General features: G+C 46.9%; 7 protein-coding genes across 9 annotated transcripts; 2 read left to right on the top strand and 5 right to left on the bottom strand.

Annotated features, from left to right (window-relative positions):
• The first annotated feature begins 71432 nt into the window (after positions 1-71432).
• Positions 71433-108156, top strand: VWA1 (von Willebrand factor A domain containing 1). The gene is made up of 6 exons (XM_035119767.2): positions 71433-71874; positions 88301-88864; positions 99213-99491; positions 102837-103109; positions 105159-105428; positions 107445-108156. The coding sequence occupies exons 1-6, from the start codon at positions 71805-71807 to the stop codon at positions 107483-107485; spliced, it is 1497 nt and encodes a 498-aa protein (XP_034975658.2). The 5' UTR covers positions 71433-71804; the 3' UTR covers positions 107486-108156.
• Positions 106751-116875, bottom strand: LOC118087268 (uncharacterized). Of its 2 annotated transcripts, none has more exons than XM_035119770.2 (6): positions 116751-116875; positions 115708-115838; positions 112846-113731; positions 111247-111420; positions 109789-109987; positions 106751-106919 (listed from the first exon to the last, which is right to left on the bottom strand). In XM_035119770.2, exons 1-5 carry the CDS (start codon positions 116870-116872, stop codon positions 109819-109821), a joined length of 1482 nt encoding a protein of 493 aa, XP_034975661.2. In that variant the 5' UTR covers positions 116873-116875; the 3' UTR covers positions 106751-106919; positions 109789-109818. The 2 variants fall into 2 exon arrangements, with proteins under 2 accessions (XP_034975661.2, XP_060132182.1); XM_060276199.1 differs by having other exon boundaries at positions 116800-116875.
• Positions 116876-117623: 748 nt separating this feature from the next.
• On the top strand, positions 117624-165037 carry LOC118087295 (ATPase family AAA domain-containing protein 3). Its single transcript, XM_035119820.2, has 16 exons — positions 117624-117916; positions 120092-120168; positions 123022-123123; positions 123932-123991; positions 125629-125698; positions 126272-126437; positions 127501-127570; positions 134360-134515; positions 135948-136004; positions 144920-145045; positions 146384-146508; positions 148792-148843; positions 149177-149247; positions 155942-156109; positions 158067-158175; positions 164496-165037. The coding sequence occupies exons 1-16, from the start codon at positions 117709-117711 to the stop codon at positions 164661-164663; spliced, it is 1785 nt and encodes a 594-aa protein (XP_034975711.1). The 5' UTR covers positions 117624-117708; the 3' UTR covers positions 164664-165037.
• Positions 165038-177203: 12166 nt separating this feature from the next.
• TMEM240 (transmembrane protein 240) lies at positions 177204-208927 on the bottom strand. 2 transcript variants are annotated; one of them, XM_060276198.1, is made up of 4 exons: positions 208876-208927; positions 206529-206635; positions 180983-181191; positions 177204-177825 (listed from the first exon to the last, which is right to left on the bottom strand). In XM_060276198.1, exons 2-4 carry the CDS (start codon positions 206618-206620, stop codon positions 177677-177679), a joined length of 450 nt encoding a protein of 149 aa, XP_060132181.1. In that variant the 5' UTR covers positions 206621-206635; positions 208876-208927; the 3' UTR covers positions 177204-177676. The 2 variants fall into 2 exon arrangements, with proteins under 2 accessions (XP_060132181.1, XP_034973161.1); XM_035117270.2 differs by lacking the exon at positions 208876-208927 and adding an exon at positions 207011-207795.
• A 5246-nt stretch (positions 208928-214173) lies between these two features.
• SSU72 (SSU72 homolog, RNA polymerase II CTD phosphatase) lies at positions 214174-259102 on the bottom strand. The gene is made up of 5 exons (XM_035117738.2): positions 258839-259102; positions 239612-239755; positions 220794-220933; positions 216999-217117; positions 214174-214899 (listed from the first exon to the last, which is right to left on the bottom strand). The coding sequence occupies exons 1-5, from the start codon at positions 258916-258918 to the stop codon at positions 214798-214800; spliced, it is 585 nt and encodes a 194-aa protein (XP_034973629.1). The 5' UTR covers positions 258919-259102; the 3' UTR covers positions 214174-214797.
• A 2427-nt stretch (positions 259103-261529) lies between these two features.
• LOC118086954 (actin-related protein T2-like) lies at positions 261530-262886 on the bottom strand. Its single transcript, XM_035119070.2, has one exon. It carries the CDS (start codon positions 262628-262630, stop codon positions 261530-261532), a length of 1101 nt encoding a protein of 366 aa, XP_034974961.1. The 5' UTR covers positions 262631-262886.
• A 16794-nt stretch (positions 262887-279680) lies between these two features.
• Positions 279681-285203, bottom strand: FNDC10 (fibronectin type III domain containing 10). The gene has a single exon (XM_035119680.2). It carries the CDS (start codon positions 284985-284987, stop codon positions 284151-284153), a length of 837 nt encoding a protein of 278 aa, XP_034975571.1. The 5' UTR covers positions 284988-285203; the 3' UTR covers positions 279681-284150.
• Positions 285204-286807: the final 1604 nt, after the last annotated feature.

Genomic DNA, 286807 nt, shown 5'->3' with positions numbered 1-286807 from the left:
AAAATTATCATTATGGAATCGGACGTCCCTATTTTAATCGGAGAAATGTTGGAGTGTATGCTGTTTTCCATGGGTCTACCCCAAGTAGGACTTCGTTCAATACAATCCTGTATTTCCTTCCTGGGTAGGGGGGATGCTCCAGTTAATGCAAAACAAATTTATTTTGCATTTCGGCATCGAAAAGCCACAGCAGATGTCTCCTTGACATGCTTAATGGGTTTACAAGGCAGCCTGCTTAGAAACGAGTTCCCCCACCCTTGTCAGAAACAGCAGGTTGTTTGTAAGCCGAGGCAGGAAAACGAGCGAGAAGAAAAGCCCTAAACAATCTGTTTTCTGGCTGCATTGAAAACAGCACATCATAAGCTCACAACAGGACCCTCCTGGCTGTTTTCTGTTTATTACATTGAAAAATGAAAGCGTAGGCCGGCTGGCCGACATTAATTTTGTCACCCCTGCAGGGAATCTCCCATCTTGACTGCCTGCCTTTTGTTTGGCTTCATTTCTCGGAGGGGAAATAACTGGCGCCTGCCCAGTTAGCAAAACGGCATCCCCAATTGGCTGCTAGCGGAAGGGGTGCTGGTGACTGTATCTCGGCACCGTGACAAAATGTCCTCTCCAGCACTGGAGCCCCGTTTACAAGAGGTCATTTGGGCTATTCTCATGCCTGGGGGTGGCAAACATGCAGCATTTATCCAGCCTGTGGCTGCCATTTTGTTATTCCCAGAATGCTCTAGGGGAAGGGCTTCACAGCAACAACGGCCCCGATGAGCACAAATGGTCCCTGTTCTGGAGTGTTTTTATTTATTGGTTTGCCCTGCTGTTTCCCTCTCTCTGATTTCAGTTTGGGGCAATTTGCAAGGGAAAAGGGCTGTAATGCAATAGCGGAGAGGATCTGCTTTGCGTGCAGAAAGTCTGAGGTAAAATTCCCCACATCTCTGCTGAAAGGGGATCGTGTAGCAGTAGCTCTGGTGAAGACTGGGGAACCAGGAGACAAAACACTGATGTTGATAATCAGAATTGATATAAAGTATGGTACATTCCAGTATCCTTTCTTAAGGAAAGTATGTTAGCTGGGTAGCAGAGCAGCTGCTTTGCATTCCGCTAGTTCAAGGTTCGATTCCTGCCAGCAGCAGGTAGGGCTGGGATTGTCCCCTACCTGAAGCCCCTGACAGCCGCTGTCAGTCAGTGTAGACAATATGGAGCCAGATGAACTACAGGTCTCACTCTGTAAAGGAGAGCTTCCTATTTAAACCAGCCCCCTTTTCTTCAGAACCATGGGAACTGGAATATTGCTTTATGTTTAGGGGAAAGGCTGTAGCTCAGTGTCACAGTAGCTGGTTTTCGTTCATAAGGTCCCCAGTCCAATCTCTGGCATCTCCATGTTGGGCTGTGAGAGAGACTCCTGCCCGAAACCCTGGAGAGCATGTGGCCAATCAGTGAAGGCAATACTGAACTAGGTGGACCAAAGGCTTTACTCAATATAAGGTAGCTCTCTACGTTCATGTGGAACAATGCTATGCTATGACTAGAGATGAACAAATTTGGGCATTTCGGCTCCTATCAGTTTCTAATTTCTCCAGTTCTCTGCATTTCTGCATCAGCTTGCATTTTTTTAAAAAGAAGAAGAAGCAAAAATAATTGTGAAATTCACCAGCAATTTTAATGTGTGTCTCCTAGCAGATACATTTATGTATATGCCTATTTGCCTGATATACACATTTCTTTTGCAGAAATCCCCCCCCCAAATCTAATGCCTTTTAAGATACTACTTTCAAGCATGCATGCATTTTTACACACACACACACTCCCCCCCCCCAATATAGTGGTACCTTGGTTCTCAAACTTAATCCGGTTCGAAAACCAAGGCGCGGCTTCCAATTGGCTGCAGGAGCTTCCTGCACTCAATCGGAAGCCGTGGAAGCCACGTTGGACGTTTGGCTTCCGAAAAACGTTTGCAAACCAGAACACTCACTTCCAGGTTTGTGGCGTTCGGGAACCGATTTGTTCAGGAGCCAAGCCGTTCGAGTACCGACGTACCACTGTATATGTATTTTCATTTGGCTGAAGAAGTACTGCGCAACGTTCAGGAAATTTTCAGTTTGCATATTATATCCGGAAGTGCGAATCATGTCTGTCTGTGTTACAGTCCAAACAGAATGGACTTTTTCCACATTCCTAAATACTATACAGCTGGTTTCATTCCTTGTTGGCTGGTTTCAGAAGGGGTGTTGTGGACTGGAGTGCTTCTCAATACCAAGGGGTTTAGGCTAAGAGCAACTACAGTTCCCACAATTCTTTGAGGGCCCTGAAAATGCCTTCCTGGGAATATGTTCTTGACCTCTGACCAGACCTCTTGCTTGCTTGGAGAAGAGGATACAGAGGGTGCGTGGATGCAGAAACTGCCTTAATGTACAAAGGCAAAATTTGCATCTGTTGCTCCTCCCACTTTGCCTCTGGCCCCACCCACCACTTGTGTCTAACTCTGGGAAGGTTGCTCAGAAGGGAAATGTGGTCTTTGGGTTGGAGAACCACCCTGAGACCTCCAGGTATAGGGCGGCATATGAATTCAATAAGTAACAATAAATAAATGAAAAGTTTCCCCACCCCTGAGTTAAATCGTGATTTCTTCTTCCCATGAGTTATAGCCATTGGTGACTGGTGCTCATTGGGACTAGCAGGCAGGAAAATGCAGGTAAGTGAGGTTGTCACAAGAAAAACCTGCGTCCCACCAGGAGAAATTCACTAATAAATAAATCAATCCCTTCCTCTTTGGTAATTTTAAAATGCCATTTCTTGGAAGGTAGCAGGGAAAATACAGGGAAAATGTTTGGCCACACACGAACTAGAGCTTTTTACCGGTTGATACTGGAGATATAATTGCTGGACTAGACAGGTCCAACATGGCTTTTATGTTCAATCAGAAAACAGCAGCCAGAGTAACCTTGGCAAAGAATTTTGAAGTGCAGCGTAATCTATACCCGCAATTAACACAACCACTTTCAGAAGTGACACTGTGCTTTTGCTACATTTGTCCTTCAAATAAATCAAAACAAATCAAAACAAAACCACAGACAGCATCAGCTGGAGTGTATATTCAGTATAAATATTGGTTCCTCTCCCACTCTCCCTGCACTATTAGTTCCAGATTAAGAACAGTCGCATCCACAAGGGCCCTAGCCTACCCATTTTTTGGTACTTGCACAAAGGATAGGGTTGGATCCAATGTTAGTCCTACTCGGAATAGACACGTTGAAATGAACGAACCCTTGGGGTGCAGCCAATGCTAGTCCCTCATGGTAATTATGTTCCTTAACTTCAGTGAGTCTACTCTGAGCAGGGCTAGTATCGGATGGAACCATAGGTGTGTGCATGGGGTGTTTAAAAAACCCAGAGAGGAGAGAGTATGGAGCAGCAACCCTGCCACAGGGAAACATTGGGAGAGAGACATAGGCAGAAGAGGGGAGGAGGGAAGCAGGGAGAGAGGCAGGCAGAATAAAAAAGCCGGAATGGATCTGCAATTTCTGCCTATGTCTGTCTCTGGAAAGGATGGTGGTGTGATTGGCAATAAGGGAAGAGGCTGCTCCTAGAGACAGAATTTCGCACTTGGATTCTCTCTCTTTTTAGTTTGTATTTCTTTAAGTAAAGTGTAGTTGTTTTGTTTTTTAGTTTAGGTTTAGTAAAACAATGTCCTTTATGACAGAGTATTCAACAAATCCTTGCCTTTAAAAAATAAATTTAATTTCCCTGGATGTGCACCCTAATAAAAATGTGTTGCGCATTCGTATCCATCTAATTTTATGGATACAACCTCCGAAGCAATTTTTAATTGAAATGCATGCAAATTAAATCAAGCGCGCACAATGACTCAAGGAAAATGCCTTTCATTGGGTGACAGAGCTAACAATTACAAACGAGCCTGAAGCTTGAGGAACGTCAAGCGTAAAAGACGAGAAACAAAAACCCAGCCATCGCGGGAGACCGCTCTGTCCTACGAGGACAACAACATAACGATAGCTACTTTCACATTCCCATGTCTGGTGTCCTAAATATTTTCCGGCTTCCTGATAGAGTAACTATTGCTCAGGCAACCACTGGAAGCGTGTGGGCCGTTGGGGAAGAGAGGTTTTAATTTTGCCTCGGTCGTCTCACAATGAATACAAACAGACATCCTATACTGTCAAGACAGTTCTCTCCCTCCCCGCCGCAACACGCCTCGAAAGCAGTTATGGAAAACATTGTCATTCTGCATCGCGTTAATAGCTACACTGATGGTTATGGGTTATTATTAGTGCATTTATATGCCTGTTGTCTTTGTCCATGGAGTTTTCTTGGCAGGGATACTGGAGTGGCTTGCCAGTTCCTTCTCCAGGTGGATCACGTTTAGTCAAAACTCTCCACTATGACCTGTCCATCTTGGGTGGCCCTGCATGGCATAGCTCATAGCTTCTCTGAGTTATTCAAGCCCCTTCGCCACGACAAGGCATTGATCCATGAAGGGTAAACATGCGCAAATAGCAAACATGCGCTGGATTATGGAGAAAGCTAGAGAGTTCCAGAAAAACGTCTACTTCTGCTTCATTGACTATGCAAAAGCCTTTGACTGTGTCGACCACAGCAAACTATGGCAAGTTCTTAAAGAAATGGGAGTGCCTGATCACCTCATCTGTCTCCTGAGAAATCTCTATGTGGGACAAGAAGCTACAGTTAGAACTGGATATGGAACAACTGATTGGTTCAAAATTGGGAAAGGAGTACGACAAGGTTGTATATTGTCTCCCTGCTTATTTAACTTATATGCAGAATTCATCATGCGAAAGGCTGGACTAGATGAATCCCAAGCCGGAATTAAGATTGCTGGAAGAAATATCAACAACCTCAGATATGCAGATGACACAACCTTGATGGCAGAAAGCGAGGAGGAATTAAAGAACCTTTTAATGAGGGTGAAAGAGGAGAGCGCAAAATATGGTCTGAAGCTCAACATCAAAAAAACCAAGATCATGGCCACTGGTCCCATCACCTCCTGGCAAATAGAAGGGGAAGAAATGGAGGCAGTGAGAGATTTTACTTTCTTGGGCTCCTTGATCACTGCAGATGGTGACAGCAGTCACGAAATTAAAAGACGCCTGCTTCTTGGGAGAAAAGCAATGACAAACCTAGACAGCATCTTAAAAAGCAGAGACATCACCTTGCCGACAAAGGTCCGTATAGTTAAAGCTATGGTTTTCCCAGTAGTGATGTATGGAAGTGAGAGTTGGACCATAAAGAAGGCTGATCGCCGAAGAATTGATGCTTTTGAATTATGGTGCTGGAGGAGACTCTTGAGAGTCCCATGGACTGCAAGAAGATCAAACCTATCCATTCTTAAGGAAATCAGCCCTGAGTGCTCCCTGGAAGGACGGATCGTGAAGCTGAGGCTCCAATACTTTGGCCACCTCATGAGAAGAGAAGAATCCTTGGAAAAGACCCTGATGTTGGGAAAGATTGAGGGCACTAGGAGAAGGGGACGACAGAGGACAAGATGGTTGGATAGTGTTCTCGAAGCTACGAACATGAGTTTGACCAAACTGCGGGAGGCAGTGCAAGACAGGAGTGCCTGGCGTGCTATGGTCCATGGGGTCACGAAGAGTCGGACACGACTAAACGACTAAACAACAACAACAATTAGTGCATTTAACAAATGGCAGCATGATTATTCTATTTTGGGGGGCAAGGCGGGCTGGGATTCTTAACGTAAGAAGCACAACAACATTACGAAGAGCTCTGTGGGATCATATATTTTTAAAAAATAATAATTTTTATTTGATTTTACAAGCAAAAGGTTATAAGAAAACCAGATTTGTTGTTGTTTAGTCATTTAGTCGTGTCTGACTCTTCATGATCCCACGGACCAGAGCACGCCAGGCACTCCTGTCTTCCACTGCCTCCCGCAGTTTGGTCAAACTCATGTTGGTAGCTTCGAGAACACTGTCCAACCATCTCATCCTCTGTCGTCCCCTTCTCCTAGTGCCCTCAATCTTTCCCAGCATCAGGGTCTTTTCCAGGGAGTCTTCTCTTCTCATGAGGTGGCCAAAGTATTGGAGCCTCAGTTTCACGATCTGTCCTTCCAGGGAGCACTCAGGGCTGATTTCCCTCAGAATGGATAGGTTTGATCTTCTTGCAGTCCATGGGACTCCCAAGAGTCTCCTCCAGCACCATAATTCAAAAGCATCAATTCTTCGGCGATCAGCCTTCTTTATGGTCCAGCTCTCACTTCCGTACATCACTACGGGGAAAACCATAGCTTTAACTATACAGACCTTTGTCGGCAAGGTAATGTCTCTGTTTTTTAAGATGCTGTCTAGGTTTGTCATTGCTTTTCTCCTAAGAAGCAGGCGTCTTTAAATTTCGTGTCACCATCTGCAGTGATCATGGAACCAGATACATAACCATAAATAGAGATTTCACTGAATCTCCAGACTTCCCACCCTCCCCTCCATGGGTCCTATTGTCAACATCTTCAACTACATATTATTTCGCAATCCGTATATTGTATCTCTCCATATTAATCACAGTATTTGTTACATTACAAGTGTTGTTAAAATCCTGCTAATGTTTTCATTTGCTTATAATGGTCTCCTAAATAAATTATATTCCCCCCCATTCTTTCTTGAAGGTTTTGTCTTCTTGGTTCCTGAGCTTTCCAGTCAGTTTTGCCATTTCAGAGTATTCCAACAACTCAATCTGCCATTCCTCTCTGGTAGGAACTTTGTTTTCTTTCCATCTTTGGGCTAGTAGCATCCTTGCAGCTGTTGTTGTGTACATAAAAAGTCTATTCTGCTCTTTTGGGATGTCGGTACCTACAATTCTGAATAAGAATGCTTCTGGGTTGTTGTTATTTTTTTACAAAAGTTATGTTAAACATTTTCTTCAATTCATTATATATCATTTCCCAGAATGCTTTAGTTATCACATCAAACATCTAGTGCAGCTTCCTGGTTCTGGGGTGGCCATGTACCCTACTGCAAAGGGGAAGAGCTGTAGCTCAGTGGTAGAGCATCTGCTTTGCATGCAGAAGGTTGCAGGTTCAATCCCCAGGATCTCCAGCTAGGACTGAGAATGCTCCCTACCTGAAAACCCTGGAGAGCCACTACTGGTCACTGTGGATAGTGCTGAGCTAGATGGACCTAGTGGTTCAAAACAGGCTGTAGCTCAGTGCTAGAGTCCCTGCTTTGCTTGCAGATGTTGCCCCTGAACTCCCAGCAGCCAAGTCCCTGCTGCTTGCTGGGAGGGGCGGGGAGGCGATGGGATCATTGACCATCCGCATAGTGCCTGTGGCCAGGGATGCTGGGATCTGGAGTCAAAAATTTCTGGAGGGGCCACCAGGTAAGGGGCAATTGACCATCCATGAGTGAGTAAAGCTACATTGGGAGGGCATGATGCAATATTTTAATGCATCATGGACTCAGCAAGCTGACTTGCGGTCCACCTTGGCAGGTAAGGTGGAAGAGAGCCAGCAATGTAGCAGCATGCCCACCAGAGCACGCTTTGCCTGGGGTATCGCCAAACATGCCAGCAGCCCTGACAATGGGGAGGATGTAGGCAGGCAGACTGCTGTCATGGTCTGGGCCAATGGAGGAACCAACGCAGCAACTGCCAAGGCTGGCCGAAGGCATCCAGCTCTTAGTAAGAAACTTGCTGGGACAGAGGTTGAGAGCCTTTCATAACTTCTCCGGGCTCCACCTGCTTGAGAGAACTTCAGAGCCTTGGAGAGCTAGCCCTCTGGCCTGAAGACAATACTCCACAGCTTCCCTCCTGATGTGCTCCTGGCACTGCCAGACTGTTGGGTTGGGATGGGAGGAATCTGATTCTTCAGCATCAGATGTCCATGAAGGTCCAGGCCCTGAAAGCCCTGGTGGTCTGGGAATTTCTACTGGGAGTTCTTGTCCAGCTGCCTCAGGTGCACTGATCTCCCTGTTGTTGTTGTTGTTGTTGTTGTTGTTGTTGTTGTTGTTGTTGTTGTTTTAAAAAAGAGCTTTATTTAAATTCTTTTTTAAAATACAAAGAAAATCAAACAATCAAAGAATATACAAATATCATAAATCCAAAAAATACATAAGCATTGAAAAAGAAAAAAATTAAAAAAATTAAAATTGACTTCCAATTGTTTATACATCATTTCCTTTAACAATCCTTCACGTCATGCTATTTCTAATTTATTATCCAGTAAAAAACACCAATCCATGGAGTTTTAACAACTGGTAAATCTGTCTTTCATATAATTCTCCCTGTATGTATCTCAATCTAAGCATATCACCAACTCCGTTTTTTAACCTTCTTTACTCAAATAGTCTTCTACATATTTCCACTCAGCCTTAGATTTATGTTTGGCTACATTCCTAATCGCTGCTGAGTCCATGATGCATTAAAATATTGCATCATGCCCTCCCAATGTAGCTTTACTCACTCATGGATGGACAATTGCCCCTTACCTGGTGGCCCCTGCTGTCTCCCTGCCTTTTGCAGTTGTTTCTGAGCCCTGACTGAGATCCAGCCTCCAACTCTGTTTCCAGATCACCGCTGGGTACAGGAGTCGTGACACACTGTGACTTGGCCCAGTCACTGTCTCTCAGACTCGCCTCCCTCACAGGGTTCTTGGGTGGATAAAATGGCAGTGAAGCAAAACTGCACTTGGAGACTGAGAACACATCAGCATGAAACAGATAAGATTTGCCAGGGCAGGGGATAGGTTGGGGAAAAGTCAATGTCCCCTTTTCCACATTGAGGTTCACACCTGGATAAAAATGTGCTACAGGCAGCTGTAGGCTTTCACTGCGTTTCAACCACCGCCGTCCGCCCCCATAGATGTTATAAAAATTGAAAAATCTACAGTTCACTGGTTTTTATTTCTAGGGCGCCTTTATGCCAACGCTCGCAAATTGACTCATTTTGTAAGCTCAGCAAGCAGATTCCCTCCCAAATAGGGTCGCCTGAACCCCATTAGACTGAAGCAGTTGCATTTCTGTCAGCCGTGCTAGTTTCGCTACGAAGCTGCTCATACATTGCCGGAGGTAAGCTTTCTCTCTCTGAAATGAAGGGTGCTATTATAAATGAGATAACCCAGTTCTAGTGGGTATTTGTTCTTTTGGGGGATTTTTTGAAAATACAGTATTAAAAAAAAGCATCCTGTTTTTGTTGCTTAGCTCCAAACCAAAGAAAAAAAAGGAGTGGGGAAGGAGGAGATTAGGAGCTGGTAAACATGAACTGAATTCATTTCTTGCAGGCAGAAAAATAGAAACCTAAGTTTTTCTTAGGTATTTTGTGAACATGCCAGCTGTCTGGGTTTGCACGATTTGCCAGTATTCTGTGAACATGCCAGTTATCTGGGTTTGCACACAGGCAAGGCTGGGTGGTGCAATGTGCCAGGGCGCCGGGCCACCAGGGGGGTGGCGCGCTGCTGCGCCTGCGGCAGCCGCACTGCGCCCTCCAGACAGCCGCGCTGGGAAACGGGGGGGGGGGGGCCCACCGGAGGGATTTTTGCACCACAGCGCCAGGGTGCCAGATATGCTTAAGATGGCCCTGTTTGCACAATTGAAGTGGGTCCAAGCAAATTGGTGCAGCGAGTCCACATAAAAGCAATCCACTTTCTGAGGTTAGGAAAAGTAATGGGAAAATACATAGGGAAAGTGTGGGTGAATGAGAAGATGTGTAAAAGATCCCAGAAGCAAATTGGGGTGAATGCTAATCATTGTATAGCCACCCTATACAAATGAGAACAAGTGCCGAATAAAGACTGGACATGGTCACATCCACACAATACACTTAAAGCACATGGCTTGAGCTGGTTGCTCCAGCTCAGCCGCATGGCTCTCACAAGCCATTCAATGAGTTCCTGTACCAATAATCTAGGATCTTTCACCACGTTGTAACTAAGCTGAGTTTTACTGCCTGTGCAACTTTTCTGAAGCCTATGAACCTGACCTTTGCAGAGTTTGTAAGTAGACCATTTTTTAGCTTACCAACTTTTTCCTATGCTTGGGGAAGAGGGAAGCTTTGGAAAGAAATTTTTAAGGGGGAAATTTTGGAACTCATTTGGAGTGGCACAGTCTATTTCCATACTTTATTTTGCTGCATATTTTGTGACTTTAAATCTCTGCTGGGGTTCTTTCACTAAAGAGTACTGGCTCCAAACTTGGATCTTGTCATCCAGGAATTCTCATATATATATATATATATATATATATATATATATATATATATATATATATATGAGTCATGAAGCACCATGAGGTGCTTTGTGTAGGCCTTGGTCTGCCCTGCCATGCCACATGGGAGCACTGCTTCTCTCTGTCAGGGCACAGGTTCCCCCCCCCCCCCCCCCCCGATAATTCCCACTGACACTTGTGATCCTGCTGTAAGGGCCTTTAGGGAAAATGGATTTACAGTGGTACATAATTTCAATTGCATTAAGCATAGATTATGCAAGACTGTGCCAACCTTCTTCTTCTTGAATAGGGTGCCCCTGTTTTCATCAGAGAAATGTTAGAGGGTATGCTGTAGATTCTGTCTTTGGCATGCCAGGTAGGACTGGGATTGACCCTGAACAGAAAATAAGCAGCCATTATAACCAGTTTTTGAACATCAACACAATCACAAGGTAGAAGTGGGCATGATCATCCTTGAGGAAGCTCACACCATACCTCAAGGTGGCGCTGTGGGGCCACTTCTATGTCTCCAGCAGTCTCACTGTTGACATCTTTCTAAAGGGAAACCAAATGTCTTCTTTGCAGATGTTACCCCTAAGAAAGCTAAATCAAGGGTGGGGTGTTCACAAAGTGGGCTGTCTTCCAACCAAGTTCTATCAGAGTATAGGTCATTTAAATCAATAGGTCTAAGTTAAAGGTAAAGGTAAAGGGACCCTTGACCATTAGGTCCAGTCGTGACCAACTCTGGGGTTGCGCGCTCATCTCGCATTATTGGCCGAGGGAGCCGGCGTATAGCTTCCAGGTCATGTGGCCAGCATGACAAAGCCGCTTCTGGCAAACCAGAGCAGCACATGGAAACGCCGTTTACCTTCCCGCTATAGCGGTTCCTATTTATCTACTTGCATTTTGACGTGCTTTCGAACTGCTAGGTTGGCAGGAGCTGGGACCAAGCAACGGGAGCTCACCCCGTCACAGGGATTCGAACCGCCAACCTTCTGATCAGCAAGCCCTAGGCTCAGTGGTTTAACCACAGCGCCACCTGGGTCCCTTGCAGGTCTAAGTTAGCCATGCCCATTAACTTCAGCAGGTCTACTCTGAGTGGCATTAACATTGGATAGCACTAATTGAGCCAACATAACTTAGTGACCCCAAGTTAGCACACACAGAGAGATTCAAATTCAGAAATAGAGTGGTATCCAATGTTAGCCCTACTTAGAGTAGACCCATTGAAGCTTTGTGGCTGTGCTTTTGCATACTGCTTAAGGATTCTGAAATGTTAAGTGGTTTAGAAATGCTTTTAAACAGACAAAAAAAAGTGTTGCATCCAATGCTAGTCCTACGCAGAGTAGACCCAGTGATGTTATCCAGTATGGCTAACCCTAAGTTCCCATAATATAAATTGGTATGGATGCTTTATTGATGTTTTGCATAATGTTTACCAGACATTCATTGACCGATTTCGTAAGCCACCTTGATATACAGTATTTTATTATTATATTATTATTATTAAATAATAATAATATATTATTTTATTATCATTTATTTATTGCATCTCTCCTCCTCCTCCAAGGAGCTCAAGGTGGTGTGCACAGCAACCCTGTGAGGTGAGGTTAGGCTGAGAGGATTGAAATACTGGCGCAGTATTTTATGAAAGTACGGATTATGCGTAAGTTGAAGCATACAGAATTGGATTTCTCCCGCATCTCCACGGCTGACCTCTCTGTTTGGCCATGACCCAGTTCCTTGTCATTTGTAGTCCGTCCACCTTGCATATGCCCCCTTGAACACCTTCAACTGCTCCCCCTCTCCCACTCCTGTTGAAGCTGCTCAGCAGAATTTGCACCCTCTCCAGGGCCAGACGAGGGTTTTGGGCAAATTGAAAGCGAAAGCTGCCAAGAATTCCCTGGAGGCCTGAACTGATTGAGAAAACCAGCGACCTGACATCTAGGAAGGTGACTTTTCTGTATGTATGAGACAACTGACTTCAATGTTCCACTTGCTCATTTGTTTGTTTTCAATCTCCTGCCTCCATCAGATTGGGGATGTGTGGTGCACGGAGCTCAGTATGGACTGGCAGCGACTCTCCAGGATTTTACACCGGGTTCTCTCTCCCAGCCCTACCTGGAGATGTCGGGGCTTGAACCTGCGATCTTCAGCATGCAAAGCAGATGTTCCAACACTGAGCTACGGGCTCAAGGGGAGGCAGCAGAGCAAAGGCCTCTTAAGACCCAACTCACACAGGGGACAAGATGGGGACAGAGGAAGCTTTTTCAATCTGGGAGACACAGTCCCTTCTGGGGAACCTTCCAGAGGCCACACACTAGTGGTGTGTGGTGCCAGAGGCAAAAGTGGGTGGAACATCATCACATTTAGCCGTGATTCCTGCAAGGCCAGGGGTTGGACTAGATGACCTTTTGGGTGCCTTCCTACTCTACGATTCTATAGGTTTTTTTCCTTTGCACAGTAGACTAGTCTCAACACACTCACTCACACCCCTCTCTGTCTTCCATCCTGACAAGCAAGAGGCATTATCTGAGTTCAGGGTCACATTCCAGCCAGGAAAAACAACAGCAACACAGGGTGCAAGGCACTTGACTCCCCCCCTCCAAAAAAATCCTGGGTACTAAATGTTACCCCTCACAGAGCTACAATTCCCAGCGCCCTTAACAAACTACAGTTCCGAGTATTCTTGAGGCAAGTCATATGTTTCAAAAGTGCATTAAATGTATAGTGTGGATCTGTCTAGCAACATCTGAAGAACCACAGATTCCCCTCTTCCTGTGTTAGATCAAAAACTAGTCTGAGCCGCTTCTCCCATCCACTGGAAGGAAATAAGGTCAAAAGCACCTGTCATTGCAGCGGCTGACCTGTACCTTCCCATTCTCTCGCTTCGATGGTAGATCGATGGCTTCTCTGTTATCTCCACAGGTAAGGCCGTGCCAGGGTTATCATGTTAGGAATCCAGAACAGGTGAGTCAACTCCAGCCAATGGCTTGCATCAACCTGAGGCCATGGCAATTCCCCTGAGAGACAAAAGTTTACAAACCATCAGTAAAAGGCATTAAAATATCCATCATTCTGCCAACGCATCTCCAACACAAGAAACAAATCATTCCCCCTTCCTGGCTTTAGTGGGTAACCCTGCTTTATATTTTCCCTTGTGGTCCCTTCCAACTCTACAATTTTATGATTCTATGCACTGAACTGCATTTGGGAGAAGAGAACAAATAATCTGGGCCTCTGTGAAGTTTGCTAAGCTTCCCCCACACTTACTGTAAAGAGGGAAGCGACGCAAAAAGACTTAGGGCTCACCTATCTGAATAATAATAATAATAATAATAATAATAAATTTATACACCGTCCATCTGGCTGGGTTTCCCCAGCCACTCTGGGCGGCTCCCAACAGAATATTAAAAACATGATAAAACACCAACCATTAAAAACTTCCCTAAACAGTGCTGCTTTCAGATGTCTGTTAAAAGTCAGATAGTTGTTTATTTCCTTCTGATGGGAGGGCGTTCCACAGAGCGGGCGCCACCACTGAGAAGGCCCTCTGCCTGGTTCCCTGTAACCTCACATCTCGGAGTGAGGGAACTGCCAGAAGGCCCTCAGAGCTGGACCTCAGTGTCCGGGCAGAACAATGGGGGTGGAGACACTCCTTCAGGTACACTGGGCCAAGGCCACTGAGGGCTTTAAAGGTCAGCACCGGCACTTTGAATTGTGCTTGGAAATGTACTGGGAGCCAATGTAGGTCTTTTAGGACCGGTGTTACATGGTCTCGGCAGATCCTACAGATCCTCTTGGGTGTTAACATCAGCAGAGGGGATCCTCACCTGCCCTCAGAATTTCAGGAGCTGGTGACCCGGGAGAGGACCTTCTCCATATCCTCCAACAGCCCACAGCTCAAAATAAGGATGCTCGCTTTTTGGTCCTGAGCTCTCGCGGGAGCCAGGTGTCTTGCTCATGACCAAAAAACGAGTGTCTTTTGAAACGATGCTCTGGTGTGAACCAGATGACTCATGCCAGAGTGCTGGACCAAAAAACCAGGACATTCTGGGATCCAATCAGAAGCTGGGATGGCTTCGGTAACCCTGGGATGTCCCACTCAAATCAGGATGGTTAAGGGGTATATTAGGACCCACCCTATTCCCGTGACTGTCATTTGTTCTAAACTGTTTTTCACATCGTATTTTTAAATTGCTGTAACCACTTCTTGGGCCCTCATGGTGAAGGTTCAAAATAATGATAATTTGGGGTTGTATCCAATGCTACTCCTACTGAGAGTAGACCCATTGAAGTTTAGGGGCATGTCCAACCTTGGTTCATTAATTTCAAAGGGTCTATTCTGAGCAAAACTTAATGGGCTACAGGAGCATAGGTGAGTGAGACCATTGGCCCATCTAGTTCAGTAATGCTTACACTGACTGGCAGCAGCTCTGCAGGGGTTTCAGGCAAGAGCCATTCCAAGCCCTTTGTGAAGATGCCAAGGATTGAATCAAGGACCTTTTGCACACAGAGCCGATTCCCTACCCCTGAGCTATAACCCCTTTCCTCCAATATAACTCTTGGTAACAGGCTGTGTATCGCATGTACAGAAAAGAGTGGCGCTTGTACATGTGGTGATGCACCCCAACTATCCACATCCTTTCATCTCCCCAAGACTTCTCTGGGAAGCCAAGATAAACTTGGAATTGTCTTCTCCTCTAGACAAAAGGAATGACTTCAGATGTCCCAGAATCTATCCAGGCTGAATCTATAAGGAAGACTTACTTTTAAGAACATATGAAAAGCCCTCCTGGATCAGGCCAATGGCTCATCTGGTCCAGCATCCTGTTCTCACAGTGGCCAACCAGATGCGTGCGGGAAACCAGCAAACAGGGCCTGAACACAGGAGCTTTCTTGTCTCCTGCCGTTTCCAGCAACTGGCATTCAGAAGCACCACTGGCTCCAGCAATGGAGGCAAGAACATAGCCATCACGATAGCCATTGATAGATTGACCCTCCACAAATCCGTCCAATCCTCTTTGAAAGCCGTCCAAGTTGGGGTCCATCACTGCCTCCTGCGGGAGAGAGTTCCACAGTTCAAGGAAGCACTGTGTGAACAGTCTTAAAACCCTTTGGGGCTTGGACAACCCATTTAGCCAGAAATACTTGAGCAGGTGTCTCCTTAAGCCTTGCAGGAAAAGCACAGCCTCAGAAAGAAGGAATTTTGTTTTCTTCCCCCATCCTCAATAGGATAGATTTCGGCCAAGGAAGTCGATTCCAGGAATGATATCATGAGCCAGACGGACTTATGGGAAGTGTTTGCTGGTGCGTGGGGTGGGGTGGGAGTGTGGGAGCGTGGCGCACTCCGAGAGACAAATCTCTGGGGTCCTACTGATGCTGCAATGAGACATCCGTTCTGGGCAGCGGCAGCTGCCGCTTCCAGATTGTAGACCACAATGGAGCATTGTTTCCCCAAATCCTGTGTTGCATGTGCGCCGTTTGACATGATGCTGGCTGGTGGCCGTCCAAGCACAAAAGGGAGTTGGGAGTCTGAAATCGAGACAGTGCGAAAACAATACCAGCCACAACATCCGGAGAGAGAGCCCTGAGGGGGTCGGGAGAGCGCAGGAGGCAAGCGAGAACTCCTGGTATGGAGGAGAATGCGTCGCCAGTCGTGACTGGTAACCAGTCCAAATTGCAGGGGAGGCTGGTCCATTGGGGCTAAAAGGGAACTGCCCCACCAATCAAAGCCTGGCACCTTCGTGAGGTATATTTGGGCAGTGGACAGGGACTTGAGAACCTTGGAAGTGCCCACTTTTTGTGTGTGTGTGTGTAGGAACCAGTGAGAGCTTGTCTGCTGGGGCAAATGGGGCACTGCCCCACCTACTTCGGCCAGCCCCCACCTGCCTTCTTCCTTACAACCAAACCAGAGGGCAGCCCTGGCCGCCAGCTTCCTCCTCTATTGACACAGTGTTGCCTTTGAACATTGTTGCCACCATTCATATATAAATTGCATTTTTCCACTTTGCTGAAAAGGAATCTTTACCTTGATTTTGGTGTTAGTTTTTCTGCAGTAGCCATGGCCAGATTGGGTTATACCACGGAACCTTATTTAATCCCTTTAATATATCCATCTTCACGCAATAACCATCCCGGCAGCTATCAATAAAAAGAGTCAAATTGTTATCCAAACCATCTTCATTTGGCCCATCCCATATCACCAGTAATGCTACCTAAGTATCAAAGAGGAAGCTGGCAGTAAATCACACTGTTCAGGAGTTAACTCTTTATAAACAAAAACACCATCTTCAAAGACTTGACTGAGTCTTCGAAGTCTTTTGAAAGTTCCCCCCTTCCCTTATTATTATTTTGATGCTGTACTGTTTTTAATATTCAGTTGGAAGCCGCTCAGAGTGGCTGGGGAAACCCAGCCAGATGGGCGGGGTATAAATAATAAATTATATTTATTATATTATATTCTAATAAATTATATTTATATTATTTATAAATATAAATAATTTATTATTATTATTATTATTATTGCCATCTAAGTCCCCTCCTCTCCAGAGTTTCTCCCAAGCAATCAGAGACTGTGCCTGCATGCAGCCTGCCACTGCTACACCCATTTCAGCCCTCTTCTGGTTTGGGGAGGCAGAGTGGAGAGGAGCTTGTCACAGCAGAAGGGGAAGACACCAGTGATTCTTCACCAGCCTGTGTCATCTCTGCATCTTGGCCTCCTTCCTCTCCTGCTTCTGCTCATGGACTCCTATCTTCCACAGACTCTCCCAGCTCACTAAGCCCTGTTGCCTCCTCAGTTTCCAACACCTTCTCTTCCCAGTCTTCTCTCTCTGACCAGTCATCATTGTCCCACCACCAATCCCCAGGCTCTGAGTTTCATCCTTTGGGGGTTCCCCAGCTGGTTCCTCCCACTGTTCCTCTGCATCCAACCGGTCGATGACACCAAGGGACTAGTACCAATTCTTTTTTTGTTATTGCATTGAGAATACATCTTAAAAACTATTGTCAGTAGTTCATAATTTCATAATCAATACGCAGACATCCTTTGAAACACGTACTTCTCCGAACTGTGTGATGCGGTTCACCGAGCAAATGACATGTACAAAAATGTGCGCACTGAGGGGAGAAACTGCCTTTAAAAATGTTTTTGTGGGTGAAAATAACATGCAAAAATGCATTAGATGAAGGGAAATCGTCTCCCCCCCCCCCCGGCGCAACCGCAAAGATGGTACGTTAGGCAAAATTCCATGCAAATGTGTATGGCAGGGGAAATGTATGCTTAAAAAAATGATGAATTTCCTTAAGGGCTTAAAACCCCCCACCGTCTTAGAATGTGAAGGGCTGAACTTAAGCCTAGACAGAAATGAGAAATAGAGAGAAACCAACATTGATGAGTACGTCCAGGGCCGTCTCAAGCAGGTTGGGCGCCCTGGCGCTCAGGCGCGGAGATCGCTCTGGCGCCCCCGCCCTTGCAGCGCGCAGCACGGCTTCCGTGCTGCTTCGCCACACAGCGCCCCCCAGCGCGCCACCGGGACTACACCTAGAGCCGGCCCTGAGTACGTCCATCCCTAGTTGTGGAGTTCTTCAGACATTGCCCAAGATGAAGCATGGTCATTTCTTCCTGAACCCAAAATCTTATAAGCAACAAAGAACACCTCACCCTTCAGATGAAGAGACAGTGTGGTGCAGTGGTTAGAGTGTGAGGTCAGGACTGGAGGGACCTGAGTTCAAATCTCCGCTCAGGCATGAAGCTCCTTGGGTGAACTTACCATGCTCCCTCCACCTAGCTTATACCACAGGGTTGTATTCAAGATAAGAAGGGTGAGAAGGAAACAATGGACACCACCTCCATGTTCTGAGTTCATCCTGGTTTGGGGAGGGCTGAGAGAAATCTGGGTCTACCTTTTAGGGCACGGATGAGGGAACCTGTGGTCCTCCAGATCTTACTGGACTACATCTCCCATCATCCCTGACCATTGGATATGTGGGCTGAGGCTGATGGGAATTGGTGTCCAACACCACCTAGAGGACCACAGCCTCCCCATCCTTCCTTTAGCATCTCTTTCATTTGAAGCTGTGTTTTCGTATGTCCAGTTTCCAGCTGGGACCAGAAGAGGAAGTCTAAAAATAGTCCAAAACGGGTTGTTTGCATGGAACTTGAGCCCAAGAGGAAACATTTGGGGAGAGTCTCTGGGTGGAGAACATTACAACATTTCCATCCTGCGTTGGGAAGACCAGAGAACTCCCCCCATGGGGCTTTGCATTGAAGTGAACCACTTGCTCGCTGCTTCAGGAGAATAAAAGCCACAAAGGTTATGTCCTCCCTCCAACTGTCAGAGACAAGGTGCCTCTGAATACCAGCTTCTGGGAATCCCAAGTGGGGAGAGAGGCCCTGTGGAGTTCAGGTCCTGCTTGGGGGCTTCCCATTGGGGCAACTGGTTGGCCACTGAGAGAACAGGATGCTGGACTAGATGGGCTCTTCCTACATTCTCAAGGTCCATAACTATTCCGATCAAATCATTACTCCCAACTGCTTCTTCCATCTCTTTGGAGACCTCAAGGCTCCAACTTTCCTTGCTGCTGAAAGAAAGAAACACCATTTCAAGGCATTGATTATTATAATAATAATTCATTATTTATACCCCGCGCATCTGGCTGGGTTTCCCCAGCCACCCTGGGCGGCTCCCAACAGAATATAAAAGATACGATAAAACATCAAACATTGAAAACTTCCCTAAACAGGGCTGCTTTCACATGTCTTCTAAAAGTCAGATAGTTGTTTATTTCATTGACATCTAAAGGGAGGGCGTTCCACAGGGCGGGCGCCACCACCGAGAAGGCCCTTTGCCTGGTTTCCTGTAGCTTCACTTCTCACAGGGAGGGAACCGCCAGAAGGCCCACCTCAATCCACACACCAGGAAAGGGGAGCCCAGGGCCTTCCTAATCTTTTGAAGCCGGAAGACCACAGTCCCTTTGGGGCAACCTTCCGGGGGCCGCAGGCCAGCGGCAAGCGGGGTCAGAGGCAAAAGTGGGCGGAGCAACGGATGCAATATTAACCTTTGTGCAACAGGCTAGCTTCTTCACACCCACCCCTCTCCATCCTACATCTCAGATCCACCAACATTCCTCAGATGAAAATAGGGACATTCTAATCTACATCAGTGTCCTGTCCCCCCTCCCCATGCATCTTCTTCCGCAAAGGCCAGGGCAGGGGATGCAGAGACAGAGCAAAGCAAGTAGGAGTCAAGCCTTTCTTAGGGGCATTCAAGTGACCTGGATCTTGTTTGCATAAAAACAGGAAGCGTTGTTTACTGAGTGGGGAGGCGGGTGAAGGAGCAGGAGCCATAGACCTAAGAAATGTGTTAGAGGGACACACGGATCTGATCTTCCAGTAACATGTTGAAACACTGTATTGAAGGGAAGGCCCCTTGGGAATTCGGGACTCTGCCTGACAAACTGGAAAGCCGTGACGGTGACGGCATTTTCGGGGCAGTCCCGACGGTCAGATAGGGAGGCTTGGAAGGTTGCATCTGGTTCCCAGGCCTGAGGTTCCTCCTCTCTGCTATTAAGAGGTGGTCTTAACCTCAAGCTGCAGTTAGCAGTTGGTGGGTTTGGTGCACAGCAGGAAAATTTTCCTGCTCAAATCGGCAGAAGCTTCATGAGACCACGAGGTGGAGTGGAGTTGTGAACTCTCACTGGGCCTTTTTGGCCACATCAGATTTTGCTATAGTCATGTCCAGGGACAAGGAATTCTTTAAAGGTTGCACATTCCGACCAGATTATCTGCCTTCACTGGATGAGACATCCCTGGATTATGTTTAAAATGTGAATCAGAGGAATGGGATGCTAAAAACCTTTCGGCGACTCAGGAACATGTTATATACATTCCCCATCTTTGCAAAATCCATCCGGCAAACATTCCCTCACTCCCACCCCGTCTAAATCAGTACCCTTTCAAGCTTGCTGCTATTTACCCCCCCACACACACACACACAAATTTGTCTTAAAGACTTGGGATAAACAGCTTTTATGGAAAGAGATTTCTCCTTCGGAAGCCCAGCTCACTTACAATTCTATTAATTTGTTTGGATGTGATTGAAGCGTACGTACATAGCATCCCACTACCTGTTTTAACCCATAGCCAAATTTAGTGGTTCATCACAGTAGCCTGCAGATTATACATTCTCTACACCTCCTGGTTATCCATTCCAGCTGTCAGTGACCCTTTGATTCCAGCTTTTCCCTTCCCCCAGAAAAACATTTCCAAGAAACCGTGCCAGTTCACTTTGCTCAGACTAACAAGCTATCCACAGCCTTGGAGAAGCCAAGTGGGAGATGAGATGAGGCTTAAACACTCCTGGTGAGATAACCTCTTTGAGATTCTTTCTTTGCAACCATTGATGCAAACGGTTTTCTGTGTGCACATGCAAGGTTTTTGTCCCCCTCAGTAGCAACTGATTAGCCAAGCGGAGGAATGTGAGGGAGGCTGTTTTGGATAGCGGCCAAGAGAGAGAGAGAGAGAGGAGGGTTTATTTATAGGTGCCAAGAGGTATTTAATTCTTTCCTGCTTGGGGTTCACCCTTTGGGCTAAACTCCCTCCTGCCCCAGCCAGCATGCCTAGCAGTCAGGGACAGTGTTGGCAACAGGGGTTGTTAGATGACAACCGGAGAGATGGGAGAAATTTGTTCCAGTTCACCTTTTAATGGGAACTGAATTAATTCGCACTTCTTGAAATGATACATAAACCAGAATGAAGCCACCCTTCCAAACTTGCACTTCTCTGAATTTTGCAATGCGGTTCGCGAACCAAGGGATGTTAACAAAAATTCTTGTTCTAGGGTAAGTCATGCTTGAAAAATAACTGACAGAAATGCCTCATGTTAGGGAAATTTGCCCTCCAATATAGGTACGTTGGATAAAGCTTGCCTACAAAAGTGTATATATCTGGAGAAATAGGCACTAAAACGCTGTTGAATTTTTGCGAGGACTTTTGTTTTTTAAAAAGAAAAAGGCAAACTAATGTAGAAATGTGGAACAACTGAATTTAAGATGGGGGTGGAATGAGAAATCGAGGCCCCATCATGAAACAGCTGTGGCTTTCCCAAGGAATCCTGGGAAGTGTAGTTTGTTGAGTTGTTAGAAGGCCCCTGTTGCCCACCCAGAGCTATAATCCCCAGAGTTCCCTGGGAAGAAGCCACTCTGGGAACTGTAATTCCCAGGGAACTCTGGGAATTGCAGTTCTGTGAGCTGAATAGGGGCCTCTTAACAACTCTCGACATCAAGCAACAGTTCCCAGGATCCTTTGGGGGATGCCACGCCCATTTAAAGTGCTGTCACAGTGTTTCAAATGTACGGTGTGAATGTGGCCTGAAGGAAACCAAAATGGACAAGTTTGCCCATTCTGAGCTGTGGCGATCCTTTGAGTAGCTGTGCTTAGTTGTCAGTGTATGATAAAGATAAGTGGTTGACCCACAGCGTACAGTTGACATGACACTGAAAGCTCATGACTCCCTGCAAAGAATTCTGGGAACAGTCATTTGTTAAGGCTGTTCAGAATTGTAAGTCGGGGGGGGGGGAGAAAACCCACAACTCCCAGGGTCCCTTGGGGGAGGTCACATGCTCAAAATGTGCATTGAACACAGTTTAAATGTAAGGTGTGAATGTGTGCTAAAAAAGGGACCCTTTTGTACACTCTCGCCTGCCGCGTTTTGATGCCGTGTTTGTCCCAAACCAGCAAAAAATTCGCTTTGCAGCTCGAGGGGCGAAATGACTGTTTTGCTTCCCTTAGTTTCACGCCTGAGGTTCTGTTTACAGCTCCTTTAAAAAGCTCCCCCAGAGTTTCAGACACTGAACAAAAAAGTCACCGCCTGCAATCTTCCTTTCTGTGAGTGCCTGTTGTTTGTTTGATGGCTTCAAGGATGTCTGGCGAGAACACGAAAACCAAGTGCCTTGTCTTGGAAAGAGCTTTTTTTCTTTTCTTTTTACCATTCAGCCTCCAGACGAGTTAAGTAGCATTGGGGAAGTTTCTTTCTTTCTTTTTTTTCTGAGCCAAGAAAGCATTTAGATGCTTAGCTCTTGCAAAACATAAAATCCCGATCGGATCTGAGGCGAGAGGAGAACGCTTCCAAGTAGTGATTGCTCTTTCTCAAAGGCAAAATGGTCTGAGCCCCTACTGCCATTGGAGGGGAAGGAGATTGCCACCTGCTATGCTCCTGGATCTCATGGAGAGGGCAGTTAGCTTCAAGAGAGGCACTGCTCTCTATCAAGGGCGAAAGAGCAAGAACCACCCCTGACATCATCTGTAACTTTTAAGAATTGTAATTTTAAGGACTTGCGTACCAGCTTGCTTTTTCCTCTGCCCACCCCTTCGTTGTTTCCTTGTATGCCATCACTTGTAAGTTTTTTTAATCCAGAGGGCAGGGAGGGGTTGTCTTAACACTGATTTTTTCAAAAGCCTCTCTTGAGAGCCTTTTGGGCTAAAAGGTGTGGTACAAATGCCTTGAATACAATAAAATAAGAAATAAACCATGTGGGCTTTCACTGCTGACTCTTAGCTCACAACCCTTCTCCGCTGCTGCCCCCCACCCCCACAGATGACCTGGCTTTCCTCTGAGTTCTTTGCTGCGGCTCGGAAAGAAAGGAGCCCTTGGCTATGACCTGGTTCATGGGAATTTACCAACTGCCCACTCCTTCTACAGCTTGCTGTGCAGTAAGACAGAAATGCCTCAAATGGTGGAGTGTCAGGCTTGCAGGAGGGATGTTATTATTATTGGGGCTTTGCCAAAACAGGGGACATATTTCCCTGAACATTTACACAGGCCCAGAGCACTGATTTTAAGCCAATTGCTAAAGGGGAGCAAGCAGGGGTGGAGATAGTCGCCCATTCAGAGGGATGGAGCACGGCCCTCACTCTGATGTGGCTTTGTGACATCCACCATTTGTTGTTGTTGTTTAGTCGTTTAGTCGTGTCCGACTCTTCGTGACCCCATGGACCATAGCACGCCAGGCACTCCTGTCTTGCACTGCCTCCCGCAGTTTGGTCAAACTCATGTTCGTAGCTTCGAGAACACTGTCCAACCATCTTGTCCTCTGTCGTCCCCTTCTCCTAGTGCCCTCAATCTTTCCCAACATCAGGGTCTTTTCCAAGGATTCTTCTCTTCTCATGAGGTGGCCAAAGTATTGGAGCCTCAGCTTCACGATCTGTCCTTCCAGGGAGCACTCAGGACTGATTTTCTTAAGAATGGATACGTTTGATCTTCTTGCAGTCCATGGGACTCTCAAGAGTCTCCTCCAGCACCATAATTCAAAAGCATCAATTCTTCGGCGATCAGCCTTCTTTATGGTCCAGCTCTCACTTCCATACATCACTACTGGGAAAACCATAGCTTTAACTATACGGACCTTTGTCGGCATCCACCATAGCTGCCAAGTTATCCCTTTTTTACAGGGATTTTCCCTTATGCTAAATAGGCTTCCTCGCGAGAAAAGCGAAAACTTGGCAGCTATGTCATCCACATGTATCCCAATCTGTGTTGACCACCAGGAAGCGAATGCAGAGCAAGGGCAGTAAGTTTCTGCTGCTGTTGTTTTCAATCACACCAAAAACAGCTGAGTGAACCGGGACAAATAAGGTGGTGGTGGTGGTGGGAGCTTTCCTTCAGAGAACATTTGAGGTGTTCCCTCTTCCCATCAAAAATGTATTCCTGGAGAACTCCTCCAAAAAAACAAACAAAACATCTCATTGCAGAAGAAACCCGATTTGTACCTTTTCTCTTCAGAAAGTTGAAACAGCACCGTCTAAGCCAGTGACCCTCGTTGTTTCTGGTGGCAGTGAGTTCCATAAGTTTGTTTGTTTGATTGATTGATTACGGTTCTTGACCAGCACACATAAATATGCAATACATAAAACAATAAAGGAAAAACAGCAATAATCTAAAAATAGGCAATAAATATAGGTTTTAACAATTGTTTAAAAGAAAACTGATTAAAAGGAGTGTTACTACTTAGGGAAGTAGACTACAGCAATTAATAACACTGGGTCCTCTTTAGCTAGTCCTGAAGATGTTCTGAAGATATTTGGACACTGCTAATTAGATTAGACCAAATTTTTATGGCTCTAGCACAGAATTTGGCTACCTTCGCTGACACATTAGAGTTAGCGTCAGAAAGAAGCCACTCTATATAGAAATTATCCGAGCGTCCAGGTACGGTAGCTCTGCCAGTATAGTGTGGATAAGCTCGCCTCGCACCTCCTCGTAGAAGCAGCATCGCAAAAGTATATGGCCGATAGATTCCATTTCTCCTGATCCGCACAGGCAGCATCTCTCACATAAAGGGATCCATTTGTACTTCCCTTGGAGAACTGCTGAAGGCATTATGCGGTTACGGGCCAAAGTGAATGCCCTTCTATGAGAGGGTATTTCCAGGTGGAATAAATATCTGGCTGGGTGGGCCAAGTATCTCCTTTCCTCCTCAATTAGAAAGTGAGGTACTTTACTCAAATCCTTCTGTCTTTCTATATCTATAATCCTCTGTTTAATAAGGGTCTTTGCTGTATTAAGATCACGTGACATAAGGCTGGATGGATCGAGGCCTATACTCAGCATCTTATTCACTATGGTCTTGCTTTCATAAGTTAACCCACCTCCCGCATTGCAGCTGACTCTTGACCTGCTTCCTTAGGTAATCCCCTAACACCATTTAGGGAGAAAGGGGAATGAACCCCCTTCTCTCCACACAGAAGGGATAACGCCGGGATGAAAGTGAAGGGAGGCCACAAATGGGTCCACTTTTCTCTTTTGACAGGTGCATTTCTTTAGCATTAGTCATTGCCATGAATGTGTGTGTGTGTGTGTATACACATACATATGATATATAATGACTTAACGGGCTGTGTGCCATTCTTGTGCTTTTCTCTCCATAGTTTACATTCGGGGCTTGGAACGGCTAGTGTTTGCTTAGCATTTAAATGGCATCATTAATTCCAGCGCTGAGTCCCAGGCTGGCTTTCTCCTCCCTCTCTCCCTCTGCCTCTGCCTCTGTGTGTGTGCTGTGCAGTAAGTAGCTCCTCCATCCCCCGCATCTCCATCCATCAAGCGTTGCTCAAACGTCACGGACAGGCCTCCGGCCAGAACCGAGCGCTGTAATGAAAACACCGTTCTTCTCCGCTCAGAACCTTGCCTCCCTCCCATGCCTGGCTGATACATTTGCTCTGACTGAACTCGCTTTCCGGCTCAGATTGGGGGAACCTGCCACGACGAGTAAGAGGCGACAAGGCAAAAGTTTATAAAAAATTAGGCATAGGGTAAACTTTAATCTCCCTTTCTCCTCCTGGCGCTAGAACTCACAGGCACCCGAGGAAGCTGAACGTTGGAAGGTTCAGGGCAGACAAAAGAAAGCCTTTCTTCACTCAACCGTGTGAAACTATGGAACTCAGTCCCACAAGAGAGGCAGTGATGGTTGCCAACTTGAACAGCTTTAAAAGACAAATTCATGGGGGAGAAGGCTCTCAACGACTTCGAGCCATGATAGCTATAATGCCAAGGCAGTAATGCTTCTGTATGTCAGGATTCAGCTACATTAGAAAGAAACAGCCATTTGAAGGCGCTATAAACACGCAACACCAGACGGCGCCAGAGAGCAGGAAATTTTAAAACACGATTTTCCATAAAGATTTTTTTTCTTTTGTTATAACAATCTAATTTCTGTTTTATTTATAGCAGGTTTCCCCCCCTGTGTTTAGATCCACCCCCAGTTGCTGGAAACCTATCAATTTATGTTGACCAAGCTACTCATTTTCCTAATCTTAATTCAGTTTTCCGCATTGTCACAGAAATTTGGGGGGGGGGGGTTAAAATAAAAAAAACCCTCATGGAAATTCATTAGCATTTTAGTGTCAATTTATCACAAGTAACATATTTTTGTATGCAGTTTCAACTAATATACATACACCTCCGCATGCAGTCTCCCTGAATACAATGCACTTTTGTATGTTATTTCCATTAATATAATACATGTTTATGCCCGCTTTACCCTAACATATGCATTCTTGCACACATGACTGGAAGGTGCATTGCAACATTTGGAGAAGCGTGCATTTTAAAAGATCGCTGCGTTGCACTTCACACATTGTTTCAAGACATGTGAATTTTGGTAGGTTTGCCTTTAAAACATAGCTGTCAACCCTCCCTTTTTTTTGCGGGAAACTCCCTTATTCCAAGCCACAGCTGTCAGCCTTCCCTTTTTTTTTGCTGGAAATTCCTTATTCCAGCGCCGTTTCCTGCTGCTATTCTGGATTGTTAGATATACCGGCGTAGACTGTCCCCAGGACAGGTGAGGCTGCTGCTGGTCCCTTATTTTCAAATCCAAAAGTTGACAGCTATGCGGCTTGGGACCCTCGTACCTACGGGACCGCCTCTCCTGGTATGCCCCGTGGAGGACCTTAAGGTCCACAGACAACAATATTCTGGAGATCCCGAGCCATAAGGTGGCTAGATTGGCCTCAACTAGGACCAGGGCCTTTTCAGTATTGGCCCCAACTTGGTGGAACACTCTTTCACAGGAGACCAGGGCCCTGCGGGATTTGTCATCTTTCCGCAGGGCCTGCAAGACAGAGCTGTTCCGCCTAGCCTTTGGGTTGGATTCAGTCTGACCCCTGTGTTTTCCTCCCTCATGGTTTGGTTCAATGGACTACTTAAAATGAGGCTGCATTTTAAATTTTAATATTGTATTTTAATCTGTATTTTAATAATTGCTTTCTTTTTTACGTCTTATTTTAATTTTATTGGTGTTAGCTGCCCTGAGCCCGGTTTTTGACTGGGGAGGGCGGGGTATAAATAAAATTTATTATTATTATTATTATTATTATTATTATTATTATTATAAAATGTGAACATAATCTAATTTTCCCCAATCTCAACATCTCAAGGGCTAACACGTGTGTGTGTGTGTGTGTGTGTGTGTATCCAGAATACTCCTTAAGGTGTGCTATTTTTTTTTGTCCTGTTCAAAACTTGAACAAAAGATATAGCACAGCTTAATAATTAGAACTCTGCATCACTTCCAGGAGGTTCTTCCTCCCTCCTCCCCCGCCACCCCAAATGTAGCCCATCAGTAAGAGAACAATTATAAACCTGTGAAGCCATGTAATTAAATAAGCCACGAGTGCTTTTTCTGCAATTACCTTCCCTGTTATTATGGGGGTGGTTGTGTCATCCATTTTCAGAGACTTCTTACATGCTGGATTTTGGGGATTTCAGCCGACCCATTTCCATATACTGTACTACACAGCCTTTGCTTTAGCTCAGTGTTCCTCAACCTTGGGTCACCAGATGTGGATGGACTACAACGCCCATCATCCGCAGAGAGCTTAGCCTGATGCTCAAGGATGATGGGAGTTGTAGTCCACACTCATCTAGGGACCTAAGTTTGAAGAACATTGTTTCATCTTGAAATCAAGGCTCCTTGTTTTGAGTCCATTGGCAGCTTTGGTTCACCTTCCCATAAGCAGTCTCTGCAAATGATAACTTTACTATCAGTTATGTTGGGCAAAGGCTTATGAATGGCCCAGGAAAACCTTTAGCCTGATTGGGGGATGGGGCACAAAGCCATAGCTGCCAAGTACCCCATTTTCCCCAGGAAACCCCCGTATTTTCTTACCGTTTCCCGCAGGTGTCCCGAATGGCAAAATGCCCCGTATTCCCCCGGATTACGGAGCTCCTGCCGGCGGCCATGTTCTTCTGGTGCCACGCCGGCACCGGAAGTCGCTTCTATGCACTTCCGGACATGTGTAGAAGCGACTTCCGATGCCGCTGTGCCCATTTCCAAAATGTCCGCAGCGCCAGAAGTCGCTTCTATGCATGTTTCTCACCACGGACACCCAGATGGTCCTCTGAGAAGACCAAAAGTGGGGCCTGAGTGCTCCTGTGCTCTCCCCCCACTTGCGATTCCCAGCAATTGGCACTCAAAGGCACCTTTCTCTGTTAATACCCTCCCTCTGGTTATCTCCCCCCCCCCAAAAAAAAATCCCACCCGGCTGCATTTATTCTCCCTGCCCCCCTCTGGAGGCTGCGTCTCCAAGCAGTTCTGGGAACCCATGGCATGAACTACCGACCTCATAAATATTTGGAGAATAACAACCAGCCCACAAGTAGGTGAAACTCTCTTTCCTTGCCAACCTGTGTCCTTGTGTTTTATCAGAGATCTGGCTTCTTGTTTCGCTGCTGAAGTAAACAAAAGCTCCCTTGAGATCTTCACACTCGCAGGCTGTTTTGTAGCAAAAAAGAGCAGGGCCCGCTCTCTCCGCAAGCTGCGTCATTTGCAAGGGGGTGGGTGGAATAGCTCTTTCGCCTCGTTGACCTTTCCTTTGGGGGCCAAAAATGACCCAGAGAGGCTCAAGAACAACAGATGCTTATGAGCAAAAGAAGCATGAATTGTCTGGCTTTTCTTTTGTGGGTGAGGTGGGGGCACCCAAAATTTCCCCTTCCCTGCCAAGAGAATGGGAAACATTTCCCCACTCTGACATGGGTGAAAGTCAAGGTTCTTGGGAAGTTTGTGGTTTTGCGTTCAACATTGGTCCTACACAGAGTATACCCACTGAAATGAATGGGCATGGTCAACTTGAGCCCATTTGCACATGTAAATAACTTCCTCTGTCTCTCTAGCTCCAACGTCAGCTTTAAGAGAACCCGTTTGTGGCAGACATTGCTTCCCGATTTGGATTGTCTTGAACCCTCTCTGGAGACATAGACTTAAATGCCCCATTCAGGGGAAGTGAAGGAAGTCACAGTAGCCTCTCCAAAGGTACTCTATTTTTAACTTTTTACTTCCTTCTCACCTGGGCTCCTGGCTTTGCCAAAGGAAACACAGAAACTGGAAATATTGGAAATTTGTGGTTAAAATGGATCAAGAATAATATTTATAATGAGTATCTTAGAAGAAGAAATGATTTAAGAAGTAGAGAGTGTTATATTAGTTATAAATAGAAACGTGGAAGGGGGGGAAGGAGGAAGTCGATAGAGTAAGAAAGTATATTGGAGCATTATATTGTTAAGGAAACAAAAGTTTGATGATATGTCTGCTCAAATGTGAATAAGTATTTGTTTTTCTATGTTTTCTTTTTTCTTTTTTCTTTTTCTTTTATCTATATTTTTTGTATTTGTTATAAAACCAATAAAAATATATTTTTTTAAAAAAGGAAACACAGAAACTGTGTTGCATGCATCCCTTTGGGACTGGTTTGAAAGTGAGCGAACAGAGTCTGAAAAAGGAACTGGGCATGCCAGCCCAAATCTGCTCCAGGTGCCCAGTGCCGGATTTATGTATAGGCTAAGTAGGCTGAAGCCTAGGGTCTCTAAATCTAGGGAGCCTCGCTAGCCCTCCCGCTCCCCAGTGGGCAGTCTTCCCTCTCCCAAAATTGCAAACCCAAGACTTCATGGGAGGGCAGAGCAACTCGGGTCTCTAAATCTAGGGAGCCTCACCAGGCTGCCCTCTCCCCAGTGCTGCAGTCTCTCTTCTCCCAAAATTGCAAATCCAATACTTCATGTGAGGGTGGGACAACTTGGGCCTCTAAATCTAGGGGGCCTCACCAGCCTGCCCATTCCCCAGTGCCCCTCTCCCAAAATTGTAAACTCAAGACTTTATGCAAGGGCAGGGCAACTCAGGCCAGCAGCTATTAGACTCAGTGCTAGCCTGTGGGGCCCAATTTGAAGTAGTGGGGTGCAACTTGATTCTTTTTTTTTTGTAGGGTCCCAGTTCACAGCCAAAGTCTGCAAAATCTTATAGACATAAATAAGATCCATCTAGATTGCCCTGGTGCAGGGGCCCCCTTCGGAGTGGCCCATGGGGCCCAATTTGGCCCAATTGCTCCAATTGCCTTAAGGTCAGCCCTGATGAGACTGTGCAGCGGTTGGACTGACAAGCCCTGCACCTTCTAGGTCCCAGGTGTCACCATTCAGTGTGCAGACTCAATGACTTATTATGGAAATAAAGGGGGAGGTACTTGCTGGAAATCAGTTTTGTCACCTCTTCCCCCCCCCCCAACCCCAAGACAATGAGCCCAGCCATCTTTTATTCATAGTCGCATAAGCACTACACTACAGCATGGCCATGAACTTGTATGTTCAACCGCTGAAATATACACCCAATATGTAGCAATGGAGATTTATGTCACTGCTTTATGAATGAACAATGTGTTTTATGAATGGACTCTGTATTTTGTGAATTACCTAAGAGCCACCAATAGGGAGCTCTAGAATCTGACAGCTAACCAATTGGGTACTACCAAACAGCGACCCCTATTGCTGAAAGCAGGTGACCAGCAGGGAACGCTTCAGCTCAGACTTTGCACTGTTGACTGAACACCCCCTGCTGTGCAGATAATGAAGAAAGCTCGTAAATTGTATCCTTTTTGGCATCCTGGCCAAATCTATTACGCTTGTGTAAACCCTGGTGCACCAGAAGCCCAGAATAGCAGCAAATAAAATCTGCTATCAGCAACTGATAAGACTTGTCAGCCAGTTCTTTCAAAGTCTTCCTAAATTATAACGCTCCAAAATACAGGCCATAAGAGAGCAGATCTGGGAAGAGCAAGGCATACAATGGGCACCACCAGTGAAAAGGCCCTGCTCTGTGTAACCCCTGCCCTGTCATCCTTGCCCTCCTTCTTGACATGGAATGCTCTCTATTGGAGTCTCCAGGTCCAGTACAAAGACCAAAAGAAGGGAGAACAGGGACTTGAAGTTCCCAACAGCTGTTAATCAACAGCTGTTAATCGGCAACTTCCATGCCATGACATGTGATGCTAAATATTTCCCCCAAGAGTTAAATGATAACTAATTAGAGGCAGCTACAGGAGAGCTATAAAGGGATGTGGGTGGTGCTGTGGGTTAAACCACAGTGCCTAGGGCTTGCCAATCAGAAGGTTGGCAGTTCGAATCCCTGTGACGGGGTGAGCTCCCGTTGCTCGGTCTCAGCTCCTGCCAACCTAGCAGTTCAAAAGCACGTCAAAGTGCAAGTAGATAAATAGGTACTGCTCCGGCAGGAAGGTAAACGGCATTTCCGTGCACTGTTCTGGTTTGCCAGAAGTGGCTTTGTCAAGCTGGCCACATGACCTGGAAGCTGTACGCCGGCTCCCTCGGCCAATAATGTGAGATGAGCGCTGCAACCCGAGTCGGTCATGACTGGACCTAATAGTCAGGGGTCCCTTTACCTTTACTTTTACCTTACAGGAGAGCTATGAGATTCAGGTGAGGGTCAGATGCCTTGTCAATCCCAGCAGGTATATAAGAGGACGACCTGCGGCCTGCCCAGGCCCTTATGTGTTTCTGCCTGGTTGAAATGTGTCCTGAGAATACCTCTTGCTCGTTTGGATGAAGGATAGAGAGGGGTGTGTGAGCGTGTGTAGAAACTTGCCTCCTGTACTAAGGTGAAATTTGCATTCCTTCCTCCACCCGTCTCTGCCTCAGGCGCCGTTTGCCACTGGCATGTGGCCCTCAGAAAGTCGCCCAGAAGCAAATGCAGCAGCCCTCATGCTGGAAACCGTTCTCCCACCTGGAGTCATGGAGAAGAGTGGGAAAAGACAGAGGAAGTTCCCATCAGATCCAAAAGAAAACAAAACAAAAGCCTTGGCCTCAGATAACCCAAGAAGTTGAGCCTTAGATGCCGTGGAATCTTGGCTCTGATCTAATGGAGTTTTTGAAGCGTGAGGGAAACTTGGCTGTGCCTGAACAAGCGAGGCTCACCTGAGTCAGGTGCCTGCCTTTAGTGTTCAGTGCCACAGCCGCGCACACCCCTTGTCCCCGGAGGGCTCGTAGCTCATGCGGTTTCCATGACGCTCCCTGCTCAGGCCTAGGCACACAACCCACATGCCCTTGGCTTGGCTGCTGAGGAACAAGTTGGCCATTCTATTTTCATCCTGGCTGGGTCACAGCCCTGCTAAGCGGAGCAGGGAGAGCATGGAAAGGGGGCCCTTTGCCCAGCCAAGGTGACACAGGGCGTAGAAAGAATTTCTGCAGAGTCCGAGCTCTGGTTCCCCAAGGGCATTACATGGTCAGCTTCCAGAGCCTTCCTCTTCTGAGCAGAGAAATGACCCCGTGAGGAGCTGCTCTTCATTATGGCCAAGCACGTACCTGCTGTTTATCCACTCTCTTTGCATGCAGAAGGTCCCAGCTTCAATCCCTGGAATACCCAGGGCTGGGGGGAAATCCCTGGAATACCCAGGGCTGGGGGGAAATCCCTGGAATACCCAGGGCTCATGCCCAAAACTCTGCAGAGTTACCACATAATAGAGAACTAGGTGGGCCAAGGAACTGACTCAATATACTTAATTAATTTTTATTTCATAAGATTTATACACTTTAATAGAAACCTTGAAGCGGTTTACAAAAAGATAAAATGACGAAATCGAGGAAAAAATGTCAACCATGCTTGAAAGTGTACAGAAGTTAAAATACTAAAACCAATTAAAATTATCTCAGCATTCTAAGCATCTGGGGAGGCTTGTCAAAACAATCTTTTTAGCAGGCACCGAAAAGAGTACAGGGAAAGCACTCAATTAGCAGGGAGTTCCAAAGTGCGGGTGCTGCCACACTAACCAATCGGATTCTTACAAGTGGCATCTTCCTGTGTTTCCTATACTTAGTGGGACTGGTAGGGCAGATAGCAGACCCAATGGTAGGCAAGGTGGGGCCAATGAATTCTAGATTTGTCCTCATCCTCCTCCCTGTTGATGATTATTAGGACTGGTAGGGCATAAGGGCAGGAGGCCAACAGCAGGTGGCACTACAGCCAATTATTGGCAGGGCCAAGTAATTCTAGTCCCCCCCTCCTCTACAAGGGCAACACTAAGGCTAAGGAGGAGGAAGCTGGCAGCCAGGGCCAGCCCTTGAAGTGGATGTTAGTAAGAAAACAGGCCAGTGAGGACTGACTGAGGGTAGACTGAAATTGCTAGGGCAGTGCCCTTTCTGCCCTAACGGACCAGCCTTCACTGCCGGCACCATAGAAATGAGAGAGCTGAGCAGGCAGGGAAAGAAAGGAAACATTAACCAGTAAACTGTGGTTGGCCTACACCAGGGATGGCCAAACTTGGCCCTCCCGATGTTTGGGGACTACAATTCCCATCATCCCTGACCACTGGTCCTGTTAGCTAGGGATGATGGGTGTTGCAGTCCCAAAACAGCTGGAGGGCCGAGTTTGGTCAATACTGGCCTACACATTTGGGAGCTTTGAAGCCTGAGTGCTAAACCATGGTTAGGGAAATCCATGGTTTGTTGTGTTTTCTGAACTAAGCCTTCAGGTTATATCAGATCTGTTCTACCATTATTATGATGACTTGTTGGTTCCCTGACACCCACCACCAACATTTGACCCTCACAGCTAGCTTGGTTGCATGACATGGGAAGGCAGAGTTCAAGCAGCATTCCCAAGCCTACTTCACAGCTGATCATCAGTCAATCGAAGCATCCGTTTACATTCTTACGGCCCCGGTGCTGAGAAACATTTGCTCAGAAACGGGGAGCCTCTTGCCAAGAATGAATTGACACTCAGGAAATGTTTCCTGTCGAGAGAATTAGCCCGGCAATTAAAACACACAGATGTTCACAGCCTCGAGAAATTATGAGATGGGCCCTGCCACAATGAAATGCGAAACCAGCTTTGATTTTCACAAGGGGGTTTCCAGCATCAGGTCGAGGTCGAGGCTGGGATTGAACATGGTGCCCTTCTCACTCTGCCTTCCCCGTGCCAACCCTGCTTTGGGAGGCTGGGATCCTTTCAGCCTTGCAAAGCCGCTCAGGGCTGACGTCACTTCGGTGGCCAAGGCTGGACTGGCATGTGCCGGGCTCCCAGCCACTGTGAAGGCATGTTCCGCTGTTGGACAGAAGTGCTCTAGGATCCTGCTAGAGCCCTTTGGGCGCCTTCTTGCCTGCATTTGGAAAGACAATGCGAAGGCAAGGGGGTGGGCAAATTTTGGCCTGGCACATGGCGCCATAGCATACCTGCCATCCCATTTTTTCGGGCGAGAACACAGTGGCCATTTTGAGTGCTGTGCTCTTGCCCCGAAAAAAAGCTCTTTTGGGGAAGACTGCGATTTCTCACGGCTCCCCCTAATGCACATCTTTGAGTTCCATGTGAAATTTCGCCCCGAGAAAAGCACTTTTTTAAAGGCAAGAGCAAGGCGCAGGTCACGTTGACTTGCCCAGGGGCACGTCCCGGAGGACACACATCCCAGTTTTGGGTCTGAAAACGTTGGACGGTATGCCATAGTACCCAAGTCCACCACTGCTTGGGGATCCCTCTCTGGGAACCTAATGCGGAGGCAAGACTGTTGGAGTGTTAATGCTGGGAGCCCCTCCACCCTGTGCTTAGGTTTTTTTCTATGTGTTTGAATAAGACCGTATATCCTGTTATGAGCAAAACTGCTCCCTTTCCCTTATGGGGTATTCTGAAGCCTGTATAGAGTCCTTAAGTGGGTTCCTTATCAGTAGGAGAAAATAATAGAGGCCAACCAGCGAATATTGAGAAGCCAAGCAGCTAGTAAGCCTGATCTTTATTCAAGGAACTGTTGCAACAGGGTCCCCACTCACCACACGCAGGAGGGGGGAGAACTCTGAACTATTGTGCGCAAGCCCTTCTATAGACTTTTGAAATTGCCTACCCTGTAGCCCAAGACCACCACCCCCCAAAACATCATACCTACATCACAGAAGTAAGCTGTCTACAGCAGAAATTCTGTTTGCCAGGATACCTGATAATGGTCACTGATTGCATTACCTGGGCAGCCCGGCCATCCTTTTGTGATGGTTAATACTTTAGTTCCTGAATCCAGGTCACAGGCTCACCCTATTCATACACCCTTAAGACAGGATTTGAAAGCAAAAAGACAATGGGAAGGCTTTCCTCATTTGCCTCTGTTGTAAAATTTAAGCTGGTTCCTATGAACCCAGAGAAATGGATCTTGACCCAGGGAGAGCTCAAGGATCCAGGCAAGCAGACAAATTTAAGCGTCTCCTGCCCACCAAATAACAGAGACCAAACCAGGACGTACGAAGCAAGGCACTTTTATTTTTGCTGTTGCAACAGGGTCCTTCCTCTCACACAGGAGAACAAGGAAGGAACCCCAAACAAAGATGTCTTGCCCTTAAAAAGAAATTTGAAATTGGTTTCAGCCCACCCCCCAGAAGCATCATCCATATGTCACAGAAGGGGTGTAGCCCAAGACCCCCCTCCCTAGATTCATCATAGGTACATCATGAAAGGGGAGGTCTGGTGGCAGTAATCTGAGCAGTCTGGACCCTGCCCCCTGCCCCCCAAAACCTAATCAACAAAATTGAGAGATATTTACATTTCCCTGTTTCCCAGCCAAGTTAATCACACCCTTTTGTCTGGCAGTCAGGTATCAGGATGCCAGGGATTATCACTTTAATTCCTGAGACAATGAGAAGGTTCCCCCCACCCCACTTCTTCCTTGCAGAGGAACACCTGGTCAGAGAGAGTCAAAATGGTGTCAGTCAGGCCTGTTTTCCTGTGCTGCTTCAGACATGTTTCTGTACATTCATGTACATGTTTTATGAACAATTATTATATATATATAGATATGACCTCAAAATTCTTATAACAATTCCCCATTTGGGGCTATAATTTTTCTTAAAAATTGTTGCCCCACAAAAGAATAACCAGATGTGTTGTTTTAGTACTTTGGGAGAAGCATTTCTCAAAAATGGTCTATGTATTACACTTAACAGGATGGTCCACCAATATTGCCTGGAAAGTGCAGTTTGCTTGTTTACCCTTTTGTGTGTTCTCAGGTGTCAAAAGCTAGCTCTCCTCTGGTTGCACACCTCCATCGTGGCACAACAGCAACAATCCCTGGTGAATCCCCTTAGGGCTTTCATATTGACCATGTCGCCTGGCACTCACCATAGCTGCCACAGGTTTGGACATGTCATGAGAGAGATGCCTTTGCCTTGGGCTTTCTATGGGCCTTTATTATAGGCTCTGGCCTTGCACTGTAGGGAGTTGCCCAGTTGCTCTTAAAGGAAGAAAGCTACTTGCACCTTGGATACACTTGCCCAATTAGAACTGAAGCCAAATTAAAATTTATACAGCCCCATAAAACATGTCCAAATTAGTCAAATTTAACTCTAAAAGGGATCATTCCTGTTAAATCAAGACATAAATACCTTCATTTATCTGGTGTTTCATGGATCTTGGGGCTTATTCTTGGTAAAATGATTTAAACAATCTAAAATTGTGTAAGAAGGCTGGCACACTGCAGAGTGCCAGGTGGGACAAGAAAATGTGGTCATAATTTGATCTAATCTAAATACTGAACTATGCAATATCCTGATCCTTTAAAAGGCATACAATGCATGGCAATAATACAAAAAAAAAAACATTGGGACACTATACATTAAACATTAAAAAACAATTAAACACAAAATTGGTTCACCCCCCCCTCCTTGTGGAAATAACATACTGTCAGACATAGTTCAATGTTTCTGTCGAATATCACACAACATAAAACATAATCATATATCAGTTGTATGTCTTGAGGCCATCATGATCTTGAGACAATTCCGGCTGCTTTTAAATCCTAGGGCACAGAGTCTTGAGGTCAAGGAGAGAGAATGTCCTTGCAATTCACTTTCCCCCTTTGTCCCAAAGTCATTTGACACATTTCAGTATTCCTATATAACACATAATGCACAAAACCTTCAAATTATTAATTATACGCCATTTGTATATCTTGAGGCAATCAGGTGAACTTGAGATAATTCTTGCTGCTTTTGCATGTATCTCCAACAAGGGGGTTTTCTTGTCTGCCTTCGAGTCACTGGGAGGAAGTTAACAGTACTTCTATAACAGCACTTCTAAACCTTGCTGAAACGTTATAGCTTTCTAGGTCCTCCTTCTTAGGTTGTGATCAAAGAGATAAAATGTCAATTTGGTTTCCTGTAAAACATCCTTTTGAAAATAGGCCTGCAGGGGGTTGGGGCCTGAAGATATAATTAGTTAAAAAATAATAATAATAAATAGTCGAGAAAGGGGAGAATATTCTAGAAATTTCTTCTTGGGAAGCTGCAAATAATATAAGATCATAGTTAGGCATTTTATTCATTTAAATATTATTATTATCATTCATATTTAATTACTGCTGTTATTGTCTGCTCAGTCTGTTTAATTTACTTCACCTAGTTTGGCTGTGGAGGAAACAAAGGACAAAAATTTTGTTAATTATGACACAATCGATAAGTTATTAACATTTTCCTTATGTGGTTCTGAATTCTCTTTGAGGTTCACGTATCTTGTTTGAAAGGGATTATTATTATTATTATTTACAGGAAAGAATGACTTAGATGCTACATTTGTATGTACAGAAAGAAAAAGTAGAAATACCAAAAAAGATACAAAAATAAAACAATAAAATTTAGATTACCACTCACACAACAATTTTTCAAATGAAATTGGACGTATCAGATTTTTTTTAAAAAAATTATCATTAAATAATACAAAGACATTATAAATTGGAGAGGAACCTTAAAGATCTGAAGGTGAAATATCCAATTAAGATGGAAAAATGGTAAAATAACGGAAAAAGCTTTGAAATTCATCATAATAAGAAATACTCAGGCAAGACTACCTGACAAAATACAGTCACAAAACAATACCTGGTTATTGTTAGAATAATTTCATAGACATAATGGAAAAACTGATTTAATAAATGGAAGCAGATTATTTATAAGCTAAAGAGAAGAGGCAAAGCCAAAGAGAAATGAAATTACTGTTTGTATCTCCTCACTCCTCACTTTTTTTTTTTTTTTGCTGTGGAAGAAAAGAATTGGCAAAACACTCAAACATTGCTACATTAGAAAAGGGAGGGTTATATTAACATAGGGTAATGCTTCGGGGTGAAATGCAAATGAGAGATAAGTATCCATCCTGAGTACCTGCTAGGAAAGAAATGGAGCCTTTTGTTTGCATAGTCTGTCAACTGGTAGACAGCAATTTTCTATGAATTTCCAAGTGTGGAGGGGGCTTGTTTAGGTGGCGTGTCCCCCCCCCCCCATTGGGAGATAATTTTGCATTAAGGTTCTGAAAGAATTTCTCCACACCCTGAATCTCAGTATTCTGCTGGAAAGGGAAAATTATTTCATGTGAAAATCAGTCAGGAAATGTTCCTAAAATGTACAGAGTTTTGCATGTTGAACTGGAATTGGCAGCTTCTAAACAGTTGATGGTTCTCAATGGTTCTTTATCTATTTATTTTTACATAAGGAAATTTAAATTTAAGTTTCATGTGCAAAGCATAACCTTGAACCTCTTAATTAATTTATAAACTACTCAAGAGACAGACTTATAGTAGTACTCTGCTATTTATACCTGTGGAAAGAATCTGGCATGTTAAGATTTTTGGAACTTGGCAACCACTTAACCTTGATGGACCAGTAACACACATGAGGTTGTTTTCCCTCAGTGGTTCAAAGCTTTACATTAAGAAATTTGAATAATATTTCATGAGCAGATTATAACCTTTTCGCCCCTTAGTTAAAACCTCCTTTTTCTCCTCTATTTTCCTCTTCAAGCTGACATAGCCTCTGTGCATGTACAGAGTTCATGATTCGGCAGTCTATTGTACCATTTTTTTTTAAAGTGCTGTACCTCTTGACAAAATTACCATCTGAATAAAGGAAGGGAAGGGGAAAGAGTAGATTTTAAAATAGGGTTAGATTTTACACAGAAACCCAGCAATTTACACTTCCACCAAACCAGCAACAAAAGTGGTGAAATTAAATTCTTTGGTCAGTTTAAATCCATTTCTTTAGCTTTTGTGTCCTGAGATATTTCTGACACCTCTTATTTCCTGTTCCTTGCTGCTTAGGAAGCAGGCTTATAAATCTTAAACTTTAAATATATAAAACTTCAATATCCAGGCAACCCAATATTTTCACCAGAAAGCTGCAAGAAAAGTTTGGTCAAATTAAACTCCTTAATGAAGTCATGGCACTAATTAGCCATGTTTACTGTACTATATAAACATCTCATACCCCAGGCAAAATAAATCTTGATTTGCCCCCTTTATCTACAGGGTTCGGGGTGAATTCGTAATTGCAAATGTTTTCGTTTGTTTGTTTGTTTTTAATTAATTTATTACAGCCATGGCAGACTAAATTCTCTGCCCCCTTATCTATGGGTGATATGGTCATAGAGCCAGAATTCATAAAATCCTTTGCATTCTCATTGATTTTCAGCCTTACCAATTCCAGACAAAATTTTCTGGCCCTTTATTTACAGGGATGGTCAAGGCTCATTCTGCTTGATTATGAATTTGTATGTGCTTGAACTGTTGGCTGGAGTTTTGCAGTTAAAAAAAAATGGCTGACACTATGGTGGTAAAAATAACACCAGACATTCATTTTCAATGCATGATATACCATCTCTACCTCTTTCTGAATGGCACCTCAAACTCTTCATGCCAAACTTTAAAAATCTATCTTTCCATCCTTCTCCACCAAAGAGTAATGCTTGACTGAATTCAGGCCATTTCACTATACCACCAGGGTTTAAACTCACTTTTCAGTGCTTACAAACACATTTTCTCTCCCTCCTTTTTGCAAGTTTGGAAAGGGTTGGAAGGGATCTTGAGTAATCTAGTCCACCCCTTCTGAAATATGGGGATCTCAACACTATCACTGCCCTTAGGATACACATACATTTGAGTACAGACGCCTGACTGGGAGGGAAACACAGGTTATGCCCTATCACGGAAGCACACGTGTGTACTAAGGGAAAAATAAGGAAGGGGAAGATTAAAAGTACCAACATTATATAGAAGCCTTTAGCAAACCTTAAGATTGGATAAACAGTTTAAGAGGGAATTTACTTCCTTACTAAAACCATTCTGTCCATTTGAATCAAGGTTAAAGTGACTCAGATAGACATTTGCTGGCTATGGAGCCTCTACTTTTAATAACATTTCCCTAGAAGGAACACCATATTCCATAGTCACATGGTGAAACATTACATACAGAGCACATGGCTCCCTTGTGACACAGACCTTAAATATTGTGAGTTCACAAACAAACATTTTCAAGGTTACAATCTCCCTTTTCCCTTCCCGCTCCCCCTTTCTGTACAGAAAGGGGTAGGTATGCACATACACCCCTCTTTTACTCTCTAGAGAAAGATTGGGAAATGTTCAAGACTTTCATATGTGCTTAGACTTTAAACCTTAATAGAGAAAGTGATAAAAACTTATATAATCACTCCATAAAAACAACAAGGACACTCTTGTTCCAACTCTGAAAACCAATAATCTTTCCTTGCCAGAAAGCAGAGCTGGGCTGAATTTCAACCCATCACCACATCAGACACATTGCCTTTCACATAGCTCTAAAATGGGGGTTAGAAGGGACCCTGAGGTCATTTAGTCTAACCCTCTAAGATACAGGATTCACAAGATTTGAATGAAAATACCAACTTTATACAGAACCCTTTAGCAGATGAGTTTTTTCCTTAAGAGACTGATATTAGGAGCCCAACAATAACCCTTCTGTCCAACACAATTGAAGTTAAAACTAGACAGATAGACAATTCCTCTAGTCACTTGGAGGAAGACTCCCTTTTAGAGCCTCTCTCAATAACAAACATTTGCACACCTCATGAAGTGAACATTTTCAAGTTTCAAAATATTTTCAAAGCATTGAGCAAGCATTTTCAAACTTACTACTCTTTATTTTCCTTCATCCTGCCCCCCCCTCTTTTTTTTTTTGGAGAGGAAAAAAATGGCCTTCTACAGCCTCTTTAAAACAAACCTTTACACACTACCTCCACTCTTTTAAAGATTTGCCATGTTTTGGGGTTGATCAAGCCCTTACATAAGATTATTTAAGCAAGCTTGCCTTAATTTTTATATTATTTTAAACTATGCATGCTTTAAAAAAGGCAGTCTGTGGGTGTCATGGCCAAATTTTACACAAACCCTTAATTTCCTAAACCTGGATTATATCTCTCATTTACTTTAAGGGGAACAATGAACTATAGCAGACACAAGGATCAGACGCACATACACTTCACAGACAACACAGACAACATGTAACATGCAAACATATATAATTTTATACCATAACATACTTTGTAGGATTCCTCACAAAACTTTTCTCATTCAGAGTTCACCAGGGTTAATTTTAAAGCGGAGATTCACTGTATGTTAAAGGAACCTCCTGGTAGCCATTTCCCCTCATCTGGGTGGTCCATAGTAAATCGGACCCAATGTTTTTTTCTTACAAAGTTTTTGCAATTGGTTCCCTTCAAGCTTGTCCGCCCCGGGGATTTCGTGCCAATTTAAGAGAACGAATTGGAGTGGACTTTCATCCTCAAAGTCCTTACCGGAGCCAAGCCTCAGTTGTGCTTTGCCTCGGTTGGGAGTCTGGGAAAGGAATTCCTTAGAGTGGGTTGCACCCATTTTACTTAAGCCTTTTTATACTGCAGTTCGGGTCCCCGACCCTGTTCCTGGACACTCTTAACTTCCCGAGTCTATGACTCACCCCCACGTCCTAGTGGTGTTCCTGCCTGCCGTTCGCGTGCACTAACTACTAGGCGGCCTGGTGCAGCTAAAACCCTATTGGAACCCTCCCACTGGTCATCAATTGCCTGAGGGTTCCACAGCAACTTCCCTGCCTCTTACACACTAGACTCATATCCTACTGAACGCTTGCCTACGCAATGTCAGGTCGGAACTGAGGAATACAGAGTAGTAGGAAAGGAACGGGCGCACTTGCAATCTCTGGTCATGGGTCATTCCCGACACGAGTCGCCATGGCAGGGGGGCGTCTTCACCCGAAGATTAAGAGCAGAGGAATAGGAAACAGAGCTGGGATAGCCAGATTCCCAGATTGGTAGAAAAGCGACAGTTTGCTCAGACTTCTGCTCAGTTTGGCAGAAGGGAGCTGGGACAGTCTTTCTGAGCTCTGCGTTTAACGTAAAGACTGTTGCCCTGGACCTCAGTTCTACCTTGTAACTGTGCCTGGCAGCCTTGCTGCAACTAAGGTCCAAAGAGGAGAGTAGAAAAGGATAGTCCAAGTGGAGAAATAGATTTTTAGTTGCTGTGGTTCTTAGCTCACCCAAGGTGTCCCCTTTTAATACTCACGACCGATCCTTTCAGTCGAATCCCATTGTCTCCAGCTTCCAACTGGTTCCTGAAAAAAAACAGCCTTGTCCCTTTAAACGTTGCTTCGTCCTGGGGGTCCCGCTTGGACTCTCAATTACTACCAAGTGCCTCGGGTCCTGAGGTTGGTTTACCCCCCTGCAAAAGAGGCAAGGGCGCGCTGGGCTCCCCTTCCTCAGTCAACCCGGAGCTCAAGGCAAAACTGGGTCCCCGAAGTGGTCGCCAAATTGTTGTAAAATTTAAGCTGGTTCCTATGAACCCAGAGAAATGGATCTTGACCCAGGGAGAGCTCAAGGATCCAGGCAAGCAGACAAATTTAAGCGTCTCCTGCCCACCAAATAACAGAGACCAAACCAGGACGTACGAAGCAAGGCACTTTTATTTTTGCTGTTGCAACAGGGTCCTTCCTCTCACACAGGAGAACAAGGAAGGAACCCCAAACAAAGATGTCTTGCCCTTAAAAAGAAATTTGAAATTGGTTTCAGCCCACCCCCCAGAAGCATCATCCATATGTCACAGAAGGGGTGTAGCCCAAGACCCCCCTCCCTAGATTCATCATAGGTACATCATGAAAGGGGAGGTCTGGTGGCAGTAATCTGAGCAGTCTGGACCCTGCCCCCTGCCCCCCAAAACCTAATCAACAAAATTGAGAGATATTTACATTTCCCTGTTTCCCAGCCAAGTTAATCACACCCTTTTGTCTGGCAGTCAGGTATCAGGATGCCAGGGATTATCACTTTAATTCCTGAGACAATGAGAAGGTTCCCCCCACCCCACTTCTTCCTTGCAGAGGAACACCTGGTCAGAGAGAGTCAAAATGGTGTCAGTCAGGCCTGTTTTCCTGTGCTGCTTCAGACATGTTTCTGTACATTCATGTACATGTTTTATGAACAATTATTATATATATATAGATATGACCTCAAAATTCTTATAACACCTCCCTTTCTGCAGAGGGATATTTGAGGTCATTGGGAGAGTCAAAATGGCTTCAGGATTGCTCTCCCATACTATTTCAGACACATGGTTCATATATTTAGATATGTGTGCATTTATGAATATGTATCCTATATATGAGACCTTAAAATTCTTAAAACAATCCTAAACGGATCACAGCCTCCGTTGACCTTCGTTCCAAGGAAACCAAACCTTGGATAGATGCAGGAACCCTTTTTACCATTTGAAAACTGCGATGGGTGCAACATTATATTCTCTCTAGGCATGTGTGGGGCTGCACGACACACACAGCCCTCCTGGAACAAGAGTTCAACGAGCGCACACAATGTAGCTAAATCTTCCTTTGCCAAGAAGACAGAGGAATAAATAAGGAAGGCTGATCTCCAAAGAAGGATGCAGACCTGGCAGCAGCCCAAAAAATTTCCCATCCGGGAGAAAAAAATACAGTGAGCTGAGTCACTGTCGTAAGGCACAGACTTAAGAACAAAGGATCCTGTCCCAGCTCTTTTGAAACTCCCAGATGTCTGGAGATTGTCTCCAAGACTGCCCTCCTCTCCCAGCGTGGTTCCTGGTTCTCCAGGGCCCTGAAGGGTCTCGAGGAAGGTTCTTTCATCTTTGATTTATCCTTATCACAGCAAAATGACAATATTTTTTATTTCATTTTTTGAAAAACAGAAGGTCACTTTTTGCAGGAAGGTTGCGACCTGCCAATTTCATCCCCCGGGAGTTGGGTTGGGGCTAAACTAATCAGCTGCAGCTGGGCCTCATCCAGCCTGTCTTGAGTAAATATTGAATCTGGCTGGCGAAAAGAGAGATTTCTAAGGTGTAGGTTGTTTAGTTGGCTAAATTGGGATGTGCCCTCGTGCCCTCTGCTTTCTTGGTTAAAAAAGAAGAATAAGTCTTTTTTCAGCCCTGGGATATTAAAGGCCCTTATTTGTCCATATCATGGAACCAAAGAGATTTGGAAGATATGTGATATCCTGCCTAACTTCCTTCCCATCCTAATCCTTGGAAGACTTGCTTATTGTCCACATGTTAGCCCAGGTATCCCCAAACTTCGGCCCTCCAGATGTTTTGGACTACAATGCCCATCTTCCCAGACCACTGGTCCTGTTAGCTAGGGATCATGGGAGTTGTAGGCCAAAACATCTAGAGGGCCACAGTTTGGGGATGCCTGTGTTAGCCAATCACATCGGAAAATGGCAGTGTGGTGGCCTATAAGATCTATACCATCATATGGAATCTGCAGAGGCTGGTCCATTAGGGTGAAGGGAACACTATTTCATCAACCCATCTCTGATTCCACTACCACGGTCCCTCATTGAAATGAATGGACCCAAGGTAGTTATGTCCATAATATCCACTGGGTCTACTCTGTTACAGCCATAAAAGGATTTCAGTGGATTTTGACAGTTACAGTCTACAGCTATTCTTATGATTTTTAATTTATAAATGACTCAAAGGGAATTGCAAACACAAGAGAAACACTAAAACCAATTACAATAAAGCAATAAAAAAAAACCCTGGGGAAAAACAAACACAGCTATACAAATAGGCTTAGCATATCCTTCCCAGCAAATGAGTCCACAAATACTTAAAAACCCTTCAAACTAAGAGCCAAAATCCCAGGTAGAAAGGAAAGTTTTCAGCTGGTGCCTAAAACTGGACAAAGAGGGTGGTAGGCAAACCTCCCTGGGGAGAGCATCCCATAAGTTGGGAGCCAGCCCCGAAAAGGCCATGTCTCGTGTTGCCACTCTCCAGACCTCCCATGGAGGAGGCGTATGGAGAATAGCTTTAGGTGATGATCCCGGGGTCTTGGTGGTTTCATGTGGGGAGAGGCGGTCCTTGATGTGTTGGGGTCCTGAGCTGCATAAGGCTTTATAGGTCAAAAGGAGCACTTTGAACTGGGCCCAGAAGCTAATTGGTAGCTAGTCAGGCCAGGATTGGCATTAGGAGCTAAGACTGTCTTGCCAGGTGAGAAACCCGGCTGCTGAATTCTGCATCAGCTGCATTTTCTGTACAATCTTCAAAGGCAGCCCCATGTATAATGCACTGCAGTAATCTAAACTGGAGGTTACCAGAGCATAGGCTACCTGGGCCCAGATTGGGGAGTAGCTGAGCCACTTGTCTAAACCGATGGAAGGCACTTGTGTCACCAAGGCAACTTGTGCCCCAAGTGATAGAAGAACCCCCCAAACTTCGTACCTGATCCTTTGGAGGGAATGTAACCACATCAAGACGTAAGCCAAGCCCAAAGCCTACAATGAATGACACCAGCCTGAAACCCCGAAGAGCTAGTGCCAGCCATATAGAGTGCAATGTGGTATCCCTCCAGATGTTGTTGGGCCATTGGCCATTCTGGCTGGGAATGATGGGAACTGGAGTCAACAACATCTGGAGGGCACCCTGGTGGACAATTCCGTCCTAGATGGACCAATAGTCAATACGTTTCATTTAAATAACTTAAAATTATGGATGAGAAGAAGATACAGCAGTGGTTATGAATCTGATCATGAGTCCTAATTTGGGAGAATTACATAAGGAGAGAGAGAAAATCCTGTTGGGCCAATCTAATCCATCCATCCATGTTGGTGGTCTGCTCACCAACTCTTCTGGGAGCAAATCTCATCATTTCCAGAAAAGGACAGGCAGCGACACCATCTTATCCTTCTCTCCTCTTTTATCCCAAGTTGGCCTTCATTGTCACCACTTCACCCTTGTACACAATGCAGTGTTTGTCACAGGAAGTCTCTGTCACGAGCTTCCTCATATTTGAGGGCTGCCGAAGCACACCCAAAGGAGTAAACATCACACAGTCATCCCTCGATTTGTGGATTTGTGCCACGTTTCCCGACATGGCCGGGTCATTTGCTGCCGTAACATCCGAGAAGGAGAACAATACCCCGGCATTAAAATCTGCCCTCCAGGTGACCTGCAGAGGCTGGGTGTGCTGGTATCCTGATTCTATATCTGCACACAGAGCACTGGAGGCTCAGGAGGTCTTCCAGGGTCTTCTAATGGTGGAGTCAGAAGATGGCACAGCCGTAGGCACTGGCCTTTCCAGCTTCATCTGGTAGCAGTGCCTCTGAGGATAGGGAAGTGAGGTCCTCACCCTCAGGTTTGGAGCCCTCACAAGACAAGGACTCTGGCCCCTGACTCCTGATGCTCTCTTTGCGTCATCGTCATCATTAATTTATATCCTGCCTTTCCCTCCATAACTCAAGGCGGCTCACAAAGGCACTCTACTTGCCATTGCTGCAGCCACCAGGGCCACGCAGCGGCAGGAAATGAGACGTCCGCTGGGGGGGGCACCTTCCTGTTTCACCTCAGGCACTGGAACAGGACAGGCCACCCCCGAGGGGCCTCCTAACAACTCTTAACAAATGATACTTCCCAAGATTCTTTGGGGGAGGCCATCACTCTTGAAAGCACAGGGCCAACGGGGCCTTGCTTTAACCTCAGCCAAATTCCCGTCTCATCCCCTGGCCCCTGGTTTTTTGTTCTGATGAGTTTGGCCCTGTTTCAGGAGCCTTTCACTGCCTATTTTATAGCCTGTCACCCTCTTTGACCTCAGGCATCTCATTTATCCCCGGGAGAGATACCAAGAATTTTCTTAGTCTTGCAAGTTGAAAGATTTGGACCCGATCCCAGGGAACAATGGTTTGGGCTGCTGAAGAGGAAAGAGTCCCTGAAAGAAGCCAGTCTGCTGTGTGCTTATTTCAGAATCTATCTCCCACACCCCAGACAGATCTTGAAGAAACATGCCACTACCCCGCCCCCTTTAAGTTACATCCAGGTCATCCATTAAAAATGTTCAAACACTCAAGACTCACCTCCAAGAATCCTGGAAACTGTAGTTTGTTAAGGGTGCTGAGAGTTGCTAGGAGACTCATACGAAACTGCAGTACCTAAGATTCTTGGGCTGGGGAGCCATGACTGTTAAGTGGAATAAGAGTGATTTAAATGGATAGTACAGGTATAACCTTGAAAACATAAGAACATGATAGCTCAGTTGGCAGAGCATGAGACTCTTAATCTTAGGGTTGTGGGTCCGAGCCCCACACTGGGCAAAAGATTCCTACAACAGATTCTCCTTCCAACTTTGTGATTCTATGAAAAGAGCCCTGCTGGATCAGGCCAATGGCCCAGCTAGTCCAGCATCACAGTGGACAACCAGGTGTCCATTATGATGAAGCCCACAAGCAGGATCTTCTTCTTCTTTGGTGATCACTCGTAGCCAAGTAAGATCGTCTTCCATAAACACGTTTTTAACAATGAGTCCGTAAGTGACTGTGGACAGGGCCGGCTCTAGGTAGCCCCCCGGTGGTGCGGTGTGCCAGGGCGCCGGGCCAGTAGGCAGGGCGGCGCGTGGCAAAGCTGCGCGGAAACCATGCTGCGCCCTGCGAGGGCGGGGGCGCCGGAGTGATCTCCGCCCCTCAGCACCAGGGCGCGCAACCTGCTTGAGACTGCCCTGACTGTGGAGGCCAATTCTGGACCCACACATCCTTCCACAGTGGGGACATTGGATGAGAGATGATCATGGTGTGGATTTGCCAAGCATGCCTTCCTCTTAGCACGTTTCTCCCTTGTGTTCTGAGTTCGAGTGTCTTCAAAGTCCATGACACCTTTGGTAAAGGCTGTTCTCCAACTGGAGCGCTCACAGGCCAATGTTTCCCAGTTATCTGCACAACAGCAACACTCCCCACTTGCAATTCCCCACTTGCAATTCCAATCAACTGTGGAGGCAGGGCAGAGCTTTCATGGCTAGTAGCCATGGATAGCCTCCTCCTCCAGGAATTTGTCCAATAATATTTTAAAGCCATCCAAGTTGGTGGCCATCACTGCCTCCTGTGGGAGCAAGGTCCATAGTTTGACTATACACTGTGTCCTTTTATCTGTCCTAAATCTCCCAACATTCCGTTGGATGTCCCCGAGTTCTAGTGTTATGAGAGAGGGAGGAAAACTTTTCTCTATCCCCGTTCTCCATGCCATGCATAATTTTATAAATTTCTAGTAGCAGCTGCTGGGCTGAAGGAGGGAGAGGGCATGCCCTGCCTCCCATTTGGGGTCCCAAATCTAACTTTGTTATTTTTTATGTCAGTGTGTGTTGTGGTTGCTACATTCCATTGTATCTGGGGTTGCAGAGCCTAACTCAGAGCAGACCCACTGAAATTAATAGGCATGACTAACTCAGGCCTGTTGATTTCAATGGCCCTACTCTGAGTAGAAATTAGCTGGCAACAATCCTTGGAACCCGTTTTTGATAACTGTGGGGGAAGTTTGAAGGACGATGAATTCATTCTGATTTTTACCTCGCCTACTTATTTTGTTTCCACGTGTAATTTTGAGTTCCATCAGAAACAAAACACAATGTTTTTTGTTTCTGGAATACTTTTATGCTTGGTTTAGATGTATGCTATTTTGACATGCCCTAAGGGCTAATTCAATAAAATTCTATTCTATCCTATGCTATTAATAGAAGGCTGCCATGTTAATTTTGCAGAAGCAAATTAGAATGTTTAGAGATAGATGCTGGAAAATAGCCAAGAAGGAAATGGTGCTCGCTGTTGGTTCAGAGCAGAAAGCTGGTGAGAAATTCAGTTCAGTTCACAATTTAATGCAAACTAATTCACATTTCTTGTTTGTTTGTTTTTTTAAAAAAAGGATGGGGGGGGGAAGGATATGCTCCTGGGAGAATTGTTTAGCTCAAATCCTGCTTGATGATGCCCTTTACAGCAAACAATGCTTAATCTAACCATGTTTATTCTTAAATTAACTATACCTGGCACTTTTTTAAATGATCAAGCGTTCAAAATATCATATATCCATTATGGTAATAATCCTTATAACAACATTTTACACTGAAGTTGTAGTATCATTCCCACATTGCAGACTAGAGGCTGTGCCTCTGCTCACATTGCTTGCCAACCTTGCCTGCCTATTCCCTCCACCCCATGTCAAACCCTTACATCTCACCAAACCGCATACCCCTCCCCTTACAGATCACCCAAACTGTGCCCCCTTCCCTTACAGATTACCTAACCGCCCATCCCATCCCATCCTTTCACAGATCACCCAAACCTTCACCTATTGGTGGCCATGCAAAATGCAGCGTGACAACAGCCTTACAGTTTTATTGTTAAGTAAGATAGGGGGACTGAGAAAATACCATCTTCATAGAGTCATAGAATTTGGAAGAAGACCTTGAAGGCCATCTAGCCTGAAGGAGAACCTGTAGCTCTTGACATGTTATTGAACTCCAACTCCCATCAGCCCCAGCCAGCACGTCCAATAATCAGGATGGGAACTATGATCCAGCAACATCCAGAGGGCCACAGGCTCCCCATACCTACTCTAAGGAATTGGTTCCATAGTCCAACTGCTCTTACTGTCAAGAAACATATCCTAATGTTCAATTGACACCTGCCCTCCTGCAGATGAAGTCCATTATTAGATCTAGACCTGGCCCCTTAGGCAAGTAACAAACAAGTCACAAGAACATACTAAGAACCTGAAGGAGCATGCGAATGGCCCATCTAGCCCAGCATTCTGCTCTCACAGTGGCCAACCAGATGACTGTGGGAAACTCTCAAGCAGGATTTGAGTGCAAGAGCCCTCTCCCGTCCTCTGGTTTCCAGCAACTGGTATTCAGAAGCATTACTGCCTCCAGTCATGGAGGCAAAGCCAAGCTATCGTGTTTAGTAGTCATTGGTAGCCCTCCATGAATTTCTCCAATCCTCTTTTAAAGCCATTCAAGTTGGTGGCCATCGCTTTCCCCTGCGGGAGCAAGTTCCAATAGTTTAACTATGTGCTGTGTGGAGAAGTGCTTTCTTTTATCTGTCTTCAACTGTCCAACATGTCCAACCGTCCAACATACAATCCAAGCAAGACTTTTAGGTTCCCCATCGCTTCTCTAGCCCTTTCCAGCAAGGCTCCCAAGCATCCACTTGGCTCTCTCGCGGAATACCTTACTTCTAGAAGCCGAGGTAGGAAAACACAGCCTTGCCAGGCACTCGCTTGGCTGCCCGCACCTTCTTGGGAGTCAGCCTAATCTATTCAGACAACGACTTGCATCTGCGGTGAAGGAGAGGAGGAAGGACATGGATCCGTTCTGACAGCAGGGCCCTTTACAAGTTCAACCCACTCAACAGGGCTAAAATAAATAAATAAATCACACAGATGGGAGGAGGCGAGAGCTTCAGCGAAGCAATTCTCCGGCTGACGTGGAGAGCAGAGAACCCTTCAACTGCATGACTTGAGTTTCTCTTTGCTTTACAGCTCTTGCTCATTGTTAATTTCTCTTGATTTTCCTTAGTTTTGCCCTAGCCCTGCTTTGCAAGCATCACGGAGCTGGACCCCTGCTCTCCTGACGATGCAGCCGCCTTTGTTTTGGGCATACCATTGGTCCACCTGGCTCTGTATTTGGGGGACCATTTTTCAGCCCAAGGGCCAAATTCTCTTCTGGGCAAACTTCTGAGGGCCACCATGCCAGGGGTGGGTAGAGCCAGAGGCAAAAAGTGGGTGGGACAGGGCAAAAGATATTGGGCATAATATAAAATTTTCATCTTGGGAAAGGTTATGGAGGGAAGGTTTAAAATTTACAGCATGCTGTACGTCGAAAGAAAACTATATGAAAATGATGTGCCGTTGGTTTCTAACACGTACTAAATAAGCAAAAATATATAGAACTGCTTCAAATAATTGTTGGAAATGTAAGGAGAAAGAGGGGACATTCTTCCATATGTGGTGGACGTGCAAATTAACAAAAGCATTCTGGGAAATGATATATACTGAACTGAAAAAAATGTTTAAAATAACGTTTGTGGGGAAAAACCAGAAGCTTTTCTATTAAGAATTTTAGGTGCAGAAATACCAAAGGAACAGAAAAGACTATTTATGTACATGACAACAGCAGCGCGGACACTTTTGGCCCAAAGATGGAAGGAAGATAATGCCCCGACCAGAGAAGTATGGCTGATAAAGATGATGAAGATCAGAAATCAAGAAGATAGAAATTTTACTAAGGAATGGGGGAAATTTATAACTCAGCTCGGAGAACACTGTACAGTAAACAATTAAAAACTTTGGCAGGACTGTAACAACACTTGCAACAAGAACTATGGGAAGATAGGGAATTTTAAGAAAATGGAGAATATTATAAGATGCAGTGGGAAAAGGGAATGTAAATGGAACCCATGGGGGGCGGAGGAAGTCCAAGGATTCAGAGAATCCTTTGTGCGTATGATTATGATTATGATTTGAATATAAATGTAAATTGCAAAAATCAATTAAAAATTGTAAATAAATAAAAAAGTCAGCAAGAGGCACACTCAGAATTTAAGGCAAAAAATACTATCATGGTAGAAAGTAAGGCCAGTCCTGGATAATCCAGTCTGTCCTGGATAATGTTCTGAGAGGTAGAGAGGCTTGGAGCATAGCTGCCAAGTCTCCCGTATTCCCCGGGAAACCCCCATTTTTCCAGCTGTTCCCAGCTGAAAAAACGGATTTTTTTGTTTTTCCCTGGTTTATTCTGGCGCAGTGGCCATTTTGGAACTGGGCGGAGCATGCTCAGAAGCGACTTTTGATGCAGCTCTGCCAAGTTCCAAAATAGCTGCAGTGCGATTTCTGGCAAGGCGGCCATTTTGGAACTGGGCAAAGCAGCATCCAAAGTCGCTTCTGAGCATGCTCCGCCCAGTTCCAAAATGGCGGCAGCGCTACTTCCGGCCTGCTACTTCCGGTTGGATCCCTTATTTCTCCGACAGGAACTTGGCAGGTATGGCTTGGAGGATTTTGGCCACTAGCCTGAGGCTCCCCACTCCTGACCTAAGTTGACTGGCCACACTCTTTCCCATCATTCCCAGGTCTGTCTATAGATGCCAGGAATAACCTGGGGCTTTCTGGGCACAAAGCATGTGCTCTACTGCCGAGCTTAGAGCCTTACAAATGTAGCGGTGCACATTCTCTTTCGCTGCTTCATACTAATCCTTTTGCTTCTCTTTTGCAACAGGCTGCGGAGGTAAAAATGAAAGCAAGGAAGCGACAGAGCAATGTAAGAAGACCCCCGTTGGATCAAAACAAAGGCCCATCTAGTCCATCATCCTGCTCTCACAGCAGCCAGTCAGGTTCCCACAATGGGAAGCCTGCGAGCATCAATGAGCAAAGAGATCACATCCCGTTTGCCTCGCCTGTTTTCTCTAAATGTCCTTCAGATTTACAAACACATGGAAGTCTCCTACTTCAGTAAAACTGACTGATTCACTGAGCAAGGCAGGAGAAAAGAAGCAAAGAGGAGGATAATTTATATATAGGACTAGTGCTTTTTTCCCTTTAAATAATGTTTAGGGGGTACTCTCATTTTGACTCAAGAAAATCACCATTTTATAGTTCAAATTGGGGGAAATGAATACAATAAATGGACAAAAATACAAAGATTCACAAAATGTTTAAGGGGTATGCGTACGCCTGAGTACCCCCAGAAAAAAAGCACTGTATAGGACCATCACAATGAGGATGTTGCTCTGTCAAAAGACTCTGAAGACTCTGCCCCAAACTTTTGGAAGAGATGTGCTCTTCCCCACTTCATTGGAACTGAATGTGTCAATTTAGGTTTCACTCAGTTTTCCATTTTTCCATTCTGAAGTTGAGCTCTCGACACCTCCACAACAGTTTGCAAAAATTATTATTTTTGAAGTCCTCATGAAAACTCACCAGCACGTTAAGACAGATTTTCCTCATAATATAAACATTTGGGGATACAATTTTGCCTAACGTGCACATTTTTGCAAAGCGATTTCCACTAAGCGGTGCCCACTCAATTGCTTTGATTGGCAGAATTGGCACTACTGCAGCTGCCACATAATACCCGTTCCACATCTGTAAGAACTCAATCATTTAGTGTGGCAGCATCTACTCTTTGGAACTCCCTGTCCATTGAGGTCAAGCTGGAGCCTTCTCTGTACTCTTTTCAGAGCCTGCTAAAAACATTCCTGCTTAGAAAATCCTACCCAGGTGCTTTGAAAGTTGGGGCCATTTTAACCTGTTTTAGTATTTTAATTTTTCTGTGTTTTAAAATGTGCTTGATTTTACTGTCTTATCTTCTGCAAGCCACTTTGAGGGTTGTTGTTGTTGTTTACAATAAAGTGATGTGTGGATTTTATGAAAAATTAAATATAATATAATTCACTTTTGTAGGTTGTTTTCAGCAACATATGCATTTATATGCACACATTAACCTAGGATCATTTTCGTATGCCTCACTGGGCTGGAGAACTACATTGCAAAATTCAGAGAAGTGTGAATTTTAAAAGATGGCTGTGTTCAGTTCGCATATCATTTCGGAGACCGCAAGTCTGGTACGTTTGCCTTTAATATGAACCAAATCAAATTTCTCCCCCACCTCTCATTGGAGCCAAGGCCTCCAGAACTGAATAGGGCACATTTAAGAACCAATAGCCTCGCGGGTGGCCCTGTGGTCTAAACCACTGAGCCTCTTGGGCTTGCCGATCAGAAGGTTGGCAGTTTGAATCCTCACGACAGGGTGAGCTCCTGTTGCTCTGTCCCAGCTCCTGCCAACCTAGCAGTTCGAAAGCATGCCAAAAAGTGCAAGTAGATAATAGGTACCGCTCCGGCCGGAAAGTAAACGGTGTTTCCATGTGCTGCTCTGGTTTCGCCAGAAGCGACTTAGTCTTGCTGGCCACATGACCCGGAAAAACTGACTGCGGACAAACGCCGGCTCCCTCGGCCTGTAAAGCGAGATGAGCGCCTGTGACAAATTGACGCAGTTTTGAAATGTTTATTCCTACCTGGCTGGCAAAGAGTTAATCCACCTCCAGCCTGACTGACATAGAATTCTGATGGGGGCGGGACTGTTCCCAGTTTAAAAGGAGGGAGTGTCTGTTTGGTCAGTTAGGGAGAGGGAGGAGGGTGTGGTGTGATGTGAAGAAAGTGGAGAGGTCAGGAGAGTGTGAATTTAGATAAGGTTTAGGGAAGCTTGAAGTTAAATGTTTGACAGAGTTATTGTACAACTGAAACAAAGCGGATAAACACATGAAACGTTAATGAAACACTTATGCTTTTAAGACAATAAAATTTCATCTCTGTTTTGCCAAGAAGGTTCGTCTTTATTGTTCCAGCGGGGTATCAGGACTCACAGCCGTGGTGGCTCAAGGGAGGGCAAAACTCACCTCAGGCAGAGAGGCGGCAGTTTGTGTCCTGGAGTTACACGGAGGAGGCTTAGTAGGATAAACCTGGGGTGCCACGAAGTTGCCAGAGTGGAAAGGGCAAGCTTTTACAGTGGGGAATCAAACTGAGTGAGACCCTTTACTGTAGGCAAGAGGTTATTCCGTTTAACAGCCTAGAGTTCCTTAAGATACCAGGCCACGTAAGCTGGAAGACACTCTTTACTAAGAAACCCACAAGTAAGAAGGGGTTTATTTTAAGGCGGCAGGAGAAGAGGGTGGATGGTTTCACCTCTAGTGTCCTGTACCGCATTTTTGTAGTAGAGAGTGAGACACATCATCACAGCGCCGCAACCCTAGAGCCTTCTGCGACTGGACTTAACTGTCAGGGGTCCTTTACCTTTTACCTTTTTTAGCCTCAGCCCTGGTGGTGGAGCAAGAAACCCTGACCTCCCTGCAGCCTGTTTACTGCCTCAGTCGCTTTCAACCCTTTGCTGAAGCAACATCTTAAGTCTGCTGCTCTTGGCTGCCTCCCTCCAGACTGCCTCCTACACAGCTTTGCATTGAGCTGTCCATGGTCCTAAGTGGCCTCCCGGGCTTTGCTGAAGCAACATACCGTGTTTCCCCTTTTTTAAGACGTAGTCAGAAAGTAAGCCATGGCAGCATTTTTTAGCATTAGTGAGATCTAAGACACCCCCCAAAAATAAGACATACCTCCATGCGAGACCACCGAGCGCCCCAGCCAGCCAGAGGGGCCTGGAACTGGCTGCTGTTGCTGCAGAGAACGCATGGAGTGCCCTGCAGCGCCTGGCCTCTTCTTTTCTTTTCTTTTCTTTGGGCTGCCCGAGGCCTGCCGCCCCGCCACCGGAACCGGTGGCTGCAGAGCGGAGCGCTCCGAAGCGCCGAGCGCTCGGAGCGCCCTGCAGCGCCTGGCCCCTTCTTTTGGGGGGAGAGCTGCCCGAGGCCTGCCCCCCGCCGCCGGAAGCGGCGGCTGCAGAGCGGAGCGCTCCGAAGCGCCGAGCGCTCGGAGCGCCCTGCAGCGCCTGGCCTCTTCTTTTGGGGGGAGAGCTGCCCGAGGCCTGCCCCCCGCCGCCGGAACCGGCGGTCTGCAGCGCCGAGCGCCCGGAGCGCACAGCAGTGCTGGGCGGAGCGCCGAGCCAGCAGCCTGCCGCCTCGGTGCCGCGCAGAGCGCCCAGCAGCACCCCGAACCAGTGGCCTGGCCCCTCCGAGGAGGCCTTAAGGTACCGTACAAGACATCCCCTGAAAATAAGACACCGTGTTCTTTTTTGAGTAAAAAAAGTTATAAGACGGTGTCTTAAAAAAGGGGAAACACGGTATTATACCCGCTGCTCTCCGATTCCTCTCTCCATCATGATTCCTGCATATGGAGCTGTCTGTGGTCCTGTTCCCTCGCCTGAACTCTTTCTTCACCTTCCTAGTCTTCCCTGAGCACTCTGCCAAGAACAGGATAACAACACAGGGTGTTCACATAAATGCTCTAATGCGTTGGATGAATTTGTGGGGGGGGGGTTATGGGGCTGAACTAAGTAACTGTCCTCCCCCAGTAAAGAAAAGGGGAACCAAAAATGACCAGGGAGCAACTCCTCTAAGAGGAGAAGCTTCAGTGTTGGTTTTTTGTTTGTTTAGTTTAGTTTAGAATGGGGTGCCCTACATATATTGTTAGATTACAACTCCCATCATCCCTGACCATTGGCTATGCTGGCTGGGGCTGATAGGTCAACAATGACTGGGGTGTACCACATTGGCTATCCTTGATTTAAATCACAGAGTCATCCAATGAAACCATTTTGTAGAAGATTCAGGGCAGAAAAGGGAAACGACTTATTCATACGGCATAGTTAAACTCTGGGATTCGCTACCATGAGGCGGGGTACACGGGTTTCAGACACACAGGGGAACTTGCTTTTTACAGTGTATGTGGTTTCCCCTTTTATCCTCACAACAACCCTAAAAGGTAGGCCAGGGTCTGAGAGAGAGACTGGCCTCAGATTACCCAGTAAGGGATAGGGCCAAATGCAACCAAGAGGATTCAATTCTCTCCCCACCCCCACCTCCCACCCAATATTTTATGTGTTTAATTAGGGTTTAAAATCCAGGCCTAGATCTGGGACGGTTGTCCTCCTGGCAGGAGCTGGTGGGGGTCTGCCCTCTCCCAATTAACCTCCACCTGCAGGACCTGCCTCCATGACATCACCAGGGGCCACCCCTAGGTTTCAGGTTGGGCCCTGAAACTTCAGGGTCTGGGATGCTCCTCACCTCGCAAGCCTAGATGCCCATTCTAAGACAGTGTAATCCTCACACTGGTTTAATGGCAAACCAGTGATGTGGGAGAACTTCCTCCAATGTTCACCAATCCAAGAAGTAGCGAGATCAAGTGTGACAACCCCAGCCACCAGCCACAAATCCAAGGCCTCATTTGTTCCAAACAATTTGCAAATATCCTGGATCTTCTTCCAGGCTCTGCTCAATAAAGAATTGTGTCCAGCAAAAGACCTTATTCCAGCACGTTCAAGTTACAAATCATATAGAGGCTTTGGAAGTTCTGGAAGCTTTTTTGCTCTGCAGACGCAGCGTAAACTTGGCACAGAGAGGCCTGCTCTGATTTGGGGGGTTTGTTTTCTTCATAGGTCTGTTTCCCACCCACCCCTCTTCCTCCTCCTTTGTACAATAAGCCCATGGTGTCCTTTCCAGCTCGGAATGAAATCATGTGTTGCTCGCTCGCCCGCCTTCAAGAGAAGCCAAGAAAGCATCTGTGTCTGGAGGGGATCGTAAATATCGGAGGGCATGTCCATCCCTGCTTTTGCCAAGCTCCTCTTTCTCTCAAAAGGACACAGATGCCATCCATAAATGCACATAAATTGCTACTGGTGGCAGCTGGCCAACCTTGCTGCTGGAAAGAGACAATGGGGATGTTCTGGCATAAAAGGAACAATCTACACGCACAGGCCCCCAACAGCGGCAGACATTCTCCAAGTGCTGCAGTGGCGGGGGCTTCAGCAGAGATGAAATACTCCACAGTACTCCACTGTAAACCAACCAGGGACAGAGGGAAAAAATCAGTTTGGTTCCCATTTAAGGGTGCACCGAACCTAATTTGCCAAACCTCCAATTGTCCCCATTTTCCATGGGCAGTACTGGATTTACAGAAGCCGTCCTGGTTTCTGATTTGATCCTGGTGGGTATAGAGTACCGCTGTATTATGTTTTTATATATGTTGCATGCCACTCAGAGTGGCTGGGGCAACCCTGTCAGATATTATTTAGAAATAATAAAATTATTATCATGGACTAAAGGTAAAGTGACCCCTAACCATTAGGTCCAGTTGTGACCGACTCTGGGGTTGCGTGCTCATCTCGCATTATTGGCCGTGGGAGCCGGCGTATAGCTTCCAGGTCATGTGGCCAGCATGACAAAGCCGCTTCTGGCAAACCAGAGCAGCACACGGAAACGCCGTTTACCTTCCCGCTGTAGCGGTTCCTATTTATCTACTTGCATTTTGACATGCTTTCGAACTGCTAGGTTGGCAGGAGCTGGGACCAAGCAACGGGAGCTCACCCCGTCACAGGGATTCGAACCACCGACCTTCTGATCAGCAAGCCCTAGGCTCAGTGGTCATGGAATAGGACACCCCTATTTTCACTGGAGTAATGTTGGAGGGTATGACTTTGCATCTCCTGAAACAATATACAAAGGCAGGTCCTGTGGAAATAAAATTAAAAAACCAACCATGCAGAGATTCACCTTAGCTCTTTATTCAGGTACGGTACCTGAGAGAGTGGTCTCCAGCCCCATGGGAGTCACAGAGTCCTTGGCACATGTAAAATGCGAGGAAGATTTTGTAGATTGTTTGACCCGTGAAGTTCAACTTTTGCTTCCCCAAATTGTGCTGGAAAAGCACTAAGCAAGTGTCAACTCGCTTCCAACCTTTTCTTTAAAAAGCGGTTTGCTCTGCATAGCAATCACCTTCAGTTTGCGGTTACACGGGTAAGAACATTCTCCGCGATATTTGTTCCTTTTGCAGCTAAGTGGCCAACTTCACCTTTTGTACCAGATTATGCTGCTTCCCATTTTAACTCCCCGTTTTAACTGGTTCAGCATCTTAAAATCCTCAATCCTAAACCAAACTTACTGATTTCCCTGACATAAGTTTTCAGTGTTCTACCTCCAGTCAGAAAGCTCTTTGTTCTTAAATGGTCCCTAATCAGTTCTGGAGACCTTGGCTTCAATCAGGGCTGCGGGAGAAGTTTGATTCCATTTGCATTTTTAGGAATACCTACCTAAACCACACTCTCGGAAATGATCCACGAACCGAAACACAGCCATTCTTTGAAATCCGCATTTCTCCAAATTTTGCAGCGCAGTTCTGCAGCTATGTGATGTGTGCGGAAATGCATATACTGGGGTAAAGAATGCTTGAAAATACATCTGTCAGTGAAAATAATGTACAAAAATGCAATATGTTGTGGGAAATGGCTTTGCAAAAAATGTGTATCTGTTACAGGGACGGCATAAGAAAGAAATATGTATGTTAGCAGTAAAATACTGGTGAATTTTCATGAGGACTTTTTTTTTAAAAAAAGTCATGAAACTGATGTGAAAAAGTGGAAAATTGAACTTAAGTTTGGAAATGTGAGAAATTGAGAGAAAGTGAAATTGACAGATTCACCTGTGCCCAAAACCAACCTTACCAATGGATCTTTGGGCTGATGGATATAATGTAAATGGATATCATCTCTAGTCTTTTCTTCACTTGAATCAGACCAATAGCATTCCTGCTACTTTCTATAATCTATCTATCTACAGTATAATCTGTCAGTCAGTCTGTCTGTCTGTCTGTCTGTCTGTCTGTCTGTCTGTCTGTCTATCCGTCCGTCCGTCCAGCCATCCATCCATCCATCCATCCATCCATCTAATGTCAGCCAGTTAAATAATGATAGGCTGTTTGGTCATCCAACGTTCAAATTAAATGCATTTGCATATAGTTAAAGCAGGCATCCCCAAACTGCGACCCTCCAGATGTTTTGGCCTACAACTCCCATGATCCCTAGCTAACAGGACCAGTGGTTGGGGAAGATGGGAAATGTAGTCCAAAACATCTGGAGGGCCGAAGTTTGGGGATGCCTGAGTTAAAGCATCACTGTGGCTGCTCTTTTTGAAATCTGGAAGGGCATGTGCAATCAGATGGAGGCTGTTTTGCCTAACACACCACTGGAAGGTCTGTCTGATCCAAAACTGTCCCTGAGGGATCGCTGCAGAATTGCTTCTTTGCCAGCTGTAAACATCTGTCTTAAATTTTGCACAAAGGGCAGCTGTGGAGGTCAGTCACAGCTAAACACTAAAACCCTTTGGACTTGTCAATATTGTGTCTTTTAAAGTGTTGGAGGATCAAGCTTCTCTCAGTAAGCGGTTATTTTTCCTTGGCATTTTTGTGTGTGGCTAAGATCGCAGGCCGCTGTGCTGGGAAGGGGGAGAACATGTGGCCTTGCAGATGTGGTCGGACTAGAACTCCCGTTGTCCCCGAGTATTGTCCATGCTGGCAAGGGGCTGATGAGAGCTGGGGTCCAATCACATCTGCAAAGCCACAGGTTCCCCATGCTTGTGCCACAGGGATAATATGGTCTCCTGAAGTCCAGGGATCATCAAATACCAGAATGCGGTTGTTAACTGTTAAAACCCATGTTTATGGAAGACAATCTTACTTGGCTACGAGTGATTGGCAAAGAAAAAGAAGAAGAAGCACATTTTGCGGAGTGTGTGTTTGAGTGCAAAACTCCCCGCATCTCTGAGAAGCTGACTATCCACTGCATTGCCTTCTTCCTTAGGTTCGGAGAAAACCACCTGGCACTTATTTCACCCTGCTTCTTCTTATTATCAGTCTCCTAATCTGTTCCAGCTGGTGGAGGGGGGGGGGACAGAGGAAAATCAGGCTGTCAACACACTACTCTTTCCTGGCCTCCTCACAAGCTTCTGTCTTGGGTTGTAAATATCCCCATCTATTTTAAAAAGGTGGGAAGGGGAAGAATACACTCATCACAACCTTCCATTCCGTAATACGAAACATTACAACTCAAATCAACGTATATATTTTTCCGTTGCTTGGCCCGGAGGGGCTAGTGGAAAAATGTAGATCATTCTATATAGGCTGTGTGACTGCGCAAGACTCTCCCAGCAGGCTGCAAGGAAGAGAAGTTTGGGTGGAACTTCTAGATTTTTCTCTCCATAGGCAACAAAATAAACCTTAGGTCACTTCCTAGCCTCGGGAAAACAGACAATTTGCTTGGCTGTCGCACCTTGGGGAGCCGACCTGAAACGTGGAGTCGATTTGGAAGCACGTAAAAATGAATCAAGGTGGAATGGAACAATAAACACAGATCTCACCATTCATAGCTTTCTGCGGCCAAGATTTCTTCCCCCTTGCACGGAGACGTGATAACTTTAGAGCAGAAGTCCACCTACCTCAGAGATGAGAACTGCGTGCTGGACTACAGCTAGGAAGGGTGAGACAGATTCGATTCAGTTTCCATTTAAAGGCAAACCCAAGTAATTCACACTTTCTGAAACAACACGCAAGTGGAAATACACATTGCAAGAGGCCTGGCCTACAGGGCCTTTCGGGTCCCTTCCAACACTACATTTCTATGAAACGCAGCTATCCTTTGAAATTCACACTTCTTTGAATTCTGCAGTGCAGTTCACCCGCCAAATACTGGATACAAAAATTATACCAGGGTAAAATGATGAAAATAACATACAAACATCCATTGTATTAGGGGACGTTGCTTTGGGAAAAAAATGTGTGTATTAGGAAAAAAGTGCATACAAAAATTTGTTGCTGCTGGTGGTGGTGCTGATAGGGAGGGTAAAAATTCAGAAGAAAAGCAAATTACTGTACAGCCACAGGAAAAGGGTGGGTCCCGAAAACACCTCTCAGGTGTCAAAGGCCAGTTTAAAGAGGTGCATCTTTTTAATGAGGACGTCTTGTTGTTCCTTTGTCTTAAGGGAAGGGCTGTAGAGTATCTGCTTTGCATGCAGAAGGTCCCTGGTTCAATCTCTGACATCTCCAGGTAGGACTAGGAGAGACTCCCTGTCTGAGAGCTGCTGCCAATCAATGTAGACCAGGGTTTCCCCAACTTGGGTCTCCAGCTGTTTTGGGACTACAGATCCCATCATCCGCGACCACTGGTCCTGCTAGCTAGGGATGATGGGAATCGTAGTCCAAAAAACATCTGGCGACCCAAGTTGGGGAAACCCTGGTGTAGACAATACTGAGCTAGATTAACCAACTGTCTAACTCGGAATAAGGCAGGTTCCACTGTTCCTAGGGAAAGACTCTCCCTCCTACCTGTCGATTCCTTCTCTCTGTGTGCTGATCCCACCTCCATCCCAGAGGCTCTGGCGTTCCTTTGCGACCCAGAAGTGGAACGTGATTTCTCTCCCTCTCCCCTCTCCCCCATTCTTCTTTCTTAGCTCCCTTGGAATGTCACGTCACTTTGGGTTTTGCCACTCGCCCTGAGTGGTTGGCATGGTGCGACAAGCTGGCTGCCCTCGGGCGTCCTCAAGTGGCTGGCACTCTGATCCAAAGCGATTTTGCGGACCCCGCCACCCGGTGCCAAAGGCAAATGGGAGACAGGAGTGTGCAGGCCTCTGTTCGCTTTTCTTTGCTAGGGAGTCACTCAAGGGGAAGCAGAACTGCCGAAGTGTCCACCTAAAATAACCCCCCTTTCAAAAAGCTATGCATCTTATTACTGCTTCCTTTAAGAGGAACCAAAACCCAGGTGGGCTATCTTAGTAATTTTACAATACTTCTTAACCCCTAGCCTGCACCATTAAGGTCACGAGTGGGTTGTAACTAAAGACAGGGGAATATGTCAATTTCAGCTTTTCATTTTTCCACTCTTAAGGTCATTATTTTGCTTTAGAAAAACAAACCCAGGAAGTCTTATGAACGTAGAAAGTTGTCTTCTACTGAGTCAGACCTCTGGACTATATACTTCAGTATTGTCTACACCCCCCTTCATGGATCAATGCCTTGTCGTGGCGAAGGGGCTTGAATAACTCAGAGAAGCTATGAGCTATGCCATGCAGGGCCACCCAAGATGGACAGGTCATAGTGGAGAGTTTTGACTAAACGTGATCCACCTGGAGAAGGAACTGGCAAGCCACTCCAGTATCCCTGCCAAGAAAACTCCATGGACAAAGACAACAGGCATATAAAAGTTATGACGCTGGAAGATGAGCCCCTCAGGTCGGAAGGCGTCCAACATGCTACTGAGGAAGAGCGGAGGACAAGTACAAGTAGATTCAGAGCTGATGAAGCGGCTGGGCCAAAGCCGAAAGGACGCTCAGTTGCGGATATGCCTGGAAGCGAAAGGAAAGTCCGATGCTGTAAAGAAAAATATTGCATAGGAACCTGGAATGTAAGAACCATGAGTGGAGGTAAGCTGGATGTGGTCAAAAATGAGATGACAAGAATAAATATAGACATCCTGGGCATCAGTGAACTAAAATGGAAGGGAATGGGCGAATTCAGTTCGGGTGACTATCGTATCTACTACTGTGGGCAGGAATCCTGTAGTAGAAATGGAGTGGCCCTCATAGTCAACAAAAGAGTGGCAAAAGCTGTAATGGGATGCAATCTCAAAAATGACAGAATGATCTCGATACGAATCCAAGGCAGACCTTTTAACATCACAGTAATCCAAGTTTATGCACCAACTACCGGAGCTGAAGAAAGTGAAATTGACCAATTCTATGAAGACCTACAACACCTTTTAGAAATGACACCAAAGAAGGATGTTCTTCTCATTACAGGGGATTGGAATGCTAAAGTAGGGAATCAAGAGATAAAAGGAACAACTGGCAAGTTTGGCCTTGGAGTTCAAAATGAAGCAGGGCAAAGGCTAATAGAGTTCTGTCAAGAGAACAAGCTGGTCATCACAAACACTCTTTTCCAACAACACAAGAGACGACTCTACACATGGATATCACCAAATGGACAGCATCGAAATCAGATTGATTATATTCTCTGCAGCCAAAGATGGAGAAGCTCTATACAGTCAGCAAAAACAAGACCTGGAGCTGACTGTAACTCAGATCATCAGCTTCTTATAGCAAAATTCCAGCTTAAACTGAAGAAAGTAGGAAAAGCCACTGGGCCAGTAAGATACAATCTGAATCAAATCCCTTATGAATACACAGTGGAAGTGAGGAACAGGTTTAAGGATTTAGATTTGGTGGACAGAGTACCTGAAGAACTATGGATGGAGGCTCGTAACATTATACAGGAGGCAGCAACGAAAACCATCCCAAGGAAAAGGAAATGCAAGAAAGCAAAATGGCTGTCCAACGAGGCCTTACAAATAGCGGAGGAGAGGAGGCAAGCAAAATGCAAGGGAGATAGGGAAAGATACAGGAAACTGAATGCAGATTTCCAAAAAACAGCAAGGAGAGACAAGAGGGTCTTCTTAAATGAGCAATGCAAAGAAATAGAGGAAAACAATAGAATGGGGAAAACCAGAGATCTGTTCAAGAAAATTGGGGATATGAAAGGAACATTTCGTACAAAGATTACCATAATCAAGGACAAAAGTGGTAAGGACCTAACAGAAGCAGAAGACATCAAGAAGAGGTGGCAAGAATACACAGAGGAATTATACCAGAAAGATATGGAGGTCTCGTACACCCCAGGTAGTGTGGTTGCTGACCTTGAGCCAGACATCTTGGAGAGTGAAGTCAAATGGGCCTTAGAAAGCACTGCTAATAACAAGGCCAGTGGAAGTGATGATATTCCAGCTGAACTATTTAAAATTTTAAAAGATGGTGCTGTTAAGGTGCTACACCCAATATGCCAGCAAGTTTGGAAAACTCAGCAATGGTCAGAGGATTGGAGAAGATCAGTCTACATCCCAATTCCAAAGAAGGGCAGTGCCAAAGAATGCTCCAACTACCGCACAATTGCGCTCATTTCACACGCTAGCAAGGTTATGCTTAAAATTCTACAAGGCAGGCTTAGGCAGTATGTGGACCGAGAACTCCCAGAAGTGCAAGCTGGATTTCGAAAGGGCAGAGGAACCAGAGACCAAATAGCAAACATGCGCTGGATTATGGAGAAAGCTAGAGAGTTCCAGAAAAACGTCTACTTCTGCTTCATTGACTATGCAAAAGCCTTTGACTGTGTCGACCACAGCAAACTATGGCAAGTTCTTAAAGAAATGGGAGTGCCTGATCACCTCATCTGTCTCCTGAGAAATCTCTATGTGGGACAAGAAGCTACAGTTAGAACTGGATATGGAACAACTGAGTGGTTCAAAATTGGGAAAGGAGTACGACAAGGTTGTATATTGTCTCCCTGCTTATTTAACTTATATGCAGAATTCATCATGCGAAAGGCTGGACTAGATGAATCCCAAGCCGGAATTAAGATTGCCGGAAGAAATATCAACAACCTCAGATATGCAGATGACACAACCTTGATGGCAGAAAGCGAGGAGGAATTAAAGAACCTTATAATGAGGGTGAAAGAGGAGAGCGCAAAATATGGTCTGAAGCTCAACATCAAAAAAACCAAGATCATGGCCACTGGTCCCATCACCTCCTGGCAAATAGAAGGGGAAGAAATGGAGGCAGTGAGAGATTTTACCTTCTTGGGCTCCTTGATCACTGCAGATGGTGACAGCAGTCACGAAATTAAAAGACGCCTGCTTCTTGGGAGAAAAGCAATGACAAACCTAGACAGCATCTTAAAAAGCAGAGACATCACCTTGCCGACAAAGGTACGTATAGTTAAAGCTATGGTTTTTCCAGTAGTGATGTATGGAAGTGAGAGCTGGACCATAAAGAAGGCTGATCGCCGAAGAATTGATGCTTTTGAATTATGGTGCTGGAGGAGACTCTTGAGAGTCCCATGGACTGCTAGAAGATCAAACCTATCCATTCTTAAGGAAATCAGCCCTGAGTGCTCCCTGGAAGGACAGATCATGAAGCTGAGGCTCCAATACTTTGGCCACCTCATGAGAAGAGAAGAATCCTTGGAAAAGACCCTGATGTTGGGAAAGATTGAGGGCACTAGGAGAAGGGGACGTCAGAGGACAAGATGGTTGGACAGTATTCTCGAAGCTACCAACATGAGTTTGACCAAACTGCGGGAGGCAGTGCAGGACAGGAGTGCCTGGCGTGCTGTGGTCCATGGGGTCACGAGGAGTCGGACACGACTGAACGACTAAACAACAACAACATTGTCTACACCAAGGCCCCATTTGCACTAGACATTTAATGCAGTATCTTCTTTTTCTTCTTTGGCGATCACTCATGACCAGTCCAGTTGATGCTACTGCATTAAATACATAGTGCAGATGGGACCTAGGCAGACCCTCCAAGTGTCCCTATTTTCCAGGGACAGACCCAGATTTCCAGAAGCCATCCGTCCCAATTTCTGATTTGATCCTGGAATGTCCCACTTTTCCTTAGGACGTCCCTACTTTCGTCTGAGAAACGTTGAAGGGTATGGAGTTATGTTGTGACCCCCAAGATAAGAAACTCTCCAACCTTAAGAAGACATCTGAAGGCAGCCCAGTATAGGGAAGGTTGTTTTTTTTTAATGTAAAATGTTTTATTATGGTATGTTTTTATATATATTGGAAGCCACCCAGAGTGGCTGGGGCAACTCAGTCAGATGGATGGAGTATAAATAATAAAATAAAACCTATAATGAGAAAGTGTGTATATCTGTAATCAAACAGGGCTACCTTGCTAAGCTATTCAGTCTTTTATGCTTAAGCCAAGAAATTGTCTCTTCAACTATATGCAAGTACATAATTATGAACTTTTGCATCAAATTTGATTCTTTGTAGATAGTGGGAGATTGCATATTTACTTTGTATTTAATTGAACACCTAGAAGTGTATTAAAGGGACCCCTGACCATTAGGTACAGTCGTGACCGACTCTGGGGTTGCACACTCATCTCGCATTATTGGCTGAGGGAGCCGGTGTATAGCTTCCAGGTCATGTGGCCAGCATGACAAAGCCACTTCTGGCAAACCAGAGCAGCACATGGAAACACTGTTTACCTTCCCACTATAGCGGTTCCTATTTATCTGCTTGCACTCTGATGTGCTTTTGAACTGCTAGGTTGGCAGGAGCTGGGACCAAGCACGGGAGCTCACCCCATCACAGGGATTCGAACCGCCGACCTTCTGATCAGCAAGCCCTAGGCTCAGTGGTTTAGCCCACAGTGCCACCTGGGTCCCTTTTAAGTGTATTATGTTGGTTCTAATAAGATTCCGTTTGGATTATTATCAGTTCACTAGTAGACGCATTAATGGCTCAAGACTACTGAAGAAGCCCAGAAAACTGAGCTCAGGGAGTGTGCTATCTGCCAACCCCAACAAATCGGCCCCACCGGGGGTGAAACAGCAGCCTCACAACTGTATGGACTGCTAGGGCAAAACGGGGATAGAACGCTGGTGCCCTGTCTTCTTTATAACTTCATGAGCAGGTTCATCTGCACCTCACAGCTACCAGGAACATCGTTGAACTTACCTTCTTCTTGAATCTTCTTGAACTTATTTTAAAAAAACAAGAAAAAACAAAAAACTGAGTCAAGAATTTATAAGAACCTAGTAAAATCCGATATTGCAAGTTCACTTTAGTTTAGGTGGTTTGTAAGTTTCCATGGCCCTTTGTAAGTAGTTGTCTCTTTCTCACAAATTTGACAAATGGTGTAAAATTATTTTTTGAACAACTGTGTCGCCAACGTGCTATACAGATTGCACTACTTCGATACGCTGGCAGTTGAATCTGTGACCTCTGTACAAAACAGAGCTACAGCCCTTATGAGATAGGAAGATAGGAAGCTGCCTTATAGTCAGAGGATTGATCCACCTAGCCCAGTATTGTCTGCACTGACTGGCAGTGTTTCAGGCAGAGAGCCTTTTCTAGCCCTGCCTGGAGATCTCAGCAACTGAACCTGGGACCTTATGCATGCAAAGCAGATGCTCGGTCACGCACCGAGTGACGGCACTCCCCCCCCCCAAGTAAAACCAGCCTTAAGGGATGTACAGCGTCATTATTTGGAGTGTTTCAGGGCATCCACAAGCAGTTAAAAATAGTGTTGGTGGATCAGCCCAAGAGTGAGATGGGAGCATAGCTGCCAAGTTATCCCTTTTTTAAAGGGATTTTCCCTTATGCTGAATAGGCTTCCTCGTGAGAAAAGGGAAAACTTGGCAGCTATGGATGGGAGTCGATGCTGTTTCGATGGTCTGAGGTGTCACCTTTCAAACTGGTGCCCCAGTGGCTTGTAGGGGAAGTTCTTTCATTATTTACGGCAGAGTTGGATTCCACTCGAAAGTGACGACAAGTGACCTGTCTGGACTGCGACACTTGTTGCCAGAAACATTGCGACCTGGTTTTCACCCTGCTGTGTCATTCCCTGGATGATTAGTTTACAACTAGGTTGTCCATCATTAGATATATACATACTACGCATGATTTATTTCGTATTTATTTCAACAATTTATATACTGCTTAACACTGGCATCTCTCAGCACTGCATGATAAGGTCATGGGAGATACAATAAAGATGCAATCAGTTAAAGTCAACCAGAAGATCAGAAAACTTACTTAAAATGCCTGCGGAAATCGAAGGGGCCCTAAAGATTGGTCATTTTCCCAAGGTGTCTTCTGCAAGCTGCTATTGGTTCAATAATAGTGCGTTAGTGGTGGGTTTATACTGGACTGTCCACACATCTTTCTGCTTTATTAGTTGTTCTGCGATGCTTCCTAAATGTGGCAGCATGGTGACTTGTCTGGAGGGGCAACACTTGTGCTCTAGGTCAACAAAAGTGGAACTGGATTATTTATATGGTAAAAAGCTGCAGGATTTCAACAGAGAGTTACTGGACATGCACCAATGAGAAACGAAGCAGTATGCCCGTCCCCAAACATTTCCACTTTGCAAAAATGACTGGAAGTGGTATTGCATATACAGTGGTACCTCGGGTTACAAACACTTCAGGTTACATACTCCGCTAACCCAGAAATAGTACCTTGGGTTAAGAACTTTGCTTCAGGATGCGAACAGAAATCACACAGCGGTGGGACGAAGGCAACAGGAGGCCCCATTAGCTAAAGTGGTACCTCAGGTTAAGAACAGTTTCAGGTTAAGAACAGACCTCCAGAATGAATTAAGTTCTTAACCTGAAGTACCACTGTATATGTAACCAATGTGTTGGGTATATGCTTTACCCTGTTGCAAAGCATGGAGGAGGAGAATTATGTGTGGGCCACCTTGAGCTCCTTAGAGGAGCAGTGGGAGTCAAATATAAGAAATAAATACCAGTACTCCATGTGAGATTCCCTAGTTCTCTCTCCCCTGTTTAACCCTCTCTCGATAGAGTGCTTCCTTAAATTTGTGGACTTATTTTGGCTGGTCTGAATGAATGGGCATGTGAGTCTGAGTCACTCAGATAGTATTACTGAACTCAACATTTGACCGAGCCAGCTGCAACCCTAGGCCAACTCTGCAACCTACGATTGACTTCGTATCATAACAACCAAAGGACAGGGTGCTTTTGGGTGCCACCAATTATTTGGTTTCCATCTTTTGTGGGCTGCTTCAGACATGCCCATGAGAAGCTTGGGAAAGATTTCGGCAGCTCAATCTCTGGCACTTAGGCTGCAATGGAAGGCTGCAGTTGCCAACTTTTCCACTGGACTGAAATTGCATCTCTCCCTCTCTCCAGAGCAGGTTTCGTTGTTCTCTGTATCCCATCCAGGAATCTGTATTTGGCAACCCCTACCTGGATCAGGCCATGGATAGCTTGCAGATGGTACTGTGTGTATGCCAGTTTATTTCCAGGGACTTGTCCTGGATTGCAATCAAGTGCCTAATTTTCTAGAAATGTTCTGGTGTTGGTGTTTACTAGCAGATTCCCCCAGGACTGTGGCATCCCCAAACTTCCACCCTAAAGTCCAACCCATACTTGAAGGAACTTACAGGTAGGTAGCCGTGGTGGTCTGAGTCGAAACAAAATAAAAAAATTCCTTCAGTAGCACCTTAAAGACCAACTAAGTTAGTCTTTAACTTAGTTGGTCTTTAAGGTGCTACTGAAGGATTTTTTTTATTTTGAAGGAACTTAAACACTTTTAAAAAAAACACCCTGAAACAAACCCTTTCATATTCTCAAAACCAGAAGGCTTTTAAAGGGCGAAAGTCAGCTGTTAAAATTCCTCTGGAATTTAATACCAGGAAGTTTGTGTTGACAAAAATGCCATTGGGGTGTGTGCAAAAATATGATCTATCCGTAAGACCTTAATATGTTTTTATGAAGGGAGGAGATAGGAAATTACGACAACTCTTTCAATGCCCAGGATGGATTTGCGTGGGCTGTGAGCAGAGTTTCTTTTAATGGGTTTTCCACTGGGGAAAAGTAACACAGAGTAACAAGCCGCAGATATGGAAAGATTTCTCCCCTTTAAAAAGGAAGTCAAGGGCCTTGGGATATATTGGGAGGAAAGGCAGAAGGGAAGTGGAAGAGAGCTAGACTTGACTTCTCCCAGGAACAGTATCAATTTTGCCCAAAATTCTACCAACTTTTTTCCAGAAAGGGCTCTTATGCATTAAGGCAGCTGTATTGCAAACAGAAATCCATCCTATTCCCTCCCTGTGTCTCCACTGCAGGAAAAGCTTCACCTGATAAGTAACACTGACTTCTCTAGATGCTGAAGGCATAGGAGCTTTGCAACAGGGGAAAGTTGGCAACCTCAGAACTGTGATGACATGCTCATAGACTCATAGAATGACAGAGTTGGAAGGGACCCCAAGGATCATTTAGTCCAACCCCCTGCAATGCAGGAATCTCAGCTAAAGCATCCATGATCGATGGCCATCCAACCTCTGTTTTAAAACCTCCAAGGAAGGAGAGTCCACAACCTCCCGAGGGAGACTATTCCACTGTCGAATAGCTCTTACTGTCAGAAAGTTTTTTCGTAAGTTTAGTCGGAATCTCCTTTCTTGCAACTTGAAGCCATGGGTTTGAGTCCTACCCTCCAGAGCAGGGAAGGACGAATGAATAAACTTCCATTTATTTATTTCTATTTCTCAAGATTTATATACCACTTGATTTTTTTTATAAAACCTCAAAGCAGGTTACAAAAAGAATTAAATTATTAGCAAAAAATAAATGAAATGTTAAAAACAACTACCATATTTTTCCTTGTATAAAACTAGTTTTTTCTTCCACGTAGTCTCTTGGGGAGTAAAATCCCACTGAAATCAGTGGGAATATACCTCCAAAAGGAGAAACTCTCTCTCTCTCTCTCTCTCTCACACACACACACACACAGGTTTCAGTTGCACCAGGTCATGTTGTAGGGTTGCCACCTTTTTTAAACCAACCAGGTTCCTGTGTCTTTAAAAGTACCTGCTAGAAGTGTAGCAGGTAGAGTGGTGTGAACAACTTCCTCTCCACACCAGGGAATTTCACCAGCTACCAAACAAATAAAATAAAATAAAAAAATCCCTGTGTGTCTTAAAGGCTAAAGGCACTGTAGCTTTGACAGAGGAAAAAAGTTGGCAACCGTTTTGTGAACCTTTCCTGCAGAGGAACAACAACTGGATTTACAGCATTTAGCAGGTGACACTTGAAAGAAATGTAAAGTTTGTCCTAATGCAATTTAAGTACCCACCCCCCAAAAAACATTAAAACAACCCCCGAAGCACAGACATCAATGCCACTGCCTATTAATTGCCTCAAATCGAGCCACTGCTCCGGACACATGTACAGAATCCGGGGGGGGGGGGGAGTTGGCAACTCTACTCAAAGCACAGGAACTTTCTCTCTTTTTTCTTTTTTCAAGGCTAACATCCCAAGGGACTGGCCTGACCATGCCTGCTTTTTAGCTGTCCTCAATTCCGCGGAGGCTGGCCAAACTTTATTATAAAAAAAAAAAGTCAGCAGCACCCACAAGAGGAGAAGGAGGGGGGTGTTGTTCTGCAAGCCACTCCTGTCAGAAAGGATTTACGACTTGGAAAAAGAAAACGGGAAGAGCGCGAGGGAGAGAGAGACGGAGGAGGGAAAAAACTGACTTGGATATTTCGCAAGAGAGCAGGGAGATTTTTCTTCTCTCTCTTTGCAAAGTCTGGGGAGGGTGGGCATCTCAGCTCAAGGCGAGAGTGGCATAGGAAGCACCAATCTGAATTCTCTCTGCGTGGTCCTCTTAACATGACTGCGCCCAGACTTCCCTTCTGTCTCTCCGGCGGCGTCAAGGTTCTGGGTTTAAGGTAGCTGCGCTCGCAGGAGTTGCTATGAGTTCCAGAGCTCTGCTCTTCCTTCTCTGCCTTCATGTTGCGCTGGGACAAACCCTCCATCAAAGAGGTGAGTGAGTGGCTGGCTACGGAGATATGTAGTCTCTTTCCCTCCAGCTCTGAGTTTTGTTGCTTGTTGCCTCTGTGTGTCTTTACATCTTTATCTTTTCCTTTTTTCCAAGGTGCGTTGGGTGTTCTCCAAAGTCAATATTAACTGGAGTTGCTTTCGCACACAATTGAGTTTGTACGCTAGGAAATGCCAAGGGAAAGAAAGGGTGCAGAATTTCTCTTATTTATTTGTTTATTCCATTTATATACCCTCTTTTCCTCAAAGGAGATCAAAGTGGCATGCATGGTTGTTCCCCCTCCTCATTTATTTGGTTTTTTTATTTTTCATTTTTTATATACTTTTCAAGTTTATACATTTCACTAATTTTTCAATCATTTGAACATTTCGAAACTTGGCTTCCCACCCCCTCTTCCTGCGGTTCCTTAAATTTATTTTTAATATCCTCTGCATATCCAAATTAACTCAATTTGCTCATTTATTCTTCTACTTTAAATATAAGCTCTTATAAAACTGCAGGCTATTACAACATGGCAGGATTATTCCCCTTGCTCATTCAGTCCCCACAACAACCCTGTGAGGGAGGTTCGGCTGAGAGGCAGTGACTGGCTTCCAGTGAGCTTCAGGTCTGAGTGGGGATTTGTAGTTCACCCCTAACAGAACAGCAATTCCCAGCACCCTTAACAAACTACAGTTCCCAGGATTCTTTGGGGGAGGCCATTTACTTTCAATGTGCTGTATTTGTTTATTACATTTATATCCCATCTTTTCCTCCAAGGAGCTCAAAGTGGCATATGTAGTTCTCCCCCTCCTCATTTGTCCCCCGCAACAACCCTGTGAGGTCGGCTGGCCTGAGAGTCTGTGATTGGCTTCCAAGGTCACACTCAGTGAGCTTTATGGTCTAGTGGGGGGATTTGAACCCTGGTCTCCCAGGTCCTAGTCTGACACTCCAACCACTACACCACGCTGCCTCTTCTTGAGACAGCCTCTTCTTATTTTCCTAATGCACACACCCCTCTCACTGCACCTACACTTGCAGTTAGGAGTGTAACATTCTCAGAGAAACCAAGATGAAAAGATGCTGTCCGTTATTTACGCCGCGCCAGCCACATGCGCAACGTAGCAGAGAGTCACGTAGGCAAACAAACAAACAACAAATCTCTTCCCCAGTGAACTTACAGTCTCTGCTTCCTTGGTTCCCACCACCAGAGGAATGCAGGCCAATGCAGTGGCGTGTATTTTACAACTTTGTTTTGGTGGGTGAGCGTTAAGACGGTGTTGTCTCAATGGGAGACTCAAGGATGCTTCCAGAGACTTGATGCTATTTTGCAGGTGTGGTTTCATCACATCTCGGGAAATTTAGGCTGTGCCATGAAAGCTGCTTCGGAGATTTCCCCACAAAACTGAACTTTGTTTGCTGCAATAAGGAGAGTGATGGGGAGATGTGTGTTAAGGTTTCTCGAGGCAACACCGTTGAACCCCTCTGCAAACATACCTGGAATGAACGCTCGGTAAATCGCCGATGGAATCTGACCGGCAAGTTTTGTGCAAGCGAATCGGGCTGAATTCTCAGTCGACAGGTTGTTCCAAAGCACTAAGGTGCTTTTTAACAGGATAATAAGGCAGTTTTTGAACATTTGGCAAAGTCTCTTTCAGTTAGTCCAAGCCAAACAGTTTGCTCCTGGAAGATAAGTCCCATCTGCTGCGGAATTTGACATGGCCCACATGTTGTTTTGTGGGTAAACCACTGAGGGCACCGCAGCTAAATGGTAAACAAGACATCCCTGCTCAGATGGTTCCTGCTAGGAATTATAGCCAGAGTGGTGTAGAGGTTAGAGTGCCGGTCCAAGACCTGGGAGACCAGGGAACGATTCCCCACTCAGCTGGGGAGGTTGGGCCAGTCACTATCTCTCAGCCTAGTCTTCCCCGCAGGGTTGTTGTGTGAGGATAAAATGGGGGAGAAGGAGAACCCAAAGTGCCACTTTGCACTCGTTGGAGGAACGAAGAGCTATAGATACGTATATTGAATCAAAATAAATTAGGAGACACCGTGAATCATAGAATTGTAAAGTTGGAAGGGACCTCAAGGTTCACCTAATCCAGCCCCCTGGCAATGCACGACTGCTTGAACACATAAAGAGAATAATATCAATAATAATAAATGTTGCTAATAACAGATATAAATCATAATAATGGGTTATAGCTGATGCTAGTCCTGCTGGGAGTAGACGCATTGAAATTAAGGAACCTTAGTTAGTTAGAACCATTGATTTCTATGTGTCTGCTCTGACTGAAACGGACCTCAAACTGATTTTAAATAGCATGGGTTGTGTTCTGGTCCTAGTCAGAGTAAACCCATTGAAATTAATAGCCATGACTCACTTAAGTCTGTGGATTTCAGAGGGGTTTGTTCAGATATTGAATACAACCCATGTAAGAATAAAATAAAAATAAAACGGAAGGAGACTTTGCAGGTGGCGGTGGGAATTGAGAACAACTCGTTGAACGTGTAAAGTAGAACAGGAGAAGTTCCTGCTAACTCTCACCATTTAGAGACGGATTTTTAATTCGGCAAATCTATAAATTTTGTTCTCAGTGGTTCTCAAACGTTTTGGGGCTACCCAGCACTGCCTTCCTTGTTTTCTTAGAATGTCAATAGCGCCCACCTGAGGGGTGCCGGAACCGAGTTCTGGTGAGTTTCTGGTTGGGGGAAAAAGGCCTGGGGCTACCACCCCCTTGGTGCCATAAACTCAACTTCACTGGCCCCTACCCTATAAAAAGCATTATTCAGAATCGCAGTTTGCACAACCCACTGAGGAACAGCACAATAAAATTCAAAACAGTAACAGTTAATTGTGCACTTATTCAGAATCCAATGAAAACTGTTTAGTTTAATGAATTCAGCCAAACTCAGGGACTTGATCCGGTGATACATGCTTTCCGAAGTCTGATAGTCACTAACACCTCAAATACCCCCCTGCCATCCGCTTGCCTCTTAGTGGCCCCCTATATAACCCTACTGGCCCCCCCAGCAGGTAGTACTGCCCCCTTTGGGAAACACTTCTTGATAAACACCGTAAACATGTGGTCGTTTAACTGGAGATAGCAAGGAATGAATTGACCTTGGGAGCTTCTTTTTCCAAAGCATGGGCTCTATCACTCAGTTCTGCCCCACCCACTCAGCCTCCAGTCTCCCTGGCTTAAAATAAAATAAAAATAAACAGGGCTGAGCTCTCTCTATGAGAGCAACATCCTTCATAGGGGTCTGAAAGGTCCTCAGATTTATCAGGGACTGACCTGGAGATTGTAACCCTGATACAAGGCAGGCCAGTTTCGCACACATAGCAACACTGGTTAGCCAGACCCTTTTTGTACAGTGGGGAAATACAACTTATTTTGCAACCGGTGGTGTGAATCGCAAGGAACTCGGTTGTGTACTTAAAGCAGACTTTGCCAATGTGGTGCGTTCCAGATATTGAGGAGTACGGTTCCCGAAATATTTTTCTGCTCTCCTGCACATCTTGGGGGGGGGGGGTTCCTCCTGTTAGCAACACCAGTTAAATAGCCCAGGCAGTGCCCAGAGAGAAAAGAAATCCTGATAATGCTTTACTGAGGAAGCTGAACAAAAACAATATATACTTTCTTGGGGGAAAGGAACAAAAAAGGGTTTGCATTTCTTAGCTCAGGCCTCGTCCGTAGATGGGAAACATTCAACCAGACATGCAGAGGAAGGTTTCAGGGCAATTATTCTCCATTCAAGCAATGTGCACAGAAAAGTATATATTAGGGGAAAGTGTGCATATAAATTAGTGGAAATAGTGGGGGAGGGAATGTGCATATTTGTCAAAACTGCATACAAAAGTGTGTTTATCTGGAGAAAATTGCAGTAAAATTCTTAAGAATTGCAGTCATCATCATTTTATTATGTATACCCGGCTTTTCCTTAACATGAAGCGTCACTCCGCAGATGAGGAAACTTTCTTAGACTGAGGGATGCATTCCCTTCTGGGTAACCATCCAAGGCCACATGCAGGCGGTGGGTGGGGCCAGAGGCAAAAAATGGGCGGAGCAACAACTTCTGTACACTCCTCTCTCTCTGTCCGAGCAAGAGTTCAAGGGCCCATTCTAGCCGGGCAAAACCCTTCAAGAAGGGTCCGGGGCAAGGCCACTTAGAGAGGTGTGGCCTGAGGAGGGTGGGTGTGGCCTGGGGAAGAGTCCTGAGGGCCAGCTAGAGACGTCTGGAGGATGTCATCTGGGTGCTGGGCCTGAGTTGCAAAGAAAGGCCAACAGAGAATGAGGAGAGGGTTAGGGTTGAATCCTGACAAGACAGAAATACTGTTTTGGGGGGACAGCGGGTGGGCAAGTGTGGGGGACTCCCTGGTCCTGAATGGGGTAACTGTGCCCCTAAAGGACCAGGTGCGCAGCTTGGACTCACAGCTGTCCATGGAGGCTCAGGTCAATTCTGTGTCCAGGGCAGCTATCTACCAGCTCCATCTGGCACGCTGGCTGAGACCCTACCTGTCCACCGACCGTCTTGCCAGAGTGGTGCATGCTCTAGTTATCTCCTGCTTGGACTACTGCAATGCGCTCTATGTGGGGCTACCTTTGAAGGTGACCCGGAAACTGCAATTAATCCAGAATGCGGCAGCTAGACTGGTGACTGGGAATGGCTGCTGAGACAATATAACACGGGTCCTGAAAGACCTACATTGGCTCCCAGTACATTTCCAAGAACAATTCAAAGTGTTGGTGCTGACCTTTAAAGCCCCAAACGGCCTTGGCCCAGTATACATGAAGGAGCATCTCAACCCCCATCATTCAGCCTAGATACTGAGGTCCAGATCCAAGGGCCTTCTGGCAGTTCTCTCCCTGTGAGAAGTGAGGTTACAGTGAACCAGGCAGAGGGCCTTCTCAGTAATGATGCCAGCCCTGTGGAATGCCCTCCCATCAGATGTCATGAAAATAAACAACTATGACTTTTAGAAGACATCTGAAGGCAGCCCTGTTTAGGGAGGTTTGATGTTTCATTGTGTTTTTAATATTCTGTTGAGAGCTGCCCAGAGTGGCTGGGGAAACCCAGCCGGATGGCTGGGGTATAATTATTATTATTATTATTATTATTATTATTATTATTATTATGTGCCTCAGAAACCAAGCTGCTTCTGTGCTTGCTTTCTGACACCCAAGAGGGGACGGAGCATCACAGCTCTGGCGCTGTGCCGGGATTCCTCCCGCCTCTGGCTGCCCACATTGCTGTAGCATTGTTGATTGCCCTCTGCCACCCATTTGCCTGCTATTATGGAAACACAGGGCACTGGGCTGACGCAGCTGTGTTTTGCAACAGAAACTCCTAGCCGGGCAGCAGAAGTACATTATATAGACACACACAGAGAGAGAGAGAGAGAGAGACAAAACTGAGTTGCTGCACCAAAACTGTAAGGGGTAAATAAGACTTCTGTAGTAGCAGCAGCTACAAAATTACTCAGAATGGCACTTATGTGAGTGGAATTGACTGCATGGGTTTTGTTATGTAAACCTCAGCTGCTGGGGCACCCTCAGGACTGTAGGGGTGGGTGGATGAGGAGGGTTGAATTTAACTCTTCATTTCCTTGCCGTGGCCACAACAAATATTGCCTCTCCGAAGCTACTGTCTGCACTTATTCCCACATGCTTGAAAGGCAGGCAACAGGTCATGGAGACAATTGATATTGTGTCTCCCTGGCTGGCAGGTAGAGAGATCTGATCAGATTTCCTCAGAACTGCTTCTGTGGCATGGTGGTTTATAGCACTGGACTAAGTCCTGGCTGATCCGGGTTCGAATCCCCCGCCCAACTGCGTGACCTCGGGCCAGTCGTGATCTCTCAACCTAAACTACCTCACAGGGTTGTTGTGAGGTTTAAATGGGGCATTGAGGGAACCATGTACACCACCCATGAGCTGCTTGGATGAAAGGCAGGATGAAAATGTGATAATAATAATAATAAATAATTTTAAAAATACAGGGAAAAAGCAACACATTCCTGCAGCTAATGTTGTGTCTGGGTGTCAACTAGAGAAGCCACCAGTCTAAGGTCCACTTTTAAAGTGGTATCATACCACTGTGAAGAGTCATGGCTTCCCCCCAAAAGAATCCTGGGAACTGTAGTTTGTTAAGGGTGCTTAGAGTTCTTAGGAGATCCCTATTCCCTCTCAGAGCTACAATTTCTAGAGTGGCTTAACAATCAGTCCCTCTGAGAATTGCAGTAGTGTGAGGGGATTGGTGGGGGGAGGGGTACCCTGACCAGCAGAAATGAGAAAACAAAGGATGGGTACAGCTCTCCATGTCTAATTGAGCTTTGAGGGGTGCCTGGATGTCTGCAGCTTGTCCTTCCCCGGGCACTGGCAACCCATGCTATGCCACCGAACATGAGTCCTGCTGGCTCAGGGCAAGTCTCCACCTCCTCCCAGTGTCCTGTTTCCCGCAGTGGCTTCCACGAAAGAGGCCACGAGGGCAGCCACCCTCCCCTGCTGTTGTTCTCCAGCAATCGGTATTCAGAGATAGGCTGCCTTTGAACATGCAGGATCTATTTAGCCATCCCTGGCTCATAGCCGGAGGTGCACTTTTCATCCTCTGTGCTTTCCTCTGCTTGATCTCCGCCGCTTTTGCCACGCATCGCAGCAGGGAGGTCCACAAGTAGATAAATTATTGCTCCATCCACCTCGCTCTTTCAGATCAGCTGGCAGCATCTGATCAGATCTGGCTCTGCTATGAGATAGTTGTCAGCATCAAGCATCATTAGAACAGACCCAGCTGCTTCTGTTAGGGGGGGGGGGGCTTTTTTGGAAAACCCGACTGTTCCTTCTTCTGGCAAGGCTGAACTCCAGGACTTGGACCGTAAAGCACAGCTCCAAAAAACACCAAGAGCCAATTGGCTCCAGGCGCACTTCGCAGAGCAAGAGACCGCTTTGCCCCCTCTCTATATTATTATGGGGAATGTGACGGTTTAATTGGCAGCCAGGGTCCTGGAATCGTAAAGCTGGAAGAGGATGGAAAGCCAAGACATTAATGAAGTGGGCTTTTCATCCTCCAGAATATCCCCAAATTAGGCCCGTATAGCAGCTTCCAGTCAGCAAGTCTGGGTCCACCCTATAAAAAAATAAAAGGAAAAGGAAACTCTCCCTAATGGAGCCACAGAACAGCTCATCTCCCCCAACTGGGGTCTGTTTTGCTTACAGCATGTTTACTTGGACAGATGTACCACTGCATCAGCTGCAGTGCATCTGCTTTGCATGCAGAAGGGCGCGGGTTCAATCCCTGCCATCTCCAGATAGGGACTAGGAATGGTCCCCTCCCTGAACATCCGAAGAGCTCCTGCCTACCTGTGTCGACAATACTGACCTAGCTATGTGAGCCGCCTCCTCTTTGCATAATGTTGGCTACGACCTGTCTGTTAACCCACAGGCACATTCGTTCAGTAGGTGAATCAATTAACCCGCTAAGCCTTGCAGGATTGCTCAAATGATCTTTCATCCGTCCCGGTTTTTATAGCACGTCATTATATTGATCGGGGAAGTGATGGAGAGTCTGACAGCCTTAGGCAGGTTGTGCTACCTCTCTGGGTCGAGCCTCCCTTGCAGGGCTGTTGTGAGGGTCAAACACCCCTCCGAGCTCCGTGGAGGAAAGACAGGACACCAGCAGCACAAACCGTAGGTTTGAGGTAGCTTTGGATACGACAGAACAGGAATGGGCCACTTTTTTATAGACAGGGGGCCACATTCCCTTCCAGGCAACCATCCAGGGGACATTCACCACTGGTGGGCGGGGCCAGAGGAACAAGTGGGCGGGACAGTAAATGTAAATGAAGGCTGGTTTCTACGCACCCCTCTTTCTGTCCTTGGAAGCAAGCAAGCAAGCGGCATTAGTAGAGTTTAAGGACACATCCCGAGCACTCAAGCAGGGAAGCAAGGCAGTACCATAAGCGGTGTGCCACGGGGAGAGTACTGAGGGCCAGACAGAAAGCCCTGGAGGGCCAAACATGGCCTGAGGTCCCTCTTCCCTCTGACAGAACACAAGTTTGAATTGTGCTTGACTCGCCGCTTCAAACAGACTCTGCCTTACAGCAGGCAGAGGTGGTTGCGATAGCCCAAGGTAAGGAAGGAAACAGCACCTTCTGGGGTTTCCATGATGGGATATCAGGCAATTTGTTTTCTGTTCTTCCTCCCTGCCTCTCCCTGCTCCTCCTGGAGGCGCTTTGTCACGGAGCTGGTATGCCTCCCTCCCCTATCCTTTGGTGGTTAAGAGACCCAACCTGGAAAGAGGTTAATTAAACAGTTAGGTGGGGCAGCTTCCATTGCCTGAAGAGGGTGTGCTATTAACTGGGGTGGGGTGAGGAACGGCATTGCAGGGATCACATGACAGCTATGTGCTTTGGGGGTGAGTATTAGGAAGAACGTTCTGGCGGTGAAAGCTGTTCAACAGTAGAGCAGATTCCTTCGGAAGCTGGTGAACGCTCCTCCATTGGAGCTATTTTAACAGAGGTTGTGTGGCCACCTGTCAGGGATTCTTTAGCTGCGATTCCTGCATCACAGGGGGCTGGACTAGATGACCCTTGGTGTCCCTTCCAACTCCATGATTCTATGAATGGGCTTTTCTTTAGTCCATGGGTAGGCAGACTAAGCCCCGGGGGCCAGATCTGGCCCAATCACCTTCTAAATCCAGCCCGCGGACAATCTGGGAATCAGCGTGTTTTTACATGAGTAGAATGTGTCCTTTTATTTAAAATGCATCTCTGGGTTATTTGTGGGGCATAGGAATTCGTTCTTTTTTTCTTTTCTTTTTTCAGAATATAGTCCGGCCCCCCACAAGGTCTGAGGGACAGTGGAGTGGCCCCCTGCTGAAAAAGTTTGCTGACCCCTGCTAGTCCAACTGCAAGCCCTTCACCTAGAGTAGCCTTTGTGAGCCTGGCAGCTTTCAGACAATTTGGAACCTCAATGCCCATTAGACCCCAAGGCTCCTCTGCATATTAGAGCTGCAGAATCTGAATAGAAACTCTTTGGAGGAGAATTTGCTCTGGCTGGTTTCACCTGCATTCAGCGAGTCTGCTCTGGGTCGGGCTCATTGGACGCAACCCACTGCCTCCAACATTGCCCGGATCCTGATTGGTTGGCATTCATTTGGCCACTGTGAGAACAGGATGCATTGCTTGATCCAGCAGAACACTTCTTATGTTCTTATGAAATTGGAAAGAGCCATTGCTTGACTCTAAGTAGAACAGATGAACAGGGCCTGCTTCCCTTTATTTCCTCTGCTGCCAAGCCTGATGGAATAGCTGCTGGTATGGCCACATTCTAAACATGCATAGGATTGCGGTGATTTAAAGCTAAGACCAGGGCTTTAAATTTTGCTGGGAAACCGATAGCTAGCAAATGCAGATCTTGTAAGACCAGGGCAATGCGATTTGATCTTTGGACCTCGTGTAACAACGTGCTGGCTGCATTCTTGACCGAGTTGACATTTCCAGGCTACCTTTCAAGGCAGCCCCACAAGAAAGCAGGGAGATCTTATCTTTGAAAGGTCAGTCACACAGTCTGAAGAAAGATGGAGCTGCTGGGCAGGCAAGGCATGCAGGCAGGTTGCAAACTGGCTCAAACTTTCAGCAATGGGTGGTGCAGGGAATGGAGACAGCACACACACCCCGCGGCCTCTCTTTCCATATCTTGGGACTCCCACAAGCAATGCTCCTCGCCAGTCTCTTCAAGTGCTTTCCACCTGGTTGGAATGTCTTTTGAACCACAAAGATGTCCCTCGCTTGCTAGTATGAAGGATGGAATAATGTTTGTGTGTGTGTGAAAAGTTGTGCAGCAGCTTCTGACTTTAGCATGGTCTGCCATACAAGGCAAAGGCAAGGAATCTCTCAAATTCACACTTTCCGGAATAATATATGCACAGCGCTCCTTCGAAATTCTCACTCATCTGAATTTTGCGGCCCAATTATCCAACCAAACAACATTTCTAAAGGTGCATCTATCAAGGGAAGGTGTGCAGAATGGTGAAGATATTAGTGAAAATAACAGAGAGAAGTGAATTCTATCAGGGGAAATTGCTTGCAAAAAGGTGTACATGAATCAAAGCCACCTCTAAAAAAGTGCTTATTGGGCAAAATCTGCATGAAAATTGCTGTAGGAATATGGAGGACTGAATTTAAGATTGGAGGAAAATGAGAAAGTTGAGAGACCTGAAGCCAAAAGATCCTTCCATCCCTTGTACAAAAAAAGAGTTGCATTTGTAGTTGCTCCACCCACTTTTGTCTCAGGCCCCTCCTACCACGGACGTGTGACGTAACAGTGGACGGTTTCCCAAAAGAGTAACTCCCTGCTTCCATTTGTGAAAGGTTGAAGGGTACATTGCATTTCTCTTTCCCCCTTTCTTCAGGTGCATTTTTCCCCTCTTCTAGTTTCTCCATCAAATGTAATTTAAAGTCCCTGAGAGAGTGTGAGGTTTTCTTTACAGCTGCATATGACCAATCATCCGTTTCACAACTGTGGTCAGTTTCCTTCATCTTCCTCCTCCCAGCACACACATTCTTGGCGTGGTAAACCTGAGTCAGTTGCAATGCCAGCGCTGAAACAATATCCCTGTTTTCTTTCTCTCCATCTCCTAGTGAGGGGTGAATCCATCTCTCTCTCTCTCTCTCTCTCTCTCTCTCTCTGTGTGTGTGTGTGTGTGTGTGTGTGTGTGTGTGTGTGTTTTCTCGGCTTTTCGTTCTTCCAGTTGTAAGTTCCATTTTGCACACCAGCTTGCAATTTTTCTGAAAAGTCCTCATAAAAATGCAGCAGCATTTGAGTGTGAATTTCTCCCGATATACATAAGAAGCTGCCTTATATTGAGCCAGACCATTGGACCCATTTGATTCAGTATCATAGCTGCCAAGTTATCCCTTTTTTTAATGGAAATTCCCTTATGCTGAATAGGCTTCCTCGTGAGAAAAGGGAAAACTTGGCAGCTATGTTCAGTATTATCTACACTAGGGTTTCCCCAACTTGGATCTCCAGCTGCTTTTGAACTACAATTCCCATAATCCCTGATCACTGGTCCTGCTAGCTAGGGTTGACGGGAGTATTAGTCCAAAAACAGCAGGAGATCCAAGTTGGGGAAACCCTGATCTACACAGACCAGTAGCAACTGTCCAGGGTTTCAGACAGGTGACATTCCTGGTTCTAGCTGGAGATGCTGTGAATTGAACCCGGCACCTTCTGCATGCTAAGCTGATGCTCTAACACTGAGCATCTTCCCCCAAATTCTTCTGTGCAGTTTCTTCTAAAAGGCTCGTTTTTGCAATCTATTTTTTCTAGTATAGACGTCTGCCTACACCCTTTTCCCCTAGTATAAGCATTTCTGTACATATTACAGTGGTACCTCGGTTTAAGAACAGCCCTGTTTATGAACTATTCGGTTTACAAACTCTGCAAAACCGGAAGGAGTGTCCCGGTTTGCAAACTTTAACTCGGTCTAAGAACGGAAGCCGAAGAGTGGAAGGGCACCGGTGGCAGGAGCCCTCATTAGGGAAAGCGTGTCTTGGTCTAAGAATGGTTTCAGTTTAAGAATGGACTTCCGGAACAGATTAAGTTTGTAAACAGAGGTACCACTGTACTTGGCTGGAGAACTGCACTGCAAAATTCGGAGAAGTGCAGAAAGGTGGTTGTTTTTTGGTTCACTTGCCTTGTTTCAGGAAGTGTGGGCTAGGGAGGTTTTCCTTTTTTATAATCTTTTTTATTTTCAAATATAGATTTATAGCAAAACATAACACGCGTGGGTAGGGGAGTCAGGGTTGGGGCAGGGCAAAATTTAGCAGAACACGCGTATTGGGAGGAATAATTGTGTGCCAAATGAAGGGGGACTCTGAAGGTGATGGGACTCTGAAGGGAGACTCTGAAGGTCCATTGAACAGGAAAAGGTCCATTTAACACAAAAAGCCACAGCAATGCGTGACATGGCCAGATAGTAAATTATAAAATTCATTCCCATTCTTTCTTGAAGTTTTTGTCTTCTTGGTTCCTGAGCTTTCCAGTCAGCCTTGCCATTTTGGCGTAGTCCATTTGCATAGTTTGCCATTCCTCACTGGTAGGGTAAGAAGAAACTTTCCATCTCTGGGAGAATTGCCTTTCAATAGGATCTGAATCAAATTCCCCCTCAATCCCTACTCTTAGCCAAGAAGGTCTCTGGAGTACACCCCAGTGCAGGTAATACAGTGGTACCTCGGTTTAAGAACAGTCCTGTTTACAAACGATTCAGTTTACGAACTCTGCAAAACCAGAAGGAGTGTTCCGGTTTGCGAACTTTACCTCGGTCCAAGAAAGGAGTCCGAACGGTGGAAGGGCACCGGCGGCAGGAGGCCTCATTAGGGAAAGCGCACCTCAGTTTAAGAATGGTTTCAGTTTAAGAACGGACTTCCGGAACAGATTAAGTTCGTAAACAGAGGTACCACTGTATTTCTATTTCTCCTTAGAAAACTCAAGCAAAACCTAAGAGAATCCTGTTTTGACTCTGGCATTTCGACTCCCACAGTTGGCATGCAATGTTCGAAATTCGCCAGGCTCCAGGTGCACCTGGAGCCTGGCTATTGGCCACTTTCAACCAAGTGAAGATGCCCAGGTGCCAGGATGGTGCCTGACATCTTCACCACCTGGAGATGTATGCCAGGGGGTCCTTGGATCTTGACTGTTTTCACACACTAACAACACATCCTATAGAATTCTCTCCATTTTATCTGCACAATCAGAACTGATTTCAGGAACCCAAAAGTCATATTGGAAAATACGACTTTCAAACTGTCTGGCCCCAAAATGGCAACTACAATGGTATCTCTACTTACGAATAACTGTACTTACGAATGTTTCTACTTACGAATGGAGCTCCGTCCGCCATCTTGGATGTGGTTTAGATAGGATTTTTCTACTTACGAATTTTTAGATAGGGTTGCTTCTACTTACGAATTTTTCTCCCAATGCATTCCTATGGGATTCGACTTACAATTTTTTTCAACTTACAAATGTGTGTACAGAACGCATTAAATTCGTAAGTAGAGGTACCACTGTACTAGATATTATTCCAATTTGGCGACCATAACCCTGATTTAAGGAGCCATTTGGTGCTTAGCTAATATATCTGAGTTTCTCACACTGTTGACATGTGGTCCCCAACAGAAAACAAAGTTGCCCACCCATAATCTAAAACAGCATTTCCCAAAGTTTGCCACATATTCCCTGGGTGGGGTGAAAGGGTTTCAACTGGTAGAAGGTGGAATAATTTATTTATTTGTTTGTTTTAAGCTGCAGGAAACAATTCACAGTACAGTGGTACCTGGGTTTAAGAACAGCCCTGTTTACGAACGATTTGGTTTACAAACTCCGTAAAACCCGAAGTAGTGTCCCGGTTTGCGAACTTTACCTCAGTCTAAGAACGGAATCTGAACGGTGGAAGGGCACTGACGGCGGGAGGCCTCATTAGGGAAAGCGCGCCTTGGTTTAGGAACGGTTTCGGTTTAAGAACGGACTTCCGGAACGGATTTATTCGTAAACCGAGGTACCACTATATTATTAGAACTACCCTCAAATGTTGCCTTCTCAGGCAAATATAATTTGGGGGTAGGTTTTCCCATATCCCGCAGCAAGCCCCGCTTACAACTGGAGCAAATTGACTTTAGCTGCTTCTCTCCCGTTGACACACAGGATGAGGGAATACACATTCCCAGCTCGGGACAGTCCATGGCCCAGCAAATGTCTTGCCTCTGGCGGAGTATGTGAGAGGATATATGCCAGGAAGTTTACGGCTGGAGACTTAAATTGCCTTTCATCGCTTCCAGGCACGGTTGTCTAGCACAGAGGAAGAAAGGGATTAGTCAAAGCAAGGCACCTGCGGACACGACTTCCTCCAGACTCTGTTATTCATTGACAAGGCCTCAGTGTTGGCTAAGTCATGAGAGCTATATTGTTCTTCTGCGTGGTTCTCCATGAGGCTATACTAGATCTGTTTGCTTGTGACAAGACACATGTGTGGCTCTTTTTTTCGTAATACTGTTTATTTATTTATTTTTTGAAAAATAGCTATTTATCAGAGGTGGGAAACTTCAGTCCTGTGGGGCCAAATGTGGCCCTTTCAAGTCCCTCGATCAGGCCCTCAGAACTCTTCCCAGGTCACACCCAAAGCCCATTTTGTACCCTCTCTCAAGTTTTTCCCACCTGCCTGGTGAACTCTGGTCATGTCTCTGTCCTCCTGGATAGAGGATAGAGAGGGGTGAGTGAGTATGGCTGGAGAAACAAGCCTACAGGGCAAAGGTAAAATTTGCATTCATTGCTCCACCCATTTTGGTTTTGGGTATTTTTTTTTTAAAAAAAATTATTTGGTTTTACATATTTAAAATTATAATCACACCACAACATATCCATAGTTAAAAGATTCCTATGAATCTCTGGACTTCCCACCTTCCCCTCCAGGGGTTCTGTTGTCAAACCTTTTCTACTGCATCTTTTTTCAATAATCCAAGTTTTTTATAACTCCATTTATAACTCCATTTTTATAAACTCCATTTATTGTTACATTACAAGTGTTATTACAGTATGCTAGTGTTTTCATCTGCATACGGTGCTCTTTAAAGTAAATTATAATTTTTTCCCATTCCTTATTAAAGTTTTCCATAACCTCTCCCAAGATGAGAGTTGGATATTATGCCCCAAATCCCTCACATTGCTCTGCCCGTATTGACCCATAACCATGCCCACTGCCACCATACGGTCCCCAGAAGCTTGCCCAGAAGGGAATGTGGCCCCCAGCCTATCAGAAAGTTCCCCACCCCTGTTTCAAGGGTGAGAGTTGGAGAGGAGAGAGACTCTGTCAGGAAGTGGCCATTTTCACCTGCTTTGCCCCACTCTCTGTCCCTGAGAGCTTTCATGAGGGAAAACTCTTGATGGGACTTTTTGGGCTGAGGCTTAAAACATTTTCTCTCTCCCAATGCAGTGTCTTGACTCTCTGTTGATGCTACATGGTGTCAGAAGTGGGATATGGCTTGCGGAGGGGCGTGGCCAGGGGAAAGTCTTGAATGGTCAGGCAGAGAGGCCTGGAGGACTACATTCTGCCCCTGGGGCCAGAGCTTCCCCACTCAGAAACAATAATCCCCCCCCATTAACAGTTGAAGAGTATGTTGTGGCAGGGAAGGAGTTAACATTGCCTAGAGTGGCAATATGTCCAAGGGGGGAAAGGGAGATGGGATGAGGAGCCTGGCTGATTCTCTAAGGGGGGGGGAGGAAGGACTAGGTCACAGGCAAGGAATCACAGCAGCAGCAAAGCATCCAATCACTACAACTGGGAATGACTTTTTTATTTTTTGCTAAATATATTTTATTTCATTTGATGATGTACATATGTAAGGCAGAGAGAACAATTATAATAAGAGATGAAAATCCAAAGACCAAACCCCCCAAAATATGCACGTATAATAAATGCAGTTTCAACATGGGCTTCGTAATAGAGTCTGAGCAAAGAAATAATAAAGAAGGAATATTTGTGTTATTTGATTGAGTACAGTTTCAGATTTTCCAGACTTGCTACGGGGGCTGACTTGAAAATGACGGTCCCGCTCTATATGTGATAAAGCAGTCATACTTTAAAAGTGTCTGGAGGTTCCAGTCCTTGTCGAAATCAAAAATTACCGGTACGCGTCATTTTCTCCATTATCACTATATTCCGGAGTGAGTGGTAGCTGGGAACGATTTGACCCAAGCAGACCACTTTGCAACACCAATGACTAAAGATTGTATTACATTTTATGCATGAATTGAGGCAACCGGGAACCTCAGATGGATGGATTTTTTTTTCCAATCCCTAACTGAAATTCAGATTGAGTGGGTGAGGGAAAAATCGAGGCCCAAAATCAAATGTGCAAAATTTAAGATTTGTTGCTCAAACAGGTCAAAGGTCCTGCACATGTTTAGTCAGATGTAAGCCCCCTTGATCTCAACAGCTCTTACTCCCTAGTAAGATTAGAGCCTACGTGTAATTTTCTTAATGTCCTGCTTCATTAATTCTCTTATGATTATTTGTAAAATCTTTTTTTATTAAGTTTTACGTTACAAATTTAAATCCAGTCATTAAACACCAACATTGTCATTTAGGCTTCCCTGAATCCTTTTACTCCCCCTCCACTGTTCCATGGTTACTATTATCCATCTTTTTTCAACTGCTTCACTTATTTTCTCGATTTTTCTTAAATAATCCATTTTTACCTTAATTTTTAGTACACTACAAGCGTTACTCAAATCCTGCCAAAGTTTTTAGTTGTTTATAGTGTTCTCTAAAATACATTGTAAATTTTCCTTCTTCTCTTCCTGGTTTCTGATTTTCCCGGTCAATTTTGCCATTTCTGCCCCATTAATTCTCATCCTGTCCCTGTTCTAGGTCCTCGTCCCATCACTCCAGATTTAGAAGGGGACCTTCTCTTCCTCCTGGACAGCTCTGGTAGCGTCTCTTACTACGAATTCTCCCGGGTCAAGGAGTTCATTGCCGACCTCCTCAGGCCATTTACCTTTAGCCCGCACGATGTCCAGACTGGGGTTGTCCACATCAGCACCATGCCCACGATGGAGTTCCCCTTTGACCGCTACCTCTCCACCGGGGCGGTCCAGCATGCCATTCGCAGCATCCAACAGGTGATGGGCGACACCAACACAGGGAAAGCCCTCTCCTTTGCCAAAGACATGCTTTTCAGTGGGAAGGCCGGAGCACGGGCTGATGTTCCCAAGGTGATGGTGTGGGTAACGGACGGCTTCTCTACAGATGACATCTCCCAGCCAATGCAGCTCCTGAAGGACATGGGGGTCACGGTTTTCATCGTCAGCACAGGGCGTGGGAACTACTTGGAGCTGTCCGCCGCTGCCAGCCAGCCTCCGGAAAAACACTTGCATTTTGTGGACGTGGATGACCTGACCATCATTACCAAGGACCTGAGGGACTCCATTGCAGGTAATTGGGTAGCGTGTCAAAACAAACAAATGCCCGGCCTGATCAGAACTAGATTCATTGGGTCTTGTCTCTGGCCAGCCCAAGTCCCAGAATGCAGTTCGGCGGAAGTCCTAGTACATTGTGGGTATTAAATTGACACATACACAAAGCCTACTATAATACATAAAAGGTAAAAAGGTAAAGGACCCCTGGACGGTTAAGTCCAGTCAAAGGCGACTATGGGGGTTGCAGCCCTCCTCTCGCTTTCAGGCCGAGGGAGCCAGCGTTTGTCCACAGACAGCTTTCCAGGTCATGTGGTCAGCATGACTAAACCGCTTCTGCCTCAATGGGACACCGTGATGTAAGCCAGGGCACACAGAAATGCCATTGACCTTCCTGCCACAGTGGTACCTATTTATCTACTTGCACTGGTATGCTTTCGAACTGCTAGGTTGGCAGGAGCTGGGACAGAGCAAAGGGAGCTCACCCCGTCGCAAGGATTTGAACGGCCGACCTTCCAGTCGGAAAGCCCAAGAGGCTCAGCAGTTTAGACCACAGTGCCATCCGGCCTGAAAATGAGATGAGCGCTGCAACCCCATAGTCGCCTTTGACTGGACTTAACCATCCAGGGGTCCTTTACCTTTTTTTTACTTTGTAATACCTAACTAAGGCTTTGCATCTAAGGGTGTGTGAAAGACGACTCTCTCAACTTCATTCCTCCAATTCTGCTTTGAGAGTGGAATCCCATACATGCCATCTACTTAGAGGTAAATTCCACAGGGTTATCTCCAGTTAAGTCCAACTCAGAGGAGACCCATTGAAATGGATGAACCTAAGTTAGTTTTGTCTATTAACATCAATGGGCCTACTCTGAGCAGGATCAGCAGCCGCTATACCCCATGGTTTCCAAACTGTGGGTGGTATCCAATGCTAGACCCATTGAAATGCCTGAGTTGAGCCACATTTACACCATACTATTATGCTACTCTAAACAGTCACCTTCATCATCATCATCATCATCATTTGTACCCTGCCGGTCTGACTGGGTTGCCCCAGCCACTCTGGGTGGCTTCCAACATATGGCTTCTCCCAAAGGATTCTGGGAGTTGTCATTTGTTAAGGGGTGAGGAGAGCTGTTAAGAGACCCCTTTTTCCCTCTCCCAGAGCTACAATTCCCAGAGTTCCTTGGGGAAAGGGAAGGACTGTTAAACCACTCTGGAAGTGCCAATGAAAGCAAAAGCAGGGTTGGAAATGGCCAGTGTTTGTGTATTTGCGCCATGCCCAGATTGGAAATAAATTCAACAAACATGATCAGGAATCAATCTTGTCGTTGCTTTTAGTCCGCAAACAAGGCACCCACCCACAATTTGAATTACATGTCCTTTGCTTTGAAATGAATGGGGCAGAATGGCATGACCATGTCGCTTACATGATCCGTTACTTGAGTTCCATGATTTCAGCACAGCAGATGATGAGATGAATAACCTAACTTTTGGCAGAAGACAAATTGCAGCAGAATGGAAACTGGGTGATGAGTGCAGGGCAGAACAGGAAAACGATGCCTTCTTAAATCCCTGTCTCTTAAGAGCTCTGTCTTTCAAGAAGGGAATCCAGAACACTCCAGATCACAAACCTCATTCTCCCAGGGCGGAAACTGACCAAGCTTGCTTGCATGTCTATTACCCACAAGGCACCTCCTTGCTCCTTTATTGCTTTCACTCTGGACATTTTCCCCATAGCTGCAGGCAGTTCTTGGGGCTGCTAATGGTTAGGAAACTCACGAGGGTTACTATGGAGCTGGGAAAGCTTCCACCCATTCCTTGGCAACTTTGCGCTCCTAACCATCTTAGGGGATGGTTTGTATTTCATGTATTTTTATTATTTTTTAAAAGTCCCCTCTGCATCTTGAACAGTTGCTTAGCAAGTCTTTCCTCAGTCTTGTTTTGCTCCACAGCTCTGGCACAAATTCATTTTGTCAGGAATAATAATAATAATAATAACAACAACAACAACAACAACAACAACAATAATAATAATATACCCCTCCCATCTGGCTGGGTTTCCACAGCCACTCTGAGCGGCTCCCAACAGAATATTGATGATGATGATGATGATGAAACGGCAAAACATCAAACATTAAAAACTTCCCTAAACAGGCCTGCCTTCAGATTACTTCTAAAAGTCATGTAGTTGTTTATTTACTTGACATCTAATGGGAGAGCGTTCCACAGGGCAGGCACCGCTCCCAAGAAGGCCCTCTGCCTGGTCCACTGTAACCTCCCTTCTCGCAGTGGGTGGCTCCCAACAGAATATTAAAAACACGATAAAAGATCAAACATTAAAAACTTCCCTAAACAGGGCTGCCTTCAGATGTCTTCTAAAAGTCAGATAGTTGTTTATTTCCTTGACATCTGATGGGAGGGTGTTCCACAGGGTGGACACCACTACTGAGAAGGCCCTCTGCCTTGTTCCCTGTAACCTCCCTTCTCGCAGTGAGGGAACCGCCAGAAGGCCCTCAGATCTGGACCTCAGTGTCCGGGCTGAATGATGGGGGTGGAGATGCTCCTTCAGGATACTGGGCCGAGGCCAGTTAGGGCTTTAAAGGTCAGCACCAACACTTTGAATTGTGCTTGGAAACATACTGGGAGCCAATGCAGGTCTTTCAGGACTGGTGTTATATGGTCCTGGCGGCCACTCCCAGTCACCAGTTTAGCTGCCGCATTCTGGATTAATTGCAGTTTCCGGGTCACCTTCAAAGGTAGCCCCACGTGGAGCGCATTGCAGTAGTCCAAGTGGGAGATAACTAGAGCATGCACCACTCTGGCAAGACCATGCGCAGGCAGGTAGGGTCTCAGCCAGCGATCAGATGGAGCTGGTAGACAGCTGCCCTGGACATAGAATTTACCTGTGCCTCCAAGGACAGCTGTGAGTCAGTCATGGGCCAATCGGGGCCCACTAATCTTTGCCTCTCCAGCCATGTCACTGGGCAAGGGTGTACCCACCATGCGGCAAGTTAGGGCAGCTGCCCTACTCTAGAAGCAGGGCTGGTGGGCAGAGGCGGAGCACAGCCCGGCGGAGCGCGAGTTCGCCATTCCCGCCGCACCGCGCCGCACCCTCCCTCCAGCTCCCCGGCGCGCCCTCAGGCAAGGCCAAGCGCGGCGGGGAACCAGGGAGCGCGGCGCGGTGGGCGGGAACGCCGAACTCGCGCTCCGCTGGGCTGGGCTCCGCCTCCGCCCACCAGCCCTGCTGCTAGGGAGGGGCACAGCCCGGCGGAGCGCGAGTTCGCTGTTCCCGCCCACTTTGTGGCCCCTCCCCTTCCGTGCCTTGGCCCCTCCCCTTGCCCCCCCTAGTTTTGATCCTGGGTACGCCCATGTCACTGGGTGATATGATGTCACTGGTTGATGGCAGCCAATGTGACATCAGCTGATGGGCAGGGCTCACTCCTGCTTGACCAGCAAGTTTGGACTCTCCGCTCATCAGCTGGGGAGTGGAGGGTCTAAATCCTGCTGGGTGCTGTAGGAAAAGCACTTGGGAGTTAGACCCCTCCATCCGCCCCTTGGGTCAAGTTTAACAGATGAGCAGGAGGGCCCACTGATCAGTCAGTAAGCGGACATCATGTGGCCCTCCAAGTCTCCCTCTCTGGCCCTCAGAACTGTACCCAGGCCACACACCCTTCCCCTTCGGCTACCCACACCCTCCCTGCCCCACACCTCCAGTATGTTTGTTTGGCTTTCATGATTGTCCCGGAACTCTGCTCTTTCTTGCTTTCAAAGCACTTATAAACCGTTCGAGATTTAAACGTCTCTTGGCAGTGTACAGCATAAAAAGAAGGAACGACGTCGTTAACACAGAATGACAGCAAAAATACCAGCCAAGTAAAATCATATAAGAATAAAATGAATTGGAATTTAAAAGGATAAAAAAAACACAATCTCTTGTTTGTTTGGATGTAGGACAGAGGCGGAGGGAGGGTATTAGTCTGTATTAAAAGCAGTTTAGTGCCCAAAGGTAATAATCAGATATGTTGCTCCCCCCGTTCCCCCTTGGATGGAGAAAGGTTCCAGGAGACTGTTCTCTGTTCATTCAACCACCCTGTTCAAGAATATAAAGAAAGGTCAGGCCTTGGGAGGTTAACCATCTCCACTGTCATGGAAACCTCTGTGGCCCTTGACTCCTTTACAGCACATGGATGTGGCCTTCAGAGCAATGGGGGGATGGGCCCTTCCATTTTTCACCCCAACGCCATTCCCCATCTTGCACTCACTGGCACCCATCAGGACTCCTCTGAGCAGATAAAGCCGCCCTTGCCAAACTGGTGCCCTCCAATGTTTGGGGCTGCAGGTCCTGTTTGGCTGGCTGGGACTGGCAGGAGTTGTCTCCCGAACCCCCTGGAGGGCACCAGGTTGGCGAAGGCTGCTGCAAAGCCACAGATCAGAATGATGACCAGCTTCTAAGCTGCGGGGCTGGGAGGGCGTCTGAACCACCCAGACTTGGCTGCCTGGGAGGACGCCCATAAGTTGCACTATGATATCATAGGAGGCCTTTTTTTTTTTCAAAGGCCCCCTTTGTCGAGAGGCATAAGGCGGGCATTGTTCTGTCGAGCTGGGCTGGTTTCTCCTTGAATTCCCCGCATCTGCCAGCAGCTGGTTGGCATTGCCCGCAGGGCTGGCTCAGCTCAAGCCAAAGCAATGCTTCCTAGCTGTCCATCCCTCCCTGCCCCGCCTCCGTCGACTCCCTTAACCTGGAAGAGGCAGAAAGGAAGAATTCTCCTCGGCTGTATGTGATCTGTGCAATGCAGAAAGGGCAGCTTGTGCTTTTCAGAGATAGAAACACGCGTCGCCACAGGGTTTTGGCCTTCAATCAGAGCTGGATTTCGGGGAGCACAACCAGTTTGCCCGTACTGGGTGCTGAGCTCAGATGGTGCCACAACAATGACAACAACGGAAGGCGAGAGGCCAGGGGGCACCAAATTTTGGCATTGCACAGTGAGCTGCTGAAATTTTCAAGCCCAAAGTCCATCACTGCTTCCATTCCAGGGTGCGGGATTCCCCCAATACTTTCTGTTCTCTGTTTGCTGTCTCACAGGTGCAAATAAATAGAGGGAATGACAGGGAAGGCATAGAAGGTTGTTGAACTCACAGGCTGAGATTTTTATTTTATTTTATTTTATTGAGAGCTGGGTAATAGTGGCCTTTGGGGCTGGTAGGACAGAAGGCAGGGAGCATGACAGTAGGTGGCGCCAGAGCCAATAAAAGGCAGAGCCTACTGATTCCAGTGTTGTCCCTCTCATCCTCTTCCCTGCTGAGTTCCACAAGGTGCAACACTGAGACTGGACAACCTCTTGGACTGGTTGTAAGAAAGCAAGCAGGTGGGGGCTGGCTTGGTGGTGCAGAACCTTTCTCAGCCTGAGGGCCACATCTCCTTCCAGGGGCCACAAGCCATTATGTGAAGGGCCAGAGGCAAAAGTGGGCGAAGCAACCAATATTGCAGCTGTCAGTCAATCTGAACAACCCTGAACTAGGTGCCCTTGATGTGGTATTAGATCAGATCCACACCATAGATTTAAAGCCCGTTCATTGAAAGCGTGTGACTTCTCCCAAAGACTCCTGGGAACTGAATTCTGGGGATTGGAGCTCCAGGCATTTGCAGGTTTCTAAAGGAGCCATTTCTTCAGTTCGTGAAGACTGGCTGCAAGCCGGCAAGCAGGCTGCTCACGTTGTGTCCAAGGCACCTGCCAAGGTTTGATCACCAAGTTGACAGGGAGGCAGGGCATGTGTCATGGCAAGAATGAGGTGCAGCAGGAAGGCACGGCCTGAGGTTCACTGCCTATCGCACGCTTGACAATCTGGATTCCCCTCCCCCCCCACACACACACTTGTAGCTGCTTCTTCTCAGGCTGAGTGATGTGACCTTTCTGCCCTGGGGCTGTCCAGGTCCGCAGCAACAGACCGGGCCGAGCGAGCACAGACGGCAACAGTGCAATCTCTGTTCCCCTTCCGTTTATAGCAGGGGAGCCCTCTTCATCCTGAGAGCCACCTTCCCTTCTGGGCAACCTTCTGCCAGGGGCGGGGGGGATGCCAGGGGGTGGAGCCAGAGGCCAAAGTGGGCAGAGCAAGAAATGCAAACGTTGATTTTAAAAACATGGTAAACTAGTTTCTACACACACGGTCCTTCACTCCTCCTTATCCTTCAGCCAGGCAAACGAGGGACAGGATCAGAGTTCCAGCCAGGAGAAAACACTAAAGGAAGTTGTAAAGCCTGTCTGGTGAGGGGGTGTGGCCAGGGAAATGGGGTGTGGCATGGAGGGGGAGGCGTGGCTGGTGAGGAGGCATGGCCTGGGTCAATATTAACTCAGCAGCAAGAGGGAAGGAGTCTAAAAGCCACATAGAATGTCGAGAAGTTCGGGTTTTTAAGAGATGCTTTGGAAACAGCTACTTCAGGGGGGGGGGGGAGCTGCTTACCAGCTCAAAGAGGAGAAGCGGCACAAGAGAGCTTTAAGACAATGAGGGTTTGAAGCAGAAAGAGAGGGAACGCTATCAGGCAGAGGTGGTGAACCTCAGTCTGAGGGGCCAAATCCGGCCATCGGGACTCTTCCCCAAGCCACAAACTTCACTGGCCTGGCTCAGCACCCTCCTTGGGTGTTTTCGCTTAGCTGGAATGCGTGCTTGAGCTCTGATCATGCCTCTTGCTTGTCTGGACAGAGGATAGAGAAGGGTGTGTTTAGAAACTAGCCTGTAAAAACTTACATTCATCACTCCACCCCCTATTGCCTCTGGTCCCACTTACCACTTCCACACTTTCAGTGCAATTCCCTGACACATCCCTTCCAAAATTAAAGGGGGGAAACAGGCAATTCCCCCCCACCCAAAGCATTTTTTTAAAAAATTATTTTGCACAAGAGCACCAAATCCACTTTAACTGAGCAACCTGCATTTATTTGCCTGTAGGCAGCTGCCTCTCATCTGCAAAGTAACCACTTTGTGGTTGTACCCAGTGTAAATTTCCCCATGCTGCAGATGGGAGGACTGAGGCCAAGAGCAAGAAGAGGGACAGGGAGAATTTATGCATCGCCTACAGCTAGCTAGTAAGCAATTAAGATCTGGTTTCCAAATCTCAGCTACGGAAATCAATGAAGCTTTCAACGTTCTCAGGTTTGTCAGAGGGCTTGCATCTGCCTGGAAGCTTTGGGCAGGGAGCGACGTGGTCCTGCGTGGTTCTAGCAACCTGGCGGCCCTCTGGGATAATGTCTGTACAGTTTCAAGCCTGCCAAGCGTGCTGGAGAGATTTCCGTGCCTTGACAGGGCCTGGCTTGGGATGGGCTGGAGCCTGTCTCGGTACAGTAGCGAGCAGAAAACTGGCCAGGCCAAACGCAAGGAGCACACGCTCCCTGGCCTGCCTGCTGCCTGATTTATTTATTTTTAACTGAAGGCAAAGCAGGCTTAAATCTTCCTCCAGACCTGCAGCAAGCCACTTCCTCCCTCTATCGACTTCCCTCTTTCACTTGACAGCCATCAACAAGCCTAGTTAGGAGCCTGGCAGCTAAGAGGTGTGTGTGGTGGACATAATATGTCCTTTAAAGGGCACCATAGGGCAGGGGTTTGAAGCATGAAACCGGGTCCCCATTCAGCAGAATAAGAAAGAAGACATCCCACCAGCCACTATGGCAGGGCTGCCTTACAATGTATGGTGTAATAAACATTCCCAAAGTAGAGCCATTGAAGTGAATGGACATGACTAACAGAGGTCCATTCATTTGAATGGGTCTACACGGAATGGAACGTAGTTGGAGACATCCCATCACCACCTAAAACAGGGGCAGGGGACCCTTTTCACCCCTGCGGGTCAGATCCTTTTCTCTCCCACCCCACCTCTCAAGGGCCGAGGGTCACTGGTGGGCTGAGCTGCCCACCTGTCAATTAGCTGGTGTCGCACAGATGTCAGCCGACCTTTTCGGCACATTGAAGTCTGGTTTGCTGGACTCTCCTGGTGTCGCCCTCATAACCAGGAAGGGATTTAAGCTGGGAGTTAATCAAGGTCTTGCTTGGGTCTGCAGGGAGATGTTCATGCAATTTAATAGGAGACAAGGATGAACATCTGGCCCTTCACTCCAGGAGTTGGGAACATCTAACCCGCCAGATGTTGCTGGGCTGCTGTTCCCCATCAGCCCCTGCTAGCATGGTCGAAGGCCAGAGGGATGCTGGGAGTTGGAGTCCAGGAACATCTGGAGGACCACTGACTCCCCAACCCTATCCTAGACCCAAGACTGAAATGCAGTGATTTTGGGATCCAGGTGGCGCTGTGGGTTAAACCACTGAGCCTAGGGCTTGCTGATCAGAAGGTCGGCGGTTCGAATCTCTGTGACGGGGTGAGCTCCCGTTGCTTGGTCCCAGCTCCTGCCAACCTAGCAGTTCGAAAGCACATCAAAATGCAAGTAGATAAATAGGAACCGCTACAGCGGGAAGATAAACGGCGTTTCCGTGTGCTGCTCTGGTTCGCCAGAAGTGGCTTTGTCATGCTGGCCACATGACCTGGAAGCTATACGCTGGCTCCCTCGGCCAATAATGCGAGATGAGCGCGCAACCCCAGAGTCGGTCACGACTGGACCTAATGGTCAGGGGTCCCTTTACCTTTACCTTTAGGAGTAGCTCACAGCCCTGAGAATAGTGCCTAAAATCCCATTCTTGGGCCCAAGCTTGAGATCTGCAAACCCTGCCCCCTGGAATGTCCCCAGGTGTTTATTTATTTTTATTTCATTTATTGAATTTGTATATTAGGCATTCTCTCCCTAATAAGAAGGGGGGAAGAGACCCACCAATTTCTAACCTTCAAATTGCTCACACTAATGTAGATGATGTTGTCTCTGCTTCCACCTGCTGGTCTTTGGGGAGAGATGCAGAGAGCAGAAGCACACTGGGCGGGGCTGGGGGGTTGACTCACCTGAGCCTCTCCTCCTTAATAAATACTTTTAATCTAAACATAATATAAAGTTGTGGGGCTGTCTGCAGTACGTCCTATTCAGAGCAGACCTAATGAAGTTCATTGCTATATAGGGGGTCTGGAAATTTAACTGAATTGGTTTCTTTAATGCAGTGGATCTCCAACTTTTTCTTTCTCTGGGTCACACTGTAAGAATAAAAATTTGCTCACGCCACAACACCAACATTTTCATTGATAAGAAAGACATTGGAAAACAAAAAGAAACAACTCCTAGCAGTGCTTGATTTATAACAGAATACAATTACAGTACTTTACAATATGATCGTGGGACATCCATAAAGTATAAAGGAATGCAGTTACATAAGAACACAAATCATTCCCAAAGTATAATTATAAACGAGCCTCTTACATGTGCACTTTAGTATGTATACAAACTCAAGGAGAGGTGTGAGCTTGCTTTTGCTGGGTAATTTCATTTATATTAGGTCTAATTTGAGACAAACTCATCTCCTCATCAACACAAGGAAACCTTTCTCTTCTCTGATCTTCATAATAATAGTCATAAGAATAATAATTTATTCATTATATGCCACCCACCTGACTGTTGCTCCCAACAAATTATAAACCAAAGTAAAACATCAGACCTTAAAAACTTCCCAGATGTCTTCTAAAAGTCAGATAGTTGCTTATTTCCTTGATACCTGTCAGAGTTTGAAAATCCCTGTTCGCAACACTATGTCGTGGAGAACTGCAGAAGAATAGCCCAATACTCTTGAAGAGAGGCGTGGGTACTGTTTCTGGTTGTAAATCCAAACAAGATAATTTTGATACTATAGTATCAGTGTAGTAACCCTGAAATGTTTAAATGTTTCTTTGATGGTCCTTCAATTTTCCCACTACACTTTCCATCCTTTCCTGCCACACCCTTTGAGAACCACTGCTTTAATGGCACAGTTAATTGGTTGAACATTGGTGGCTGGGAGGAGCAAGTCGGTTTTCTTTTGCCCAGTTGTCTAATCATATTATTTCAATACTCTCCTGTTGATTTTCATTTGTCACATTTTACCGCTTGTTTTGAGGCTGCTTCGTTTCCTTGTTTGCCATGAATTTCCCTTGCTTTCGTAGCTGATTTTTACGTGCACTGTTGCTTTTCGTACTAAAGAAGATGCCGTACTTAATTGTGTTTCACGAAATGTAGAAACCCTCTGATATTTTGGGGTGTTTGCTATTTATTTAAGATACCTTATAGCCTATGTTGCAAACCGCTCAGAGTTTTGATTAAACAGAAGCGGTGTGTAAATCGTCTAGATAGCCAAATAAATCATTTCATGGACATGTCTAACCCAAAGAAACTGGAATGGATATATTCACCCTTCCCTACCTAAGGAAAAAAACATCAATCAGTGAATCACCATGCCTTTCTCCACTCCAGGTGTCATCCAGGCCAAGCGTCTACGTGCGACGGAGATCTCAACAAGCAGCTTCCGCCTCCTTTGGCCCAAGTTTTTGACCCGGGAGACGGGCTATTACGTCCTGGAGTACGCCCCGACCGGAGACCCCAGGCGGAAACTGACCAAGCAGCTGACAGGTGACCACACCAGCTTCCTGGTGAGCAACCTGGTGCCCCAAACCACGTACGAGGTCGCCCTCATTCCCGAGTCCAACGAGAGATACATGCCACCCCAAACCACCAGGGTCACCACCTTGGAAGGTAAGACAAAGAAGGTCTGGCACAATGGAAAGCCATCCTAAGTGAGAGGCAGAAGCTCTCTGGCCATTTTGAATGCTTTGTTCCTTGTTCTCCTGCCTGTCTTCATTGTGGTCGTGCAGTGTGGCATAATGGTTAGAGCAGTGATTCCCAACCTTTTTTTTGGCCTAAGCACCTCTAAAATCCTGATACACCCCCCTCCCCGGTGATATATAATTCTTATTATTCAAAAAAAGTGAACTCCTGTTCATGTGGAGGGAGCCTAAAAGGCCATTAACTGTTAATAACTCATTCTTGAATTAAAGGTAAAGGTAAAGGGACCCCTGACCATTAGGTCCAGTCGTGACCGACTCTGGGGTTGCACGCTCATCTCCCATTATTGGCCGTGGGAGCCGGCGTATAGCTTCCAGGTCATGTGGCCAGCATGACAAAGCCACTTCTGGCAAACCAGAGCAGCACATGGAAACGCCGTTTACCTTCCCGCTGTAGCAGTTCCTATTTATCTACTTGCATTTTGAGGTGCTTTCGAACTGCTAGGTTGGCAGGAGCTGGGACCAAGCAACGGGAGCTCACCCCGTCACAGGGATTCGAACCACCGACCTTTCTGATCAGCAAGCCCTAGGCTCAGTGGTTTAACCACAGCGCCACCTGGGTCCCTATTCTTGAATTGCCCCCCCACAAAAATCAAATTGCCCCCCTACAGGGCATGCGCCCCACATTGGGAACCATGGGTATGAGTGTTTGGCTAGGGCCTGGGAGACGCGAGTTCTGATCCCAACTCAGCCACAAAGCTTGCTGGTCACTGTCTCTGGGCCTAGCCTACCTCACCTTTGTACAGTAGGCTGGTTCCCACACACACAGAGACCCCTTTCTATCCTCCGTCCAGGCAGCCAGGCATTACCTCCTATCCCTGAACTATGCAATATGGTCTTTTGAAGAACAACTGCTTAAGAACTGGTGCCCATGTTTGATTCCATTCCCTTTTCCCTTGCTTGACAGTTGTGGTTGTTGTTGTTTAGGTAGTTAGTCTGCAGGAAGGGACTGCCTCGTTTTAATTGCATGTCAGCTAGGGCTGCCATATTTCAAGAAGTAAAAAAAAAACCAGGCACAGTTGCTCAGCTTTTCTAAACAATCATCCAAAGTTGTTCAGCTGTTTTGGGGCGACCAGCAGCAGGGGACGGCAGGGTGGCGAGCAGGCTTCTGAAATCTGGGAGACGACAAGGAAGCAATCGCTGCACCGTGCTTCCACCGGGGAACGGATGGAATCCCAGGCATTTGCTATTAAATTAAAAATCCCACCCCCGGCACCAATTTTGCCCCCACCCCACCCCAGAAATTACTGGAATTTTCCAGTTTATATGGCAACCCTATGTAAGCCAGTCTGAGAGCCATTTTGGCTGAGGCACAGGGTTCAAATGCTGTGAAAAAAATAGTAATGAATAAAATAAATTGTCAGAGTTCAAGGATACATTCTAGCCAGGTAAAAATTCTCAAGTAGGGGCAAAGGAGGATCAGTGAAGGTGTTCGGTCCGGGGATATTTTCAAGGGCTACTTAGAGAAGCCTGGTAGGACACATTTGGCTTCCAGGCATGAAGTTTCTTCCTGCCTGCCCCAAAACTTGATGGTCACATTATCTGATTGGAAATAAGCCCCTTCCAATGTTCCTAAGGGGATTTTTAAAAAAAAAAAAAAAAAGCTTCAATCCAGCCTTCCCAAGGTTTGCTGACCCACACAATAGATGTGGGAGTGATTGGTCATTTCTTCCTTTCATGCGCTGCAATGACAGCTCCAGGATTTTAAGGGCCAAGAAATAATTACCTCTACTTCTACCAGGATAAGCAAGTTTTCATGTCAGGCACCTAATTCTGGCCATTGGTGAAACTCCTCTCAGAAGGAGGGGGAGAAACCAGGAAGCAGGTGGTGAGATGAGGTTTGGCACGGCTCAATCTCTGCATTGTGTTGGAAACTACTCTTGAGGGAGTTATTATGGAATGCTAGGGCCATTCGACTTTGGAGCAGCTCTTACACTTTGTTCGCTTATGTCACAGCTGGGATAGATAAAAGGAAGGACTTCTTCATGCAGCCAAGAGCCTAAGTATGGAATTTGCTCCCATGAGAGGCAGTGAAGGCCAATAACTTTTGGATGGCATTAAAAGAGGGATAGAGAAATCCCTGGAGGAGGAGAAAGCTGTTGGGGACAGCCAGCCACAATGGCTATGATCTGCCTCAACTTTCATTTATACCTAGTTTGGGAAATAAGTTAATAATAATAATAACAATTTAATTAATCATACCCCAGGTTTTAATTAATCATACCCTGGTTTTCCCCAGCCACTCTGGGGCAGCTTCCAACATGTATAAAAACATAATTAAACATCAAACATTGAAAACCCTCTCGATACAGGGCTGCCTTCAAGTGTCTTCTGAAAGTTGTGTAGTTCTTAATCTCTTTGACATCTGATGGGAGGGCGTTCCACAGGGAGGGTGCCACTACCAAGAAGGCAACTGCTGAAAAGTTGTCACAGGAACCCCAAAATCAGGCATCCTTGCTGCGGGTTCATATTCTACGCTGTCATAGATTCCCTGAATTCTTCGCTCCTAGAAGCTGTTGGCATGCAGCAGTGGCCACACCCCAGGAAATGGCTTTGAATGGCCGGCTAAACCAGATGAGGGCACCCTATGGGTCTTTGTTAGAGATCTTGCCTGTCTGAGAAGACAGGCTCTGGGGGATTGAGCAGACAAGACCAGTATTGGGTCCAACGGTCAAGAAGGCGTTTTCTGCACATGCTGTAGAGGGAAGTGAGGGGCAGATGGGGCTCGTCAATGTGGGAAGGGAGCCCATCTAGGAGAAGGAAGACTCGGGTTCTAAACCTCCACTTCACAGATCAGAACTAAGGAGCAGTTGATAGGTTTATAGTCCTTTTATTGCAGCATCATGTTGCGAGCACAAATACACAGCTCTCCGCAAGGAGGGCAGTTGGGTAGTCGAATGCTCCTTCTGACTTCCGCAGCATTTTGGGCGCCAACCGGAAGTTCCTCCCTCCCTCTGACTCCTTTGCTCTCCGATGCGTTCGGACCACCGAGTCCCCCATGCTCTCAAGAGATGTCTCAACTAGCTGCCCCCTCCCTTCTGGTTCTATTGTCATTATCTCATAACTGGGTAACTCCTCTCTAAGCTGTTCAGCTTCTGTCTCTCTCTCTGCTTCTGAACACACTGTGGACAAGGAGGGCGACTCTTTTCCCTCCAGCTCTCCATTGGAGAGAAGCTGGTCTTCATTTCCCAGCCCTCGTCTTCAGACCATTCCCTAACAGTGCCTCCTTTTCAATCTGTCTACCTTTTCTCCACAGAGCCCATCAGCCCAGCAAGAGTCCTCATCTCAGAGCCCAGACCCCACAGCATCCGGGTCAGCTGGGCCCCCACCCCGGACAGCGTGTCCGCCTATCAGGTCCTGTACGGGCCCCTGCCTGGGAACGCAGTCAAGCTGGTAGAGGTCGATGGGAGCCTCAACTCCACCATCTTGGATGACCTGACTGCCAACACCACCTACTTGGTGACTGTGTCTGCCATTTACAAATCGGGCAAGGAGAAAGCGCTCTCAGCCAAGGCATGCACGGCAGAAGGTGAGGAGGTATCCATGCCCTCCACAGGGACAAAATTTGGAGACAGGGGAGAAGGGTAGTGCTGACGAATTAAACTGGTGGCACAGATGCATTTTCTACATGCTCAGAGGCCCCAAACCAAAGAGAATGTGTCTCAAGATGCTGAAGAAATGTGGATTTTCCCCTTTCCAAAATAGCCCAACGTGTTCCGTTTAATATGTGGCCGCCAAGGCCATATAACACTGGTCCTGAAAGACCTACATTGGCTCCCAGTACGTTTCTGAGCACAATTCAAAGTGCTGGTGCTGACATTTAAAGCCCTGAACGGCCTCAGTCCAGTATACCTGAAGGAGCGTCTCCACCCCCATCGTTCTGCCCGGACACTGAGGTCCAGCTCCAAGGGCCTTCTGGCGGTTCCCTCACTGCGAGAAGGGAGGTTACAGGGAACAAGGCAGAGGGCCTTCTCAGTAGTGGTGTCCGCCCTGTGGAACGCCCTCCCATCAGATGTCAAGGAAATAAACAGCTATCTGACTTTTAGAAGACATCTGAAGGCAGCCCTGTTTAGGGAAGTTTTTAATGTTTGATCTTTTATCATGTTTTTAATATTCTGTTGGAAGCCACCCAGAGTGGCTGGGGAAACCCAGGCAGATGGGTGGAATATAAATATTATTATTATTATTATTAGCTGATTTTTTGCCATGGCAACTCAAAGCAACTTTCAATATTTTACGCGAAAAACAAACACATACATTAAAACCATCCTTTTAAAAATCTAAAAGACAATTCTATTCTTTTTTTAAAAACCCTACTACATTCAAACATCCCATCCATGCAAAAAAGGCCACAGATAGTTAAACACCACCGGCCTGATTAAAAAGGAATGTTTTAGCCTGGTGCCTGTAGATATTTATCAATGGTGCCTGGTGAGGTTCCCTGGGGAGAACATTCCAGAAGCAAGGAGCCACCACCGATAAGGCCCGTTCTTGTGATGCCACCCTCCAGACCTCCCATGAATGGCACACATGAAGAAGGGCGTGAGACAAGGATTGCAGGATCTGGGATGGTTCAGATGGGGAGAAGTGTTCCTTGACTTTATAGGTCAAGGAAACTTATGGGCCGGAAACTAATTGGCAGTCATTGTAGTCAGGCCAAGTTTGAATCATAGAATTGCAGAGTTGGATTGGTGCTATGTGCTCAGACCGCCTTGTCCAGTGAGCAACTTGGCTGCTGAATTCTGCAGCAGCTGCAGTTTCCGAACCGTATTCAGAGGCAGCCCCACGGCTAATAGCCACATAATAGTGGTTAAAATGAAAAACAGCCTGCGGAGATCTCTGTTGGCTGTCAGAAACTACCGGTAGCTCCTGGAGGAGGCCTTTAGACACATATTGGCTGAAATGCATCAGGCTACAGTGGTACCTCTACTTACGAATAACTTTACTTACGAATGTTTCTACTTACGAACAGAGCTCCGTCCGCCATCTTGGATGCGGTTTAGATAGGATTTTTTCGACTTATGAATTTTTAGATAGGGTTGCTTCGACTTATGAATTTTTTCTCCCAATTAATTCCTATGGGATTCGACGTACAATTTTTTTCGACTTACAAATGTGAGTTTGGAACGCATTAAATTCATAAGTAGAGGTACCACTGTGTTTTCTTTTTAGGGGACACCCCAACATCTTGGGACATGCTCTCTTTGGGTTTCTTTCTTTGGTTTTCTAGAGCACCCCAAAACCTGCAGCCAACATAGTCCAAGGGCCTTTGAGGTGTGTGTATACACACACACACACACACACACAGTATATATTTGGGAGGCTGCGTGGGGATGGAGGGGAAGAGGCTGGTGGTGATGGGGGAAGAAGCCACTTGCTAGCACAGAACTCAACTTAAGATTGGAAGGGAAGAGAGAAAATGCAATTGACAGATTTGCTTGTCCCACGGCAAAATGGGTGTGGCTTACGAGAAGGGGCGGAGCTTTGGGGACCAGGCTGCCAATAGCATAGTTATTTCTGTTGACATTTGCTGATGGAAATGCACTGTCTTCATGCCCTATTTCTTCCCGCTGGGCAGAGAACTCCAAGATAAAGCACCTGCGCTTCGAAGACCTGAGCCCCACCACCGTGAAGGCCTCGTGGGAGCCTGCCGACGGCAGCGTCCTGGGCTACCGGGTGAGGTGCCGGCGGCAGGCCGGCTCTTCGACCCTCCTCAGCGTCTCGCCGCAGATCCACAGCGTGCTGCTGTCGGACCTGGCGGAGGGCAGCACCAACAAAGTGTGTGTCAAGCCCGTGTACAGGAACCAGCAAGGGAAAGGAGTGTGCCGGATGGTCCACAAGCAGCCAGGTAAGCCGTGGGGAGACTGCGACGCCCTCCAACGTGGATGGCCTTGCCTTAGAAGGGGATAAGATGGGTCCATGGAGAAGAATGGCAGCATCTACTAGTTGTAGATGCCATTGTTGGAGGCAGCCATGCCTCTGATCACCCGTGACTGAGGAGTCACGATTTATTCATTCACCCCGTAAAATTCACACACCCCAATTTGCTTGGAACTTTGTGATATCAGTATATTAGGTTCGATTTTGCATGGAAATGTGCTTAGCTCTAGAGATCCCTATTTACTTAATTTTATTTGGCATCTGTTACTATACTTTGTTGTGGCGCGGGTGGCGCTGTAGGGTAAAACACAGAGCTCTAGGGCTTGCCGATCAGAAGTTCGGTGGTTCGAGTCCCCGCGACGGGGTGAGCTCCCGTTGCTCGGTCCCAGCTCCTGCCCACCTAGCAGTTCGAAAGCACTTCAAAGTGCAAGTAGATAAATAGGAACTGCTACAGCGGGAAGGTAAAGGGCGTTTCCATGTGCTGCTCTGGTTCGCCAGAAGTGGCTTATCATGCTGGCCACATGACCTGGAAGCTGTACGCCGGCTCCCTCGGCCAATAGAGCGAGATGAGCACCGCAACCCCGGAGTCATCCGCGACTGGACCTAATGGTCAGGGGTCCCTTTACTATACTTTGTTGCACACATACATAGGTATAGATCAGGCATAGGCAAACTCCGGCCCTGCTGTGATGGTGGGCTGTTGCTCTCCACAAGTAACGACTCCCAAGCTCCACTTCTGTATATTTACAAGGCTTTATTATACAGATATATACATGACAGAGCTAAAGTTCTCATGTCTGGTCAGTCCGACTCAGAACCTGGAAGTGACTTTTGTTGGGAACGCCCCCAGCAAAGTCCCTTCAGAATTGCTAGTCTCCTCCTCCGTTCCCTCTGTTCCCTGCGTTTCTCCCCCCCCCCCTTCGCTGTAACAGAGATGGGGCTGTTGCTTCTCCCCCCCCCCCCCCGCCCCGAGCTGCTGAGTAGCTGCTCTGGTTCTTTAGCGTTTGACAGCCCTTCCTCCGCATCCTGGAGCCTCTGCTGGGCTCTACTTGGTCTCCACTGACCCCTGGTGGCTCCCTGACACCTCCAGATGTTATGGAACTACAATTCCCATCATCCCTAGCTAACAGGACCAGTGGTCAGGGATGACGGGAACTGTAGTCTCAAAACATCTGGAGGGCCGGAGTTTGCCTATGTCTGGTATAGATATAAATACATGTTTCACAAAGAGAACAAAACAATAAAATTATCAGTAAAATAATAATAATAGTTTTATTATTTATACCCCACCCATCTGGCCGGGTTCCCCAGGCCACTCAGGGAGCCTTCCAGCATATATAATAAAATGTCAAGCATTAAAAACTTCCTGGTACAGGGCTGCCTTCAGGTGTCTTCGAAAAGTTCTGTAGTTCTTTATCTCCTTGACATCCACAGGGAGGGCGCCACTGCCAAGCAGGCCCTAAAAACCATAAAGCAAAAGATACAATCAGCAATGAACTAAAAACAGATTAAAGGGTATATCTGTATTCTACATGATCTGCAAAGGCTGGTCTAAGCAAGAATGTTCTGGGCAGGCACTGAAAAGAGAACAATGGATGTGCCAGCTTGGCGTCAATAAGCAGGGAGTTCCAGAGTGTGGGTGCTGCCACACTAAAAGACTGATTTCTTACAAAAGTGGAAAAAGTATTACGTGGCACTTGTGATAGTGACAGTTCCGCCTATCAGCATGGCAAATGTCGGGGACCATAGGAGTTGTAGCTTAACATCTTGAGGGCTACAGGTTGCCTACCCCTGCTCTAGAAGGAAGGCCGGGAGAGCCAAACGACTACCTTTCTTTCTTCATTTTACAAAAGGTTTTGGGCCTGATTGCCTGCCTGTCCCTTTTGCTCGCCCCAGGCGAAAGACCGAATAGCCGTTTTGCATGTTCATCGACTGCCAGAACTACGGTAACCTCCTGTGCTTTCTTCCCCTGTTTCATTTCCAGCTTCGGCAGTGGGAAGCTACAGGCACAGGCAGAGAGCGTGAGCGTTAAGAGACTCGAGGAGCACCTCTGCAGAGCAGAGGGAAAGACTGGAGAAGGAGGAAGGCCGGAGGAACTCGTACGAGGTGGTCGCCCCTCCCAAGCCTGCTCAAGCCCCGCTGAAGCACTCTGGCTCCCCACCCCCGTCGGCAGCCATCTTGCCTACGAGTTCCCAAGCTCTGGTTTGGTGTTCAGAAAAAAAGGGCTCCACCTGGAAGATGAGATTCAGCTGCGGGGATGAGCCAAAAAAAGAGAGACTGGGACTCAGAATTCCTCTTTCCTTACTGTATTCTATTTATTTGTGTTTTAGTATGTGCTGTAGCTGGGGAAGATTGTTACAGGACACCCACCCCCTCCCCTTTAAGCCAACACTTGCTATATGATGTGCTCCTTAACTGATACAGCTGCAATTCAGTCGGAGGCGCGCAGTGTAGAGTTGCGAGGAAGATAAAAATGGATTCCATGAGGACCTAGTTAATGCCAGAGTTAATTAAGGATGGGAGAAGGCATCGTTTTCCATTCCGCCCTGTATTCATTGCAAGCAGCACTGTTTCCCTTCTGCTGCGGTTGGCCTTCCTCCAAACTCTACATCATTCATCTCGCTGTCTGCTGTGCTGAAATTCCGCAACTTTCCTAATTCACGTAATTAATCATTACATAGGTTATGTTGCCGTTACATTATCCCGCTCTGTTCATTTCAGTGCAATGGAAACACAATGCAAATGGGGGAAATGTAATCAATTTCATACAATTTGCGGACTGAAAGCAAGCGAATGCCTGATAGTATTCACAGGATCGATTTCCATTCTGGCCATGAGACAGATAAGAAGATGCCAGCCCTCCAAGGCAGATGTAAACCCTCATAGCATGTATTCCATAAGAGCTCTTTGGAGAGGACGACCTGGATTTTCCCCTCCATCGAAAATGTCCCCTTCCTTATTCTTTCTTGCAAGCCGGAAAGCGTTTCACTCTCTTGCACAACTCTTCCATGTGTTGTTTTGCTAATGTGGTAGAGATTGCCTCCCTGTCTCCTTATAATGCATCCCTTTGGAAGTCAGTAAATTAAACAAGAGAACAAACGACCTGTTTGATTTGGAAGGCATTTCCAATTGGGACCTAAGCTAAGTGCCTGTTGGTTCCCCCCCCCTAGCTTTCAAATCCAGTGTTTGACTCTTAGGGAAAAGATATTTTTGAATAGCATGGTCCATGAAAAATGATTAGTCCTGGGCTCTTGGATGGTGGCAGACAGGGGCAAGGAGAGAGAACAGGGTCAGCCCAGATTACAGTAGAATCCCAGATGAATAAATTGCTGCACACTAGTGCCACCACTGCAGGTACCGTAGCCACAGGATAGTATTGCAGGTACCGAATTATTACGATTATGATTAGTATTTGTCCCCCACCCTTCGTTCTAAGGTCCCGGGGCAGGTTACAGCATTAAAACGCAATATTAAAAACCACTTTAAACAACTTACAATCACAGAAATAAGGTGGGTCCTAAAAATATACACCTCAAGTGACAAAAGCCAGGGTAAAGACGTGCAGCTCCAGCATTTTCCAGGAGATGTATAATGAATGTTCTATGGGGAGGGAGTTCCACAGGTTAGGAGCTGCCACTGAGAAGGCCCTCTCCCAGACCACGGACACCCCTGAGGGCAGAACTGCCAAGAGGTCCCCCTCCGCCCATCTCAGCACCTGAGGGTCTGCAGAAGTTGTTCTTTTAGATCAGGCTTCCTCAACCTCGACCCTCCAGATGTTTTTGGCCCACAACTCCCATGATCCCTAGCTAGCAGGACCAGTGGTCAGGGATGATGAGAAATCTTAGCCTCATAACATCTGGAGGCCCAAGGTTAAAAAAAATCACAACTATTTGGATGAAAATAATTGACTTGCACAGTGCTGCTACAAAGACACCTTGGGGATCTCAAAAGGCACGTTAAAGGCTGGCTTGTTCATTTGTTGATTTATCTGGAGAAACTGTACCCCGCTCTTCAGCCAAAAAGGCTCCCAGAGCAATTACATACAATCAAAACGAGGCAGTCCTTACCTTCGGGCTTACAAGCTTAACACACACACACACACACACACACACACACACACACACCGCAACATAGAAGGGGGAAAGGGACAAGATGGGAGGAGGAAAATGAAAATGAAAAGCTCTGGCAACCATTTCTGAACAGTTCTCATAGAATTGTAGAGTTGGAAGGGACCCTGGGAATTCTAGCCCAACCCCCAAAAATGCAGGAATAGGCAGCTGTCCCTTGTGGGGATCAAACCTGCAACCTTGGTGTTCTCAGATCCTCACCCAACAATGCCGGTTTATGAAGACTGGTCTTTATCCATGGGACTCCAGGTGGGTGGAGCGGGGCTGTTGCCGGAATTCTTTGGAGGCTGTTGCCAGCTCGTGCCTGTAGTCACAGACGGACTGTAAATCCTGGCTGTTTCTCAACAGTTCATTATTCTTGCGGGCTTCGTAGTGGAACTGAGAGTTCCGCATCTCATACCTTGAGACAGGGGTGGGGGGGTGGGGGAGAGAATTGAGTCACTTAGTCTGATCACAAGTTGGGGTTTCCTGAGGTTAATTCAGGCAAAGTCTCAGAGGGCTGGTGGTCAGGGAGGCAACCATGCAGGTGAGAGGTATGGAAAGGCAGCCCAGATCATTATACCCATCAGGTGTCAAAAGTAAGCCGCGCAAGCCCAAGCCACATGAGCTGGAACAATAAACCCACAGAACTGAAGTTCCAGGAAAGGCCTGGTGCTTTGATGTAGGGAGGACTGGGAATGGGAAAGGCTCCTCGTTTGCATAGCCCTGCCTGTGAAGCAAGTGGGAGGAGCAACCCATTGTCCACCACAAAAAGAGAAAAATGGAAGGGATCGCAGAGGCTCTGGCTACACATCCCATGGGTTCTTAAAAAATAAATAAACCTATGCTTATATTCTCACTCCATCATACACATCTAATCTCTCTAATTCACGACAAGAGAAAGAGCAGGGGCAATTAGCTGCGAAAGTAGATAAGGATAGCATAAACTGGACATTTGAAATGGTGGCTCATGGCTCCAAAAGGTCCTCCAGATTTCTCTGTCTGCCTCTTGGGTGGCCTTACAATTCATCAAAAGCAAAACCTAACTTAGATGCTGCTAGTCTTCATGTGACTTATGCCGGCCATCGCCTAGGAATTCTAAGAAACCAAAGAATCAGTGCAGTTTTGAAAACAGTGGTTAAAATCAGTAAATCAGTGGAGTTTTGAAAAGTTCAGTCCACCATCTTGATTCAAAATGGCATCCAGTTTTATCTAAACACAGATGAAAACCTGCGTCTTGGTCTCAGGAACCATCATGCAGAATTTCAGTTAAAATATCTTAAGTGGTGTCCAAATGCATACTGTAGTGACCAAAACAAATACATTGCAACCTATATGGTAGCTATAACAATGAACCTCAGTCTGTAGCCAGGAAATAAGTTGCTCTGAAATGAGGAACCAGTTAGAACCATAACTGTCAAGTTCTCCCTTTTTTTAAGGGAAATTCCCTTATACTGAATAGGCTTCCTTGCGAGAAAAGGGAAAACTTGACAGCTATGGTTAGAACCTTTATACTGTAGCTCCAAGCAACATAAAACCGTCTTCCACAGTGATCGCAGCAGAGAGCAAGCCAATAGCTCCCTCTGCTGCCCAGTGATCTACCTGCCAGATTCTCTGCTTTTAGACCCCCCCCCCACACACACCTTACCACTCCCCCACAGCTTGACAACCCCCACTTACCATTTAGGCTTGGGACCTCGGGTCCGTTCCAATTCCTGCTGCCTCTTCTGCTCTAACAACCACGCCTCTTCCATACGCAGACTCTCAAGCCGGAGGCGAGCCAGCTCTCGCTGGTACGGAGACATCTCAACCAGGGCTCTCCCGACATCACCTTCAGCAAGAGTCTGCAGGAACCTGTGCAGCCAACGAGGCCTTGTTACAGTTTCTGCAAGGCCTCCAAAAAAGCATTTGGCACAGATTTGCCAGGCGAGTGACTCTTTTCAAGCCTGCTTACAACAAAGCCATCTCCTAAAAGCAGCAAGGCGGGGATATTTTGCAGGGTGAATTGTTTGTTTCTTGTGGACGATAAATGACTAATGCAAGCTAGTAGTTTTTCTTGGGGTTGCCAGACCCTCCGTGAACTCTGATAATGCCTCTGGTTTATATGGATAGAGAATGCAGGCATGGCCAAACTTGGCCCTCCAGATATTTTGGGACTACAACTCCCGTCGTCCCTGGCTAACAGGACCAGTGGTCAGGGATTATGGGAATTGTAGTCCCAAAATATCTGGAGGGCCGAGTTTGGCCATGCCTGCTCTATACCTTTACTATCTCTGTGGGTCCCCATCTTCAGGAAAGCTTATTGGGCCGAAGCAAACAAGCAGAAGGCGGGACTCCTAAATCACGTGGGTGGGTGGGTGTGTAGAAATCAGCCTGGCATACATTGCTCCATCCACTTTTGCCTCTGGCCCCACCTAGAACTGCCATGTGGCCCCCAGAGGCTTGCCCAGAAGGGAATGCGGCCCTCGAACTGAAAAAGGTTCCCCAGCCCTAGTTATACAGCTAGATAGTTCACCCTCTGAACCTCTCAGGGAGGGGGGGACATAGAGACATAGCTGCCAAGTATCCCGTTTTCGCCAGGAAACTCCCTTTTTTCCTGCCGGCAGCCATTTTTCTGGTGCTACTTTACCCTTCTATGGGCACCAGAAAATGGCGCCGCCGCCTCAAGTCGCTTTTATGCATTTCCAGTCATGCGTAGAAGCGACTTCTGGTGCCGGCGCCGCCATTTTCTGGCACCCATAGAAGGGCAAAGCGCCACCGGAAGTTGCGTCTATGCAACTTCCGGTGTCGCGCAGCTGCCGATCCCGGATTTTTCCGTCCAGGACTTGGCAGGTATGCATAGAGATGGGCCTTGGATGACAAACGCAGAGACCGGGTCGGTTTGTATGCAGAGAGGCAGTGCTTAAGGGTATTGAGGTCCTAAGATGTTGACTGCAGATGCTGACTGCTGCTACCATCAGCCAGGATGGAAAACAGTAAGGGATGATGGGAATTGTAGTCCAGCAATATCTGGATGGCCATATGTTTCCTCATCCTTCCTTTAGGGCATCATAATCTAGACCAGGCATCCCCAAACTTCGGCCCTCCAAATGTTTTGGACTACAACTCCCATCTTCCCCAACCACTGGTCCTGTTAGCTAGGGATCATGGGGAGTTGTAGGCCAAAACAACTGGAGGGCCACAGTTTGGGGATGCCTGATCTAGACTATCACAAGAGCAGAATGGAGAATTGTTGAGGGGCGAAGGCAACTGGGCGTCATGGCAAAGATTTCCACTTACTGTTCATTGAGCTCCTGGGCTATGGGTGAGGAAATAGCAGCAGACGGCAAGCTGTAAGGCGTCCAAGGATTGCTCCGAACTCCCCTCTCGATTGCCTTGCTGGGAATCCAGGATCCAGCGGCTAATGTCCCTGGCCTGTATATCCTTGACCGTGAATGCCTACTTGACCTGCTTTTGCTACCACTTCCCCCGGACTTGCCAAGCTGAGGCGGGGGCTGCGCACAGGCATTTGCCTTGGCCGAGCTGGGTCTCCAGGCGGGCTTTGGAGACTGAGACCGAGATCGGAGCCAGCGGCTGCGTTTGTTGGCAGGTGAGAGCGAACCCTCACGGTTGGTCCCGGAGGAACTGAGCGAACGGCCTCTGTCGAGGGAGGAAGAGGTCCTTTTCAGCAAGGATGCTCTGACTGGGGTCTTAGGAGGCAACAAAGACTTGACGCCGATCACATGAGGGGCTCCGGGTTTCAGAGGGAAAGAGAAATCCGCCGAGGGGTGCAAAGAGTTTTGACTTGCAATCTCGCTCCCCAGCAGCCCTGCCAACCGGTTCACTGGGGACGTGGCAAAGGTTGGAAGGCCCAGGCTCGTCAGGGCTGAATACTCTCCTAAGGATTTGAGCAAGTGTTTTGGCTTCAGGAACCACTCCGTCTCCACCGGGGTCTTGGCTGGGCCTCCAACGCCTGATTCCATATAGCTCCCAGCAGGAGCTACTGGCCACCTGGAACTGAAAGGACCTGAGTCAGCTGCAGGGTGCAGGTCAACAGTGCGTTCGTGATTTGGGTGTGAGCGGAGACTGGAAGCCAAGCTATCCACTTGGAGCTGAAGCTTCCGCAAGCTTTCTTCCAAGTTGTCAATGCTGGGGATCTCCCCCATGTGGCGAGATGAGTAACTGCCTAGGTAGAAGGAAAAGCCATTTATTGAAGAAGTAACAACCAAGAAACGCTCAGCAGACCAAATCTGACACTGCCCCAAAATACCTGGTTTGCACAACACCCTAAGCCATGGTTTATAAAACACAGTTTAGTTAACCATAGTTAAAAATAATTGTCCAAACCCAATGGCTTAATTATGGTTTACTAACTGTGGTTAACTGGCATTCATTAACTAAGGTTTGTAGTTAGTTTACCAAATTTTATTCAACAATGGGAGGGAGGAAATCATTTTTGTTCACAGTTTTGCTTGAACAGTAATGGAATATGTGTGAGATGACATGTTAATGTCATAGATGTTTTATTGCATCATTACATCAGAGGTGAGGTTACAAATTGGTTTAAAGAGGTATGGCAGATTGCACTATTACAAAAATTGACAAATAATTCAAGATTTGCATGAGGACAAATTTAAAATCACTGCAATCTGGGTTAACTTTATAGATTTTATGTGTGCAGTTGAACAGAGTAATATTCTGACATTAGCTCTTCATATTGCATGGTTGGCATAACATGCTTCTTTAGTGAACTAGGCTCACCTATGGGAAAAAATAACATCTCTTATACCTCTAGGTGGTGCTATAGTTATATGAATTTTCTGAATTAAGGTTTCATTATTTTTGTTACTTCAACCCACCCCAAAGCATTTTTTATTTTAAGATTTTGCACTATGTTTCAGTTTTGTTTCATTTTCTATGTGTATCATGATTTAGTATATAATATTATTAGTTTGATTAGTTTCTCATATTCTTTTTTATTTTGTATGTTACACTGGCTTAACAACAAATATGGTGTATGCTACTTCTAGGGAAATTCCCAAATAAGTTTTTCCCAGCTCCTGTTTTTGATATATGATGTATTGTTACGAATTTAATATAAATATTTAAAAATAAAGAATTTATTTAAAATTGAGTGTGAACTCTAATGTAGCCCCAATGAAGATAATCAATGCACAAGAGAGATCAGCAGGCTTGAGGGAACCCCAGTATTTGTGGAAGGGGGGATGACTTTAGGAGGTAAATCCCTGAGGGATGATGACCCAAAAACAGTTAAAGGAAGACTGTGAATTTTCATTGGCAGAGAATTGAGTTCATCTAACTCACTATTGTCTATAGCAGTGGTTCCCAACAGGTGGTCCGGGGACCCCCAGGGGTCCGCGAGCTATGCCAGAGGGGTCCGCAAGATGCTATTAGAATAAAAAATATATTAAATATATTTTGTATGATAACAGATTTTTTGTTTTGGCCGCTTCCTGCATGAGCAGAGTCTAGTGCAAAACTAGAATTAGATAGAGGCAGTAGTTCTGCTGTATGCCGTTAGGTGGTGCTTTACAGACACTACTGTTTTGCAAAGAGGCAGCGCGCGCATTCTACTAACGCTCACCTCCTCAAGATGCTTTGTGCACGTCGGCTTAATTTGTGCGCTACTGCGCAGGTACCCTGTATTCTCCATTCCCCTCCCTCCTCCCTGGCGTGCGCTGCCTCTTTGCAAAACAGTAGTGTTTGTAAACAAAGCGTTGTTTTTCGCGGAAGCTACAGTTCGTGTAGTTAAAAATGGACCGTTGGTTAAAAAGTGGTTCGTTAAAACGACAAAGGCCTACAGATGAAGAGGAAGATAATGCATTTGATGTTCAAGCAAGTAAGTCAGTGACTCTCGAACCGATCTTGTCAGTGTCCATTGAACCTAAATCATAACTGTAAAAAACGTATAAATATAAAATATAAAAAGACTCTTAATTTGGCTCTCACTTTTTAATTTTAGGATTAGGAATTAATGGGGGTCCTTGTCACAATAGCGGGTCGATGAGGGGTCCTCGAGAAAATTTTGTTGGGAACCCCTGGTCTATAGACTAGCAGCAGCTTTCCAGGGCTCTCTCTCCCAGACCTGCCCTTCATGGCTGAGTGAGGATTTGAACCTGGGTCCTAGTCCAGTCTTCTTACCATTTTCTCCTTCAACCGGTGATGATCTTCCCTGCTTATCAGGAGCCTGGTGTCTCCCTAGGCTTGAGAAGCTAAAGTTCTGTGCAGTGTTGGTTCTTTGGCTGTTGCTAAGGCACACTTTTGGCACCTCCCTTTAAAAGAAAAAACAAACACTGTTCACCAACAATGTTCACCAACATTTCCTGTCATTCTCTTTTCACCGTAAAGAAACTACTATTTGTATTAGTTTTTATAGTGCTTCACATTCTTGCCCCGTCTCCATGGGGTACTACAGAAAAAGCCCAGCCATGAGTCCCCAGCCGATAGACTACTAAAATGGTTTACCCACAGATCTTTAACACAGTGACAGGAGGATATGGTACCATTTACCTAGGACCTAGTTCATTAGAGCTTTAAATGACAACATAAGCACCTTAAATCTGGCCCTGGGTTTAGACCATCCCAATTTAAATTCTGAGTAGACATACACAGGACTGCATCACAAGCCTTGGTGTAGGTTGTAGCCAGGGTTAGTCCTACTTAGAGTAGACCCAGTGAAATTAATGGAAATGGCTCATTTTGGTCTATTAATTTCAATGTGTCTACCCTGTGTAGGACTTAGTTGGTGGCAACTGGGATTAACTTCTAAGTAGATGACATACACGGGATTCCACTCTCAAATCGGAACTGAAGGAATGGAGCTGAGAGATCAATTCTCAGAAATTCCCCTTAGATTTAAAGCCTCAAATTGGGATAATATATCCCTCCTTCCTAAACCAAGTCCCATCTTTAAAAAGGGGGGTGTCTTTGCTTGTAATTTTGAGAACTGTAAGGGCATGTGTTTGAATTTGCTTTCCCTTCTACCCTCCTATTCCTATTTTCCTCATGTGTCGTGACTTTTTAAGACTGAGGGCCAAAAACAGATCCAGGAGCTGATTTGTAATACATCCTGAGAGCCTTTTTTGGCAAATGCAGTAAATATACATAAGAAAATAAAACATACCCCCTCTATTTCTCCTATTTATTTATTTATTTATTTATTTAAATACATAAATAAAACATACAATAAATAAAATACAGCTTTCCCAGAATCACCCGTCCCTCTCCCAGCACCTGAGGGTGACTCCACTGCCCCGCACCCGCAAAGCTCCAGCCTCCGCCATGCTCGCCCTTCTCTGCGAAGCATCACTTGGCATCCTCCTTAGCGACAGCCTCAACATTCCCGTTGCTAAGGAGAAGGACCGCCTCCTTCTTTGCTACAGGTTGAATTCCCCACCTTCACTCTCTCTAAGGTCCCGCCCTTCTTTTCAGGTCACCCAATTGCATCACTGATCTCCGCGGGGAGGACGGGTTCACAGTGCTGGAAGCCAATAAAAGACGAGAAGAGTCAAAGGCACGTGATTTAGTAGCCCCGCCTTCTGCTTGTTTGCTTCGGCCCAATAAGCTTCCCTGAAGAGGGGGACCCACAGAGATAGTAAAGGTATAGAGCAGGCATCCCCAAACTCGGCTTTTTAGATATTTTTGGGACTACAATTCCCATCATCCCTGACCACTGGTTCAGTTAGCTAGGGATGATGGGAGTTGTAGTCCCAAAACATCTGGAAGGCCGACTTTGGGGGTGCCTGGTATAGAGTGACATGTAGAATAAATTACACAATCTCCATCCCTCCCCTAGCCGTTGCTAGATTCCAAGTCCCGGCAGCATGGCCAATGGCAAAGGATCTATGGGAGTTGTAGTCCAGAAAATACTCACAGGACTTCCGGTTCTGCGACCTTGGTTCTAAAACGAAACTGTACTGTACGGATGAAGCCGGAATGAGCCCGTCTGTTCCCCCAACTCTATGGTTCCTCACATTCTTTTTGTGTGTGTGTGTGTGCGCGTGTGTGTTTCCCACCAATGGCAACGCGCCGGAAACCGGAAAGGGCGGATATGGCGCCTGCGCAGTGTGAGCGGCGCTGGGTCCGCGTGTGTGCTGCTGCTTGCTGCCTGCCGGCTGGGCTGCAAAAAGCAGAGCGGTGCTCATGTCGTGGCTCTTCGGGCTGAACCGCGGCGGCGGTGGAGATGCGGGCCTGGGAGCTCCCCCCGGGCCCCCGCCGCTGCCGCCTTCGCCGGGAGGGCCTTCTGGGGAAGGGCCGGGAGAAGGGGGCCGCCCCAAGGACAAATGGAGCAACTTCGACCCCACCGGCCTGGAGCGGGCGGCCAAGGCTGCCAGGGAGCTGGACGCCTCCCGTGAGTCGGAGGAGGGAGGGGAGGAAAGCCTGGGCCCTACTCAGGAGTAGACCAGCTGAAGTTAATGATTAATAATAATAATAATAATAATAGATTTCAGAGGGTCTATTATGAATAGGACAAAAAACCACGTTTAATACGTGGGGCATGAACGCATGAGCGTGTGGTGGGCAGGTGCTGGGAGTGTATGGGTTCCGGATGGAGCAGGGAGCTGACTAGTGTGGAAGGAAGGTCATGTGTAAGGGGTGGTGAGAGGGCTGGCTGGATGTACAGGGCTGGAGCGCTTCTTTGAAAGGCAGGGTGTGAGGGCAACGTGTGTGTGTGTGAAGGGTTAACTGGATCTATTCTAAAGGATGCCCACCCCCCAAAAAATCTCTTCTTTAAAATGCTAGGGAGGCAAGAGCCACATGTGAGCTGCATCTGCAAGGTCCTCTCTCGTGTGCCCCAGAAGCTCTGTTTTTACAGGACAGAAATGGGAAATCCATAAAACAGGCTCCAGAAACTGCTGCACAATTCCAGGAATGTGAGTCTGAGGGCACATTTCTGAAGCAGCATTTGTGCCCTCACATTTCAAACTCTGGAGAGCCTAGTTGCAGTTTCCCCAACAGTAATTGCATCAGTGCTCAGCGGAGGGAGGGTTGCCCTTTGACCTTGTAACAGTCATGTGACTCCAGCAGGCTCTGTAAATGTTCAGCAAATGTTTAGTGGCTCTGAGATCTCTTTGTTACAGCAGAGGTTGGCCAGAGGGGCTGCGTTGCCCCAGAATTATTGCTATTATTATTTTATTTACTTTCTATACCACCCTTCATCATAGGATCACAGGGCAGTTCACAATATAAAAACACAAAAGTATGTAACATAGTAACAAAGAAAACCCAAAAGGTTGTACAGAAGAGAATGAGGCCCTCAGGTCAAAATTTTTCCGAAACTCCTGATTTTTAGGTACATCCTTATTCATGCTTAGAGTAGGCATATTGGAGTCAGTGGAGCCTAGGAGAAACCTGCTCCGTCTTAACCACAATTAGCTTTGAGAATAACTTATTCCTTGTTATTTGTGCTGCCTGAAAACTGTGCCTCAATGTCTGAACTGCAGATGAGAGACGGTGTTACAACTCCACTCACCTGAAGCCCAAATAATTTGACCATTTGCAGTACCTACCTTGAAGGGGCGGCGCAAGCTTCACTGAGGAGCTTTCGTTCCTAAGAGAAGACTGTGAGTTAGGCTTGAATTAGGCTGTATCTGCGCCTTACATTTAAAGCGGCATCATGCCACTTTAAACAGTTGTGACTTCCCCCAAAGAATCCTAGGAGCTGTCGTTCATTAACGGTGCTGAAAATTGTTAGGAGACCCCCCCCCATATTCCCCCTCACAGAGCTACAATTCCCAATGTTCCCAGGGAAGAGGGATTGAGTATTCTTTTTCTTTTTTTAAAGATTTTTATTAAAGTACGAGAATTTTTACATACATTATATTCTCTCCTTCCAATTTTTAATTTCTCCGTACCATTTTTCCTTTTCCTTCCCACCCCCTCCCCCACCCATAATCCATTGGAAGGGTTCAAACAGTTGTCCTCAGCCACGGGCACAATGTCTTTAATTTCCACTGAATGTCTTCTGATCTAGTAGTTGTTTTCCATTGAAGATAGGGGTTCCATCTGGTCCTTATAATAGTAGACTTGGCCCTCCATGTTATTTCCTGTGACGTTACTGCCACAATGTCTGACTGAATAAATTCAAACAAATAATTAGTCCAGACCTCTACTGTCCATTTTTCTCTATCTTTCCAACCTAAAGCTATTGTTGCCTTTCCCGCTAGTATCATTGCTTTGAAGGTGTGCTGGTCACCTTTTTCAATGGCCGTGTTTCCTAGTATACCCATTGTCATAAGATTGAAGTCTATAGGTAATTTCAGAGGGATTGAGTATTAAACCGCTATGGGAACTGTAGCTGCTTGGGGGGGGGGCGTCTCCTTGACGCAGCATTGATACTCCTTTTAAATGTATAGAGCAGGTGGCTTGTTGGAATTGAACTGTTGGGGGCGGAGGTCTGATCAGAACCTTTTTTGGGCTCACACTAGGCTGTGGTCACCCAGCTCTTGTACAGAGGGATGTCTGGTGGCAGTGGGTCAATTTCTTTACAGCTTAAAGGGACTAACTGGGACACTCTCCTTTCTAGGACATGCAAAAGAGGCCCTCAACATGGCCCAGATGCAGGAACAGACCCTCCAGTTAGAACAGCAGTCCAAGCTGAAGGTAAGCCCGGTTCTGGAACCCAAATTGCACTGTGTGATCGCCTTTACCTTTTGTTGTTGTTTCTTTGTGGCGTTGTATCTCCATGCTAGAGGCCATGCTCCCAGATTCTGTGTCTGGCCATTTTCACAGTAAGGCTATGAAAGACCTTTGCTTTAGCGGACAAGCCATGGCTTAGTTGCAGGGCGTCTGTTGATGTGCAGAAGACCCCAGGTTCAATCCCTGGCATCTCCATGTAGGATTAGGAAAGACCTGAAACCCTGGAAAGCTGCTGCCGTTCAGCATAGACAATCCACGGAGCAATGGATTCAAACTACAAGAAAGAAGATTCCACCTAAACATTAGGAAGAGCTTCCTGACAGTAAGAGCTGTTCGGCAGTGGAATTTGCTACCAAGGAGTGTGGTGGAGTCTCCTTCTTTGGAGGTCTTTAAGCAGAGGCTTGACAGCCATATGTCAAGAATGCTTTGATGGTGTTTCCTGCTTGGCAGGGGGTTGGACTGGATGGCCCTTGTGGTCTCTTCCAACTCTTTGATTCTATGATTCTGACTCGGTATAAGCCAGCTTCCTACAATTCAACCCTCAATCACTTTCCCTTTAAATTTTGGCAGAAGGGCCATAGCTCAGTCTCCAGTTTAGTCCCCAGCCCCTCCAGGTAGGAATGAGAGAGACTCCTGCCTGAGATCTGGGAAGATGCTGCTGGTCAGCGTAGTCAATGCTTGAGTAGATGGACAAAATAGACCAGGCATAGACAAACTTGGCGCTCCAGGTGTTTTGGGACTACAGTTCCCATCATCCCTGACCACTAGTCCTGTTAGCTAGGGATGATGGGACTTGTAGTCCCAAAACATCTGGGGGGCCAAGTTTGCCTATGCCTGAAATAGACCAATAGGGGAAGGGCTGTAGCTCAGCAAAAAAGCACCATGTTGCATAAAAAATGCCTCAGGTTCAGTCCCGTACATTTCCAGGTAGAGCTGGGAACATCCCCTGTCCTAAACGCTGGAGAGCGGCTAGCAGTTAGTGCATACTATACTTGGTGTAATGCAGCTTCCCGTGTTCTTGGAGAAACCCTCGGAGCTTTGGCCAGTGAGAAAAGAGAGCACGCAGTCTGGTTGAGGATAAATCATTTTTTTTTTATTTCGCTCAGCTTTTGCAGATTATTTTTATCTCATGTTGCTTACTCTGCCACCAGTATTTTTGTTTCATTTTTAAGTTGGCTTCATTAGTGGGGGTTTTTGTGGATTAAATGTGTTAATGTCTTTTATTATTTCTGCCTGTGTTTGTTGATTTGGCACACTTGTATCCTGCTGTTGAAAAGGCTTGCATGACAATTACTTAAAGCAGGGGTCCCCAGACTATGGCCTGGGGGCCACATACGGCCCCCAAGGCTCTTTTATGCGGCCCCCCTGGGGACCCCCGCCGCCCGCTCTTACCGGCACCGTGCTGTACAGCTGCCGACTTCCGACCCAGAAAAGTGACAGAAATAGCTTGTGCGCACGGGCAAGTGTCATTTCCAGTGTACTTCCGGGTCAGAAGAGGCTTCTGCATATGCGCACGAGCTATTTCCGGTGCTTTCCAGGTCGGGAGTGTGCCAGAAATAGTGTTTGCGCATGGGCGCGCACAGCCGTGTGCTCCCGTGCCCCTGCGTGCGCTCTCCCACCCTCCGGCCCACCACGCAATCGGTGCGGCGGGCATCAGGCCCAAAGCCGGGCAAGTTTGGGGATCCCTGACTTAAAGCAAGACAGCCCCCACCCTCACCCCGGCTTAACAGACTAAAAACTACACAACACTAAAGGAATGAGGAGGGGAGAGGAAATAAACTTTGGTCCCAATTCTTATAAGTTAAAACAGTAGTTATTTTAATGACTGGGTGGAATGGATATAGTTCAGGGACAGGAGGAATCTGGTGGGACTGGACTTTTTCCACTGTGCTGGAATTCCATATTACCATTTATATGATAAATGAGGCTCCTTCAGCATTTGGAAAGGAAAGGCAGAGGTGATGATAATGGTACAGTATTAAGATAATTGGCACCTGTATAGGGTGCTCCAGTTTTCAAAGCCCTTCTAGTGCATTACAGTGGTACCTCGGTTTACAACCACAATTGGTTCCAGACGTCTGTACTTAACCTGAAGCGTACTTAACCTGAAGCGAACTTTCCCATGGAAAGTGGATTAATCCGTTCCAGACGGGTCCGTGGAGTACTCAACCTGAAGCGTACTTAACCCAAAGTATGAGTGTAATTGGTTCTGGAAGTCTGTACTTAAACTGAAGCGTACTTAACCTGAAGTGAACTTTCCCATTGAAAGTAATGGAAAGTGAATTAATCCATTCCAGATGGGTCCGCAGTGTTTGTAAACCAAGGCGGTTGTAAACCGAGGTATGACTGTATTTAGTTGTAATTCTTACAACAACCTTGTAAGATAGATCAGTAGTATCTCCCCATACTGCAAACGGAGTGACTAAGAGAGAACGAGAGCACTTTTCCTATGACCACCTAGAAGAGCAGGTGTGGGGAAACCTTTGACCCGCCAGACATTTTTTGCTGAACCACAACTTCCATCATCCCCAGCCATTGAATAGGCTTGCTGGGGTTGATGGGAGTTGTAGTCCAGCAACATCTGGAGGGCCAGTGGTTCCCCACACCTGACCTAAAGAGTTCATGGCAGAGGCAAGATTCGAACAGGGAATTAGCCTCCAAAATTATCCATCAATGAGACACCCCTCCCCAACTGGAAAACTCAGAGAATCCTTGGGGTATTTTCAGAGGTTTGTCATTGACTAGGAGCATAATAGTGGACAAGGTTCCATGAACAGACAGTTCATCTCCTACTGATCTTTCTCTTCCTATCCTAAGGAATATGAGGCTGCCATAGAGCAGCTGAAGAACGAGCAGATCCGCGTGCAAGCTGAGGAAAGGAGGAAGACGCTTACTGAAGAGACAAGGCAGCAGCAAGCGGTACAAGACTGGCTTTTGTTATTATTTAGCAGCATGGATAAACACACACACACATATGTAGAGGTAAAGGGACCCCTGACCATTAAGTCCAGTCACGGACGACTCTGGGGTTGCAGCGCTCACCTCGCTTTACTGGTCGAGGGAGCCGGCGTACAGCTTCCGGGTCATGTAGCCAGCATGACTAAGCTGCTTCTGGCGAACCAGAGCAGTGCACGGAAACGCCGTTTACCTTCCTGCCGGAGCGGTACCCGTTTATCTACCTGCACTGCGTGCTTTCGAACTGCTAGGTTGGCAGGAGCTGGGACCGAACAACGGGAGCTCACCCCGTCGTGGGGATTTGAACCACTGACCTTCTGATCGGCAAGCCCTAGGCTCTGCAGTTTAACCCACAGCGCCACCCGCATCCCATATATGTGTGTGTAAAATCAATGTGTAATATATTTATACACATGTTTGTTAAAAAAAATACAGTAACATTAACTAATATGGAAAGGCAGACGGGAGTAAAAAAAACATTGATAGGTATTTTGTTTTATGATGTAATGGCTGTGAAGCCAGGGGTTTTTTGTACTTAACAAAATTAATTCATATTGCTATTTTAATTTCACCGTAAAGGTTTGAAAAATATATAATTTCATAATTAAAGTTTGAAAATTTATTTTACCTTCATAAAAAACGTTTGAAAATTATATATATTCCATTGTTGCAGAGGTTACTTCGCAAAGCCCTGTTTGCTTGGTTCACTGTGTTCTTGTGTATGGAATCGATTTTCCATGTATGTTTTTTTTTTTCCCCCACCACCATGAAGAGAGCGCAGTACCAAGACAAGCTGGCCAGGCAACGCTACGAAGACCAACTGCGACAGCAGGTCAGTCCTGTCCGTCTCCTGAAAATGTCCTCCCATTTTTCCATTTGTGCTTAGACTGCCATCAGTTCCAGGGACAAAATCAAAGCTTTCATTGCTGGAAAAGGGGGAAGGTCTAGAATTCTTAATTGAAATATGCCTCTAGAGCTAGCAACCCTGAACCCATCTACTTCTCCTTTGAAAACGTTGTGCGAATAGGGTTCCCTGCCATTTCCCAGCATGCTTTGAGTCATGCAGTCACTCGTGCAGAGATGTGGCAGGCAGCCTCCTTTCTGAATGCGTTGTTATTTGCAGGATTTATATGCTGTTTCTCGGGAAGACTTCACAAAGAGGTTTCACCAGATTGCAAAAGGAAAGCATCGGTTTGTTTTTTTTAAAGAAAGTTGCAAAAAATGGATAAGTTGTTTGTTTAGAAAAAAGCTTTTACTGCTGCTTCTCCCCCTCGGATTGACGGTCCTTCAGGTGGTAGTTGGGTGAAGAGAGAAGCCACGGTGGGAACTGGTGGGCAACAGTTCCTGCTCCCATTAGCCTTTAGTTTAGGGATGGGGGTGTCAGCATTAAGCCGTCCCGGGGGGCCAGTGGTTAAACTGGTCCCACAGGCCAAATATGCGATTGCTTCCACAAACGTGGAAAACTATACACACAAGCCAGTAAATAAGGCTAAACTGCTTTATTTACATATAAACAGACTGGGAGCTCTACATTATGGCTCCCTCTCTCTAGCATCACAGCCAGTAAAGAGAAAGAACAAAGGAAATAACAGTCCCACTTCAGGAACAACAGTAAGACAAACATCCTGTCTACGTCTCATCCACTCTGTGGGAACAAAACACATACAGTCACATGATATACAATAAACCTATGACTGCAGACGGGGAATGAATCTCCCAACAGGGGGAACCTTTGACCCTCCAGATGTTGCCGGACTCAAACTCCCATCATCCCTGACCCCAGGAGCCATGCCAGCAAGGGCTGGTGGGAGAAGGAGTTCAACAACATCTGGAGAGCAACAGGTTAGGAACCTATGAAGACCCCTTGTGCGGAGTAAGGCTATTAGGCCTGTCTACACTGACTGGCAGCAGCTCTCCAGGATTTCAGAAAGGGGCTGTCTACCAGACCGACTCATGCATGGTGGGGATTGAACCTGAAACCTTCAGCATGCAAAGCAGATACTCTACCACAGAGCTGTGTCCCTCCCCGCCTACTTTAAATGGAATCCCTTTAGCCCCATTCCATTCCCTGCTTCTGTCTTTGAAATGACACTAAAGGCTCCCGTGTTAATTCAGAAAATTTGTGCTCCTGCATTTGGGTGGCCCTGGATTCACATTTCCCACTGACTTTTCAACTCCTGTGACAAACTTGCAACACACGAACAAGTGCGTATAAACGGTGACTCGCCATGGACAAATTTAACGACATTTGGAATTCATTTTGATAAACACAGTGTTAGGTTACGCTTTGGTAAACTGCAATAACAATCATGTAATGTTTATAAGCTTTCCCCCCCTTTTTATTTTACTCTTTTCCCATCTTATTTTACCTTGTGCCCTTATAACTTTATACTTCTTATTTTTCAATCAAGAATATAAATAAAACGCTGTTGGTTGACCTCGTTTTGTGTTTTCTCTCCCTCCCTCCAGCAACTCCTAAATGAAGAGAACTTGAGGAAGCAGGAGGAATCGGTTCAGAAGCAGGAGGCAATGAGGCGTGGTGAGTCTCGCATCTCAGGAGTGGGTCGTCTTTTGTGGCTTCTAATCGCAATGGTTCTATTCTACCTCCACAGCCGGAGGCAATAATGCTTCCATATGCCAGCTGCTGGAAACCACAGGAGAGGAGAGTGTTCTTCCTGTGCTCAGCTCCTGCTTGTGGGCTTCCAATTAAAGGCATCCGGCTAGCCACTGCAAGAACAGGAAGCTGAACTAGATGGGCAGGACTATCCTTGCATTCTGATGTCGTTGGAAGCAAAGCAATAGGACTCCTATAGCCACGCAAAGCCACACACCATTTGCTCTTTCAGTTAACGTTGTGGGGGCAAGGGTGTGCCTCCCATATTTTCTGAGCCATGAAGAGCAGAGAGCCTCCCACAGGCCCAAAGAAAGCAAAGCTGCTTCCTTTTTCCTTTCCGGGTCAGCGGCGGACAGCTCACCCAGCCTAGTAGTTGGAAAAAAACCACCCTCGGCATCCTTGGTGAATGAAGGCAGAGGTCTATCCCCAGGTGCTTCCAGGGCACGCAAGGCTCTCCTCGGAGCCCACTCACAGTGCCTCTATCTGCCCTTCTTTCAGCTACCGTGGAGCGGGAGATGGAGCTCCGGCACAAGAATGAGATGCTACGGATCGAGGCCGAGGCCCGCGCCCGTGGCAAGGTCGAGCGGGAGAACGCCGACCTCATCCGGGAGCAGATCCGGTTAAAAGCAGCCGAGCATCGCCAGACGGTGCTTGATTCCCTCAAGTAGGTTTGAACGAACCCACTTTGTTCTGTTCTATCCAGGCCCGTCGTTTTGCAACTGCACCTTCTTTCCTCTCCAGACTCCCCTCCTTCCTCTTCTTGCTCCTCCCATCTCCTATTATAATTGTCATCCCGGCTGCCCTCTTCTCCACTGTCAAACCCTTTACAGTCGTACCTTGGATCCCGAACACCTTGCGAGTCAAACGTTTCGGCTCCCGGGCGCCACAAACCTGGCAGTGAGTGTTCCGGTTTGCAAGCGTTCTTTGGAACTCAAACATCCGGCGGGGCTTCCGATTGGCTGCAGGAGCTTCCTGCAGCCAATCGAAAGCCACGCCTTGGTTTCTGAACATTCTGGAAGTGGAACGGGTTTCCAGAATGGATTCCGTTCAACTTCCGAGGTACCACTGTATTTTCTATTATTAATGAATTAATAAAATTTGTATACTGCCCTGTACTCACAAGTCTTAGGGCAGTTCACAACATAAAATCACAATATAAAAACACACGATACGTAAAATAAATAAAAGTGCAACCCGAGAGCCAAACCCTTTACTGAAATGAACTAATCGAGCCACTCACTGAGTGTATTTATTTATTTGATATATTTATATTCCGCCTTTCTCTCAAGTTTGGATTCAAGGCGGCCTACAGCACTTGGGAACACCGGCTGTAAAATGCAGAGAAATGAGAACGAGCTAGTTGAGAACAATAATCAGAGTAGATTACGACGTATCTAATATCAGGGATTAAAATATAATTTACCCTGATAGCAGCCCAGAGACTCGCATTGTCTGAACCTTAATTTCCCATAGGCCTGTCTGAACAGGAAGCTCTTAGGTAGTGGAAAAGAGAACAAAGAAGGAGCCTAGTCTGAACTGTTCTTGGGAAGAAATTCCATGTTCTGGAAGCGGCTGCAGAAAAGGCCCTGTCCCGTGTCATCACCAGCCATGCTTCCGGTGTTGATGGGACCGAGAGGAGGTGCTCATTTGAGGATCACCCTGATGTGAGGGTGATGGTAGCTCTCTTTGCCTCCTCCTTGACATCTCTTGCTCATTTGTCTCCCTAGGACTGCTGGGACGTTGTTTGGAGAAGGGTTCCGTGCCTTTGTGACTGACTGGGACAAAGTAACAGCTACGGTGAGCCAAGGTCTGGTGGGCAGAGGCAGAGACAATGTGCCAAGGTGCAAATACCTGGTTTCTCTCTCCTTGGCTTAAGCTTTGGCCTGGGAAGGGGTGGTGACCAGGGAGCTGTTGAAGTACAGAGAGAGAAGGGAAGCAGAAATGGGGAGGGGACGTAGCTTACTGGCAGAGCACCTGCTTTCCATGCAGGTTCAATCCCCAGCATCTCCCCAAGCAGGGTTGGGGAAAACTCTTCTCTGAAACCCTGGAGAGCTGCTGCCAGCCAGTGTAGACAATACTGAGTTAGAGGATATAAAAAGGTACAAGAACACTCATATCAATATTTTAAAAAATTCCTTCCAGTAGCACCTTAGAGACCAGCTTAGTTTGTCATTGGTATGAGCTTTCGTGTGCAGATGTGAAGAAGTGTGCATGCATACGAAGGCTCATACCAATGACAAACTTAGTTGGTCTCTAAGGTGCTACTGGAAGGAATTTTTTAATTTGTTTCGACTACGCCAGACCAACACGGCTACCTACCTGTAACTCATATCAATATACTTCACTGGGAATACTTTGAAACGTTTATCTAGTTAAGTTCAGTGTAACAAATTTTATTTTTTCCCTTTACCTTTCTATTTAGTTTTTGTTTTGCATTGCCTTTGTATGATTGCAAAACACAATGAAATGCATTGCATTGTGGGTGGGATACAAAATGCCCAAGTATTAGAATATATACCATTTATTGGAACATATAATCACACACACACAAATGCACATGCTCTGACACAGTTTTGCACAGAAGGTAGGCCATGGCTGGCCCTCCCATTGTAAGAAGAGCAAAATCTTCACACAGAAAGAAACAGTCCAGCTGTTCTCAACCAAAGTCTTTCCCACTTCTTCCTTTGGCTTTTCTTTAACTCATCACACAGCGTTAATTTCCAAGCTCCAGCATTAAATTTGTATATATAATGCAATATAACAGTTTCACCAAAACATTGAAACACACAATTAAAATGTGCAATAAAAACCAGCCCGTTGCAACAGCGCAAGGGTTTAGAACGGCAATTAAAGCAGGAGGATTTATGTTGGGAGATCAGGGGGGGTGCTTGTCTAAACAGGTGCATCTTCAAGAGCAGATGGGATGTCAGTAATGTATTTCAGCCGGCAGAGCTTAAAGAGCCTGTTTAAAAAGATGTAAAAGGCTGGGACAGTTACAGGATCAAGTGTTTCCTGTGACGAATATAGGACTCCTTTGAGTTGTTTATGACTCAATTAGGAGCCACTAATTACCGCCCGGCACACTTTCTCTAGCGCCTCTGCTCCGTAGACCCGGGCTGGCAGTAAAACACACAGGAGAGTTCTTCTTCTTCTCACACACAGCGAAAGCTTGTATAGCCGTTGGATAAAAAGCCTCTTAAGAACACACAGAGTCCAAAGTGTTCTAATAACTACTGGTGTTTATTCTACAGAGAAAATAACAAACAACCTGGTGAGAGCGCAGACATCTTGCGACCGTCTCCCAGGCAAAAACGAAACCAACTGAGACACACAGAAACACTTCTAGCACATTCTGTAACATGATATCTTCCTCAGTGGTCAGGTGCTACACAGTACACAGTTAACCCCTTCGGTTACTTGTTACTCCTCACATTTCCTTGGTGTATAGTTCTGGGTTTTTCCTAGCATGCTGCCCTTATGGTGGAATGAAGAAGTCAGCCTTTCCAAAAGGGGTCTTGAGTCTTAACTGAGTCGACATTCTTTTTTTATTTTATATCCTGCCTTTCTCCCAGTGCAGAACCCAAAGCTGTTTGTGGTATAAATTAAAATACTGTACAGCTAAAGGCACACCATACATATTTTAAAAGCAATAAAATAAGTAGCGCTATGAACAATAATAGCCATTGGAGCAGCACCCAGGTAATGCCTAACAATGAGGGCCTGAGTCTACCAGGCCTCAGGTATCAAAGCCAGAGTAAAATTACCTTTTCACAGATGGTCACTGAAAAGGCTTGGACAGAAAACATACCTTGGCATTAGTAATACTAATAATAATATTATGCCCCGCCCATCTGGCTGGGCTTCCCCAGCCACTCTGGGCGGCTTCCAGCAGACATTAAAATACAATAATCTATACACCATTAAAAGCTTCCCTAAACAGGAATTATTAAACCACAAACCCCACGTATTGGACCAAACAAAGCGGGCATTAGCCTGAGAGCATAGGAGCCAACTCCTAGGGGCCGAGGGGTTTTCATCCCCCCTAATATATTTGAGGGGGCCGGTGCCTCCCCAAAGTTGATGAGCATTGCCATTCAAATGCTGTGTGTGCACTGCATCATGTGATTGATTATGTGGGGTGGGGCTTACCTGGCCCCCTCCCCCAATAATTTATTCAGCTTGGCACCCCTGCCTTAGAGTAATGTATGGTCCTTCAGATAGATAGACATTAAGTGCTACTTGAGAATGTGGGCCCCGACCTCCAGGCTCGGGATAGGGTGGGGTGGAGGAGGACGGTTTCAAACTGGCTCCAAACAGTCCCTGTTTCATCATATATTAAGCTGGTGGGAGCTCTAATCACATGCTGGCTGGTGAGACATAGGAAGAGAATTGTGTAGCAAGCAGCTATGAACAGAAAAAGGCTTCCAAAAATCCTTGCATGCCGTGTTTGGGAATTATTTATCTGTTACGAGGGCGTTGGAAACTGCCATTGGTTTGCCTAGTCCAGCATTGCCAACACTGACTGGCAATGGCTCTCTAGGGTTTCAGACCCAGAGTCTTTCCTAGCCCTAGCTCTGGAGATGCCAGAGATTGAACCTGGGCCCTTCTGCACACAAATCAGATGCTCTACCAACCGGGCTACGCCCTTTCCATTTGCACTTCCTCCAACAAGTTCAAAACAACGTGCAGTCGTACCTTGGAAGTTGAATGGAATCCGTTCTAGAATTCCGTCCAACTTCCAAAATGTTCGGAAACCAAAGCGTGGCTTCTGATTGGCTGCAGCCAATCGGAAGCTGCAGAAGCCCCGTCGGACATTCGGGTTCCAAAGAACATTCGCAAACTGGAACACTCACTTCCGGGTTTGCGGTGTTTGGGAGTCAAAACGTCAAGTCACAAGGCGCTCGGGGTGACTGTACTTGGTTCTCTTCCCCAGCTCCCCCTCCTCTTCTCAAGAACCTGGCAAGTAAGTCCAGTAAGTCATTTGATGAGTTTCATGGCCGAGTGGGGAGATTTGAGCTTGGGTTTCCCTGGTTGCAGTGCAGCAATTGTAACCGTTATACCACACTGGTGGTCTCCAACAAACCTTCTTTACACTGGGGCAAAAAAAGAGGGTTTGTTAGAGCTTGTATTTCACCTTGCAGATGGGACCCTGAAGCATTTAGAGATATGCTTTAAAGATGGGAGATCATTGGGGTGGAGAGACATGGTGTGGTCTGAGTTTTCTATCCCTCCCTGCATTGGGTTTTTGATACAAACCGTAATTGCATTTTAGGCACACTAGGTAGCGCCTTTGCCGTTTTAGTGAACGCAGTCACTACTACATTCCCTCCCCCCTTTTTTTTACCACTACCAGCCTAGTAGTGGAGCTCGAATCGTGCCTTTTGGCTTGCAGCTGATCATCAGCTGCTGCCGCACTGGGAAAACTGTTGAAGCAAGGCTTCCCCCCCCCCAACTCCAAAAATATAACCCTTGTGTAACACTCCGGGCAGTAAATGGGACAGGCATCTCTTGAGGCTGGTGGTGGTTCGGAGCCCAGCTCCTCCTCGACTCCAGCTCCTTCCCAGCCTGTTTTTGCCGAAAGCCGACAGGCAAAGGGGGCCTGCCGCAGTTGCCAGGCAACCGCCAGAGGATTTTCCGCAGTTGCTTCTTGGCCCAGGAGATGGTCCCTGGCTGCCGTCTGTTTCCAGGTGGAATGAGAAATCCCTTGCAGTGGGAAGACTAAAGCAGCCTGACCCCAGAAAAGGCCAAGAACGGCCTCAGCAGTTTGCTGGGAAATGCACTGTTAGTCTCTTGTGTCTCCCCACAAAGGTTGCAAAGTTCTCAGGGCAGGTCCCTTCTTGCTTACGTGACTTTGCCAAGCAGGAGTGGGGAGCCTCGGGCCTGGGGGGCAGATGTGGCCCTCCAGGCCTCTCTGTCAGGCCCTTGTGACTCTCCCCCCAAGCCACACCCCCTCGCTGGAGCTTTTTTTCACAACCAGAGTGCTTATTAAGCCTGGTGAGAATGCAGCCTGGTAACACTGATAAGGCCTCTTGCACATTTGCAAAGCTAAGCAGGGTCCGGTATGGTTTCAGAGTTGATGGGAGACCGTGTGTTGAAATCCCTGCTTTGCTGGGGGTTGGACTTGATGACCCTCGGGGTCCCTTCCTATGCCCCACAAATAACCCAGAGATGCATTTTAAATAAAAGGACACATTCTACTCATGTAAAAACATGCTGATTCCTGGACCATCCGCGGGCAAGATTAAGAAGGCCTTAGTTTGCCGGGCCTTAGTTTGCCTACCCGTGGTATAGAACAATGCAACACACTGATCATAACTGGCAAGGTCAGATCAGGGTCAAAAGCCGTCCGTTAATCACCTCTGCAACCTATTTCTTTGAAACCGTGCAATGAAAAGTATTCCTAAGCAGGCAAGGAGACAGAAGTTTTGAGATAATTAAATAGCAGCAATCCCTTTTCCATTTCATCAAAATATGGTGGCCAGCTTCCTCCTCCTTAGTCTAAGCATTGCCCTTGTAGAAACCAGCAGCGGGGAGGAAGATGGGGACAGAACTAGAATGAGTTGGCTCAGCCTGTCGTTGGCTCTGGCGCCATCTTACTGTTGGGCTCCCTGCTTTCTGCTTCTGAATATCGGGTGCAGGAAACGGCAGGAGTAGAGAGTGCTCTTGTGCTTGAATCCTGATTTCAGGCTTCCCAGGGGCCACTGCGGGAACAGGATGCTGGACTAAATGGGCTTAATCCAGCAGGACTCTTTGTATGTTCAGCCTGACCATTTGCCATGCCGGCTGCGGGGCAGATGGGATTTGGAGCCCATCAAATCACAGTGACATTTTGAGCAATTTTGCTGTACCGGTGCTTCTCCCCCCCCCCCTCTTTTCCGTACCTCCTCTTGATCCGGTGTGTATTTTCCTTTAACGAGTGCCACCGGACATCAGGAACCTTGGCAAGGGGAGAGAGCTTTATGTAGTGGCTGCCAGCCTGAGACTCTTTGATGGCATCGGAACTGCCCGTAGCAAAACAAGGGAGGTCAGACACCCTATCTAGCACAGCCTTGCAACCCCTGTGACAGCCGTACTCTGGAGGCAGGTTGAAGAGGGGGGGCACGGGTTCATTTTGAGCGTGATAGCCTCTGGTGGGCGCGAGGAAGGAAGCAGGAGAGCGTGTTCCGCATCGTGCCTGCGACTCTGGTGAAGTTATTCTGCATAACTCAACAGGCACTGTGAACATCCTGCCAACTGGGACCCTGTGCCTGCAGCTGTAATTTGTTGATGCTTGTGTTAAAAGGGAAGAGAGGAGGGAGAGAGAGAGAGAGGAGCTCTTAGCGACATCAAAATGGCCCATTAATCAACCCTGGCCTCCCTTTGTTTCTATTATGATTCCTTCAGCTTGAGCAGAGAGGCAAAGAGCATCTGCAGCGGAGGAGCCTAAAGGACAGGAACTGAGATGGGGAGGGGGATTTAAGGGGTCTTGCGGCATGGGTGTCTTGGGAGCAGAAGGGGGGGCAGGGGCTGTGATGAGTCATCCATGCAAGAGACCCATAAGCCTATCATTTTGTGTGCGCGCACACACACAAAGCAATTTAGGATTGGCTGGCTATGATTGGAAGTCTGAGGATCCTAGCGTTTTGTCTATATCTCAGGTTTCTAGTCCTTGCTGTTGCGGTGCAAAAACATAAAACCTAGGAGGGTTCTTCAGGGCAAGACTTCCACCGTTTCAAACAAAACCGCCTAAGGAGAGCTTTTTCAAACAGCCCAATAGTTTCTTGTCACATTGCAGGGAGAAAGGTGGGGTAGACTTATTATTGGACTTATTAGTCACATTTTAAACAAAATATACAGTGGTGCCTCGCTTAACGAATGCCCTGCTTAACGAAATTTCCACTTAATGAAAGGATTTTTCGAACGGAGGTTACCTCGCCAGACGAACACGTTTTACGAAAAATTCGTTTAGCGAATCGCGGTTTCCCATAGGAATGCATTGAAATTCAATTAATGCGTTCCTATGGGCAAAAAAAATTCAAAAAAAATTCAATGCATTCCTATGGGTTCAAGTTGAGGAAGGTCTTGTCCTCGATGGAGAGGCGCTTGAAGTGCAGGCTGACCAGGATCTTGGCTTCTTGGAAGAGATCAGGGTCGCTAGACGAATTTTTTGCTATAAGAAAAGACCCGTGGAACGAATTAATTTCGTCTAGCGAGGCACCACTGTAAACTCAGTGACTTGGAACATAGAATAGGTGTTATCCATTGGGTGGTATCAAAGTTCTGCTCAGCATAGATCCATTGAAGTTAATGGACCTAAGTGAATTATGCCTCTTTATTCCAGTGAGTCAACTCGGGGGGGGGGGTGCTAGGCAAACTCCAGAATTCCCCACCCCACCCCAAATGGAAGGCTCTCATTTAGTTGTATGAAATTCAGATTTGTCTATATCTGCCTATTCTGCCCGCCAAAAAAATCTGATTTAAAACATTTTTTTTATTAAAAAAAACACCAATCAGGCAGGTTTGGGGGTTTGTTTGCTTTTTTGTAAATTAACCTTGAACAAAACCGGCAAATCTTCTTTTTCTTTCCTTCCTTCCTTCCTTTGACAGGTGGCCGGCCTGACCCTCCTGGCTGTTGGCATTTACAGCGCCAAGAACGCAACTGCGGTTGCCGGCCGGTACATTGAGGCCCGCCTGGGGAAGCCGTCGTTGGTGAGGGAAACCTCTCGCATTAACATCCTGGAAGCTCTCAAGCATCCCATTAAGGTAATCCCTTCTAACGTACTGCGTGACTCCTCTCATTGGGGGGGGGGTGGAATTACCAGGTGGAAGGTGCATTCAACGACATCATAATCAAATCTGGATTTGTGTGGAGTTTACTTGTTAGCTTTTTCTTCTCCTGAAGATGTCCCTCAGGGCAGCAGGTACATACCTGCTTCTGGCAAATCCTGTGACCTGGTGCATACACAGCACCCCAGGCTTGCGCCCCAGAGAGGTCATTTCGGTGCTACTAAAGCTGCAAAAACAACATGGAAAGCAGCAGCTACAAGTTGCTGGTCTCTGCAGCCATAGCAAGTGCTGTGATTCTCAAGTGGCTTGACTTCACCCCAGGAGACTCAACATAGAATCATAGAAGTGTAGAATTGGAAGGGACCCTTAGGATCTAGTCCAGGGGTGGCCAACTCTCAAGAAACTGCGATCTGCAGTACTTTCAGAATTAAAAACTGGACTGGCTTTTGGGGGGGGGAATTCAGCTCAAAGTTGTTGAGCTTTTTTTAGGGAGGAGGAAAGCCTCATTTTTTTAGGGGTTGAAAAAAGAGCTTTTGGGGGGAAGTTAAAGGCAAGGGACAAAGGGGTAAAGTGACTCACAAAAAGATTGCTATGGATGAAAACAGCAGCACAGAGAAAGCTCCGTCTTCCCTTCCAGAGATCAAACAACAATGGAGGGGGAGGGGCAGGAGTCAGTTTTAGCAACGCTAAGGAAAGGGAACCGTGATCTACCAAAACCTCGCAGGGATCTACCAGTAGATCACAATCGACCTGTTGGACATCCCTGATCTGGTACAAACCCTGCCATGCAGGAATATGCAGCTGTCTCTGGAGACAGACAGGTGCCAAAAACAACATATATGGAGATTAGTCCTGTCCCCTCACAAATACCTTTCGGTATTCATATCACCTATACGTATGCTGATGGTATAAACTGAAGGGGGAGGAGCTTAAGATACTGTTTACGTGATGGTCACCTAGTGGCCAAAAGGTGAAGTGTTTCCTGGGGGAGAAGAGTTTGAACTGAACAAGCTGCATAACAGAAACTTAAGAAATTAAAAACAGGTATTGGTGTAGCCTGCATGTGTTAACAAAATTCATGGGTGGGGAAGTACTAGCTGTATTCTACCACCATTGTTGGAGGCAGTGTGACTCTGAATACCAGTTGCTGCCAACCAGGTGCCCCGTTCAGAAGCCTGCAGTGACCAGTAGCTGATATTCAGAGGCACTGGCAGTGGAGGTAGAGCAAAACTACCATAGCTCATGGCCACTGGCAGCCTTCGGTCCCATGAATTTGCCTAATCCTCTTTTAAAGCCATCTTGGTTTGGGGCAGTGTGTCCCCCACCGGTGGGAAGGAGGCTTCTCCCATGCCCTTTGTCCATCGCCCACCACAACAGGTAACCTGACTGCCTTCACTCTCTTTCCTAGCTTGGCAAGCGGCTCACCAGCAAGGCCCAGGATGCCCTCGAAGGAGTCATTCTCAGTGTGAGTAGTATTAAATAAAGACTTATTTGTATAAAGAAGGGACGGCTAACCTGTGGCCCTCCAGGCATTCCCGGACTACAACTCCCATCAGCCCCCGCTAACATGTCCAATGGCCAGGGATGGATTAGGTGGACCATTGGCCTGATCCAGCAGGGATGCCTTTGTGTTAAATTTTTGGTCCCTGCCCAGAGCGGTGTGATGGGGAAGAGGTGTCAAATTCCAACAGTACCTCAGTTTTAGCTGAATTCGAGCCACATCTGCCAAGGAGCCACTGGGAGTACGCTCTAAAGGCTTTAATTTCCCTGTGCCTGCCATCAGCTAATTCACCAAATGGTGTGAATTGCCCCCAAATGGCTGCAGGATGAAGGTTTCCCCACCCCTAGTAAGTTCTCAGCCAGGGCAAGATTTGAACTTCAGCTTTCTGCTTCAACTGTGCCAACCTCTGAAAGAGGAGTTGGTCTTCTCCTTCTGCTCCCCTTGAAGATTGCAAAAGCAGCTTCCTCGGGGTTGAAAAAGCCTTTCCCAGCTTTGTTCATTGCCAAGACTGTTGGAGAGAAACGTAGCTCGAGAGGGGTTGAGTGAGTCTTTACTCTGAGCCAAGAATCCACATGTGGGGAACCTTTGCTCACCTCTGCACAGCAGCCAGCGAAAAAATCCCTGAGTCAGCACTCACGAGCTTTCCCCCCCCCCCTTATGCCAGCACCTTAATGGGCTAATAATTTCTGCCCAGGCGCTGCTTGTCGTGGATAATTGTGGGAATAACGCCACAGTCCGACGACTCTCTTCTCCTAGCGAAAAAGCATGCTGGTCAAAGTTGAGGCTGCCCTTTGCTCTCACTAATGTCACCTTATTCAGGAATTTTGCCATTCCTTCAAAAAGAGCTGTGAGTCTACACTTCAAAGCAAGGGTGGAGCACTGGGTCTGGCTGACTGGTCGGATGGTTATTTCCTTCACTGCTTGTGGGCCACTGTTGGTAGAAGTGCATCAGGTGTCTGACGGGATTGTATGGATCACTTTGCTATAGGGCTTCTCAACTGATTGTTGGGTCTCGCAGAGCACTTTGCAAGAGGCTCCACGGGATGCGACCACAATCAGCGGACTGCACAGGGTCTTGGCAAGACCCTCCAGTCATCTGTCTGCCATTATTTTCTGCATGTGCCACTCTTCCAAGTTCTTCGTCTGATACCGTGTTTCTCATATTATAAGACATGTCTTATATTTATTTTTTCCTCAAAAAAACACACTATGGCTTATTTTCAAGGGATGTCTTATTTTTTTCCTCCTCCTGCCGCGGCTGCCATTGCTGCTGCGCCTATCACTATGTCTTATTTTCGGGGTATGGCTTATATTCCTTGAATGCTTAAAAATCCTGCTATGGCTTATTTTATGGGTATGTCTTAAAATATGAGAAACAGGGTACCTGCATACAAGGAAAACTAGAATTCTTAAGCATCTTCACGTGGAACACTACAAGATTGATATAAGAATTCCACACCATGGATATTGCTAATACAAGAACTGAATATATTGTATTTCCTGGTCTATCTGCTGGACTTTAATTTCTCATAATATGTGTCACAGTGGCCGGAGTGGACTACTTCAGAGTAACGACGCTACGCAGCTCTGCATTTTATTCTTTTATTGGTGCTGCGTATTTACAGTGCTCAAGTCATTGCTATTTACACGGAGCGATGTTGTCAGTCGGTTTCAGAACCTCCTAATGGCTTTTGGCGCGTCTTTCTCCAACACAAAAGCTTTGGCAGACCCATCCTCTTGCCCCTCCTCTTCCTGCGTAATTCTGGAGTTGGGGGGATGGGTCTTCCCCCCTTACTTGCCCCTTCCTGTCCCACCTGGGACCCTGGCTCCTCTACCTTGCCTGAGCCTCGGACACGACTTCCTGCTTCCCCACTGGAATCGGAACTCTCCCTGCTTTCCCCTTTGCTCGGGGACGGGCTTGAACTCAGGAGGGGAGGGACTTCGCGATATCCCCTGTCCCTCACATCCACCCCCCTCCCAAGCTCTCCTTCACCCCTCCCCAGGCCCCCCCCATGTGTCGGTGACGACTGGAAGCCTAAAAACTCGGTGCTCTCCGAGCCCGTTGGTGTGAACACCTCCCCCCAGTCCTGCGAGCCCCCCCCTTCCGCCTGGGAGGACGGGAATCCCAAAAAGTCCGTGGCGTCAGAGCTGGTGGGGGTAAAAATGTTTTGCCAATCTGCTCCTTCCTCTGACTGGGTGGATCTTGGCGACACCCATACCTCATCCTCTGGTTCCTCAAACTCCGCTTCCCAGCGCCATGGTGAGCTGTTCTCCCGTGCCTCCTCCTCCTCCCCCTCCCTTTCCATGTGCCAGGGCTTGGGTCTGTGGGGAAAGAGGGCGTGAAATTCTTCCACCAAGAATTCCTCCTGTATCTGAGTGGCGGGAACCCATTCATTCTGGGACGGTGGAGCATCCTCCCATGCCATGAGGTACTCCAGGCCCCCCACCCCCCACCTTGAATCCAGGATGGCCGTGGCCTCATTGAGTTGCTCCCTGCTTTCCCTCTCCCCCCCTCCCTCGGGGGTTTGTTCGCTGTCTCTGAGCCTGCTGCTTTCCCTGTACGGCGACAGCAGCGATCTATGAAACACTGGATGCACCCTCATGTCCTCTGGCAGTGCCAGCCTGTATGCCACCGGGTTGACCTGTTGCGTGACCGTGAAGGGGCCCAGCCATTTGGGTGCCAGCTTTTTGCACCTCCCTCTGGTGGGAAGGCCCTCCGAGGACAACCACACCTTGTCCCCCACCCTGATGACCTCCCCTTGTCGCCTGTGGCGATCTGCCCCCTTTTTGTACGCTTCCTTGGCCCTCTCCAAGTGTTCTCTGAGCTGCTGGTGCACCGTCTCCAGTTCCTCTGCCCAATCCTCAGCCTGTGGGCCCTCCTCCTCCTCCTCCCTCTCCCTCTCTGGGAAAGATCTGAGGTCGCGCCCGTAATTGGCCTTAAAGGGCGACACCCCTGTGGAGACGTGCACTGCATTGTTGTAGGCAAATTCTGCTAGTGGCAAGCGATCCACCCAGTCCGTTTGCCGCTGGCTGACGTAGCATCTCAGGTACTGCTGCAGAATGGCGTTGACCCTCTCCGCTTGTCCGTTGGTCTGCGGGTGTCTAGCCGTCGACAAGCTGACCTCCACCTGCAGGAGGTTCATGAGCCGCCGCCAGAACCTGGAAACAAATTGGCGGCCACGATCCGAAATAACCCTTAAAGGTAATCCATGCAGTCTGAAAATGTGATCAACAAACAGTTTGGCTGTCTCTTCTGCCGAGACTGCCCTGGCACACGGTATAAAGTGACACATTTTGGACATGAGGTCCACCACCACCAACACTGCAGTCTTACCCCTGGACGAAGGCAGATCTGTGATGAAGTCCATGGACACCACTTCCCACGGCCTGTGTGGTGTGGCTAAGGGCTCCAGCAACCCTGGTGGCGCTGCTCTGACCACCTTCGCCCGCTGGCAGGTGGTACAGCCCCTTACATAGTCTCGAACATCTTCCCTCACCCCTGGCCACCAGAAGTGTCTCATGACTAGGTGAGTGGTCTTGTCCCTTCCAAAATGCCCCGCTGTAGGGTTGTCGTGCATCTGCTTGAGGACCGTACGTCGAAGCTGGGTGGTGGGTAGGTACAGCGCACCCTTGTAGAAAAGCAGCCCTCTGCGTTCTGCAAAGTCTTTTGCCTGCTCCCTCCCCCCTCTCAGTTCTCTGAAGATGCGGTTGGCAAATTCATCCGCTGCCGTCAGTGCTGTGAGTTCTGCCTCGCTCACCACTGCTGCTCCGCAGGACCATGCCGACGGGGGGAAAATGTGCCTTGGGGCTGGTGGCGCCTCCTCCTCCATGTACTCTGGCTTGCGGGAGAGGGCATCCGCCCTGACATTCTGCTCTCCTGGGATGTAGTGTATGGAGAAGTTGAAGTTCGAGAAGAACTCCGCCCACCGTATCTGCCGCTGGTTGAGCACCCTGGCAGTTCTCCAGAACTCCAGGTTCTTGTGGTCTGTGCACACCTGGATGGGGTGCTTGGCGCCCACCAGGAAGTGTCTCCAGTGCTGGAACGCCGCGTGGATCGCAAGAAGTTCCCGATCAAAAACTGTGTAGTTTCGCTCGGGCTGGGTCAACTTCCTGGAGAAGAAGGCACAGGGTCTCCACTCTCTGTTGGCGTCCAGTTGCAACAAAATGGCGCCCACAGCCTTATCAGAAGCATCTGTTTCAATGCGTAGGGGCGCGTCCTGAACCACGTGGAACAGGTTCTGGTCTGAGGCGAACACCCTCTTGAGGCTTTCGAACGCTGCTTGCGCCTCTGGTGTCCACCTGAACTTCTGCTTGCCTCTCAGGCAGTCAGTGATGGGAGCCGTAACTCGAGAGAAGTTCTTGATGAACTTCCTGTAGAAGTTGGCAAAGCCTAGTAGGCGTTGGGCATCTTTGCGCGTCCTGGGGCTGTGCCAGTCCAGGATGGTCTGCACCTTGTCCTTGTCCATTGCCAGCCCCTTGTCTGACAGCTTGTAGCCCAGGAAGTCCACCTCCTTGGTGTGAAACTTGCACTTCTCCAGCTTCACATACAGGTGGTTCTCCTTCAGGCGCTGTAACACCTCCCTGACGTCCTTCACGTGCTGCACTGGGTCGTTGGAGTAAATAAGGATGTCATCCAGAAAGACCAAGCATTTCCTGAAGAGTAGGGACCCCAGGACGTGGTGCATGAAGGCCTGGAAGCATGCTGAGCCCCCTTGCAACCCGAAGGGCATCACCAGATATTCAAAAGAGCCCAGAGGCGTGAACATCGTGGTTTTCCACTCATCGCCTTCCCGGATCCTGATCAAGTTGTACGCCCCCCTCAGGTCTAGCTTGGTGAAAATCTTGCCTCTGCGTGCCGCTGTCAGGAGATCATCCACTCTGGGCATGGGGAAAGCCACTGGCTCTGTCACCGAATTCAGCCGTCTAAAATCCACCACAAGACGGCGCTGTTGCGTGTCTTTCTTGTCCACCCAGAAGACCGGGCTGCCCCCTGCTGCCTTGCTTTCTCTGATGAACCCCCGCTTGAGGTTCTTGTCGATAAAAGCGCGCAGATCCTCCAGTTCCTGGTCTGACATGGCGTACAGCTTGGCTGGGGGTATAGTTGCCCCAGGCACCAGGTTGATCTGGCAGTCAAAAGGCCTGTGTGGGGGCAGGTGGTCGGACTCCGCTTCACTGAAGACCTCCTGCAGGTCCCAGTATGGTTTGGGTATCGCCTCACCCCCTTTGACGTGCATGGTGGCCACCGTGGCTATCGGAGGCCCCTCCCCTGGTTGGTGCTGCATGCAATGTTCCAGGCAAAAGTCCGATCCAAAAGTGATGCATCTCTGATGCCAACTTATGGAGGGGTCGTGGCGCGCCAGCCAGCTCATGCCCAAAACGATTGGGGGGTCTGAGATGGTGGTGACGTTGAATGCCAGTGTCTCTGAGTGCCTTCCAACCGTCATTCTCATGGGGGGGGTTTGATGAGTGATGGCCCCTCCCAGCAGCTCTCTGCCGTCAATGGTTGCCACGTGCAGAGGAAAATCCAGCTGCAGAAGCTGGATCTGGTGCTCTTCTGCAAAGTTTCTCGAGAAGAAGTTGGCTGAGGCACCACTGTCAATTAGGGCGAGGACCGTCAATGGATAGCCATTTGGGAGCGTGAGCGTCACTTCTAGAACCACTCCTGCTCTGGGAGGGGTGGGCTGGCTCTGCTCCTCTCTGTGCGGGTGGGTGGGCTGGGGCTGTTGTCTGCTGACTGTGCCTGGCTGCCGCCCCTTGTCTCCTGCAGCCAGGCTTTCCCGTTTCCCTGCTGTGGTGCTGCGTCAGTGGGGGAGGGCACAACCGTTCCCGCCTTTCCTTGCCACTCCCTGCGATGTGGGCAGTCTCTGACGAGATGCTGGGGGGAGTTGCAGAGAAAGCAATTCCCACCCCTTCCCTCCTTGCGTCTTGGCGCCGCTGGGGTTTGAAAAGCCCGCGCGCGCGCGCTATCAATCTGCATGGGTTCCTGGTCCTGACTGGCCCCAGGCGTGGCTTGAAAGGGTTGTTGAGGGAGTGGCTTCTCCTGCGACCGTGGGAACCAAGCCCGCTTTGCGCGCGTTGCTTGCTTGTCGCTCCATCTGGATTCCTGCCTCACCCCCACCGCCAGAGCCGCTTTGCTCAGTTGATCCATATTACTGGGCTTTGGACCTCTCGAGAGCTCATCCTTCACCTCCTCATGCAACCCCAAGTAAAACGCCGCTTGCATTGGGGCAGACTCCAGATCCCACCCCAATCTGTGCACCAGCATGGTGAATTTCGCCCAATACGCGCGAACTGTCATATTTCCTTGGCGTAAATTATGAAGTTCCTCCTTAGTCTGGTCCATATGACTATCGGACGAATACATCGTTTTCAAACCTTCTAGAAATAGTTTGACATTCTTCATGCAAGGATTCCTTGTTGCAATTAACGGTCTTAGCCACTCCCTGGCCGCCCCTGTAAGGTGCTCCACAATAAACGCTACTCTGTGCTCATCATCAGGGAACTCATCGTGGTGCAGCTCAAGAGCATACACAATCTCAGTCTCAAAGCCCTGAAACTCCTTCGGGTCTCCATTGAACTTGCTTACTAGGGTCCCGGCTCTCCTTCCTGGCAGCACTTGGACTTGGGGTGCCCCTCCCGCCTTGTTTTTCTCTGCATCCAGCTTGTTTTGGAGGTCTACCGCCACCGCCCTTAAATGCTGCTCTTTTTCCTGGAGCTCTCTCACCTGTTCCGCAAGTTGTAGCCGGTCGTCCTGGACCTTCTTAGTCTCCTCTTTAGCTGCCTTCAATTCTCCCTGCGCCTGCAGCGACAGCTGTTGCAGTTCTAGCTGGGCTTGCTCAGCGATCTGCCGCCACTTCTCCGCCTCTGACACGCTCATCCCGGCAACTCCAAAGTAGCCCAAAAATGATTAGGAGGTTGCTGTCACAGTGGCCGGAGTGGACTACTTCAGAGTAACGACGCTACGCAGCTCTGCATTTTATTCTTTTATTGGTGCTGCGTATTTACAGTGCTCAAGTCATTGCTATTTACACGGAGCGATGTTGTCAGTCGGTTTCAGAACCTCCTAATGGCTTTTGGCGCGTCTTTCTCCAACACAAAAGCTTTGGCAGACCCATCCTCTTGCCCCTCCTCTTCCTGCGTAATTCTGGAGTTGGGGGGATGGGTCTTCCCCCCTTACTTGCCCCTTCCTGTCCCACCTGGGACCCTGGCTCCTCTACCTTGCCTGAGCCTCGGACACGACTTCCTGCTTCCCCACTGGAATCGGAACTCTCCCTGCTTTCCCCTTTGCTCGGGGACGGGCTTGAACTCAGGAGGGGAGGGACTTCGCGATATCCCCTGTCCCTCACAATATGTTTTGTTTACATATGATAAGTTGGTCTATAGAACCATGTATTTTGATAAGATGTTGAATCGCATTTGAAAAAGAATTTACAGTGGTACCTCGACTTACGAACGACTCGACAACTGAATTTTTCGACTTGCGAATGGGGGTAATGGCCACGCGCTTACGAATGTCTCGACATCCGGAAAAAACCACGGCAGTTTTAGATAGGGATTTTTCGACTTACGAATTTTTAGATAGGGTTGCTTCGACTTACGAATTTTTCCGTTTTCAATGCATTCCTATGGGAAATCGCGTTTCCAATGCCGTTTTCCGACTTGCGAATTTTTCAACTTACGAGGGTGCCTTCGAAACGGATTAAATTCGTAAGTCGAGGCACCACTGTATATAGTTACATGCAGCCTGTGACGTTGTTTGTGTTGTTATCTGGTGTCAAGAGTAGCAGGGTAGGCAGCCCACAGTTTGGTCAAAATGACCTTGTGGGCCAAATGTGAACTGATTGAGCCTGCCAGCTGGAGGTTCCCCACCCCTGGCTAAAAGAGCCTTGGGCATTCCTTTTGCCAAAAAGCTCCAAGGATGCTTTGGGGGAGCATCACGCACAGGAGCCGCTCCTGCCACACATCAGGATACACCTGGGCTGTTCAAACCACACACAAGCAAGGAGCGAGTAAATGTAAACGAGGCCGTAGGCAAGAGCATGCCATCTGTTCCCAGCATGCACCGGGAGATGCTCGCCCCACATGCCGTCAAGCAACGAAATGCAAGCGCGTTCATTTATTTTTTATTTTGTAAAAATTGTGTGCCCCTCAATTGTAAAGAAACTGCAAGGTCGTTTACAGAAAGAACAAAATGACGCAAGTGCTGGGGAAAACAGCTATTTAAAACATTTTTTAAAAAGTTAAAATCAGTTATAAACTACACACAGATCGAAACACGTGTCAGCTTGCCTAACGTTTTTGAGCAGTGCCGTGATGACACCTGCCTGATGTCAGTAGGCAGGGAGTTCTAAAGCAAAGATGCTGATGCTCTAAAAGAATGATTTCTTACAAATGCAGTGTCATGCAGCCGCTATAACAGTGCCAGATCCACAGATCAAAATGGTTGAGTGGGCAGATACGGGGTAAAGCAATCTCGCAAGTCCCAAGTTGCTCAGGGCTTTACCTATTAACGGTAACAGCTTGGTAGCAAAGAGCATTCTGTGTGGGTCTCTGAGCACAGCTATTCCATGCCAACAAAGTCTCACTCCTGCCAGCATTCGTGCTGCAACATTCTGCGCAAGCTGCAGCTTCTGAGTCAAGCACAAGGGAAGTCCCATGCTGCTTCTGGCATGCATCATAAGAACACACTCGTGAGCAAGCACCAAAGATGGTTTCCTCCATGCCCTGATCGTGGGCATCCCAGAGGCATCGGTGACGGAAACAGGATTCTGGGCTGGCTGGAAATTTGGTCTGAGCCCAAGGGCTAGTGCATGGGTAGAGTCCCCGTTTATTCCGTGTTTTGTTAGTTCAACCTGTTTTCCATATATATTTTTTTGCAGCCAAAGCTGGAGGAACGAGTGAGAGACATTGCCATTGCGACACGGAACACGCGGAACAATAGGAGCTTGTACAGGAATATCCTCATGTACGGCCCCCCTGGGACTGGGAAGACACTCTTTGCCAAGGTAGCCCTAGTGGCATAATCATGATGTGATCACTGCCAGCAGCTCGATTTGCAGCCTCCCGGGTCACCACTCCTGAAGGCAGGGGAGAGCTCTTCGCATCAGGGCACACTTATAAATCCTGCTCTGGTTGGCGTTGGACCAAAGGGTTGGGGCCCTCTGGTCGGCTTAAACTTGAGGGTCTGGGGCTTCAGGCTAGTCCTAGACAATGAGCCTTTGAGTATGTTTCTGTGACCTTTATTCATGAGGGCTAGAATGCTTTTTATTTTTATTTGTTAATCACCGTATATTCCGGTGTATAAGACGACTGGGCGTATAAGACAACCCCCAACTTTTCCAGTTAAAATATAGAGCTTGGGATATACTCGCCGTATAAGAAATACGACCCAGCGTATAAGACGACCCCCGACTTTTGAGAAGATTTCCCTGGGTTAAAAAGTAGTCGCAGGAATATACAGGAATTGATACTTTTGGAATTTGAGGTTTTGCGATAGATTCTACAGAGCTATGTAAACACCACAGGGCAAATGTTTATTATTATTAATTAATTAATTAATTAATTAAATTCATATACCGCCCTATACCTGCAGGTCTCAGGGCGGTTTGCAAGACAAAATCACAATATAAAAACACAGAATACATAATCAAAATAAAAACAAAAACAGTCCAATAACTCCCCCCCCCAAAAACATTTTAAAAGGGCATTGGATGTCAATGTTTATCATTGCTTAATTTTCTTTCTCACTCCTCTAGTTGCTGAGCCTTTGATAGTGCCCCTGAGTATGTTTCTGTGTCGTTTAGAAATGAGGACTAGGATCCTGCTTTTTTAAAGTATTTTTTAAAAAATATTATTGGGAAGATAGTTTGTGTACAAGATTCTACAGTTATGTAAATAAAAAGGTAAAGGACCCCTGACAGTTAATTCCAGTCGTGAATGACACTGGGGTTGCGGCGCTCATCTCGCTCTACTGGCCAAGGGAGCCAATGTTTGTCCACAGACAGTTTTTCCGGGTCATGTGGCCAGCATGACTAAGCCACTTCTGGCGAAACCAGAGCAGCACACGGAAACACCGCTTACCTTCCCGCTAGAGTGGTACCTATTTATCTACTTGCACTTTTGACGTGCTTTCGAACTGATAGGTTGGCAGGAGCTGGGACCGAGCAATGGGAGCTTACCCCATCGCGGGGATTCGAACCGCCGACCTTCCGATCGGCAAGCCCTAGGCTCTGGTTTAACCCACAGTGCCACCCGCGTCCCTTTAGGTAAATACCACAGGGCAAATGTTGATTGTTTTTTTATTTCTCCTTCTTCCCCCCCCCCACCCTTTTTTTTTCCTCCAGAAATTAGCCATGCATTCTGGCATGGATTACGCCATCATGACTGGTGGTGACGTCGCCCCCATGGGGCGGGAAGGAGTTACTGCCATGCACAAGGTCTTTGACTGGGCAAATACAAGCCGGAGAGGGTAAGCTTCGCTCTGTTTCCCACAACTTTCTCGGATCGAGAGTTCCATGTTGCTTTTACACACACACACACACACACACACACACAGAGAGAGAGAGAGAGAGAGAGAGAGAGAGAGAGAGAGAGAGAGAGAGAGAGAGAGAGAGAGAGAGAGATGTCACCTTCCTCTAGAATTTCAGTGCACAATCTGTTGCAGTTTTCAGTTGCTTCAGTTAATCTTGGTGTGGTCTGGACGGCTTCCAACAGAATATTAAAAATGCAATCAAACATTAAAAACTTCCCTAAACAGGGAAGCCTTCAGGTTTCTTCTAAAAGTCAGAAAGTTGTTTATTTCCTTGACATCTAATGGGAGAGCGTTCCACAGGGTGGGCGCCACTACTGAGAAGGCCCTCTGCCTGGTTGCCTTATACCAAGTCAGACCAATGGTCCACCTAGCTTGGTTCTGTCTACGCTGACTGGCAGCAACTGTCCAGAGTTTCAGGCAGAGTCTCTCCCAGCCCCGCCTGGAGATGCTGTTCGGGCTTGTACCCGGACTCTTCTGCGCACACAGTGGATGCGCTGCCCCTGACCCACGGCGCTTCCCCGAAACTTAAAGCTTACTATGCAGAGGTTAAGTTGACCTTCTTGGCCCCACCCACTTTTGCCTCTGGCCCCGCCTGCTGCTCGCAGGCAGCCGTCGGGTTGAAAGAGGTTCTACAGAGCTGCTGTGTGGTGCCCAGCATGTTCTCTACAATAAAGGGAAAGCAAATACCTTCCGCAGTGCTGGTGCTGTTGGGCTCTTCATCTCTTCTCTCCTGCCCCTCCACGCGTCTCCCAGAGACCCATTAAAACTGAATAAGAGGAACTGGGGTTCCGGCGCTGTGTGCCTATGCCATCCTATTTTGTGGGGGGTTGCTAAAGGAGGGAGGTTTGGGGATGGCGCTGAGCATGGCTAATTGATGATGTATGTGTCCCTTGATTGGCTCCGACAGACATTCGCTCCCTTTGTCCAAACTGATACGCAGCCACATTCATCACCAGAATGTTTCTATTTTCCACCTTTCTCTTTCCTTAAAAAGAAAGGAAAGGGGGGGGAGAGAATGGAAAGCCACCCATGAAATGAAATATTTAGAGCACTGCAAAACAAACTTCCTTTCGCAGAGGGTTTTTCGTGGCCCACCTTTTTGTGGGAAATGGCAAGAAAAGCTGAAACGCTGCATGTGTTTAAAAATGCATTGGCGGTCCATGTTAAATTATTCACTTGCCCACAGTCTACTGGCCTGAGCGGGGGGGAGGGGGAGAACCAGCTGAAATGCAGATCCCAGGATGTCGCAAAGCAGCCTCTCATAGCTCCCTGAGTGACTTTTGAAAAAAACCACTCCCCTGGGGTGCTTTACAAGCCAAACCCTAGAGCTATGGTGTGTTTTCATGCTATTCCATCCTTAAGGAGTCTTTAACAAAGCACACACATAAAAAAAGCATTGTGGTTTGTATGCCAAGGAGCATAGGAACAAATAAAAACTGCCTCATATCCATGGTTTGTTCAGTCTAGTTCACACCTGACCATTGGACATGCTGGACAAGTTGGTTTTGGACTACAACTCCCATCATCTATGCCTGTTTGGCCACGCTGGCAGACGCTGATGAGGGGAATTGTTGTAGTCCTGTTGTAGTCACTTTATTTATTTGAATTGTTTCCGTGCATTGTTGTTGTTGCTGCTGCTGCTGCTGCTGTTGTTATTTAATCTCAAAAGCTGTCGACAACCCAGTTTAAAGCATCAAATTAAAAAATTGCACAATATCGGAACAGAACCTTAACAGATGAAGCTTGCGTATATAATGTGCCTTTAAAGCAGCATAACGGACAAGAAAGCAAAATTCTCTCTTAGACCGTATCATGGATAAAAATCGGAAGGCTTCCATGCAGTCCTCAGAGCTGACCCATGGAAATTAGCGGACCTAAGTTACTCATGCGCATTAAATTTTAAAGGGCCTACTCTGAGTAGGACTAACTAACGTTGGCCACAACCCAAAAACAATAAATGGCACAAAAATCGACTCTGAGCAGATGCCTTGAAATGAATGAACCTGTCTAACTTAGGTGCACCGGTGGGCACGCTCCGAGGAGGTCTTGGTTAGGCACAATCCCATATTTGTTATATTTTTTACACCAAAGCGTCTTGGGTGAACTTTGGATTGGTGATGGCCCAACTCTGCAAGCATGGTGGGCCCATGGGCAGGGAGGTCCTTTCCTTGACCCACTGCTCCTGCCAAGCTCACCCAGGTTTTTCATTTTCTTTAACAGCCTCTTGTTGTTTGTGGACGAAGCTGATGCGTTCCTGCGGAAGAGGTCGACGGCAAGTACTTCACACTCCCTTCTCTTTCTCTTGCATGCTGTACGCATGCAATCGTTTAGCTTTTACCAAGTATTTATAAACTGCTTTTCGTGGAATGTTTCGCAATCGTAGAGTGGGGGACCACGAAATAAAATAATTAAAATATGACTATACAAAAAAAAACCACACACACACATTTAGTTAGTTTCGTTATTCCCTGCTTGGGATTGTGGAATATTCCGTGAAAAGCAGGTTATAAATACTTGATAATAACCAACTGAAGGAGTATGTGTTTTCTGTATTTTTATATTTTAATGCATGGTTAATTTAATTGCGATTTCGTCCTCCTTGCAGGAAAAAATCAGCGAAGACCTACGAGCCACGTTGAATGCCTTCCTGCACAGGACAGGGCAGCACAGCAACAAGTAAGATTCAGGGGAAACATTAGAGCCATCTTCCAATATCTGAAGGTGTGTCGTACAGAAGATGAAACAGACTCTTTGGGTTGTGTCCAACATTTGTCCTACTCAGATTAGACCCACTGACTTGCAAGGTCGTCTTACCTTCCATATATAGCCACTCAACCACTTTGATTGGTGCCACATAATACAGTACCAGTTAAGCATTTGTAAGATAAGAAATGGATTATCTTTGGAACTCCCTGCCTATTGACATCAGGCAGGCACCTTCACTGTACTCTTTCTGCCCCCTACTAAAAGCATTCTTGTTTAGGCGAACCTCCCCAGACACATAGAACGTTGACACGTGTATTTAATCAGGGTTTTAGCTTCTTGTTGAGATTAAATTCTTTTCTTTTTCTCGTGTTTTACTTGCCATATTTTTCCGTCTATAAGACGCCCACTATTTTGGGATGACTCAGATTTAAGAAAATGGGGGGGGGATGGCCTGACACCCCCTAATTTTTGACATTTTTTTAGGGGGGAACTAGTCTTATACATGGGAAAATATGGTAGTTGTTTTTAACATTTCATTTATTTTTTGCTAATAATTTAATTCTTTTTGTAACCTGCTTTGAGGTTTTATGAAAAAATCAAGAGGTATATAAATCTTGAGAAATAGAAATAAATAAATGGAAGTTTATTCATTCGTCCTACCCTGCTCTGGAGGGTAGGACTCAAACCCATGGCTTCAGGTTACAAGAAAGGAGATTCCGACTAAACATTCTGACAGTAAGAGCAGTAATAGTCTCCCTCGGGAGGTTGTGGACTCTCCTTCCTTGGAGGTTTTAAAGCAGAGGTTGAACGGCCATCAGTCATGGATGCTTTAGCTGAGATTCCTGCATTTTAGGGGGTTGGACTAGATGACCCTTGGGGACCCTTCCAACTCGGATTCTATGAGCCTAAACATGGTAGGGATTGGGGACCTAAGGCATGGGGAGCAGGGGAAAATGTGGCCCTCCAGGCCCTTGGTGCTCAGCCAATCTATACTTTTCACCCTCCTTGAGTGTTGTTGCCTGCCTGGATTGTGGCTATAGAGTGGTGCTTGACAACGTATGTTTGTAGAAACTAACGTACTACACAAAAGTAAAATTCACATTACTTGCTCCACCCACTTTTGCCTCTGGCTCTGCCCATGTGGCCCCTGGAAGGTTTTCAAGAATGGAATCTGGCCCTCAGGCTGAAAAAGGTTCCCCCATACCATAGACATATGCATTACTCTTGGATTCTGAGCCTTCTCTGGGCATAGCTAACCCATTTCGTTTTAAAATAAATAAATGATGAAATGGGATGTTATCTCAGCGTTGCTTCCCACTGCAGAATTCCTTATTGCCTGCAGGCCTGTCTAATTATACATTTGGCCTCACTCTAGTTATCCTGTTTTGACGGTTCTACTCCCCCCCCCCCGGCCACCAAAACAAAAAAGCAAATTTGATTGGTGCATATCTTCATTTAGGGAATAGTTCTGGGTTCCCTCTTAAAAAACAGTGTTCTTCAGAGCCTGTAAGGAATTGACTCCAGTCACTCAACACCCCAGTAACATATGCGAGTCCACCAATAATGAGCCCCCCGGGAGACAGTTAACTGGCAATTCTGCCTTCTGTCAGGAAAATGTGTGCTTTTAAGTAGCCAATTTTACGCTTCTAGCAAACCCTTCAGGAATGCCGAATCCTGGACATTCAGAGTTACTGTTTCCAAGAGCAACTGGTTGGGTCCAAGATGGCTGCCCTCTTGCCCTCTTCCAAAATGCCTGCCAGTTCTCCTATTCAGAGTCCCCTCAAAAGCTCAAATGGGAGATGCCTCTCACTCAAGCTTTTTTTGTGCTTGTGAAGTTTGGTTAAGGTAAAAAGGTAAAGGACCCCTGGACGGTTAAGTCCAGTGAAAGGCGACTATGGGGTCGTGGCGCTCATCTCGCTTTCATTCCGGGGGAGCCAGCGTTTGCCCACAGACAGCTTTCCGGGTCATGTGGCCAGCATGACTAAACTGCTTCTGGTGCAACAGAACACTATGACGGAAGCCAGAGCGCAGAGTAACGCCATTTACCTTCCCACTGTAGCGCTGCCTATTTATCTACTTGCACTGGCATGCTTTCGAACTGCTAGGTTGGCAGAAGCTGGGGCAGAGCAATGGGAGCTCACTCCATCGAACCGCCGACCTACCAATCGGCAAGCCCAAGGAGCTCAGTGGTTTAGACCACAGCGCCACCCGCTTCCCAGAAGTTTGGCTAAACCACCTCTTGGCCCCTGTAATTCCTGTTTTCGTTTTGCTCTCTGCCTTTTTCCTTTCGCTTGAGGAGTGAATCTGAGGTGGTCTGGGGAACCTATATGAATTTTAAACATGATGGAGAGTTTGGGTCAGAAAAATAATAGCATACGAAGTTGCATCAGACAGGCTTGTGTACACACCATGTATTTAAAGCAGCCATCCCCAAACTGCGGCCCTCCAGATGTTTTGGCCTACAACTCCCATGATCCCTAGCTAACAGGACCAGTGGTCGGGGAAGATGGGAATTGTAGTCCAAAACATCTGGAGGGCCGAAGTTTGGGGATGCCTGATTTAAAGCATATGACATTCCCCACCCCCAAGGATCCTGGGAACTGTAGTTTGTTAAGGGTGCTGGGAATTGTAGCTCTGTGAGGTATAAACTACCATTCCCAGGGTTCTTTGAGGTTGGGAGTCCTGTGCTTTAAATATATGTTTGTATACGCCGCCCGAGTCAGGCATGGCCCATCTAGCTCAGTATTGTCCTTTCCTCTGCAGATGTTGTTGGACTCCAACTCCCATCAGCCCCAGCCAGCATGACCAACGGTCAAGGATGATGGGAATTGTAGTCTGGTGTCATCTAGAGTTGGAGAAAGCCAGTCTATGTTGATAGGCAGCATCTCTCGATAAGAGTTTGTGGTCAGGGTCTTCCTCAGCCCTGCACGGGGATTTGAATCCACGGCCCTCCTGGTACCTGCAATTCAAACCAGCCACTCTGAGGTTCTTTCATTTCAGGGCCAGCGCTAGGAGTGTGCTAAATGTGAAGCGAAACAGCTCCAGGACAGTCTAAATAGTTTTCTTGCTCTTATACTTTGCCTTAGGCTGGAAACATGAAATAATAATACTACAGATTTCTGCTTATTTTGGTTGGGAGGGGAAAGGGAGGAGGTTTGCAGTTTGTACCAAATGTGCACGTCCCTAATAAACTATTTATTTATTGGCCGCTGGATAAGCCAAGCTATATTTGTATAGCTTGGCTTATAAGGGATGCAGGTGGCGCTGTGGGTTAAACCACAGAGCCTAGGGCTCGCTGATCAGAAAGTCGGCGGTTCGAATCCCTGCGATGAGGTGAGCTCCCGTTGCTCAGTCCCAGCTCCTGCCCACCTAGCAGTTCGAAAGCACCTCAAAGTGCAAGTAGATAAATAGGGACCACTACAAACTGCGGGAGGCAGTGCAAGACAGGAGTGCCTGGCGTGCTATGGTCCATGGGGTCACGAAGAGTCGGAAACGACTAAACGACTAAACAACAACAACAGCGGGAAGGTAAACGGCGTTTCCATGTGCTGCTCTGGTTCGCAAGAAGCGGCTTTGTCATGCTGGCCACATGACCTGGAAGTTGTACACCGGCTCCCTCGGCCAATAATGCGAGATGAGCGCGCAACCCCAGAGTCGGACACGACTGGACCTAATGGTCAGGGGTCCCTTTACCTTACCTTACCTTATAAGCCAAGCTATATTTGTGGTCATCCTGCCACAGATTAAATGGAACAAAATTTACAGTAAATCAGTATAATGCAGTTTATACGCCATATAATATGGCTTTGTAAAATAAGGTATCACTATAAAAACTTTAAAACCAAGAGGCAGAAGAGAAGGAGATGTTTGTCAGGTTAAATCCATTGAAATGAAAGGAGGAGAAATAAAAACTTAACAGAGCTGCCTTTGAACTGTAATAATGCTTCTTGCTTGCCTTACTTGTTTGTGTGTGAATATAGAGAAAAATGAGTTAGTTCTCTCCCACTCCAAGTGATCTCTTGAAGCTAATGCATATGACTAACAGAAATATTAATTTTGTCTGCTCTGAGTAGAACTTAGCTGGATGCATCGGGAAGGGTCAAGTCCATGGCTCCACCAACTTTTGGCTCTGCCCTTGCCCAGCCCTGTTATGTGGCCCCCACAATGTTGCCCAGAGGGGAATGTGGCCCTCAGGCTGGAAAAAAAAATCCCTACCCCTGAACTAAATAAATACCTTCTGGGGTTTATTGTCATGATCGGAAATGTTCTGCTAAATATTGTACATGTTAAAAGGATTCTATTTAAATACCGTATTTTTCCATGTACAAAACAATGCCCCCCCATTTTTAAAGTAAAAAAATGGGGGGGGGGCGTCTTGTATGCGGATTTATATGGTAAGTCTTGGGTGAGCTGGCAGCTTCTGGCATTTCCTGAGTCACTTGAGTGCCGGAACAACTTTTTTTGGTGATTTTCAAAAAAACAAAGAAAAAGCGATTTTGGGCAATTTCCTCCAATAGCTGAACAACTTTAAAATACTGATTTCTTAATTTGGGGCTCCCCAAAGTAGGGGTCATCTTATACATGGGGTCGCGTTATACACGGAAATATACGGTAACAGGTAAGAAATTGCCCCCTTTTTTGTCATTGTCTTTGGAAAGCATTTAGGGCTTCGGGTCATTGTGTCTGTCCCTCTGGGATCTCGTCAGGGCTGCGTAGCCGCAAGCCAGGCATGGGGCAATCTAGAAAAGTAGCCAGTTTCCGAATGAATGTGAAGGTGGTGGCTCCCCCCACCCCGGTCTTTTCTCCCCCGCTGACCCCAGCAGGGCCCAGCTCTGAACAGATGGCCAGAGTGTCGCCGCCAGCGCCCATTAGGAAAACAGGCTGATTCAAATCATAATGCGCCATTAAATCCGGGCTTATTGTCAGTCGGCAAGAGAGCGGCCTGGAGGGGGTTGCGGGCAGAAGAGAGGCGGCAGGCGCTGGCTGTGAAGCAAAAGGGCAAGAGGCAGAAGAGGGTGAGACCCATGGGATATAAAATAATGAGTAGATAGGCACAGGATTGTTGCTTTTAAGCTTTACCAGCATACACTCATTCTGTGTGTGTTTTTTGTTTTGTTTTTTGTAAACCACTTTGAGGGTGTGTGTGTTTTTATCTGATGACAACACAAACAACGTAACAGGCTGTATGTGACTATATAAATTATTTTTAAATGCGATTCAACATACCATATCAAAAGATATGGTTCTATAGACCAACTTGTCATATAAAAGAAACATATTATGAGAAATTAAAGTCCAGCAGATTCATCTATTCAGTTTTTCTACTGACAATATCCACGGTGTGGAATTCTCATATCAGTCTTGTAGTGTTCCACGTGAATATGCTTTTAAGGATTCTAGCGTTCCTTGTACAGTCATACTTCTGGTTGCGAACGTGATCTGTGCAAGAGGCACGTTCGCAACCCGCAGCGCCGTGTCTGCGCGCGCGCATGCCGTGATTCAGCACTTCCGCGCATGTGCATGATGTCATTTTGTGCTTCTGCGCATGCATGAGCGCCGAAACCCGGAAGTAACCCATTCCGGTACTCCCGGGTTCGGCACAGTCCGCAACCCGAAAACGCACAACCCGCAGCGTGCGCAACCCAAGGTGTGACTGTATGCAAGTATTTCGCCTGATTTGTGTTGTTATCAGTTTTGTAATTACGTGACAAAGGGTATGGTAGTGTTTGAATTAGGTTTTGGGGTGTTTTTTTTACCAGCAAGTAGTTTATAAATTTTATGAAATAAATAAAAATACTTTGATTCTGCAGAGAAGCGGAATGTGGTGGTTAAGAATGAGGGAGAAATTTGGTTTGATTTGCATTAGTGTGCTGCCAAAGCTTTCTGCAGTGGGAGGAGGGTATGTTTGTGTGTATATGCATTTATTAGGGACTGCCCATTAAAGGGGGTTGGGGGAGGTGCTTCTGAGAGCAGTTTTTGGAAGCACCTCAAACCCTCTGCTAGACCTTCCTGCAGCCTTGTATAATCGAGGCGACAGGCACTTCCCAAAGCAGTTCGCTGCAGCCACATGAATTGCATCCTGACAACAGCCTGGCATTTTTATGGCTGTCCCATTGAAATCAGTGGACCTAAGTTTGTGAACTTCAGTGGGTCTCATCTGAGTAGGGCTGGCACTGGATACAAGCCTACACACACACACACACACACACACACACACACACACACACAATGTGTGTGTTTCTGCATTGAACGAATGAGAATTGAATGGTTTTATGGCGTTTGGGGAATGCGCACTTGATCACCGGTACATTCCCTCGAAGTATCCCCACCCTCCCTGCGTGCACAACTCTGAAGTGGAAACTACAAGAAAGAAGCTTCCACCTAAACATTAGGAATAACTTCCTAACAGTAAGAGCTGTTCGACAGTGGAATTTGCTGCCAAGGAGTGTGGTGGCGTCTCCTTCTTTGGAGGTCTTTAAGCGCAGGCTTGACAGCCATATGTCAAGAATGCTTTGATGGTATTTCCTGCTTGGCAGGGGGTTGGACTGGATGGCCCTTGTGGTCTCTTCCAATTCTATGATTCTATGTGGAGGGGGAATCCCAATAGAACTGCCTTGCTTTATAAGAGAGGGAAAAAATGATGGTTCTCCTCTCCTCTCCCCAGGTTCATGCTCGTCTTAGCCAGCAACCAACCGGAGCAGTTTGACTGGGCCATCAATGACCGGATAGACGAAATGGTTAATTTTAAGCTGCCAGAGCTGGAAGAAAGAGAGCGTCTGGTCCGGATGTATTTTGACAAGCACGTCCTGAAGCCAGCCACTGAGGGAAAGCAGTCAGTATATATATATATTTAATTAATTACCATATTTTTCTGTGTATAAGACTAGGTTTTTTCCCTTTAAAATAATGTCAAAAATTAGGGAGTGTCTTATACACAGATACATCCCCCCAATTTTCTTAAATCTGAGTCCCCCAAAATAGGGGGCGTCTTATAGACAGAAAAATACACACACACACACACACACACACACACACACATAGGATCTGTATATATACAGTGGTACCTCTACTTACAAATTTAATGCGTTCTGAACGCACATTCGTAAGTCGAAAAAAATTGTAAGTCGAATCCCATAGGAATGCATTGGGAGAAAAAAATCGTAAGTCGAAGCAACCCTATCTAAAAATTCGTAAGTAGAAAAAATCCTATCTAAACCGCATCCAAGATGGCGGACGGAGCTCCGTTCGTAAGTAGAAACATTCGTAAGTAGAGTTATTCCTAAGTAGAGGTACCACTGTATGTATACATACTGTATATTCCTGCGTATAAGACTACTTTTTAACCCAGGAAAATCTTCTCAAAAGTCGGGGGGGGCGTCTTAATATGCCGGGTCGTATTTCTTAATACGGCGAGTATATCCCAAACTCTATATTTTAACTGGAAAAGTTGGGGGTCGTCTTATACGTCCAGTCGTCTTATACGCCGGAATATACGGTATATCTATAGGCTCTGTAGCACTGCACCAGAATCCTGTACAGTGGTACCTCGAGTTACAAACGCCTCAGGTTACAAACTCCGCTACCTTGAGTTGAGAACTTTGCCCCAGGATGAGAACGGAAATCGTGTGCTGGAGGCACAGCGACAGCAAGAGGCCCCATTAGCGAAAGCACGCCTCTAGTTAAGAACAGTTTCAGGTTAAGAACGGACCTCCAGAATGAAATAAGTTCATAACTAGAGGAATCACTGTATTGGCATGAAGTCAGGACAGGGTAGGTGAGCAAAAGGGAACGACAGCAGTGGATGCTTAAGAACGGGGCTGCACAGCAGCATTTTGTCACAGGCCTAGCTTTGAAGGTAGGTTAATGTTACTACTGGGCCCTGCTGCTCCCAAATATATCCTTTTTGGGTTACGAAAGCTGTTGAGAACATGAGTCACTTGTCATCGTTTGCAACTGAATAGCGGAAGCAGAATTGACAAGAGGATTCCCCCTGTATCGGGCAAAGATCTCTTGCGACAGGGAGCGCATCTTCCTTAAACCTTTTCCGGTCCGCTTCATTCAAGATCCCGCAGGAGTGGGAGGAGGGGTTGCCTTGTCAAGCTCGTCTCTTGCAGTCGCTTGGTCTAGCCAGGCAGGTTTTCATTTGTACGGGGCCGGAGTCGGCTTTGCATCAACCGTCCCTCTCTGGGTAGTTATAGCCTCTTGTGGGAGTGAATTCCATTGTTCTAACTATGTGCTGCATGAAGAAGACTTACTTTTGTCTGTCCTGTATCGAAAAGCAATATCATAAAATAGAGTTCCCCGTAAATTCAGCTGGAGGGAATGACGAGCCAAGTCGTCACAGACTGAGCAGGGGTTTGAACGTGGGTCCTAACCGAACTGCTACACTGGCTAGCAAATAATATAATCATTTACTGGATAAAGGGTTGCATCCAACACTGGCCCTACTCAAGAGTGCTTTCATAAATTAATCAAAGTGATTTAATTTATGCCCATTAATTTCAGCAGGTGAACTCTTTTGATGGGTACGTAGTTGAATACAACTTATAAACCTTAGACTGGGGTTTTCCAAACTTTGGTCTCCAGCTGTTTTTGGACTACAATTCCTATCATCCCTGACCATTGGTCCAGCTAGCTAAGGATGATGGGAGTTGTAGTCCAAAAACAGCTGGATACCCTTTTGGGAAACGCTGCCTTAGACCCTACCTACAGTGTTTCCCAGCAGCTTGCAATAAATGCCGTATAACATGGCAGTGTTGATGTTAAATGGTGTGCTTTTTCTTGTCCAGGCGCCTGAAGCTCGCCCAGTTTGACTATGGGAAGAAATGTTCAGAGATCGCCAAGCTGGCCGAAGGCATGTCTGGCCGAGAGATCTCTCAGCTCGCCGTGGCCTGGCAGGTAAGCCCAGCATCCTAGGAAAGAGCCGGTCCTTCGACGCAGTCCTGCCTGCTCCGACCAGTCTGCTTGGTTTCAGCTAGCACTGGCTGAGCTCAGCACTGGGGAACCTTTGGCCCTCTAGATGTTGCGATGTTGCTGAACATGCTCTTTCTTCCCTATAACCATAACCCCGCATACACCTGGGATCAGGGGAAATTGCTTCTGGTAGCCCACTTCGCAGAATCATTGTGATGACGGAATGGAGTGGGGAGAGCTGGGTTCGCTGCCTTGACCTTGGAGGAAAAGCAGAATATAATTGCAGTAAATGCATGGATTCAACACAGGAATGGGCTTAGCACAGAGACCGGCTTCCAGGCAGCTTTGCTTTTTTGTCATTGCTAACTCTTGCTGCCTGGAGGGAGACTAGAGACGGAGTATTTATTTATTTTATTTTGCTGTTTATTAAATTTGTATACCACCCTTCACTCGTAGATCTCCGGGTGGCTCACAGCAGAAAAAAACACAATGTGAAAAAAAACACTTGATCAAAACAAAAACAAACCCATAACCTCCACCCACCCCCTCCTACAACACATTTAAAAGGGTATCGGGTGTTAAGCAGCAAAAGGCCTGGTTGAAGAGTAACGTTTTTCGCCTGGTGCCTGTAGAACCCCCGGTAAGAACTGATGAAAACATTCCATGTGGTTTATAAATACGTTTTGAAAAACAAGGCAAGCCTTAGGCAGGGCTGGTGCTGCCACACCTCATCCAAAATACTGCAGGTTTTCTCTTTGAGAGTTCTGTAAGGTGCACAAGCTTGCAAATTTGCTGTGCGCAAGCTTCACTTGGTCTTTTTTAAAAAAAGAAAGAAAACACTGCCTTGGCGCATCCAGCCCCTTGGGGCCGATTAAGGCAGCCGCAATAAAATTGCCCATTGACTCCTTCTTCCAAAGAGCCTCGGGTTGCGTAATGCCTCCTGAAAACTCCATCTCCCATCCTCTTGTCGTATGCTGAAGACAGCACCTTTTTTACTCTGGCCTTGAGACATGTGAGAGAGGGGTTTGTGTATAGCTATATTTATTTTCAATGTTTTTTATTAGTTTGCAAATTATTATGGAACCACAGGGGCAAGTAAACAATAACAAAAAATTCAACATGGATATAATGACGGGGATACCAATGTACCCGAACATATTATCTCTAGACTGCACAGGGAGAGGTACCTGCAAACCTGAAACTAAACTACTATTCATATCCTGCCTTTTTTTGTCCAAGGAGTTCAAGGTGGTTCTCCCCTCTCATTTAATCCCCACAACGACCCTGTGAGGTAGGTTAGACAGGTTGTGCTTTCGAGTTGATGGTATAATTTGTGTGCTCTATGTTGTAGGTCGCTTAGAGATTTTTAAAATATTAAGTGGTTTATAACAATTACGAAATATCAGCAAAAAAAAGAGGACAGTGTGGGCCAGATAAAACTGTAGAATTAATTTTGAAAAATACATTAATAAAACGGCAAGCTTCAACTTCAGTAAATAAGACATGACACTAGAATATTCAGCATTCTCCCGGGGCAAATTTGTTTCTAAATAACCGCTTGTGTTGACGGGGTCAAACACCAGCCATTCCGCAGATATGCACAGAGCTTGTGAGATTTCACACGCTTTCAAGCAAAACTTTGCAGCCGTAAGGACTGCTTTTGAATAGGAGAGAGATCTGAGATTTTCTACAAGTTCATTTCTATACCCAGTGTAACATTATGTTACATTGCGAGAGAGAGAAAGAGAGAGCACTTGTGAGATTTCACATGCTTTCAAGCAGTCACAAGGACTGTGAATGTAGTTTTGAAAAGAAAAAAAGAGCCGAATCTCTTCATAACTGCAATTTTGTGCAGTTTCCTGTGCGCTTCTATGGAATTGCAACACACAGAGCTGGCTAGTGCTGAGATGAAATCCCTCCCAAATTCATCACCCCATTCACAATGGGGAGAATGGGGCACTATTGGTGGTGGCGGGGAGCTCACGAAGGGTTTCTTGTGTGGTGACAGGAATGCTTGCCGGCAATGGGGGTGTCACTGGCAGCAGCACTGGCAGAGTTATCCTCGGGGGGGGGGGGGGGGACAAGCAGCCATCGTCAGGAACTGTGGCAATTATATACCTGTATATAGAATTTTGGGGCACCCCTTAAGAACCTAAGATGAGTCCCGCTGGATCAGACCAAAGGCCCATTTCATCCTGCATCCTGTTCTTACAGTAGCCAAGCCCCCCAGAAGCAGAACCTGAGCACCGTGGCACTTTTTGAGGGGAGGGGACCCTTAATCCATAGGGGGGGAAATCAACCCCTGAAATTTGGGCTTAACCCAAACCCATAGGGTGCTGGATTGGGGAGCCTAAGTCCTCCAGACATTGAGGGACTATGAAGCCCATCATCCCCACCTGTTGGATCCAGGCACATCTGCAGGGCCACAGGTTCCCCCAGTCCTTCATCCTGGGGCTAGGTAGGGATTGAATTTAGGGGGGGGGGAATCAAGGCTGTTCTTTGCCTCTTCTGAGAACGCTGGACATTGACGCCCGCCAGCTTGTGACGTGATTGGGTAGCGCAGAGTGAGTTTGTCACCTTCCCAAGTCCCTTTCCCTCCTTGTGAGCGTGCTTGCGTTTCCTGATCTTGACAAGCAGCAGCTGTGGCGAGCCAGGTGCGGCTTTGCGCATCCTTCAAACAGCCTTGACGCAAGTGGATGCCTCGTGGAAGGTGTTTTAGAATTCCTTCCCCTGCCTCAGTCTCTCTCTCTCTCTCTCTCTCTCTCTCTCTCTGCCTGCCTGCCTGCCTGCCTGCCTGCCTGCCTGCCTGCCTGCCTTGGTCTGTTTCCGATAGCCTTGGGGCAGGGAGGGAAGGGCACTGCAGTGCTTTAAAAGACAAAAGTCTAACCAGAAATGAAAGTTCACAACCTGTTTTTTTAGCCAGCACCTCAGGACAGTGAAAGCCACGATTTCAGCCTCCTGGAGCCAAACGATTTAATGAAGCATTTTCTCAAACCTTCTCTTGGTTAGAGCACCTTCGGTATAATCCCAAAGGGGAGGAGGCTTAATTGCTGCTAACGACTGCTGCTTAATTCACCTCCAATTCGTATTTTCAATTAGTTTGCCTCACCGCCATCCACATTGCAGCATTCTCTCTCCCCACCTCATTTTGCAGGCTTAGGAAACCTCTCTGGCAGACTACAGTTCAGTCCTACTCTAGACCGATGTAGCTATGCATCCCATAGTAGGGTTACCGTATGTCCTCTTTTTACAGGACATGTCCTCTTCTTCATGGGTGTAGAGTCGTCATAGCGATCCATAGTTAAAAGTAGAAGTCGGCAGATGTGTCCTCTTTTTTGCTCTTCAAAATATGGCAAGCCTACCGGTTAAACTATGGAAGTTTTCTATGCAGGTTTTCCAAAGGCATCTCAGCCACTTTGAGAGCACGACAGTGGATTAGGTGGGACATTTTGGCCTGATCCAGCAGGTTCTTTTTCTGTTTATGTTCTTTGGCAACTAAGTCTTACTCAGAGTAAGCCCATACGAAATGAAGGAGCGTGACAGCCTTGGGTCCATTGATTTCAATCTTATCTGCTCTGAGTAGGGGCTTCGTTTGAGGCAACCCATTGAAACGGATGCACTTGGCGAATCCAGGTTGATTTCAGTGGATCTGCTCCGAGTAGGACTTAATTGGCTACTGTGCCCGCCCGTCAAAGCGGGCCCATGGAAAGGGTTGGAAGAGACACGGATGTGTGGCACAGCAGAGCCAGTTCCCTGCTGTGGACCCTCGGGGGGGTGGGGGTGGTGGCTGACAACAATGTGCATTGGATGTTACCATTGTTTCATTGCACAACGCGTCAACCAGACCAGGAAATCTCGTATGATTTATTTATGATTCCTTTTTTTTCTATTCCGCCCGCCCTCCCAGAGGAGCCCTGTGCGGGGAAGGCTCAGAGTGTTCAAACAATGCAATTTTAAAATAAAAAGGTAATTTAAAACATTTCAGAACCATTTAGAACCGTTTGACACACGTCAAACGCATCTTGAGAAAGCTGCCGCGTGCCCTCACAGTTGCACCATTACAAAGCTGCTCTGTGCAGTATTTTGCAAGCATTTGTCCAGCATCTTGTTCTCCAACAGTGTCCAACCAGATACTGATGGGAAACCCACAAGCAGGACCCGAGCAGAGCAGCAGCTCTCCCCTCCTGCCACGCTGACTTTGCTTCTTCCTTCACCATGGGCAATATTTCTGAATATCAATTACCGAGAGTCACAAGTGGGGAGAGTTGCTTTTGCACTCAGGTCCTGCTTGCAGTCTTCCCATTGGTATCTAGTTGGCCACACTGAGAACTGGGCTAGATGAGCTGGTGGCCTCATCCAACAGGCTTCTTGCTGCTCAATTTGCACACTTCATGCAGGCCGAAATGTTCTGCAATTGCAGAATATATCTCTCACACACACATAGTGCAGAGTGATGTTCTTTTGGGGAAAACTTTACAACCTTTTACTCATGGAAGAGGCAGTGGTTGAGGAATTGAAAGCCAATAGGGCAATTGTTCTGTGTTCCTACAGTTCCTTTGTGCCACACAAAACCCAGCTTCTTGAAAACACAGCTTTGGATGTTTCTAAGTTTCTAGCCCTCATTATTAGGAAGATAGAAGTGGAAGGGAGGGGAGTGTGGAAATGACAGGATAAGAAGTCCCAGAGCCTTTTTGTCTCAGGGAGAAGTCCAGCCTGATGAGTGGTGAGATGTTTGTGTCTTAAAAAACGGTGAAAGAGCCCGGTGTGTTCAATTTCAAGGAATTAAAGCTCCTCCTGGAAGGGGCGTCTGCTTTCTCCCACTCCTTTCCTGACAGTCGGGGCCCCAGGCAAATCTATTTTTAGAAAGTCATTGAGAGAACCAGCCAAGCGTGAATCGCACAGCAGCCCCAGCTGGAGTCTTCACAATAAAAATTTGCAGGCGGTCTGGCTGGGGGGGATGAAGGTTGCACCCTTGTGCACACACACACACCCTGCAAAAAAATAACAAACAACAAACCACAGCAAAGGGAAAGCACTCGACGCCCATTGCACAAACACTGGATCTTTCCTGAAGCTGCCCCCCCCCCAGTCTTGCCAGGGAGCACCTCCATTTTGCAGCTCCATTAGTGACGGGCACCTGGCCAAGCTTTGAGCATGCCAAGCCATCAGTGGCTGCATGCCCTGGGCATCTTGCGTTGTGAAGTGCTCTTTCAAGGCAGCGGCTCCCGAGCATCATTGGGCTGTCACTAAGACGTAGAATTCTACAAAATGTTGCATTGCAGAGTGCCCAGGTTCCCCCTGGCCATACCCTCTCGTGGGCTACTCCATTCCATTCTTCCCTCTCCCAGGCTACTCCATTCCATTCCTCCTCCCTCTCCCAGGCTACTCCATTCCATTCTTCTTCCCTCTCCCAGGCTACTCCATTCCATTCCTCCTCCCACTCCCAGGCTACTCCATTCCATTCTTCTTCCCTCTCCCAGGCTACTCCATTCCATTCCTCCTCCCTCTCCCAGGCTACTCCATTCCATTCCTCCTCCCTCTCCCAGGCTACTCCATTCCATTCCATTCCTCCTCCCTAGTTTTCTCAGATTTTTTTTCCTCCCCCCCCCCAACAGTTGGTATGAATGTCAAGCCCGATGAATGCACAGAGACCTCAATGGGATTTTCCCTGGGGTTCCCACCCTTTAAGGCTCTCTTTGATTTGTACTTCTCCAAACCTTCTCCCTCTTGCTCTGGGGTGTGCACTTGCGTTTCATCTCCCCCAGGATCCATACGCTTGAGAAGGAGTTCGCTGTTAGTGTGCAGCAGAGTGGGGGGTGGTTTTCATCCTGAGGGCCAAATGCCAGTGGCGGGAGGCGCCAGAGGGAAATGTGGGCAGAGCAATGGATGTGAATTTTGCCTTTGTGCGCTGGGCGGCTGGTTTCGGCACAACTCGAACCCCTCTCTTCATCCGGCATCCAGGCAAGCAAGAGGCATTTTCAGAGTCCCGAGGACACATTTTAGAGAGGCATGAACATTCAAGGGACCATTCAAAAGCTAGGCCATTGAGGGGTGCGACCTGGGGAAGAGATCCGAGGGCCAGACTGAGAAGCCTGCAGGGCCACCCCACTGCTCTCTGCTGGGGGAATGGCAGCCTTCCAAGTCAGCAGTGAAGGATCCTGCGACAGAAATGAGGCTCACTTAAAAGCGGGGCGGTCGAGGAACGGATTTATCCATGCCATGCAGAAACCTTTTTTCCCCCATCTCACAATGCCATTCAAGGAATGACCAAACCAAGTTTATTTCCCTCTCCTTCTCCTCTTCAGGCCGCAGCATATGCCTCCGAGGACGGCGTCCTCACGGAAGCCATGATAGACGCCCGGGTGGCCGATGCCGTTCAGCAACACAAGCAGAAGATGGAGTGGTTAAAAGCTGAAGGCGTGGAGCCAGGCAAGAGCCAACCGTTGCCTCTCACGATGGGGAAGGGCCTATGAGGAAGCTTTGGGGGCGGGAGAAGGAAGGACAGAAGAGAACAGGGAGGGCGCAACAGACCATTGTGACGTGTGGAGCAAAGGATGCTGGGAAAACCGACTCTCGCCTTGCAGCCGTGGTCCACCTGGAATCATGTCGGAAGTGAACACAATGTCGCGCTGGTGAAAGGGAGGGCCAAGCTTTGGAGTCTGCTTTCTCGGGGGTTTTATATATATATATACCTCAGGGTGACACCTTGAATAACCATGTATGTGTGTGTATCAACCAATACATTAAAAAAAGAGAGTTCCTTTTGCCAAATGGCACCCCACCTCAGCACCTCGTGCTTCTGCGTATCTTGTTTCTTCTGAACACGACCCCCATGAACCATCATAACCAGTCTTGGTTAGATCCTGCTTGGGGAAAAAAGGCATTTTCGCTCAATAGATTTTTATTTTTATCAGTCTTTTCATTGTAGATAAAGTCTTGGGGGAAATTCATGGAACCACGGCAGCTATATTTCTCCCTCCTCTGTTGGAGGCAGTAAATACCTCTGAATGCCAGTTGCTGAGAATCGCAAGTGGGGAGATCAGCTCTTGTGCTCGTGTCCTGTATGAGAGCTTCCCATTTGGGGCATCTGGCCGGCCACTGTGAGAATGCTGGACTAGAAGGGACACTGGCCTGATTTAGCAAGGCTTTTCTTAATGTTCTTAGCTTTCTAGCCTGGGTGCAGACCAGCCAAAGTACCAACACAATTAATCTAGTTCAGTTTTATTTACAACAAGTGGCAGGATTTTCCAGCCCTACCTAGAGGCCTTGTGATTCCATGTGGTGCCTTCTGCACGCAGATTTACAGCTCCCTCCCCCCAAACTTTAGGATCGCAGCACCAAAACATAGGAAGCAACCTTCTGCCGGGTCAGACGCTTGTTCCAAGTAGCTCAGCATTACCTACACTGACTGGCAGCACCTACCTGGAGATCCCGGGGATTGAACCTGGGACCTTTTTTTCTTCTGCATGAAAGCTGTGGCTTGTATTCTGAAGCTGTCATACCAATTCAGACCACCTAGCTCAGTATTGCCGTTGCTATCTTAGAAGTGGCTCTCTGGCTATTACGGTTTTCAAAGAGGTAATCATTCATAGTCTTTACTGTGCGTCACGGTTGTACGGAACTGCCAGGTTCAGAAGCAGTGTACCTCAATGCTAGCAAATGACAGAAGGTTGCCCTCATGTCCTTTTGGGTTTAACAAAAGGCATCTGCTTGGCCTCTGAAAAAGAAGATGCTGGCCTAAATGGAGCTTTTAGCAGGGCTCTTAGCATTGATTTCTTTAAGCTGCAGGCATGTCCCTTTGTTGTGAGGGCAGCTAATCATTCCCCTCTGGACTAACAGCCTCATAGGCAGCTGTTTATGCGTTGCAGGGCAGGTTGAGAAAACAACAGCTACCTCTCAATTTGGAGTTGAGTTCCTGGGGGAGGAAAGCATGCTTCTTCCTTCCTGCACAAGCCATGCAACACTTTATGTTTACCTTCCTTACCTCTCTGCCTCCCAAGCACACCTGGCATCAGATTTTAGACTACTACACTAAGCGACAGGGTTCTCTGCTTTGGCTACTTTGCTGAGAAATGCTGGACAGCTCTGAGGAAATTGGCCTCGACAGGAGCTCTGGAAAGAAGCGAGGAGGACAGCAGCGGGCGAGTGGAAAGGACTCATTTGGCACCTTTCTTGCATGATCACAAAAACTAAAAAAAAAAAGTTCCACTCCCTTCTGCACTGATCCCAGTTCTAGCACAGAGCCTGCTGTTCTGGCTCTTAACTTTCTAAGAAGGGATCTTGACTAGATCATACATGACAGATGTATCCAACCCCTGCTTAAAAACCTCCAAGGAAGAAGAGTTCACCACCTCTTGTGGGAGTCTGTTCCACTGTCTTCCTAATGTTTAGTCAGAATCTCCTTTCTTGTGACTCGAATCCGTTGGTTTGGGTACTGCAAGCTGGTTTCCATGAGGCCAGATATTTGAAAATGGTTATCATATCGTCTTAAGTCTTCTCCAGGCCAAACAACTTCTCTCTCAACTGTTCCTTGGCTTCCAGACCTTTTTTCATCTCCGGTCACCCTCCTCTGCACACGTTCCAGATTGTCAACATCCTTCTTAAGTTGTGGAGCCCAGAACTGGACACAGGACTCCAGGTGTGGGCTGGCCAAGGCAGAATAGAGCGGCACTATTACTTCCCTTGATTGGGACACTAAACTTCTGTCGATGCAGCCTAGAATAGCATTAGCCTCTTTTGCTGCTGCATCACACTATTGACTCACGTTAAGCTAACGGTCCACTAAGACCCCTAGATCCTTTTCGCATGTACTACTGGCAAGCCAGGTATTCCCCATCTTCTATTTGTGCAGCTGGTTCTTCCTGCCTGAGTGGGTCCAGTTCCTACATAATACAGAATGTACCTCCTGATACCATGGTATCTGTACGAGGCTCTCACCTGTAGTGATCAAATTGAAAGATAAGGTGAGATTAACTTTCAGGGCTCTGTGTACCAAACGCAGCCCCTTGAACTTAGCTCAGTAGCTCATTGGCACCATCTACCTTGTTCGGGGTGAGACATCGTCGCAGAGTCTTGCTCCTCTGGCCGTCATAATATTTTCAGGCCCCCCCCCCCAAAAAAAATGCACCAGGCATCTCTCCAACGAGGCGTCTCTTGGCACCCTAGAAATAGGCCTATGTTGACCTGGCTTTGTGTTTCTGGCTTCCTGGCACCTGCTACAGCAATAGATTGCCCGTCTTTTATACCTGCCAGCGTTATCCCGAGCAAAATACAAGCCTGTGATTGATGGCAAGGCCGAGAGGTGGCATGAGAGAAAGAGAACCAATTAGTCTGCCTCCACGATGTGATGCTATCCCATGTCAAAGGTACATTGAGCTGGTATTGGTGGTGACTGCTTGTGATGGATAATTCTCATTTCCCTCACCTCTTCCCCGCATTCAACCAGCTGGCAGGAAATACAGTTATAATAGGCTTTCTCTACAAGCTCATAAAGTCACATCATGTCCAGATTCAGAGGAGTTCTTTCTCTCTCCAGTGCTGGACTGCTTCCATCCTGCTACCGGGGCTGCTTATTTGGTAGTCAATTTAGCACACACACACACCCCATTTAAAACAAATAAATAAATGGAATCCAAGAAGGAAAAGAAAATAGACCCGCTTGGGTGATTTCCGATCCAGCTAAACTGGAGGGAACGAATGTTAAAGCTACAATCCTTCAGTGCCTGGAAGAGCCAGCCTTTGCTGGGCAAAAATGTAGACTCCCAATATTTTAGTAAGCAGAGAAGGCAAAAAAAAAATTGAAAGGTATTCGGCCTGGGGGCCACATTCCATCATAGGCAACCTTCCAGGGTCCGCATTCCAGTGGTGGGTGGAGTCAGGGGGGAGTGGGGGGAGCAATGGATGTGACCCTCAATATTATAGGCTACGTTTCAACCACACACCAGTCAGAGAGATCCTTACACACAGAGTAGGGGCTCTCACCTGCTGTCCCCCCCTCCACCTGGCCAATTCCTTCCTTTACACCTTGGGGGGGGGACCACCTCCCTTTAAACCTCACCTTTCCCTTCACAACTCTCTCAAACATCTTTTAAGGAAGCGGGGAGGCACTTCGGAGAGTGGTTTGGCAAACCGCTCTTTGAAATGCCTTGCCTGGGCTGCCTGCTACCTGCTTGCTTTCTCACCTGCCATTCTGTCATCATGCTGGAGTAGAGCTGGCTGCGTCTTGACGGCCTCATGAATTGCCGCTAACACCCACTTCCCTCAGGAGGTTTTGCGACCCTCTTAGTAACGTGGCTAGGCTTGAATTTGGACGTGAGATGAACACCACCACCAGAGGCAGGATAAATTTACAAGTGGGCTTATTAAGGGGATTTTTATACACAAAAGGAAAAACTTTTACTCGTATTGGGGACTTAGATGGCACTTTCCACATACTCAAGAGCCACTGCTGCTGACACTAGCCTCTGAATATCTAGTGCCTTAAACTAATACTCCACCTCAGCCCATTAAGTTCTACACCTCTTGCCAACCAAGCATCGCTGTTCAAGGATGCCTTGCTGCCAAGCAAAAGCAATAGTGTGTTGCGGGTTGGGTGAGGGGTCTGGCCTGTGGAGATGGAGGGTGGCCCAGGGAGTCAGGTGGAGAGGTTTGCAGGGCCACATTCAACCCTGGGCTCAAAGCATTGGAGTTTTCTCATCTGCTCACTGCAGGAGCTGCATCCCCCTAGTGGCAGCAGGGATGCGGGTGGTGCTGTGGTCTAAACCACTGAGCCTCTTGGGCTTGCCGATCAGAAGGTGGGCGGTTTGAATCCCCGCGACGGCGTGAGCTCCTGCTGCTCTGTCCCAGCTCCTGCAAACCTAGCAGTTCTAAAGCACGCCACTGCAAGTAGATAAATAGGCACCGCTGCGGCGGGAAGGTAAACGGCGTTTCCGTCACAGTGTCCCGTTGTGCCAGAAGTGGTTTGGTCAAGCTGACCATATGACCCGAAAATCTATCTGTGGGTGAAAGCGAGATGAGCGCCGCAACCCCATAGTCGCCTTTGACTGGACTTAACCGTCCATGGGTCCTTTACCTTTTTACCTACCTCCTAGTGGCGCAGCAATGAAACTGCTAGCACATTTGCAAAGCTAAGCAGGGTCTGGTGGGGTTGCAGTTTGGATGGGAGACCATGTGCATTGTGATCCCTGCATTGCAGCGGGTTGGGCTAGATGACCCTTGGGAGTCCCTTCCAGATTCTGTAGGCCTGAATGTTCGAAAGAAACAACTTCTTCACGCAGCACATAGTTAAACTATGGAACTCACTCCCACAGGAGGCAGTGATGGCCACCAACCTATGTTCTTCCTGCACAGTCAGAGGCGGTATGTTTCTGAATACCAGTTGCTGGAAACCACAGGTGGGGAAGCATGCTCTTGCGCTCAGATCCTGCTTCTGTGTTCCCCTTTAGAGAATCTGGTGGGTTGCACTAGATCCATCAGGACTCTCCTGCCGAAATCACCTTCCACCATCCCCTTTTTGATCCCCTCCTCGCCTTCGTTGCATCAGTGGCACAGAGCACTTTTAATGTGACGGCCGTTTTCTTAATCCTCTTCGAGGAATGCCAGTTCCTTTGAGGCTGCCTTCGGAATGAAAATATATGTACTTCTTTATGACTGTCGTTGGAACCAAGATCCTCTCCAAGCACCATTAAGGAGAGCTCACAGCCACTAGGGAGCCAGAACACCATCGCCTAATCGGATACCTTGAAATCTCCTAAGAATGGCAGCAGGCAAATTGGCGGTGGTTTCGCCTGCCCATTCCCTCCACAGCTTCTGCATCTGGAGAAGGGTAGCCGCACAGATCTGCATAACATTTGCATGTATTGATGTGTATACAGAAGCACTTGCCATCATGTAAACCGAAGGGCAGTAAATCTTAGGGGAAGGCATGCTTTTTCCGTGCTCAAGGAACAGGCACTCTCACCTGCTTCCCCCCACACACACACACACCTGGCCAGCTCCTCCCACCATTTGGCCCCCAGAAGCTTGCCCAGTAGGGAATGTGGCCCTCAACTATTTTTAAAAAACAAGGAGGGTGCTGTTCGAACCAAGAGGGAAGGATGTCTTCAGACATGTCCTCACCTGCTCCTTCCAACCTATTGTTCCACCCTCCCCTTGTGTTCTCCATCTTTCTGTTGCTGAAGCTGTGTGTGTGTGTGTGTGTGTGTGTGTGTCGCAATTAACTTCTGGGCTGCTCTGAAAGTAGCATTCAGCCCAAGGCGAAGGAACTCTCTCCTGCAGAAGCAGAGAAGGAAGCATTTTTCTGCAGGGCCCTCTGAAAAGAAAAGAAAGCCCTGCTGGATCAGGCCAGTGGCCCATCTAGTCCAGCATCCTGTTCTTACAGTGGCCAACCAGATGCCTCTGTCGGAAAGCCCAAAGCACAACTTGAACCCCACTGCATTCTCCCCAACCTGCATTTTCCAGCAACTGGTATTCAGAAGCATAGCTGTCTCCCGCCATGGACCAGGCAGAGCATGGCCATTGCGGCTGGCAGCCCTTGAAAGTGTTACGTCTCCATGAATTGATCTAATCTGCTTCTAAAACCATCCAAGTTGGTGGCCCTCCTGCAGCAGCGAGTTCCATGGTTGAGCTATGTGCTACATGAAGAAGTCCTTTCTTTATCTGACCAGAATCTTCCAACTTTCAGCTTCACTAGATTTCCACAAGTTCTGTCATTAGGAGAGAGGGAGAAGAACTTCTCTTCTCACTTTCTCCAAGCCATGGCGCCAGCCTGTTTTACCTCTAGAGCAGCAATTTTAAGGAGAAAGATTCGTGGGGGTGTTAAAGTGAATTTTGTTTCAGAGGGACAAGCCCTTATCTGACAGAATGTCTGGTTTTAATAAATATTCTAATTGTGTAATGTGTTTTATTCTGTAACGTGTTTTATTTTGTCTTATGTCTCTGTCTCTCTTTTGGTGGGGGGGTAAAGCCTTCAGCTACACAAATAAACAATATTTTTATTGATACCCTTGCCATACATAATGTTGCAAACTTCTATCGTGCCCTCTCAGTGACATTTAAAATGAGCTTTAAAATTCCAGCCGTGTGCCCTGTGCAACACCAGAAAATTGGCGCAACACCCCCCCCCCCCACCTTCCATTGTTTATCACTGTCACAGTGCCCTCTCGGCTCAGACTCAGAACCCAGTGCTGGAGAACCAGTCCTGTACCCCTAAATCTGCCCTCTGGCCCTCCTTCCCTCGTCTTTTCTCTAAACAGAAGAGCCTCAAATGTTGTAAGGTTTCTTCACAGGAGTTGTTCCAGCCCCTTGATATCTGTTTTCCCCTATCCGAACCTTTCCCAGCTTCCCCCCCCCCCAAGGCGACTGCTCAGCAAAATCCCATCCTTGCCATTGTTCCCTGACAACTATACAGTGGTACCTCACAAGACGAAATTAATTCGTTCCACGAGTCATTTCGTGTTGCGATAATTTCGTCTTGCAAAGCGCGGTTTCCCATAGGAATGCATTGAAATTTAATTAATGCGTTCCTATGTGGGGAGCGCAAAAAAAGGCGCCGACTCACCCGCCACGGTCAGATGTTTTTAAGGCTCTTCACTTCCTGTCGCGGCCGCCTCTGGAGCACAGGGTGGCGAGGTTACTGTACTTCATCTTGTGAAGCACGGCCATAGACGACTTCGTTTTGCGAGTCTTCACAAAAATCGCAAAACGCTTTCGTCTTGCGGCTTTTCCGTTGCCCAAGGTGTTCGTCTTGTGAGGAACCACTGTATTCAGTGGCAATCTGTTAAGTAGCCTAAGCTGAGAGAGACTGTGGCTTGTGAGGTCACCCAATCAGGTCCATAGTTTAGCGGGAGGATTTGAACCCCAGTCCCCCAGGTTACAGTCCCGACACACTAACCACTATACCCCTCTGGTAATAATGTATAAATAAATATACATATAGGATATCAAGAGACGAAACAAAAATGTAGCTTTTATGCAACAGGCCGCATATAATTCTACTCTGAGCAGATGGATCAGAATTAATGGGCATGGCTAACATAGGTCCATTCATTTCAATGGGTCTAACTCTGGCCTGGATAAAACCCCAAACCTTTGGAGTAGCCTTCCACATCACACACACATTCACAAATTCGCTCTCTGACAGCAACCATCGAATCAAATGAACTGTCAGATTCATGGGGTTAACTTTGGCAGTAGATTTCTCGTGTTTCGTTTTGTTTTTCCTTTTAATCACAGACATTGCAATCAAACAATAATCACAGACATTGTCAATATTTTTTCAGAAGGAGGGTCTGTCCAATTTACCCCCTCCCCTCTTATAATTTTTTTTGGTAACATTTAACAAGGGGGCAGCTTCTCTTTTTTTTTTCAAAACACAAAGCCTGCAACATTTTAAATCATAATAACAACGGTGGCCTTTTCCCCTCCTTTCTTTGCCATGTCTACTTGAAAGTGAGAAGGGTGGAGAATTGGGTTTCTGGCGCGGGGCCCTGATACCAAACAGATTTCACTCGGAAAGTCCTTTGTACTGGACGGACCTTACTTCCAAGTAAAGCGGGCACACGATTTAGATGACGAGAGTTAAATGTGCTTAAACCAGAGCAGCCACCGGGTTATATTTAATATTTATTTGGCATTCCCCTTATCAGGTGTTTCTCTTCAGCAGACCAGGTACTTTGAGGCAATGAGAAGATTTATTTTTATCAAATGTATGAGCCCACTAGTCCTGATTGGTGCATCTCCGGAAATATGCAACGAATGAGAGGTTGGACTCTGCAGAAGCAAAACAGCCCCAGGCAGAGAGACCCATTGGATAATTTTCTTTGAAAAATAAAACAAAAGCAAGCCCCTTTCGCTCTTCCTATTGCGCTGCTTCAATCCTGCGACCTCCCAAAGTCTTTACTGGTCACCCCCACACCCAATAACTCAGAAACCAGTCCCAAGTCCTACTTCCATGGCAAACCTCAGATTTCGTACATTAACGCAGCCTCCATCCCTTCATGGCAAGAGTGTGTACACTTGTTGGAGGGCATTGATATACAACAGCCGTAAGCACAGGCACACAGACCGTACACTCATTGAGCACCACGTGCAAATAACTACGGGTACACAACTCGTACAATCTGTGTTCGCAGATTGTACACAGTTTGGACGTAAGGTACAAATACCCCTCGGGTGGAAAGCCGTCATTAGCATTTGCCAGAGCACACGTAAAGCCACTCAAATCAAAGGCTTAAGCACACTCAACTCTCTGTCAGATCAGGGTCTTCCGCTCCCCTCCCCCCCAAAAAAACCCCCCAATTCCCCAAATCAGCACAGAGAGAACATTCCCAATATGGCCTGGCGAGGTTGTTCCTTGTTTTAACATGGGTATTCATCCGCACTAATGCATGCATGCAATTCCGTTTGGATTATTATTGTGGTTTGTTTTTTTCTTCTTTTCTGTATAATTGTAAGCCGCCTAGAGTCTATATTTTATATATATATATAAAAAGAAAAGAAAAATAAGCGGGATATCGTCTCAAATTGAAAATAAATAAATAAACGATCGAAACAGTTGGCTGGTGGACATCCGGAAATTTGAAAAAAGAAAAAGACGACAGATGCAAATGGCTTTGTCTGCATTCAAAGTGGGGGACGTTTGTGCACCTGCTTCTGTTTCCTCAAGCCCCCCCCCCGGCAATGATGGGTGAGTCAACACCTGTTTGATATCTGCCTGCCACATTGCTCTTGCAGGTATATGGCAGCAACTGGCGGTGGAATTTCTGCCTCGTAACAAAGTCCTGTGCCCCTTTATGAGCCAGGGCAGTCAAGAGACCACCCCCTTGGTTGGATGAGTCACCCGACACACAAAATGGACCAAGCCTTTCCCCATAAATACGCATAAAAATATTTTTAAAAAATCACTCTTCATGTGAATCCTGGCTGGTGAGTTTAATAAACAGGCAGCAATGGAACTGAGACTTATCTCTGTATGCATGAAAATGGCGTGTGCCCACTTCATGTGTTCAGAAGAAGACATATGGGCATAAAGCGCCAGAGGACCAGCACCGTTCCTAAAGTCCTCACCAACTCCACCTCTCACCTTCCTGTATTGAGCAGGGAATCTGGCTGAATGAGCTCAGAAGCCGCCTTGCAATTGAGCAACTGACTGTGCCTTCAGTGAATGAACAGATCTGTTCATTCCCCCCCCCTTTCCCCCCGGCTTTGGACACCCAAATATTTGCATTTTTAGGACCCAACTTATTCTCTGCGGCTGGAAGCAGTTTTAAACGTGTTTTAAACAATGCATTCTGATTGTTGAAACCTGCCCTGCAGCCTTAGAAGGTGAAGAGCAGGTTGTTACTATTACTATTCTTATTATTCTTTACAACAGGAGTCCCCAAACTAAGGCCCAGGGGCCGGATGCTGCCCAATCACCTTCTTAAAACTGGCCCGCGGACGGTCTGGGAATCAGCATGTTTTTACATGAGTAGAATGTGTCCTTTTATTTAAAATGCATCTCTGGGTTATTTGTGGGGCATAGGAATTCGTTCATTTTTTTTTTTCAAAATATAGTCCCCCCCCCCACAAGGTCAGAGGGACAGTGGACTGGCCCCCTGCTGAAAAAGTTTCCTGACCCCTGCTTTAGAATAATGAGAATTAATAATATCACTTCCCCCAATTTCTCCTTTTTCCAAGGCTAAATTCAGTTCTCCACATTTTCTGCTCCTGTTTACAATTGTGATTATTATTTTTAAATCCTCACGGAAATCTGTAAGTCTATGATCTATAGGTCTATAAGTGGCTGGGGAAACCCAGCCAGATGGGCAGGGTATAAATAATAAAATTATTATTATTATTATTATTATTATTAGGAAGAAGAGGAGAAGAGTTTGGACTTGATATCCCGCCTTTCACTCCTCTTAAGGAGTCTCAAAGCAGCTAACATTCTCCTTTCCCTTCCTGCCCCACAACAAACACTCTGTGAGATGAGTGAGGCTGAGGGACTTCAGAGAAGTGTGACTAGCCCAAGGTCACCCAGCAGCTGCATGTGGAGGAGCGGGGACGCGAACCCGGTTCGCCAGATTACGAGTCCACCGCTCTTAACCACTACACTGCGCCGGATCTTAAGTCTTTCCAAAATTCATACGCAATTTCCCCTGAAATTTGCATGCAGTTTTCCTTGAAATAATGCATTTTGATGGGTTCTTTAAAAACAAAAAAAACTAATATATGCATTTGGATGCAGTCTTTCCCCTAATGTACACATTTTGCTCTGCACATTACCTGGCTGGAGAAATGCACTGCAAAATTTCAGAATTCCGAAAGGCAGCTAGCTGTGTCTCGGTTTGCATCCTGTTTTGGGAAGTCCGAATCAGGTAGGTTTGCATTAAAAGCTGATTTTTTTTCCCCGCCTTTCGTTTTCTCTCTCACACTTGATGCCGCACATGTCCTTTTGAGTGCATGAAAAGGGCTACAGTCAACTCATGTGACGATGGTTTGTTCCTTCAACATCATGAAGCCACTGCAGAGTTAAGCCTTGGAGGAAGCCGGTCTTAGAAACGCTACAATAGTTAGAGATGGCAGACCCTGACTGTCTGGTCCAGGCGTAGCCACAACAGTGCCCATCTCCAGCTCCCATCAGCCTCAACCAGCATAGCCAATCAGGGATGATGGGAGTTGTAGTCCAGAAACATCTATGCTTGTTGGCTATGCCTGGACTCTGGGCCCCATTTCCCCATCTAAACAGAAGATTCCAGCCGTGGTAAGCCGAGAATCATCATGGCCTAAAACAGGGGTGGGGACCCCATGGCCCTCCAGGTGTTGTCGGACTGATGGGAGTTGTAGTTGGACAACCTCTGGAGAGCTGCAGGTTTCCCCAGCCCTGGCCAAGAAGAGAAGCAAATCTCCACTTAAAACAGGCGCAGAAGAACTCTGGGCCCTCCAGATGTTTTTGGGACTACAACTCCCACCATCCCTGGCTATTGGCCATGCTTGCAAGGGCTGCTGGGAGAGTTGAGATTTCAGCAACATCTGGAGGGCCCAAGGTTCCCCACCCCTGAGTGAAAAGTACAGTGTGATGGGGAAGACCCTTCTCTGCTTGAGACCCTGGAGAGCGGCTGCCAGTCAGTGCAGACAATACTGGGCTGGATGGACAACGAGCCTGACTTGGTATAAAGCAGCGCTCTCCATTCTCAAGTAACATATTCTAGCATTGTAGAGAGTTGGACTAGATCCCCCTTGGGCAGGCATAGGCAAACTCGGCCCTCCAGATGTTTTTGGGACTACAACTCCCATCATCCCTAGCTAACAGGAGCAGTGGTCAGGGATGATGGGAGTTGTAGTCCCAAAATGCCTGCCTAAGGCGGTCTCTTCCAACCCTACAATTCTACATTCACAAGACCAGTTGACAACACACACACACACAGGGCTCAATGGTTTCATCATGAGACCGATGGCTGGCTGAACTAGCTCTCATTTCGCTGCCATGCTCCCTGTCACATGTTCTGGACAAGTGGTTAAGTTATTACAAACACCAACAAATGCCATTTGGTAATCGACGTGTTTTGAGCTCCTAACGCATTAGCGACGCAACATTTATCAAGGGATAAATCATTCTCAAGGCAGGGTGATGTGAACAGTTGGCAGAGACACCCAGGGGGGCTGACATGGTCAGAGATAAACGTCAACGGGCTCTCCAACACATTCCACAAAAGCCGGTGTCTTTCCGCCTGGCTTCTAACCTGCTTAACATTTTTTTCACAGCAAACCAGCGTTGCTCGGTGCTTCCGAGATCGTAAACAAATCAGACAGGATGAACTACAGGATCCCATTAATTTAAGAAACAGAACAAAAATGTACAAATGGGGGAGGGGAGGGTGTTGTGACACCAAGCTAGCAACTTGGTTCCAAAGGAACCAATACGCAACAGAGCTACCGGGTTTTATGAATCTCAAGCCAAATCTGCAATTGGAAACCAGACGCGTTCAGCATCCGGGAAGGGTTTGGGGGGTGGCGGCGGGAGGGCGGGGGGCGGGGGGGGATATGGACACACTTTAGGCTAAACATTACATCTTCTGTCCAAACTCACCTACAAAGACTTTGAACAACAACAGATTTCCGAAATAGAAGAAGAAGAAACCCCAGAAAACAAATAAATAGCCAACAAAACGCAAAAAAGGGTACATCGGCGTTGCAGGACACACCATCGAGGAGGTTGATGGGCTGCGGAAGTACAATGCAAATTCTCTTTCCGTTTTGTGTCTGTTTTTGTTTACATATATACAGGAGTCCACCAATAAAATGGTAACCACAGTGCAACGTCCCGGGAGCCTCGCAGCCGGGACGGGATTGGATTGTGCATTCTCTGGGCGTGCCAGGCTGACACACACCGATAAGGGTAACTAAACGGAAGTCCTTACAGTGGCGTCCATTGAGGAACGGGCGGGGCCCCTCAACAGACGGCAAAAAGGCCGAATTCTACAACCTCTCGACAGTCTTGGGTTTCTTAGAGGTGTCTGGGGCTGGGGTGCCCGTTATGGTACAACTTCTGTTTGATGTGCACCATGTTCCCGGTCGGCTCGTCGTACTGCCGGTGGTGACGTTTCCTGAACTCCTTGAAGTTACAAAATTTTGGAATCCAAGACCAAGGGGTGTCTGTCAAGAGAAAGAGAGAGAGAGAGAGAGAGAGAGAGAGAGAGAGAGAGAGAGAGAGAGAGAGAGAGAGACTTCAGTGAAAGCTTAGCCATGCTTAAAAACCCAGCCCACGATTGTTATGGTGGTAGACTTTGGGAAGCATTTCTTGTTTATGACTACTTTTGGTAAGTTTGTAATAGGGGCCTTTTTCCAGGCAGAATTATTATTATTAATTATTATTATTATTATTATTATTATTATTATTATTATTATTTACTTATACCCTGTCCATCTGGCCGGGCCTCCCCAGCCACTCTGGGCGGCTTCCAACAGAATATTAAAAACATGATAATAATAATAATAATAATAATAATTTATTATTTATACCCCGCCCATCTGGCCGGGTTCCCCCAGCCACTCTGGGCGGCTTCCAACAAAACAGAAATTCTAAAATACATCAAACATTAAAAACTTCCCTAAACAGGGCTGCACTCTGTTTCTAGAGTGAAGAAATCCCTTGCTGATACACATCAAATTATCCACCGATCGCCCAATAGATCCTGATCTATGACTTACCTATCATGATTTATGGAGTTTTGGGCTTTGAAACTCTCCTTTAATTTATATGCAAATTTAATCAATTTGCTCCATTTAATTCCCACGATTAGTTAAGATTTATTTAATCAGGCAGCCATCCTACTTGGAACTAGAGAGTCCCCAAACAGAGGAAATACATCTCCAAAAAAATCAAACCCACAGGTTTGCATAAAATCTGCATGGACTAATGTTCATGTTTGCATGCTAGGCTCTCTCAGTGTCGAACACCAGAGATCTGCACTTGCGGCTGATTTGCTACTGGTCCAAGTTACAGGTGCTACTATGGGCATAAAAAAAGCCCCTAACAGCTTGGAACCAGTTTATTTCTGATTTGCTGCACTCTTGATGGGGGTTATATTCCCTCTGAAGGAGGAGGTACGTAGCTTGCGGGTTCTCCTGGATCCTTTGCTGTTACTTGAGGCTCAGGTGGCCTCCGTGCCACCAAAGCCTTCTATCAGCTTCGGCCAGTGGCCCAGCGGCACCCCTCTCTGGGCAGGGATAGCCTAACTTCTGTTGCATAGCTGCCAAGTCCGGATCGTAAAGATCCGGGATCGGCAGCGCGCGCATAACCGGAAGTTGCGTGACGCAACTTCCGGTGGCGCTTCGCCCTTCTATGGGCACCAGAAAATGGCGGCGCCAGCACCGGAAGTCGCTTCCGCGCATGACCGGAAACACGTAAAAGCGACTTCCGACGCCGGCGCCGCCATTTTCTGATGCCCATAGAAGGGCAAACCGCAACCGGAAGTCGCGTCACGCAACTTCCGGTCATGCGCGGAAGCGACTTCCGACGCCGGCGCCGCCATTTTCTGGTGCTCATAGAAGGGCAAAGCGGCACCAGAAAAATGGCCGCCAGGAAGAAGCAAATTAAAGGGACAATGCCGGGATTTTCCGCCAAACGGGAGACCGCCGGGAAACGGTAAGAAAAAAGGGGTTTTCCCGGCGGATACGGGATACTTGGCAGCTATGCTGTTGTCTGTGCTCTGGTAACCTCTAGGTTAGATTTCTGCAGGGATCCCCAAACTAAGGCCCGGGGGCCGGATGTGGCCCAATTGCCTTCTAAATCCGGCCCGCGGATGGTCCGGGAACCAGCATGTTTTTACATGAGTAGAATGTGTCCTTTTATTTAAGATGCATCTCTGGGTTATTTGTGTGTGGGGCCTGCCTGGTGTTTTTACATGAGTAGAATGTGTCCTTTTATTTAAGATGCATCTCTGGGTTATTTGTGGGGCATAGGAATTCATTCTTTTTTTCCCCCAAAATATAGTCTGGCCCACCACAAGGTCTGAGGACAGTGGTGAAAAAGTTTGCTGACCCCTGGATTACTGCAATGCATTATACGTGGGGATGCCTCTGAAGACAGTTCAGAAACTTCAGCTGGTGCAGAATTCGGCAGCCAGGTTGCTCAATGCGGCAGGACGGTTTGAGCAAATAACGCCAATCCTGGCCCGACTGCACTGGCTGCCAATTAGTTTCCAGGCCCAATTCAAACTGCTGGTTTTCACCTATGAAGCCTTAGACGGCTCAGGACCACAAGCACTGCCTCTCCCCATATGAGCCACCCCAGACCCCGAGATCATCTTCTGAGGCCCTTCTTCATGAGCCTCCTCTGCAAGAGGTCTGGGGGGCGGCAACAAGAGAACGGGGCCTTTTCTGCAGTGGCTCCCCATTTGTGGAATGCTCTCCCCAAGGAGGCTTGCCTGGCGCCTTAATTAGACATCTTTAGGTGCCAAGAAAATAAGACCTTATAACCTCCAGCCCTTAACTTTCTGTGGCCTTTTAGAAGTGGGTGGGGTGTTTTTAATGTATTTCTTTTCCCACTTTGTTTTAATGTATCTACGTGGTGTTTGCGGGGGGGGGCAGTTGTTTGGTTGTAAGCTGCTTTGGGTTGTAAGTTGTTTTGGGGTGCCCTGGGCAAAATAAAGGGGCTAACAAATTTAATTAAAAAATAATCATTATTATTATATTTAAAATTAATTTGCTGTGAAATTGGGTAGTTGTTGCTTTTAATTGAAACCAAACAGGCAGGCAACACAGAGCAGGGTCACATTCTATGATTCTACGCTAAACATCATTTTACGTGCTTCTACCATGTTGTCCCTTCCCCCCCCCCCATCTTTTCTCTAAATCTAAAAGCCCCAATAAAATAAAATATATACTGGCACCATAAATTTGTTGACTCATGGTTCAAACACTCAGGGCTGCATCCAAGACAAAGTTCTGCTCACCCACGTGAAATAAATGGACATGAATAACTCTGGCCCACTAATTTCAACGGGTCAACTCTGAGTAGGACTTTGTTAGAGGGGACAACCCTTCATTTCTGCTGGACATCTTTTCGCTCAGAAGCCAGAAAGATGACGTTCGCCTGGCTTTCCCTTCAGCATAAGCACATTTTCACATCCTTGAGGACTAGAAACATGATCCTCAAAACGGGGACGAAAGCTTGAGGAGCAGAAACTCGAGATACCTATAAACCACGAGGAACCTGCTCCCCCTGGGGCACACGAAAACACCTTCCCTTGACGCATCGCCAGCGACAGCGAAACCCCCTCCGGCAACAGGCCGGTGAACACTCACTTACCATACCGTCGGCTTGTCCGCCAGGCTCGTACGGCGTAGTGAAGCATGCCATCCATCCACACCAGAAACCAGCTTATGCAGAATCCCAGCAAGAGTCCCAGCATCAGGTCGATTTCCTGCTTCGTGACATTGTCAGTCACAAAGTAGTTCTCCGACGAATCCACCACGGACTGGTCTCCGTCGTAGGGGATGACGTAATGAACATGGTGCCTGTGAGGTGGGTTTTTTTGGGGGGGGGGAGGGAGAGAGAGAGAAAGGGAGGAAAGCATCAAAGATTGGAGGGCAAAAGAGGAGAACAGATTGATTTGCAGCCATTAGGTATTCCGACCAAGTCCTAGGCTGGTGCCATCAGGTGGAATCCTTGAGCAGTTGTCTGGGTTCTTGCAATGAAACAGGGCCCACAGCTGATCGGTGGGATAGTGGATCTGGTTGGGCATCATTTAAAAACATCAACGTGTGTTAAGTTCAACCCCCCCCCCCCCGTTGGCCTACCAGCTCCCATGTCGCTGGCCAATAGTGCCTCGGATACCTAAACAGGCCCACCTACGTCTAAAACATCATGAAACATTCATAGCTTCTCCCAAAGCATCTTGGGAGCTGTAGTTCGTTGCAGGGGTCAGCAAACTTTTTCAGCAGGGGGCCGGTCCACTGTCCCTCAGACCTTGTGGGGGGGCTGGACTATATTTTGAAAAAAAACCTGAATGAATTCCTATGCCCCACAAATAACCCAGAGATGCATTTTAAATAAAAAGACACATTCTACTCATGTAAAAAACACCAGGCAGGCCCCACAAATAACCCAGAGATGCATTTTAAATAAAAGGACACCTTCTATTCATGTAAAAACATGCTGATTCCCAGACCGTCCGTGGGCTGGATTGAGAAGGCGATTGGGTCGCATCCGGCCCCCGGGCCTTAGTTTGGGGACCCCTGGTTTAGGGTGCCGGGAAGTGTTAGGAGACCCCTGTTCTCCTCACAGGACTATAATTCCCAGACTGGTTTCGCCATCAGTCTCTCTTCCCAGGGAACTATGGGGTTTGTAGTTTTGTGAGGGGGAATAGGGGTCTCCTAACAACAATGACTCGCTTCGGTCCGTTAATCTCAACAGGTTCGGGGCGTGCGTGTGACAGAGAGAGAGAAACAGAGAGAGAGAGAGAGAGAGAGAGAGAGAGAGAGAGAGAGAGAGAGAGAGAGAGAAGCCAAATAGCGCCACCCACAACCAGCTGAACAATGTGGAGCTGATCCAGCATATTTTCCTGCAGGAAGCATTTCAGTTCAATGAGGCTTTCACCAGTAAATGTCCAATTGGATGGTGTCTCCTTGGTGGAGCTGGCCACAGGGCTCAAAGTAGTTACCTTTATTTTATTTACTGCATGACTTAGTTGTGGCATATCTTCCTATACACATGAAAATGTAAAATGCTGTCACGCTGCAGTTCATGTGGCCACCAGAAGGTGGCCGTTGCAACTGCAGCATGCTGAATAGCAGGCAGGCAGGCAAGTATTTTGTGTTTTTATCTAGTGTTTTTATGCTGGATGAAGGGTGGTATACAAATGGAATGAAAAAATAAAATAAAATAAAATAATTTAAAGTAAAGTAAAGTAAAATGAGGAAGCTCCTCCCTCCGTGAAACATGCCTGCAGCAAGGTTTAATGGAGGGAGGGAGGTGAGTTGTGGTGGGATATGTGAGAGGGGTTGTAAATGGAGGGTGGGGGAAGGGCAGCAGGCAAAAGAGTGAGCAGGGTTGATGAGCATAGCAAGCAGGGGTGGCAGCCCTTTGTGTGTAGGTGTATCTCAAAGCCACCTATTCAGGTAAAATACAAACAGGGGAACATAAAAGCCAAAAATACCGCATAATGTACAATACAACTCCATTAAATGAATCATAGAACCATAGAGTTGGAAGGGACCATGAGGGTCATCTAGTCCAACCCCCTGCAATGCAGGAATCTTTTGGCCAATGTGGGACTTGAACCCACAACCTTGAAAGTAAGAGTCTCATGCTCTACCAACTGAGCTATATGGATTGCTGCACATCATCCAACAACCTCCCACCCACTAAAATATGAACAGTGCAGTAGGAGAGGCTAACTTAACTACTACAGGTAAATTACTGGGGAGTGGGGTGGAGAGAGGAGGCTATTTTTATGCTACCCCTTCCAGGTTTTGCAAGGTTACAGGGGAGGCTGCAATTTGGCAATGGGGTGGGAGGGATTTAGGGGGTGGAGCTCATGGGTACCATTAAAGGGTCCCTGCCCTTTCCCTCCTCCTCAATAATTTGGGCCAAATGGTTTAGGGTGAAGCCGTAGCTCTGGGACAGAACATCTGCCTTGCACACAGAAGGTCCCAGTTTCAATCCCTAATGGCATCTGCAGGTAGAGCTGGGAAGGTCCCTTATCCGAAACCCTGGAGAGCTGCTGCTGCCAGTCCGTGCAGGCAACATTGTGATCTGACTCAGCACAATCCCTGGCATCTCCCAGGTAGGGCTGTTGTGAAAGCCTGGACAGCAGCTGCCAGTCAGTGCAGACAACACCAAGCTGGGTGCACCAATCAGCTGACTCAGGTGCCTTCCTCAATCCCTGCGCCTAAGTGCCTTGTAAACTGTGTCCAGAAACGCTCCGCTGAAGCAGCTTTGTCACCTTGCGTCATGCCTCCACCGCAAACCCCTTTCGGAGGCTCAGACACGGCTGGAAGGCGCGCTGTTTTCTCTCCCCTGCCGCCGACCCTTCCCCAGTTCCCTCTCTGCTGCGCTCCCGGCCTCTTCCCTCTGTTCACGCAGCCCCACCCTGGCGGTGCACCTTCACTCTAGCAGCCGGACAGCCGGGCTGCAACAGAGGAAGATGCTCAGCACCACCTACATCCCCCTCGGCAACGCAACAGCCCGCATCGAGCCACTGCAGAGTCAAACTTGGTCACTGCAGCAGCAGCAGCAGCGAAAGAGCAGATCTCCCGGTTCCACTTCCAAGCACAGCGGCAGGAAAGCGCTCCCTCAACTCTCGCTCCCTGTTTTGTCAGGGACAGGCATTTCCCGATTCTTTGTGCCCAGGGTGACGAGCTGCTGGGGGGGGGTGTCCCTAAAAATAATGAAAAGTGTTTCCGCATCTCCATATGGGCACAGAGCTTCTGCATCAAGTCACAACCTTGCCCAGGTGTTAAGAAGTTAAGTTTCGGTGGAGTGGGTGTGCATTTGCAAACCCTCCAAATCTTCCTGTTTTCCAGGGACAGTCCCAGATTTAGAGAAGCCTTCCCAGATTCTGAGTTGATCCCGGAGTGTCCCGCTTTTCCTTAGGATGTCCCTGTTTTCATCGGAGGAATGTTGGAGGGTATGGAGTTATGTGACCCCCGAGCCAAGGGGGTATACAACCTTTAGAAGAACACCTGAAGGCAGACCTGTGTGGTGAAGTTTTTTTTTTAATATTTAATGTTTTATTATGTTATTATATATGTTGGAAGAATGGCTGGGGCAACCCAGTCAGATGGGCAGGGTATAAATAATAAAAGTATTATTGTTATTATTGTTATTGTTATTATTGAATAGGACGTCCCTATTTTCATCGGAGAAATGTCGTAGGGTGTCCATTTACCCAAAGGGCTCCTCCAGATAACCTGTTTCTTGAGCCTTCATCCTAATTTGCTCGCACAAAGCCTACACGGAGGTTTTCTGTGCTTATGGTGGTTACAGAGTGGTTCAATGTGGGCATATGTCTTCGCTTCCAGTCAGTGTCTGTCCTGTAACTTCCTGCTGAAATAATTGTTCTGGCTTATTTCTCATTGTAAGAACCTAAAAAAAAAAGAGCCTGCTGGATCAGACCAGTGACCCATCTTGTCCAGCATTCTGTTCTCACAGCATTGGCAGACTTTGGGCTCTCAAATTTCAGCGGCGCCTTGTGCTGCGCTAAAATCTTGTGCTCCCTGCCTCTCTTGCTCCATTCCACAGCACTGTTGTGGCACTCCCTGCAGCACGGCACCCAGTGCGCCCGAACCGGTCACGCCACCCTAAACTGCTTTCGTTCACAGTGGCCAACCAGATGCCCTCCAGCAACTAATATTCAGAGGCAATCTTCCTCTTGAAACTGAACATAGCCACTGGGGCTCATAGCCACTGATAACCTTGTCCTCCATCAACCTGCCTAATTCTCTTTTAAAGCCATCCAAGAGTGGGAATGAGGCATGGTAGCAGTGGCATAGCATGGGTTGTCAGTACCCGGGGCCATGCAGAGGGAGGGAAATGGGTAGAGTACGCATGTGCATTCTGTTGCCTAAGTATCTGTGGCACCCAGGAGATCGCAGCCGCAGAGATAAGAAGAGTCGTTCCATTATCTGGAGAGGTCACTTCCTGGTCTGCATGGAGAAGCTGTTTTCAACTGAGCCCAGCGACGGAAACATGCAGCTGTATTGAAAGTTTGCGCCCCCTAACAATATTGTGCCTGGGGCCCCACCAATACATTACACCACTGCCTGGTAGATCGAGTCAATGGCCCATCTAGTCCAGCTTCTTATTCTCACAGTGGCCAACCCAGATGCCTGTGGGAAACCCACAAGCAGAATTGAAGCGCAAGAGCATTCTTCCTCCCTGTGGTTTCCAGCAACTGGTATTCAGAAGTATTACCGCCTCCGACTGTGGAGGCAGAGCATGGCCATCATGCTTGTAACCCTTGATAGCTTTGTCCTCCGTGAATTTGTCTCTCCCTCTTTTGAAGCCACCTAGGTTGGTGGCCGTTGCTGCCTCCTGTGGGAGAGAGTTCCATAGTTTAACAATGCGCTTTTGCCATGCCGCGATGCAAGAGTGCTCCCCTGGATGGCAATCACACAGTTACACGGAGGAAGCATCGCAGAACAAGTAGTAGAGCAGCATGGTGTGTGGACAGCCCTGAACAAATCTACTGCTAATACGCTATTTATCGCGGCAATGGCATGTTGCAGAATACGTCCACATTAAAAACCCTGGAACTGGAAAGACACTACGACTGCTCCTTATCGAGCCTTCTTTCTGATTTGCTTGCAGGGCATGTAGATGCCTTCCTATTAAACACGCCTACCTCTCACCCTTTTCTCCATAGAATCATAGACTTGTGGAATCGTTTGGGACCCCGCGGGTCATCTATTCCAACCCCCTGCAACGCGCTTTCCTAACCGCATAAAGCCTGTTTGCTTTTAAGTGGATTGGTTGCACCAGAGGGCGCTTTGATCCACTGTAAATCAAGTGAACTTCCATTTCCGCGGCAGTTTGCTCCTCCTAGGCACACATTTGCAGAGACTCTGAACTGCTGGAGGGAAGGGGCAGTGCACTGAGATCTTTGATGCAGAAATACGGAAACATTGCTGGAATGTATTTTGAGGGTCAGCTATTCTATAGCAAAGACCAGCTCCATTCATTCTGGGATTCAGTGTTCTATGAAACCTCTCTCTCTCTCCCTCTCTCTCTCTCTCTCTCTCTTAATAGAAAAAGGGAATTGTCAGGTGAACTAAGGCAATGTCCCCTGCTTCAGAGGCCGGTTCAGGACAGGCAATTGCTGAGTCAATGAACAGAGGCAAGAATGGGGAACCTGTGGCCTTTCTGGTTGCTGCTGGGATTTCAGTCCCACCAACCCCAAGCAGCAAAGCCAACAGTCAGGGACGATGGGAGTTGTAGTTGACATCTGGGAGCTTCCCATCCCAGGTGGAATAAAGCCTGCTTCTGTAAGTGTGGAAATGGAAGTGGGGGGGGTCTTTGGTGTGGAGCATAACAGATCCATTTGTGAAATCAACCTCCAGGCACCTTCCAAAGAGGGGGGGGGCACTGCTGGTGTTGCAGTTCAGTTCCAGAACAGCTGCTTTGAATTCAGATGGCCTTCTGAGACCTTTAGCAGAACTGCTTGCACATTTTCAAGCATAAGGACTAGATACTTGGGCTTTTTTAAAAAGAAAGAAAGCTGGGATTCCCAACGACAAAGATAAATAGGATTCAGAAGGAAGCTGCCTTCTATCAGTTCAAGCCACTGGCGTATCTAAAACAGTACTGTCCGCACTGACTGGCAGCAGCTCTTCAGGGTTTTAGGCAGCAGTTTCCCCCAGCCCTACTTGGAGATGCCAGGAATTGAACCTGGGACCTTCTGAATGAGAAGCGGATGCTCTGCCGCTGAGCTACAGCTCTTTCTCTACAGCCTGCCAAACTCCTTGGAGAACCCCCTCATTTCTGATGACCCTCAGAGTCCCTTCCAATTCTATGATTGCATGATTCTATTCACGAGGACTGATACATTTTGCCTGGGGAGCTATTAATGGAACAGAGACATTGGTGGATGGATGGGGGTGGGGGGGGGAGAGGTACAGCCCTGGCTCACACCAAGGGAATCTTATTATGGAAGGTGGAGTTTGCCAGCTTGCATTGGCAACCAAAGACTTCCTTATGAGCAGGGAGCCCAACTCACAAATTCTCCCAGCCAGTTTCCCATTTGCTTAAATTAGCATCGTTCGTGAGAACCGGATCCATTATTACAGGGGGTGGGGGGGTGGGCAACGGTACTTCTGGCTTCTGCAAAGCCTACCCACTCACTGGTCTCTTTGGCATGAGTTGGTGGGGGGAGGGAGAACCGCAGCTCAATGGAACGATCGCCTGCTCTGCATGCAGAAGGTCCCAGGTTCAATCCCCGACGTCTCCAGGTAGAAGAGACAGACCCCAGCCTGAAACTCTATAGAGAGTCGCTACCAGAGAGTACAGGCAATAGTCTGACTCACGATCAGGCGGTTTCCTTCATATCCAAGAGCCTTTTGGCGAGCTTTGCAGTGCCTTCCTCATCAGGAACAAGTTCCACTGCATTTAATCAGGCCTCCTACCCAGAAAGTGTGTTTCAAATTGCAGTCTTCGTTCCCCTGTCTACAAATGTATCTCAGAGCAACTTGGGATCTCCATAGCACACGGCGCTTTAACAGGTGATATTAAAAACGCAAGTCCTTGCCCCCGAGGAGCAGAGAAACTCAGAGGAAATTAGCTTCCAAGACAGCCTTTCCAAACCCAAAGCACGGAAACTGCCACAGACATCACACAGGTTCCAAGTGCAAGCGCCGATCTCCCCACTTGTGATTCCCAACAACTGGTATTCAGAGGCATCCGGGTTAGCAGCCCTCAATTGCCTTCTCCTCCCCAAATGCGATCCCCTTTCAGAGCCACCCAGAAGCTTCAAACAGCAGAAAGCTGCTTACAAGAGCTTCATCTAGGTCTAATTTTTTGGCTTAACTCAATGGATTCACAGTTGTCGCCAAACTGATTCCCCTAAAGTTCTATCTGAATGTGAAAGTTATCCATCGGCAGAAGCCCAGTTGAAAAACCGAGAGAGGGAATGTCAGCATTTTACTTGGGCCACCCTAATCTGGAAAACAAAACAGCTCCATCAGAGATCAAGGAGGTGGCAGGTTGGTGCTTATTTCTAAAGCAGAGATTCCTGCATTGCAAGGGGTTGAATTAGATGACCCTTGGGGGTCCCTTCCAACTCTATGATTTTGCATGAAAAGGAATCTTCGGCAAAATGCCGCTACCCTGCAGTGGACCATGTCGTAAGAACAGTAGAAGACTGTGGGTGATGGATCAGGTCAAATGCCCACCTGGCCAACCAGATGCCTATATGGGAAGCCCAAAAGCAGGAGCTGAGAGCAACAGCAACTCTCCCCGCTTGTGATCCCTAGCAAATGAGGTTCAGAAGCATACAGCCTCCATCAGTGGAAGGAGAACATAGCCATTAGGGATAGTAGCCAATGACAGTCTCATTCGCCGTGAATTCGTCTAGTCCCCTTTTAAAGCCATCCAGGCTGACCACATAACACCTACACTGGCTCCCAGTACATTTCCGGGCACAATTCAAAGTGCTGGTGCTGACCTTTAAAGCCCTAAACGGCCTTGGTCCAGTATACCTGAAGGAGCGTCTCCACCCCCATCGTTCAGCCTGGACACTGAGGTCCAGCGCCAAGGGCCTTCTGGCGGTTCCCTTACTGCGAGAAGCAAAGTTGCAGGGAACCAGGCAGAGGGCCTTCTCAGTAGTGGCTCCTGCCCTGTGGAACGCCCTCCCATCAGATGTCAAGGAAATAAATAACTATCTGACTTTTAGAAGACATCTGAAGGCAGCCCTGTTTAGGGAGGCTTTTAATATCTGATGGATTATTGTATTTTAATATTTTGCTGGAAGCCACCCAGAGTGGCGGGGGAAACCCAGCCAGATGGGCAGGGTATAAATAATAAATGATGATGATGATGATGACCATCACAGCCTCCTGGGGCAGTGAGTTCCATAGTTTAACTAAGCACTTTGGGAAGAAGTCCTTCCTTCCCTCGGTCCTGAATCGTCCAACATTCAGCTTCGCCAGATGTCCACCGGTTCTCAAGTTACGAGACAGGGAGGAAAGCTATTCTCTGTCTGTTCATACGCTTCTGTCATGCCTCCACTTTTGGATAGAGTAATTTCCAAAAAGCCCCCAACCTTTTCTCACAGGGGAGTCGCCCCACCTCCTTGATCACCCTGGTCTTCCTCTTCTGAACCTTTATAATATCTTTTTCTGAGGCAACCAAGTCATTCAAATGACAAATGTGTCCATTGACGACAAGGTGGTGGTGGTGGGGGCAAAATGCACAACGCAGGAGAAAGCCATCTGGGGAAGGGGGGGGAGGAGGACATCCTCTCTACCAGCATCCCAAAAGACGAGGCGAATTAAAAGGCAATAGAAGTTTCCATTGCTTTTTAAAAGGGCCGATCGATTGGATAATTTTCCTAAGTTGATCGCTGCTGATAGCAGCAAAAGCCAGCACATTAAGACAGGCTGGGCACTGCCCGCCTTCTCCCTGCGCCAGGCTGCTAACAAGGTCATTGGAGAGACCCCCACAAGGCTATTCATGCTCCATCGTGTTATGTGGCAATTACACGAATCTATTAGTGGCTGCGCTTATTCGCAAGGGGCTTTCCAGAGTCACCCTGCTTGCAGATCTCAACCCCCCCCCCTCTCCCTCTCTCACACACACACAGGAGAAAAATAACAATGATAACAATTCCGTAACTGGACATCTACAGCTCTCCGATGCCAGACAAATCAAGCACCTGCCCTACCCAGAATTGAGTATGTGGTGAGGAATTTGGCACGCAAAGAACCTCGGTTGCTTTCCCTCCCTAAATAAGTTTCTAGTCCTCATGGCTTCCAACTTTGTTCACCTGTATCTTGCTTGCCTGGGTGGAGGATGGAGAGGGGTGTGTTCAAGCATGTGCATGTGGGAACCAGCCTACTGGGCAAAGGCAACGTTTGCATTTGTTGCTCCGCCCACTTTTGAGATGGGTGGACCAATGGTGAGGCACACCCCTTTACCCCGGGATCTGACTCTTTTTTCACCATTGGGCCCCGTATTAGCCACCTTGAACTTTTAAGAAAGGCAGGACAGAAGAGTTTTAAAGAAATCAGTGCCCTCTGTGCCCAGCTGGCAACAAAGGTCGCCATCTTTCCTACCACTTGGAATTGAACCAGGGAAAATTCACATCCAAAACTGACTCCATGGCCACTGCCTCTCTCTCCCCTATGCAGAAAGATGCCTTATAACAATCCACACCATTGGCCCATCAGGCCCCATACTGTCTACACTGACCGGCAGTGTTTCTCCCTGGGGCGCAACCTCCTCCTTTGATGAGGAAGGACTATAATTCAGTAGTTTGAGCACCTAAGAATAGAGCATCTCCAAGTAGGTCTGAGAAAGAGGCTCTCTCTGAAACCCTGCAGAGCTGCTGCCAATCTGTGCAGGCAATACTGAGCTCAATGGCACAATGGTCTGACTCAGTATAGTAACAGGCTGCGGGCTGGGAAGTGCCCCTCTCTAAAAGGCATTTGTGAAAGGCATCTATTAGCCGATTTCCCGAGGTTTAAGGTGGCTTGAGTTTATTGTTTAAAACAAAACTTAAATAATACAGAAAACACAGATTTAACAGAAACACCCAAATAGACTAACCAGCCAAGCCAAAAGCTAGACAGAAGAGATGTTAGGTGGGTTATTGTTTCAATGTTTCGTTTTTAATTATTTACTTGTTTTTATCCTGTATTTTGTTCTGTGAACCACCCTGAGATCTTAGGACAAAAGGTGGTCTATAAATCGAATCGATAAATGAAATAAATAAAATAAAAAACCCTGGAGAGAGACACTGCCAGTCCGTGCAGGCAATACCAAACTCAAGGCACCGATGCTCTGACTCTGCAAAAGGCCCCTTCCTACATCCCTAGAAGCAGCCGAGCCTTTCGCAAACCCAGCAGCGCAACGGATGACGGCGTTCGTTGCTCGCGGCGAACATGTCCCTCCGTGTCACTCTGAGAACAAGATGCTCTCGTCACAGGTGGCTCTGAGGACCAGCAGATCGTTATCACAGCCACTTTGCCAGATTTCCCCAGGAGCAGGGATCCAAATTCGGTATTATTATTTTTCCAGAGTGCAAGAATGTGGAGAGAGAGAAAGAGAGACAAACCACCCAGATCCGCTGGTAGGCCTCTCTCCTGACACATGGGTGAGCGTAACGCCGGCTGACAACGCAAGATGGGGAACGCACAAACGGTCTTGAATTCATTAGCTGGGGGAAAGTGTGTCACTCTATAGAGCCGGGCCGGGAAGACAAGAGACGAAATCAGACAAGGCTCCACACACTTCCCTGCTTCTAATTCACTCCCTTGTCATCGCTCCTGCCCACCCTCCGGGTTTGGTCTTTTCTGGCTCTCGGCAAACGTCTTGATGCCGCCCCAAGAGAATATGCAGTCCTCCACGTGCGGCGCTTAACACAAGGCTAGCCCAGCTGAGCCCTGAGCCAGGCAAAATCCACGCTCCGGCACTGAGCTACAGTACAAGCCCTTAAAAATGGACTGAGGTTCTAGTCCTCATGGTTCTAAATCAAGGGCAAACGTCAATCGTCTGGGAAGATCCTGCCCTCCAACATTCCTCTGATGAAAATAGGGATGCCCTAAATAATAATAATAATTATACCCTACCCATTTGACATGGGTGGCGCTGTGGGTTAAACCACTGAGCCTAGGGCTTGCCGATCAGAAGGTCGGCGGTTCGAATCCCCGCGACGGGGTGAGCTCCCGTTGCTCGGTCCCAGCTCCTGCCCACCTAGCAGTTCAAAAGCAAGTCAAAGTGCAAGTAGATAAATAGGTACCGCTCTGGCAGGAAGGTAAACGGCGTTTCCGTGTGCTGCTCTGGTTCGTCAGAAGCTGCTTTGTCATGCAGGCCACATGACCTGGAAGCTGTACGCTGGCTCCCTCGGCCAATAGCGCGAGATGAGCGCCACAACCCCAGAGTCGGTCACGACTGGACCTAATGGTCAGGGGTCCCTTTACCTTTACCTTACCCATTTGACTGGGTTGCCCCAAGCACTCTGGGCAGCTTCCAACATATATCAAAACATAATAAAACATCAAACATTAAAGAAATTCCCTAGACAGGCAGTGTTCAAAACTCCCATTGCTCTAGGCGCATTTTGCGACAAAGAATTTCATTAGCATGAGCAGTTTCTGAGCTCTGGGTGCCTAAGATTTCAGATTAAAACTGAAGGAAGAGCTTTTTCTGCCTCCCCACTTCCAGCCACTCTCTGAAGACTAGAGAAGAGACACTCTTAAAAATGTCAACAGGGTGGGCAGGGGAAGGACTAGACCAGGGGTTCCCAAAGTAAGGCCCGGGGGCCGGATGGGGCCCAATTGCATTCTAAATCCGGCCCGCGGACGGTCCAGGAATCAGCGTGTTTTTACATGAGTAAAATGTGTCCTTTTATTTAAAATGCATCTCTGGGTTATTTGTGGGGCTGCTTGGTGTTTTTACATGAGTAGAATGTGTCCTTTTATTTAAAATGCATCTCTGGGTTATTTTTGGGTCATAGGAATTCATTCATATTTTTTTCCAAAATATAGTTCGGCCCCCCACAAGGTCTGAGGGACAGTGGACCGGCCCCCTGCTGAAAAAGTTTGCTGACCCCTGGACTAGACCATGTGAAAAATGAACATAATATTTTAGCTGCAGTTCATTCATTTTCAGCTTTGTATTCTTGTTACAAAAAAGCACACCTAGATATTCCATTGTCGTGTCCATAACCTGGGTTTAAGGCGTCATTTAGCTCCTAGCTTTCATAGCTCAGTTTCTAACTCTGTAGACAGGACTGCCTTCAGATGTCCTCTAAAGGTTGTTTAGTTATTTATCTCCTTGGCTCAGGGCTTGCATAACTCCATCCCCTCCAAAATTTCTCCGATGAAAACAGGGACACCCTAGGATTCCAGCATCAAATCAGAAACCGGGGTGGCTTCTGTAAATCCAGGACCGTCCCTGGAAAATAGGGACACTTGGAGGGTCTGGAAGAAGCCTGGTTCTCAGCTGCAAATTTAACGCTTAAATGCATTATATATATATGCCACTAGATGGCGATGGTTAGCTTATGGCAAATTCAATATCTATTTTTAAAACTTTTTTTAAAAAGCATTACCCTAGTCATTAATGACTGTTAGCAATTCAGATGTGTGCACTGACATCCATGTGCAAATGCTGGCTTTGGATTTCAGAGGGTTTGGGGGGAGCTTTCCTCAATGGTTGCTTAGCGGGGGGGGAGCCTGTCTCAGTGTAGGTCCCCCCTCCCTCAGTCAGCAGGCCTACCTCCTCCATGCTGCCACGGTTGCCAACAGCTGCTCCCCCTTCTGCTTGCTCCTGATGCCACCCACACACTGGCCGGATGACAAGGTGGCATACAAACAGATGGAGGGAGCTTCTGTTGAGCCCCCACCTCCACCGCCCCATCGCTACCACTCACCTGCCCACCCAAATGGGAGCCAGAGGAGGAAGAGCAAGCAGGCAGGGACTGCAGACCATCCAAGGGTCCCTATTTTCCAAGGACAGTCCCAAATTTACAGAAGCCGTCCCGGTTTTTCTGATCCCAGAATGTCCTGCTTTTCCTTCAGACACCCCCCTATTTTCATTGGAGAAATGTCAAAGGGTGTATAGAGCCATGTAGCCAAAGAGATGAGATATAATAAAAACTTTAGAAGACATCTGAAGGCAGCCCTGTATAGGGAAGTTTTTAAATGTTTTGTTTTATATATGCTGGAAGCATAAAATGATGGTGTTGGTGATGGAATAGGACGTCCCCATTTTCATCAGAGACATGAGGAAAGCGCCAGCCCTCCTCAAAGGATTGCCTCAGTTTTCCAAGCGTTTCACAAAAGGTTCCATTCCCCACCCCCAGCAAAATCTGCTGCTTTTGTTTGTTTGTTTTGGCAACCTTCTTCGGCTTTGAGACTAGCTGTTCATTTGCAACGTGAGATGTAACTTGTTTCTCTGTTCAAGCATCACAATCTGCTCTTGAGCTGCTTTGTAGCCAGTGGCGTAGCGTATGCCCGTGCTGCCCAGAGTGGGGCATGGGGCGGAGGGTACCCTCCCAGGTGCGGGTGCCCTGCAGCCAGGGGCAAAGCAAGCCGCCGATGGCAGGCATTTGGCGCACCGCCTGCCCACGACTCCCAAGCCTCCCCCAAGCTGTCAAAACGAAGAGGGAAGGGGGGGAAGGCCGTCGGCAAGGTGGCACAGCTCCGCCCCTTCCCGCGACGGCTCGGGGTAGGCTTGGGAGTCGCGGGCAAGCGGTGCGCCGAATGACCCCCCTCAGTGAGGGCACCTGGGGCGGTCCGCCCCCACCGCCCCCCTTCCTACACCCCTGTTTGTTTCAAAAGGTTGCTATTCAGCGGCGGCAGCAGCAGCATAAAATCTCAGACCCATGACAGGGGTGGAAATTCGGTCCTCCGGGCTTCTCTGTTGGCCCCTGGAACTCCCCCCAGGCCACACTCCTCCCCAGCCCTGCTATGCTCCCTCCTTGAGTGTTTTAGCGCTTGAACTCTGACCATCTCGGCTGGAAGACCTGCAGGCCTTTTCCAGGGCAGTCTCGAGCAGGTCGCGCACCCTGCCGCTGAGGGGCAGAGATCGCTCTGGCGCCCCCGCCCTCGCAGGGCGCAGCATGGCTTCCGCGCAGCATGGCTTCCTGCCTACCGGCCTGGCACCCTAGCACCCCGCGCCACCGGGACTCTACCTAGAGCCAGCCCTGGCCTTTTCCCACCTGTCTAGACTGACTCCAGCTACAAAAACGGAGGCTACTGAACAGACTCTTGGGCTGCGGTATTGTTTAGCGAGGGTTGTTGGGGGGGTTTGGGGGGGTTACTGATTTTAATTTTTATTATTATTATTTGAATCCTTGTGTTTGGCTCTTGCTACGTTTTATGCGGAAACTGTTCAATTTGGTGCACTTTTCAGTGTGTTTTATTTATTGCGTATGGCTCCTTTTGCAATCGTGTAATTTTTTCCATATTGCAAGCCTCTTTGAGCACGGTTTTAACTATGGAAAAGTGGCATACAAATGAAATGATGGCGAAAGTTGACATGCCTCTAGGATGGAGGCTAGAGAGAAATGTGAGTGTAAATGTGTGTAACAACAAACCAAATAATAATAATAAAAATAATAATAATAGCAGCAGCAGCAGTAGTATACTGCTCTTCATGTGTAGTTCTCAGGGCAGTTCACAACATAAAAATACAAGGTAAAAAAAGAAAAATACATAATAAAGAACAAAAGCAAACCAATAAGCCACTTTATAAAGGTAAAATTTACATGACTTGCTTTGTCCACATTTGCCTCTAGCTCTGCTTACCACTGACATGTGGCCCTTGAAAGGTTGTGCAGCAAGGAATTTTACCCTGGGAAATGTTCCCCATACTTGCCAAATGGAAGGTTGCCACAGAAGCACAGATCTGTAGAGTTGGAAGAGACCACAAGTGTCATCTAGTCCAACCCCCTGCAATGCAGGAATTTTTCGCCCAGCATGAGACTTGAACCCACAACCCATGCTCTACCAACCAAGGTGTGTCCCATCGCTGAGAAAAGCAGGCATGTATGAAGACGCTGCTGTGTCCTTAGGAACGCAGAAAGAGGCCTTATATTGGGTCAGACTAATTGTCTCTCTACCTCAGTGTTGTGCATTTGGTCAAGGCTTGGCTAGGTTGGCAGTGGTGGAAGGACCTGTCAATTTCACTTCTCCCCAGTAGGGGGTAGAAGAATCTTGTACATCTCCCATCATCAGCCTTAGCTAGCACAGCCATTGATCATGGATGATGCGAGGAGGAGTTCAGTAACATCTGGAAGGACATAAATTCCTCATTCCTGCGCTGGGCCAACCTGAAACCTGCAGTTAATTGTGGAGACATCACAGTAGGACTTAGGCAAAATGGTGTGCCAGTTTAAGAAGCCACACAGATATTTAAGACACTGGCCTGAGAATCTGAAGTTCCTCATCCCTATGTAACCTGATCCTCTTTTAATCTGGAAGCACCAGGGATTGACCTTCTGCATGCAAATTGGGTTGTCTGAGCGATGGTCCTTTCCCCCAGGTTTTAAAGAGCGAGGGGCCCAAATCATAGGACCATCGGTCCATCAAAAGCTATCGGTCCATCTAGCTCAGCATTCTCTACGCAGGCCAACAGTGGCTCTTCAGGATTTCAGACAGGGAAGCTCTCCCAGCTGAGATTTGCCAGACCTTTAATAAACATATATATTTAATAAATATATATATATGTACCAAGCCGGAATTAAGATTGCCGGAAGAAATATCAACAACCTCAGATATGCAGATGACACAACCTTGATGGCAGAAAGCGAGGAGGAATTAAAGAACCTTTTAATGAGGGTGAAAGAGGAGAGTGCAAAATATGGTCTGAAGTTCAACATCAAAAAAACCAAGATCATGGCCACTGGTCCCATCACCTCCTGGCAAATAGAAGAGGAAGAAATGGAAGCAGTGAGAGATTTCACTTTCTTGGGCTCCTTGATCACTGCAGATGGTGACAGCAGTCACGAAATTAAAAGACACCTGCTTCTTGGGAGAAAAGCAATGACAAACCTAGACAGCATCTTAAAAAGCAGAGACATCACCTTGCCGACAAAGGTCCGTATAGTTAAAGCTATGGTTTTCCCAGTAGTGATGTATGGAAGTGAGAGCTGGACCATAAAGAAGGCTGATTGCCGAAGAATTGATGCTTTTGAATTATGGTGCTGGAGGAGACTCTTGAGAGTCCCATGGACTGCAAGAAGATCAAACCTATCCATTCTTAAGGAAATCAGCCCTGAGTGCTCACTGGAAGGACAGATCGTGAAGTTGAGGCTCCAATACTTTGGCCACCTCATGAGAAGAGAAGACTCCCTGGAAAAGACCCTGATGTTGGGAAAGATTGAGGGCACTAGGAGAAGGGGACGACAGAGGACAAGATGGTTGGACAGTGTTCTTGAAGCTACGAACATGAGTTTGACCAAACTGCGGGAGGCAGTGCAAGACAGGAGTGCCTGGCGTGCTATGGTCCATGGGGTCACGAAGAGTCGGACACGACTAAACGACTAAACAAACATGTACTAAGAAGGCTGTACATGCAGCTTGCAAGCTATAGCCACGCAGGAGCCGCCTGCGAATTACATGCTCCCCATTCCCAATTAACCTCCCTCTCCAGGGCCTATCCCTGTGACATCACCAGGAGTTACCCTTAGGTCTCAAGTTTGGGCCCTGAAATCTCAAGGTCTGCGATGCTCTTTGCCTGTCTGGCAGCCCTACTTGGAAATACCACTGGGTTGTGAACCTGGGACCTTCTACATGCCAAGCACGTGCTCTGTCGCGGAGCAGCCCTCCCTCACCCCTTTGGGTCCTGATCTCCACATACATTTGTATGCCTCTCTCTCTCTCTCGTAATGAAGATCAGAATGCCTGCAATGATTTGTTACACGAGGCCTCTGTGTGTGTGGTTTTCTTTCTTTGGCTCTTTCAAAGAAATTAATTGACAATTCCGGTCTGAGGGAAGTCAGAATTGGCTTGAAAGACCAGTTTTCCTCCTAAAGGCTTGCGAGCCACATCCATAAAGGTAATAGAAAGGGGGAAGCACTTGGCTCTCAATGGGAGAGCTATTCCAAGAGACTATGGGGGAAACTATGGAGGTTTAAAATCATGAAATAAAACAGTGTGTCCTCCTAAGAAAGCAGGTCCTAAGAAAGTTAGAGCAGGTCACCTCTACACGGGAACAAGTAAAGGCAAAGAATCAGGGGTCTTCTCCCCTTTAAGCTGCTCTCACACACCCCAAACATACACACCCATAAGGGTGACAGAATATATATTTCTCATCATGATTTATTTTATTTATTTTTATAATTGGTGCTCTCAAAGAGCTTAAAGTCTACTCAGTTTATGGGAATGCCCTGAACATTTTATTCTTCTTCAAATACTGTTTTACCTATTTAGAGAAACCACTTCATAGAATCACAGAATTGTAGAGCCGGAGGGGAACCCAAGGGTCATCCAGTCCAGCCCCCGGCAATGCAGGAATGTGACAGGTGGCCACCATCTAACTTTATCCATCGATAAAGCGCTCCAAGCGTCGTACAAAGAAAGCAACCTTCTCCAATCACTTCTTCCGCACCGTATGGCTGACCCTTCACTATTTTCTTTTAACGCAGCGCGTGATCGTCCGGACTTTGAGTTCATCCAATGCTAGTCCTACTCAGAGTAGACCCACTGAAGTTCATAGGCATAGGCAACTTAGGTCTGCTGACTTCAAGGGCTCCGCTTTGCTGCTGAGTAAAGACCTAGGCCCCATATGCCCTCTCAGGATCGTGATGCTTCACCGGTGTTTCCCAACCCTGGGTCTCCTGCTGTTTTTGGACTACAACTCCCATCAACCCTGACCACTGGTCCTGCTAGCTAAGGATTATGGGGGTTGTAGTCCAAAAAACAGCTGGAGACCCAAGGTTGGGAATCCCTGCTTGAGTTTAAACAGTTGTGGCTTCTCCCCAAAGGATCCTGGGAATTATAGTCTGTGAAAAGTGCAGAGAGCTGTTACAAGGCCCCTATTCCCCTCCCAGAGCTTTGATTGCCAGGGGGGCTTAACAATCAATCCCTCTCCCCTGGGAACTCTGGGAATGGTAATTCTGTAAGGAAAGTAAGGGACTTCTAACAACACTCAGCACCCTTCAGCTTCCTACAGTCTCAGAACCCAATCAAAGGAGGAGCCCGAGGCAGATTCATAGGGCATTTTGACACAATTTGGTCTCTGAACATTATAGGGCCTCAGAGGTCAAGTCTAGCACTTTAGAAGTGGCCTTGGAAGCAAAACAGGCAGGCAGCCCAACTGATATTAAAAAATACGTGCTCCCAATCTTCAAGCACCCTTCTGACCACTGCATTTTTGCAGTTTCCGGAACCTCTTTAAAAGCATCTCCACAGAAAGGAGATTCCTGAAATAACCGCTTCGGAATAGCAAGGCAAGAAGCTGCCTTACAGAGTCAGGCCATTGGGTAATTCTAGCGCAGTGTTGCCTACACGGACTGGCAGAAGCTCTCCAAGGTTTGAGAGAGAGTCTCTCTCCCAGCCGTACCTGGGCTGAACCTGTGACCTTCTGCATGCAAAGGAGACGTTCTGCAGCTGAACTACAGCCCTTCCCATAAGATACAGGAAGTTGCCTTATAACCTGAGTCAGAACCCCAGTCCATCTAGCTCTGCATTGTCTACACTGACTGGCAGTGGCTCTCTGGGGTTTCAGGCAGGGGATCTTTCAAAGCCGTACCCGGTATCATGGACAGGTTGGGCGCAGAGGAATGTCGGGAGGAACCAGCTGGGGAAATTCCAAGGGGAGAAGGCTCAGAGCCCAGGGATTGGTGTTGGGATGAGTGAGTGGTCAGAGGAAGAATATTGGGAGGAGGAGGTGTCAGAAGCTGAAGAGGGAACAGGGCTTAGTGAGCTGGGAGGCTCTGTGGCAGAGAGAAGTCCAGAATCAGAGGCAGAAGCTGAAGCAGGAGAGGATAGATGCCAAAAGGCAGGCATTAGTCAGGCTGCTGAAGAATCATTAATGTCTCCCCCTTCTGCTGTGACAAGCTCCCCTCCCCGTTTGTCTCCCAGAACTAGCAGAGCGCTGAAACGGGCAGAGCAGCAGCAGGCTGCTTGCAGGCACAGTCTCCGATTGCTTGGGGGGAAAGCCTGGAGTGGAGGGGACTTAAGGCAGCTGAAGGGAGGCGGGGGCCTTCAGTCTCAGCAACTGCTTCACGGGGGCAAGATCTAATGCAGGCATAGGCAAACTCCAGCCCTCCAGATGTTTGGGACTACAATTACCATCATCCCTAGCTAGCAGGACTAGTGGTCAGGGATGATGGGAATTGCAGTCCCAAACATCTGGAGGGCCGCTGTTTGCCTATGCCTGATCTAATGAGTTGCTGTGCTCATTAGGCCTGCACAAATCCTGCTTTTGCTAATAAAGGGTTAACTCCAACATGCTTGATGTGATTTATTGCTGGCTCGCTCCTGACACCTGGAGATGCTGCTGGAGATTGAGCCTGGGATCTTCTCCAGGCAAGGCAGATGCTCTACCTCTAAGCTCCCATTGAGACCACGAAGCCCAGAGTCCAAAATGACCTTACCACACCCCTGAAGCTGGCAATCCTACCAGGGATGGATCATGTCAACACTTACCATTGGGTAGCAATGCCTAGCTGAATTGTGTCTGGGCCAAGTGAAATTGACCGTGTGACCATTTACTCATTTGGGGGAGGGGGAAAGGCTTTGGGTCAACTGGGATGCATTTTTAGCTCTTGCAGGAAACATTCCGGCAATTGGCCCAGAGAAGGGGGGCAAGGAACAGGCCAGGTCTTATTTTTCTAGCCAACTGGCCAGCTTTGGAAAGAAAGGACATGCAGGCAGCCAACTCACACAACCAAGCTGGCAAGCGGAAGATTTGGGTGTTGGGCAGATCAGTCCTCGGGGAAGCCAAATGATATATCGGCCTCCTCTCTACCCCACATCTCAGAATTGAGGACACAGCGACTACACTCTGGCCAAGCCAAGCAGCTGGCAGGCAGGCAGGCAGTGCCACGTTTTGGCCTCACCTCCGAAAGGTTATTGTAGAGTTGGAAAAGGTTGGCAATCAAAACAATTCAGGGGGTGAAGGACTCTCCTATGAGGAAAGGGTGTAGCAGTGGGGACTTTATAGTTTAGAGAAAAGGTGATTAACAGGTGACATAACAGAAGTTTATAAAATCATGCGTGGACAAAGGAAAGTTTTTCTCCTGCTCTCATAGCACTGGACATGCAACGAAGATGAACGTTAGAAGATTTGAGACAGGTTAACCAAAAGCACTTCTTCATGCTGCGCATAGTTAAACTGTGGAACTCACTGCCACAGGAAACAGTGATGGCCACCGACTCGGGTGGCTTTAAAAGAGGACAGGACAAATTCACAAAGGCCATGATGGCTATGCTCTGCCTCCACATTCAGAGGCAGCAATGCCAGTTGTTTAAAACTGTAGGAAGGGAGAGGGCTCTTGTCTTTGGGTTCTGCCTTGGGCTTGCCTGGTTGGCCACTGTGAGAACAGGATGCTGGACTGGTTGGGCCACTGGCCTGATTTAGCAGGGTCTTATTTTCTTATTTGCCTTGAAGGACCAGCCTCCACTGACCTCTCCAGTAAAGGTTTTCCTGTTCTGGCTACTAGAAGCCCTATGAGTGGAGAGCACAGTGATTTGAACCCATGTTCTCTTACACAACAAGTTTGTGCCTCTAGACGCCAAGCACCTGTACCCCATGCCGTCAGTTCTCTACTGGTCACCATTGCCTGCCTAGTTGTTTCTGGGTCCCATTAGAAGGGGTTAGTTTTGTCCTTTATGGCCCTTAAATTGGGGGTGAGGGACCTTTACTCATGCTCAGCAGCTCTTGAAATGGAAAGAAGCGACCTTGAGGTCTGTTCCAACGGGGACCCTCCCTCTCTCATCCCTGCCCCACCTGAGGCCTTTTCAGAGGGTGGAGGACAACCGCAGCCCAAAGCAATTGAGCAAAGTCCAATTTAATTGCTCACAGCAGGCGCGGAGACGTTTGTTTGTTTGTTTGTTTGTTTGTTTGTTTGAAAGACCCTCCATTAATTTCCTTTCCCCCCCTGCTAACCAATGATCAGTAGATAATCACCGCAAGCCCACTGGCGCAATGGTCCACCACAGTGGATGCAAAACACATGGAACGCGATAACAAACTGAGATTTACAACACTTCTGGCATTACAGTCCTGAATCAATTGACGTGGAAGGAATTCTCACTCTCTCTCTCTCATTATTTCCACCCAGTGATCTGTCAAGCTAAAGGTGCCTCTTGTCTAAAATGAATCTCAAATTATTATTATTATTGTTGTTGTTGTTGTTGTTGTTGTTGTTGTTGTTGTTGTTTCTTTCAAGGGAAGGGGTCAAAATCTGTTTGCCGCTCACATTCTGTATCTGTTGGCCTCCGTGGGCTGCTTGAAGAGAAAGGACTGGATATAATGAGGGGGTAGTTGGTGTAGTGGTTAGAGTGCTGGACTAGGGCCTGGGAGACCAGGGTTCAAATCCCCACTCGGCCAAGAAACTCACTGGGTGACCTTGGGCCAGTGATTGCCTCTCTCAGACTGACCTACCTCACAAGATTGTTGTGAGGATTAAATGAGGAGGGAGGAAGCCCTGCGTGCTACCTGGAGCTTCTTGCAGAAAAAGGTAGGATATGCATAACAAACAAATTTGATCAATCAATTAGCACATAAAAACGTGGATATTTTAAAATGAAATGAATGCAGGCATATCTGGTTCAGGTCCCACAAATCCGCCCACTGTACCACACTGCCTCTCCCGCAAAAGGGACACGGGGTCCGTGGCTCTGCTCTCGTTCAACTTCCTGAGATAACTCCGCCATGCTGCTTCCTTTGAGAAAGGCTGCTAATTGCTGCAAAACGCTGTCCACTCCATACATTTAAACCACATGGTTTTCTGCCAAAGCATCCTGGGAACTGTAGTTTGTTAAAGGTGCCAGGAGGTGCAGTGGTGAACTACAGTTCCCAGAGCTCTTTGGAGAAATGTATGGTGTGGACGCAGCACAGCCAGAGTCCAAACTTTACATGACACAGGGCATGCACACCTATTGAATGGCCATGCTGATCAACGGGGACCAAACCCCCTCAAATATTTTATTGGGGGGGCCCCCGAAGGGACCTCGGCCCCTACAAATTGGCTCCTTGGCAGCATGCATAAATGTTCCTTTTCTCCCATGCGAAAGGAGCGCGATGCGCCTGACGCACAGCTCTGTAAACCCCCTCCTCGCTTAGGTTTATTTGCGGTGCATTTTCCATCGCTCGCCTTAAGTTGACCACGACATGACAAGAAGGTTAAGTGATCACCACGGCATCATGCGCAGTCCTTTTCGAGCCCAAGACTTCCCCCCAAAGAATGCTGGACGCTGCTGCTTCCAAAGGCTGTTAGGGGTATACTACAGTTCCCGAGGGGTGTACTACAATTCCCAGGATTCTTTGATGGGAGCTTTCAATGTGCTTCAAACGTACAGTGTCGCTTCAGAAGGCGGAGCTAGAACAAATGGGTGGAAATGGCAGGTTTTGACTAAATGGTAGGAGGCCAAATTTCAGTCATACGTTTAAAGTTCGTGGTGTCCCCACCCCACCAAAGAACCCTGGGAACTGTAGTTCTGCAGGGTCAAGAAGCACTTCTCAGTGTTCTTTGGGGGGGGGGAGTTATGTGCTTTCGACGTATGGTTTGTACGCAGTTGTAGAGGGTCTTGCAGGGAATGTACTTCGCCCCTCCAGCTTGAGCAGGGAAATCGGAAGCCAGGGCATCCCCAGTAAGGGGTGGCCGTTGTGACTGTTTGGGCGGAAGGCTGGGAGCTGAACAGTAGGTGGCGCCAGAGCCTACAACTACAAGAGGCCAAACCAACTCAGTCCAGTTTCATTGCCATCCTTCTCCTCCCTGCTGAGCTCCACAAGGGACAACCCTGAGAATTAGAAGGAAGGAGCTAGGCTGGATCTTAGTAAGACGGCAGGCGGGTGGGGGCTAGCTGAAGTTGACAGGGCAGGGCCCCCTTTGCGCTAATGCACCAGCCTCCACCGTCCCAGCCAGGGAATGGCGACTGGCCCACTGAGGGATCATTCCAGCTGTCAAACAGCTCTCACCATCTCCTAAGATTCAACCACACATTGCCCTCTGGCAACTTGAGGCCATTAGAGTCAAACCTGTGCCCTGTGGCAGCAAAGGCCCAGCCTTTGCCCTCCTCAAGGCCACACGGTGCAGGGGCAGAGCATCTGCCTTGAATACAGAAGGCCGCGGGTGCCTGCATCTGCAGGAAGGGCTTGGAGAGACCCTGGCGAGCTGCTGCCGGTCAGTGTAGGCAACACTGTGTTACATACGCCAACAGCCAGATTCAGTATAAGGCATGCTCCTATGCTGTTGTTTCAATGGGGAAGGGCCCTGGGTACAATAGGCAGCATCTCCAAGGAGGTCTGAGAGAGACCCCCATCGGAAACCCTGGAGGGCTGGCTGCTGCTGGTCAGTGTAGGCAGCGCTGAGCTAGATACGTCAATGGTCCAATGCAGTACAAAGGCAGCGTCCTGTTCGAAAAAGCTCATGTCTTAGAAACATGAGGACTAGGGTCTTACTTATCTTTAAAGAAAGGGATCACAGGTTTGAGGCAGAGACCTGCTTTGGCCCCAGGTTTCACCCCCAGCATCTCTGGTAAGGATTGCCATCTGATACCTTAGAGAGCTGCTGCCAATCAGAGCAGACAATACTGAGCTACTTAGACCAGGGGTCAGCAAACTTTTTCAGCAGGGGGCCGGTCTCCTGTCCCTCAGACCTTGGGGGGGGAGGGCCAGACTATATATATATATTTTGGGAGGGGGATGAACAAATTCCTATGCCCCACAAATAACCCAGAGATGCATTTTAAATAAAAGGACACATTCTACACATGTAAAAACACGCTGATTCCCGGACCGTCCACAGGACAGTTTTAGAAGGCAATTGGGCCAGATCCGGCCCCCGGGCCTTAGTTTGCCTACCCATGACTAGTCTTAGACCAACCAATCTGACTCATAAGACATTTTCCTATGTTCCTATGCATCAACACTTTAGGTAGGCAAGTCCCCCTCAACTCTTCCCCAAACCTAGTTCCTTCAACCTAAGACTCGTTGGCTGTACCCTTGATGAGCAAAGGCTTTTTGCCTTCCAAATCTTGCTGCGCTCCAACTTTCATCTCCTCAAGCCAGCATGGCCAAGGGGAGAGAGACCATGGGAGTTAGCACCTAGTAGCACTCGGTGGTGGGAAGCAGAGGCTTCTGACCTCCTCTGAAACCCATTTCACTTCTCTCTCTCCCTGCTTTGAAAGTGCATCGCCCGCATTTTAATTCTTAAAAGCTGAAGCTCGGTTCCGAAACCTCCTCCAACACCACCATCAAAGAAAGACACCGCTAAAAATGTGAGGGAACTGTAGATCTTGAAAGGAAAGCCCCAAAATGAGAGCAGAGAGAGAGAGAGAGAGCCTGGGAGACAAAATGCTCAGCTGATGCCAAGAGCTTATAAAACACAGCCAAGGCTGTAGCTCATTGGTAGAGCATCGGCCTTGCATGCAAAAGGTCCCAGGTTCAATCCCTCCAGGTAGAGCTGGGAGAAACCTCTGTTTGAAGCCCTGGAGAGATGCTGCCAGTCAGTGTACACAGTACTGAACTAAGGATAAGGCTGCTTCGTACATTCCTGAGCAGCTCCTGGTTCTAACTTCTCAGATACCCACAAAACGCCCTTAGGAAGTGGCACTGTCTTTGAACTGGGGGGACCAAGTGTGTTCAAAGGAAATTAAGCCTCTCTTCCACCACCACCCCATTTGTGTACCTGCCACAACTGCTCTTAAAAATCAGGCTTGTCGAGTCAGATCAAAGATCCACCGGGTCCCAACATCCTGTCTTCCAAGAGCGGGAAGTCAAGATGTCACTGGGGAACTCAGAAGCAAAAAAACCCACACGCACGCAAAGGGGACAGCCTTCCCTGATTGGCTGCCCCCCATAATTCGGTGCTGGAGGGTAGACTGCTGCTGCAAATGCAGGTTCTGTTTCCTCCTCAAAAGTAAACAGCTGCCGATTTATTCTCAATGAATCTGCTTGATGTCCCCCGTGTGTGTGTGAGTTTGTGTGTGTGTTTAAAAGTCATCTAAGCTGCCATCCATCACCACAAACCTTGCAGATCTATATGTATATATTTGCACATCGGCCGATGGGTTAAATGATGAGAACGAAGAAACTCAGCAATGGGCACAGCGTCCCTGGCAGCTGAATCTCACCTGATGTAAACTAGCCAGGTAAGGCCCCCAACAACAAAACAACAACAAAACAACAACAACACCCTTTCCAGACTGCAGTACAGTCATCATGACCTACCTCACAGGGTTGTCGTGAGGAATAACTACAAGGGAATGTACGGCAGAATGGCTGGGGGCGATTACTGTGACCGTTTGAAACATTCAAGAGATCCCCGATGACACCCACTTTCCAAAGCAACGGATTTCCCGGAATTTTGCAACATCCCCAAACATCTCTGCCTCTCACTTTCTCACCCCCCCCTCCTGCACTCCCAATGGGAGGTGAGAAATGCAGTGTACAACCCCCCCACCCCCACCCCCACCCGCAACATGGGATGGGATGGTGCATGGCCGCTGGCCGCTGGCCTTACCTTCCACAGTTGCAGTGACAGACTCGGTCTTCACCTCTCAAATGCGGTAAGATATAATTGTGAAATCGGTCCAAAAGTGCGTTCATATCCATCAAGCACGCAATTGCCTGTTTCAATAATAATAATAATAATAATAATAATAATAAATAATAATAATCACACAACCCCATAAGGCATCTGGTCAGGTCTAGAAGCGTTGGAATAAAACATTCTCTCGTGTTTGATTGCATATATATATATATATATATATATATATATATATATATATATATATATATATATATAAGAAAACCTAGGCCTATGAAAGAACGACTTGTCCTCAAAAATATATATTGCACACACACACACACACACACACACACACACACACACACATTGAAATGGGGCACACAGATCATACGTTCCACAACCGCACCTAAGAATTTGGGGAAGGGGGAGACAGAGAAAGAAGGAAATAAGAGGAAATTGAAGTGTCTCCTTACCATTACAATTGAGGCCCCCAAGATCATAAATATCATGGTGTTTGTATTCATGGACATCAACTGGAAATGGACAGCTGCTGTGTCACTACCCCCCAGCCCACCCCCCACCCCCTTGCCCAGAATGAAAAAGGAGAGAAAGGGGTGCCAGGTTTTCCTATAGAGGTCAGAGATGGTCAGGTACAAGGTCTTCAAACCGATCTGCAGTCCTGAAGGGGGGGCAGGCTCCTGGCCCCCCCAATTTCCAAGCATACACAAATGCACTCCTCTGTTTTCTTATCCAAGCTGAACCTTCTGGCTGGTTTGTTGGGTCTGTTTGGTCTTTTTGCTTTCCACCCCGCTCTCCTCCTCCTCTTCCTCTTCCTCGGATTAGTCCAACATATATCGATAGAGAGAAGAGATCGGCAGGTAGGCAGAAGAGAAAGATTCCTAGGGCAAATCATGCGATCCACTCAACCCGTCCAAGCGAAAGGTCGACCACATCACAGCGGTGCACCGCCAACACCAGGCAGAGGAATTGATCCAGCCCCCAAAAATAATAATTTGTTGGGATTTTTTTGGAAGAAAAGCAAAACACGAAACCAAGTAAGAAATAAAAAACATGCAGAGAGAAAGAGAAGAGGGGGGTGGAAAGGAATAATAAAAGAGTAGATTCTGCTTCTGGGGCCATCAGATGACACTCCGGAGCTTCACGGCATCCTCTGCTCAAAATAAGGATCCATCCTTTTTTGGAGGGGGAAGGTATGGGTGAGCAATTGGTGCAAAGAAGACTGGGAGAGGGAAGGCTGTTAAAATTGCTTCCCCTTTCTGCTTCTCTCTTTTTCTCTCTCTCTCCTCCCCCCCCCCCTAGCAGGGGGGAAAATGGAAGAAGGCGGCTGGCAAGATGAGATGCTGGTGGGCACGGGGTGGCGTCATGTTGGAGTCTTTTAAAAAGATAGTCGCCTGGTCTTGTTCCATTTGCTGGGGAGGAGAGGAGGGGGGGAGACCCATCGCTGGGAAGGAAACACACACACACACACCACACACACGAGAGAGAGAGAGAGAGAGAGAGAGAGAGAGAGAGAGAGAGAGAGAGAGAGAGAGAGAGAGAGAGAGAGAGAGAGAGAGAGAGAGACCCCAGGCTTTGCTGCCTGCCTGGATCTGCTGCTGTGGTTTTTTTTTCCGGGGGGGGATGGAGAGGAGGAATGAAAAACCCCACAAAACGTGACCTGAGGATGGATTTTGGCAGCTTCTCCTTCTCCACCCACCCCCTTCTCTCTCTCTCTCTCTCTCTCTCTCTCTCTCTTCTCTCTCTCTCTCTCCTCTCTCTCTCTCTCTCTCTCTCTCTCTCTCTCTCTCTGTGACATTGAAGCTAGAATAAATACCTCCTGCACCATCTAAGTTAGATTTATTTTTGTTTAAAAATGTTTTTTAAGAGAGAGAAATTGTTTTTTTTAAAGACAACAACACGCGAGTGCTTTTGCGTCAGCTCATGCGAGTGCTCATGCGAAGTCAGCACGAACGATTCCCACCCCCACGCCACCCCAAAATTAAGCTCTTTAAATAATAATCATCATCATAATTAATCATAATCGTAGACCTCCTTTCCCAGCCCGCCCGCCCGCCCACCGCACCAAGCCAGCCCCGCCCCGGGACTTTAAGATGTGGGACGGCAGGGTGGGTGGCACCCTCCTTTTGGGTGGGGTGGGGGGGCTCTCGCCGCTTGCAAGAAGGGGCTTGCAACTGGGTCTTGTCGATTTCATCCTAGGAAATTAGCAAGGCTTTTTTTTTTTTTTTTTTTGCTCCCCCTGCTTGCGCGCACTCTCTCTCTCTCTCTCCCCTTCCCACCCACCCACCCACCCGCTTGCATAGAGAAAGGATTTTTTTACCTATTTGAGGTGGCGCCGCTCCATCTTAAATGCTCGTTGCTTAAGGAGGGGGGTGGGAGGAGGGACAGAGGTGGGGGGGGAGAAAGGGGGAAAAACCCTCCACGCTGCAGATCCTGTGCTCTCTGTGTGTCTGTTTACTAACCTCCCTCCCTCTCTCTCTCTGCACAAATTTCCCCTCTCTCCCTTCCTTTAATCAAAATGGTGCTTGATCAAATTTGGAATCCTTCTCTCTGCTCTCTCTCTCCTCCGTTCTGCCTTTTTTCCCTAGGATCTCTAGCTTGGTATTAGCACACCCAAAAAAGAAAGGGGGGTGGGAACCATCACACCTCTCCTATTTTGCCCTGGAAATCCCTGGTGGAAAAGAGGCTCCGTTCCTCTCTCTCTTTCTCTCGCACAAATCTTCACTGACACCTCTCACCTGGGGACGATAGTTGACACCACCACACCCACCCACAAAAGTGATTTCACCATCAGAAAGGGCTGGTTTTGTGTGCTGCTGCTGGTGGTGTTGTGAAAGGGTGCAGAATTAGAAAAGGAAGGAAATTTGAGTCGGGGGGGGGGGGGTTGGAGGAAGGGAGGGGGTCTCGTTTATGGGTGGAGAATGTATTTCTCTCCATTGCAAAGTTACGACCCAAGCGCAAAAGGACACGAAGCACACCTCCGCTTCTTAGGCAGGGACCTGAGCAACCTCTCCCCATAAGGCTGAGAAATTGAGATTACCAGCTGTGTGAATTGCTGCTCTCGTGGGCGTCCTCTGCTGGGCGCTTTCGGTACGCTCAGAGATCAGGCTCACGAGAAATCGCTTGCTAGGCTAGAGATGGGAGCATATCTCGGCGGTCTGGGTTCCTTTCAATCATTCCCCCCCCCAAAAAAAAAACACCGATCCAATATTAAGTTCAGGTTGCTTCATTTGCACATCAGTATGCTTTAAAGGAAAAATGGATGGCTTGCAACCGAACGCTGTAGTCCTTGAAATTAGCAGGCACAAGTCACAACTCACTTAGGCCCCATTCATTTCAGTGGGTCTTCTCTGAGTCGTCCAAAACCCAGCAATGCAGGAATCACAGCTCAGTGACCCCTGACCGACCAATCTCTGCTGAAAACCGCCTTCCAAGGGAGTCTGTTCCACTGTCAAATCATCAGAAAGTTCCTCTTAAGGTTTAGTTGGAAGAAATGGAGAGAAGTGAAATCGACAGATCCATCCCTGGAACCAAGTTAATTTTATCATCCCCCATATTAAGCACCATATCTTATGCAAAACCATGTGCCTGTTTGTGCGCATAAACTACAGTCTATATGTGCACAGGGGGAGATGTGCAATCCATAGCTGATCTTAAGAGGCAGTATGGTGCAATGAGTAGAGCTTGGGAAAGCAGGTACTAGATGGGGGGGGGGAACTGTCACTCTCCATATGTGTCCATTGAGGACAATGTTTAATTTTAATGATGCATCTGTATTTTGGCTCTTTGCAATACCCCGTAATAGGCAACTGGGGTCCCCCCGCTTCTCCTTACAAAAAGAGATTAAAACGAATTCAGGTGACAAATAAATTCCATGATTTGGCTGGAAGACATACATTTCCCTGAGATGAAATTCTTATTCAAGAGAAAAATAGGAACACACACACATACACGTTTTCCAAAAGCAAAACTATTGGAAGCCAAACAGGTGGGTGCCTCCCAGAGAGAAAATATTCATTTCAATTTCAAAATTATTATTATTATTTATTTTAACAGTGCAGCCTTATACACATTTATTCAGAGCTACATGCCCATGATTTTCATGGGCCTTACACCATCCCAGGTAAAGCATCCTGGGCAAGATCATTTGCCAGCCTAACACAGCAATCCTGGGCAAGATCATTTGCCAGTGAAGTCCCGCTGTGTTTAATGGTACTTACTCCCAGGTAAGATGCCGGAATAGGGTGGCAGTCTCTGCATAGCAGGCCCTACCCAACCCTAGAGAGCTTAAGTGTATTGCCGGCGCTAGCCCTACTCAGATTAGACCCACTGAGCATGGCTAACTCAGTTTAAGCGTTGCTTACACAAGCCAGAGGCCTCAAATATCTGAAAGTCTGTCTCCATCCGTACTGACCTTTTTAAGACTGGTAGAGGAGGTCCTCTTGGTAGCGCTGCCACCCACAGAGGTTTGGGAATTTGGAACACAGGATATGGGCTTCTCTGCAGCAGCTCCCAGATTGCGGCACTCTGAACCTACAGAGATGCACCTTGCATCTACCATGAGCTAAAAACACACCCCTTTGACCCTTAAGGTTTTATGTGTGTGAAAGAGAAACACCTCTTCTGCTGAATTTATTGGGCTGCGTTATTTTGATTATGTATTTTGGTTTTTATATGATTTTTTTTATGTTGTTACCGCCCAGAGACCTGCGAGTATTAAGCGGTATAAAAATTTAATAACCAATAATAAAAAATGTCAATCCTACTCAAGAGTCATCAAAATTTAACGGACAGGACTAATCTAGGTGCATTGCTTCCAAAGGCTGTGCACTTAGTGGAAGAAAACTCAAATGGCTCTGTTCCATTTTGAACTGTTTTATTTGTTTCGACGATTACATCGGCTTTATTTGTTTTGTTCAGAAGCATTTTTAAAACCACCTAATATATTTTAAAATCTCCAAGTGGTATAGGCTACATGCAATAGAAAAGCAAGATAGCCTAAAAATCAATAAAACAGGATAGAAAACTGGAGAGTCAAAGGGTTCACTCACATAAATCAGTGCCCAGTCCTATGGGTCAAGGAAATTCTGGACAAAAAGAGAAGTCTTTACAATATGTGGGAGGCACCAGATGGTTGCTATTTCATGTATGGCAAGGGGACGAACATGACACAGAATGTTTTCATCTGTTTTTTTAAATATATATATACCTCGATAACTGCATTTTTGAAGCCTGCCCTATGGTGAAGCGGGTTGGGGTAACAAATATTACAGATAAATACAAACACAAACCTCAACAGCTTATCAGGCATTTTGGTCAAGCCTCTTGAGTTGCTGTGAATCAAAGACTTGGAAAACACAGAGAAGCAAGCTGTGGGTCAGGAACCCCTTTCTGCCACCTCCTGTCCTTAAACTAGGAGCACAGATCATGTGAGGATCAGCTGGAGCAGGCTTGCCAAAAGCCACTGGTCCAGAGCCCAAATTAGGAAAGAACAGTGGAGATCAAGGATGCTCAGTCATTAGGAGCAGAAATCTATCGCTAGCTGGCAACAGGAGTCATTCGGAGCCAGGTTTCGGTCTGTAAATTGGAGAGTTTTTTGTTAAAAAAAACTCAACACTCTCTAAAACTGAATCCAGAGAATCAAGACTCTGCTCAGACCACACTCCCCTATTCTTCATCCTGTATACATATATATTTAAATGGTACCTTTTCTATTTCTCTTAATTCAGGAGCCCAAGAAATTGTCCAATACCAGGTCAGGCTAAAGATGAGTCAAATCTGTCAGTTTCATTTTCTCTCATTTTCCCAGTGTTTCCAAACTTAGGTTCAGTTTTAAACCAAATGTCCTGATGGAAATTCAGCAGCATTTGCATGCAATTTTCTCCCAATATATGCCCTATTTATTTCACTACTATATGCAGCTTTATGCGTGAAAAGATGCTCTTGGGAGACATTGTTTGGTTGGAGAACTGAACCTGCAATCTTAGGAGAAGCACACGCTTTGAACTGCGGTTCTGTTTTGGTCCTCTCGTTTCAGGAACTTGGGAGTTCCACATGAAAATGCGAACCCAACCCAATTTCTCCCCCAACCCCTAGGAGAGGTTATCTGCTCATCAAGTCCTGTGCTTTTGACCCTAGCACAGGCATCCCCAAACAATCCCCGAGTTTGGGGATGCGTGCCCTAGCAGAATCTCTCCATGGATCTCAACAAGCACAGGCCTTTCCCATCACCCAGTGGAGGCTGGTTCAGTGGGGAGAATAGGGCATTGCTCCACTAAGCGCAGCCTGATCTCAGTCAGCCTACTATAAAGGTTCTTGTAAAGTGGCAACAAATTAATGTAAGTGATGGGCTCTGCAAATGCCCAGTATTATTAATTGTTGTTCTATCATTGGCAACTTGTGTCCCTTCAGAAACCCAGACTGAAAATTATGGCATGTGTGCCATACAAACTGCTATAAAGTTTCCAAGTGTCCAAAGCGATGTGTGAATCTAATCTATCTATCTATCTATCTATCTATCTATCTATCTATCTATCTATCTATCTATCTCTAAGGCCCATTGTAGGATTCCCTTCCCCCTGCCACACACAGCATAATCCATTAAGTTTGTGGAGTGTTGCCATGTTCTTGTAACAAATTAGGACAGCTCATCACTTTATGCTCATGTTTGCCACTCTCAAAATTTATCCTGAAAGGTATTTGTTGCTGTTGGAAGGATTCCCGATCTTGAAATGTCCCAAGGTCAGAACGGATCTTGATAAGGTACCTTTGAGTGGCAGAATTCACTGCGAATTAATAGCAAGATGCCCAGTGCATAATGGTAATTCCAGAGGCTGCAAACCCAGAGCAAATGAATGAGTTATAGTCAAACACTAAAAGGTATTTAAAACAGCCAGATTCTTTCCTTTCAGCGTACAGTAGCTCCATTCTAGCTGTATTCAAACTACATAAGTTTGAGTAAAGCAGAAGTTGGAGAAACATTGAAGGATTTGTTTTTAATCAGCACCTTTTAACAAGGAAAAAAAGCAGAGATGGGTACAGCACAAAAGCTAACACCAAAAAACTAAAACAGGACATATTTCAGTTTCCTTCACACTGTACTCAAGCCTTGTTGTAAACTGTCATGTCCCCTCTTTGGGTCAACCCCGCCTACTTTACTCAAACCTCTGCCATTGTTGAAAATTGCCACATTTTCCATTTCCCTCTGTCCCTGCTGTTGTTTAAAACAGGCACTTGTTTTCCTTACAGTGTAACTCCCTTCTCACTGTACTCAAACTTCTGTCTCTTCCATTCCTTATTGCCTCATGTGAGGATACAGGATGCGGAACCCTCAAATACTCCAGCGTATGAAGGTACTTTACTCAAACACCTGCCATTGTTTAAAACCACCACTTTCCCCATCAGTTTCTCCCTCATCTCACTCTCATGCCGTGGTCGCTCTTGTGCAACCTGTCTTCAGTCTTGCTCCCCTACCACACCCTAGCTTCATGCATTTCGAGGGTTGTGACGTGGCACTGCAATTCCTCCAACAGCGGCTGTGCGACGATAACCTTGCATGTTTACTATATAGGAGGATATATTACACATTGCCATAAGGAACATAAGGAACAGGACAGAAATGGCGCAGTTTATATTTATTAGACACTTCCAATTTTCATTCCTATTATTATACAGATATTAATTGTCCCATTCATACCTTTGCATATCCCAGCCGTTCAGTTCTGTTGCATTAAAAGAAAAGCATCTCCCCTGCACTGCCGCCTCCCCCAATACCCAATAACTGAAATATGATATTTATGGTGGAAAATATAAATGATATCATCTGCATATATTCTCTTTATAATTAAAACCCTACTTATAACAATTAAAGCAGGGCATCCAATAGAGGGAGGTGGGAAGAGAGGAGACAGGGGAAGAGTTAAACAAAACCTTGATTTCTTTTTCTTTTTTAAAAAATCTCTTAAATAAAGCAGCGTTTCATGTAAAGAATTTCTTTCATTTTATACACACAAAGTTTGTTTGCGTTTCTGCGTGGAAACATCCCACAAACAATTTAAAAAATAACAAAAACAAACAAACACTCGCGCAGGTTGGGGAGAAAAATTAAACAGCAACAATGGAAGAGGTTGTTAAGTCGACTTCTCCAAGAGGAAGGGAGAAAACAGTCCAGTAGATTCAGAACTAACACATGCTTCTTCTTTCGTCTGCAAGTAAGGCCTAAGAGGAAGAGGCGGGCGTGCTTTTAATAAAAGCAGACCGTGTGCAGAAAAGTCCTTCCACTTTTCTCTTCAAATTCTTGTAACAGCTCGTCTATTTCATTTTCCATATCTTCTGTATGCTGTATCTGGAAACAAACAGGCAAGAGGGGAAGCGTTAGGGCTCACGTATTTATTTTGAAAGGAGGGTTGTGCTGCTCTGTTCTCTTACAAAAAAGAGAAGTGCAAACAAAAGAAAAACCTCAATGGAAAGCACCCATCGAAGAAGAGGTGTCCCGCTGCCACCCGCCCTAAAAGAAGCACTTTTCCTGTGCACCGGGAGGGCAGACACCCCTTCTGGACGATGTCTGCTACAATAAGACCATGTGCTATCATCTCTAACAGGTGCGGGGAAACCTTTGGCCCTACAGGTGTTGCTGAACTGGGATAGTCAACATGGTGCCCTTCAGACACTTAAGCAGAGGTTGGATGGCCATCTGCCATGAATGCTCTAGCTGAGATGCCTGCATTGCAGGGATTTGGACTAGATGACCCTTGGGAGCCCCTTGCAACTCTTACGATTCCATGATCTCCCATCAGCCCCAGCCAGCAGGGCCAAATGTTGGGAGTTATGGGAACTGCATTCCAAAACACGTGGAAGGCACTGCGTTGGCTAGCCCCACGCCTAAGAAAGCCATATAAGCCTTGCAAAAGGAACAGACCCCAGGACTGTCCCCCAAGCCAGCATTCTTCAACTGTGGGCCCCAACACTGGCTAAGCAGGCTGGGTGATGGAAGTTCTGGAGCATCTGGAAAGACCAGGTTTCCAGGTTGAAGAGCATGGCTCTAAACCACTGTGACTTTTTATATATTCTAACAGCCTCTGGACCTGCTTAGAAATCACACACCACCGGGAGTGAAAGCAGCCTTTCCCCATTTGACCCAAACAAAGCGCCTCCAGACTTGACAAGCGGACAAAGAGCTCAAGCCTTTCTTTCATTTTTCCCGTTACTCCATTCAGATGCAGGTGGAGTGGCCTAGTTTCTGCAGGAGTGGGACCCCGTGGAGAGGAGAGTTCTATTCCCAAGTCTGCCCTGGGCTGGCTGACCCACTTTTTTAAAAAAAAAACAAAAAAACACCACAGAAGTGAGCTGGTTTCTTTTCTTCTCTTTGAAGCAGAGAAGATGCCTCAGCTCCGTTCAAGGTTTGGGGTTTCGCCTTAATTCCCTACACGCTCACAATGGCAGGCTGGGCAGGTAAAAAGCCACAGTGGCTGCAAATACAACGCCCTTTGCTCAAATTGTGCACAGAGCAAGCAACACCCTGGAAGGGAGCATAGTGGGTCAATGGGTGGAGGGAGGGGACTTCCATGCTTGCCTCCTAGCTAGATTCTACAGCAGGGTTGGGAAACTGGGGGCCAAACACAACCCTTCAAGCTTCCTCTCTCCCTGGGCACCCTTCTTAGTGGCTCTGCTTGGCACCCTTCCTTGAGTGTTTTGGCCTGGATAGAAAGCGCCCTTGAAACCGTGATAATGCCTCTTGCTTGCTAGGGTGGAGGATAGAGAGGCGAGAGCCGCTCCTTTGGTGTTCCAGCTGCTTTCGCCCTCTGGCTGCGGCCGCTCTGGCAAGCGGCCCTCGGAAGGTTGCCCAGGAAGGAAGGCAGCTTGCCTTACGATTTTGTGCACATGTCCCGAGATAGCGCTCTTTCTCACACACACAGGGCTGCCAAAGGTAAGAACTGGCTGTGCGATCTGAACTTCCCAAGCAGATGCTGGGCATGAATGGGAGGGAGGTGTAGCCTCCGGCTTCAGATCACGCTGGAGCACAGATCTTCAACCTTTCCAGAGCCAGCACAAATGCATCGGGGGCCCCATTGCTTCAGCATTTGCATGGTAGAAGTGCTCCCGTTGCAGCCTGCCTTGGATCACGGCAGCGGCCCACTGGTGGTTCCTAACTCACCAGCAGAAGGCCTCTGTCCTGGAGGGACCGGGCCAGCTGCTGCAAGGCTGCTGGTCCAGGTGGGTGTCTTTATGGATAGCGAGGAATGGAACAGCCATGTTCAGGGGCAGTGTACCTCTGAGCAGCAGGGAGGGGAAGCGTTTCACTTTCACACCTTGCCTGTGAGCTTCATAGAAGTTTCTTGGGAGCAGAAGGACTTAGCAGGGGTTCAAAATCACCACAGGGGAAAGGCATCCTCTGGTAGCCCAAAGAGGAGATTGGAGTAAAAAGGTTAAAATAAAAATACTTACACATTGACATAGTTCGCAGATAAGGAAAGCTCCCAGCGTTGCCTCTTCGTGATTATCCTGAATGTCCACGTTGATCACATGTACAGGTTGGCATGTCTCCTGTTCTCTAGAATTTAAGTCTGAGGTGCAAAAACAAAGAAAATTGGTTTTGGGTGCAGGTGGAAAGCAAGCCTTCAAACTGGCAGTAGGGAACTCGTGTCTGCTCTGGATGTTGTTGGGAGTCTGATTCCTATCAGCCCCAGCAGGTGCTGGCCGACAGTCGGGGCTGACGAGGAGTTGGGGGTCCAACAACATCTGGGGGGGGGTGCCAGGTTAGCGAAGGCGGCATCAGGAGAAGGAAGGGAGCAACATTTGCATGTCTTGGGCCAATGGAATTAAAATAATGCAAAGCCTCTTAAGGAGCGCAGGAAGTGGCCTCAGACAAGTCCGCACTCTGCCTGTCTAGGAACTCAACTGCCAGTGGCTTTCCACAAATGCAGGCCGCTCCTTCCCACTGCTTGCTGCCCAAGCTATTTAAAACAGGAGATGTTGGAGTCTGAACCTTGGACAAAGTAGGGCCTCTGCCACTGAGCTAAGGCCTCTTTCCCCAGGGCTCTTTGAAGAAACACTCCTTGCATTGGGCCTGACAGCAGCACGGACGTTGGTGGAATTCCAATTTTGAGACTTCTAATCTGGTGGCATCTTGGCTGGTTCTTTTTAATGTAAAGATCGGGGAACCAAATGTGGCCCTCTATAAACTCTGGCCCTTGGGCCCCAAGCAACAACCTGCTCCAAACTCTCCTGGAGTGCTTCTGCGTGGCTGGAATGTGTCCTTGAGTTGTTTTTAACTATTTTTTAAAAAGGTAACACACTGACATTCATTGCTCTGCCCACGTTTGTCTCAAGCCTCGCCCACCACTTGCATGTGGCCCCCAGAAGGGCGCTGAGAAGGGAATGTGGGCCTAGGTTTGAAAAAGGTCTCCTGCCCGTGTTGTACTGCATCTCTCTTAATATAACTACATTTTCTCTTGTTCTACCAAGGGAACCCACAGCAGGACAAGAGATTTGTTTATTTTTAAGACTGGTGTGCGGACAACACCATCACATACACGGATCCGGCACGGTCAAAAAGACACGGTTTCCCAGGCAGCGTTAAGGAGCCTCAAGATGCTGACCTGCAAATGTAAAGCTCAGAAACTGGTCCACCGCCCCCCTCCCCCTCCCTGAACAGTGTTTCCAGCAGATCAGGCCAAACAAAGCGAAGCAGCCCAGCTTAAAAATCTCATCATCTGTTCATAGCGGGGACTTCCAGCGGGGATTCGGGCTCTCTCCTGTGCCACTTATGTGAAGAATTGCATGCAGAAGAGAGAGGGAAGAGGGTAAAGAAAGTGGAAATTAGCAAGCAGGCGGCCTTCGCCTTCCCCAACTGCTGCAAAATGAACCCTCTGTCTCAAGGAGGACAACTCCCCCCGAAGCAAAGAGTGAAGATTTCATTCATCTCTCGGCACAGCGACTCATTAAGGAAACCAGCGAAGGCTCCAAGACGGCTCCCTGTAATGCACTCTGAGCTCTGCGGCAACTGAGTGGACAGCCCTGGAGTGAAGGCAGAGCCTGGCCGGTGAGGAACCCACCTTGCCCCTGGACATTTTTTATTTATGAGACACCACAGTGTCCGCTCGGCTGCTTCCTAAATTTGAAGATCTGCCACATCCTAGCGGGGGCGAGGCAAAGCCAGGGAGCTGGAGAGACGATGAGCGGCAGATCTGCCAACACCACCAACCAGGCTTAGCCAGAGTTGCTGCACGGGGGTTGTGTAAATGCCTAGTTTAAATTTTAAAAGCGAGGTAGAGCCACATTTAACAGCAAGTCCTATACCATGCTGCTGCTTACAGACCTGGCTTACCATAACCTAGAAGGGGCTCCTGCCTGAAACAACAGGCGGTTTTGGTTTTGTACAGGGCTTTGTGTGCCCTTAAACTAGAACATGGCCTTCATCGTCAGGGACCTGTCGAGTTCCTTAACCTAGCCAGGAGCCTCAATAAGAGCCTGGCTGCTGGGTCAGCCCAAGCATCCTGGAACAGTCTAGCATTCTGTTCTTATTTCAGCCAACCACAGGAGCCTCTATGGCAGTGGGTCCCCAGCTGTTGTTGGACTACAACTCCCATCATTCCCAGCCACTGGTCCTGCTAGTCAGGGATGATGAGAGTTGTAGTCCAGCAACAGCTGGAGACCCAAGTTTGAGAAAGTGTGACAGTGCCTCTTCCCGCTTGTGATTCAGAAAAGGCCATCCTTTTCTCCTCACCCTTGCAATGGCTGCCTGCTGGCCTCACTCTCTTTGTCTCTTTGTCTGGGCAGTGCGGTCACTGTGGGCATGTTCTCCCCCTCTGCACTGTGCCTCCAAATGCCAGTTACTTGCAGGGCACTTCTTATGAGTGACAGAGAGGGAGGACAATTGCCTTTCTGCAACCATCTCTTTGGCCACTGTGGGATATAAGAAGGTGGAACTAGACAGACCTTTGGACCCAGTGATGCCCTTCTGATGAACTCAGGGAGAGGGCAAACGAATGTGCAGGGACAACAGTGGGCCCATTCCATTGTGAGGAAGGCCCAGACCTAAGATGGCCACATGGCCTACTTTCCAGAGGGCAGTCCTCTATTTGAAGAGCAGCCTGTCCCATGCGTGGTTTGTAAAGACAACCACAGGAAGGGAGAGGAGGGGCCCTTGAAGCTGCTTATCAATGGAGACCAGATGCAAATCTGTGCTCTCTCCTGTCTCCTGTTTTGGGGATATGCAAGCTGCCATTGGGACTTCACCCAGCAAATAAGACTGCTGGACCAAGGAGGCCTACCTCCATATCCTTGCTCAGCCACAAAAGTCAATGAGTCAAGAGCTGGCCAATAATCTGCTCTGAAGCCTAACCCCAGGCTGATGCAAGGGTGAAGCAGAAATAATCCAATGCATAGATTCCCAGGCCTCTTTGGAGGAACAGCAGGATCACAGAGCAGCACTAACAGGAATGCAGCGTCACTGCAGAAACCTAATTGGATTTGCATTCGGTTGGTCCCACTGCAGAACCGTGTTTGGGGGGGTGGGGGAAGGTGCTTCCTAGGTCTGTAGTTCCCAGGAAGGATTCTCTCTTAGAAACTTCTGCTGAACCACAGGACACACAACCCCATCTGAGTTTGAGCCCAGATTGTTTCCATCACATGTTTACGCCATCCCTTCTTCAGAGAGTCGGGGTGGTGGTGGTGGTAAGCAGTCCCCACTGCCACTCTCAACCCCCGTTGAGCTTTTGAGTTGGAAAGGTCTTTAAAGGTGGAGACCAACCCCCTGATTGATGGATGTTCTGCATCACAAGTACAGGTGGCCACCCAGCCTCTGTGAAAAATTTGCCCTCCAGCAAATGCATCCTTGTGACAACCCCTGCAAAGTGGGCCAGAAAGGAAAAGAGCGACTGATTGCAGGTCACACCGCAAGCTTGAGAAGTGAACAGCGATTTGAACCAAAGTCTCTGTTGTCCTTGTCCAATATGCCAACAACTAAGGAGCAGTGGTGAATGTTCTTTAGATCAGGGGCCACCTTCCCTTACAAGGAGCATTCTGGGGGCCAGAGGCAAAACACACAAACACGCCTCTCTCTCCATTCAGGCAAGCTAGAGGGATGAACAGTTCAAGGACACATTCCAGTTATGTTAGAAGAATTCCAGGAGGGTTGTGGCCCAGGGTGTGCCGGAAGGCCATATTCAGCCCAGCCCACTCCTGGCACCATAGCATACTGCTCCTTGCCATTAAAGCAAACAACTTTCATCTCCTTACCTTCTACTACTTGATCATAGACCCTTTCTTCGCACGTCAAGATCAAATCAAAGACGTCTTTACAGTTCTGGAATCTCTCCGGCCGTGGCTTGATCCGCTTGTTTCTGTCCAACATGTGCAAAATCCCGTTCTGTGTATAGCTGAGGTTACCAGGGTTAAGGAACTTACAAGTCAAAAAGGTTGCTGTCGTTGGGGTTGATTTTAGTGGGTTACATTTTGTTTGTTTGGGAATCACTTAGGACAGTTGTGGGGGGTGGGGAATAAGGTAAATTTGGAACAAGCGATCCCAAGAATCATCTTTTTTCCCCTTGCCCTCTCAAGTTTAACTCTGTGGACGTACAAGACAATCCCTTGTGCTCCTCCTAGGATAAGACATCTCTATGTGATAAAATAAGGCTTAGAGATCAAAGAAGCCTTGAAATGGTTTAGCTGATTAAAATGACAAGTGTGTGGATTGAATTTGCACACAGGTAAAACATTTCTCATACAAGAAACACCACATCATTTTTTTCTGTAATGCACACCATAGCAGCCGGCTTCATGGAAACAGAACCCCCACCTATCTGACAGAGAAGGGGGAAAGCCCTCTTTTTTATGACGATGCTTGCTACCTCAATTTTTTTATAAGCTCTTCTGTTGTAAAATAAAATTTAAAAAAGCTTCATTTTGCTTTTAAAATCTCCCTGGCACTCTTGGTAGTCACAAGGACTAGCAACTTGCTTTCTTGCAAACCAAGGTGAATAGTCAGGAACCTGAGATTTCACACGCATCGACTTGATCCAATGCACTGTCTACAGCTGGAAATGGGGGACCTGAAAATCTTAAAACAGCCATCTCCAAACCAGTGTCCTTGTGCTGTTATGGTCTACGAGACCACCAGGCCCGTCCATCAAAGCCAGTGACTGGGGATGAGGAGGAGATGGAATCCAGTATCTGCAGCAGCCCCTGGTTCCTGATCCCTGAATTAAACAATGAAGCCCCAATAGCATCACATCAAAGTCCATATAACCACATTCACTTGTTATCCGATCACAACCACTTTTGTCCCAACCTCCTCCTTTGCCAAGTCCTGAGCAGCAGGCATCTATCTTTCCACTAATGCCCCCCAACCCCAGCTAAGTACATCAAATGGAGTTCAAAGATTATCAAATGTGCCGGCCCGATGTGAAAAAGGCTGTCTGAAAAGTCAAATTCTATTGCCAATTACTTTTTTCTTTTGCAGGTAGGCATTACAGGGACACGGGTGCTGCTGTGGGTTAAACCACTGAGCCTACAACTCCCATGATCCCTAGCTAGCAGGACCCGTGGTCAGGGATGATGGGAATTGTAGTCTCAAAACATCTGGAGGGCCGAGGTTGAGGAAGCGTGATATAGATGATGCTGGATGGGGCTGATGGGAGCTGGAGTCCCTCAATTTCTGAAGGGCCGCAGGCTAGTCACAGCCCTACCATAACATTTTCTAATGGCTGCGTTTGCAGCAGAGTATGTCACAGGCCAGTTTGCATGCAACACTAAGCCATGGTTTAAAATAAAACTATGGTTTGACGCGCACGAGCACTTTGCTGGCAACTGTGCAGAACAGGGGAAGAAACAAGCCAGTCTGGCTCACTGTGATAATGCAACCCTGCACTTGTGGTTCATCTCCTCCAAATCAATCATGAGCCACAAGCCAATAACACATTGTGGTTTACTTTTCGTGAGTTGCTTACAGCAGGAATGGGGAACCTTTGCTCCCCTCACCCAGGCTCCTGCTCACCAATGTTTTAGACAACAGCTCCCATCAGCCCCAGCCAACATGGCCCAAAGTCAGCAATGATGGGAATTGTGGTCCAAACAGATCTTAAAGGCCACGGGTTCCCCATCCCTGGTTTAGAGGGAAACAAACCACAAGCCCAGGTTTGAACATGGCAAGAAGTCAGGCTCCCAGGTTATTTCCTCCCCTGAATGGCCCAGTTAGGAGCAGGGGAGGGGCAAAGTGGTCGTGAGGGTTACAAACCAGAGTTTTATTTTAAACCATTGCTTCACTTTGTGTATAAATCGAGCCAAGGCCACCATTGTGTGGTTCAAAATAGTCTCTTGGGCGGGGGGAGAAACTCACCTTTGTCCCACCCAGTCTATGGAGAATCTGCCCTGTGGGCCAGAGCCCCAGTCCAGTTCTCCCAGAGCAAAGAGATTTGCAAGGTAGCGATTATCATTCCCCCCATGGTGAAAGTTTGCCAAGTTTTACATGCAGCTAAGATTTCACCACCACCACCATTCCAGCAACCCGCAGTGCAGACACCACTTTTGGGGGCTGTATGCTCAACAGAAACCTACAGTGCATCCCAGCTCCTCAAGTGTAGCTGTATGACGCACCTGTGCGCAAAACATCTGTCTCGTTCACCGTTTCGGAGCAGGGGCATGGATAAGAGGCATCTCGTGGTCAGAAGAGCAGAACCGAGTCCTTGTATTTTCACTGCTGCATCCCTTCTGGAACATGTTTATCTTCCTTCTCTTATCTTCTCCCAGAGATTGAGGGCAACTAGTACAGAACTATCTGGGAACGTTTTGCCTGTGTTATCCCACCACCAACCCATCTTCTTCTATTGATGCAGCAAAATCTGTTATTTTTCAAAGCAAACCCTCTGTGTTATTTTAGTAGGAAGTAATTCCCATCAAGTTCAGCTCACTCAAGAGATAAATCAGCACAGAATTCCCTTAGATGCTCCCGTTTTTGAGGAATGACAGTGGTGGGGAAGGAATGTCAAGTAACTACTTCATATTGTTAAAAAAAGTTTAATCTAATTTGATTCTAGCAAATTATTACTATTGATAATAATAAATCGGTAATAATAAATCTATGATGTTCTTTCAAACAGTCATATGTCAGTTTTCTGTTTGGATTAAGTCAGGCATTAGTGAAACTCAAATTTTAGCATCCCAATTCTTGTTTTTCTTTCATTTATTGATGGGGGGGTCACATTTCTAGTCATACAATCATAGAACTGTAGAACTGGAAGGGACTGCGAGGGGTCATCTAGTCCAACCCTCTGCAATGCAGGAATCTTTTGCCCAACATGGGGCTTGAACCCATGACCCTGATATTAAGAGTCTCATGTTCTAAAGCAGGCATCCCCAAACTGCGGCCTTCCAGATGTTTTGGCCTACAACTCCCATGATTCCTAACTAACAGGACCAGTGGTCGGGGAAGATGGGAATTGTAGTCCAAAACATCTGGCGGGCCGAAGTTTGGGGATGCCTGCTAAAAGAATGAACCCTTAAGACTGTGAAGATGAACTCAAAGCCTTATCAGCAATGCCTGTGGAAATCTCAAAAAACGAAACAAAAACCCAAACACAAGTGAATCCTAGACAGGAGCTCCAGTGATGAGAAGTCAGAGTTACTAGCAAAGCTGAAATAAATTAAATGATATCAGAAAACATGTTGTATAAGAAGGCATCAAAATGAATCAGTTAAGGCTTTTAAGGGGGGCTATAAACTAAGGGCCTTTTAAAAACAATTTCCGCTCTGCAATTTTACTCTGCAAAGGGAGGCTGAATATTCCCTTCCAGTGCAACCAAGGGCTGTCAATCTAGCACATGAAACCTGTCATATTAAGGTGTATAATAGATAATTAGTGATAACCTGATCTCCTAATCTTCCTAAACTCCTGCTTATTAAGAGAGTGAGCCAACTTTTTTTTCCAGACCCTGATGTGGCACTTTGGAAAACAGCCCAAATTGCTCCTAACCTATTCAGAGGATGCCCAAATCAGCTTAGGGTTTCCAGCCAAATCCTGATTCCAAGAGGTGAATCATTCCTCCCCCTAATTCACTATTTTGGGGTAATTTTAAAAGAAGTTTTAAACTCCCCCCCCCTTTGATGGAATTGGGTGAAATGTGCAGGCACAGTAAGTAGCCCCACCTGATTTTCTTCCTTGCGGCTTTGTGAGAAATGCGTTTTGCTATGTAAAAGGTATATATATTGGGAGAGGCGCCTCTAGGAAGGTAACCTGCAAAATTTCAGAAGGATGGGTCCAAGGGCTAGCGAGTTGCAATGGAGGAGAAAAGGAAGTACTTAGGCTCACATCCTGCTCAGTTGCCAACAAAAGTCACAGAAACTAGGGGCAAGGCCGATTTGACAGGAATGGGTGCGTGAGCATGTGGAACAGAAGCAGAAAGACTAGGGTTCTCAGCATTTTTAAGCAAGTGCCGCTAGCAAAGAGCACAGGACAATAAGACATTTGCACGTTACTTCAACACTTCTCCTCTAAAGCACTGTGATATGTGACCCCGGTCACATCACTCCTTGGCATGTCTCCCTACATGGCAAGCTTGGGGAGAAAACATTTCCCATTTTTGCAGGCCCGTTGCCCGCAGTGTGCATGTGGGGGGGAGGGGGTTTCTAAAACATCCAAATCTATGAAGCGTTCCGGGTAACTTTGGGACACTCCGGAGAGACTGCCCTAAGCTCAGACAAGTAGCTCACTTGGGATCCATCTAAATATGGCCTTGCCTCCTACCACGCTGCAAGAGAATTCGCACCCACGGCATCCTCACTTCAGAAGGAAGCTGACAAGCCAGATAACTGATCTATCCAGCTCTTTGGTTGCTGGCAAGCATATAGGGCCTGTCTACAATACCAGCTTCACCATGCCACTAGTGAAGTGTCAAGACTAGGACCTGAGAGTCTAGGGTTCAAAGCCCCACTTAGCCATGGTGAAGCTCACTGGGCTGCACCCTGGGGCCAGGCACCTTCTCTGTGCAACCTACCTCACAGGGTTGTTGTGAGGATAACAGGCGAGGCGCATGTCTGCCACCTTGAGCTTCTCGGAGGAAAAAGGTGGGATATTCATGCTGTTACTTTGCTTTGCTGCAGAGAAGGAAATCCTTGTGGCGTGCCCCAACTTCTTCCTATATACTTAAAAAAAAAATAAACAACCCATAATGCTCCTGGGTCCAAGATGATAATACTTAACGCCAAGAGCCCTGCTAAAAGCAGACCAAGGATCTTCCAGCCTAACCCTCCCAGTGGTGCCAGGTTTCCAAGCAGCCCACATCCAAAACATGAATGTGATTGGCTGCCAGTTGTGGTGTGGCCCTACAGGTATACTGCTGCTGAGTCTGGAGGCTCCATTCCATTGGGCTACTCTCAAAAAGCTTGGCCTAGTCATAGCTGTGTCTTAACCCCCCTCTAAAGGGCATTCTGGCAAGGAGCTGCCCCTTACATTGCGGATGTGACAGCATTGCAGCATTGTCTGTGCCCCTCTCCCACCCCAAGCAAGGAAGGGACAGAGGCAGTCCTATGGCAGCGATGGGGGAGCTGCAGTCCTCCAGATGTCTCTGGGCTACCAACTCCCATCATCCCTGACTGTTAGCTGTGCTGGACGGACATGAGTCCAAAGTTGGAGTCCAACGTCTGGAGATTTATCATCCTTGTCCTGCCACAAGCAAGGCAGCCCCCTTTCCATCAACTGTCTAGCTGCCACAAGAGTATTTCTTCTTCACACTAGGAACAAAATCCTCCTCTCGTGGAAATCTTTCAACCCCAGCTGGCCATTACAAGAATCCAGTAATTGAGGAATAAAGCCCAATGTTGCTTTTCTCCTCCTCCTCCTCCTTCCTTTCCTGTTGTGACTTTTAAGACTGTATGCCTAAGGACTGAGACTGTCTTATCACTGGCATTTGTAAGCAGCTGGCTGAACAGCAAAGTAAACATAAAAAAAGCAGCTCTCAGTAAAATAAAATGGCAAGGGACCATTGCTGCACACACCTCACTTGCTTTGCATAATTATAAGTTAATCAGGAAGTGTATTTTTGTTAAGTTATTCATGACCCCAAACTAGCGCATTATTGGGTAGACGTAGGAATGCATTTCACAGGGCATGCACTGAAGTAGTTGTTCTTGCTCCACGGAGAGCTAACCGGCAGTAAGGTGAACACTACTGTTAAGATTAAGTGAGAAATGGCTGCCAAATATATTTCCCCCAACTTTGGGACTGGCAGAAGCTGCCAAAGGCTTAAAATGGATTTCCTGCAGCGACATAGGAAGCTATTTGGCCACAGAAATGATTACAGGGGGCTGCATCCAACATTCTCTGCCCACTAATGCAAGACCCCTTTGCACGATGGATGGCAGTTTTAAAGCTGGCACAACAAAGGAATCCAACACAAGAAGTTGTGCTGGCAGAAGCTTGTTGTGCAATCCATAGTGCAACTATCTAAGGGAATGTACTCAATGTTCCCCATTGCACAACCAGTTATACCAGTGCAGTGAGTATACTGTTAAGTGACTTAAACCTAGTGCTACGGTAGTGAACACATCCCAGGGTTTCCACAAGTGTGGGGTTGCTAGGGCTTGCAGCTGGGTGCAAAGGGTGGATACTACAATATTGGCAACTGAGGACTGGTTCGACCTGAAATATGAAACTCACTTTTGAATCTGTTTTTATTACTGTATACTTCTTCCTCCTCACTTTGCCCCCCACCCTTTAAAGAAACAACTGAAAAGACAGTGGTGGCACCCCCAGTGCGATTCACGTTATTTCATCCTTCACCAAGATGAAAGTAACTTAAGAAAATCTGTTCACCTTCATTTCTCCTTGCCAATGTTTTCCCCCATCTCCTCTCCCATCATCATCATCTGCCCCACAACTGAGTTAGGATTGTTGTCTCCTTGGGGCAGGGACCTGCTTTTGCTTCCCCTCAACTCAACTCAACTCACCAGTTGAAGACAGAAAGGCTGCAGAAGCATTTGTGATTAAAGACCTCCTGATCTCTCTAGCTTTTCCTCAAATCTTGTAAGACTTTCCTCACTTCTCTCCACCAACAGCAGATGCTGCAAAGCTTCCTCTTTGCAGGACAACTTGACGTCATAAATCTAACGCAGATTTCTCTCTCTCTCTCTCTCGGAATGCTGTTGGTTCAGGAGTTTGTAAAGGGAAGGTGGGGTTTGAAGTTTCGGTTGGAGAGAGTATTAACTGTAATACTATGCTTTAGGACGTAACATGCCTAAGCTCCCCAACCTTCATCGAGGTGCAGTAAACTATTGACAACTGGTGAAATCAAAAAGCTTCGTAAACAAGTGGCAGTTCAGCTAGATTTATTTGTAGGTTTAATCTGATGGATGCTCAATTAGATACTGTGCAGTTGTATGCAAATATGAAGCTATTGATCAACTAGAGCAGAAGCCCAGTTGAAAAAACACCAGCATTTTACTTGGGCCAGCTGGCAACCCTACCAGGAAAACAGAAGAGCTCCACAGGGATCGAGGAGGAGGCAGGCTGACATTTCCAAAGTTTTAAATGAAAATGAATCTTCAGCTAAAGGCCACTACCCTGCAGTAAAACTGTATCATAAGAATGTAAGAGGAGCATGGCTGATAGATCAGCCCAAAGGCCACCTAACATACCATCCTGTTCTTACTGTGGCCAACCGGATGCCTACGTGTGAAGACCCAAAGCAGGACCTGAGCAACTCTCCCCACAGCAGCTCTCCCCACTCGTGATTCCAAGCAACCGGTATTCAGAAGCATACTGCCTCCGACGGTGGACGTAGGACATAGCCATGGTAGATGGTAGCCACCAATAATCTTCTCCATGAATTTGTTTAATCCACATTTAGCACCATCCAAATTGGTCAACGCTACATGTTGTGGGAATGTAATCCATAGTTCAACTATACGTTCCATGAATAAGAACTTCCTTTTCGCCTTTCCTGAATCTTCCAACATTCCAGGCTTGCTGGATGATCCCAAGTTCTAGAGCTGAGAGGGAGAACTGGGGTCTATCCAATGAAGCTGAAACATCATGTAACTCCAAGCAGTCGGAAGGAAGATCATGGGCCTTCAGGGCTCACTATGTTGTTTTTTTCTGCAAATGCTGGATCAGAACAACTTATGTGTACTTACTCCACCTCATTCCCCTCTGTGCTCACCAAATATAATTCCATCTTACCCTGTACCTACAACTCAGGATAATGCTAAATAAGTCTACTGAAGATGACTGTGACCTACAAAAATATGTCAGGTGTGGGAACCTCTGGTCCTCAAGAAGTTGCTGAACTACAACTCCCATTATCCCTGGCCATCGACCATACTTGCTAGGGTTGTTTCCAGCTGGACAAAGACAGTCCAACATTTAAATGCTGCATCACTTTCTGCAGTCACACATTATGGCCTCAAAATAAAAGGGATGCAAGCAACTGGCTTCATGCGTAAGGTAGATTCGTGGCAGAAAACAGGATGGTGACTGGGAGCAATTCTGAGACACCTGACATGCATAAGTCCCATTGGACTGAAAGGGATAAGTTAGTAGAACTAATTTTCCCTGGCATAAAACCAATTGTATTTACTTTATGTAAGTAAAAATAGATGGTGGCCAAGAAGCACAAGCATTGTGCAGTAGATCAGCTTCACGATTGCATGGGATAGAACTTGAACAGGCACATGTTACAGGGCATGCTATATGTCACAGAGCAGGTGAAAAGAGGAGGAAGAGCCTTCTCGGTGATGGCTCCCTATTGTGGAATACTTTCCTCAGGCACCGTCTCCAGTGTGGCATTCCCTACAAGCAAAGACCATTTGATTCTTGACTCAGCTCCAGCAATTGTTTGCTCTTGATAATGCCTATTTAAGGCTGCATTGCTGCTATTTTATTATACCCTTTAATTTTGGTTTTATTAGTGTTTACTGTTTTCTAAAGTGCCACCTGGAAAAGTCCAAGAAACTAAAGAAAGATTTGGGTCCAGCTGCTGAGCATTTATTCCACCACATGCTGTGAAAATCAACGGCTGGTGTAAACAATTTTTGTTGAGGTCTAGGAGGGAAGCATGTTGCAGATGCCACAATCTCAAACTCTCCCAATAACAACGATAAAAAGGAGACTTGTAAGGGACGTAGCAAGCTGCCTTATACAGAGCCAGTCCACTGGGTCCATCTAGTTCAGTACTGTCTGCAATGACTGGCAGCAGCTCTCCAGGGTTTCAGACAGGGGTCTCTCTCGACACTAACTGGAGACGTCAGGGATTGAACCTGGGACCTCCTGAGCAGATGCTCTACCACTTGCAGCCAGCACAGGGAAGCCTCCAAGGAACTGAGACTTTTAAATAATACATATAGGAAATGGAGGGATTTATAACTAAGGAGGAGCACAATAGAGGGGTCCAAAGCTGTACGGATGGTATCAGGGAAGCTAAATGAGCAGAGGCTTTTAAGGAACGACAAAAAGAACTTCTTGTGCCATGTTTGGAGCAAAAAGAACAAGGGAGGATAATGACAGCCGCTTAGGGATGGCAGAGAAGTGTTAAGAGGTGACACAGAGAGGAGGAACCATTCAATTCCTATTTTGGTCTTCTCCCAAAAAGGGAAAAGCAGAACTAACAATGCAAGGAGGGATTTGCAACTCAGGATTGCTAAGGAGGTAGCTAGAGAACACCTAACTACTTTAAAGGAGTTCAGGCCTCCAGGGCCAGAGGAATTCTATCCCAGGTTGCTGAAGGGACTTGCAACAAGATTCTATTTCAGGGTACAGCGGCTGTCAGGTGACTAGAAATGAATGTTGTCCCTATAGATCTTCAGAAGGGAAGGAAAAGGGGGGTTAAATCTGGGAAGCTAGAGAAAAATCAATTCAGCGTCAGTAACAGGCAAAATTCTAGAACAGTTTAAACTGTATGTGAGCAACTAGAAAAGAATGGATTACCAGGAGCCAGGGCAAGCTTTATAAAGACTGAGTTGTGCCAGATTAACCTTATCTTCATGATCAAGGTGTCTCCCCTGCCAGGTAAGTATTTTATTTTATTTTGATAGAGTTACTAAGGTTTATAGATAAGGAGAAGGGTAAGGAAAGTAGTTTATCTTGATTTCAATGAAGCATTTCACAAGGTCTTCCATGACATCCCATATGATATACTAACAATACTACTGTTAGGCGGATCCCAATGAGTGATCATGAATAGTTCTGAATCAATCTGTCAAGAGGTTAAGAGTACTAACGGAACTCTAGGTTGTACCCAACATTACCCCTACTCAGAGCAGACCCATTAAAATTAATGGATGCTGCTAATTTACTCCAGGATGGACTTCAACAGAGATTAAAATGTAAAAACCTGCATTTAGGTATGAAGGAACCGTGGCACATCTATCAGGTAGAAGAGCTCTGGAAGGGCAGTCGTACATGTGAAGAGGATCTAGGGGCATCCAAGGCCAAAAGTGAAAAACACGAGCCGGCAATGTGCAATCCAAAACAGCTTAATGCAATCTCAGATTGCAGAAGTAGTATCCAGGTCACAAGCAATAATAGTCAATACAGCATCTGTAGTACTATGGTGCCCAGAAGAAAAAAAACAACCCAGAATTGGGGGGGGGGCTGGAAACTACAAAGAACACTTGAGGAGAGCTGGGGTATTTCGCCTGGTGAAGTTGGGGGAAATATTTGAAGGACTTTCACACTGAGGATAGAAGAGACCGGTTTCTCTGTTGCTCTGAGGACTCGAATGCTATGGGCTACTGAATTAACCCTGTTACAGGTGCCACATGAGATTCCATTCCACACTCGGAAGAAATCCACCTTTCAGTGTGGCAGCACCTACACTTTGGAATTCCTTGCCAACTGACATCAGACAGGCATCTTTGCAGTACACTTTTTGGCACCTGCTTAGAACATTTAGGCAAGCCTATCCAGATTAAGAGAAGTTATATGCATTTTTATCACATTTTAGTGCCTGTTGATTTTAGTCATATTTTGAATGCTTTTAAGTACAGTGGGACCTCAGTTTTCGAACGTCTCCATTGACAAACATTTCGGTTTACGAACGCTGCAAACCCGGAAGTAAATGCTTCAGTTTTCGAACACGTCTCGGAAGTCGAACATGCCACGCAGCTTTCGCTGAGTGCAAGATCTTGAGGCCTAGCTGTCGGCTGTCGAGTTTTCAGTTTTCGAACATTTCAGAACTCGGGTCTTCCGGAACGGATTACATTGAAAACCTGACATACCACTGTACTTGCTTTAAACTGTTTTTAATTACTGAGGATGTTGATGCTTCATTTTATATTTTTTGCAAACTGCTTAGACATGCTGGGAAGCGTATCTTGGCTTAAAAGTTAGAAATTTCTTAATGGGATAAGCGGTACAATGATAGAACAGACCACCTTGGAAAGGGGAGGGAGGCTCTCAACCAGAAGCATTTGAGCTGAGGATGACCAGCCTGCCAGAGATGCTATAGCTGCAGGGGTTGGAATAGAAGATCACTTAGGTCCCTTCTTGCTAGCAGGTGTTCTTCACTTCTCTCTCGACAGAAGCTGAAGCACAGTAGTTGCCCCACATAAGAGGAAGCTGCCTTATACCATGTCTGTGTAACTGTCCCATCTAGCCTTGCATTACTGTACCTAGTTTGAGTGTGGCCTTTGACCTTCCAGATGTTGCTTAACTACAAGGCTGCTTCAGCCCAAGCAGATATGGCCAATGACCAGAGATGATGGGAGCCTGTAATCCAGCAACATCCAGAGGGCCAAAGGTTCCCCACACCTGGTCAAATTTGTCTGGCAATGGCTCTGAAGCATCTCTAGATCATAAAGGGTGTTTTCTCATCACCTGGTGCGCAAATCTTTCAATAGGAGATGCATGCAGTCTACTATAGAGATGTGGGTTTCATGCCTGAACTGCGTGGGCTGAGTGTTGAGAACAGGAGAAACAGAGTTCATGGCAGAAGCAAGATTTGAAATAGGGTACCTTCCCATACTCCCCTAACACTGGGAACCTCAGAATCCTGGCCACCAGGTTTTGTGCTGGTGCAGAACACAAAGGTCTGGCTTAAGTGCTTTGAAAGCAATGTAATTGGCCTAGCTCTTCCCCCACTTCCGTAACCGAAGTTGAGGTTGTGATGATCCATCGCCACCATCACTTGTTAAGATTAGCATCTACCAGAGAGAAAGTATGCAGATGGGGGGTTGTTGTTGCTGAAGCCCGTCCCCTTTTAAAGGAGACCTACCAGATCTCCTCTACTGGCCCTTTGAAAGAGAGCAACAATTACTTCACTGGGTTTTGAATTATAAGCTGCTGGGAGTATGAAATGATATGGCCGCCTTTAATTTTACTCCTTTGTTTCAATTCTGCATTGCATTTTATCACTTTGTTAGCCATCTTCTGGCCCAGGGATTGCCCTCAAAGCAGGGTGCAAGCTGAGGATGAAAAAGCCTGATCGCACAATGGATGAGAAAGTCCCTACAATAAACGTGTGCATGTGTGTGTCTAACACAGGAAGCTGCCTTATAAGAAGTCCATCCAGCTCAGTATTGCCTACATTGACTGCCAACATCTCTCCAGGCAGGGGTCTCTCCCAGAACTACCTAAAAATGGCTGGGATTGAATGTGGGACTTCTTGCATGCAAAGCAGATGCCCTACCACTGAGCTGTGGCCCTTCCCCAATTCAAGAGGTCTCCTGCAGCGTCCCACCTCTCCCTCCTGCCATGTGCAATTTGGGAATATCAGCCTCTTACAAAGGCAATGGTTAGAATTACAGGATAAAGTGAGTGAAATGCCTTGAACACTGGAACTCGCCATATAAACAGCAGTAGTATGGTGAAGTATAAAGTGCTACCCTTCCATCGTGATCAACAGCGCTCAAGGGGGCTTACACATAATTATTTTTGCAGATACTGTCAGGGCACACTGAAGCCAACCAGAATGGGCCACACTGCTGGAATTGCACATCCAGTGCATAACGAAGTAACTTTTACCCATTTAAACTAGCTTACTGCAGTGTGCATGCACATGAATGTGTGAGACTTACGTATAAGTAATTTTAAAAGCACCTGTTTCCACAAGTGTTGCTTCCAATCCAAGTTGAAAACCATTTTTCAAGAGCTAAAGTTATGGCCAATCATGTTATTTTAAGATTTTGGTGGCTGGGCCTGAGAGAGGGAGATTAAAAAAAAATCCCTACGACAAACTTTTAAAAATAATTAATCAGCTAATCTTTTTTGTTCTTAATTTTAAGGGGGGTGAATCTAGCCTAAACGTTTCCCCAATTACAGAGATCCCATTCAGCCAAATGGTTTATGAAGCACTTCTAAAATAGCTGAAAAACGAAATCTATGGGCATAACCTAATTCAACTGTCTTTTAAGCACAGTGATGCTATACATCAAGCATTTTAAACAAACGCTTCATGGTTGGGCAGTGTTAGAAAGGTTACGGAGGGTGAAATCAATATTGCTTTTTAAAATCAGAAAGGGAACTCACTGACTGCAAAATTTAAAATCAGCAGACTGATCAACTAAAGCTTTTGATTCACCTGTGCAGGACAGTTTAAAGTGATGGGAGTTAAGTCTGTGATTCTTATTTTTGTGGTGCTGATTTGGTTCTGGAGGAAATGACGAACGAGCAATGAAGATACCTTGCCTTCTTACCAAAGACTCATAAAGCTATGTTTCACTACATTTTAAGTTCTTACACACTGAAGCTCCTTCAGTCTCTCCAGAAACATGTACTGGTGTTTTAGTAGCCCGGAAGCTTCATTAAAACCTGCTCAACTCCACGGAATGGTACACCCAGTGTGGCACGTCGGCCAGAGTTGGAGCAGCACCTAGGAGACTGTTCAGATCCCCACTCAGCCATGAAGCTCACTGGGTGACTTTGAGCCAGTCACTGTCTCTCAGCATAACCTACCTCACACGGCTGTTGTGAGGATAACATGAGGAGGAAGAGAAGTATGTATGCCACCTTCAGCTCCTTGGAGGGCGGGTGGGATCCGAAGGCAGTAATAAAAAATAAATGCTTAATAGGTTAAGTGCTACCTGCTATGCTCTTGTCACATGACCATCTGCTGCAATGAGAAACGGGCTTTGTGTGAATCAGTGCTAATGGGCTGCAGAACTGAATCCCTCAACAATATATTTCACTAAGGGTGTTCTGTCTGGGCTGCTGACTCCGTAAGGTGCTCTGGCAGGATTTAGCTGAGTCTTGCTCACCCATAGCCCTTTCCAGCAGGGATGGGAACTTTTGGCCCAACAGCCAGCTCTTTATCTCTGACTACTGCCCATGCTGGCTGAGTCAAGTTGGAAGTCCAACAACATTTGGAGGGCCACTGGTTTCCCCAACCCCACCTTGAAGCTTCGTCAACAACTGCCTTTTACCATTTCTTCCTATCCATCCAAATATGCTTCAAATTGTTCATGTTCAAACAGGTTGCGCCATCTTCCAGTGTAGGAACTATCCTATACTGAAATCAGATCGCTGGTCTATGTAGACCAGCACTTGGGAATCTTCCTGACAGGGAATTGCTCTCTGTGGGGTCTTTCCCACATCTCCAGCTCAAGATCCTTTCACTAGAAAGATACCAAAGATCGAATCTGGCACCTTCTGCAGGTAAAGTGTGTGGTCTACCACTGAGCTATGGCCACTCCTCATCCTCCCAAGTACACATGGAGGCGCCTACATTTCCACACCTTCTGAAGGAATAGGGAGCAGCCCTGCATGGGTGACTGTGCGCCGTGCATCTCAGCCAAAGCCATCTCAGCCAAAACAATAACTATCTTCCATTTCCTTTAAACACCAAATGGGGTTCATTCCCCACCCCTGCCCATTTCCCCTATGAAGGGTAGAAAAAAGTTTTTTTTTAACATACATGTTGCCATTCTAAGCAGCTTTTTTTTTACCTTGGTTTCCTGATGTAAGTTGCTGTAGCGCTTTTTTCTGCCTGGCTGGGATGGTTGCTTCCTTGACTGACCGGATGGACTGGAGGGGTGGGTGGGAGGTAGGGGGGAAGATGGGTAGCAGAAGCCTTTCCACAAACGTCCGTGTACCCTAGTTTCCATGCTTTGCTAGGGCAGGGAGGCCCCCTTCTGGTGCCGAGACACGGACCTGTTTCCATACACCATGGAGGCACAGACACAAAACGTTTGCCCATTTATACACAGAAGAGCTGCTCTTTTCAGACACGGAAGGCTGGAAGGAGAAGCCCTCACCTACCTGAAAATTAGCAGAACTGGGGAAGCAGGAGTTGCTGGAACTCCAACTCCCATCATCCTTGGCTACTGGGCTGATGGGAGTGAAAGTCCAGCAATGGCTGGAGGGCCACAGGTTCACCGTTCCCGAGCTACAGCTTCTGGATGACGGGTCCCATCCATGCTTCTTTTGAGATACCCCACGCAACCTGCCCATCTTAAGATGGGCTCTCCCATCTTAAAAGTAGAGCTCCTCAGTAGCCATTCTTCTCTGCCCAAGTAGCCTGCAGCAACTATTTTATTAGAACAATTCATCTCATTTCCCCCACCCCAAGGCCAAATGTAGATCTGCCCCCAAAATGTCAGCAAGTGGGGGGTGGGGGCTAGAGAACTAGTAATTTACAGTGAGTGGAAGATTGCTCTTGCTTTCTCAACTGCAATCCAGAGGAGGAGTGCCTTCTGAACATGAAGTAAGAGCCCCTGAAAACTTTTTAGTGCCTTTCATAGACCCTTAGGGCCCCAAATGCAACTGCCTGCTCCACGTCCCCCACCCCACCCCATCGCAAGGAGTGCTTGGTGGCCACAGTTCTGCCTCTCAATGCAGCGCTGAACTAAGAAAAAAGCAACTCCAGGAGCGTGGACAGGGGGCCAATTGTATTTCTTTTTTAATTGTTATGTTCTCAGTACAACAAATCATTTTAACAAGAAAGGCAACCATCACATAGATCCTCAAAATGGCTATGGTAAAGTCTTCCCCATTTTCTAACAGAATCGCTAGTGCCCCACTGAGATGGTCACCTTCTCAGGAAAAAAAGTAAATTTAAAACAAAAACCAGCCCATATGTTATGGGACCAGTCCGTTCTTTTCGTAGTGCTTCTCAGTGCTAATTCTCACTGAGGTCTTGGCTGTGTCTGGACTGTATTAACGGAGGCTTGTCAACAGAGGTTTGAATGACAGAGTGGCCCCCCCGCCCCAAATCCCTGCACACAGAATGCCAAGAAGGGGCACTAATCTCACCTTCTCCAAAACTAAGCTACATTTCTGTGTGCAGGGCAGGAATGGGGAAACTGTGGCTCTCCCGATGTTGTTGGACCACAACTCCTATCATTCTTTTGGGGTGCCATAAAGTTTCCGATCCCTGGCTAATTTGGGACAATTTAATTTTGGGGGCAGATAACCAACATGGGGAATGATAGTAGGAGAATTGTGTGTGATGTGGAGAAAAAATATGGATACAGAAATATTCATTCTCTTCTGTCATAGTACTAGCACTCAGGTCACCCACTGAAACTGAGTAGCGGCAGTAGTAAGACAGGTAGAAGAAAAACCACGTATTTCAAACAATACATAATTTACTTGGGGGTGTGACAACCGCCAGTGACTCAGGTGGCCAAGAAGAACAAATTCATGGAGGATTTGTCTGCCATTAGCCATGATAGTTAAAGAGACACTCTCAACTGTTCAGAACCAGTATTACCTCTAGTGGGACATGCCCAGCTTGTGATTTGGAGCCATCTAGGCACCATGGCAGACAAAGCGTGGTGCTTGATGGACCTGTGGTCCATCAAAGGGATTATATTCCATCAATGGATTCTGCATCCCCCACCTCCCAGCTTGCAGAAGGGCCCAGACACAGTTTTGCGATCTCAGTGAGAACTACACCTACAAGAGAAGCTCAAGGGCTACAGGCTCCCAGTTGAATCCCCACCGCAGTCCTTCCAAGTTTCCTCAAGCCCTGGCACATACAGGATTACTGGTGATGGGGAAATCCTTTTATAAAACGAGACATTCCCTAAAATGAAAAGTTCCAGATGTGGTGTATGCGGCCCCCCAAGAGAAACGTGGTGATGCAGGTTTAAGGAAAGCCTGAAACAAAATGAAAACCGTAACTACTGGGAGCTGTAAGCTCTCAGGTTTAATGGTCTCCCACCAGTTAACACACGCACAGAGCTGATACTCTGCCCAAAAACATGTGGATTTATGGACCCCTAATGTCTCCCTTAAGTCTTCTGACAATCACTTTAACGATCTAAAGCAAAACTAGGAGACAAAATGAGGGCCTGTTACTGCCAGACTGTTCTCTGTACTGACTTGTGGGTATTTGGTTATCAATATACTCTCAACTCAGCAGCCTGGGACCAGCTTTATGCTAGTTTTTAAGCATCTACTTCTGGATGTCATCTTCTTTTAACCTATTTTGAGCCTTCTGAGAGTGTAAACAGTGCTGTCCCTCCTGGACAATCCCTTTCATTACTTCCTATTCAAGCTCCAGAGAGAAAGGAAGTAGCAGGAACTACTGGCCCCAGGTTTCAAGCGAGGCAGACTTTCCTGGCTGTCCTCAGCTGCTAAGGCACCTGGAAAGGTTAATTTTAAATTCCACTTCTCAAAAGATGTGTTTCATATCTGGTATTAGAAAGGTTCCAGGGCTGCTACAGTCTAAATCTTTGGCTGGTAATGAACTCATTAAAGCCCCTTTATTTTGGAAGTGTATGCAGTTTTCCTGTTTTTGTTTTTAAAATTCAGCAAGATAATATTAGAGATGAGGGGGGAACCCCATTAGACCAAACACACCTTTGAAAGCGTGTCATCCTTGTTACAAATGCCAGAAGTTAATTCTAGGAAAGGAGCAGGCTTGCTTTGGCTTAAGCAGGGTTAATTCCCCCCCCCAAGGTTGACAAAAAAACACCACCCCAGGAAATCCAGGATACCAATGGATCCTGAACACTTTGAGATGCACCAGAAAGAACATCTAAGTCTATATGCTAGAGTTGAATATGGATGAGTGTACTGAAGAGTTGCAGGACCTGCATTTTAGCTGCACCTAATCACACACCTCCATCTTGGTCAAGGTACAGGCTGGTCTACTTTTATAGTTCTTACCTGCTTCCTTGCCTGAACTGTAGTCCACAGCCAGTTCATTGCAAAGAACAAATCTTTACCAGGCCATGTGGGAAAGGTGCCAGACCCTCACATTGTTTCTAAGGATGCATTCACACCACTCGCTGTACTGTTCCAATCCATTCCCAGTACGATTCACACATCCAATGGGAGGTATATTTTAAACCTGTTAGTGCAGGAAAGATGCTACACTAGCTCTGAGCATCCTGGGGGAACCCACATTGAACTGAATTATTCTAGGACAAAATGCTTCTATTGTCACTCTCTCTGAAGGACAATGTCTAAAGTGCTTTTTCCAGTACAACTGGGGGGCGGGGAGGGGGGAGCCAAGATGCTTAGCGTCTGAGCAGTTCTAAATAAATTGTAAAGCAGACAGATTTTGTAGTGGTGGTCTCTGGCAATCGGTGGCTGAGCTACCCCTGATGTCACAGAGAGGTGGGAAAGGCAGAAGGGTCTTAGAGGAGACTGGGCAGGAACAATAGGAGCCTGGGGGTCAGGGGGATTTGGGGAATGAATCAGGAGGCGGGGGTGGTCTTGGGGGAAAGTCTGGGAGAGGACAGGAAACTAAGAGGGAGAATGGCCAGAAAGGAAAGCAGCTGTGTATAGTCAGGAATTGGGATACCAAGCCAAAACCTTCAGCTGTCAGGTTCCTAGTGAATTTCATGAATATAGAGCTATTACCATTTGAGTAGCCAGTTATGGGGGGCAACCCAACATAGTCATCCAGAGCACAGGAGTGCAAATCACATCCCAAGAAAGTGTCAAATCTCCTCTACCGCATGCACCACTACTTAATGGACCAGGGGTTGGGGGGGTAAAGAGAGCATTTAAAGGGATGTGGTAAGAGCCCTTCAATCATGTGAAGCACCTGCCTAGAACTGGAAAAATACCAAGACCTTGCCACAGTCAAGTAGCAGCATATCCCTTATGCAAACGTGCGAAGAACAGCTTTCGGAAAGGTGAACAGCAGGGTTTTGAAAGGGGCATTCCACAGGGATACAGTTCTTTGTCTTTCCTAAGCAGGTCACTGTACATCTGATCGTATGTCGTTTTGAAATCATAAACGTTTGGCTTGTCTGGCGCTGGTCCTGGCAGTTTCACGTGAGTCCCCGTCCCAAAGGATCGAACAATGAAGCCACGCTTACTGAAAGACAAAAGGGGGGGGGGGAAACAGGGAAGTTTAATTATTCTGGATGGATTCATGTTTACATGCCAAAACATTACATAGTAAATAGGATCTACAGAACCCTCTGGAATCCAACAGGTGCCTAGTATCTTGATGCTTAGGAAGCTACTGAAGATAATATTTGTTAAATAAGCCTTTCCTTGAATCATTAACTGCACAAGTTTTAGAATTTGTTTTATTGTTTAAGTGTCTGCATCTTTTGTGTTTTACCTCATTTTATCTTATTTATGCACTGCTTCAATAGCTTCTGGCTATGCCGCAATTTATAAATCTGAAAGATAAATAAGAGAAACTCTGGAAAATACTGAGGCTAGTGCACCACTGGAAGGTTTAATTCACAGGTTCATTCTACATTTGAAGTGCTCCAGCCCACTTTTAATGGTCTCAGGGCGGGTTAAAAAATTGCCACCATCGAAAATCAAGTATAATTTTACATTGATGACATAAAAGAAGACCACAACCCACCAATGACAGAAGGAAAAGAGCAGTACAGGGCAATAACCAAAGGCCTGGGCACAGAGGTGCACTTACTGCCAAGAAAGCATACAGAGATGGCGCAAGACACACATCAGAAAGGAGGTCATTCCACAATCTGAGAGCCCGCCTCAGAGAAGACCCTCTCAAGCATTACCACTTCTTGATCCCTTACGGCAGAATAAGCAATCAAGCAGTCTGTGCTGGTTATTCAGGTTCTGAATACGACAGCTTCTGATTTTGCTACTTATTCCCAACATAATTAGCTATTTTTAACATTGTTGCTCTCATAAGAGCAACCAAGACTAAGAATTTCACTCAATGAGAGAGAAAATGACACAAGTAGAGATCTTGTGTAACTTTTCTATGGCTTCACATACTTAAAAAAAACACCTCTTAATCACAGCTCTTTCAGAAGACTGGCCGATTTTATAGCACTCCTCAATTAAGCCATTAAGCAGAAAGAAATTCTGACCCTCAAAGACAAGTCTTCCTCAAGGGCCTGGATTTGCCATTTCAGAAAGAACATGTGACGTTTCAAAAGAGAACCCAGCAATCTCCGAAATAAAGTCAGCTGTGCAGTGAATGCCGAGCACTATTTTTAGTTACTTTTCTCCTTCTACATGAGCAAACTGGATTGCAGAAGTACCACCACAGAACATTTCCTTATTGCAGATCATGCCGGGGGGGGGGGCACTTTAAACAAGAAACCCACTTGTTTAAATGAACAGAAGGCTGTTTTTCCCCCATCAGGGAACAAAACGAAAGAATTTCTCTCCCCAAAAATATTTCTGCAATTCTAAAGCTAGCAGCTTGTCAACTTGGTTGGGAAGCGGATGTAGAGCCACGTAAGGGAATGAGAGGGAAAAGAATGGTTGATGCAGGGAGTGGATGCTCCTATTATTACTGTATCTTCATCCTGAACCACAATGTTATTTCATGCACACGTATCAACAAATCCACTTCTCATGAGCAAGTCCCCACTGCCTTCTAGTGACCACGACACCTTAGCACCACAGATCTCTTGTTTTGCATTCTACACAGTTAACTACTTCGAGGCATTTCTTACTCCCACAGGTCTCATTTCAACTGCATTTTGAAGCATGATCCTCTCTGAAGCAGCCAGGGAGGAACCCCCCATTTCTTGCTTACCCCATATCCCACACAAATAAGACAAGAATCAAGCCCCCTTTGCATGTCAAGAGGAAGGGGAACTGGAAGCAGTTGAAAATAATGGCTGACTAGTAACAATTCTGGACTGCTGTGTGACATAGAACTCCATGTGCATTGCTGCCTGGATAGTTGTTGTCAGCAAAAGGGGTGGGTGTCAGAAGATAATAAAGTAGGCTGCTCTGTTTTACTTTACTGTACTATCTAGCTGCTACTTGGTTAGGAAGCCAAGGGTTTCACTTGGTTTACCAGCCAGTCATTATTTAGCGTTACCACCAATCCCTTCCCCCACATTCTGCAGCATGCAGACAGGGGGAAAGGCACAGGGCTATATCCAAATTTCACTCAGAGCAGACCCACTGGACTTCCTGTGTTAGCCATGCCCATTCATTTCAATGAGTCTACTCCGAGTAGGACTAACAGGATACAAACCAGGGTCTTCTCTTATCCTGTATTATTGGAAATTAGACCTCTAGATTAGGAATCTGTGCAGTGGTGGGTGTTCTGTTCGCCAGTGGGCCGGGCCCAACCCTGGCGAGCCACTTGGCAGGTCCTTGGCCTTAGATCGTGAATATATTTCTGATTCAGTGATATTCTCAGTGTTAGGAAAATCTAAATGACAACCGGAAAGCGAGCTTTCTCACAGTCCTAAAACCAGATCATGGGTTCCCAGCGTTTCTAAGGTGTTTGTTGTAAGTTACAACAAGATGGTGAAAAATTAGAAAGGGCACTAGACTTACTGTATCTGGTTTGTCTCCATAGCCTTTCCATTCCAGAATCTCTGCTTTGGCATCCTAACCTTGCTTCATTAATTTCAAACCTGCACTTAAGCAGCTCATTTTTTAATGGGGGGCCAGGAATGCCGCAAGACCAGCTGCTTACTCACAAGTAGTTCAACCAGTAATCAGCAAGGGGGCACAAGGGCTAAGCTGAAAAGAGGCTCCCAGCTCCTCCTCTTGGCCTATAAGCCTCAGGGGGAATTAGGGAAAGGAGGCATTGAGAAAGGAAGGACCAGCTGCTCTAAGTCAGGGGTGGGGAATCTCAGACCAGGGGGCAGAATATGGCACTTAAGGCCTCTGGTCCAAGGAACTCCCCCTAGACCACACCCCTCAATGGTCCTGCTTTACACCCTCCTCTTTTAGCCTGACAGGGATTTGCCTTTGAACTCCAATAATGCCTCCTGCTTGTCTGGATGGATGCTACAGAAGGGTATTGTGTAAAAATCAGCCTACTGTGTATAAAGGTTGTATTTGCTTCTGTTGCCCCACCCCCTTCAGCTTAAGGTCCTGCTTGCCCATGGCAGGCGACCCCTTGAAAAGCTGTCCAGCAGGGGACGTGGCCCTCTGGATGAATAAAGATTCTTCACCACCCACTCTAAACTCTGAAGTGTCTAAGAAGCAAAGCTATAAACAGGAAACTGAAGAACGCTGGACCACAAGCCTGAACCAGAATTATGACATCTGTGTTTTGTGCTGTTATTAGTGCACAAGAGGAGCTCTCAACTTCTTCTACTCACAATACTGTAGCCCGGAGTCGGTTTTCAGCACATCACCTGGCATGCGTTGTTATGAATTTTCTCCCCATTACTGCATGGCAGGCAACCCTTTGACACGCCACTTCCTCTCAACAGAAACTGGCTTTTAACAAAGAGATCATTTGAAGTTAGCTTAAGGCAGTTGCCCCACACTGGAGAGCTGTTATGAAACATGCACCAGGGTTCAAACTTCCTCCCTGCTAAGCAACTCACAAACCACTTTGGACCAATCACCAAGCGCTTTTCCTACTGCTTCGATCATCAAGTGGAAATATTTAACCACTCCAGACCAGCAGTACTGCAAGGAAATTTGTTCTGCCCTTATTTTGTGGGGAATGTATTCCTAGACACTTTCTCACCAAGGGGAACTGGAACCACTTTTGTTCTTTCATGTGTACTTAAAATTTGTTTAGCCCTTATGAATGCAGGGATAATTTCTGAAAACATCCCTAGCGCAAACCAGTGAATCATTAAAAGAATGAGTTAGAACATGAGTAACTACTGTTGGTAAAGGTTTTTTTTTATTATCATCACCGCCTGTGTCACTTCTAGGAAATTATTAGCCCCACTCGAAGCTGGAAAATAAGTGGTTTGGAATTGTGTTAACTCGGTGGGAGAGCCACAATGCAGAGGTTGCATAAATGCTTACCAAACAGTGTTACACAAGTGCCATTGCTCATGAAAGCGCTTTCCTGCACACAGATAATTGCCACTTGGACACGTAACACATTCCCAACAGGGAGCTCTAACACCGGCGGAATAACCAAGTGTAAGCAGTCAAACATAAATGATTGGATGCACACTGCAGAAGAAAATAAACTTCACTTTTGAATTCAGGGCACATTCGTAACCTCAATCTATAAAAAATAAATGGAGGTTGCTGTTATTTTGCTGTGTATGTCTCTTTTGCTTTTATTTCCAGATTTAGTGGACATTGGTACAGCCTTGTAAACAAGCAAAAAAAAAGTCTACTAGCCTGTTGTGAACTGGCAAAGGAGGGAGGCCTCCCCCGCTGCAATTACAAGGATGCCCCAAATAGGTGCCGCAGAGGAAATTTCTGTCAGGCGCAAGCTTCTCAAATTAGGTGTTAAGTTGAAGAATGTCCCTGTATCTAGTCACCCTCTATCATCCCACCTTTAGTCAGCTTCCCATCAAACTGCTTTTAACATGGTAGTGGAACCACCAACAACCCACCTGAGGTCAGGGTGAGACCCCTCTGTGGGTCTTAAACACTACTTGAAAGAATGGTTACCAGATGCTGGAGACAATGAGATATAGTATCAAATAAATCAGCTACATCCCCAGGGATGGGGAACCTGTGGTCCTCCAGATGTTCCTGGACTACAACTTCCATCATCCCTAACCATTTGCCATGCTGGATGGGATTGATGGGAGTTTTAGTCCAACATCCGGAGGGCCACATGTTCCCTATTCCTATCATAGTGTTGTGTAGAAAGCACCTAAAATATCACCTAGATGTGGTTCCTACTTCAGCTAGCTTTTAAGAGAGTGAATTTCTAATCCATGTTGCTACAAAGATTATTACACCATGTCTACTGAAATCTCAGAGGCTAGGGAGATGGCTGAATAAGACCCCAGGGGTTGAAAGTGGGGCTTCTGCTCACCATGACCAGCAAAACCAGACTTAAGAGAAATTTTCCAAAGTTACTCAAAAAATGTGCATGTAAGCAACTCAGAGGGCCTTTTTGGCTGAAGAGCAGGGTCCAAATACTATAAATAAATACTGCAAATAGCACAGAATTTTAAACTTTTAGTACAGACAGCACAAAAAGAAAAAGGTGGTATTCTGCAGTGAGGATACCCACCTGTTGTCTGAGAATTCAGGGGTAGGCAACCTAAGGCCCACGGGCTGGATGCGGCCCAATCGCCTTCTCAATCCGGCCTGCAGACAGTCCGGGAATCAGTGTGTTTTTACATGAGTAGAATGTGTTATTTGTGAGGCCTGCCTGGTGTTTTTTACATTAGTAGAATGTGTGCTTTTATTTAAAATGCATTTCTGGGTTATTTGTGGGGCATAGGAATTCGTCCATTCTTCCCCCCCCCCAAAAAAATATATACAGTCTGGCCCACCACATGGTCTGAGGGACCCACAGCTGAAAAAGGTTGCTGACCCCTGTCTGAGATCAAACAAATTACCGTATATTCCGGCATACAAGGCGACTGGGCATGTAAGACAACCCCCAAATTTTTGAGTTAAAATATAGAATTTGGGATATACAGTACTCTATATTTTAACTCAAAAATGTCTGCAGCGATTTCTGGTGCTGCGCTGCCCATATCCAAAATGTCCGCAGCGCCAGAAATCGCTTCTGAGCATGTGCAGACATGCGGACATGCTCAGAACCGATTTCTGGCGCTGCTTGGCGAGTCCCCGGTTTAGCACAGCGCGCGGGGGACTTGCCGAGCAGGCAGTACCCAGCGTATAAGATGACCCCCGAATTTTGAGACGATTTTCCGGTGTTAAAAAGTCGTCTTATACGCCAGAATACACTGTAAGATAAAAGCAGACATTCTGGCACTGCTGATTCAACATTTCCAAGCCTCTTAACCATGGTTAGATCAGGAGCAACTGCCATACATTAATGTTCCCTTCCTTTCCATCTCACCGAAGTCCACACCTTCACCTACAGTGTTAACTTGTAATGTTGTGTTAGCCAGTCTGTATATCCACTTTAAATCCCACACCTCAAACTCAGATTTAAAGCTAACCATGGTTAGCGTCCAATATATCCACAATCATAATTACACCACCAATGCTGCAGAGGGAAGAGAAGAGGAGGCCACCTCTTAACTATGGCTATGAGACAAGGATACTTCCACCTGCGCTAGGCCCATGTGGTGGTTTTCTAGTCAATTAAGTTTAACGAAAGGCACATAAGCTACCATCCACCTTGGGCCTGCCCATAAAAAGCAAGTCTATAGTAAGAGACTAGGGTGGTGTCTGCTGTTTCCAGGAACTCTTCTTATCATGATACTTTTGTGGGTGAGCTGAGTTTTGTTTGGACGCTGGGTGAGAACCTGGAGGCTGAGAGGGAGGTTGTGTCAGAAGGAAAATGAAACGATATAATTTTTATATATTTGTAACTTTGTATTAATGAACAAAGTTTCATATGTAACTATGTATTTTTGTAATATTTTTGTTTCAATTAGTCTGTTGTCGCTTCAGTTTTTTGTACACCACTTAAGAATTTTTTAAAAATATTAAGTGTCACAGGAATGGTGTACATATAAACAAACAAATAAAACCTGCAGATCATTTTAAGATACTTTGTGATGCACTTACCTTGAGAAAAGCCCACTACAAAGGATTCAATGGCTTGCACTTTTGAATGCCAAGTGGTGTGCTTGGCACAAAATAACTCTCACTGTGTTCAATCCCACTTTACTCCAGGATTGGTTTGCTCTTTTGCTCAAGCTGACTTTCATCGTGAATGCTCATTACTAAGAGACTGTATTCCACATCAACACAAGCCAAATTCCGCAACCTGTTCCAAGCACACATGCACTATCATTCTAAATTCTAAAATGTAATTTATTCTCCTTGTTATAGGAAAGGGCAAAGAGAGATACACTAAAGCCTCACCCCTCACTAGCTTTGCAACCTCACTAGCTTTGCGGCAATTCAACCAGATGCTGCGCATACACTACCAGCATAGTCACAGAAACAGCTTTCCAGAATCTGAGAGAGGGCTGTTTCCTAGCCACACCTAGGAATGTCAGAAACTGGGACCTTTCATGTGCAAAGCAAGTGCTCTTCCACATAGTTACCAGCCCTTCCTTGTGACTAACAGTGACATTTTATGTTGCTGGAAATAGGAGTCTCTCCTTGCAGGTCCAGGAAAGGGTTTTTTTTTTGGAGGGGGTCGAATTGGGGTGAGATATAAAAAACAATTTCCTAGACTCCCGTGTTTTGGCACCTTTCTGACTTGGCTGCCAATATTTCCCAAGTTCACTGCAAGCTTCAAATCACTCATTTTGGAAACTGTACATGACAATCAGTGAAATTGAGCTGAAGTAACCTAAAGCAGGGCCAGATAGAGTTCAAATTTTAAAGCACCAGCTTTTGAGGCGATCCAATGAGAGGGATTTCCCACCACTCCTACCAGAAAGGGGTCTGGATAGCAGCAAAACACTTTGCCAAGTCACACAGCTGCTGCAGCACCAAAAATGGAAAATGAATGAATGCATTTGGCTGCTTTTAATACTTGTAATTTCATTTTCCCTCTGCTGGCTTTTGTTGCTGACCGTGTGAGAGGGGAGGAAGATGCAGGGAAGCAAGAACGCAAAGTTGATTAATGTATGCACTCTCCCACATGACATCTGCCTAGGCCTGGACCAAATAAAGAATTATACATGGCAATTAATCTTTAAAAACTAGGGCCTACCTTCTAAATTTAATGCAGCAGTGTCACTAACAACCGCCCGGTTCAATTGTTGACATTAGGCCAAAACCATGGCTTAGCACAGACATCCCTAATCTGCAGCCCTCCAGATGTTTTGGCCTACAACTCGCATGATCCTTAGCTAACAGGACCAGTGGTCAGGGATGATGGGAATTGTAGTCCAAAACATCTGGAGGGCCGAAGGTTGGGGGTGCCTGGCTTAGCACAATTGCAGGCTCTCAGAGAGACACTGGCTACTCTGCTCCTCACCAATGAGTTGTCCAAACCAGGCTTAATGAGTTATCCAAACCTGGGCTTATGGTTTTGCTCTCCAGGAAAAACTACAAGCTGTAACTCCTAGGACCAACCTTGGTTATAGCTCACAGTTAGTCCTGGGAGCATGTGCAGAACCATGTCCTAGTTTGGATGCAGCAATGAGTGACCAGAAAGGAGGAAATCCTCTCCCAAAGCCTCTGCCAAGCAAACCAGACAAATATTTCTATCTGCAGGCACAAGAGGAAGGCCATTTAGTACTCTGGCAGATGGCAGGGGCCTAAGGACCATTGGGATAATACATAATTGCCCCCTCAACAAGAGAAGCAACAGGGAAACATAAGCCTGACCCCACAACAGAATGTAAAAACCTATCTCTCATTTTTTGCTGGCACTGCCAAGCAGATCCCACATCCAACCCCTTTCGCCCTCTACTCCCTTCCCCTCCCTCCCATTTTATTGGTGGCAATTTACATACAGAATTGTGCATTGAATTTTTAATTGCTGAGACTTGCTTTAGTTTTGCCTGAGAAGCAGTATTTCAAAATATACTAGCTGACAGCTACCGGAAACTGGAATACTGGCTTGGGCAAGCAAGTGGCAGCTCAAGAGTTCCTGATTTACAGCACATACCCCAGCATGTGTCTTGGGATGCACACACACACACACACACACACACACACACACACGATCCTGGGAACTGTAGCTTGTTAAGGATGCTGGGAACTGTAGCTCAGGGAGGAATAAACTACAGTTCCCAGGCTGTAGTGGGAGTGCTTTAAATACAGTGTGTGTACACAGCATTAGTCTTTATAACTCAGTGGGCATGCAGTACTTTGCTAAGCAAAGCAAGAGACTTCTGTTGTGAAAGAGCTCTGCTGCTTTTTAAATCTTTTGCACTGAACAAGACCCAGTGAAGCAGAGACCAAACATGATTCCAGATGGGAGCCTAACAGGCTATTCAGATAACACAAATTGGTCGCTGGCAATTGGTTGTTTTTAAAACATCAGATTTTTCACAAAAGGGCTAATCTGGGTTAAATGGAAGAAAATACAGGCTGGCGTTTTGATGCTGACAATGTCACATGGACACTGAAAAATCTGCACATGTGAGCAGCACAGATCCCACAACACATCCACCCAACTGGAAGCACCCCAAGTCAACAAACTGCTTGGCAATCATCTTTGAAAATAGCATTTATCCCCTATTTACCTCTGCTTTGCCAGAGGCTGCCCTCAGGGAAAAGGTGTGAAGTGAAGTCTCAATTAGTTGTTTGCCTTTCCTGCAGAACAAGTAAAAAAAGGCAGAGCCAATGCCATTTAAGAGACTGGATTGCGGATTTCCCAATGCAGTTGAGAGTACTGTCTTCGAAAATATACTATACAGCAGTTAAAACATAACTGGAGCATTTGACAGGAATGCAACGTTGCCTTCCTTTGCTATATTAATTTCTCCTGAAGCTGGCATTTCAAACAGGAATATAGCACCACAGCATTCAACTGATACATAATATGAGCACCTATATGACTCTGCTTGCTGACCCTATGCTATTGGGATTGATCTCATACCTCTTTGCTTTAGCGCAAACAAACAAACAAACAAACAGCCAGGACAATGCAATTTCATTCTTTACTAAAGAAGGCATTTTAGCTATCTTCTGTAAACATATTTCCAAAGCTCATCACCCAGGTCTACCCCACTGAACCCTTTGTAGTGGAGACTTATGGGAATCTTCTGTACCACAGTATGCACCCTGCGGTGGAAGACAATAAAAACCCTAGATTTTAGTGAGGTTGTTTCTCTTCCCTCACTCCATCCTTTAGCCTAGCAAGAAGGTAGCTAACGTAGTGCCTTCCAGATGTTACTGGACTCACAAAGCCACAGTCCAGAAAGGCCAAAGGTCAGGGATGTTGGGAGCTGGGGTCCAGCAGCATCCAGAGAGTTCTGTACTACAGTGATTAATCCCTGGGTTAGGAATCGAGACCAGTGAAACAGAGCTACAGGGGTTGAACTCTAAATCAAGACTCTCAAAGCACCAGTCACTGCTCGTCTCCCAACAGCAGATGATCACACTCAAAGCCCAGCAGTGCTCTTCATCCACCAGATCCCAACCGAGTTTATTATAGCACAACATCCAAAACTGATTCAACCGACCTAGAACTGAGAACAATCATTCCTCATGAAAGGCTCATTTGCTCCCCCCTCCACACAACACACACTCGTTCACACTCATAACCACACCACAAGACATAATGCAGTCCTGTTCTACAAACTGAGAATGCCATCCAGAGAGAACACTGTGTCTCATTCCAAATGTAAATTATGGGACTAATTATAGGACGTGAGAGATGAGTCAGGCTTCACCGAGAATGGTTTACAGATGGACATCTGCTGCGGCAACTGAAAACACACATTGCAGAAAGTTTATCTGATTATGTTTCGCCTTTGGTGTTAGATTTTAAGCAGCCGCCACTAACTAGAAGGCCTGTGTTATCCAGGAGTAGCAGATTGCACACTGCAAATCTGGAGCCACACACCAAAGGTTAGGTGGTTTCATAAGAATAGCAAAGGATATGCATGAGAAACAATCTGCAAAATTCACTGAGAAATTAACAAAGCAATTGATGCTTGGGAGATCAATGGAAGTTGTCTGCAAAGACATCTGCAAAATAGCACTTAAGTTACTGAATTGCCTAGAAATCTGACTTTATAGGCGCCATGTTCCATATCTGGTACAGTGGTACCTCGGTTTAAGTACACGATTGGTTCTGGAAGTCTGTACTTAACCTGAAGCGTACTTAACCTGAAGTGAACTTTCCCATTGAAAGTAATGGAAAGTGGATTAATCTGTTCCAGATGGGTCCGCGGAGTACTTAAACTGAAAGTACTCAAACCGAGGAGTTCTTAAACCGAGGTATGACTGTATGCCCTAGAACAGGCATCCCCAAACTTCGGCCCTCCAGATGTTTTGGACTACAAATCCCATCTTCCCCGACCACTAGTCCTGTTAGCTAGGGATCATGGGAGTTGTAGGCCAAAACATCTGGAGGGCCACAGTTTGGGGGTGGCTGCCCTAGAATCATAGAATTGTAGTGCTGGAAGGGACCCACAAGAGTCATCTGCAATGCAGGAATGCAGGAATCCTGCTTACCTTCCTTTAGGATGGGGAACTTCAGGTTGGGCCTCTCTGCCTAGCCCTAGGGACCTTCTCCCCAGGCAACATCCTTCATTGGCCCTGCTTCACACCTTCCTTGAGTGTTTTTGCCTGTATGGGATGCATCCTTGAACTCTGGTAATGCCTCACAGTGTTCAGGATGGAAGGCAGAAATGGATGTGTGAGTGTTTGCAGAAACTAACCCACTGCAGAGTGGTAATGTTTACATTTGTCATTTTGCCCACTTGTGCCTCTGGCCCCATCCACCACTATGATGTGGTCCTTGGAAGTTTACTCAAAAGGGAATGTGGCCTTTGGGCTGAAATTGGTTTCCACCAACCCCACCCCTGACTTAGGGCTTCCCACACATCAGAGGCAGACCAATGTCTTTGATGACAGGCCTGTCTGAGTGTAGGTGGGTGGAGAGCATAGAACACCTTCGCATCACCCACTGCTTTGTCCCCTAATAGAAGAGTTCCACTAACCATGAGCCTAGCTGTGAGAAAAACAGCCAACCTCTTTTCCTTCCTGCAAGACCTTTTTGTGCTATAAACTACACCTCCCCAACCCCCCGCCAATTTTACATTTGAAGCAATCTGCTTTTTAGATACATGGCCCCTTGGCTCCTGTGGGTGTGTTCACAAGTTTCTTGGCTGCTCTCTTGCTGCATTTGAAGCTGAGGGCCCCGTTTCAGGAGAAATCAACAATTTAATTTGAGCTGAAGACAACCAAGATGACTTAGTGCCCTTTTAAAAATTCCTTCTTCCTAGGAAGCAAAGACTGCAATTCATGCCTGGACAGTCGTCCATCTGTGCAGAAGAAAATCTTCACATCAAAAGTAGCTACCAAGTGCACAGAGTACTCCAATTCCATGTCCGAAAGGAAAACCAGGATTCCACTGAAGGGGGCGGGGATTGCAACCAAACAGCATGGAGGAAAGCAGGGTCCAATAACAACCAAGGCTGGAGTGGGAAACAAGCATTCTCCATTTACACAATAACTCTTCCTACACCTCCATCTCACACACTTCACTCCCTGCTTGCTCTCTCATGCACGCGCACTCTCTCTCTCTCTCTCACACACACACCCCCCTACCTCTGCCTCTACACAAATCCCAAGGGAGGAATGAAGGGATTAGAAAGCAGGGAAAATTTTGATGGGGGAAAGGGGACACCCACTGCCTTCTAGACACTGGGAACAACGGGGCATTGGATATGTGTGTACTCCCTACACCAATGGTTTTCCTGACTGCACAGTCCTACCCTTTGCTCACCAAGGCAGTGTCTATTAAACAATACATTTGTAAATAGATGTTTGTGTGGGGTGTTTATGTGCATGTACATGTGAGACAAGATAGATTTATGAGCAAAAATATCCTTGCATTTGCACAGGTCTCCAATGATTCTCGCCCAATGAAGAAGCTGGGATTTGGAAGACACATCAGAAAAGGAAAAAAGAGCCACCAGTTAGTCTGCAGCAGTAACATTCAAAATAATGCTGTGGCAATTTAAAAGCTAACTTGATTATGTTCTGAGCTACTGTAGGCGATCACCTAGTGGTCCATGTTGGAAATGACCAGAGTGATCTGGGTACAATTCCATAGTCAATCATGAAACTTGCTGGGTAACCGTGGCCAGTTAGAATATCCCAGCTTAACCCACCTGCCTGGGTTGTTCTGAGGAATAGTGGGAGAATATCCATGTATGCCATCTTCCTTGGCAGAGCAGGATTTTAAAAAAAGAATGAGAAACAGTCAATAATTCAAGCCCACTTTCTTCAAGCATCTGACAAATTAAGGAGCTACAGAAACTAAAGCAAAGAAATTAGGCTGGAAGGTGCAACAGCAATAACCAGGATTTTAAGTGAGAGCTTGCTGCATAGGGATGTGACAAATCCCTGCAATACCAGTGTAGAGAAACTAGTGTGGCAATAAACACAACCTACTCACGTCCACCCAGAATGGAGTTTAAGACATTTATAGAAATCTTCTGATGTTAAGTAATCTTACATCATCTGCTTAAAAGGGCACCAGCCTGAAATTTTGGGACATGATTCATCTTATACAAAACTCTTACATTTTGCTTTGAAGCAGTTTAAGAAAGCACAGAACACCCTGTTCATGGAAGGTGCTTCTAATGTTTATCTGGACTGCAAGAAAAGCAGATGTCCTCAAATCAGATAGGTAGGTGGTGGGTGAAGTGACAACTACTCATCGCTATGAATTCTGATGGAGCCAGTATCAACCCACACCTCTCATTGAAGTATATAAGCAGCCCAATCTACTGGCACTTGAAAGCTAGGGAATTGGATTCAAGGCTATTTAGGTTTCATGAAAGATGTGGAACAAAATACCGGTAACAAGCCTGGTCTCTACAGGAAGCAAGGAATTCCATGCAGGTGAGGAAACACTGGCAGGCGGAGAAGAAATGGAATGCTCCATCACTCCTTCTGCAGCCTGCTTGATTTCCATGTTAGAGACAGAAAAGAGCCCCTTGCCCTGTACCCAGTGCAAAATCCAAGTGGGCTGGCAGAGGAGTAATGGAGCAATCTATCTTTCTTCTGTCAGTCTACTTAGCAGAAGACAAAGCTTTTCCATAGACTGTCAAGAGGCTAGAACCATGAGTTTCCATATTGTCAGCAAAGGAGGAGCCACCCCTTTCTCTATGGCTAGCAGAGAAATGCAGGCTGGGATGTGTAGGCCAGTAATGAGGTGGGATGTGTAGGCCAGTAGCTTATAAAGGTTTAATTACAAGGCTGCATTTAGTACTAGACACCACAATGAAATATACAGTACAGCCCATCTCTCATACAAATCAACAACTGGAAAACCCAAGTTTGGGTTCAATGTAGACCAACCCTCTTCTGGCAAACCGATCCTGTCAAAGTATTGCTGTGTTGTGCCAATCATATACTGCACAGTTTGAGGAACAGTGCTAACTATAGCTAACTATAGTTAAGAATCATTAGTGTTGGACTAGGACCAAGACAACTAGTCATAAATCTGACTGTGTGTGGGTGACTATGGCTCAGTCATATATTCAGCCTAACCTTCCTCACAGAGGTTGTGAAGGAAAAAAGAGATCAGAGAGAACAATGGACATTGTCTCACTGAGTTTTTGGAGAAAGTGCAGGATTCAAGTGTAACAAAAGGCGTTGCCCCAACTCAGAGACCACACCAAGCTATGGTTAGAACCTGGAAATGGTGAGTGTCTGAGTCTGTACCCACTGAGTAAACAGCCTGATTGAATGCAGGCCCACAGGGAATTTTAAAAATTCATGGAAGATTAGGTTATTAATGGTTAACTATGATTGGTTAACCTCCAGGTTCAGAGACAGTGCATCTCTGAACACCAGTTGTTGGAGAACAGACATGCCCTCGTCTTATATCCGAGTTGCCCAGAGCCATCTGGTTGGTCACTGAGGGCAGAAGGACCCTTGCTAAATAGACCTTTGGTGTTTTGTAGGTTCTTATCATCTAAAAGCAGTGGGGACGGGGTGGGGGGGGTGGGGGGGTGGATTCTGGTACTTCCTACTGTACTGTGAGCAAATGGCTGAAAAAAGTCAGCTAGTGCTGGTAAACAAGCAATCACTCTCTCACGGAAAGAGGCAGCTTCCTCTTCAAGGAGAAAACCCCGCCCTCATCCTAACACCCATAACTGGCTTGAACTGTGCAGCTGTTCTTTGGTGAAAAGTGAGGGGGGAGATGAAGGCAGATAAGTGGTCTGAAGAGGACTTTATAACAGTAATTCCTAAGCAGACCCATTAAACCATGGTGATCAGCAGTACGCTGTCCGGTTGTCTAAGCAAGGCCCCAAGGGAAGCTATAGAGAAACTGGCTTTTGTTTTTCCTTTCAGGCCAGAAATGACTAACACTTTCTGCATGAGCAGATAGACAGACTATTACAAAGCTCCCTTGAACAGAGACTTCTGAGTAAGCATACAGAGGATGTTGTTTGCAAGCAACGCTAAGAACTCAAACTTATTTTTTCCTTCACTTTATGAATAATGTGAAATATGTGCCTCCTGATAGTCACTGGTAATCCTGGCGCTTGTCTCCTGGGATATCCTCTAGCTAGCAGGAAGCCTGGGGGCAGCCAGCTTCAACTGTCTCTACAGAACAGAACTGTCTGGCCTCATCTAATACAGGGAGCAGAGGTCAGCTGAGCATAAATATTAGCTAAGATACTTGTATCCTAGTCTGGGATGGCTGTAGCACCCCCACAGAGGGAGAGGAGTCTTCTGTAGGTGGCAATAGAACAAGCCAACCCCTTGGTGGTAGTATCAGCCATTGTACAGAATGAACTAGTAGGTCTAACAGTGGACAAAAACTTCCACATTCTATCTCACCAAATCCAAACTCCACCTGCTTCAAGGGGAAGCCATATTTCCTTTTAACAGCTACCCTTCATAAGAGTTTTCATACCAGAGGGAGACCTATCTTAGGGGGCTTTTGGAAGGTGGCACTAATATGGGGAAGCTCATCCCAAAGCATTTTTGGATCCTAGCTGCCAAATACACAGTCACTATGCAGAGGCGGCCAATAATCAACAAATCTGGTAAGATGGAGCAAAAAGACAAGACGGTTTGTAAATTGATGAGGACACCCATCAGGAGCAAAGAGGCCTTACAGGAAATGGTATGTGATAAGAGGAAACAGGAGGTTCAGCCACATTTCTCCAAAAGATCAGGATCTTATCCTAAACATCAACAGATGTCAGCACTCACCTGGAGTTTAGGATTGGAGGGATTTAAACACTTCAGAATATATAAACAGAATATTATCAACCCTACAATTTGGAGCCACTCAAAACCACATGACCATCCCATCAGTTCTGGGGTCATTTATTCAAACATAAAACATCACTCTTTCTTCTACTGTATTAGTGTCTTAGATGTTCATTGGTACCGGTACCTACTTAATTAGCTACAAACATAATATTAATTAGCTACCCAGGCACAAACTATTGCACAAATGCTCAAGCAGCAAAAGGGTAGATACCCTCCCTCCATTTAATATATGCCAGGCTTCCTCAACCTCGGCCCTCCAGATGTTTTTGGCCTACAACTCCCATGATCCCTAGCTAGCAGGACCAGTGGTCAAGGATGATGGGAATTGTAGTCTCAAAAACATCTGGAGGGCCGAGGTTGAGGATATATGCTTACCCATGGAGTAGCAAAAATTCTAATTGGCATCTGTTGTAGTTAAGCATGGACGAAGATACCAAGTTGTTTGAGAGTAAATCAATCAAATTTAAGACACTGGGCTCTGGGACACATGTCCGTTGGTGCCAACTAGAATCTGGAGTAGGTACAGGGTATGTGTGGGGTTTGTAAACTGTCCCCTTGCATTCACCACATCCACTGTATGAAACCTGAATATGGCCAAATATTTTAATATGTAAACTGTGAAAACTTCTAAACACTTAATCCTTAAGAGCAAAGCTAACAATGCTAAGAAATATGCATCACATGGCCCCATGAATCAATGCCTTACAGCCAGTTCCTTGTTGAGAGTTGCTCCCCCACCCCTGGTACTTCCACATTGTCTGGGGAGTAGTACTTAATGAGTCAGACTAGCAAGGCTCCGTATCATTAAGCATTTCCAGTAGTGTTCCTCAAAAACAAAGCAATTATCCCATGAAAACACACATCTTGCCTTCAGCCCACAGGTAGGTTGCTTGCTGCTGGGTGTCCCTCAGGTGCTTGTGTTTGTGTCTGTTTGGAAATGCTTGAGTGTGGTGCGACCACACTTTGATTTTGTAAGGTTTGTGTGTTTGGAGGACAGAAGTGTTCAGAGTTACAGTATGGCTAAGAACGTGTGCTAAGAAAAGTCCTTGGTTTGAACCTACTCAGTCACTCACTGAGATCCTTAGGCAAGACACTCTCACCCCTCCTCAGCTCACGCAATTCAAAATGTGATGATATTCACCAAACTCGAAGGGTTGTTGTAAGGATTGTGGAGATAACAAGTGCGACTTAGAACAAAATGAAGTGGTGTCTCTTCACCCCTTAGGCATGAGTGGCTGACAACCAATCAGTCAAGCTGCCCTCCTCCTGAATATTCCATTCCATTCTATTCCACCCTTGCTTTTCCTATGGATTCTCTAGGCTGTTTACACACCTGAGAATGTCAGGGTTCCTCCCAAGCATAAAGATACTTCCCTCCCATTTCTCAGTTGTCCTCTTTTAGCTACATATATCCAGGTACACATCACCCTCACAATTCACTATTAGAGCATTGTTGAACATTTGTAAACAAAATATAGGTATAATATTTATGACAAGACCGTAGGGTGGGAAAAGGCATGATGAAAACACATCAGTCCTACTTAGGAATTTTAAGTGAATTTGAAGGGTGGGGAAAAAAAGAGAATGACAGCAAGTAGAGAGCCCTCAAATAAGGGTCCAAGAGCAGCATCTTTTCCTTCTGCAGCCCTTCAACCAGAGTGGGGAGGGGAATCTATAATCACAATAAGGTTGCAGTTCCTTTACTTCAAGATTCACATGCTGGCATCCGAGGAGGAGGTAAAAATGAGACAGAAAAGGAAACTGCCACATCCTTTAAAGATTGTATCAACACTATCTCTTCTCTTTCCCTCACTCTCATTTTACATAAAGCTTATCAAGAACTGTGACGCTGCCCCAGCCTCAAATAAAATGAGTTTTATTGAAGGGCAGTATAAAAACCCTGTAATAAAAAATATATTAAATCATGTCAATGAAAATTATGAAATCCCACCCCTCAATATTTGCATAGTCTTATAATGCAACAGCCTTGTTTTCAAACTCTCCCAAGGGATTGTCATGATACATAAAGCCCACTCCACAAAATAAGCATAAAGCAGTTTTGTTCTACTTGCCAGATTGCTGTATTTCGGTTCTGTTTTAGTTTTGGTTTATGTATTGCACAGCACATTGTGGAGTAAGTATTTTTTTTATAAACAGAAGTCAAGACTTGCCTCCACTGTGATCGGATCAGCCCCTACCCCCTTGTGTCAGAGAACATCAGATACGGCTAGGCAGAGGTTCAAGGACAGCACCAGGGAAAAACCAGGATGAAGAAAGGAATAATCCCACCACCACAGGAACCTCGTGTTATTTCCATTCTTGATACCAGATTTTAAAATGCTTTGTTGTCGTGTGAAAATATTTTCGTAAGACAGTCTTGAGAGCCTTTCAGGGGTATAAAATGGAATAAATGTACTCTTCATCCAGGCCTTTTAGAGATATGTTTTAAAAGACCCTGCTCTATTCTTATTATTGTTCAGTGTTGTAAACATTTTCTGTACAGTATTGCATGTTTACACTGCAGCAACCCAAGCCCATGACTTTATGGTGGATGGCAGGTAAGAAACCTAAATAATAACATAAGGAAAGCCTGCTGGATCAGGCCAATGGTCCATTAGTCCAGCACCCTGTTCTTGTGTCCAAGCAGATGCCCCAAAGGGAAACGCTCCAGCAGGGCCAGAGCACAAGAGCACACTCTTCCCTCCTGCTACTGGCATTCAGAAGCATTACTGCCTCCAGCTATGGAGGCAGACCACAGCCGCCATAACTAGCAGTCATTGACACCACTCTCCTCCATGAATTTGCATAAGTCTCTTTTAAAGCCAATTAACAGTACCGAATCTGAAAGTGGCATCTTTACACTATTGGAACTCGCCCCGTGACCTTACAAGGAAGGGCAGTTAAGAAATGTAATAACTACAACTACAATAATAATAATCCACCTCCCAGCTTCTTGACAAAATTGGGAGTTCGATCTACGTCACGGAGCCCCTTGCCGTAAATTATTCCACCCGATGTGGAAGCTTTCCTTGACGTGATCCCCCGCTTTCAAGAGAATTGGGGGGGGGGTAACTGTAAGGGTTAACTGGCGTCACTGTGACGAAGAGGAGAATGAGGCCCCACCCTAATCCAATGTGGCGTCAAACACCCCCTCCCCCACCTCTCTTCAAACGGGAAAACAGAGAACGGAATCGGAGAGGGGGAGGTAGTTGAGCGAGGCCTACCCAGGCCAGAGTTGCTTTACCTGAGGATATTGTGGGCCTCCATGCTGCGGTTTTGGTTGCTGGAGCAAACCACAGCCACCCGGAGCGGCGAGGAGGGCATGGCTGGACGCCCGGCGGCGAGGGAGGGGCCGGGGCGGGGGCCTGGGGAGGGGAAGGGTCGAAGAGGGAAATGCGGCGGGTGACGGCAGCGAAGGGCCCGCGGTGAGGTTCCCAGGCGGTGGTGGCGGCGGCAGCAGCGGCGTTTCCCTTCTCGTCTCTCACTCTCACATACACAAAATGGCGTCCGCTGGGACCGGAAGAGGCGGGGCTGGCCGACGTGTCCGGCTCTATGAGCCGCACCCCGCCTGCTTTCGCAGCGACCTTTTTCGCCTTCCCTTTCCAATCATAGAGAAGCGGAAGTGAGGGGCAGAGTGTCTGGCCAAGGGGGCGGTTACCTTTCTCCTCTCCAACCTCCTTCTCCTCATAGTTTCCCATGACGACGACGACGACAATGAGCGGGAGGTAGGGTATTTATGCGCCAGGGGGAGAAATCCTCCCCCCCCCAATCGGAGTGACATTTGCATATCTCTATGGAAACGAAGGGCAAAGGGCCGAGCGAAAACTTTTGAAAAGGGGCGGGGAGCAGCCACCGCCTCCTCAGTTTTAATTGTCATTGCTTTCCCCCAATGAATTCTGGGAATTGTAGTTTAGGGGGCCCCATGAAACAAATTTCCTGGTAGAGAGCCCTTCGGTTCTCAGCAATACATTACCCAGCTTACTTTGCCCTCCCCTTAGGAAACCTGGGAAATATAATCCTCAGAAAGGCAAAAACATATCTGAGGGGCTCTCAGAGGAAATGGCAGTTAAAGCAGGCTTAACTCTGAGCTGGAAATTTGTGGCCGCTCCAAAACTGAAAGGGTGTATTTAAACTTTTACACCTTATCACAAAGGATGCTGAGAGCTGTAGTTCCCCCCCATTTTATTTAACAACATTTATATAGCACTTAAGCAAAAGCTTTAAGTGCTTTACAATAAATATTAAAATTATCAATTAAAAAGTTTAAAATGAGGCATTAAAAACATAGTTGGAAGATGGTGCTAGAAATTCTCAGTAGTGATCCCTCTCTTTTGATGAACCTCCGCAGGAGAAGAGTTTCCCAAGACCCTTAGGGAAGAGTTAAAGCCCAGGGTTCCATGACGGCAGTATCCCAAAGCTAGTGATGTCACAATGCAGGGCCCTGGTGATGTCATAAGAGAGTGCCTGTGGTGTCACAAGGCTGCCAACTCTGGAAAAGCACACCAAATATTGCAAGAGTTAAGGCAGAGCCCAGAAAGAGGTGAAGGAAGGTGGTACAAAGGCCAAAAAAATGGAGATTTGTTGAAAAATTGGATTCGTCCCTCTTCCCCTTGTTGTAGAGGTGTGCGCACCATACACTACAACCACGGGTCCACAAATATACAGAGAGGAGAACGATGCCTTGACCTAACAGGAGCCATTTTTCCTTGCCAGAAACATAGGTCAAGACAGTGTTATCCCTTGCGCAATAGGTGATCCCTGCTTGACCCCAGACCATCACCGGAATACGCCTCGCCTCTTTTGCATAGCTATCGCCTAAGCTCTTTCACAAACTTCCCCCAGAATCACACATAACAATGCCTTAAGTAAATAGGGTCTCGCAACACTGGTATTTCCACCCTTCACCCTCCTGGCTAAATCTCTACGTCAAAGCATTCCTTCCCAAAAAGAAGATCTTGGGGACCTAAAATCCTTTTTCTGATCCAATAAAACTATGGTCTTATAGAAAAGTTATGTTATTGAATGTATAAAAAGAAAGCTATAGCTGTGTATTCTTTTATATACTGTATCCTATACTGGAAACGTCAAGACTTTAAGTGTTTCACTCCTTATAGACTTGTATCTGTCTGTATTGCTAAAATGTAACTTGCCTCCTACCCCATTTACCACAGCGCCATCTAGCTTGTCTAGTAATAATGACCCCAATACACAACTCAGTGAAGAAAAACAAGTTATTCAACACAGGTGTCCTGTGAACAAATAAAACGTATGCATACTCATTATCAGGACCATCACCCCAATTGTCCTGCTAAGGTCCCCACATCGAAAAACCTATCAAACCTTAGTACTTACCTGATTGCTTTCTACTTAACTGTCTCTCGCCCTTTCCTTGTCATTGAGTAACATTGGGAAAGAATATAAAGTTGGAAACTCCCTTTGTTCTGGGTTCTTCGCTCCGTCCTGTGCGTGAGGGAAGGACCCTGTTGCAACAGTTTTCTTTTACTAGAAATAAACTGCCTTGCTTTCTAGACGCTCTGGTGTGGTCCCTGTCATTTTACTACGCCAAGGAGCCCCGTAAACTGGTCTCCTTGTCAGGTTCTCGGACTCTTCCTGGGTCAGAACCAAGTTGTTTCTGGGTCACCCGACCCCCTAAATTCCTATAACACCATCTTGATTTTCATTCAAAAGAACTGAAAGCTGGGAGAATTAAAAAGAAAAAGAAAACTCATGCCACCTGCTTTTTTTCAGAGCAATGACTGAAATCTATCCTTTCTCTGTCTCAAAAGCTCCTTCAGAACAAAATACAAACAATTATAATATGAAGGTCACACATAAACACAGAGAGAAAGAGACTGGGGAATTGAACACTTTGTACTTTTATTAAAGTTACAATCTTGCAGATCAGCTTTATAATCATAATAAGTATACACCCTTCTTAAAAGCACTTTCGGTGGATTGCACCCGCACCAAATTCTTGGTAGTCCTCGCTGGTAATCCACATGGGTACAAAAGAGTCCAGGTGAGTTAGAATGGATCCTCCCAGCCAGGCAGCGCACATTGTATCTGGAGGTGCTATGATTCGCAGCGGAACCCCCTGTGGGACCTGGTGTTCTATCTCTTTATAAATCCTCTCATCTAGACCCTGGAAAAGTGATGATCCGCCTGAGAGGACCAGGTTCCCATAGAGGAGGCTGCAAATATCCCTGTCACACTTTCTAATGCTGTTGGTGATCATGGCTTGGATGCCCAGCGCCTCAACACCAATGGTCTTTGGCACAAAAAGGATTTCTGGTGCTTGGCAGAGGTGGAGATTGAGTGTGATGGTGCTTCCATCTGGCAGCTTGAAGACCTCAGCTTTTCTTCCTGCTTCCTGCTTGGGATCCAAGGCCACATAGCAGGACTTCTCTTTGATGCTCCGCACCATGATTTTATTGGACCTGCTTAAGGAAGGCTGGCTGTTTTCCAAAAGGAGGCTGGCGAGGTAATTGGTAATATCCCTCCCCGCCACATCAAGTCTGCACACTCCGTGGGGTAGGCAATATCCCTCATAGATGGGGACAGTATGAGTTACTCCATCTCCGCTGTCCATCACCAATCCAGTCGTGCGTGCTGACGCGTAAAGAGCCAGTGTGGCTTGGACCGAGAGGTACAAAGCTGGAACCTGAAAGTGTTCAAACATCATCTCTGTTGTTCTCTCCCGATTCAACAGTGGATTCAGTGGTGGTTCAGAGAGCAGCACAGGCCTCTCGTTGGCTTTCACTTTAAGCTCCTGTTTATAGATGTGTTTCCAGAGTCTCTCCATGTCATCCCAAGAAGTAATCACGCCACGCTCAACAGGATAATTCAGCAACACAGCACCATTCTTAGAGAAAGCCTTCTCCCCAATGTAGTATTCCTCCGTGTTCTGTTTAAGGTGTCCAACAACAGATGTAATAAGCGATCGTGGTTCAGACTCACCTGAGATCCCAGCTTTGCATGACCCAGATCCATTATCAATTATCACGGCCGGCGTTTGGAGCAGCTTGATATCCAACATTGCACTGTTGGCAAAATAACCCAAGTACTAAGAGCTCAGTGATTTCCATGAGGCATCTCTAAAACATGCTGCAACGTCTGACCAATAGAACATTCTAGAATCCTGGCGTCACAAACAGGCAAAGCTGCTTGAAATTCCAGCTCTATTTACACCCTGAACTCATACCTCTCAAGTGTCTCGATTTAACCGGGACATCCCAAATTGACAGAGGCCGTCCCAGCTTCTGATCCCAATCGCGGATGCCCGTTTTGGCAGCCACACCAGAGCGTTGGACCAAAAGGTGGTCTTTTTTCAGTTCTGGCGCGAGTCAGTTGGCTCAAACTAGATTGCAGGATCATGAAACGGAAGGAAAAGTTACCTTCACCCCATGTGTCATCTCTCCTCTTGCTCCCTCCGCTATGGCACTTTTGTCTCTGGTGGTGCTGGAGGAGGTGGAGGAGGAGGCAGGTCTTGTCCGCGCAGCATCTCCCAAAGCTGCACAGGCTGGGTCGACCATTCAGTAGGCTACTCCGGTCCACACTGCATCTCCAGATGCAGTGGAGGCCAGCATGACTTTCTGGTAGGCTTCTTTCATCAAAAAATGTTGGCAGGAATGTGAACTGATCTTGTACTTGTCCCACTTAAATTATCTTGGGGCCCTTACTTATCATGGCCACTCCTTCGTGTGTTTTGAGGTATATTCTGCAATGTGCCATTGACACAACAGGCATATTGCTGGGAGACCTATACATTCACACATAATTCCGCTGCATTAGTTGTTCTACGGTGCTTCTCCAGTGTTACCATAATATTGCTGTCTAGAAGGGAACTCGTGTGCTATAGCTTGGTGGTCTCCTCAGGGAGGCTCGCCTGGTGCCTTCGTTACATTATCTCTAGACTCGAGACAAAAACATTCCTCTTCTCCCAGGCCTTTGACTAATTAAACAATCAATGGCTCTTTAAACTGTGGTGGGGTTATTGTTTTTGTTTGTTATTATGCTATGTATTTCTGTATTTTTATATTGTTAACCACCCTGTAATGAGTGGATGAAGGGTATTAAAAATAAAATAATAATTAAGAAGAAGAAGAAGAAGAAGAAGAAGAAGAAGAAGAAGAAGAACAACAACAACAACAACAACAACAACAACAACAACAACAACATCACAACAACATCACAACAACAACAACAACAACAACATCACCACTCGTGGCTTAGAACAGGAGATTAAAAATACATTAAAACATCAGCCATTAAAAAACTTCCCTAAACAGGACTGCCTTCAGATGTCTTCTAAACATCAGATAGTTGTTTATTCCTTTGACATCTGATGGGAGGGCGTTCCACACGGCGGGCGCCACTACCGAGAAGGCCCTCTGCCTGGTTCCCTGTAACCTCACATCTCGCAGGGAAGGAACCGCCAGAAGGCCATAGGAGCTGGACCTCAGTGTCCAGGCCGTACAATGGGAGTGGAGACACTCCTTTAGGTATACAACAACAGCAACAGCAACAGCAACAGCAACAGCTCAACAAAAACAGAACGTACACAAACACAAAACCACATTTGTGGTATTAAAAGTTACATGGTTTCAGAAGTTATGTGACATGCATTTCTGGAAACAAAGCAGTACGTTGTGACGACCCGGGTCCCACTCTACCTTACTATCACTGCGACACAGGAATCCAGAGGGGAAAACACCCACCCTCTTCTCCTGCCGCCTCAAAAATAAACCCCTTTTCCTAATGGGTTTCTAAGTAAGGAGAGCCTTCCAGCCTACGTGGCCTGGTACCTTAAGAAACTCTAGGCTGTCCCCCCAGGAATAACCTCTTGCCTCCTGTAAAGGGTCTCCCTCAGTTGGATTCCCCCACTGTAGAAGTTTGCCCTAGGCACTCTGGCAACTTCTTGGCACCTCAGGTTACCCTTCTAAGCCTCCTCCGTGTAACTTCAGGACACAAACCACCACCTCCCTGCCTGAGGTGAGTTTGGCCCTCTCTTGAGTCACCACGGCTGTGAGTCCTGGTACCTCGCTGGAAAAATACAAACGGACCTCTTGTTGGCAAAAACAGAGATGAAGTTTTATTGTGTTAAAAACATAAGTGATTCTTTAACGTGTCATTTATTAATTAGCTTTGTTCCAGTTGTACAAAATAAACTCAGTCAAACATTTAACTTTAAGTTTTCCTAGCCTCTTAACTGTCTTCATATAAGCCACCACATAACATCACACCACACCTTCCTCCCTCTCCCTCCTAACTGACCAAACCGACTCTCCCTCCTTTCAAACCTGGCACAGTCCCGCCCCCATCAGAGTTCTATGCCAGTCAGGCTGGAGGTGGGTTAACTCTTTGCCAGCCGGGCAGAAATAAACATTTTAAAAGTGCTTCTATTTGTCACATACGTACACCCTGAAACATGAAGAGTATTGAAAGCAGAGTCATTTAAAACTGTCCCAATGTCCTCATGAGCACAAATAATCATGAATGCGCAGTAAAATGGATGGATGGATGGGTTTCAAGCTTCTTCCAAAGAATCCAGGGGTTGCTAGTTAAGTGAGGTGGCACATGACAGGACAGAGTCTCAAACAAAGATGTGCTCTGCCAAGCCCACACTCCCAGCATGTTCGCGCTCCTGTCTCAGGAATGCCTACACAGGCTTGGTCATGTTCACAGAATGGAAGATGGCAGGAAGGATCCCTAAGGATGTGCTCTATGGGGAGCTGGCTTCAGGCGCCAGGCCCATTAGCAGGCCAACTCTGTGCTACAAAGATGTCTGTGAATGTCATGTGAAGGCTGGCAATGTCAACCCTGCGTAAAGACAGACAGGTCATCCACCCATAGCAGTGAATAGAGGAGAGATGCCTACTAGGAGGAGTGCAGGAAAAAGAAACACCATGGTAGCTCTGCAGCAGCACAACCAGACGCCTTCATCTGCCCCAGCTGCAACAAAACATGTCTCTCCTGGATCAGTCTCTACAGCCACAGCAGGTGCTGCAACCTTCCAACAGTTTCCTTCACCCCCAAAGGTGCACCCCTCCATTTTCTCCTTGCACTTACAAGATCCCAGGCTGCAGAGATTCAGGATCAGAGTTTTCTTTCTCCAAGATGGGCTATCTTCCCAGGTTGATGAGCCCCATCTGCCCCTCACTTCCCTCTACGGACAATTATAGCCAAGCTGTATATAACTGTTTAAGTAAATAAAATAATAAAAGACTCACCTGTCAGTCATTCTACATTATTTTAAATTCTATATGTACACACAGAAGTTTTTGAAACAGAGGTTGGATGGTCATCTGTCAGCGATTCTTTAGCTGTGATTACTGCATTGCAGGGGGTTGGACTAGATGACCATTTGGCCCCATTCTGATTTACAACTCTATGGTACGTGGTGTGTGTGTGTGAATGACAGTTTTGAAGGGGAGGGGTTTGTGGACAAAAACCTTTGGCTATCATAGCATTGTATCACAATGAGGAAACCGATAAGAGTAATGTTTGTATGTTTTTTCATTTTTGAAATGAACTATGTGGAAGAAGCCTTGGGGGACTTTTAGCATCACAGTGCAGGACATATGGAAGCAGTCAGTACAAAGGGTTTTGTTGGAAACTCACAGTTGGAAACTCCTGGAAATGGTTAATATTTTTAAAAGAGTGATTAAAAAAATATGAGCATCTTTTTTATTGGGGGGGGGAATACGGCCTGCAGGCTGTGATTTTGCTACCCCTAAACCCTGCCAACCTAGCAGTTTGAAAGCATGTCAAAGTGCAACTAGGTACCGCTCCAGCGGGAAGGTAAACGGAGTTTCCGCGGGCTGCTCTGGTTTTGCCAGAGGCGGCTTAGTCATGTTGGCCACATGACCCGGACAAACGCCGCCTCCCTTAGCCAGTAAAGCGAGATGAGCACCGCAACCCCAGAGTCGTCCGCGACTGGACTAAACTGTCAGGGGTTCTTTGTTGTTGTTGTTGTTGTTTAGTCGTTTAGTCGTGTCCGACTCTTCGTGACCCCATGGACCAGAGCACGCCAGGCACTCCTGTCTTCCACGGCCTCCCGCAGTTTGGTCAAACTCATGTTCGTAGCTTCGAGAACACTGTCCAACCATCTCGTCCTCTGTCGTCCCCTTCTCCTTGTGCCCTCAATCTTTCCCAACATCAGGGTCTTTTCCAGGGAGTCTTCTCTTCTCATGAGGTGGTCAAAGTATTGGAGCCTCAGCTTCATGATCTGTCCTTCCAGTCCTTTACCTTTATCTTTACCTAAATTAAAATCAATGCTATCGCTGTTCCTTTCTCCTCAAATTATACATTGCTTTTCCCCCGTTTCCTCAGTAGTGTGTCGTGATGATTTCTTCTCTCCCCGGACTCCGCCTGCATTATTTAAGTGCCTTTGCTAACACGAAAAAGAAGAAAAAGTCCATCAAAGATATTCAGGGGCATCCTTCCTTTAATGCAATCAGCCGGCTGTGTGGGCAGCTGAGGAATGGCTGTAATTAGACTGCAGTGGAATGCGAAGGGCCAGCCATCTGGGGAAGGACAGTGACTACGTTAACCTAATTAAGGGTTTCCATCAAAACTGACGTGCAAAGGAGCTCTGGCGTGGTTTGAGGGAGAATTGCTGTGTCTCCTTCCCCCACCCCCTTCCATCTCTCCTTTCTGTGCAGAAAGTTGCCAAACAGAAAAGAATGCAAAGAGCCGCAGCAAAGTTTTCAGAAGCTGGTGGAATGTTGTGAGTAAATTGTTTGGCTTGGACAAGGATGGGGGCACCTTAGGGCGGGGGGGGGGGACAAATGCGGCCCCCAGGCCTCTCTACCTGGCCCTGGGAATTCTCCCCTAGCCACACACCTCAAGCTAAGCTCTCACTCTTTTTAAATTTATTTATTGATACCTATTCAAAGATATACAAAAAGACATACCCATTACAAAGTATCTTTTTATAATACACTGAGATAAAACTCTAGGTGGTTTCCAACATATATGAAAACATTAAACATTTTTTTAAAAAACCCTTCCCTGTACATGTCTTCTAAATGTTGTGTAGTTACTTATCTCCTTGGTTCAAGGGTCTCATAAAGTCCGATTAAAATAGGGATTTCCTACCATGCCCTCCATGGGACGCGGGTGGCGCTGTGGTCTAAACCACAGAGCCTAGGGCTTGCCGATCAGAAGGTCAGCGGTTTGAATACCGTTGCTTCGCTCCCAGCTCCTGCCCACCTAGCAGTTCAAAAGCACGTCAAAGTGCAAGTAGATAAATAGGTATCGCTCCGGCGGGAAAGTAAATGGCATTTCCGTGCGCTGCTCTGGTTTTGATAGAAGCGGCTTAGTCATGCTGGCCGCATGACCCGGAAGCTGTCTGCGGACAAACGCCGGCTCCCTTGGCCTATAGAGCGAGATGAGCGCACAACCCCAGAGTCGTTCGCAGCTGGACTTAACAGTCAGGGGTCCCTTTACCTTTACCTTTACCATGCCCTCCAACGTTTCTCCGATGAAAACAGGGACGTTCTGGGTTCAGATCAGAAACCGGCTTCTGTAAATCCGGGGCTGTCTTTGGAAAATAGGGACACTTGGAGAGTCTGAAAGCAGGGGTGGTAAGAGGAATGGCCTGGGGTGGAGGGTCCTGTGGACCAAAGGGAAAGATTTGGGGGCCCCGGGGGGGGGCTGTTCCCCGTCCCTTGTATAAGGTGACTCATCGACATAAGAGGAGCCAGAAGATACTCTACTTCTGAATCAAGCCTTCTTCGCTGCTTCTATGTTTCCAAATTGTTGCAAAGAGAGCCTGTTCGTGTTAATTCCCCAGCTGGAAAAGGTCTGTATATAGATGGTTAAGAGGCCAGGTGACCACTAGATGGCACCCTGGTGCCACAAACAGGGGGAGATAAACAAGCTACAGTACATTCACTTCTATTATACACACAGAGAGAGTGCTTTTTCTCTGGGGGACGCAGTGGGACGCATACCTCTAAACATTTTGTGAATCTTTGTACCATTGTCCATTTACTGTATTTCCCCCGAATTTAACTATAAAATGGTGATTTTCTTGAGTCAAAATGAGAGTACCCCTAAACATTTTTTTAGAAAAAAACCGCTATTAATATAATATAATATAATAAATATAATATAATATAATATAATATAATATAATATAATATAATATAATATAATATAATATAATATAATATAATATAATATAATATAATATAATATAATATAATATATACTGGAATCATCTGTCGCTACTCCAGTAAAGCCAGACTCAAATAGTCAAAGCAGAAAAACATGTGAGTAGAGGTGAGAAATATTGGGCTTCATGGCTACTCTAGTTGCAGCAGCAACAATTAATTGACTAAAAACTGCAACAAGAACCATAAGAACAGCTGTATCCAATCTCAGTCATACTTAGAGTAGAGCCATGAAAATTTGTGCGCATGACTAATTTAGATCCGTTAATTTCAGCGGGTCTGCTATGGGTCAGACTTAATTGGATGTGACCCAATAATACCTGTTTCCCTTAGCTAAACACTGTGATAATCAATATTTTAGTAGAGATTTTCTGTTCACAAATCATAGTACAGGCGGGGAAGAAGTATATACCTTTCCTGTGGAAATTGGGTACATGCTGAAGCAGATTTAGCAAGCAATCAATTGTAAGTAGCAGCCTATAATAAAGCATGCAAGTCCTTTCTTGAGAAAATAGGAGGCCAGAAAGTCTGATTAGGGAATATCATCTTCCCCCAATTGCAGCCTTCAATTGTGGATCCTTGGCAGTTAAACTCTGCAGTAATAATGCTTGTAGGATACTTGATGCTAGCCCAAAGGCTGAGAAATTAATCAACCCAGTTCATCTGCTAATCATAATAATACTGATATTGCAAGTAATAATAATGATGCAAATTGTTCTGCATGACTTTTTGTATTTTCTGCTCACACACATCAGTGATCGGTAATGGTGTGGAAGTCAAGATAATGTAATTGGGAGGGAAATCTATTGGCTGGGGGGAGATCATGCAAGGTAGACACACACACCCCTGCATAATTATAAAACACGGGCAAAACAAAATCCATGGATCAAAACCTCTCGGAGGCTCTTTGGCAGCTGGCAAGACATCTTCTATGAAACCCGGAGAAACCATTCAGACACAATTTCATTCTTTTCTTGTCCAGGCTGCGGCTGCATTGAAACACCGCAGACTGCAATCCGTTTGCAAGTCTATCTCCTGCCTGTGGAAAATCGCTCTTGAGGAAAAATCAATCTGCTATTAAAAGTGCCTCGTCAAAATTAAAAATGGAAAAGCCCTGATCTGGAAGGAAAAACCTGGTGTTGAGAACCACTTGTTTGGAGCGCAGATCAACTGCGTTCTTTGGAAGGGGTGTGTGTGTATGTGTGTGTGTGTGTGTTGAAGCAGCCTTCACCAAGCTGGTGCCCACCAGATGTTTTAGACTGCAACTCCCATCAGCCCCAGCCAGCTGTGCATCCTGTGGGGTGGGGTGGGGGTTAATGGGGACTATTTATAACTTCTAATGGTTATACCGTAGAGAGCACACGACTCCCTTGTTACAACAGCTCAGCTGGTCTGTTTCTGGACACAGTTGAAAGTGCTGCTTATGACCTATAAAGTCTTATATGGCTTAGGTCCAAGCTATCTGAAAGACCATATTCCCTCAAACAAACCTGTGCTTCTCTCAGTCCCTCCACCCTCACAGGCACACTTGTTGTGGATGTAGGAAGGGCCTTCTCAGTGGCTGCCCCCAGACTTTGGAACTTCCGCCCTAGAGAAGTTAGACTGACTCTCCTCACTTTGTTGCCCTTTTGCCACCAGTGAAGTCTTACTTGTTCCAGCAGGCTTTTGTCTTTAAGGAAAGGGCTGATGCTGCAAAGTGTTCATTGTAACTACCTGTATGTTTTAATAGATCTTTTCCGTATCGACATGGTTTTAATTCTAGTCAATGTTTAATTGTGTTGCTTTGAACGTATGCTTTATATTTGACTTTGATCAGCAATGTTTGATTCTGGGTTGTTAACTTGCTGTAAACCGCTTTGAGATTTTTCTCAAAGCGGTATAGAAATGGGATAAATATCAATAACAATTAATGATTATTTTCCCCCTCTATGCTTTTAGCTGTTTTGATTTGATCTGTAAGCCACCTTGAGTCCCACTCTGGGGAAAAGGTGGAACAACAACAACAACAACAACAACAACAACAACAACAACAACAACAACAACAACAACAACAACAACATGATTATGAAGTTCCAACCATGTAACAAATCGCTCCTGGCTTGCAGTTTTTGATGCAATGCAGAAGTGCCATCATCAAGGGCGGTATCTGTCTCCTTCTAACTTACTTCTATTTCTCTACTCAATATTTTGTAAAGTGATTTGTCTGTCTGTCTTCTGTGCATTCAGACACCTCTCAAGATATCACTGGCCAATTTGGCACGGCGGTTCTTGAGATGGAACAAGCGAGTTTTGGTCCATATTTAGATATCTTAGGACACTATTTTGAACCGATATGGTGGGCCTGGGGAGGGGAGCCCTGAAGGCAGGCAGGGTGTGATATTTTCATTTGCGAATGAACAGAAAGTGTGCACTTCCTCTGGCATCTGAGATGAAGGCCGTAATAAGAGCAACTGGCCGTGTGTCTGCTGCCCCCAGCCAGTTTCACTGATCCCAAGCCAGCATCTAATGGCGCAATAATGGCCTTGTCATTGTCACCGTTATGCTGTTAGAGGGGCCAGTTGGGATCAGGGGATTGGCTGGGGGCAGCACACTGGGCAGAGGCTGCCAGTTGCCGTACCCTCCTCTTGGAAGTGCAGAGCGATTGATTCCCTTCCGAGTCCACGGAAAAGGGGGAGGGGTTATCAATCTAGGCCAGCAAGCAAATGAATCAGTTGCCGCCTAATGTGCTCTTGGCTCCTGGCTCAGTTAGCGCAGCTGAAGGTCAGATCGTTGCCGCAAGACTCATTTCTCCTTACGGAGCTTAAGAGAGGAGCAGCAGGAGGGGGAGGGCCCACCAGTCTAAACACGTACACAAATTGGAGTTTTGTTGGAGAATAGAGGGGAAAGCCGCATCAAAAGCCAAAATGTTCTATTAGAGAATCATAGAGTTGGAAGGGACCACGAGGGTCATCTAGTCAAACCCCCTGCAATGCAGGAATCTTTTTACCCAGCGTGGGCCTTGAACCCACAACTCTGAGATTAAGAGTCTCATGCTCTGCCAACTAAGCTACCCCAGGTTCTTAGTCATTGCATTCATTACTACGACAACAACAACAACAACAACAACAACAACAACTGTGTTTTGTTCCAAGGAGTGCAAAGTGGCATGAAATGTTTCTCCCCTTTTCTGTTTAATCCTCACAACAACCCTGTGAGGTAGGCTGAGATACTATGGCTGTATACACTGCCTTTAAGCATGTTTGAAGGACATCTCCTGCCACCAATGAATTCTGGGCTACCATTGCACCACACTGCCGGATAACAACAAAAACTTAGAATGTGCGGTCGGTTGCAGAATTTGAAAAGATTGCTGCCCTTTCTAGGCTGGATTCTGCAGGGGGGGGGGGCTTTTTGGATGGGGTAAATCTAGCGGACGTACAGGCTAATTCTCAGAAAGCAGGAACATAGTCAACTCACTGAGAAGCATGATACACATTCTAGCAGGACGCAAGACTCCTCAAAAGCAGCCAGTTGTTCTTTTTCTCCCAGGCCTTTGGCTGATTAAACAATCTATGGCCCATTGAACTGCTGGGCAGGTATTGTTTTTGTTTGTTACTGTGGTATGTGCCGTTGTGTTGTTATGTTGAAAGCTGCCCTGTGAACCTAGGATGAAGGGTGGTATAGAAATTTTAGAAATAAAATAGCAGCATTTTCAGATTTGAAGCGAAGGCATGTTTCAGCCAGGCAAAAACAGGGTATGAAGCAAGAGTGGTGAGGGGTGTGGCCTGGAGAGACAGGCCGTGACCTGGAGAGCCCTAACTTCTCTAAGTTACACTCTTGTTTCATCCTTCTCTCTCCTCTGTTGCTATAAAAGGCTTCACCTGCAATCAGTGACTCAGCAGAAATGAGCCCTGCATGCTAAACACCCAACAGCCTGATCTGGGAAGCCAACCCCCCCCCCCCAACCTGGAACATCCTTCAACACACAAAACAGGGAAAGGGAGATGAAGCTGGATTTACACAATCATTCCCCCCACTCCACCCCATCAAACTGAACTGACTCAGCACATACAGCCCTGTTTAGGGAGGCTTTTAATGTTTAATAGATTATTGTATTTTATTTTTCTGTCGGAAGCCGCCCAGAGTGGCTGGGGAAACCCAGCCAGATGGGCGGGATATAAATAATAAATTATTATGATTACTGTATTATTATTATTATTATTATTATTATATAGGTAAACATGATAGATTGGGGAAGGGCCATTGCTAAGTGGTTAGAGCAGGGGTCACCAGACTTACCGGGCTTTGGGCCGGTTCCCACCGCGCTGATTGCGCGGCGGGCCGGAGGGCGGGGGAGTGCGCGCCCGTGCGCATGCGCACGGGCGCTTACTGGCGCGGCGGCGCTCTTCCAGGTCGGAAAAAACGCCGGAAATCGTTTGTGCGCATGCGTATGGGCCTCCCCCGACCTGGAAGTGCACCAGAAATGACCTCTTCTGGGTCGGGAGAGGCCCATATGCATGCGAACAAAGGATTTTCGGCGCTTTTTTCCGACCTGGAAGAGCGCCGCCGCGCTGCGCGCCGTAAGAGCGGGCAGCGGCGGCAAGCGGCGGGGGTCGTCGCGGGCCGGATTGGGAGCCCAATTGGGCTGCATCCGGCCCCCGGGCCGTAGTTTGGGGACCCCTGGGTTAGAGCATCCGTTTTGGATGCAGAAGGCCCCAAGATCAATCCGTGGCTTCTCCAGGTAGGTCTGGGTGTGGCTCCTTGTCTGAACACCCTGCGGAGCTGCTGCCAGTCAGTGTAGACAGTACTAATCTAGATGGACCAGCGACCTGACTTGGTATAAGGTAGCCTTCTACCTTCCTTTGGCTGAAGGGAAGGGCAGTAGCTCGGCGGCAGAGCATCTTGCTTTGCATGCAGAGGGTCGCTGTTTCAATCTCCAGGTAGGGCTGGGAGAAATGGGGCAAACCTACCATTGATTCTGACCCTTCTGCCCCCCTTGCTGTGTGTTTATTCTTCCACTTTCATCTCCCTGCCCTGGGGACAAGGTGCCACCTTTATTTACAGCCCTTTGGGGAAGAGAAGTGGTGTGATCACCACATTCTATTCCTGCCGCACAAACGTGCCTGTCTGTTCCAAATATAGCCCTCTATTATCTGAAATGCCTCTGATTGTGTCCGGGGTGTGTGAGCGAAGAAGAGGTTTTTGTCCTCTCTCTTCTTGACTGCCTGACTTCACGGAAGGACCGTCCTGAAGTCTTCTGGGCCCAGAAGCTGTTGGCAGAGGGGAGAGGAGTCTGCAAAAGTCAACATGTCTCTCTTGCAGATTGATCTGGGCATAGAAATTGGTCTCGGATACAGGGAGGTATATAAGGAAGCCAACCCGTACTACGAGAAAAGATTATACAAATCCTCTTTGTTGACCACCGTCAATAGGGGCTGCCTGCTTCATCCTAAAAGTGGGGCAGGGGGGGCACCCCACCCCACTGTGAAAAGCCCTGGGGGTATCAGATGAAACCCCCCTGCCTGAAACCCACAACTGTGGTGATGCGCTGAGCTAGGAAGTCCAAGGTGGCCTCACTCTGCCCACCGCAGCTGCCCTTGTCTCTACATCTTTAGACTGACTGGACTGGGGGAGGGCAGCCACCATATCACGGAATCTCCCCTGTGCCAAGCTCATAACACTAGACTTTGTGGGCATCCCACAAAACAGAAAGTTAGAAAATTCAGGGCCAATAAAAGAAAGCCCTTCTCCACATGGCACAAACTATGGAACTCCCTGCCGCAGGAGGCAGTGAGGGCCACCAAGCTGGATGGTTCAAAAAGAGGATTATGAGGGGGTTGGACTAGATGAGCTGAAGTTACATAACACAACCCTTTGGGTCCCTTCCAATACTACAAGTACAGGTATATGGATTCTATGAATTCTATGGTGCGACCACATAGGAAATACTGCATACGGTTCTGGTAGCCTCATATCAAACAGGCTACTGTAGAGTTGAGAAGGTTTAGAAAGGGGCAACCCTAATGATCAAGGGGTCGAAGGCACTCCCCAATGAAGAAAGACTGCAGTGTTTGGGACTGGTCTGGGGAGCATCAAAAGAAGGGCCCAGCTGGAAGAGGCCAAAGGTTCTCCACTGCGGACAGAAATACATTTCTGGCAAGCAAGACTGGGAGGAAACATCCACCCCCTATTGTGTGCCCCACAATGGCTGTCATTTTGTGGTACATTGCCCCTGACCCTGGAGGCTCTATTTGGCTCCTTACTGCCGTTGACAGGTCTCTTTTGGTTGAATCCTTTATTTCCCAAGCCAAAGAGGACCCCACAACACAGCAAACGCCAGTGTATATGCAGTGGTTAGGGTGCCAGACTTGGAACTGGAGAGAGCTGCGTTCAAATCTCTCCACTAGGCCACAAAGCTAAAGGAGTGACCTTGCAAATGAGCCTCACTCTCTCAGCCCAACCTACCTTGCAAGGCTGTTTGAGAGGATAAAAGGGAGAAGGAGAGCCAGCCTTGTGTTCTGCCCTGATATCCTTGGGGGAAGGATGAGAGACAGAATTGCAAGTAATCATTAGCCTGACGTCTGGCTACTGCCAGCTTTATTTATTGCTGATTCAACTCTGGTGTTTCCCCTCTTTCTCCCCTAAAAACCCACCACTGTCCATTGAGCACAACCTCCTGTCACCACCCCCCTTCTCCCCAGTGCTCTGTTTCCAAGCCTCTGCAGTGTTATCTTGCCAAGAAATCAAATTACCCCCATTTAAAAGGAGGAAGGAAACTGCTGCATCCTAAATGGATCATTCTCCTGCCTCCGGTTTTTTTTTTTTTAAGCTCAAGGTCGGTCATATTGATCTTGGCGCCTCTTCTTATCCCTTTGAAAAGAAGGAGAGGGAGTTATTTTAAGTCGCCCCCGTAGGCCAGAACAAATCTGAGGGTTGATGAAGAATTGCCCTGGCTGCATTTTCTTAAGAGCTGCAATTTCCAGGGAGTTGGTGGGGGGGGGGGAGCAGGGAATAGCTTTTAGGGATATTAATGCCCTTTGTAAAAGGAGAGAGTGGGGAGAAGAGGTGAATAGAGTCTGATTCACCTGTGCAGAGGTGGTGATACCTTCTGAACTTTTTTGGGGGGGCTGTGTGTGTTAAACCTCCACACACAAACTTAGTGTGGACTCAATTGTTTCGTTTGTTTATTTTTAAAAAGATTTTATTAAGGTTTATAGAGAAACATACAAGACTTAATATCTCTCCCCCCCTTTTTTTTAACCAAACCAATACTTTAATCTAGATACAATAAAAACACAAAAGGGGGGGGAGAGAAAGAAAGAAAAGAAAAGAAAGAAAGAAAGAAAGAAAGAAAGAAAGAAAGAAAGAAAGAAAGAAAGAACTTCCAATTCTTCATCTATCTGCTATAGGCTCAGTTATTTTAAAATGAAACCCTCGCCCACCTGAACATAAAAAAACACTGAAACAAGTATAGACTAGATCGTTGTTTAGAGGCTTACACAGATACCATAGACGTATTTATTGCTCTTGTAAGGATCTCCTTACAAGGGACGCAGGTGGCGCTGTGGGTTGAACCACAGAGCCTAGGGCTTGCCAATCAGAAGGTCGGCGGTTCGAATCCCTGCAATGGGGTGAGCTCCTGTTGGTCGGTCCCAGCTCCTGCCAACTTAGCAGTTTGAAAGCACCTCAAAGTGCAAGTAGATCAATAGGTACCGCTACAGCGGGAAGGTAAACGGCGTTTCCGTGTGCTGCTCTGGTTCGCCAGAAGCGGCTTTGTCATGCTGGCCACATGACTTGGAGGCTGCACGCCGGCTCCCTCGGCCAATAACGCGAGATGAGCGCCGCAACCCCAGAGTCGGTCACAACTGGACCTAATGGTCAGGGGTCCCTTTACCTTTAAGGGTCTCCTAATAACTCTCAGCATCGCTAACCACAGCTCCCAGAATCGTTTGGGAGAAGCCATGACCATTTAAGAGTGCTTTGAATCTATGGTGTGGATTTGGCCCTAGTCTCTGGCCTTTGGAGCTGTGTAACCCCATAACCTCCCACACTGGGAGCCGAAGGCTTTTGTCTGAGGGTGGGAGCTGGGAGAGAAGGGTTTGGGCAAACCAGGATTTCCTCGGAAGGCAGATGCGCTGTTTTGCGTGGATTCCGGTGGCCAGCATGGCACAGGATGTAAGCTCTTCCCAGAACCATCTGTTCAGCTGGGTCCCCTGTCACATGCAACACCATCTGCCAAAGCTGCCAGGCAGGGAGGCGGGGAAGAGACACTATTTATATCCACCGCCAGCTCAAGGCGCCAGCAGCAAATGGACAGCGAGAAAAACTCAATGGGATACCCTTTTCACAATCCCGCTATCATCGATCTGCCCAATTTGGGAGCCTAGAACCACATAAATGTCTTCTGACATTTATTTTCCTCCACCTTCCAACCATGACACCCAGGTTCTGTCCTGGCTCCAGCCCCTGACCTGCTAACTTCCTCCAGGCTCCACCTTTACACAGCAGGTTCCGCTATGCTGGCAACCTGCAGCAATTCTTAAACATCAGCACCAAGATGATCCGGGGCTCATTGGCAAATGTATTTGTTTGCATCTTGCTTTGATTGTACAGGTTCCAGTTTCACCTGAGGAAACCTTTATTGCATGGGTAGGCAAACTAAGGCCAGGGGGCCGGATTCAGCCCAATTACCTTCTAAACCTGGCCCGCAGAGAATCCAGGAATCAGCGTGTTTTTTTACATGAGTAGAATGTGTCCTTTTGTTTAAAATGCATCACTGGGTTATTTGTGGGGCATAGAAATTCGTTCATTCCTCCCCCAAAAAATATAGTCCGGCCCCCCACAAGGGGGGACAGTGGACCAGCCCCCCTGCTGAAAAAGTTTGCTGACCCGTTATTGCAATGCTCCATTTTAAAAAAACAAACTTCCCTGCATCTTGAAATCTAGTCTGGCAGGGGGAAAGCATTAGATCCAGCCCTTTTCCTTGACGTGCTAGCTTTCCACGTGCAGAGGTGCACATGGGAGAATTCAGTCATGTGATTCTGCACCTGTCCACACCTGCAAAACGAAGGGCTGCAATCCAAGGAGGTCTGTGTCATTTGGTTCTTTGGAACAAGGAAGGCAGCTTCCAGTGGACCCTTTTGATAGTGGGAAAAGCAGAGGCCAAAGGTGAGCTGGGATGACATATTCAAGGGGAAGGCCAGGGGAGGAGGTCTGAGCTATGAGAGCTGGAGTGAAGGTTTGGATCAGACCAAAAGGCAGCTTTTTAGTGCCGTTCCAACCAGAAGCAGAGCCTGAAAAGGAGGCAGTCTGATCCTGTATTGGCAGAGGAGTCTGGTGCCTCTTGGAACCGATAGGGTGGAAAGCAGGGAGCCCAACAGCAGGTGGCGCCAGAGACAATGACAGGCATTCTAGTTCTGTCCCCATCCTCCTCCTCCCTGGTGTGTTTTCCAAGGGCAGCATTGAGACTAAGGAAGAGTGTCTCCACCCTCTGGCCTGGATGTCAGAAAGCAGACAGGTGGGTGCTGGCTGAAGTTGGTGAGGCAGTGCCCCGCTCAGCTTAAATGGTCCAGCCTCTACTATGTATTGGGCAAACCCACATGGTATCTAATTGGCTATTGCTTCTGCGCTTGTCTTATCCTTGCAAGCAACTGTAGCTGAAAAAGAGAGCCAAACATCTCTCCAGTAGGCCCCACATGTACTACCCATTTAAAACATCATCATGCCCCTTTAAACAGTCCTGGCTTCCTCCCAAAGAATCCTGGGAGCTGTAGTTCATTAAGGGTGCTTAGAGTTGTTAGAAGACTCCTATTCCCCTTCCCAGTGCTACCATTCCCAGGGGTGTTTAACAGGGAACTGCTCTTCCCAAGGAACCTTGAAAATGGTACTGCAGGGAGAGGAATAGGGGTCTCCTAGCAACGTTCAGCACCTTTAACTGACTACAGTTTCCAGGATGCTTTGTGGGCAGAGGCGTGATGCTGCTTTAAACGGAAAGCTTGGATATATAAATCAACACAGTCAGACTGGAGACCTGATCTTCATGCAAGAAACAACACACTGAGACATATACTTGTTTTTATTAACTTTTATTTGCTCCTGACAGAAGGTAATGGGAGCCACTGAGAATCGAGCCCGCTCCTTATTTGCATAGCTCCACCCTGAATTCCATTTCTTGGTCACGCCACACGGTGACAAAGAGATAGGATCCAGAAACTGATTTTTAATACATATGTAATTGTGTGTAAGCCACTTTGCGTGTTTGCTCCCAAAAGAAGGGCATTCATTCATAATAATGTGTTTTCTTTATTTAAAAAAAAATGACAAAAGAAATAAGCTGGTAACACGGCATATAGCCTTGGGCTAGTTATTCTCTATTGGGCCCAGCTCCCATCTGTTAACATGGGGGGAACTAGCAGAAATGGTTTTTAAAACTATCTACACACACCAGTATTGCTGTAGAAATGCCGAACGACTAGACACAGCTTAATTGTGTTAACCAAAAAAAGAAAAATCCACAACTACCATTCAAAGGTCCTCAAAACGGATCCTACAATGAGATCTGGCAATTGCTTTTTTTGGGGGGGGGGGAAATCGTCAACAAACCAAATTAAACCAATTAAAAGAAATTTAGCTGCTCGTTAACTAAAATGCCTTTACAGCTCCTGTAAAAGAGACAACAGGAAGTCGTAAAACTGATGGAGTCTAAACCAGCAGGCGGTGGCGGAGAGAGCACAAAGGGGGGGCACTTAAGGCACGAGATAGTTAATACCAAAGCATGGCGACAACTGGGGTTTTACAGAAGCAAAGAGGGAGAAGGGCTGAGAGCCAGCTGGCCAAAGAGTTGACAACAGTTAGTGGACCACAGTGATGGGAGGTGCCTTTGCCAGAAGGACAGCTTCTGTGCACTGGTGAGGGGGGGGGGAATCACCCACTGAAGTCAATTTTACATCATGCTTATTAAAGGTTCTCAACGCTTTGGTGACGATGTCTGGTGCCTGTTGGGCTGAAATGTAGGAGGCCAACACTAGGGGGGAGTCAAAGGCAATGGCAGGCAAGTCTTGCCCCATCTTCCTCCCTTTTGAGTTTTACAAGCGGTAAGAGGCCGCCAGCCAGGGACTGATTGTAAGAAGGCAGGGAGGTGGGAACAGCCCGGCGGAGGGCAGCCAGTGGTTAGTGGGGCACTGCCTCATTTGCCCCAAGGGGCCAGCCTCCACTGCGCTTCACGTTTCCACTTTTCAGACTCCGGGTCCTTTAAATGAGCATCAACCCCTGCTCTTCCTCCTCAAGGCCAGGCAAGGATGGGGAACTGAACCCATGACCCTGAGATTACGAGTCTCGTGCTCCACCAACTGAGCTATCCCAATGGGAACAAAGTCAGGCTCCACGCCTATTTAGCCACCAAACCAGTTTTAAGGGTCTGCTCCTTGTGAACCAAGCCCCAAATAACTCTGGAGCTGATTACCTGCAAAATCACCTTCTTCTTCACTGCCTGATAAGGGCACTACTAATGGAGTCCAGTTATTTATCGCCACGGCCTGATGCTTAGTTGCAAGCGGGCACACGAGGAGGGCTTTTTCACTGGTGCCGCATACCTGGGAGGTCCCCAAACTTGGCCCAATAGAGATTTCTCCACCCTGTTCTTCCGCTTGCCAATTGTTTTAACTGATTTCAATACTGTATTTTTGTATTGTTGTGACCTGCAGAAGGACCTTACAGTGGGTAGTAGATAGATAAACACATCGGGTAGTGTGCGGCACTAGTCCAACAATATCTGGAGGCCCACAGATTTCCTATCCTTGCCCTAGAGCGACCATTTAATAGAACTGTAGCGTTGGGACACCGAGGGACATTTAGTCCAACCCCCGGCGATGCAGGACTTTCAACTAAAGCAGAAAATTCACAAACAAGCAAGTCTGATCAAATGAGCATCTCGGCTCCCCCCTCCATTTCACCACTGTGTTACGTTTTCCCATCACAGAAACAGAAAACGATATCTAAGCACCTGAGTGAGATGAAAGTTTTTCCTCCCTTGAAACCAACCCAGGGAAAATTCAGCAAACAGAGCAACAGAACTGCTGACTATTACCAATCTTATTTTAAGCAGGTGTGGGAAATCTCTGGCTCGCCAGGTGTCTCTGAACTACAACTCCCATCTTCCCTGGCTATGGCCACATTTGCAAGGGAGGATGGGAGCTTTAGTCCAGCAATGTCTGTAGGGCCACAAGTTTCCCACATCTGCTTTAATTCAAAGTCTGACCACAGGGACGGTCAACCTGGTGCCCTCTGACTGATGTTGGACTACAACTCCCATAAGTCCCTGCAAGCATGGTCAATAGCCAGGGATGGTGGGAATTGTATGTAGTTCAGCGACACCTGGATGGCCCAAGCCAGCAATGATGCAAGCTAAAACTCAGGGACATCCAGAAGTCTTAGCCACCCCTAGTCTAACTCATATTATGCTTCTAAAATCCTTTTGAAACCTGGATTTCATCTCTGAGAAACTCCAGTTTCAAGGAAGCCTCTATCTCCCTCTAAAGCTATTTGAGAACGGTTAGACACGGAACAATGTTTGACAACAAATTGAAACAAATGACTTCAAATTCATTTCCCCCCCATATATAAAACCTGAAAACCACTCCCCCCCCTTATTTTTTAAGAAGAACCTATACTTCTTTGTGCTGAAGGTCAAAGGTTTGGGGAAAAAACCTAGAGCCACCCCCACATGTGCTCATTGCTACATGCTGTCCGCCGTCTAAGCAGGCGCTGGATTACGATAGCATAGAAAAAATTGCTTTGTGATCGTATTTTTAAAGGATGCTTGAAACATAGCATTTTCTAAACTTCAAAAATTCAGACAGCAGATTCTCACATTTGAGTTCTGGGGTTTTCTGCTTCAACAATTCAGCTCAGCTCCTGGGGAAGAGAGGTGCCTGGTTCTCCTTAATTGAGGCATCTGTTCCATCTATGGTCCAGATGCAGGCTAACAAGTCCCAGACATGATGGATGAGAAGATGCATATTTTGGACCGGTCCAGGTGTGTCTCTGAGCTAAAGCTGATGCGATGGAGGCAACCCTACTTTGCTTCAACGGGGCCAGGTGCTGTGGAGAAATGCTTCTATACTTTTTCTGAAGGTGTCCAACTTCCCCAACCAGCTGGTGGACGGAACTGGTGCTTAGCTCGGAGAGAAGTGGACTCTGCACACACTCAGGGGCACTTTGCGTTTATTCCTGAACTTCCTACACCACCCGAGCTTTGGCATTCAGAACAGACTTCTGAACGAGGAAGAAACAGAGGCTGCATACACAAAGTGCCTTTAAAGCAGGCATCCCCAAACTGCGGCCCTCCAGATGTTTTGGCCTACAACTCCCATGATCCCTAGCTAACAGGACCAGTGGTCAGGGATGATGGGAATTGTAGACCAAAACATCTGGAGGGCCGAAGTTTGGGGATGCCTGCTTTAAAGCATACCCCACTCCAAGAAACCTGGGAACTGCAGTTTACCTTGCACAGCACTACAATTCCCAGCACCCATAACAAACTACAGTTCCCAGGATTCTTTGGGGAGGGAAAAATGTATGCACAGCCAGCGATTGCTTTGTTCCATCACAGCTGTTCCCAGCTTCATCTTCAGCTAGCCCTTAAATTGCTGCTCACCCACTCACTTGGTCCTAGCTTCCCCTCTTCTTCCCTTCCTGCTCCCAGAGCAGACACTACCGTAGTCTCTTTCCTAACAGCCAGCAGCCCCACAGACATGGTCCCTATCCCTGGGATCTCCAAGACTGGAGTCATTTTGCACCACTTCTCACCCCAAAAGGCTGCTCCCCCCCAAAAAAGGAGAAGCCTATTTAAAATTCAACATCTGCATGAGTGAAGTCAGTGAGGGGTTAACAGAGCATGTGGAACTTTACCTACAAATTTCTCAAAGAGACAGGAAAAGGCAGTGAATGGGGAGCTCACACCACTGACAGCAAAGTGAGCTGGAGCAAGTGGACTTCCTATTAGGTAGCAATTGACCTGCATTCCATAAATCCAAGTCAGGTCGTCACTTGATGGTGCAGTTGTCATGTGATGTGCACAGGTGTGGAGATGAGCCCTGGGCGCCCCCAAAGGTCTCTAGCCAGAGAGGACCAGAAGGGAGCCTCCCTCTCTCCTTGCCCCCCAACAGAAAGGGTAGGTCCAGTGCACTCTACCATCACCCTCATAACCAGTTCACCTATCTTAGGGTGCTTCCAGACTGTTGCTCTATTTGAGCGGGGTCCAATCACATGCCAGCAAATTCAGGCTCTAGAAATGCAGGAAGCTGACTCTTGGTCCATATAGCCCAGTATTGGCAACACCAACTGGCAGCAGTAATCCAGGGTTTTAGACACAGGAGACATTCCTAGCCCTTCCTGGAGACGTCAGGGATTGAATCTGGGACCTTCTGCATGCAAAGCAGATCCTCTACCATTGGGCTACCTACCGCCTGGTTAATTATAGTGGGGAGGTCTTGCACAGCAAACCTGCTTCCCCCAAAGACTGGAGTTTTTGCAATAAGGAAAGTAACAGTGAAAACACACTGGAAAGGCAACACTTCCTTTGAGGCATTGTCTAACCACCCTGCAAACGAATCAGGATGAATGCAACATAAACAAGTAATCTAGAAGACCCTCATGTCAATTTATCCTATGAGTTTTCATTGATTAAATGGTCAGCCAATTAAATTTGCAGTTAAAAGGGGGTGGGGAGAGAAAGAAGGTCATGTCTCTTGTTGGAAGAAGCATTCCTGGATGTGTGAGAAGAGGAGGAATATTAGAAATTAACCTAAATATATATATTTTTAGAAGTGTGGCATTAATCCAAAGAAGGCACCCTTTTAACTGAGCTAAAAGGATTTTGAAAAGAAGTGCTTCCCCAATCAGGCCAAGACCCTTTGCAGCCCTAATTTGCAACTGGATCAGCTCGCCAGTTAAAGTCCAGACTTGCTCCCAAGTAAATGTGAAGGGAATCCCACCTGCACAGCTCCTTCCTTCTGGGCAGACTTACTCAGAAAGCAGTCCCGGGGAAGGGGGGCTTTATGGCCAAGCAAACCTGAAAGAATACTAGAATTGCAGAATTGGAAGGCACCCCAGAGTCCTCTAACCCACTCCCTGCAATGCAAGAATCTCAACACACAGGTCCCCCCTCCGATTTGAAACCAATCTGAAAGGGGGGGCTTCCGATGCTACACCCCGTTATGGCTTACTCCCGTAATTACATAAAGTAATTCGGAGCAGGGATCATAGCTGTGCGTCCTCGGCATGATGCGCACGCTCAAAGGTTGCTTTGCTCGCTGGGGCTCTCCTCCCCCGTCCACCCTAGGGCAGCCAGGGTCTCACTGCGCGCTCGTCGGGGCTTAACCCCCGCCTTGGGTGGCCGCCTCAGTTTCCCCTCTTGTCGGCGGGCGCGGCGGGGGGCGTGAGGTTCTCGGTGAGATAGGCGACCAGGAGGCAGATGAAGACGAGCATGACGCAGATGGACCCCCCGACGGCCGTCATGGCGACCACGATCTCCCGCATGCCGGCCGGCTCCACGGTGAACTCCACGCATTCCGGAGGCCACCGGGGAGGAGGAGCAGCAGCAGCAGCGGAATCAGGATCGGTGCCGTTGGCAGAGGCGGCAGAGGCGGCGAAGAGGGGCTGCAAGCAGAGGCGGTAGCGGACGCTGCCGTGCGCGTCCTGCAGCAGGTAGTCCCGGCAAGCGGCACCTAGCTGGACGCGGTCGCACTGGAAACGCGTGTAGGCGCCTTCCCACGAGCACGAGAGCGAGAAGCCGCGCAGCAGGCCGACATCGGCCGAGGGGGCGGGAGCTTCAGCTCCCTCGTCGTCGCCGTCTTCTTCTCCCTCGGCCAGCAGGGGAGGCCAGCCCCACTGCAGGAGGACGCTGCCGTTGAGGAGCACGTTGGCCAGCAGGGCGCGCCCGGGCGAGCGGTGCGCTTTGCAGCTCCGCGGCGCGCACTGGAAGCCCCTCGCCCGGCTGCGGAAACACAGGCGCCCGCCCTGCGCCCCCGATGCTCCTCCGCCGCCGTCGGGGCCTTCGCTCAGCACCTTGTACGGGCACCACGGGTCTCCCTCGGCACCCGCGTCCTCGGCACCTCCGAGCGGCGGATCCCTGTGCGGGCCGCGCGCCTCCGAGGCTCCCCAAGCCGTCGGGACGCCTCCCGGTCGCGGCGCCCGGTCCAGGCCGAGCAGGGCGAGCAGCAGGAGCCGGAGAAGCATGGCTGGCGCCGGGGCATGGAGGAGCGGGAGCAGGAGCAGGAGCAGGAGCAACGCGGGGAAAAGAGCTTTCCCAGGCCGGGATCCGGCGCGCTCTAGCGGGTCTTGGGCGCAAAGGGAAGCCCCGGTCGGAGACAGGCCGAGGCGGGACCCCGGCGACCTCTGCTTTCCCGGGCAAACGGCAGGGACATTTTCAAAGTGCCAACTTGAAGAAGGCGAGGCGGTGGCGCCGGCGGTGGCGCCTCCTTTCGGGTGGGATCCGGGAGGTTCGGGCGCCGCCCAGCGGCCCTCCTCCTCCCGCCGGCGGCGCGGTTAACTCTCGCTGGGTCTTGGGAGGTGGAATCGCAAAGAGGGGGGGGGGGCGTGTGGAAACCATTAAAAGTGCATTTTGTATAGAGGCATGTGGTGTAGTAGGTAGAGTGCCACCCTTGCGGGACCTGGGTTCGAATCCGTCCTTGTCTCTGAAGCGTTGGGCCAGCCACCCGCTTTCTGCTTAACCTACCTCACAGGGTTGTTGCGGGGAACTCCGCGCCGCTTACTTTTCTGCAAAGTCAATGAGTTCATATTCAGAGCTGGTTCCAGAGTAGAGCCGCTGAAGAAGCTGATTTGATTTATGTCACAGAATCAATCAATCACATGATGGGGCGCAAACACACCATTTGAATGGCAATGCCCATGAACTTGGGGGGGGGGAGGAGCGGCCCCTTGAAATATTTTAGGGAGTGAATTAAGGGACCTCGGCCCCTAGGAGTTGGCTTCTATGCAAGGTTTGTATATCCCCCGCAGAACACTACAACTTCAGGACTTCTTATGAAACTTAATGTTGACCGACAAAAAAGAAAGCGCTTCTTCACAGAGTGCGTAGTTTAACCTGTGGAACTCCCTCCCACAGGAAGCCGTGTTGGCCACCAACTTGGATGGCTTTAAAAGAGGATTAGACCCATTCCATGGAGAATGCAACAATGCTTTTGAATACCGGCTGCTGGAAACGGCAGGAGGGGAGAGGGCTCTTGTGCTCAGATCCTGCTTGCAGGCTTCCCAGAGGCTTCTGGTTGGGCACCATGAGAACAGGATGTTGGACTAGAATATGTGGCTCTTCTTAGGTTCCTATCCATTCCTAGAGGGGTCTTCTCAACCTGGGAAGGGAGCCCATCTAGGAGATACATTTGGGAGACGGAACAGGCTAAGGAGTGAACCCTCTCCAAATCTGGAGTCCTAAGACGGTTGGATGGTGCTTTGTACGCCTCCTTCTGGCAGCTCCTGCAGCCCAGCTGGTGCCAAATGTATTGGTCTGCTTTCCTTTGGACCACATCAGTGAGGCTGAGTGGGGGGTTTTGTCATCTGGGCAGCCCAGGACCTCCGCACACATTGCCCAGGCTTGCACCCTGGGAAGGTCACTTTAGTGCTGCTGATCAGTGCTCTGACTTCACCCCTGGAGGCACACTCCATTCTCGAGACAGAAAGATCCCAACAACAACAACAGCATCTGCTCCTAGGGTCAGGAGGACGCCTGAAGGGTTTTCGAATTCACCATGTCTGACCATATTCTTAAAATCGTCTTTCTGCTACCAACTCCATTCTAGTTGCATAAATGGGGTTTTGGGGGGCGAAGAGGAATGTAATGCATTTGGAAGACGACCTTGCATGTCTAGCAAGGGCTGCTTTTGGCTTGCCAGATCACAGTCTGGACAGAGTCTTGCTTCCTATTCTTATTAAACACCCATTTAGAGAGGGAGAGAATTCAGAAGAAGAAGAAGAAAAAGAAATTGCCCAAGCAAAACATCACACCTTGCAGCGGCTGCTTTGACAAATGTCTGTGCTTC

This window comes from Zootoca vivipara, chromosome 6, assembly GCF_963506605.1.
Source record: "Zootoca vivipara chromosome 6, rZooViv1.1, whole genome shotgun sequence".
In the NCBI taxonomy this organism is placed as follows: Eukaryota; Metazoa; Chordata; class Lepidosauria; order Squamata; family Lacertidae; genus Zootoca; species Zootoca vivipara.
Note: the sequence above shows the minus strand (reverse complement) of the source record. Positions and strands in the feature narration are given on the sequence as shown.

What these genes read in the sequence shown, in the direction of transcription:
- VWA1 (XM_035119767.2), top strand. Translation starts at nt 71,805, where the DNA reads ATGAGTTCCAGAGCTCTGCTCTTCCTTCTCTGCCTTCATGTTGCGCTG. An exon ending in CAGGGTCACCACCTTGGAAG is followed by an intron (nt 99,492 to 102,836) that starts GTAAGACAAAGA and finishes TTTTCTCCACAG; the next exon opens with AGCCCATCAGCCCAGCAAGA. An exon ending in CAAGGCATGCACGGCAGAAG is followed by an intron (nt 103,110 to 105,158) that starts GTGAGGAGGTAT and finishes CCCGCTGGGCAG; the next exon opens with AGAACTCCAAGATAAAGCAC.
- LOC118087268 (XM_035119770.2), bottom strand. Translation starts at nt 116,872, where the DNA reads ATGCTTCGCAGAGAAGGGCGAGCATGGCGGAGGCTGGAGCTTTGCGGG. An exon ending in AAAGCTGTATTTTATTTATT is followed by an intron (nt 115,839 to 116,750) that starts GTATGTTTTATT and finishes TTTCTTTTAAAG; the next exon opens with GGAGGTGCCAAAAGTGTGCC. An exon ending in GCCCAGGAGCTCAATGAACA is followed by an intron (nt 111,421 to 112,845) that starts GTAAGTGGAAAT and finishes TTGGCTGCACAG; the next exon opens with GTTCCTGCAGACTCTTGCTG.
- LOC118087295 (XM_035119820.2), top strand. Translation starts at nt 117,709, where the DNA reads ATGTCGTGGCTCTTCGGGCTGAACCGCGGCGGCGGTGGAGATGCGGGC. An exon ending in AAGACCAACTGCGACAGCAG is followed by an intron (nt 123,992 to 125,628) that starts GTCAGTCCTGTC and finishes CCCTCCCTCCAG; the next exon opens with CAACTCCTAAATGAAGAGAA. An exon ending in TCCTGCGGAAGAGGTCGACG is followed by an intron (nt 148,844 to 149,176) that starts GCAAGTACTTCA and finishes TCCTCCTTGCAG; the next exon opens with GAAAAAATCAGCGAAGACCT.
- TMEM240 (XM_035117270.2), bottom strand. Translation starts at nt 207,259, where the DNA reads ATGCTTGGAAATTGGGGGGGCCAGGAGCCTGCCCCCCCTTCAGGACTG. An exon ending in TGGGGGCCTCAATTGTAATG is followed by an intron (nt 206,636 to 207,010) that starts GTAAGGAGACAC and finishes TTATTGAAACAG; the next exon opens with GCAATTGCGTGCTTGATGGA. An exon ending in TGTCACTGCAACTGTGGAAG is followed by an intron (nt 181,192 to 206,528) that starts GTAAGGCCAGCG and finishes CCCACCTCACAG; the next exon opens with GCACCATGTTCATTACGTCA.
- SSU72 (XM_035117738.2), bottom strand. Translation starts at nt 258,918, where the DNA reads ATGCCCTCCTCGCCGCTCCGGGTGGCTGTGGTTTGCTCCAGCAACCAA. An exon ending in CTTAGGAAAGACAAAGAACT is followed by an intron (nt 220,934 to 239,611) that starts GTATCCCTGTGG and finishes TGGTAACCTCAG; the next exon opens with CTATACACAGAACGGGATTT. An exon ending in CTATGATCAAGTAGTAGAAG is followed by an intron (nt 217,118 to 220,793) that starts GTAAGGAGATGA and finishes TTTGCACCTCAG; the next exon opens with ACTTAAATTCTAGAGAACAG.
- LOC118086954 (XM_035119070.2), bottom strand. Translation starts at nt 262,630, where the DNA reads ATGTTGGATATCAAGCTGCTCCAAACGCCGGCCGTGATAATTGATAAT.
- FNDC10 (XM_035119680.2), bottom strand. Translation starts at nt 284,987, where the DNA reads ATGCTTCTCCGGCTCCTGCTGCTCGCCCTGCTCGGCCTGGACCGGGCG.